We start from the raw sequence: 281,767 nt of genomic DNA, 5'->3' as shown, positions 1-281,767 counted from the left end.
TCCACTGGCCTTAGTCAGATTTTCCCAGTAAATGTGTGCCATTTTAATGATAAGACCACAAAAGCTTTGACCCAAGTTTACCGACTTAGCAAGTTGCCTTTGACCCAGGGGAACCTCACCCCGCCGCTTCGTGTGTTCCCTAAAACCGGAAACAGGTGAACAGGAGGAACTTAACATTTCAGGGGATATTATGTGGTAAACTCCCTGCTCATGTCATCATTTAATCCTCACAATAGGCCGGGCACGGTTGCTCAAGTCTGAAATCCCAGCACTTTGGGAGGTTGAGGCAGGCAGATCACTTGAGGTCACCAGTTCGAGACCAGCCTGGCCAACACGGTGAAACTCTGTCTCTACTAAAAATACAAAAAAATTAGCCGGGCGTGGTGGTGCGCGCCTATAATCCCAGCTACTGGAGAGCTGAGGCAGGAAAATCGCTTGAGCTCAGGAAACGGAGGGTACAGTGAACCAAGATCGCGCCACTGCACTCCAGCCTGGACGACAGAGCCAGACTCCATCTCAAAAAAAAAAAAAAAAAAAAAAAAAAAAGGCGCAGAGAGGGTGGGCGTGCCAGGGCCCCCGGTAGCCCAGTCCTGCCGCACTCCACCAGTCGAGCACAGCCCGAAGGCCAGGGAACAAACACAGAAGGAGGCCGAGTGGGCCCGGAGCAGGGTCCTGCCGCGACGGGCCTGGGCTCAACGTTAGAGCGCAGCGCGACCCTACTCTGGCTGCAACGAGACGGGTGAGTGAGGTGGTCGCCAGGGACCTCCCAGAATCCGAGCTCCCGACGCGAGCGGGCCAGGGGCCTCTGGAAAACTGCGCGCGCCCCGCCCTGCCCAATCCTGCCCCGAGCCGCCCTCTCCTCCCCCGCTGCGTAGCCCTCGGCTGCCCCCTGCCGCCGCGGGGCGGACCCTGCAAGTCCCGCTGTCCCCGCCTTCGCACCGCCCACCCCCGCCTCCGGATTGGCGGCTCCAGAAATCTCCAGGCCACCCGCTTTCCGCTACCGGATTGGCTGCGCCCGGGCGCTGAGGCCCGGCCCATTTCCCCGGGTCCTTTGATCACGCGCCTGACGGCTTTTCCGGGGCCGGGGAGCCAACCGAGGGCGTTCCTGTCGGGGCTGCAGCGGCGGGAGGTAAGGCATGGCCAGGCCGGCTGGGCTGCAGAGCGCCGGCACGGGTCCACGCCTCGGGGTGCCGGGCTTCCAGGATGTTCGGGCGCGGGGCGGCTCATCCGCGTCCCCCAACACCCCCCACCTCCGGCCTGAGCCTCCCAGCGCCGTGGGAACCACCTCCTGTCCGCTGTTGCTGGCCCGCATCCTAGCAGCGGCCTGACGCCCTCCCCACCCTGGCATGCCCCCTTGGCCTGGGACGATGAGCATACGACTGGGTAAGGGCAAGCTCGATGCCCCGTGCCCTACGGACACGGGGGTAGGTCGTTCATACCTTGCCCTCTGATAGAGACTCAAGCGAACCTGGGTCGCGGACCTTGGGCCATCAGCGTGCAAACCGCCCCAGGACGATTTCTTTGCTTCTGTCGATGGGGACTGACCCTCTCCACCTCTGCCTGTCAGCCCAGGCCAGGAGGGGAGGGACCTGGGCGGAGCCCTGGGTGGAGACAAGAGGAAGGTGACATCATCTTGAAGATACAATCCAGCTTTACCCACTCGTGTCCACCCTGGCACACGAAACCGATGGGGCAGAGGGTGTTCGGGCTGTATGTCTAAGGTGACACCAGGGACAAGGGCATAGAACTCAGGGATGGAGCCCATCACTTGAAGTGGGATTGGACCAGGATGGAAGCGGGCTCCTTCAGATGCTCCCACCTCACCCCTGGCTGCAGTGCAGGTCCCTCCTTTAGACCTCATTTATCCATTTTGCTCCACTGGACAGGTACTGGCAGCCCAATGCCCCAAAAGGGCTGGGGCAGGCACTGGAAACCTGCACTTCTTTCCCCAGAAGTTGAGACTTGTCAATGTCTCGAGCTGGGCCCCGCCCTGATATAGGGATAGGAGTTGGGCAGGACTCAGCCCTGGATCCAGGCCTTCCCTTGATCCCCTTTCCTGACAGGATTCGCCAAGACTCACTGGAGGGTTACACCCAGTACATCTATCTGGAGGATCCCTCCTCCCAGGATTTGACCTGGGACCAGTTTTCATAGATCTCCAGCTCTGGGGGAGGGATCCAGAGTCTGGATGTCACCTGGGTGCAACTGATAACCTCCCTTCCTCCTCCCCAGGGAGCCCAGTGGAGGCGCCCTCCCGAAGTGCCACTGCCCATGCTGACCAACCACCCAGCCCTCCGGCTGCTGATGTCATGAGTAACACCACTGTGCCCAATGCCCCCCAGGCCAACAGCGACTCCATGGTGGGCTATGTGTTGGGGCCCTTCTTCCTCATCACCCTGGTCGGGGTGGTGGTGGCTGTGGTAAGGAGCCCTCATATACACACACAGACACCCACAGCTTTGCTAAGGCAGGGGCTGGGTGGGCCTGGTCCAGTCTGCACAGAGTCCCCACTGTCCTGTTGAGGGAGTGAAGGGTGTGGAGGTGGGCCTCTCTCTGCTTGTGGGCCTTCCTGGGCTCAGCAGCCCCCACAGTGCTGTGTCTCTGTTGCAGGTGATGTATGTACAGAAGAAAAAGCGGTGAGTGTCCCTGTCTCCCCACCCGCCCTATCCCCACACCCACTCTGAAATTCCTGCTCATAGGCTCTGAGATTTCTGTAAGAGTCCCTCAGCCATCCTGATACAAGCCTGAATTTTGTTTTCCTTGCCCCGGCCTGAGGTCACTCACTGGGGAAAGCCCCTTTGTAGCATCAGGGTTGTATTCTTGGAGCTATAGTGTGTCCCAAAAGGCACCCACTGGAAGTGCCCCTGCCTGGGAGAGGGAGGTGAGATGGGGCAGCCAGGTGTTTGATGAGGGTTGGGGGGCCTCCTAGGCTGAGTCCCCTCCCCTGCTCCCCAGGGTGGACCGGCTGCGCCATCACCTGCTCCCCATGTACAGCTATGACCCAGCCGAGGAACTGCATGAGGCTGAGCAGGAGCTTCTCTCTGACATGGGAGACCCCAAGGTGAGCACTTGGGCGCCAGGGGTAGAATGAGGCAAGGTGGGGGTTAGCCCTGTTCCCAGCCATACTCGTGCACACTGAAACCAGAGCCTGGTCCTGCTTACTTGGGCTGTAACTGAGTGCTACAGACTCCCAGGGAACACAGCCCAGCCTTGTGGTGTGGTCTCCTCCCCGACAGGTGGTACATGGCTGGCAGAGTGGCTACCAGCACAAGCGGATGCCGCTGCTGGATGTCAAGACGTGACCTGACCCCCTTGCCCCACCCTTCAGAGCCTGCGGTCCTGGACTGCCTGAGGCCCTGCCGTCACCTGGCTCCCCCTGCTGGGTGCTGGGTCTCCATTTCTCCCTCCATCCACCCTCAGCAGCACCTGCTTCCCACGCCCTCACCATCACCTCACTACCCCCAGGCCTTCTGCCCTTTGTGGGTGTCAAGCTCACTGCCCACCCACAGGCACTCATGGGAGGTTTTCCTTCTGGGATGGGGGCGACTGGGAGACACCTTTGCTTTCTCTAGCCCTCCTGGGCTTGGCTTGGGCATAAATCCCCAGGAGGGCTTTGGAGTTGTTTCCATGGTGATGGGGCCAGATGTATAGTATTCAGTATATATTTTGTAAATAAAACGTTTTGTGGCTAGGGGTTTTGTTGATTTCATCAAGAGGCTTAAAATGACCTTCCTGAGGTGATTCCAGTGCTATTTCCCCTCCCTTCCCACAGCCCTTGGGCCAGAACACAAGTGTCACCTACCCTACCTGCCCCAGGCTTTAGGGGCACACACCACAGGAGACTCCAGTCCAGAAAAGGATATTTTTTTTTTTATTCAAGTAACTGCAAATAGGAAACCAGAGGGGGAGCCCCAGGCTGGGACAAACACGGCTACCCCTCCCCAACAGAACAGGGGGAGGTGGCGGCCCCTACACCCTTTATGGTCGATTCGGGCCCCCTTGCTCACTCTGCTGCAGCATCCTAGGGGCAGGGCCCCACCTTCCCTGGGACTGGGGTAGTCGGTCACCCAGCCTGCCATGCCCCAGCCCCTCTTCCCCACAAAGAGTATCTTGGGGGAGGGGATCGTGGGCAGAACAGGAGGCAATGAGGATGAACATTTGGCGCTGGTAGCAGCAGCAATGACGGATGTCGAAGAATGGAACATTGAACAAAAAACAACACAACTGTCCAGAGGTAGTTTGTGAACAGAGGAAAAATGGAACCAGAACCTTGGGGGGCAGGGAGGAGCAGGAGGGGGGTTGGGAGAGGGCAGGGTGAGCTCCTTGTTATTGGTGCCCCATCTGAGGACGGGGAAATGGCTGAGTGGCGGAAGCAAAGTAGGGTTAGGGAAGCAGCCCCAGCCCACCTCAGGTGACGGCCACAGGGCTCACCTGTGGGCCTCACCTGGACAACAAGCGACTGCATCTCCATCACCACAACATGTACTCAGATCCCAGGCGGAGGGCAAGGGGGCTGCGGCCACAGTGAAGAGGGAGTAAGGACACACCCCTCCTGCCTTCCTGGAGCCAAAGGGGGCAGTAAGGACACACCCCTCCTGCCTTCCTGGAGCCAAAGGGGGCCGTCCAACCTAGTGCAGGGACTAGGGAAGGTGGGGAAGGATGAAAAGTGTGAGCCCCATGTGGTGACAAAGACAGTTTGGCTGGGAGAATCCTGGGGCCAGCACCTCCTCCACGGGCCACACCTGCTGCTGCCAGGGCAGTGGAGTAGGGCGGGCCAGGATGAGATGGGGCTTGGGCCCCTTTTAAGGCCAGGGGAACCCTCCCAGGTCCCACTACAGGAAGCCAGAGGGAACAGTGAAGGAGCAGAGAGAGCGCCCCCAAACCAAAAGCCCAGAGAGCAATGTCCCCACCACCAAGGGAGTGGGGACGCAGCAGGTGCAGGGTGCGGCTAAGTGGGATGTTAGCCTTGTCCAGGAGGGCATGTGTGTATGCGTGGATGGGTGGGGGGAGCTGGGAACTGAGGCCAGGGGAAAACTGCTCCCCACTCAGCCCATGGGAGCCCTGCAGCGGCTGGTGTGCTGTGTAGTGTGGTGGTGAGGGCACAGGTGGAAGATGGGGGTGGCGGCCAGAGGCAGTGGTGATGGTGGGCCTGGGGAAGGGGTGGGGGCGGTGGGAGCGGAGCAAAGCTGTCCAGTCCCAGAAGGAAGCTGCTCCTCCAGTGAGGAGCAGGCGGCACGCATGGGTCACTGCTCCTCCTCCGAGGATTCCTGCGAGATGCCCTCCTCTTCCTCCTTCTCCTGCGAAGTGGGCAGTTGTTGGTGTGAGCTCTGGCCTGGCCCCCTCTTCCACCCCCAGAGGCTGGCCCCCACCCGCTCCCTGCACTCCCTGGCTCTTCTGAAGAGGGATGAGTCAGGGCTGAGTGTGTGGGTGACTCAGCAACCTCCACGGCCCGGCTTCATTCATAAAAAGAATTTAAAAGGAGGAAAAAACCCCACACACATGCTGCTGTCACCCAGAGCCAGAAGCCAAGCCCCCTTGGCCCCCAAGCCCATGGAGCACAGGAGGGCAGAGCTCAGGGCAGCACTGAGCTTCAGGACGTGACTGGCTCCCTAGGGGAGAAGAGGTGGGGAAGAGGTGGCTGGGGGAGGAATGGGAAGGGGTGGCTAGAAGGTACATGAGCCCTCTGGTGGGTGCAGGGGAACCAGGGGCAGATGCTGCGCTGTGGTGCCCTGGCCCTCGGGAGTGGCCGAGGGCTGACCCCAGGCCGGGGTGGGGAGGAAGGGGAAGTGTGTGCCGCCGGGGCTCACTCACTGGGCGGGAATGTCGGGACACCACACGGGGCTACAGCCCCCGTGCCAGGCACAAACTCCAAAACAACTTGTTTCCTGTTACTCACTCTTGGGGCCTGGCCAGCAGCACCCCCTACCCCCCTCCACCCCAGCAGTGGCTCAGCTCGAGGAATGACAGCTTCAGGGATTTGAGGGGGCAGGCTGGGGGTAAGAGAGGGCCAGGAGCTGGAAGGCTGGGTGACCCTAACTGCAGTGGCCCCCTAGAGGCAGCCTCCTGACTCAGCCCACCGAGCCTTTGCACCAGCTGTTTGAGGGCCCAGAAGTGGATGGTGCCCTTCAGTGCGGTGTGGTGGGTCACATGAGAACTCCAGCACCGACCCCTCCCAGGGCCCAGCTCCTTCACTGTTTCTATTCTCCAGAGGATTTTAGGAAGGACAAACCTTGCCCCTGTGGCTTCCTTTCCTCATCTCTAACTGAGGGGGACCCAGGCTAGATGACTTCCCAGATTTCCCCCAGAAGTTCTGAGGATTCTAGAAGCAGGAGAGGGACCCCCCCACACACAACTAGGGCAGGGCAGGGGGATGTGGTCTGGTTTGTACCTGGGACCCCTCACTTCTCATGGGCACAGCCCAGGCCAGGCACCTTCCCCGCTCTGGACTTCTGTAAAATCTGATGTCTCAGCAGGTCAGGGACAGCCTTTCCATAGGGGGTGCATAGCATTAGGTACTGTGTACTTAACACCCTCACTCAAAGAGCCCACGAGGCAAGCAGCAGTCTGCTTCTTCACCTACCAGTTTTTTGGGTCTGCCCCTTGGTTTCCTTCCTGGAGTTGTGGTGGTTTTCTAGAGGGTTAGAGAAAATATCTCCTAAGTCCAAAATGCTCAATAGTGCTCACCCAATGCCCAGTGGTGAGGGAGGGGCAGACCTACCTGCCTGTTCAGGGCGGCCCAACACTCTCACCCAACAGGCCCACCCAAGTCCAGCTGGCGATGACTGGCCAGCCACATTTGCCCCCTCAACATACACACACGCCCCCTACTCCCATCTCCACCCATGACTCAGAGGATATGAGTCGTGTCTTAGAAAAAATAAAATAAAAAACAAAACAACTTTTCTGAAAGGCTGATGCCACTGTGAATCTGGCCTTTGCTGCCTGTCCCCACCCCCACTTCAGGCTCCAGGGGACCCCAAGAGGAGAAGGTAACATTCTCAGCCCAGGGGCTGGCAGGGACCCTCCACTCTCCCCACTCCACCTTTCTCTAGATCAGGAAAGCCGTGGGACTTCTGACCTCATCTCCACATTGTCCTGGGCAGGACCAACCCCACAGAAGTGAGACCTTAGTCACTGCCCCACTCTCCCCAATTAGCAAAGACTCATTGCCGCCCCTGTACGAGGGAAGGGGGTGCACAAGTGGGATGACTGAGCCCCTTCCCAGACCTTCCCACAGCCGTGGCCATGGAGCCAACAGGGGGGTCCTCTGCTGGTCATCCACCCAGGGCTGGTCCCATCTCAAGTCTCACCCGGGTCTTGGCAGCACCCTTGTTTTTGCTTCCCTTTGGTCGGCCCCGAGGTCTCTTAGGTGTTGGCACTTCGCTGGGCTCCTTCTGTAAAGACAGAGGATAGTCAGGGACAGTCACCACCTGCTTCCATCCCCTTAGAAGACACAGCCCTCTGCCTCCTCAACAAGGTTAAGTCAGCAAGAACCAAGAACCACCTCTGACCTAGGAATCCCTTCAGGATCCAAAGCTCCCGTTTGAGCATCTTTGCAAAGTGCCTCCCACCCCTCCCCTTGCCTCCCTGCGGATTTCTAAGACACAAAATGACAAGAGCCCAGAAGACCCCTAGGAAAAGCATTCTGGGGACAGAAAGATACTGTTAGGTGGCTCTGCCCAAGTGTCAGTTCTGACACTGATCTTGGGCAGGATACATAATGCTGGAGCCTCAGTTTCCTCATCTATAAATGGTGAAGACTTCCCTCGCAGGGTTGTCATGGAGATTAAATGGGTAATGTATGGTTATCTAGCACTGTGCCGTGATCACTGCCCACCCTCTCAGATGACCTATGCTGGACACACACTCCCTGCCTGCACTTACAAACCTGGAGCCCATCCAGGCTGCCCCCAGAGAAGGGGAATTACAGCCGGACCCCAGAGATCCCTGCCATCATTCCCACTGAAATTTTAATAAGCCCTAAATAGAATAAAAAGCTGCTGCATAATGCATAGAAGGTGCGTGGTGAAGGCGCGCCAGCTACTGTTTCCTAGGGGGCTGCCCATGGCCTGTCTATAACCAGGGTCCAGTAATCCAGCACCCCTCTTGACACCTCCCACTGACCATGGCTAACAGCTGGGGTAGGAGGGGAGACTGAGGGAGCTAGGCTAAGAGGACAAATGATCCCACCCCAGGCTCTAAAGGTGGCTGCCGAATTCCAACACAGCAGACTCATCACAGCTCGTGTCTCCCAAGGCCCAGGTCAGCACAGACCACTCTCCACCTTATGGACAGGGAAAACCTGCAGGTGAACAACCTACATCATGTTTAAAGGGCAGAGGTCAACCTCAACTCCTCTTACCTCCTCCCCAGGGAAGGGAAGTAACTGGGCTTCATCAACAGCCACCCCTCACTTGGGTGACAGCTACCTCTGTAAGAGGCCAATATGGGACCCCCCCCACAAGCCCAAGTGGCCATGCTCCCTAGGGTGCCCCACAGTGCCAGGCTGGCAGCCTCATCCTTCTATGAGGACCTTGTGGGGAGAGCAGCACCAAGGTTCTGAGGGTCACTGACACAAACTCCCCAACATTTTGACTTCTTGGGCTTCAATTTCCATCCACAGTGCCAGGGGCAATGCCCATTCCAGAACTACTCATAACATGGCCTGTGCATGAACAGGTGCAGGCCCACGCAGGTACCTGTTTCTCACCTGGGATGAGGAAGTACAAGAATCAACCATAAGTACTCAGAAACTTTACAGCAAATTGACAAAAATCATTTTACGAGCACTGAATCTAATGATTAAAAACCCTGAGCTTCTATGTGTGTTTTTATTTTTGTTCATTCATCTTTTTTATTTATTTATTTATTTTGAGACGGAGTCTCATTCTGTCGCCCAGGGTGGAGTGCAGTGGCACAATCTCGGCTCACTGCACGCTCCGCCTCCCGGGTTCACGCCATTCCCCTGCCTCAGCCTCCAGAGTAGCTGGGACTATAGGCGCCCGCCACCACGCCTGGCTAATTTTTTGTATTTTTAGTAGAGACAGGGTTTCACTGTGTCAGCCAGGATGGTCTCGATCTACCTAGTGATCCGCCCGCCTCTGCCTCCCAAAGTGCTGGAATTACAGGCCTGAGCCACCGCATTCACCGCATCTTTACTACATTTTAAAATCACTGGTCCACAGTGGACTGGAAATTAAGAAAAAGATGAGTGTTTTAAGTAAGCACTGGGTATATGACCTCTGGGGTGCTTTAGGTTTGACCTGCCATTGGCTTCAGAATTCATCTTGAATTCCTCGGCCCCCCGTTCTCTCCTGGTGGTCTCCAGAGATCTGAGCAGAGTTGCAAGTGGGGCAGGAGTACACACAGGTGGGAGGACACACCCACATGCTTACTGCACAGAATCATTCTGCACTCTCCATGCATGTTCTCGCCTGCTGAATGAAACTCCAGGTACCTCCCTAGCCCCAAAGGGTAAACCGAGTGAAGCAAAGGTTTGGACACCCACCTGACTCCCTACCAGCGCTGTCCCGGGACTCACCGGAGGCTGCTTGCGCGGCCTGCCCCGGCCCCGCTTCTCAGTGCCGTCCTTTTCCTGCTTGGAGGCCAAGGGCTGGCTGGACTTCGAGCTCGATTCGCTCATCTTCCCTTCTCTAAGGAGCAGGTGGAAGAGTGATGGCTGGGATGCTGGGAAACGGAAAAGTGCTTTTAGACAAACATCTCACTTCAGCCATTTTCTACCTCCTCATCACCCATACCTTCAAGGCACACTGCAGAAAACTGTGCTCCCAGGGGCCCCGAGGCCTCCTACTCTGCCCAGGATGGAGGGGTATGCCCACCCCCAGATGCTGCCAAGGGCGGGGAAGGGCCGTTGGCCCTAATCAGCTCCTTATCTATCTCCTGTTAAGAAGGGCTCTTTGTTGTCCTGCCTTAACACCGCCCCAATGGAGCAGGGTGGGGGGGGTCCCAGGAGGTACAGCCAGTCCAGACCTAGCTACATGGGTGAGGCCACCCTGGGACAAAGGTGTGGGGAGGTGGGGTCTGACGTATTGCCAGCATCCCCTCCTTCTGTAGCCAACTGCTGCCCTTTGTCTTTAAGAGAAAATCCAGTCTACGCAGTTCAGTGGGGACTAGGAAAAAAATGGAAAGAATGAGACCTTGCGATCTGGCAGCTACGGACATTGATCCCCTGCCCACCTCACTGACAATATTGCCTATCTGGCAAGGTCCAAGACTTAGGACCAAAAAGAGCCAATTGCATAGCTAGGGGGTGCTCACCCACCAGCTCTCTTCTCTGTTCTCACCCAGGGTAAATCCCTGGAGGATTCAAAGATTGGTATAATTGAGGGAGGGAGGAGATGGTTGAAGCTACAGTGGGTGAGGTGGGGGAGGAAAGGGAGCCCAAAGCCAAAGGCCATCCTCCTCTTTCCCCTTACCCCTTCTCTGCCCAACTGGAGTCAGATGGGACTTTGTCAGATGGGCAGAGAATTCTCCAACTGAAATGCACCGTCTAACAGACCCTAGCTGGCCCCCTGGCAGGGCTCATCCTAAAAGCTTCTTGGTCATTTTCTAGCATCTTCCTTCTTCTTAAGGGTCTGTTGGGGTTTAATTAACCCCATCAAATCAATTTTTAGTTTTCCTAAAACTTCCCATTGGAAGGATGGCCTGCAACCAGTATTTTGAACACCCTGTACTACAGGCTTAGAAACGACAGTTCTCCACATCTTCATCCTAGTCCTTATCATCCGCAGGCTACGGATGGATGAGACGCCGGAGGCCTAGGCTACACATTTTTCCAGTAACCAATCCCTGCCTGCCTACAGTAAGGGGTGGGCCCAAGCGGCTCCACTTCTGAAACCCTCTCAATCTGTAAGATCAAGGTAATTATAAGGTACCTGCCTGAACTACTCCTGACTGCTTCAAGGATCAAACTAGGTAATAGTTTAGAAAAACTTAAAATAATGGAAAGAAATCTTCACTCTAACCAAAGAACTAGACCATTTGAAAATGATTTATGGGCCAGCTGAGGTGACTCATGCCTGTAATCCCAGCACTTTGGGATGCCAAGGCAGGAGGACTGCTTGAGGTCAGGAGTTCGAGACCAGCCTGGACAATACAGTGGGACCCCCGTGTCTAATTTAAAAGAAAAAAAAAAGTTTTTACCCCAATGAGAGGAAAAAAACATTTTTGCAAACTTGTGATTTCTGGTGGGCCCAGGACCTCCATTCTCAAGCATCAAGAGACCCTCCAGACAGCAGGACTTTGCTAATTATTCTATCTTATAATGTTTCAGACTTGGAGACCCTTTTAAACAAGGTGGTTGGTGATTTATCCTGCTCCATCATTAGTGGCTTGGCCTACTATGCAATTACAGGCAATGATTAGAATCTTATATTACACCACAGGTCCCCCTTCAAACTAAACATCAAAATTAATCAACTAAACGAGTGCTGACCTCATATAAGGTCTGCCTGAGGCCCCCTCATCGAGGGGGTTCCAGTTGGGCGAAGCCAGTCCGGAATCCCAGAGAGCCTGGCCCAGCCTGCCTAGAGATCTTGGCGGGTCTCCCTGGAAGCTCTCATACCATCTGGTGCCTCCCCCACCTCTTGCTGCTGGGGACCCTTTAATCCCCCTCAGCCAAACCCCCACGAGCTAAACGAAGGCCCGAGGCCCTTTCCAGTGAGGTCAAGAAACGCTCGTCTCTTCCACCTGTTTCGGAACATCAGAGGCCTGTCTTGTAGGAACTACATTTAGGGCCTAACCCCAATCCCTCACTTTGTAATAAGCCCGCTTGGGCCTCAAGCCTGTCTCCTCCACACGCTGTGCACGCAAAGTGTGCTCCTGGAATACTTAAGGACTCTGCAGCAAAGGCCCTAGGAGAAATTATCTTGGGGGTTCCCTTATTTTCTTCCCCGTCCCCCGTAAAATGGTAGCCCAGAGAAGTCTGATAAGTTGCCGAAGGTCACACAGCAAGTTGGCGAGCAGGAAAAAGTAGGTTCCCGGAGACCCTTTCAACCCGACACTTTGCCTACCCGCCTAGCGGCTAGGGCTAAGCCCCCGAGGCATCAGGCTCCAGACCCGGCCCCAGGGTGACTCTGCAAGTGTCTGCGCCCGGCCGTTGCAGGCCGGCCGGCGGGACCAGGGGCCAGGGCGCGCGGGGGGAGGGGCGCAGGCCGCTCCTGCAGGCGCGGGAAAGCAGCGCACCCCGACCGCATGCACCGCCACGCGGGTGCACCCGGCCCCACTTCCTGCCAGAGGGGGCACCCAAGCCCGCCTTGGGGCAGGAAACCTGGCGCGCGCGGGAGCGGGGGAGAGGAAGAAAGCCCCCTCCCTCCGTCCCCTCCCCGCAAAATAAAGACCCAGAAGAAAATAAAATAGAAACGGGGAGTCAAAGGAACTAGTTCCAACAGAGCCCAGCAAAGCAGCGAAACCAGTTTGTGGGGGCGGAGGGCAGGCCCGGCCCCTGGGGCTGAAGAGGCGCAGGCCAGGCCAGAGGTGGGGTCGGGGTGAAGCCCCAAACCCAGGCCCGCGCTCCGGCCTCATCTGCGGAGGGGGCACGAGAGAAAGGCCGAGAGAGCGTAGGGCCGAATTTCGGGGTTCCTCCCCATCCCCCTCACTTCCAGAACTTCCCTGGGCTGCGGGGGGCGCCCGACCCCCCACTCTCCCGCCGCGCCGCAGCCCATGTCTCTCCTCGCCCCTCACCCGGGCCCGGGCTCGGGCTCCGGCGGGAGCGGCCGCCGCGCGAGGTGCGCCGGGCTCCTCCGGGCTCCGCCGGGTGCACAACTCGCGCTCGCCGCAGCTGCGCGCCCCCTCCCCCACCGCGCGCCTTTCCCGGGTCCCCGCCCCCCGCAGGGCGCCCGCGGCGCGGGGGAAGGGGTGCGGGCGCCCTCCCCGCGCCGCCGGGCCCCGCCGCCCGCCCCCGCGCCGCGCGGCCCTCCCCCGCCGCCGGCTCGCACCGCCCCGGCCTGGGAATAAAGCCGGCGGCGCGCGCTGCAGCCCCGGGCAGCTCGCAGGAGGGGCGGCGTGCGGGCGGGGGCGCCGGCGCCCCCCTCCGCCGCCGCCGCCGCGGGCCCCGGGGACGACTCACCGCGAGCTCGGCCGCCGGCCTGCGGTGCGCGCTCCGGGTTGCCGGGAGCGGCGGTGCTGGGCGCTGAGGACCGGCCTGGCTCCGCCGCGGCCGCTGCTGGTAGCAAATGCGGATCTGAAACCGGGAGAGACAGCAGAGGCGCTCAGAGACCGCCGCCGCCGCGTGCTCGCCGCCCAGGCCCCCGCGGGGTATTTATGTGTCACAGCCAGGCGGGGGGACAAAAATATTCCCCCTCCCCCGAAGGATGGCGAGGGGCAGGAAGCTGGGCACGGCCCGTGCGCGGCCTCAATAAATAAATAATTTAACTAAATTATAGATATAAAAAAAAGAAGCCACCGGAGCGGCCGCGAACTCACGCCTTCTTGGAGCCGCGCCAGCGCCAGAAATAGCCCCGGCTCGGAGTCCCAATTAGAGGAGCGCAGCACCGGCTCAGGGGAGCTTAAAAAGAGCGACCCAGGGGCAGGGGGGACGGGCCCGCCCGCGCCAGCCGTGTCACTCAGGGGGCGGGGCCATGCAAATGAGCCCGGGGATTTAAAAGGGCGGCCGCCCGCCAGCCGCCGCTGCCGCGCGGGTGGGTGCTGACGGCGGGGAGGGGCGTGTGGGAGGCCTGGGCTGCGAACTCGAGTCGACCGCCCACTCCTCGCAGTCCCGGACGGAGGAGGTGTGGGAAGGCACGCACAGAGGAGTCACGAAGGAGCTTCTCGCGGGGGGTGGTGACGGGTGGCGGTATCCTTCCTCCCTGGTACAGTGGTCCCAGGGAGAGTCACCTCTAGGGGCTTCCTGGGCGTGTGGGCCAGGCCCCCCCAGGGTGTGTGGGGGTGGACGGGGGTCCACGCGGGCCGAGGGGTTGAAGAGAAATACGCTCGTTAGAGAGTTCCGCGGCCTACACGCCGCCCCCTCACTGAAATACAGGGCTGGTAGATTTCCCCTGGGCGGACAGGTGTCAGCATGTGCCTTTCAGTGTCAACCCGCGTGTGGCTGATTGGTGAGATACAAGTCTTGTGAAATTCAAACGTGAAACTTGTGAAATCCAAAGTGTTTTATTAATGGCCACCAGCAAGCCATGATCAAGGTGGAGCCTTCCAGCGAAACCAACGATTGGCTCGTTGGCAGGTACACCCAAGGGAGGCTTCATGCCTTGAGGTGACTTAGATGGTGTTCTGGAGATACGCAGGCCCACTTGGGGACCTGGGCCCTTACGCTGAGACTGTAAATAAAAATAAAAGGTGGGCCAGAGGTCGCCTGGAAGCGCTTTGAGGGCAGGGGCCGAGCACGCAGGCCATCTCCGCCACGCGTGGCCCGCCTGGCGCCCGGCTTAACAAAGACTTGTTGCACCGAGCGAGAAGGAAGCCAAAGGGGAAGATGGCGGGGAGGGCGATGGGGGAGGAAAGGGCGCAGGCGGAGAGGCGCGCCCTGCAGGCCGGCCCGGGGCCTTCTCGGGCGCACCTCCCGCGCCCGGTCCCCGAGGCGGCCTTCCACACCTCCTGTGATGCAGGGAGTTGAAATGCGCTCCAATGACACACGGCTGTGACTCATGTTTTTCTCTGCTCCCCTTCTTCCCGGTCAGCCGAGGCCCTGGCCCAGCCCCCTCCTCAGGGGGCGAGCCGGCGGTGGAGGGGACGCAGGAAAGCCCTGGGCCGGGCGCGGAGGCGGGGTGGGGAGCGGCGGGCTGGGCCTCGCAGTTGCAGGAATGTGGCAGGAATGTTTCCGGTGGGGGTGGGGAGCGGGCGGGGGGTGGGCCCAGCCCCCACCCGTGCGGCGGGAAGCGCTCGGGGCCCGGGCAGCACGTGCTCGGCCGGGTGGGGGCGGGGGCGCCTGGGCGGGAAGGCGCCACGGGCTGGGAGCGCGGGTTCAAAGGGGAGGGCGCGGGCCTGGGGCCGGCCCGGCCTAGGGGTGGGCCCGGAGGCCGCCCTCTGCGCGCCGGCTCCCCGCCCTGCGTCCAGGTGAAACGCAGTTCCTGAGAAGTCCCGGGGCCGCCCCTGGAGGGGAGAGGAAGTCACCAAAGGGCGGCCCGAGGGGAGGGGAGGAGAGGGCGGCGGGGCCCGCGAAGGAGGCTGGGGGAGGGGCGACCTGCCCCTTTGTCTGGCGGGCGGGTGGGTGGGGGTGGGGCCGGTGGATCGCGCCGCTCCCTCCATCTTTGTGCCTTGGGCCCCGAGCCCACGCTTAGTAGGCCGTGAGTGGTGGTGGCTGGAGGGCGTTCGGTTTCGAGCGCGGGAACCTCTGCGGCGTGGCGTGGAGGTGCGATCCCTCAGCCTCCAGCAACCCCTCCCAGGCCACAGGCTCCACGCCAGCACCCTGGGACCCAGGTCTGGGCTCGGGCTGCCCCCCAGAGCCGCGCGCCTCTCCACTTCGCGCTCTCCAAGGCCGCGGTGGCTGCTAGGCCGGGCCCCGGGTTGGCGGCCTGGCGGCTGGGGAGGTGCGGAGAGGGTCCTGTCGGTCCCCTCTCTCGGGTACATCTCTCCCGTCCGTGTGGGACGCGCGGCCGCCCCTGGGACGGGGAGGGGAGAGGGACTTCCGCCTCGAGTGGGCTGTGGGAAAACTTGGCCAACTGTTTGGCCCACTTCTAGCAAGGCGACTCGATCTTGTTTTTCCTAGTCTTATTTTCCCCTCGGCCTGATTTTCTCAGCGACTTGTTTTTTACCTTGTATTGTGTGTATTTTTGTAAGCCACCTCAAACCCTCTCTGGAAGGAGGCAGGTATAAATAAATTCGTAGGCAAATAAATATAGTAGCTTATTCCCTTCCAGGATTACCCACACCCTTGAATCCAAATAACTCTACTCACTGACCCTCACCTCCACGCTTTCTGGATTGTAAATGCCCTGAATTCACTGCCTTTCCTTTCTTTCCGCTTTGAATAAGTATTAAGCAGAGGAGCGAGTGGTAGGGATAAAAAGATGAGTAGGATCTAGTCCTTGTCCCAGCGAATTTCACGTCTAGAGAAATCGGAATCAAGCCTGCACTAGAGAAAACAATAGCAGTACAGGAGATGCCATGTTAGAAAACATTTCATTCAGTAGTTATTGAGAACCTACTGTGTAGCAGGAACTGGGCCAAATTCTTGGGGTACAATCAGTGAACAAAGTCCCCCGCACTCTTGAAACTCGGACCAAGGGGTCAGGTGCTTAAAGACTTATAAGGAACTGCAGGAGGAGAGGATGGGAGCCCAGGGTGGTCAGGGAAGTCCTGGAGGAGGCGGGTTTGAGCAGGCCTTCATGAGACTTGGATAGTTGGGTGGCTGAGGAGTTGGGGACAGGGCAGGCAGGAAGAGGGAGCTATTCCAGGCCAAGGACATGGTCAAGGCCTGGGGGATTCAGGGGTGGTCCATACCAGAACCTGTCTTCCCCACAGGAAGCATTTTCGGTTATTGGAGTCAGCCTATATACAGTTTCCTCAAGGACGACCTATGAGCTTCAGTGAACCCAACAGGAATGTCCAGGGAATGGGGAGTTCGAGTCAACTTTACATATATTGGGACGCTGACTCTTAAGCTCATTTTCTAGTTGAGTAGGTGAAAAAACTAGTGTGGATGTTTCCATTTAGTTCTATTATTTGGCTTGATGCATTTTCACAAAGTGAACACCTTTGTGTCACCAGCATGCAGACCAATAAATACAACATCTCCAGTACCGCTATGTAACCACCATCCCAACCTTAAGCAGCGTTTCACTTCACCTGTTTGTGCACACATAGAGATATGGAGTCTTATATTTTGTATTCTCCTGGATTAGTTTCCTTGTTCACCCTTATGTCTGTGAGGTTCATCCATGCTACTGTGTGTGGCTGCAGAATGTTCATTCTCAGGGCTGCTTAGTGATGTGATATGAATATACCACAATTTTATATCCGTTCTGTTGAAGGACATTTGGATAGTTTCTGGCGGGGGTCTATTGTGAATAGTGCTGCCATGAATGTTCTAGAATATATCTTGGTGAGTAGATGTGCAAATTTCTGTTGGGTATGTGCCTAGGAGAGGAATTACTGGATCACAGGATGTGTATGCTCAGCTTCAGCAGACAAGCAGGGCACTTCAGAGTGAAAGCGGCACTATTAATACTTATGACCAGACAACAGGCATAAACCTGACCTGGCACCTATCAACCAGGACTGCCCCAGGCCGGTAGGAGGTGGGGCTACCCTGGTACACAATGTTTGACCACTCTCCTCGAGAGTCACCCAGCTACTAGTGCATCTGGTCATCTGGCAGGATCAGGCCTCCAGGCTCTGCTGACCACAAGTTCTGCTGCCAGCAAGGCTGGCAGGCCTAGAAGGGGAGGAGGGCCTCTGCTGCTTCCAACTTTCGAGGGAAAAACTCTCAAGTGAAAAGGAGGGCCCAGGAATCAGGGCCCTCTCCGCCTTCCTGCTGTGAGCTAATGACCCACCTTGCATGGCCCCAAGATGCCATGGACTTTTTAGCTTCTTCAGGGCTGAATCCCCAAGGAAGCCCAGCTCCTCTCCAACCCCTGAAGAAATCTAAGGAGAGGGTGGAGTTTATGAGCATATACTGAATGCATATGTTTTCTCAGATCTCTCCACGTCCCTACTGGTGAGTGATGCTATTGCCCCATTTCACAGGTATTAAAACCAAGTCTTGACCAGGCGCGGTGGCTCACACCTGTAATCCCAGCACTTTGGGAGACCGAGGTGGGCAGATCACCTGAGGTCAGGAGTTTGAGATCAGCCTGGCCAACATAGGGAAACCCCATTTATACTAAAAATACAAAAATAAGCTGGGCGTGGTGACACATGCATGTAATCCCAGCTACTCAGGAGGCTGAGGCAGGAAGATCACTTGAACCTGGGAGGCAGAGTTTGCTGTGAGCCAAGATGGCGCCACTGCACTCCAGCCTGGGCAGCAGAGTGAGACTCCCTCTCAAAAAAATAACCAAACAAGTCTTGGGGCAGTTAAATAGCTAAGGATTTTGCCTCTTTCCCCTCTACTGCTGCTATTCCCAGGCTGGGTGGGCTTGCTGCTTCCTCCCAGCCTGGCCAGATGGATCACTCCAGGTACCACCACCATGGATGTGGCCTTAAAACGGGTAGCTACATTCCTGTCCTCAAGGGGCTTGCATTGAGTGGGGTGCATGAGGGAATAGACAAGCACACAAGCAGTTCCACCAATGTGATACATGCTGTAATGCAGGCCTGAGGAAGCACAGGGCAGGGGCCCAGGGCATGGGTGGAGCATCCCAGGAGGCCTAGGAAGCAGGCAAGTGGGAGCAGGAGGGTATTTGGCATGGGGATGGGCTTGGAGCTGTGAGAGATGTGGTGGGCAGGCATTTGGTATGCACCATGCCCTACGTTCCTTTGAAGCAAGTTTTGGATATGAATTGGGTTCCATCAAAGAAAGAAATTTGGGGCCAGGCACAGTGGGTCATGCCTGTAATCCCAGCAGTTTGGGAGTCTGAGGTGGGAGGATCATTTGAAGTCAGGAGTTTGAGACGAGCCTCAACAACATGGTGAAACCCCATCTCTACTAAAAATACAAAAAACTTAGCCAGGCATGGTCTCGCATGCCTGTGATCTCAGCTACTTGAGAGGCTGAGGCAGGAGAATTGCTTGAACCCTGGAGGCAGAGGTTACAGTGAGTTGAGATAGCGCCACCGCACTCCCGCCTGGGCAACAGAGTGAGACTCCATCTCAAAAACATAAATAAATAAAATAATAAAGTGGCCTAGCGTGGTAGCTCACGCCTGTAATCCCAGCACTTTGGAAGGCCGAGGTCGGTGGATCACCTGAGGTCGGGAGTTCGAGACCAGCCTGACCAACATGGAGAAACCTCATCTGTACTAAAAATACAAAATTGGCCGGGCGTGGTGGTGCATGCCTGTAATCCCAGCTACTCAGGAGGCTGAGGCAGTATAATCGCTTGAACCCGGGAGGCGAAGGTTGTGGTGAGCCGTGCCATTGCTATCCAGCCTGGGCAACAAGAGTTAAACTTCATCTCAAAAAAAATAAAAATAATAAAGTGAAATTTGGTGGGAGGATGCGCAGAGGGAAATACTGCTCTGTGGGCTGTGGAGATACGGGTTTTCTACAAGACATCCAGCATCTAGTCACCAGCTTCGTGGTGTTCAAGAGGCAGGTGCAGTGGCACAAGGCCTCCTGACCCTAGATCAGATCTCAACTATGCCGGTGGGGCCTCCTGACTCTCTACCCTCCTCATCAGGGCAGAGGCCAGGCCGGTAGTTCAGTCATGTTGTTCCACAGGGCCCAGCATGGAGCCGGCTCCTCCAGTTCTTGCAATGGTTTTGTAAGCACCTAATTCCTGGCATTCAATCTCTCTACATGAGACCTAAGGCATGTTTCTCCTTTGCTCAGATTCCTCCAGGGGTTCTCATCTCATACAGTAAAAAGAGAGGCCTTCAAGGCCCTGCAGTCTGCCCTCTGACCCCATCTCCTACCCGTTGGTCTCTCTGCTTCAGCCACATGGGCCACTTGATGTTCCCCGGGCCTGCCAGGCATGAGCCCACCACAGGGCCTTTGCACTTGCTGTGTCCGCTGCCTGCTTTTCCCCTGATGTCCTCAGGGCTTGCTTTCTCACTGCCTTCAGGTCTCTGTTCAGTATTACTCATCTACACTATTTACAACTGTACATCTCTGGCCAGGCGTGGTGGCTCATACCTGTAATCCCAGCACTTTGAGAGGTCGAGGTGGGCAGATCACTTGAGACCAGGAGTTTGAGACCAGCCTTGCCAACATGATGAAACCCTGTCTCTACTAAAAATACAAAAAAATTAGCCAGGCGTTGTGGCACATGCCTGTAATCCCAGCTATTTAGGAGGCTGAGGCATGAGAATCATTTGAACCCAAGAGGGGGAGGGCACTGCACTCTAGCCTGGGGGACAGATAGAGACTCTGTCTCAAACAAACAAACAACCTGTACATCTCCCGTTACAGTCCCCCATCTATTTGACCGTGCTTTATTTTTTTCTTGTAACACCTGTCAATTTCTAACATAAATAAACTCATCTATTTAACTGCTATCAAGTGTAAATATGTGTGGTATTTTCTGTGCAGCTCCCTCCACTGGAAAGCCAGCTCCATTAGGTCACGGAATTTTATCTTTTATGTTCCCTGGGGTATCCCTAGGGCCTAGTGTAGTGTTCAAACTCAAAAAAAAAATGTGTTGGCCGGGCGAGGTGGCTCACGCCTGTAATCCCAGCACTTTGGGAGGCCGAGATGGGCGGATCACGAGGTCAGGAGATCGAGACCATCCTGGCTAACACGGTGAAACCCCGTCTCTACTAAAAATGCAAAAAATTCGCCGGGTGAGGTGGCGGGCGCCTGCAGTCCCAGCTACTCGGGAGGCTGAGGCAGGAGAATGGCGTGAACCCGGGGGGCGGAGCTTGCAGTGAGCTGAGATCCGGCCACTGCACTCCAGCCTGGGTGACAGAGCGAGACTCCGTCTCAAAAAAAAAAAAAAAAATGCGTTGAATGAAGAATGATTAGCCAGAGTGGTTATCTGCAAAGGCCAAGACACAGGGCTTCTGTCCCCAAACCTCAAGGCAAAGAAGAGGTCAGGGAACCCAGCAATCATCATGGGAATGGCAGGGTGGCCAAGCCTGAGACAGGTGCAAGGGCTTTTGCACCTTCTAGAGGTAAGTTTTTTTTTTTTGTTTTTTGTTTTTTGTTTTTTTTGAGGTGGAGTTTCTCTCTCGTTGCCCAGGCCGGAGTGCAATGGCGTGATCTTGGCTCACCCCAACCTCTGCCTCCCAGGTTCAAGTGATTCTCCTGCCTCAGCCTCCCAGGTAGTTGTGATTACAGGCATGTGCCACGACGCCCGGCTAATTTTGTATTTTTAGTAGAGACAAGGTTTCTCCATGTTGGTCAAGCTGGTTTCAAACTCCTGACCTCAGGTGATCTGCCCGCCTCCACCTCCCAAAGTGCTGGGATTACAGGTGTGGTGGCTCATACCTGTAATCCCAGCACTTTGAGAGGTCGAGGTGGGCAGATCACTTGAGACCAGGAGTTTGAGACCAGCCTTGCCAACATGATGAAACCCTGTCTCTACTAAAAATACAAATTTTTTCACTTGATCTCAGGTTTAGTCACAGGAGCTGGCAACCATCTGACAACAACCACTTTGTCCCTTTCTTGGGGCAGACTGGCTGGTTTGCTTATTGGTGACCAGGCGTGGTGGCAGCTCACCAGACTGTGAGTTGGCCTGGATGAGTGCAAGATTTTAGCTTTCTGTGGAACAAAATAGTTACCCTTTGGTCTGAGTAACGTGCAGCCCACAGTCCGATGTTACAAGGTCCGCAGGTAAAATGCCCCCAAACACAACTCCCCTTTCCACCCAGGACCAGCTGAAAACACATGCACTACTAAGCCGTGTAGCCTGTGAAAGCCGCATTCGTGTGAGCCGGTAGAAGAAGGCCTGTTAGGATGGCTACTGCACACACATGTGACCCCATTACCCAGGTGCTGGCGTGTTTTCTGGAATCCAGCTTGAGGCCTGGGCTGGGTTTGCCTCCCAGGCCACACACCAGGATTGGAAGTCCATGTCAGCTCACTAGCCAGCGTTAAGTTGTGGGGGGTCAAGTCCTGTAACTTTAGCTACTGCTGCTACCCATGTCACACCCGCTGGGGAACAGGCACTGACTGAAGTTTCAGGGGATTCTCATATGGTCTTTAACTTATTTCTCTTTTTTCTATTTCTTGCCTGCTTTTTTTTTCTTTTTTCTTTTTTTTTTGAAATGGAGTCTTGCTCTGTCACCCAGGCTGGAGTGCAGTGGCACAATCTCGGCTCACTGCAACCTCCACCTCCCAGGTTCAAGTAATTCTCCTGCCTCAGCCTCCCGAGTAGCTGGGATTACAGGCTCACGGCACCACACCTGGCTAATTTTTGTATTTTTAGTAGAGACAGGGTTTCACCATGTTAGTCAGGCTGGTCTCGAACTCCTGACCTTGTGATCTGCCCACCTCGGCCTCCCAAAGTGCTGGGATTACAGGTGTGAGTCACCATGCCCGGCCTCTTTTTTTTTTTTTTTTTTTTAAGACAGAGTCTCACTCTGTCACCCAGGCTCCAGGCTGGAGTGCAGTGGCATGATCTTGGCTCAGGGCAACCTCTGCCACCTGGGTTCAAGCAATTCTTTTTTTTTTTTTTTTTTTTGAGACAGAGTCTTGCTCTGTCACCCAGGCTGGAGGGCAGCGGTGCAATCTCGGCTCACTGCAACTTCCACCTCCCGGGTTTGAACGATTCTCCTGCCTCAGCCTCCTGAGCAGCTGGGACTACAGTCACATGCCACCACACCCGGCTAATTTTGTATTTTTAGTAGAGACGGGTTTCACCATATTGGCCAGGCTGGTCTCTAACTCCTGACCTCGTGATCCACCCACCTCGGCCTCCTAAAGTGCTGGGATTACAGGCATGAGCCATGGCACCTGACTGGGATTCAAGCAATTCTCATGTCTCAGCCTCCTGAGTAGCTGGGCTTACAAGTTTGCGCCACCACGCCTGGCTAATTTTTCTGTATTTTTAGCAGAGATAGAGTTTCACCATGTTGGCCAGGCTGGTCTTGAACTCCTGACCTCAAGTGATCCACCCACCTCAGCCTCCCAAAGTGCTAGGATTACAGGTGTGAGTCACCACACCCTGGTCTCTTTTCCGCTTTCTAAGCCAGGTGGGAATGTGTCATGGGCTGTGGAAGGGGAACAGTGACCCCAAGGCTGGCTGCCCTGAGCCTTCAAGCCTGATGTTCTCCATCATTAGCTGTGGGCAGGCTCCCTCCCACTGCAGTCTGGGTTTGCATGAGTTTTGGGTCATTTCCTTCTGCCTCTACAGGCTGCACCATTTACCGAAGGTGTGTCACAGCTAGGGGACACTGCCCTAATTAGGGAGACATGTGAGACCAGAACTCCAGGCCACCCTGCGTCCTTACCCCGAATCTTTTTCAAGGCTGAATGTGGTAATGGGGTCTCAGTCCTAGAAGGGGCAGGAGGGTATGCTTGCTGCCTGCCTGAAACCAGAAGCACAGGGGCGCCTGGGGCGGGATGTACAGCCCCACAAGCTGTGGGCCAAAGTCAGGCGACGGAACTGAGAGCAGGGTGGAGGTCGAGGCGGGGGGGTCTGGGCTGGGGAGGAGGTGGGCTGGGGGAAAGGGGCCAACACCACGCTGGAGATTCGTGGGAAGCCTCCAAGGCTTTGTTTTGTTCTTCTCCACACTCACAAGCTTCGCACCAGGGCCTAAGGGGACCTTGGCGCTCAGCAAAAGTTTGGTGAATGGATGGTTGAATGAGAGTGAAAGGGGCTGGGGGAGGGGTAGAGGAAGTGGGTAGCTGGGGGAGGGGAGGAAAGCAGAGTGGGGGAGGGGAGGTAGCCACTGGCGGGAGAGCGGAGGAGGGAGGCAGGCCAAGCTGGGCAAGCCTGCTGGTCTGGAATCTGGCTAGGAGATGGTGGCGGGGAGCAGCCCAGCCAGCTCCCGCTTCCACGCCAATCTCCTCTGCTGCTCCCTGCTCACCCAGTCCTCAGGTCTTTCCCCCACGCATAAATCCTGGGGGTCAATATGCCCTCTAAGACATAGTTAGTCCTTGCTGTAAATTGGGTTGGAGACTCTTTATTTTCTTATTTTCTAGGAACCCAGCCACTAGGGGGTCTCTAGAATACCTGAGTGGCCTAGGAGGTGAGCGGCGTGAATCTGGTGGCCAGCCCAGGCTGGGACACCTCCCAACTCCTGCCTTCTCTCTGAGGTCTGCTGGATGGTGGGAAATACAGCTACTGGGAACTGGGCATGCTTTACAGTCTGGGATGGAATCTATAGGGGAGACTGGTAAGCTAGCGAGCAGAGAAACCCCAGGGCCTGCCCTGCTGGCAGCTGCCAGGGACTCCCCAAAAAAGCAGTGGAGCTCGCCATGGTCAGTGTCAGGTTGGAGCTGCTGACAGTCAGGTTTCTGTGTCATCATACAGGGGCCTGCTGACTTCCCTGGCTTTTGGTGAGGGGCAAGGGCGGGTCTGCATCCCAAGGCCGGTCCTGTTGCCTCTTGTCTGGGCACTTCTGGGCCTGCTCTCATCTCCCACCTCCAGCCTTGCTGCAGTCTCAATCCTGGACCCACAGGTCCCCCAGGAAGGGCTGGTTGTTGATCCCAGTACTTCTCTTGTGTTTGTGGGCCTGTTGCTACCAGCCCAGGTGGAGGTGGAGTGTGTAACAGTGATCAACAGCTCCTTTCGAAGCAGCTTCTTGACTTGGGGCCCTCTCCTCCATCCCTGCTCCCGGTGATCTGTCCGAATTTCAGATACATCCTTTCACATCATTTTTGCCCTTGGCTGGAAGGGGCTTTGAGGGTAGGATGGCTGTTGTGGGCAGAAAAGAGGGCCCGTCTTTGTTTTTTTGAGAGGGATTTTCGCTCGTTGCCCAGGCTGGAGTGCAATGGCGCGATCTTGGCTCACTGCAACCTCCAGAAAAGAGGGCCAGTCTTTCTCCCTGTTCCCAAAGAAGTGTGGTGGGGTTGGCACCTGGAACCTGGTGGCCCCACCCACCTCGGCATTGGCCTGAGTCCATCTTAAGAGGGTGGCTTGGTCTTCTGGAAGTCTACAATGCTTTTCTTTTTTCTTTTTTTTTTTTTTTTTGAGGCGGAGTCTCGCTCTGTCGCCCAGACTGGAGTGCAGTGGCCAGATCTCAGCTCACTGCAAGCTCCGCCTCCCGGGTTTACGCCATTCTCCTGCCTCAGCCTCCTGAGTAGCTGGGACTACAGGCGCCCGCCACCTCGCTCGGCTAGTTTTTGTATTTTTAGTAGAGATGGGGTTTCACCGTGTTAGCCAGGATGGTCTCGATCTCCTGACCTCGTGATCTGCCCGTCTCGGCCTCCCAAAGTGCTGGGATTACAGGCTTGAGCCACCGCGCCCGGCCTACAATGCTTTTCTTTGAAGAGCTTAAAGCACCTACTACGTAGTGAAACAGAAGCCTGAGAAGGTTAAGTATCTTGCTGTAGCAAGGAGTAGAAATGGATAAAAGACGGAGGGTCTGGGGGTGGGGTGGGGCCTAGGCCACTTTTGGTGGCCATAAGAGTTGGAGGTGGGCCAGACGTGGTGGCTCACGCCTGTAATCCCAGCACTTTGGGAGCCTGAGGCGGGTGGATCACGAGGTCAGGAGATCGAGACCATCCTGGCTAACACGGTGAAACCCCGTCTCTACTAAAAATATAAAAAATTAGCCGGGCGTGGTGGTGTGCGCCTGTAGTCCCAGCTACTTGGAGGCTGAGGCAGGAGAATGGCCTGAACCCGGGAGGCGGAGCTTGCAGTGAGCTGAGATCTCACCACTGCACTCCAGAGCCTGGGCGACAAAGCGAGACTCCGTCTCAAAAAAAAAGAAGAAAAAAAAACCCCATCTCTATTAAAAATACAAAAATTAGCCGGGTGTGGTGGCGGGCGCCTGTAGTCCCAGCTACACAGGAGGCTGAGGCAGGAGAATGGCGTGAACCTTGGAGGCAGAGCTTGCAGTGAGTGGAGATCACGCCACTGCACTCCAGCCTGGACGACAGAGGGAGACTCCGTCTCAAAAAAAAGAGTTGGGGGTGGAGAGGATGTGACTCTGAGATTGGGGGCCTGTGCCCTGCCTGCTGCTGCAGACAGATAGGTGAGATAAGGCTAACATTTAATGAGTACCTTATAGCCTCAGATGCATAACTCCAATCCACACTGGAGGAAAATGCCCTTATTCAGCAAGGTCAGGTGACTTGCGAAGGCCAGTGGCCGAGCCTGGATTCAGATTGCAGGTATCTGCAGGTCTTACCTGTGGCCCAACTCTTGTCCTCACCACCGCATCAGGGCTGCCCAGGGCAGACCACCCCCACTGAGCGCTTCCTATCCCAGCCCCTTTGCCCGCCTCTACTTTCCTCATATTCTGCAGCCCACGTCTAACATCAAGACTGTGCTGCCCATTGCTATAGCCATTAGGCACATGTCGTCACTGAGTGCTGCGAATGTGGTCAGGCTGAGCTGAAATGTGCTGGAAGCATAAGTACTCACTGGATTTACAAGGCTTAGTACAAAAAGAAAAAAGAAAAAAGAAAAAAATAGTTTTTTGTATATTTATTACATGTTGAAATGGTAACATTTGGATATACTGAATTAAATATAATATATTATTAAAGTTAATTTTGGCCAAGCCCAGTGGCTCACGGCTGTAATCTCAGGGCTTTGGAAGGCTGAGGCAGGAGCTTCAGGAGTTGGAGGCTGCATTGAGGTATGATCGCACCACTGCACTCCAGCCTGGACCACAAAGTGGAGACCCAGTTCCTTAACGAACCCTTTAAGGAGACTCAGTTCCTTAAAAAAAAAAAAAAAAAAAAAAATTAAAATTGGCCGGGCACTGTGGCTCACGCCTGTAATCCCAGCACTTTGGGAGGCCGAGGCAGGCGGATCACCTGAGGTCGGGAGTTCGAGACCAGCCTGACCAATATGGAAAAATCCCGTCTCTACTAAAAATACAAAATTAGCTGGGTGTGGTGGTGAATGCCTGTAATCCCAGCTACTTGGGAGGCTGAGGCAGGAGAATTGCTTGAACTCGGGAGGCAGAGGTTGTGGTGAGTCGACATCATTGCATTCCAGCCTGGGCAACAAGAGCGAAACTCGGTCTCAAAAAAAAAAAAAAATTAAAGTTAATTTCATGTGTTTCTTTTTACCATCTTAATATGGTTACTACAAAATTAAACATTACATTCGTGGCTTCCCTTCTATTTCTATCCGGCAGCACTAGCCTAGATCATTTGCTTATTTTTTGTTTATCATCTCCCTCACCTAACCAGAATGCCAGCTCCTGGAAGGCAGGGGTTAATATATTTTGTTTACTGTCCTGCTTTGTTTACCGTCTTGTCCCAGGTTTTTATAACTTGGCATATAGTCGGTGTTTAATAAATATTTCTGTAATTGAATCGCATCGATTGATTCTAGCGCAACCTTAGAGGATGAGGAGGAGAGGCTGGGGGCGGGAGGGAGTTCATCTCTGGTTCCCCGGGGGCGCTGCAGGACCTCAAATTGCCCTCCTCCTTCTGCCGTACCCCACGAGGCTCCACGAGGTGACGTGGAAGACCCTCAAGGGTCCTTCTTGACACCTCGTGGGAGAAATGGGTCTGGGGTCTAGCCGTAGGTTAGCAACGCTAGCTTTTGGAAGCTGGAAAGGGACTGCCTGTGGAGGCGCCGGGTCCAGGCTGCTGGACCCTCGATACCCCGCTCGCCCATTCCCACAGGGACGCGCAGGCCCAGCCCGGGAGTGCGGGCAACGGCCGCGTACCGGGAGCCGGCCGGGGGTGTGCGTGCTTCTGTCTGCGGGGAGGGCGTGGGTGGGGGGTGTGTGCAGCTAGGGCTCACACACGGTCACTGTGTCAAAACAGCGTTTCGAACACTTTCTCTTTCCCTGCGATTCGACTGCGGCTCCGAAAGCCCCTTCCGCAGGGACTTCCCTCCGCGCCTGACTCACGCTGCCTCATGCGTGTGACTCAGGCCGGCGCTGCGCCAGCCCCGGCCCCGCCCCCGCCTGCCACCCGGCCAGCTGCCCAGCGCAGGGGAGGGCGGCCCGGCAGGGGCGGGGCCACGGCGGGCAGAGGGGGCGGAGCTCGGGAGTGGCAAAGAAACTGAGCCTTAGGAGGATGCACCCTTATGAGCCCTGCTATAGGGAAAGACAGGGAAATGAAGACAGCGACTGAGGGAGACAAGAAAACTGATAAAAAAGGGAGAGACAAAGTGGGGAAGCACACAGAGGAAAGAGGCCATAGCCTTCCTGAGAGGAGGCCAGGGGAGGCCCAGCTAAGGCAGACAGAAGGTGGGAGGGTGGGAGAGCTGAGCAGTGAGGGGAGGGAGGAGAAATAGGGAGACCGGGAGCATGGGGTGCTGGCCTGCTCCGCGCTCTGCTCGCGCCTTGGGGCTGGGACTGTATTAGGAGGCTGGGCGGAAGACCTCAGAGCCTGGCTCTCCTCTAGCGCCACCTTCCCAGCTCTGTGGCAGCCGGCAGGTTACTTCATGTCTCTGGGCCTCAGTCTTCTTATCTGCGAAATGGCATGGAGCAGAATAACCCTGCTTCCCTATGCTTGTTATTCTTCCTTCGCCCCGCCCCTTCCCCTCCCATACCGACTTCTTGGCCCGGGCTCCCTTACCAGCTGGCTTTCTCTTGAGCAGCACCCATGCACCTGACCTGAGGGGAGGCGAGAGAGAAGTCAGGGTACTCCTGGCCCTGTTTTGGTCCTTGTCTTACTGTGGCTATGCTCCTCCATGGTGGCAGCTCGGGAACACTGCATTTTCCCATTACCGTTTCAGCCCAGAAATTGCAGTGGTTTGTCATCATTGCTGGTCCCAATACCCAGGCTGATCCCCTTCACCCTACTCCCACCCCTGTCGTCCTTCCATTAAAGCCTCTTGTCCCCTTTGGTTGGATTCCATTTCCTGCCTGGGCCCTGTTTGCTATACAGCAGGGTGAGCACTAAGTGAGGTAGCACAGGACTTAGCATCCAGTGAGTGCTCAATAAATCACAGCTCTTAACATCATCATCCTGCTCCTTCAAGAATAGGGGTGTGGGTAAAAATGATAATTATAAGGGGAATGATGCATAGCTTTAAAAAGCTCTTTTTTTTTTTTGAGGCAAGGGTTTGCTCTGTTGCCCAGGTTCAGTGGCATGACGGAACCTCACTGGAACCTCAAACTCCTAGGCTCAAGGCATCCTCCCACCTCAGCCTCCCAGGTAGCTGGGGCTACAGGTGCACACCACCAGGCCTGGCTAGTTTTTTAATTTTTTTTTTTTTTTTTTGAGACGGAGTTTCACTCTTGCTGCCCAGGCTGGAGTGCAATGGCTTGATCTCGGGTCAGTGTAACCTCCGCCTCCCAGGTTCAAGTGATTCTCCTGCCTCAGCCTCCCGAGTAGTTGGGATTAGAGGCATGCACCACCACGCCCGGCTAATTTTATATTTTTTAGTAGAGACTGGGTTTCTCCATGTTGGTCAGGCTGGTCTCGAACTCCCGACCTCAAGTGATCAGCCCACCTGTTTTTAAATTTTTTGTAGCGACAGGGGGGGTCTTACTCTGTTGCCCAGGCTGGACTCGAACTCCTGACCTCAAGCCATCCTTCATTGTTTGTAATGCTATCTGTAATGGGTTGACTTGTGTCTCCTGCCAAACTCCTGGCCTCAAGCGATCCTCTCACCTTAGCCTCCCAAAGTATTGGGATTACTTCTGCGAGCCACTGTTTGTGGCCCCCATAAATCTTTAAATCATCACAGTGAGTGTGTGAAACAGGTACGGGTTATTAGTCATTTAGACGCGCAACCTCTGCCTCCCAGGTTCAAGTGATTCTCTTGCCTCAGCCTCCTGAGTAGCTAGAATTACAGGCATGTGCCACCACATCTGGCTAATTTTTGTATTTTTTAAGTAGAGATGAGGTTTCGCCATGTTGACCAGGCTGGTCTTGAATTCCTTACCTCAAGTAATCCAATCGCGTGGGCCTCCCAAAGTGTTGGGGTCACAGGTGTGAGCCACCACACCCGGCCCCAATTGGCAGAGTTTTTAAATGACCATTCTCAGTGCTGGCTGTGTTTCAGCCCACTGAGTCCTCTCACATGTTGCTGATGAGAATGGGAAACATGCTTGACCTTTCTGGCAAGCAGCTCAATCGTGTGTAGGACTTGAGAAGGGTTCAGCTCTTTGGCCTGCTAATCCCATTTCTAGGAATCTCTTCTCTGACATAATTTAAAAAGGGGTCAGAGGTTTATGCCCCAGCATCTGAAATTTATTCCATTATTATAGTAATAATAATAACAGCAATAAAAGAAAACAACATAAATGCCCAAGAGGAGGCAATTGGTAAAACATATTAAGAGTGAACGGCAGGGCGCGGTGGCTCACGCCTGTAATCCCAACACTTTGGGAGGCCAAGGCGGGCAGATCACAAGGTTAGGAATTGGACACCAGCCTGGCCAACACAGTGAAACCGTGTCTCTACTAAAAATACAAAAATTGGCCGGGCGCGGTGGCTCAAGCCTGTAATCCCAGCACTTTGGGAGGCCGAGACGGGCGGATCACAAGGTCAGGAGATCGAGACCATCCTGGCTAACACGGTGAAACCCCGTCTCTACTAAAAATACAAAAAAAAAAAACTAGCCGGGCGAGGTGGCGGGCGCCTGTAGTCCCAGCTACTCGGGAGGCTGAGGCAGGAGAATGGCGTGAACCCGGGAGGCGGAGCTTGCAGTGAGCTGAGATCCGGCCACTGCACTTCAGCCTGGGTGACAGAGCGAGACTCCGTCTCAAAAAAAAAAAAAAAAAAAAAAAATACAAAAATTAGCTGGGCATAGTGGTGTGCACCTGTAGTCCCAGTTAGCAGGAGGCTGAGGCAGGAGAATCACTTGAACCTGGGAGGTGGAGTTGCAGAGAGCTGAAATGGAGCCACTGCACTCCAGCCTGGACCACAGAGCCAGACTCTGTCTCAAAAAAAAAAAAAAGAGGTTGGGTGTGGTGGCTCACGCATGTAATCCCAGCATTTTGGGAGGCCAAGGCGGGTGGGATCACAAGGTCAGAAGTTCGAGACCAGCCTGGCCAATATGGTGAAACCCTGTCTCTACTAAAAATACAAAAATTAGCCGGGTGTGGTGGCAGGCGCCTGTAGTCCCAGCTCCTCGGGAAACTGAGGCAGGAGAATCACTTGAACCCAGGAGGCAGAGGTTGAAGTGAGACAAGACAGTACCACTACACTCTACCCTTGGCGACAGAGGGAGACTCTGTCTCAGAAAAAGAAAAGAAAAGAAAAAGAGTGAAGGATGATGGAATTTTTTTTTTTTTTTTTGAGACAGAATCTCGCTGTGTTGCCCAGACTTGCTTTCAGTGGTTCGATCTCAATTCACTGCAACCTCCACCTCCCAGGTTCAAGCCATTCTCCTGCCTCAGCTTCCCAAGTAACTGGGATTACAGGTGTGCGCCACTGCACCCGGCTAGTTTTTATATTTTTAGTAGAGATGGGGTTTCATTATGTTGGCCATGCTGGTCTCCAACTCCTGACCTCAAGTGATCTACCTGCCTCAGCCTCCCAAAGTGCTGGGATTACAGGCGTGAGCTACTGTGCCTGGCCAGATGATGGAATGTTTTATAGCAATGAATATAATTTTTTCAGAGTAAATGCCATTAGGAATGCTGGACACCTATTATGGAACTCCTAGAACTAATAACTGAGTTTCTTGTGGCCACAGAATACAAGATCAATATATGAAATTCAATTGTGTTCCCATATGTTAGCAATGAGTAATTGGAAGCTGAAATTAAGAACACAATACTATTTATCTCTAAAAAGAAAGAAACAAAAAAGGAAATATTTGGGTATAACTAAACCTACACAACATACACAGGATGTTCTAACATAACATACACAGGATGTCTATGCTGAAAACTACAAAAAATGCTGATGAAAGAAATCAAAGATCTACACAAATGGAGAAACATACTGTGTTCGTGGACTGGAAGACTCAATGTAGTAAAGATGTTATTTCTCCCCAAACTAATTGAATTTAGTTTCTTAGGGCTGTCATAACAAAGTGCCACAAACTAGGTGGTTGAAAACAACAGAAATTTTTTGTCTCACAGTTCTGGAAGCCAAAAGTCTGAAATTAAGATGTGGGCAGGGCCGTGCTTTCTCTTAAGCCCCCAGGGGAGGATTATTTTCAGCGTCTTCCCAGCTTCTGGTGGCTTGCCTGCAGTCACTGGTGTTCCTTGGCTTGCGACAGAAGCACTCTAACTTCCGCCTCAATTGTCACCTGGCATTCTCTCTGTGTCTCTGTGTCTCTTTTCCTCCTATACGAATATCAAACATATTGGATTAAGGGTTGACCTCATCTTAACTACATCTACAATGTGCCTATTTCTAACTGAGGTCATATTTCAAGGTGTTGAGGGTTAGGGCTTCAACATATCTTTTTTTCTGTTTTTCTTTTTTTGAGACAAGATCTCCATCTGTCACCCAGACTGGAGTACAGTGGCACAAACACAGTTCAGTTCACTGCAGCCTTGACCTGCCAGGCTCAATCGCCTGCCTTAGCCTCCTGAGTAGCTAGGACCACGGGTGTGGGCCACCACACCTGGTAAATCTTTTTTTAAATTAATTAATTTATTTATTTATTTTTGAGACGGAGTCTCACTCTGTCCCCCAGGCTGGAGTGCAGTGGCTCAATCTAGCCTCACAGCAAGCTCTGCCTCCCGGGTTCACGCCATTCTCCTGCCTCAGCCTCCCAAGTAGTTGGGACTACAGGCTCCTGCCACCACGCCCAGCTAATTTTTTTTGTATTTTTAGTAGAGACAGGATTTTGCTGTGTTAGCCAGGATGGTCTCGATCTCCTGACCTCATTATCCTCCTGCCTTGACCTCCCAAAGTGCTGGGATTACAGGCATGAGCCACCGTGCCCGGCCAATTTATTTACTTATTTATTTAATTTTATTTTTTGAGACAGAGCCTCGCTCTGTCGCCCGGGCTAGAGTGCAGTGGCGCGATCTGGGCTCACTGCAACCTCCGCCTCCCAGGTTCAAGTGATTCTCCTTCCTCAGCCTCCCAAGTAGCTGGGACTACAGTCGTGCGCCACTATGCCCAGCTAATTTTTGTATTTTTAGTAGAGACGGGGTTTCACCATGTTGGTTGGCCAGGATGGTCTCGATCTCTTGACCTCGTGATCCACCTGCCTTGGCCTCCCAAAGTGCTAGGGTTACAGGCGTGAGCCGTGCCTGGCCAATTTTTATTTATTTATTTATTTATTTATTTATTGAGACAGAGTCTCTTTCTGTCGCCCGGGCTGGAGTGCAGTGGCAAGATCTCGGCTCACTGGAAGCTCCACCTTCCAGGTTCAAGTGATTCTCCTGCCTCAGCCTCCTGAGCAGCTGGGATTACAGACATGTGCCACCACGCCCGGCTAATTTTTTGTATTTTTAGTAGAGACGGGGTTTCATCATGTTGGCCAGGATGGATTCAAACTCCTGACCTCAGGTGATCCACCCGCCTCGGCCTCCCAAAGTGCTGGGATTACAGGCATGAGCCACCACGCCCGGCCCAACATATCTTTTTGGGAGACACAATTCAAACCATAACGCTGATCTGTAGATTTAACACAATTCCAATAAAAATGCCAGCAGGAGTTTGTATACATATGACAAATTAATTGTAAAATTTATATGGAAAGGCAAAGAATAGCTACAACAATTTTGAAAAAGAAGACTAAAATTAGAGGAATTATGCTACCTGATTTTAGGATTTGCTGTATAGCAACAGTATGGTATTGTCAGAGGAATGGACACATAGATCAATGAAACGGAATAGAGGTTCCAGAAATAGACTCACGTAAGTATGGCCAATTGATCTTTTTTTTTTTTTTTGAGACGGAGTCTTGCTCTGTCACCTAGGCTGGAGTGCAGTGGCACAATCTCGGCTCACTGCAACCTCTGCCTCCTGGGTTCACGCCATTCTCCTACCTCAGCCTCCCAAGTCGCTGGGACTACAGGTGCCCGCCACCACACCCGGCTAATTTTTTGTATTTTTAGTAGACATGGGGTTTCACCGTATTAGTCGGGCTGATGTCGATCTCCTGACCTCGTGATCCACCTGCCTCGGCCTCCCAAAGTGCTGGGATTACAGGCGTGAGCCACCGCGCCTGGCCGGTCAATTGATATTTGACAAAGGTGCAAAAGCAATTCAATGGAGAAAGGATAGTCTTTGCAACAAATGGTGCTCGAACAAGTGGACATCCATATGCAAAATATGCATGACTCATGTCTGTAATCCCAGTACTTGGGGAGGCCAAGGCTGGAGAACTGCTAGAACCAAGTGTTTGAGACCAGCCTGGGCAAAACTGTGAGACCCTGTCAAGAAAAAGGGAGGAAGGGAGGAAGGGAGGAAGGGAAGAAGGGAGGGAGGAAGGAAGGAAGGAAGGAAGGAAGGAAGGAAGGAAGGAAGAAGGAAGGAAGGAAGGAAATAGTAATTAGATCTAATATACAACATCTGGAGGAATACATAGGAGAAAATCTTCACGATCTGGGGTTAAAGAGTCCTTAAACATGACACTAGGCCGGGCGCTGTGGCTCATGCCTCTAATCCTAGCACTTTGGGAGGCCAAGGCAGGTGGATCACCTGAGGTCAGGAGTTTGAGACCAGCCTGGCCAACATGGTGAAACCCTGTCTCTACTAAAAATACAAAAATTAGCCAGGCGTGGTGGCAGGTGCCTGGAATCCTAGCTGCTTGGGAGGCTGAGGCAGGAGAATCACTTGAACCCGGGAGGCAGAGGTTGCAGTGAGCTGAGATAACGCCACTGCACTCCAGCCTGGGCGACAGAGCAAGACTCTGTCTCAAGAAAAAAAAAAAAAAAGTCCGGGATTACAGTCACGCCTGTAATCTCAGTACTTGGGGAGGCCGAGGTGGGCAGATCACCTGAGGTCAGGAGTTCAAGACCAGCCTGGCCAACATGGTAAAACCCTGTCTCTAGTAAAAATACAAAAGTTAGCCGGGCATGATGGTGGGCGCCTGTAATCCCAGCTACTCAGGAGGCTGAAGCAGAATTGCTTGAACCCCCCGGGAGGTGGAGGTTGAGCCAAGATCGTGCCACTGCGCTCCAGCCGGGTGACAGAGTGAGCCTCCATCTCAAAAAAAAAAAAAAAAAAAAAAAAGACACTAAAAGCTGGATCCAGAAAAGAAAAAAAATTGATCAATTGGAGTTCATCAATATTAAAGCCTTTTGCTCTGCAAAAGACACCATTAAGAGAATGAAAAGACAAGTTACAGGCTGAGAGACAATATTTACAAGTCACATATTTGACAAAAGACTTGTATCCAGAATATATTTTAAAAACTCTGGCATGGTGGCTCACGCCTGTAATCCTAGCACTTTAGGAGTCCAAGATGCGTGGATCACTACTGGAGGCCAGGGGTTCAAGACCAGCCTGGCCAACATAACGAAAGCCCCGTCTCTACTGAAACAAAACAAAGATTAGCCGGCACGCACCTGTAATCCCAGCTACCCTAGAGGCTGAGGTTGCAGTGAACCAAGGTCATGACACTGCTCTCCAGCCTGGATGACAAAGCCTCTGTCTCAAAAAACAAAAACAAACAAAATAAACAAAAACAAAACCTCTTCTTACTACTCAGGACACTGAAATGGGGGATCCCTTGAACCCAGGAGGGCGAGGCTGAAGTCACTCCAGTCTGAGCAACAGAGTGAGATCTTCTCTAAAAAAGAAAAGAAAGGCCGAGCGCAGTGGCTCAAGCCTGTAATCCCAGCACTTTGGGAGGCCGAGACGGGCGGATCACGAGGTCAGGAGATCGAGACCATCCTGGCTAACCCGGTGAAACCCCGTCTCTACTAAAAAAAAAATACAAAAAACTAGCCGGGCGAGGTGGCGGGCGCCTGTAGTCCCAGCTACTCGGAAGGCTGAGGCAGGAGAATGGCGTGAACCCGGGAGGCGGAGCTTGCAGTGAGCCGAGATCTGGCCACTGCACTCCAGCCCAGGCGACAGAGCGAGACTCTGTCTCAAAAAAAAAAAAAAAAAAAGAAAAAAAAAACTCTAAAAACTCAACAGCAAGAAAACAACCAAATAATTTTGTTTGGGAGGGGGTTAACCTCCACAACCCCTCCTTCAACCAACCAATTTTAAAATGAGCAGACACCTCACCAAAAAGAATATGCAAGTGTGCAGAATATAAAGCATGTGAGAGACATTGGCCAGGTGTGGTGGTTCACGCCTGTAACCCCAGAACTTTGGGAGGCTGAGGCAAGCTGATCACTTGAACTCAGGAGTTAGACCAGGCTGGGCAACATGGCTATACTCAATCTCTACAAAAAATACAAAAAGTAGCTGGATGTGGTGGCGCCTGTAATCCCAGCCACCCAGGAGGCTGAGGCAGGAGCATTGCTTGAGCCTGGGAGATGGAGGTTGCAGTGAGCTCTAAAATTCATAGAGTTATACACCAAAAGAGGTCATCGCACTTCAGCTTGGGCAACAGAGTGAGACACTGTTTCCAAAAAAAAAAAGAAAAAGAAAGAAAGATGCTCAACATCATTAGCCACTGGATGAGCGCAAATTGAAATCACAATGACCAACCTTTCACACTTCTGTTATTTACCTTAGAGAAATAATTTATGTTCACACAAAAACCTGTATAATCATTTTTTTTTTTTTTTTTTTTTGAGTCAGGGTCTTGCTCAGTCACCCAGGCTAGATTGCAGTGATGTGATGATGGCTCACTGCAGTCCCGAACTCCTGAGCTCAAGCAAGCAATCCTCCCACCTCAGCCTCCTGAGTAGCTGGGACTACAGGTCCACACAAACACACTCAGCTAATTTTTAAATTTTTTGTAGATATGGAGGAAGGGAGTGTCTTGCTGTGTTGCCCAGGCTGGTCTCAAACTTCCGGCCTCAAGTGATCCTCCCACCTCGGCCTCCCCAAGTGCTGGGATTACAGGCGTGAGTCATCATGCCTGGCCTTATATGAGAATGTTGAAGCAGCTTTATTCATAATCACTAAAAACTGTAAGCAATCGCAATTGGGTGAATGGACAAATAAACTGTCCATCCATTCATGGAATACTGCTCAGTCATCACAAGAAATGAACTATTTTGATACACATAACATTATGGATGGAAGAAGTCAGATTGAGAAGTTTACATGCTGCATGATTCCATTTTCATAACATTCTAGAAAAGACAAAACAATGGTGATGAGAGCAGATTAGTGCTTCTCAGGGTTTAGGGATGGAGGAAGGTGTGGCCACAGGGAAGAACAACTAGGGAGTTTTTTGGGAGTGATGGAACTGTTCAGAATCTTAATTGTCAAGGTGGTTACATGCATCTGTACAAGTAAAATTCATAGAACTATACACCAAAAGAGGACAGCACAACTGTATGATAATTCAAAGGAAACTGGGCCTGGTGAGGTGGCTCACAGCACTTTGGGAGGCCAAGGTGGGTGGATCACGAGGTCAAGAGATCGAGACCATCCTGGCCAACACGGTGAAACCCTGTCTCTACTAAAAATACAAAAATTAGCTGGGTGTGGTGGTGCACACCTATAGTCCCAGCTACTCGGGAGGCTGAGGCAGGAGAATCGCTTGAGCCTGGGAGGAGGAGATTGCAGTGAGCAAGATGGCGCCACCGCACTCCAACCCGGTGACAGAGCGAGACTCTGTCTCAACAACAACAACAACAACAAAACCCAAAACAGTAAAAAACCATATCCAGTTGGATAACTGAGTAATAAAGCAAGTGCAAGTTTAGAACAGTGTTAACGGGAGCATCCAGGTGGTGGGGATGAGTGTTCAACCAACATTTTTTTTAGCTTTGCTGTTTGAAAATTTTCATAATAAAATGTTGAAAAAAATCTATATCCACAGTGGCACTGAGTTTGTTTTAAAAATCTCTCTTTCGGCCTGGCATGGTGGCTTACCCCTGCAATCCCAGCACTTTGGGAGGCAGAAGTGGGCAGATTACAAGGTCAGGAGTTCGAGACCAGCCTGGCCAGTGTGATGAAACCTCGTCTCTAATAAAAATACAAAAAAATTAGCCGAGTGTGGTGACAGGCGCCTGTAGTCCCAGCTACTAGGGAGGCTGAGGCAGGAGAATTGCTTGAACCCAGGAGGAGGAGGTTGTGGTGAGCTGAGATCACGCCACTGCACTTTAGCCTGGGTGACAGAGATCAAGATTTCATCTCAAAAAAAAAAAAAAGTGGCTCAAGCCTGTAATCCCAGCACTTTGGGAGGCCGAGACGGGCGGATCACGAGGTCAGGAGATCGAGACCATCCTGGCTAACCCGGTGAAACCCCGTCTCTACAAAAAATTACAAAAAACTAGCCGGGCGAGGTGGTGGGCGCCTGTAGTCCCAGCTACTCGGGAGGCTGAGGCGGGAGAATGGCGTAAACCCGGGAGGCGGAGCTTGCAGTGAGCTGAGATCCGGCCACTGCACTCCAGCCTGGGCGACAGAGCGAGACTCCGTCTCAAAAAAAAAAAAAAAAAAAAAAAGTCTGTCTTTCTTCTCTCTCTGCTTATCTACACCTATATGTGTAGGGAAAACAGTGAAGGCATTATGCCAACATATTATCAGTGGTGATCTTGCTGAAGAGTGAAAATGCTGGTGATTACAAATATGTTTTTGTATATTCATGCGTTTTATTTTGTTTTCCTTTTTTTTTTTGAGACAGAGTTTCGCTCTTGTCACCCAGGCTGGAGTACAATGTGGTGATCTCGGCTCACCACAACCTCTGCCTCCTGGGTTCAAGTGATTCTCCTGCCTCAGCCTTCGGAGTAGCTGGGAGTATAGGCGCCTGCCACCATGCCCAGCTAATTTTTTACTTTTTTTTAGTAGAGAGAGAGTTTCACCAAGTTGGCCAGGCTGGTCTCAAACTCCTGACCTCAGGTGATCCATCCACCTGCCTCAGCCTCCCAAAGTGTTGGGATTACAGGCGTGAGCCACTGCTCCCGGCCTGTATTCATGTGTTTTCTATAACCAGCATATATTATTTAGGGAGATTATAGGCTATATTTTTGAAATGCTTTTTTAAAAAATTTATATGTGCAATGCATGCTTGTTGTAAAGTTCAAACCATACAGAAATCTGTAATCCCCCAAGGGCAAATCCCTTGTGCTCACTGCCGACACTGTTAATAATCTGTGTATATTCTAAGGGCTAAATATACATGTTTTTCCTCTTTCTTTCTTTCTTTTTTTTTTTTTTTTTGAAACAGGATCTTGCATTGTTGCCAGGCTGGAGTACTGTGGTGCCATCACTGCTCACTGCAGCTTTGACCTCCGAGGCTCAGATAATCCTCCCACTTCAGCCTCCCAAGTAGCTAGGACCGTAGGTGTGAGCCACCAAGCCTGGCTAAGTTTTGTATTTTTTGTTTTGTTTTGTTTTTTTGAGACGGAATCTTGCTCTGTCACCCAGGCTGGAGTGCAGTGGCGTGATCTCAGCTCACTGCAACCTCCACTTTCTGGGTTCAAGCAATCCTCCTGCCTCAGCCTCCTGAGTAGCTGGGATTACAGGCACGTGACACCACACCCGGCTAATTTTTGTGTTTTTAGTAGAGACGGGGTTTCATCATGTTGGCCAGGCTTGTCTCGAACTCCTGACCTTGTAATCTGCCTGCCTTGGCCTCCCAAAGTGCTAGGATTACAGGCGTGAACCACCGTGCCTGGCCAATTTTTGTATTTTTGGTAGAAACGGGGTTTTGCCATGTTGGCCAGGCTTGTCTCGAACTCCTGACCTCAAGTGATCCACCTGCCTCGGCCTCTCAGAGTATTGGGATCACAGGCATGAGCCACCATGCAGCAATGTTTGTATTTTTTGTAGAGATGGGGTTTCATCATATTGCCCAGGCTGGCCTTAAACTCCTGGCCTCAAACTCCTAGCCTCAAGTGATCTGCCTGTCTCAGCTTCCCAAAGTGCTGGGATTACAGGCAGGAGCGACAATACCTGGCCCTAAAGGCTAAATCTTACATTCAGGTTTGTTGCTTTCATATTTTGTCATCTTTTCAAAATTAAGCAGCTCTTACATACAGTTTTTATTTGTCAGTTAAAACAAGTAAAATTAAGTCGAGTGTGGTGGCGCACGCCTATAGTTCCAGCTATTCAGGAGCCTGCAGTGGGAGGATCACTTGAGCCCACGAATTCCAGGCCAGCCTGGGCCACACCAAAAGACCTGAGACCTCCTCTCTAAAAATAAATAAATAATAAAAAAGTAAAAAGCAAGCAAACAAACAAAACCAAAAACTAGGCAGCTCCAACATATTTTAGTTTTATTTCCCATTGTTAACATCACCTAGCAAGAAGTTTTATCTTTAAAGAAAGGAAATGGCTTCTTCTTTTTTGTTTTTTTTGAGAAGAAGTCTCGCTCTGTCACCCAGGCTGGAGTGCAGTGGCGTGATCTGGGCTCACTGCAAGTTCTGCCTCCCGGGTTCCTGCCATTCTCCTGCCTCAGCCTGCCAAGTAGCTGGGGACTATAGGCGCCCGCCACCACGCCCAGCTAATTTTCTGTATTTTTAGTAGAGACGGGGTTTCACCAAATTAGCTAGGATGGTCTACGATCTCCTGACCTCGGCCTCCCAAAGTGCTGTGATTACAGGCGTGAGCCACCACACCGGCCAGAAAATGGCTTCTATTCTACAGGTTCAAGGCACAGATCCTGAAGTGAAGAGAAAGTAAAGTGCAATAACTTCTCCTGGTTCTGAGAACTGGACCAGGAAAATCTGCCTCCTTGAAACATGGAGTCACCGTTTTTTGTATTTTATTTTATTTTTATTTCATTTTATATATCTATTTTCTGAGACAGAGTCTTGCTCTGTCACCCAGGCTGGAGTGCAGTGGCATGGTCTAGGCTCACTGCAACTTCAGTCTTCCAGGTTCAAGGGATTCTCCTGCCTCAGCTTCCCAAATAGCTGGGATTATAGGCATCTGCCACCACGCCCGGCTAATTTTTTTGTATTTTTAGTAGAGACGGAGTTTCATCATGTTGGCCAGGCTGGTCTCAAACTCCTGACCTCAGGTGATCCACTTGCCTCAGCCTCGGCCTCCCAAAGTGCTGGGATTACAGGCGTGAGTCATCGCACCTGGCCCTTTTTTGTTATTTTAAAATATATAACTATAAATACTCACTTTCAATTTCTTTTGTAACATGGGTCAAAACCTCTTTTGTTGTATGTTTGTGTGTTTCATCTCCCTGATTATAAAATAATACCAGCTGAGGAAACTAAGGCCAAAGTAGGGAGGGACTGCAGGGGGCAGGGTGTACTTCTGGCCCAGCCACCCACTCTGTGACTTCTCTCTGGGCCTCAGCCTCCTAAACTGCAATATTTTATAATGAAGAATAAGCAAATGAAAGTAATAATAAAACCCTGTTGCTGGGCAGCAGTGTGGAGAGCGCTGCAGACTGTCCCTCATGCCCGATCTCCTTTTCTTCCTGAGTACTAAAGCTTTGTATTTTTAGCTGAGCACATGACACATTTTGACCCTCAAAATAGACTGCTTTTCCTTGCCTCCTTTGCTAGATATGGTTAGTGGAAAACAAGCAAAATGTTTTTAAAGGGAAGGCATGTTTTATGTTTCTCCAGTTCCTCTTTTCTAATGGCTAGAGTGTGGACATGATGGCTGGCATACATGCAGCTATTTTAGATCATGAGGTAGCCTTGGGGATGAAAGCTGCCCACTGCAGAGCAACCAGATGGAAGGTACCCACCTGGCTTCCTGGCACACTGCAGCACATCATACCAGCTCTGGACTGCCTGCCTTGGGCCTTCTCAAACAGGAGAGAGAAATACCCCTCTGTCTAGCAGAATCTACAGATTTTTGGGGATTTTGTTCTTTGCAGTTGTATACAAGGCAAGAAAATTGATGAGGAGGCTGTTTCGGTAATTGAGGGAAGAGACCAGGGGCCTGAACAGTGGCAGAGAATGGATTGAAGAGACATTTGTCTGGGATATGCCAAGCTCCCAGGGCCTGAGGGCCTTCATGAGGGCTGCTGATTGAGTTGATCTGAAGTTCAGTAGAAAGGTCTGAACTAGAGAAAATAGATACGTTCAGAGAGGTAAAGATGTCCCTGGTAATATGGCTGGGAGGGCTGAACTCTGAATGGAGTGCATATTAGTTATCTATTAAAGAGTATCACATTACTACAAAACCTTAATGAGTGGGGGGTCAGAAATCTGGGATCCACTTAGCTAGGTGGTTCTGGCTTGGGGGGTTTCTCCTGAGATTGCAGTTAAGATCTTGGCCAGGAGTGCAGTCATCTGAAGGCTTGACTGGGGCTAGAGGAGCCAGTTACATGATGGCTCACTCACATGGCTGTAGGCAGGTGCCCTAGTTCCTCACCACATGTGCCTCTCCCTAGGGCTGTGTGGGCCTCCTCATGACGTGGTGGCTGGTCTCCCTAGAGTGAGTTATCCAGAGTGCGAGCAAGGCAGTTACTTGATGCCTTTTATGACCTCCTTGGAAGCCACACATTGTCAGTTCTGCTGTATCTTGTTGGTAATGCAGGTCACCTTATACAATGTGGAAGGGACCACACAAAGGTGTCAGTGCCAGGAGGTGGGGACCCTTGGGCCTAATCTTGAGGCTGGCTCCTACATACGGAAGATCAGTAAGGGCTGGAGGAGACAGGAGCTGACTTGTTATGGGGACCTGCCCTGAGCTGAAAATTTCATGGGAGCAAAGATTGATGCCACTTCCTGGGCATGTGTCATATGGTGGTTAGACATGCAGGCAGGGCTTTTGAAGGCTATGTGGCCTCTGAGAAGTTTCAGCAAGGGCAGTTTTGATGATTAAGAGAAATAATGTGTATAAGGCACAAGGCCCACAGGAAGTACTCACTAAATTTCAGCTCCTGAGGCCAGGTGCAGTGTGGCTTACACCTATAATCTCAATACTTTGGGAGACTGAGGCAGGCAGATCGCTTGAGTCTAGAAGTTTGAGAGCAGCCTGGGCAACATGGTGAAACCTCGTATCTACAGAAAATACAAAAATTAGCTGGGTGTGTGCCTGTAGTCCCAGCTACTCAGGAGGCTAACGTGGGAAGATGGAGCCCAGGAGGTTGAGGCTGTAGTAAGCGGAGATCGTGCCACTGCCACTGCACTTCAGCTCCGGTGACAGAGTGAGACCCTGTTTCAAACAACCGCAAAGTCAGCTCCTGGTGAGGACAGCGTCGGAAAGACTGAGGATCAAGTCCCTACTTTATCGCTTGATAGTTGCAGTGCCTTAGCCATCAAATGGGGGTGCCAATATCCGTCTTCCAGGGCGTTGTGAGGATTGAGAGAGGAAATACATGTAAAATGCCGACACAGTGTCTGGCACATCAGAATTACTCAAATAAAGCTTTCTGACGGTTAATTTCTCTGCTCAGAATTCTCTGCGGCTTCCCCTAGCCTGCATCACCATGGGCATTCGAAGCCTTCCCTGACCTACCTTTGCCAGCTGAATTTTATCTCCACGCCTGTGCGACCCCGTTCCCGCCACCCCACAGGCCATCCCCCTGCCCAGCCTCTTCCTTCTGTTTATCTCTTCCCCAGGCCTTTCCCCCCGGGGTCTCCCAGATAGGGCCTCACCTGCTTTTTATCCCAGAGCACTCTATGTCTCTCAGGCGTGTCCCTGCCTTGTTCCCTGTGCCTGGAGACATGCTGGGCACAGCCTGGGGTGGCGGAAATCCACATAGGGACTGTGTCAATGACTCAGCTGAGATGAGGGCCACCAGGGGCTAACTGGGCTGACTGGGGAGCAGCAGGGTAACCCACTGAGACGGGGAGCAGCGAGAGAAGGAGGAAGGGGAGAGCTGCCCAGGAAGGCTGCCCGGAGGTGATGAGTGGTGTCCCTCCCGCCCGCCCCTCCAGGATGTCCAGCCAGCAAAGGGTGGAAATTGAGTCTTTTTCATCTGCACATTTTAGGTGCTCAATAGTTAAATTAAAATTTGAATTTAGTTGGGAGAAGTGTAATGTAAGCATTTGAGGAGTAATAAAATCCCTGCCTTTCCCCCAAATAAACCCCACACCAGCTTGCTCAAGGTGCCTGAAATCCTCCTATTAGAATCATGTCCAGCTTAAAAGCTGGCATCTTCAGAAAGCTCCCGTTCCAACCTGCACCCAGCATGCTCCGTGGGAGGGGAATAAAGGGCCCATGAGTCCTGATTAACTGATCTGACAAACCATCTGTCACCCACAGCCCTAAGCCACACTGTGAAACTGCTAGGGTGGCACCAGCTTTTTATCTTCCTCAGGGTCCTCCCCTCAGGCCCCCAAGCCACCCCCTCATGGTCCGGATTCTCCCCAGAGTGACTCCATCCCCATGGTCACCTCCCCTCCTGAGCCTCCCGCTCTGAGGGCCAAGGGCTGTCCTCAGGGTCCTCCTGGGGCTTCCTGGTGGTTAACAGCCTGAGGCAGGATAAGCTCCTGTTCAGAGTGTTGAGAGGAAATTGCCCCTGCCTCCACTCCTCTCCCCACACACTACTTGGGCAGGAATGTAGGGCCGTGTCCTGAGCCTTCACCCATGGAATGCAGGTGCAGCTGTGCTGGGGTGGAGTAAGGTGGGGTCATACAGCCACAGGGCTCAGAGTTGCAAGGGACCCCAAGAAGTCAGTTGGTCCAGTCCCCTGCTGTTAGGCAGGCAAGGGACTGCTGATTGTCCACGGTTTTGAATGAGGTATTTAATTGGTGGTATTATCCACCTCCCTGGATAATAGCAGCATCTCTCTCATGGGGAAGTGCTTCTCACCTGGGACTTTTGCATTGGATGGTCTCACAACACGCCCAGGAGGGAGGGAAGAGTGCTGTACTGGTGAGCAGGATTCAGGTTGCCTATCCCTGGACACCTTGACTCAAATGGCTCCAACTATGAGGACATTTATACTCTCTGGTAACAAGGTGGCCAGAGTCAGGTGTTTCCTGTGCTGGTTAATTGAGTGACTCAACTGCGTCATCAAGGACTGAGGTTGTTTTTAGCTTTCATTTCTGCCATTGCCAAAGGGTAGGCCATGTATTTTCTCATGGTCACAAGATGGCTGCCTGTCACCAGGCACTATGTCTAGACACGACAACATGCAGTGAAAAGACAGCAACCGCCGGGCGTGGTGGCTCAAGCCTGTAATCCCAGCCCTTTGGGAGGCCGAGTCGGGTGGATCACGAGGTCAGGAGATCGAGACTATCCTGGCTAACCTGGTGAAATCCCGTCTCTACTAAAAAACACAAAAAACTAGCCGGGCGAGGTGGCGGGCGCCTATAGTCCCAGCTACTCGGGAGGCTGAGGCAGGAGAATGGTGTGAACCCAGGAGGTGGAGCTTGCAGTGAGCCGAGATCCGGCCACTGCACTCCAGCCCGGGCGACAGAGCGAGACTCCGCCTCAAAAAAAAAAAAAAGAAAAGAAAAGACAGCAACCTTCCCAGGAGCTGCCAACAATATGTCCTCCTGTTTCAGTGGCCATAATTACACCATTGCTCTCACAATCTGATATTAGTGCAATGTAGGAAGACAATTACTTCTCCATGATTCTCTCATGTTTCCGCATATCAGGTGAGCAGAGATTGTCTTTTTCTGTCTTTTTTGTGTTTTCTTTGGATACGTAATAGCTGTACATATTCTGACTGTCTTTTTTCTATCTTTTCAAGGAGGTTTATATAGTCAACAGCTTTGGAAGATAATGTTTTCCTCCGACCAAAGGGCAGGTTTGCTTAGGTCCCATTACAAAATATTCAGGTTCCCGGCCGGGCGCGGTGGTTCATGCCTGTAATCCCAGCACTTTGGGAGGCTAAGGTGGGTGGATCATTTGAGGTCAAGAGATGGAGACCATCCTGGCCAACATGGTGAAACCCCATCTCTACTGAAAATACAAAAATTAGCTGGGCATCGTGGCACACGCCTGTATCCCAGCTACTCAGGATGCTGAGGCAGGAGAATCATTTGAACCCAGGAGGCGGAGATTGCAATGAGCTGAAATGTGCCACTGCACATCTTGCTTGTGATACAGCTTGCTGGGTGATACAGCAAGACTCTGTCTCAAAAAAAAAAAAGACTCAGGTTCTTTTTTCTTTTTTTTTTTTCTTTTTTTTTTTTTTTTTGAGACGGAGTCTCGCTCTGTCTCCCGGGCTGGAGTGCAGTGGCTGGATCTCAGCTCACTGCAAGCTCCGCCTCCCGGGTTCACGCCATTCTCCTGCCTCAGCCTCCCGAGTAGCTGGGACTACAGGCGCCCGCCATTTCGCCCGGCTAGATTTTTTTTGTATTTTTTTTTAGTAGAGACGGGGTTTCACCGTGTTAGCCAGGATGGTCTCGATCTCCTGACCTCGTGATCCACCCGTCTCGGCCTCCCAAAGTGCTGGGATTACAGGCTTGAGCCACCGCGCCCGGCCAAGACTCAGGTTCTTTAAGCTCAGGGTTCCTCCCTTGTAATAGCCCACTTCAGTCACATGACCACACCTCACCACAAGGGATGCTGGGAAATGTAATCTTTAGCTAGACAGTCATGTGCTTAGCTACAATTTCCATTTCTTGTATGTATGTGTGGGTATATGTATGTATTTTTGCAACAGAGTCTTGCCCTGTTGCCTAGGCTGGAGTGCAATGGTGCCATCACATTTCACTGCAGCCTCAACCTCCTGGGCTCAAGCGAACCTCCCACCTCAGCCTCTTAAGTAGCTGGGACCACACAGGTACACACCACCATGCCTGGCTTTTTAAATTTATTTACTTATTTTATTTTATTTTATTTTTGAGTTGGAAATTCACTGTTGTTGCACTGGAGTGCAATGGCACGATCTCAGCTCACCACAACCTCCGCCTCCCGGGTTCAAGCAATTATCCTGCCTCAGCCTCCCGAGTAGCTGGAATTATGGGTATGCACCATCACACCCGACTAATTATATATATATATATATATATTTTTTTTTTTTTTGAGACGGAGTCTGTTGCCTGTTGCCCAGGCTGGAGTGCAGTGGTGCAATCTCGGCTCACTGCAAGCTCCGCCTCCCAGGTTCATGCCATTCTCCTACCTCAGCCTCCCGAGTAGCTGGGACTACAGGTGCCTGCCACCATGCCTGGCTAATTTTTTGTATTTTTTAGTAGAGACGGGGTTTCACCATGGTCTCGATCTCCTGACCTCGTGATCCACCCACCTCGGCCTCCTAAAGTGCTGGGATTACAGGCGTGAGCCACCGCGCCCAGCCTAATTTTATATTTTTGGTAGAGATGGGGTTTCTCCATGTTGGTCAGGATGGTCTCAAACTCCTGACCTCAGGTGATCTGCCTGCGTCAGCCTCCCAAAGTGCTGGGATTACAGATGTGAGCTACTGCACACAGCTACTTAAATTTATTTTTTAAATTAATTATTTTTTGTTGTTCTAGAGATGAGGTCTCACTATCTTGCCCAAGCTGGTCTCAAACTCCTAGGCTCAAGCGGTCCTCTCTCCTCAGCCTCTCAAAGTGTTGGGATTACAGACATGAGTCACTGCACCTGGCCTAAAATTTTCATTTCTACCTAAGAATGGAGAATGTATACTGGGGCAATTGGTGGTCTGTGCCACAGTTACCCCATTAAATCTGGAATTCTACTAGGGAGTCAGGAGGAATGGTGTGGGAGGCAACAGCAGTATCTGCCATGGTAGGGTTGGTGCTGTGTTCCCATTTTATAGGTAGGGACTGGGTTCTGAGTGGGTGGTGTTGCTGCCGGGTCCAGAAGCCAGGCCGCTGACTCCTGACTTTAGTTTTCTTCCATTCTTCTCCTGCTTCTGTATCAATACAGATCAGGTTAGGCTGTGGGCAGGGGGAGCCTCTCCCCGGCCTTGGCATGCAGGGCCACATCCTCTTCTCAAGACACTCAGTCCCCTTGGCTTCCTGAGTCCTCCCTCTCCTGCTGTTCTTCAGGTCTTTGACCTCTCTTCCTCAGGCTCCTCCACTTGCTTTTCTTTCCAGACTGTCACTTCCAGAGTTCCCCAGGTGCTCACTTGCACCTGTGTTCGCTGGTCCAAATCAGGTATCGTCTCTTGCCATGTCCCCACACTCCTGGCAGTGGCTGCTGCCATCACACTGGCTGCAGCAGGGAGGTACGGCTGGGGCTACACACTCCATGGAGCCAGTGGGAGCCCCGCCCTTTCTGAGTTGGGGCAGGAGCACCCTGGGGTGCTGCTGCAACCACCCAAATCGTGGCCACCCAAACCAAATGGATGCAGACCGGGCCTCCGGCTCCATGGAGCTGACAGAAGCCCTGCCCTCCTTGGCAGGGCTACAGCCACCCAAACTGTGGCTGTGAGTCTGAGACTCCCTGTGCTTTTAGCGGGGCCAGGAGCAGGCAGGAGCTGCCCTCCTGGGTGCAGCTGCAACCACCTGACCGTTGGCTGCAGACCTGGACCTCTCGCTATATGGAGCAGGCAGGAGATGGGACAGGCAGGAACTGAGTCCCTTCTGAGCTGGTGGGGTAGGAGCTCCCAGGTGCTCCTGTGGCCACCTTCCCTGGTGCAGGACCCAGGCATCTCTGCAGCCTGCACCCTCGGGGCCCCAGGAAGAACCCACCCCGCTTCTGTCCCTGCAGGCTCGGGGTGTCTGCTCCTGCTGCCTAGCTTCTCTCCGCTCCCGGGGCCTGCTTGGATCTTGGAGCAGGGGTTGGGGCAGAGCCCCAGGGGCCATGAATGGCAGTGGGAGGCTGATTGATTCCTGCGTGGAAGTGGGTGGGTCTCCAGTAAGGCCCCACCTTCAGGCCAAGGAGAGCCTGAAGTCTGGGGGCCAGGCTGCCAGTCCCGAGGACTGGAGTGGGAACTTGTGGTGCCTCTCTGGGCTGCCCATAGCCACCCATGGACCAATCAGCATGCACTTCCTCTCCTCTGAGGTCCATAAAAGCCCTGGGCTCAGCCAGAACAGGGCAGAGGATGGCCAGAGGACGAAGAGGGCAGAATGATGGCAGGATGACCAGTGGCAGAGAGGAGCTGCTCTCTCTGCTGATAACTGTAGACGACAGAGTGACCAGTTGTAGAGAAGAGCTACCTCTCTGTTGAGAGCTGCAGAGACAACCCGCCAGCAGAGAAGAGCCGCCCTCTCCAGGGCCTCCTCTCTGCTAAGAACTGAAAACTCAAGGGATGACCTGTCTACAGAGAGGAGTACCCACTGCTGGTCTCTGAGCTGTTGTAATACTCAATAAAGCTCATCTTCATCTTCATGCTTCGCTTGTCTGCGTACCTCATTCTTCCTGGGGGCACCTGGACCCAGGACAAGAACTCAGGCAAAGGCGCCAGGGTCACAGGGGTTTCCGGCCTGAAACTGACACCCCAAAGACCCTGTAACACTCCTATCTGCCTAGACCTCTCTGTGTGCTCTGGGCTTGTGTATCCAGCTGCCCATCTGACACCCCATTTGAGTGTCAAACAGGCACCCTGATGTTATGTTTAAAAGTGAACTCATAGCTGGGCATGGTGACTCACACCTGTAATCCTAGCATTATGGGAAGCTGTGGCAGCAGGATCCTAGAGCCCAGCTAGGAGTTTGAGACCAGCCTGGGTAAAATAGTGAGACCCCTGTGTCCACAAAAAAATAAAAACTTTGCCAGGCATGGTAGCATGCGTCTGTAGTCCCAGTTACTCAGGAGCTGGGGCAGGAGGATCCTTCGAGCCAAGGAAGTCAAGACTGCAGTGAGCCGTGATCTCATCAGTGCACTCCAGTTCACCGCAGACTGAGACCCTGTGTAAAAAACAAAACCAAACAAAACAAACACTCATGACATCACCCACAAACTTGCTTTTCCACTCTTGGCAATCTCAGTAACTGCTTCCACCCTCCAGCTAGCAATGTTGGCAGTGTTGATGCCTTCCTTTGCCTCTCCCTCCACATCCATCCCCCTGCATACTGGATTATTGCCATAGCCTCCTACTCTACCTCCCTGAAGTTACCCTGACTTGCTTGCCCATCCATTCCTTACTATCTTTTTTTTTCTTTGAGAAGGAGTCTCTCTCTGTTGCCCAGGCTGGAATGCAGTGGTGGGATCTCAGCTCACTGCAACCTGCACCTCCCTGTTCAAGCGATTCTCCTGCCTCAGCCTCCCAAGTAGCTGGGACTACAGGCTCACACCACTTGGCTAGGCTATTTTTTGTGTTTTTAGTAGAGACAAGATTTCACCATGTTGGCCAGGCTGGTCTTGAACTCCTGACTTTGTGATCCACCCACCTCGGCCTCCCAAAGTGCTGGGATTACAGGCATGAGCCACCGTGCCTGGCTCTTTACTATCTTAAAATGCAAGTATGATCACACCAATCTTAAAAATCTTCAAAAAAATCTTCAATGGCTTGCCATTGCTTTTAGGATAAAGACCAACATTCTTTAAGTGATGTGGCAGAACAGTTGCCCCTCCCTTGTCCATTATTTTCAATTTGTAGCTGGGCACAAAGTCATTTAAATAAAGATTCCACTTCCCAGCCTCCCTTGTGACTGGGTGGGACCATGTGACTAAATCCTGGCCAATTGAATGCAACAGAAATGTAATGTTCTTAGCTAGGGAGGGGGCAGGGCTTCTTTTGACCTTTCCTTTTGCCTGCTAATAAGAATTAAGACAAGATGGCTGATACTGTAGCCCCCACCTTGGACCAGCAGGAGGAAACAATCGCTGAGGCTGGTGCAGCGCTACCTTAGAAGAACACACCCTAGCCTTAAATCACGTACCTACCTTCGGACTTTGGTTATGGAAAACAGTTAAGCGCTGAGCTTGTTTGAGTCACTATTTTGCGTTTTCTCACAGCCCAAACAAATCCTACCTGAATCACATGGCCCTGCTGGGCCCTCCCCCTTGCTTACTCTGCTCTAGCCACAGTGGTAGTGTTGAGTTTCTTCTGCACACCCACCTTCTTGATTCAGGGCCTTTGCATATACTCTTTCCTCTGCCTGCAGCACCCTCCTCATCACACTTTCCTGGTCATCTCCAACCCACCCTTTCAGGTGGGATGTTCCTTACTCCAGGAAGCGTTCCTTGACTGCAAGGTCATACCTACAGTATTTTATACCTAGAGCATAATTTTCTTAAGGTTTTTTTGGACAGCATAGAGCAGGTTTTTTTTTTTTTTTTTTTAACACCTCTCCTTTATTCAACATTACCTTCAATAATAATCATGACCTGAATAATAACGACCAATAAAAATGCAGTAAAAAAAGTTCTTTCTTTCCTTTTTTTTTTTTTGAGACAGGGTCTCACTCTGTCACCCAGGCTGGAGTCAGCAGTGGCACAATCCTAGCTCACTGCAGCTTCAACCACCCGGGGCTCAACTGATCCTCCCACTTGAGCCTCCTGAATAGCCAGAGCTACAGACATACTTATTTTTATTTTTACTGGAGACTGGGTTGCATTATGTTGCCTGGGCTGGTCCTGAACTCCTGAGCTCTAGCCACCCTCCTGCCTCAGGTTCCTGGAGTGTTGGGATTACAGGTGTCAGCCACTATGCCTGGTCAAAAATTTTCTTTTATTGAATTTCATACATATACAATTATCCTAGTAAAAAATAAAACAAATATGATAGAACCAAAAAAGAAAGAAAGAAAGAAAGAAAGAAAGAAAGAAAGAAAGAAAGAAAGAAAGAGGCCGGGCGCGGTGGCTCACACCTGTAAACCCAACACTTTGGGAGGCTGAGGTGGGTGGATCACAAGGTCAAGAAATAGAGACCATCCTGGCCAACATGGTGAAACCTTGTTTCTACTAAAAATACAAAAATTAGCTGGGCGTGGTGGCATGTGCCTGTAGTCCCAGCTACTCGGGAGGCTGAGGCAGGAGAATCGCTTGAACCCGGGAGGTGGAGATTGCAGTGAGCCAAGATCGCACCACTGCACTCCAGCCTGGTGACAAAGCGAGACTTTGTTCCAAAAAAAAAAAAAAAAGAAAAAAGAAAAAAGTATTAGGTTAATATTTTTAAATTATATTAATGCATTTTTTGACAAAAGAGAAAAATGAATATCTAGATCTATTGCAGCAATGAACAACATTGCATTTTGCTTTCCAGCCTTCTGCAAATTTGTCAAAGACTTTGTCAAAACTGATCTTTGCATATTCGTGTTCTAGTGTAGGCAAATTTGTCATAGAAGATTTGTTTATCTTCTATCATAGTTGACAGAAAAACACTTCTTACTAATATTTATTTGGGGCCGGGCGCGGTGGCTCATGCCTGTAATCCCAGCACTTTGGGAGTCTGAGGTTGGAGGATGAGGTTAGGAGATGAGCCTGGCCAGCATAGTGAAACCCTGTCTCTACTAAAAATACAAAAAATTAGCTGGGCATAGTGGCATGTGCCTGTAGTCCCAGCTACTCGGGAGGCTGAGGCAGGAGAATTGCTTGAACCCAGCAGGCAGAGGTTGCAGTGAGCTGAGGTCACGCCACTGTACTCCAGTCTGGGTGCCAGAGTGAGAATCCATCTCAAAAAAAAAAAAAAATTACTTGGAAATGTTTCTTTTCACATGAGGCAATAGATACACAAATAGTTAAGGAAAGCCTTAAACATAAGGGTAAGTTTGGCAGAAATTCAGAAAAAAAATTCATTTTACACTAAATTCCAGAAATTATAGTACTGTCAATATCTGTGTTTCTTTGAGATTGATTGTAAAAGCTTTCGAGTATCTTCCCAGTGGAAGAACTTTAAACAAATAAAAACTCCCAGGTGATTGCATAAAATTATGCTACCAATGTTTATTTCAAAGCCAGTGTTTAAATGCAGAACAATATAGTACAACAGGGATTCTAGATGCAACTTTTCTCTGCAGTGAGTGTACATAATTCTGAATCCGTATGGACGGGGCAGCTGGGTCCTCCTGTGCTGGGGATTGGCTAAAATAATAGGGAATTCTCTCAATTAACTTCCAGGTAAAATCAATGTTTATTAAATAATAAGTAATAAAAATATATTAACTTGAAACTTACATATAGGTTATTAAAAGTCAACAGTAAGAGAAGCAATTGTTGAGGTTTTAAACCACCAAAATAATTTGCGGGTGAGAACGTTGTTTAGAGTCGCTTGTGTGTAGTGATCCTGAAGAGCAGAGTGGCTTTTAGCTTGTTCTTATTGTTTGAAAATGTGTTACCGACACCCCCTCTTACTGCTGTCATCAGTGCAGACGCGCAGCCACCTACCCCTGGTGCGCTCTCTGAGGTTCTGACTCCCGACGTTTCCCGTCAAGGCACTTGCCTCAATTATGAGTTCAGACTGTGTGTCATAACTTCTTCTTCTTCTTCTTTTTTTTTTTTTTTTTTCATTTTTTCCCCTCTGTTCTTTATTTTTAGGGAGGATGTCATGAATTCTTTGAGATCTGTTCCCCACTTGGCTGTCTGCTCGACTCCAAGTGGGTGGTCCCCGTTGTGTATGGCTATGCCCAGCTCCCAGCAGAGTACCTGGCACTCAAAAGGGCCTCAATACCTATTTGTTGAATGAATGTAGGTGAAGAACCTGGCACAGAGTATGCGCTCCATAAAGGCAGTGACAGTGACCGTCAGCTGCAGCACATTCAAAGTCAACACCCCTTCTTGGTTCCCCTCAGGCAAACCCATGTCTCCCTCTCCTGGATCGCTTTATCTCTGGAAAATAACCTTATCTTGGCCAACAGTCCTTCCTGGAGGGCAGCAGTCACATCTCATTCATCTCTGGGGTTCCCTGAACCCCAGCAGAGGGCCTGGCACAAAATAGGAGTTAATCACTACTCCTGGAATAATCATAGTCTATTGAGCGTCCACACACACCAGGTATTTTATGTCACGCGTTTGGTTTCACTTCTCCAGGGGGAGCATAAGGAAAGTTGAATGACATGTCCAAGATCACACAACCAGTAGTGACAGAACCCGTTTGAGTCTAGATCTCCAGGCCTCTGGGGCTCCAAAGCCCCTGTTCTGTCTATGATTTCTCTTCCCGGGACAGGGAGCGTCAGGGAGGTGGGGGGGGGGAGAGTGTGAGGAGGGTGTGTGGGGGTTGATGGGGAGGACTCCAGTAGTGGGGTGGGCCTGTCCTGCGGACCGGGCTTGCTCAGGCAGGCGGAGCCTGGGCTTCCGGTCAGGCACGTGCCAGGTACCTGGGGTGATTCCTGGTCAGCACCTCTGCCTTTCCACAGGGTTGAGGAGCCCAGGTGTGGACCGGGAGCTCCAATGCCAGCCCCACCACTGGTGAGCTGTGCAGCCTGGGCAGGGCAGAAAAGCCTTCCCGGTTTTGGTTTCTCCACACATAGAACGGCAAGCCACAGGAGCACCCCAATCAAGATGGCCAGTACTGTACCGCCTAAGGCATCGGCCCCAGGCGGAGCTCTCCCAGTGCCAGTGTCTTTAGGTCTATGTTCCGTTCTGCCCACTCCCTTTCAGAATGCAGGAGGAGCAAGGTGCACTCCGACCGGCCAGGCACGGAGGGCGTGAGGCGCACCTGATGGGGCGTAGCGGTCTCCAGGCTCCTTCCACGAGGACGCCCCTGCGGCCGCACCGGGATGCCAGGCAGCCGGCTCTCCTGTAAACGGGGGTCCCGTGCGGGCAGGAGTTGGGAGGGATTCGACCTGCAGCAGTCAGCATCGTGGAGGCAGGGGGGCCGTGGGTGCCGACTTGGGGAGCGTAAGAGTAGTGCGGCCGGTGGCCCGCGTGGGCCTGACCCTGGGAGTCTCGCGTGGCTGCCTGGCGCCACCTCGCGGTCGTGGCCCGCGTCGCCGCGCCTGCTCTAAAAGCAGAGCTGCTGGAGGGCGCCGGTGGACTGGGGTTGGGACAATTTGGGCTCTTGGGCTGCGATACTGCGACAAACTCCCAACCCCGTTTCCTGTCTTCTGAGGGAGGGAAAACCAAGGCTTTGAGGGTTCTCTGAGGCCTGCGGCGAGCTGGGAAGGCTGGGAAGGAAACACAGAGTGAGGCAGATTGGGGCCAAGGACCCTCCTGGAGCTCAGGAGGCCGCCGAGCGTCCACACCATGGCTCAGGTTCCACGGTTCAGTCCCGCAGCCTTTCAGTTGTAAATCCCTTACGCCGGTGGGTCACACTCTCTTCTGCACTCTTTTCTTCTTCAGACAACATATAAACCTAAACACTTTAATCAGGAAGACTTTGCACATAAATGAATGAAAAAGCGCTCAATATAAAAACTGGGTAGAAGCACCGGTCTGTCTGCAAATGAGACGGTCACTGCTAGTGCTGTTGGATGAAGGCTCTGCTGGACAGAGCCTCTGGTCCCAGTCAGCCTTCAGCTACCCTGAGAGGGGACAAAAGCCTCTTCTGGGCCGGGCGCGGTGGCTCAAGCCTGTAATCCCAGCACTTTGGGAGGCCGAGACGGGCGGATCACGAGGTCAGGAGATCGAGACCATCCTGGCTGACACGGTGAAACCCCGTCTCTACTAAAAATACAAAAAACTAGCCGGGCGAGGTGGCGGGCGCCTGTAGTCCCAGCTACTCCGGAGGCTGAGGCAGGAGAATGGCGTAAAACCCGGCAGGCGGAGCTTGCAGTGAGCTGAGATCCGGCCACTGCACTCCAGCCCGGGCGAAGAGCAAGACTCCGTCTCAAAAAAAAAAAAAAAAGCCTCTTCTGGAGAAGTCAGTGGGTGAGGTCGATAATGAGTCTTAAACACTGGGGGCTCCCTACAGGTCGAGGGCGAGGTCTATGTCTGGGGTCCCAGGGAGCATCTGTGTAGGAGCATGGCCCTCTGGATTTCTGCTTCTCAGTGTCCTCTGGCTGGAGGGCAGGTGACCTCTAGGGATCTGGGGCGGTGCCAGCCAGCCCTATTGCCAGGTAGGGGCACTGAGTCCTGGGGACACAGGGCAGGGGGTGCAGGAGGTCAGACACCCTGAGATTCCAGGTAGGCATGGAAAACAGTGCCCTCTCGCTGTCACTACCCTGCCCTGTCGGCACCAGGCAGGCATCACTAGGGTATCCCAGCACTCTAGCTGTTTGTTTTGCTTTTAATTACTAATTTTAAAATATTTGATGCATAAAGAAAAATACATATACACCCTCCAACAAGATTATTTTGTTTTTAATATTTTGGCTATTTGCCTCAGATCCTTTTTTTTTTTTTTTTTGAGACAATCTCACTGTGTCGCCCAGCTTTGAGTACAGTAGTGCAATCACAGTTCACTGTAACCTTGACCTCCCAGGCTTAAGTGCAATCCTCCCACCTCACCCTCCTGAGTAGCTGAGACTACAGGTACATGCCACCACACCCTGCTAACTTTTGTATTTTTTGTAGAGACAAGGTCTCCTGTTACCCAGGCTGGTCTCAAACTCCTGGGCTCAAGCAATCTGGCTGCCTCAGCCTCCTAAAGTGTTGGGATTACAGGAGTGAGCCACAACGCCCGGGCATCTTTTTTCTTTTTTTTTTTTTTTTTGAGACTGCGTCTCACTCTGTTGCCCAGGCTGGAGTGCAGTGGCGTGATTATGGTTCACTGCAGCCTCGACCTCACCCCAGCTCAGGTGATCCTCCCACCTCAGCTTCCAGAGTAGCTGGGACCACGGGGGTGCTACCATGCCTAACTAATTTTTTTTTTCTTTGAGATTGAGTTTTGTTCTTGTTGCCCAGGCATGATTTCGGCTCACTGCAACTTCCGCCTCCCGGGTTTAAGCGATTCTCCTGCCTCAGCCTCCTGAGTAGCTGGGATTACAGGTATGCACCACCATGCCCGGATAATCTTCTATTTTTAGAAGAGACAGGGTTTCTCCACGTTGGTCAGGCTGGTCTCGAACTCCTGACCTCAGGTGATCCGCCCGCCTCAGCCTCCCAAAGTGCTGGGATTACAGGCGTGAGCCATGGAGGCAGGCCTAATTTTTGTATTTTTTGTAGAGACAGGATTTCTCCATGTTGCTCAGACTGGTCTTGAACTCCTGGGTTCTAGCAATCTTCCGGTCTAGGCCTCCCAAAGTATTGGGATTACAGGTGTGAGCCACCACAGCCGACCTCTTTTTTTTTAAATACAAAAAGTCACAGAAATAACTAAAGACCACCCTTGTGGCCTCTCCCCTCTCCCTTCCCTGAAGTTTGTTTTTTTTTTTGAGAAGGAGTCTTGCTCTGTCGCCTAGGCTGGAGTGCAGTTAACACGATCTCGGCTCACTGCAACCCCTGCCTCCCAGGTTCAAGTGATTCCCTTGCCACAGCCTCCTGAGTAGCTGGGATTGCAGGCGTGGACCACCACAACCAGCTAATTTTTATATTTTTAGTAGAGACGGGGTTTCACCATGTTGGCTAGGCTGGTCTCGATCTCCTGACCTCATGATCCACCCCTGCTTGGCCTCCCAAAGTGTTGGGATTACAGGCGTGAGCCACTGCACCCAGTCTGTATTTTTTATTCTCAAACATGTTTTATAACTTTTACCCAATACGTATATATCTTTATTTTATTTATTATTATTATTATTTTTTGAGATTCAGTCTTGCTCTGTCACCCAGGCTGGACTGCAGTGGTGCGATCTCGGCTCACTGCAACCTCCGCCTCCTGGGTTCAAGCAATTCTTCTGCCACAGCCTCCCAAGTAGCTGGGATTACAAGTGCACGCCACCATGCCCAGCTAAGTTTTGTATTTTTAGTAGAGACGGGATTTCACTATGTTGGCCAGGCTGATCTCAAACTCCTGACCTTGTGATCTGCCCTCCTAGGCCTCCCAAAGTGCTGGGATTACAGGCGTGAGCCACTATCCTGGCCCAGGTATATATCTTTAAACAATATATGGTATTGCTTTATATTCTAAAATTTTACATGAACAGTATCATAATGTTGAATGTCATTTTGCAAATTGCTTTATCTCAATATTATGCTTTTGAGATCGATCAGTGCTTATCTTTGTAAATTTAATCCATTCATTGTAATCTGTGTGTCTTTTATTTTAACTACTCTCCTGCTGAGAATAGGTTGCTTGTAAAATTTCATGATTATGATCAATGCCTCAGAGAACCTTCCTGCGCACATCTCTTTGGAAGAGAAACAAAAGTTTCTCTACAGTATCAACTGGAAACGGAAGTTCTGGGTCATAATGCTCATGCATCTTCACCTTGACGAAGATTTGTCAAATTGCTCTTCAAAGTGGTTGTACCAATTTACACTCCCATGGACAAACTATACAACTCCCATTTCTTCAATTACTGTTGTTGGGTGTATTAATTTTTGCCAGTCTGTTGGGTGTGAAATGGTATTTCAATCTTGTTTTAATTTGCATTTCCCTAATTACTAGTGAGACTAAACAGCTTTTCATGTATATTGGGCATGAGTGACCTGCTCTTCTTTGAAAATAGTGTTCATATCCTTTGTCTATTTTTATTTTAAGTTATTTATCTTTGTCTTTATCTTTTTATTTATTTATTTATTTATTTATTTATTTATTTTTGAGATGGAGTTTTGCTCTTGTTGCCCAGGCTGGAGTGCAACGGCACAATCTTGGCTCACCGCAACCTCCACCTCCCGGGTTCAAGCAATTCTCCTGCCTCAGCCTCCCAAGTACCCGGGATTACAGGTACGTGCCACCACGCCTGGCTAATTTTGTATTTTTAGTAGAGACGGGTTTCTCCATGTTGGTCAGGCTGGTTTTGAACTCCCTACCTCAGGTGATCACCCACCTTGGCCTCTCAAAGTGCTGGGATTACAGGTGTGAGGCACCGTGCTTGGCCAATTTTTGTATTTTTAATAGTGATAGGATTTCGCCTTGTTGGCCAGGCTGGTCGTGAACTCCTGGCCTCAGGTGATCTGCCCGTGTTGGCCTCCCAAAGTGATAGGATTACAGGTGTGAGCCACTGCACCCCTCTCCAACTTTATTTGTTTACTTTATTTTTTATTTTTTAGAGATAAGATCTTGTTCTGTCACCCAGGCTGGAGTGCACCGGCACAATCATGGCTCACTGCAGCTGTAAACTCCTGGGCTCAAGGGATCCTCTTGCCCAGCCTCCCAAGTAGCTGGGACTACAGGTGTGAGCCATTGCACCTGGCCTACGTCTAAGTATTTTTAAATTACTTTTAATTATTCGATAAGAATATTTTTTAACAAAAAACTTTTTATTTACTTATTATTTCTTTTTTTTTTCCCACAATGACCTCGGAGCTTTTTATTGGTCTTCTGCTCCCCAAGGGGTACCCTGCTTCTGCTGGCTCAATGCCTCAGAACTTTGGTGGTGCTGGTCTCATGCACCACTTTGCCGTGCACTATCCTGGCGGCGGGGGTAGGGTGGTCTGTTGGATGGTGGTCATTTGCATGGAGTTGCTGCTGTCCAGGGCCTCCCAAGATTGAAGTCTTTGCCATCTTCCAGCAGGCGGTGGTAGGTGGCGATCTCAGCCTCCAGCTTGACCTGGATGTTCAGCAGGGCCTTGTACTCCTGGGCCTGGTGCTGCTCCTCTGTCTGGGTCTGTGCCAGCTCCAACTCCAGGTGCAGGAGGACCCCGCTGGGCTACTCCATCTGCAGGGCGTAGCGGGCCTTTGCCTCCCTCAGGCTGTTCTCAAAGCTGGTCTTCAGATTTCTCATTGAGTCCAGGTTGGTCTCCAAGGACTGGACTATACATCTCAGCTCCGTGAGCGTCATGTCAGCAGCTCTGATCTTGGCGGACTGCGTGGTGACCACTGTGGTGCTCTCCTCAGTCTGGTGGGAGCAGTACTGGTTCAGCTTCTCTCGGTTCTTCTGAGCTAGCTTGTCATATTAGGCCTGGATGTCTGCCATGATCTTGGCGAGGTCCTGTGATTTGGGGGCATCTACCTCCACGGTTAACTCAGAGCTGGCAATTAAGGCTTGTCGGCCTTTAACTTCCTCCTCATGGTTCTTCTTTATGAAGAGCAGTTCCTCCTCGAGAACCTTGATCTCTGTCTCCAGCTGCAGCCGAGTGACATTGGTGTCATCATTGACCTAGCAGAGCCTACAGATGTCGCTCTCCAGACTGGCACATGGCCAGCTCTGTCTCATCAGTGGCAAGATGGGGATTGTCAATCTGCAGAATGATGTGGGCACTGTTCACAGAATTTGCAAAGATCTGAGCCCTCAGGTCCTCCATGGTCTTGAAGTAATGCCCCCAGTCTCTGACCTGGAGTCCCTTCTTCTCCAGGTGCTCCTGGATTTTGCTCTCCAGCCTCCGATTCTCAGTGTCCAGGCTCCTCACTCTGTCCAGGTAGGAGGCCAGGCAGTCGTTCAGGCCTTGAGTGGTCTCCTTCTGGTTCTAGATGTCCCCTATTTCAGTCAGACCCCTGGCCATCCATGTGGCCCGGCCCCCAGACCCCAAGGCACCCTGGAAGCTGGTGGAGTGGGACACAGAGATCTGAGAGCCTGGGCCCTCAGCATCTGCATAGACGCTGGCTGTGCTGCTGACCAGCTGGGCACTGTAGCTGGGCGGCTGCATTGAGTTCGGGGGCTGGAAGTTGGTGGAGACGGTGGTGGAGAGAGTGGTGAAGCTCTTGCTGTCCAGGGAGGAAAGTGAGAGGACAGGACTTAGGTTTTGCCGAGGGCCTGTTTAATTTCTTTTTTTTTTTTTTTTTTTTTTTTGAGACGGAGTCTGGCTCTGCCGCCCAGGCTGGAGTGCAGTGGCCGGATCTCAGCTCACTGCAAGCTCCGCCTCCCGGGTTCACGCCATTCTCCTGCCTCAGCCTCCCGAGTAGCTGGGACTACAGGCGCCCGCCACCTCGCCCGGCTAATTTTTTGTATTTTTAGTAGAGACGGGGTTTCACCGTGTTAACCAGGATGGTCTCGATCTCCTGACCTCGTGATCCGCCCGTCTCGGCCTCCCAAGTGCTGGGATTACAGGCTTGAGCCACCGCGCCCGGCCAAGCCTGTTTAATTTCTTTAGAGATGGAGCCTTGCTATGTTGCCCAGGCTGATCTTGAACTCCTGTGCTCAAGCCTCCCAAAGTGCTGGGATTATAGGTGCACACTACCATGCTTAAAAAGCTTTTTGTTATGGAAAAATGTAGTATATAAAATATAAGAGATTATATAATGAACCACAGTGGGTACCTGTTAGCCAGGTTCAGCAGCATTATTAACATGGCCAGTCTTTTTAAAATCTATATTCCCATATACTCCTCCAATTCCCAGACTGGATTTATTTTGAAAGATTGTGTTTTAAATTCTCAAATGTATGGAAAGTTTTTTTTTTTTTTTTTTGAGATGGACTCTTGCTCTGTCGCCCAGGCTGGAGTACAGTGGTGTGATCTTGGCTCACTGCAAGCTCCGCCTCCCAGGTTCACGCCATTCTCCTGCCTCAACCTCCCAAGTAGCTGGGACTACAGGAGCTAGCAAAAAATTTAAAAAATTAGCCAGGCATGACAGTGAACGCCTGTAGTCCTAGCTACTTGGGAGGCTGAAACAGGATGATTACTTGAGCCCAGGAGATCGAGGCTGCAGTGAGCCGTGATCATGGCCCTGCACTCCAGCCTGGGCAACAGAGCAAGGCCTTGTAACAACAACAGTAACAACAACAACATCAGCTGCAAACTCCATTCTTGTCTGATATTAATAAAGATATGCTAAGGGCCAGGCGAGGTGGCTCACACCTATAAGCCCAGCACTTTGGGAGGCCGAGGCGGGTGAAGCACTTGAGGTCAGGAGTTTGAGACCACCCTGGCCAACATGGTGAAACCCTGTCTCTACTAAAAATACAAAATTTAGCTGGGTGTGGTGGTTCGTGCCTGTAGTCCCCGCTATTTGGGAGGCTGAGGCAGCAGAATTGCTTGAACCTGGGAGATGGAGGTTGCAGTGAGCCAAGATCCTGCCACTGCACTCCAGCCTGGGCGAAAGAGGGGGACTCCATCTCAAAAAAGAAAAAAAAGGTATGCTAAAGTTTTGGGGGGGAATTTTAGTATTTACCTGCTATATCTTTTTTTATCCTTTGACTTTCAGACTTGCTGTGTCTTATGACTTAGATGTGTCTTTTATAAACAGTATATAGCAGGCTTTTAAAAAAAAATGCGTGTGTAGCTTAACAGAATGTATAATTAAACAATATATTATCCCCTTTCCTAAATACTGCAAGAAAGACCTCAGAACACTTCAGCGCTGGCCATCCTCTTTTGCCTGGCTTGTTCTGTATTTTAGGTCTGTTCTCTTTCTTGCACCCTCAGATTCTACCTTACTATTGTTACTTTATGGCAATGGAGCTCGTTTGAATTTCCTCACGCTTACCACTGGATTGCTTACCGTTTCTTCACACAGCTCAGGCTTCCCTTCTGGGATGGCTTTGCCTCCTCCTGTAGTACATCCTTCACCTGTAGATCTGATAGTGGCAAGCACTCCTGGTTTCATTTTGTTTGGAACTTTTAAAATTTTTAATTAGTTAATTAATTAATTTATTTTGAGACAGAGTCTCACTCTGTCGCCCAGGCGGGAGTACAGTGGGGCAATCTCGGCTCACTGCAACCTCTGCCTCCCGGGTTCAAGCAATTCTCCTGCCTCAGCCTCCTGAGTAGCTGGGATTACAGGAGCGTAACACCACGCCTGGCTAATTTTTTGTATTTTTAGTAGAGACGGGGTTTCACCACGTTAGCCAGGATGGTCTCAATCTCCTGGCCTTGTGATTCACCCGTCTCGGCCTCCCAAACTGTTGAGATTACAGGTGTGAGCCACCACGCCCAGAACTTTTAAATAATTATAAAATATGACACACATACGGCCAAATCATTAAGTCTTCTTCTATCCTCTATGGCTATAGCTCTTAAAATCTTTTTCAAACTCATTTTCTTGCCTCATTGTGCTGTTTTCTTTTATTTATTTATTTATTTATTTATTGAGACACAGTCTTGCTCTATCACCCAGGCTGGAGTGCAGTGGAAGATCTCAGCTCACTGCAAGCTCCACCTCCTGGGCTCACGCCATTCTCCTGCCTCAGCGTGCTGAGTAGCTGGGATTACAGGCACCTGCCACCATGCCCGGCTAATTTTTTGTATTTTTAGTAGAGACGGGGTTTCACCATGTTGGCCAGGCTGGTCTTGAACTCCTCACCTCAAGTAATCCGCCCACCTCGGCCTCCCACAGTGCTGGGATTACAGACGTGAGCCACTGCGCCTGGCCTAATTTTTTTTTTTTTTTTAATTTTTAATAGAGACGGGGTTTCACTATGTTGGCCAGGCTTGTCTCGAACTCCTGACTTCAGGTAATCCACTCGCCTTGGCCTCCCAAAGTGCTGGGATTACAGGCGTGAGCCACTGTACCCAGCCATCATTATCTCTTTAAATATTTCACCTCCTTCTTTTTCTCTATTCTCTCTTTTTCACATGATGATCAAATATGTATTAAATCATTAAATCTTCTTTTATCCTCTACGGCTACGGCTCTTAAAATCTTTTTCAAACTCCTTTTCTTGCCTCATTGTGCTGTTTTCTTTTATTTATTTATTTATTTTTGAGACGGAGTCTTGCTCTGTTGCCCAGGCTGGAGTGCAGTGGTGCGATCTCAGCTCACTGCAAGCTCCACCTCCCATATTCACGCCATTCTCCTGCCTCAGCCTCTGGAGTTGCTGGGACTACAGGTGCCCGCCACATCGCCCGGCTAATTTTTTGTATTTTTCAGTAGAGACGGGGTTTCACAATGTTAGCCAGGATGGTCTCCATCTCCTGATATCGTGATCCGCCCGCCTTGGTCTCACAAAGTGCTGGGATTACAGGCGTGAGCCACTGCGCCTGGCCCATTGTGCTGTTTTCTAGGCAAATTCTTTGAAAGTATTTTCGGCTCACTAATTGTCTTTTCAGCTGTAACTAATGATGCTTTCAATAAGATTTTACATTTCAACCTTTATATTTTTTATTCCTCAAAGTTCCATGTAAAAATCTATCTATTCATTCCTAATGGTCTTTTGTTGAGTATATATTTTTTAAATGCATCTTTTATTTCTTTAAGTATGTCATAAATATCTACTTGACATTTTGTATCTGAAAATCCCCAAATCTTCAGTCCTTAGGGATCTGTAGTTCATTGTTTCTGCCAGCTCACAGACACACTACCTCACCTCCTTGTGTGCTGGTGATCTTTGTGAGTTCATTGTTTGTTTAAAATTTGTGGAAGTCTCAGTTGGGGTTTGGGGAAGAGTTTTGCAGACAGCATTTGCATTTCTACTTCTGTTGGTATCAGGAAGTGATCTGAGATTACCTCATATCCCCTTGAAAGAACAAGTCCCAGACTCCCTTTCGCATTTTGAGCTGGCTGAAGGCTCAGTTTCCCTGTAACATGGCAATTTACCTAACTGCCTGCCGCTTCAGCCCTGGCCAGGCCCCATTTCCTTGTCTAGGAGGTAGTATTTTTGGAAACATACCCTATCTCTTGTCAGATCAGCTACCTCTAAAAAATTATGCTGTTCAGGGTTTAACTCTTCTCAGCCATGATGCCACAATGGCTGAGAACCTTTAATACTTTCCTTTTCTACTTCTCTGACTGGCCATGGGTCACATGACCCCAGATGGCCAACTGGAGTCCTTCCCTGGGATTTTCTGAATTAGAGTGGTAAGAGAAACTTCTTCCTCTTTGGGGCAGCATCTTAAGGATGTGAGCTCAGTGAGGCTGGCATTCATGCTTCCCACACATGGGGAGAAAGCCTGCCCAGAATGGAACCGCATGCTGAGAGATGAGAGAAGGTGGGAGAGAGGGGGAGGCTGCAGCATTTCCTGTATGAGCTGTGGTTTGGTCACGTGAGCCAGAATATTCGCCCCTTGCTGCTTGGATTTTCTGTCTTTTGCAGTCTTGGTTTTTACATGGTGAGATGATGGACCATTATTATTTTGTTTTCTGCTTTTTTTTGTATTTTTTTGTATTTTTTTTTGAGACGGAGTCTTGCTCTGTCACCCAGGCTGGAGTGCTGTGGTCGGATCTCAGCTCACTGCAAGCTCCGCCTCCCGGGTTTACGCCATTCTCCTGCATTAGCCTCCCAAGTAGTTAGGACTACAGGCGCCCGCCACCACGCCTGGTTAGTTTTTTGTATTTTTTTAGTAGAGACGGGGTTTCACCATGTTAGCCAGGATGGTCTCGATCTCCTGACCTCGTGATCCGCCCGTCTTGGCCTCCCAAAGTGCTGGGATTACAGGCGTGAGCCACCGCGCGAGGGTCTCACTCTGTCACCCAGGCTGGAGTGCAGCAGTGCAATCATGGCTTACTACAGCCTTGACCTCCCAGACTCAAATGATCCTCACGTCTCAGCCTCCTGAGTAGCTAGGACTACAGGTGTGTGCCACCACATCCAGCTAATTTTTAAATGTTTGTAGAGACAAGGTCTCACCATGTTGCCGAGGCTGGTCTTGAACTTCTGGCCTCAAGCAATCTTCCTGCCTTGGCCTCCGAAAGTGTTGGGATTACAGGCTTGAGTCAGTGTGCCCGACCATCTGTATATTTTTTAAAATAAGAAGTATTATTAATTAAAAAAGTGTCATCTAAAAATCCTGCCTTAATTTATTTGGTGAAGAAAATATCCTAACCCCAGTTGATTTCTGTAAAGTGAGGTCACATGTTGGGTTTGGCTAACGCAGCGGCCTGTGAAGGGGGTGAGGACTGAGTTGTATGTCCCTCCTGTTGATGGTGAGGGAGCAGCATGCCATCGCATGAAAGACAGTCTGGGCTTGGTTGTACCAAGTGTCTGTGGTGTCCCTGATGATGGAACAGTGGCTTTGGAGCTCCCTGCCCTGTGCCAACCTCTGCCTCTGCCTCCCCCTCACAGGGCTGTATTGTTTGAGGGACTGCTCAGTCACCCTGGTGTCCCTGGCACCCAGCACCGAGCTGCCAATAAATGTTTTTGATTGACTTATGCTAGACCTTATTATTTTCTTTTTTTCTTCGAGACGGAGTCTCGCTCTGTTGCCCAAGCTGGAGTGCAGTGGCGTGATCTCAGCTCACTGCAATCTCTGCTTCCCGGGTTCAAGTGATTCTCCTGCCTCAGCCTCCTGAGTAGCTGGAATTACAGGCTCCCACCACCATGCCCAGCTAATTTTTGTATTTTTAGTAGAGATGGAGTTTCATTATGTTGGCTGGGTTGATCTCAGACTCCTGGGCTCGGGTGATCTGTCCACCCTGGCCTCCCAAACTGCTGAGATTATGGGTGTGAGCCACTGCACCTGGCCTGGACCTCAGATTTTTATTTTATTTTTGAGACAGAGTCTCGCTCTGTCACCCAAGCTGCAGTGCAGTGGCACAGTCAAGGCTCATTGCAGCCTTGAGCTCCTGGGCCCAAACAATCCTCCCACCTCAGCCTCTCAAGTAGCTGGGCTAATTTTTAAAAAATTATTATTATTTATTTATTTATTATTTATTTTTTGAGACAGAGTCTTGCTCTGTTGCCCAGGCTGGAGTGCAGTGGTACAATCTTGGCTCACTACAACCTCCATCACCTGGGTTCAAGTGATTCTCCTGCCTCAGCCTCCAGAGTAGCTGGGATTACAGGTGCCTGCCACCTGGATAATTTTTGTATTTTTAGTAGAGATGGGGTTTCACCCATCTGTTGGCCAGATGTTGGCCAGGTTGGTCTTGAACTGCTGACTTCAGGTGATCTGCCTGCCTTGGCCTCCCAAAGTGCTGGGATTACAGGCATGACCCACCGTGCCCAGCCGCTGGGCTAATTTATTATTATTATTATTGTTTTTGAGACAGAGTCTTGCTCTGTCACCCAGGCTGGAGTGCAGTGGCACTATCTCGGCTCACTATAACCTCCACCTCCCAAGCAATTCTTATGCCTCAGCCTCCCAAGTAGCTGGGACTACAGATATGTGTCACCATACCTGGCTAATTTTTGTATTTTTAGTAGAGACAGGGTTTCACCATATTGGCCAGGCTGGTCTTGAACTCCTGACCTCAGGTGATGTGCCTGCTTTGGCCTCCCAAAATGCTGGGATTGCAGGCGTGAGCCACTGTGCCTGGCCTTAATTTTTTAATTTTATTTTTCATAGAGACAGATTCTTGCTATGATGCCTAGGTGAGTCTTGAACTCCTGGGCTCAAGCAGTCCTCCTGCCTTGGCCTCCTAAAGTGCTAGGATTACAGGTGTGAGCCAGTGCACCTGGCCCAGACTCAGATTTTGAGGTCTCCACACAGCTTAGTGCAATCAGAATGAGTCAAAAAAAGATACAGGATGCTTTGAGATAATTGTCTTCTCTGAGTCTCAGTTTCCTCTTCTGTAAAGTGGTGTAACAATAGGTAACCTAGGCCGGGCGCGGTGGCTCAAGCCTGTAATCCCAGCACTTTGGGAGGCCGAGGCGGGCGGATCACAAGGTCAGGAGATCGAGACCATCCTGGCTAACACGGTGAAACCCCGTCTCTACTAAAAAATACAAAAAACTAGCCAGGTGAGGTGGCGGGCACCTGTAGTCCCAGCTACTCGGGAGGCTGAGGCAGGAGAATGGCGTGAACCCGGGAGGCGGAGCTTGCAGTGAGCTGAGATCTGGCCAGTGCACTCCAGCTTGGGTGACAGAGTGAGACTCCATCTCAAAAAAAACAAAAAAAACAAAACAAAAAAAACAATAGGTAACCTTCTGCAGCATTGTTTAAGGATTGGACACAATGTACAGAGTGCACGCATTGGTTAAAATAATCCAACTATGATGTTGGAGGAGAAGGAAAGATGAAGTGGTAGGTGTTGACAGTCCCAAATTGTGTGAAAGAATATTGAATGAGGCTTTTCTTGTTGTCACTTAGAATCACAGTTGGGACAAAGAAGCATTAAGACTCATAGTCTAGAGAACGTGGACATTACGTATGGCAGACTCCTCCAGGGCCTGTTAAAAGGTGGATGAACCAGTTCTGCTTCTCCTGAACATTCTGCCAGTTACCAGCAAGGATGGCGTGTTCCTAAACTGAGTAACTGGTGAAGTTGCCTAATTTCTCTGTGCCTCAGGCACCTCACCTGTAAAATGGGGATAATAATAGTATCCACCTTTTTTTTCTGAGGCAGAGTCTTGCTCTGTCGCCCAATCTCTGCCTCCCAGGTTCAAGTGATTCTCCTGCCTCAGCCTTCTGAGTAGCTGGGATTACAGGCGCCTGCCATGGTGCCCGGCTAATTTTTGTATTTTTAGTAGAGATGGGATTTCACCGTGTTGGCCAGGCTGGTCTTGAACTCCTGACCTCAGGTGATCTGCCTGCCTCAGACTCCCAAAGTGCTGGGATTACAGGTGTGAGCGACCATGCTCCACCTAGTACCCACCTTTTAGGGTTGCTGGGAGGATTAAGTGAGTCTGATGGTGGTAGTGGTCCATCTGGAGTGGCTGCTGAAAAGACTCTGCTTGCAGTGCCGGGAGGCATGGCTGGGGTTGCTAGCTCCATGGAGCCAGTAGGAACCAGAAACAGGCAGGAGCTGCACCCCTTTCTGAGTTGTTGGGATGGGAACAGCTGCAACCGCCCAGCCACAACTGTGGACCCCAGCATCCCCGTGCTCTCAGGGGCCTGGGAAGCCCCTTTACCCCTGCAGGCTCCGAAGTGCCTGCTCCCACTGCCTGGCCTCTCCCCACTTCCACTGCCTGCTCTGATGTCAGAGCAAAGTTGTGGCCAAGCCCAGGTGCTGTCACACCCAGAGCCTGGGTGCTGTCATGACCCAGCCAGGTGTGTGTGCACTTGGTGCGGTGCTGACACACCAGCCCCCTGCGCCTTGGCCCCCTCCAGACTCTGAGTGCTGGCAAGCATGGGAGGGAGTCCAAAGTGGGGCTGAGGGTGCCTCGGTTTAGGTCTGCAGGTGCCCCTGAACACGAACAGCCTGGGCACCGTGAAAGGTGGCAGGACGCAGACAGGTTTCTGGGCAGAATGGGGTGAATCCCTGGTGAAACCCCCACCTTCAAGCCAGGGACAGCCTGAAGTCTGGGGGCCAGGCTGCCAGTTCTGCTGCCCAGAGGAAGAACTTACAGTGCTTTTTCCAGGCCACCCCTGGCCACCCGTGGACCAATCAGCACAAAATTCCTCCCCTCTGAAGCTCATTAAAAACCCCAGACTCGGTCAGACTCGGGCAGACAATGGATGACCTGCTTGCAGATAGGAGCTACCCACTCTGGGTCTCCTGAGAGCTGTACTGTCGCTCAATACAGCAGCTCTTCACCTTGCTCACACAAACAGGGCTGAAACACGCGCCCTGCTGGCCATGTTTGCGAGCAACAAGGAGAGAAAGAAAGAAGAGCTTCAGCCTTTTGGTGAATCCAGGCTTGGGAGCGCCCCAAGCCAGGGCTGTGACATGCTTTTTGGGGCTCTGCAGTTCCTGGCATCTCCAGGCTTCCGGGCGCCACCATGTTCCCTGGTGCACACAGTGGAAGCTGCCTGTGGTACGTCTGGACCAGCTGCAGCAGGGAGCCAGTGCCTGTGTCGGCGCCTGGAGCGGCCTGCCTCACCGCAGCTGGTGTGCCTGGCTGTACGCAGTGGCCGGACCCTGTGCTTGCTCGCTCACGCACCCCTTGCCACTCCGCACCTGGCTCGCCCTTTGGCAGGCATGGGATCCAGGCTGGCAGCGAAAGCTGAATGCAGCCTGCCAGGCCGAGTGGCCCTGAGCAAAACTCGTGAAAAGGCGCCACCAGCCACAGAGGTTTCCAGCTGGTGAAGTGATACCCTGAGGATCCCGTAACAAATCAATGCAAGGAGAACAGTGACCAGGACCTCAGAAGCGATGTGTCTTTTATTAGCATTGCTTTTGTTTTTGTTTTGAGATGGAGTCTCGCTCTGTTGCCCAGGCTGGAGTGGTACAATCTCGGCTCACTGCAACCTCCGCCTCCCAGGTTCAAGTGATTCTCCTACCTTAGCCTCCCAAGTAGCTGGGAGTACAGGCATGAGCCACTATGCCTGGCTAATTTTTGTATTTCTAGTAGAGACTGGGTTTCACCAGGTTGCCTAAGCTGGTCTTAAACTCCTGAGCTCCAGTCATCCACCTGCCTCAGCCTCTCAAAGTACTGGGATTACAGGCGTGAGCCACAGTGCCTGACTCTGATATTAGTATTATTACCCCCAATTCCTTACCTACCCCCAGCTCCCATCTGGGTCTATATAAGCCAGAATTTAGGAAATCTAGATAAATCCTAGGAGAGAGGGTGGTGGCTTTCCTCTCCCACTCCTCTCGTCAGCTATGGGGGAGATACCAGGGGCTTCCTCTCCCTGCAGTGGGGAGGTTGGGGGAGTGCCTGTAGAACGGGGAGCCCACATCACATTCTCTGGCTGGATGTTTGCCTCCTCAGTGGTCAGTCTGATCTTCCCCTAGGCCCACTTGAGCAGGGACAGGTGGGATGAGGACAGCAGGGGCCTCTCACATGGCGCCTGCTTGGTGAGGCCGGGATGAGTGAGTCTGCTGTGGCCAAGTGGGCTCTGGGAGCCTTAGAGCCATTTTGCTTGTCTCCCCAGGGAGGGCTGGCTGCTGGGCAAGAGGCCCTCAGCAGCAGGAGTGGGAGTTGGACCCCAGGTGGGAGCTGAGAGGTGGTGGAAGGGCTGGGACCAGCACAGGGGTCCCCTGTCAGGGCACTGAATTGGCAGGGACCCAGCTGGGACCCTGCCAGCCCACCATCGCTCTACGAGAGGCTGGCTGTGTGGCTGCCACGCAGCAGGGAGCCACTGACACCCACAGGGAGGCGGTGCCGTGAAGCACAGGGTCCCTCGCTTCACCCCTCCCTCCTTCCCAGACGGGGGAAGGCCCAGGCCCCTCCCATTCACAGGCCCCTGGGCATGGCCGTGGGCCAGGGAGGGAGGAGGGGAGCGCTTGACCAGACATCAGGTGGAGTTCAAGTTGGCACCAGATGGGGCAGGGCTTTTTTATATCTGAAAGTCACCAGAAAGCAATGGGATGTGCTGGAGACGGTGCTAAGGGATGGGAAGATGTTAAAGGCTGGATTTAACATCCCCTTTAAAGGGGACACAAAATGGTTTGTGTTAAAGCGCTGCTGAGCTGAGAAGGTCCTTGGAACCAGTCACCAGCGCAGCATCCCCAAGGCAGGGTGGTGGCTTCTGCTTACCCTGGTGCTGTGCCAGGGGTGTCCAGCTCAACACAAGGAACTGAGGGTGAGTGACTCCTGAAGTGAGGCTAAACCCCCTGCCCTTGTCAGGAATGATGTGGACAGCCTTGGGGTTGACACCCCTGTCCGACCCACAGTTTAGGGCAATGCAGGCCGAGTAAGAGGGTAAGTCCCCAAAACTGCATCAGCCAGGCATGGGGCCTGACAGCAACCCTCCCTCCCACCCCTCCTCTGTAGGGGTCAGGCTCAGACCAGGGTCAGATGACAGCCAAAGGTCCTTGGGGACCCAGAGGAGTAACACCTGTGACTTCAGAGCAGAGGAAGAGGACCCTGCCAGGGCAGAGAACAAGATGGTGGCTCCACCTGGTGTCCTGAGCCCAGGCCTGGCTGAGGGCACAGGGTCAGAGGGCAGCAGTGTGGGCTGCTTCAGGCCACAGGGCCCCAGAGAGGGCGAGGTGGGTGGACCAAGGACAAACCCATGCCAGAGACCAGCTGAGGAAACTAAGCAGGGAACCAGGATCCCAAAGGGTTCCCGCCACAGTGAGGCACCTGTTTTTGGCTGGGACCTGTGGGGGACACTACCTGGCCTGCCTGCTGTTTGCTGCTTCAGACAGCTCTCTTTTGTTAGTGTTTTTCTTTTTCTTTTTTTTTTTTTGAGACAGAGTCTCACTCTGTTACCTGGGCTGGAGTGCAGTGGCCGGATCTCAGCTCACTGCAAGCTCCGCCTCCTGGGTTTACGCCATTCTCCTGCCTCAGCCTCCCGAGTAGCTGGGACTACAGGTGCCTGCCACTACGCCCAGCTAGTTTTTTGTAGTTTTTTAATAGAGATAGGGTTTCACCGTGTTAGCCAGGATGGTCTCGATCTCCTGACCTCGTGATCCACCCGTCTCGGCCTCCCAAAGTGCTGGGATTACAGGCTTGAGCCACCGCGCCCGGCCTGTGTTTTTCTTATCATTGCTTTTGTAAGGCCTTTTGATTTAAACCTTGTTTACTGAGTGAATGAAAGTAGACCCTTTTCCAGGAGCTGTGTACATTTGATGGAAAAAGTTTCCAAAGACAACTTTTTTTTTTTTTTTGAGACGGAGTCTTGCTGCTCTGTCGCCCAGGCTGGAGTGCAGTGACGTGATCTCGGCTCACTACAACCTTCGCCTCCCTGGTTCAAGCAATTCTCCTGTCTCAGCCTCCTGAGTAGATGAGATTACAGGTGTCTGCCACCACACCTGGCTAATTTTTGTATTTTTAGTAGAGATGGGGTTTCACCATATTGGTCAGTCTGGTCTTGAACTCCTGACCTTAGGTGATCCATCCACCTTGGCCTCCCAAAGTGCTGGGATTATAGGTGTGAACCACTGTGCCCAGCCCCAAAGACAACCTTTCTAAGCCCGAATTTCCTCACACATGAATGGGGAGTAGCAATATTTACCTGAAAAGGCTGACGTGAGTGTTAAGTGAAATATTGTAAAGGGTCTGGCACAGTGCCTGGGACACAATAGGTGCTCAGTAAATGGCAGATTGTATTCTGCCTCCTCCTTCTATACCCACATACCTTCGCACATTTCCTGGTACTTGTATTAAGAAGGAAAAGGTTACAAGGAAGAGGTGAAGCAAGATGGCAGAATAGAAGGCCCCACTGATCATCTCCCTGACAGAAACACCAGATTCCACAACTGTCTACATAGAAAGCACCTGCATAAGAAACAAAAATGAGGCGAGCATTCACAGTACCTGGTTTTAACTTCACGTCACTGAGAGAGGCACTAAAGAGGGTAAGAAAGGCAGTCTTGAATTGGCAACACTACCCCTTCCCATCCTCCTGCAGCAGCTGCATGGTGCGGAGAAGTCTGTGATTGGGAAAGGGAGAGCGCAGTGATTCTGAGACTTCAGATTGAGCTCAGTGCTGCCCTGCCACAATGGAAAGCAAAAGCAGGCTGAGCTCAGCTGATGCCCACCCATAAAGGGAGCATTCAGATCAGCTCTAACCAGAGGGGAGTCACCCCTTCCAGTGGTCAGAAAGTGAGTTCTGGCAAGCCTTGCCACCACAGGCTAAAGTGCTCCCGGGTCTGAAGTAAACTTGAAATGCTGTTTAGGCCGCAAGGACTGCAACTCCTAGGTGAGTCCTAGTGTTGAGCTGGGCTTGGAGCCAGTGGACTTGTGGGGCACACAACCTATTGAGGGTGGTTGAGGAAGTGCTTGCACCAGCCTTCCCCCGGCCCCATGCTGCACAGCTCATGGCTCCAAAAGAGATCCATTCCTTCTGCTTGAGGAGAAGAGAGGAGAGGAGAGGAGAGGGAAGAGTAAAGAGGGCTTTGTCTTGCATCTTGGATACCAGCCTAGCAGCAGTAGGATAGGGCAGCAGGCAGAGTCATGAGTCTAAGGCTCCCATTCCAGGCTGTAGATCCCGGTTGACATTTCCAGACACACTCTGGGCTAGAAGGGAAACTGGTGTCTTGAAGGGAAGGACCTAGGCCTGGTGGGATCTATCACTTGCTGACTATAAGAGCCCTTGGGCCCTGAATAACCAGCAGCAATACCCAGGTAGTACACTGTGGACCTTGGGTGAGACACTGAGATGTGACTTCAGTGTGACTCAACACAATCCCGATTGTGGTGGCTGTGGTGAGAGACTCCTTTTTGAAAAAAGCAGAGGGAAAAGTAAGGGAGTTTTTTTCTTGCACCTTAGGCACCAGCCTATCCGCAGTGGGGTAGAACACCAAGCAGGCCCTTGGGGTCCTCGATTCCAGACCTTGGCTCTTGGATGGCATTTCTGGGCCTGCTCTGAGCCAGAGGGGAGGCTGCTGCCCCGGGAGGAGAGACCTCGGCCTGACAGCATCCAACACTAGCTGACTGAAGAGCTCTTGGGCCTTAACCCTTTTCTCATTTAAGAAAAAACAAAAACGTGCAGTTCACTGCCAGCACTCATTTAATTTTACATAAACACACTCTTTGAGGCTAAAGCAAATCTGACTGATTTTCAACATGAAAATAAAATACAAAAACTGTTCTTGGAGTTATTTCTAAACAGAACTAACATCATCAGAATCGTCTGAATCATTAGAATCATCTATTTCAGGAAAATCGGATTCATTAAATGAATATTTGGCCAAAAACTGTTCGAGAATGATGTTAACATCAAGCGTAGGAATGCTGTTTTCTAGGATTTGACATTTTCAGTGATCAAGATTTATGACATTTTGTAGACGGAAGTATCACGACTAAAACCAGAATGTTCTGAATAGAATAATGTCTTTTGTTTTCAAAGTCAATATACTAGAACAATGTGAAAATAATAATAAAAGGGAGATAATTTGTGACAAAGTTATCTCAGTGTAAACGCTGCAGCTGCAAGTGCTCCAGCAGGTATTCTTGGGGCAAATGGGAAATTAAGTGAACTTCAGCAGTAGCCTGCCAGTGCTCCCCATGGACCTGTGGTGGTGGCCATGGGGTGAGGCTCATCTGCCTGTGGAAAGGGGAGGGAAGAGCGGGAAGGACTGTGGCTTGTGGTTTGAGGGCTGCCTCAGCCACAGAGAAAACCAGGTAGACTTCTAAGGTTTTTGACTCCTGTCCCTAGCTCCCAGATGGCATCCCTGGACCCCCTTGGGGCCCAGGAGAACTCACCACCCTGAAGGGAAGGACACAGCCTGGCTGGCTTCACCACCTGCTAATCATAGAGCCATAGGGACTTGAGTGATCATAGGCGGTAGCCAGGCAGTGGTTACAGCAGGCCTTGGGCAAGACCCAGAGCTGTGCTGGCTTTAAATCTGACCCAGTCCAGTATCAGCCACGGGAGTGCTTGTATCACCCGTCCCTCAGGACCAGGAGCAGGACCAGGCAGCTCAGGAGAGAGAGAGAGAGAGAGAGAGAGAGAGAGAGAGAGACTATTTATTTGGGAGAAAGTAAGGGAAGAGAATAAGGGTCTTTGCCTGCTAATCCAGAGACTTCTTCTGTTCTTATCCAAAACCACCAAAGCAGTACCTCTGTGAGTCTGCAAGAACTACAGCATAGCTGGGCTTGGGCTGTTCCCTATTGCTCACACAGCTTGGATCACAACACCCAAATCCTTTTGAATACTTGGAAAGCCTTTCTAAGAAGGACAGGTACAAACAAGCCCAGACTGCAAAGACTACAATAAATACCTAGGTCTTCAATGTCCAGACACCAACAAACATCAACGAGCATCAAAACATGACCTTGCCAACTGAACTAAACAAGGCACCAGACACCACTGCTGGAGAAAGATATGTGACCTTTCAGACAGTAAGTTCAAAATAGCTGTTTTGAGGAAACCCAAAGAAATTCATGAGAACACAGAGAAGGCATTCGGAATTCTATCAGATACATTTAACAAAGGGATCAAAATAATTTTAAAAAATCAAGCAGAAATTCTGAAGTTAAAAAATGCAACTCACATACTGAAGAATGCATGAGTCTCTCTCCCTCTCTTTTTTTTTTTTTTTACTTTTTTGAGATGGAGTTTTGCTCTTGTTGCCCAGGCTGGAGTGCAATGGCATGATCTTGGCTCACCACAACCTCTGCCTCCCGGGTTCAAGTGATTCTTCTGCCTCAGCCTCCCAGGTAGCTGGGATTACAGACATGCGCCAACACGCCCAGATAATTTTGTATTGTTAGTAGACACTGGGTTTCTCCATGTTGCCTAGGCTAGTCTCGAACTCCCAACCTCAGGTGATCCACCCGCCTCAGCCTCCCAAAGTCCTGGGATTATAGGCTGAGCCACCGTGCCCGGCCAAGAGTCTCTCTTTTTTTTTTTTTTTGAGACGGAGTCTCGCTCTGTCGCCCGGACTGGAGTGCAGTGGCCGGATCTCAGCTCACTTCAAGCTCCGCCTCCCGGGTTTATGCCATTCTCCTGCCTCAGCCTCCCCAGTAGCTGGGACTACAGGCGCCCGCCACCTTGCCTGGCTAGTTTTTTGTATTTTTTTAGTAGAGATGGGGTTTTACCGTGTTAGCCAGGATGGTCTCGATCTCCTGACCTCGTGATCCGTCCGTCTCGGCCTCCCAAAGTGCTGGGATTACAGGCTTGAGCCACCGTGCCTGGCCTCCAAGAGTCTCTTAATAGCAGAATTGATCAAGCATGGCTGGGCACGATGGCTCATGCCTGTAATCCCAGCACTTTGGCAGGCCGAGATGGGTGGATCATCTGAGGTCAGGAATTCAAGATCAGCCTGGCCAACATGGTGAAAACCTCTACTAAAACACAAAACTCAGCCAGGTGTGGTGGCACGTGCCTGTAATCCCAGCTACCTGGGAGGCTGAGGCAGGAGACTCTCTTGAACCCAAGAGGCGGAGGTTGCAGTGAGCCAAGATCGTGCCACTGTACTCCAGCCCAGGCAACAGAGCAAGACTCTGCCTCAAAAACAAAACAAAACAAAACAAAAAATTGATAAAGCGGAAGAAAGAATTAGTGAGCTTGAAGACAGGCTATTTGAAAATACACAGTCAGAGGAGACAAAAGGAAAAAGAATAAAAAATAATAAAGCACACCTACAGGATCTAGAAAATAGACTCAAAAGGACAAATCTAAGAGTGATTGGCCTTAAAGAAGAGGTGGAGAAAGACACAGGGGTAGAAAATTGATTCAAAAGGATAATAACAGAGAACTTCCCAAATCTAAAGAAGGATATCAATACCCAAGTACAAGAAGGTTTAGAACAGCAAGCAGATTTAACCCAAAGAAGACTACCTCAAAACATTTAATAATCAAACTCCAAAAGGTCAAGGATAAAGAAACGATGCTAAAAGCAGCCAGGGAAAAGAAACCAACAAAATACAATGGAGCTCCAGCACACCTGGCAGCAGACTTTTCAGTGGGAAATTTACAGGCTGGGAGAGAGTGGCATGACATATTTAAAGTGCTGAAGGAAAGAAACTGTTACGGTAGAATAGTATATCTGGTGAAAATACCCTTCAAATATGAGGGAGAAATACTTTCCCAGACAAACAAAAGCTAAGGGATTTCATCAAAGTCCAAAAGAAATGCAAAAAAGAGTTCTTCAGTCTGAAAGAAAATAACGTTAATGAGCAATAAGATGTCATCTGAAGGTACAAAACTCACAGGCAATAGTAAGTATGCTGAAAAACACAGAATATTATAACACTGTAACTGTGATGTGTAAACACTCTTTAAGTGAAAGAATAAAAGATGAACCAATCAAAAATAATAACTACAACAACGTTTCAAGACATAAGCAGTAAACATTCCTTCCTTCCTTTCCTCCCTCCCTCCCTCCCTTCCTTCTCTCTCTCTCTCTTTTTTTTTTTTTTTTTTGAGACGGAGTCTTGCTCTGTCGCCCGGCTGGAGTGCAGTGGCCGGATCTCAGCTCACTGCAAGCTCCGCCTCCCGGGTTTACACCATTCTCCTGCCTCGGCCTCCCGAGTAGCTGGGACTACAGGCGCCCGCCACCTCGCCGGGCTAGCTTTTTGTATTTTTTAGTAGAGAGGGGGTTTCACCATGTTAGCCAGGATGGTCTCAAACTCCTGACTTCGTGATCCGCCCGTCTCGGCCTCCCAAAGTGCTGGGATTACAGGCTTGAGCCACCGCGCCCGGCCTCTCTCTCTCTTTCTTTCTTGACAGAGTTTCTCTCTGTTGCCCAGGCTGGAGTGCAGTGGCGCAATCTCAGCTCACTGCAACCTCCTCCTCCTGGTTTCAAGTAATCCTCCTGCCTCAGCCCCCTGAGTAGCTGGGATTACAGGCACACGCCAGGGCACCCAGTTAGTTTTTGTATTTTTAGTAGAGATGGGGTTTCCTCATGTTGGCCCCATGCTGCTCTCTAACTCCTGGCCTCATGTGATCCACCCGCCTCAGCCTCCCAAAGTGCTGGGATTACAGGTATCAGCCACCATGCCTGACCTATCCTTCACTCTTAATATGTTTTATCAATTGTCTCTTGCTGGACATTTATATTTTTTCTTTTATTATTGTTGTTATTATTATTATTACTATAATGATGGAATGAATTTCAGATGCTGGGACATAAACCTCTGACCCCTTTTTAAATTATGTCAGAGGAGAGATTCCTAGAAATGGGATTAGCAGGCTGAAGAGCTGAACCCTTCTCATGTCCTACACATGATTGAGCTGCTTGCCAGAAAGGTCAAGCATGTTTCCCATTCTCATCAGCAACATGTGAGAGGACTCAGTGGGCTGAAACACAGCCAGCACTGAGAATGGTCATTTAAAAACTCTGGGGCCAGGCGTGGTGGCTCACATCTGTAATCCCAGCACTTTGGGAGGCCGAGGCGAGTGGATCACAAGGTCAGTAGATCAAGACCATGCTAGCTAATGTGGTGAAACCCTGTCTCTACTAAAAATAAAAAAATCAGCTGAGTGTGGTGGCATGTGCCTGTAGTCCCAGCTACTCAGAAGGGCGAGACAGGAGAATTGCTTGAACCCAGGAAGCAGAGGTTTCAGTGAGCTGAGATTGCACCACTGCACTCCAGCTTGGGCGACAGAGCGAGACTCGGTTTCAAAAAAAAAAGCCAACTCTGACAACTGGGGCCAGGCGTGGTGGCTCCATGAGGCTTTGTTGTTTCTATTAAAAAGTGGGGCAACAAAGTTAAAGTGTAGAGATTTTATTAGTTTTCTTTTTGCTTGTTAGTTTATGCAAGCAGAATTAAGTTGTTATCAGCTTAAAATAATGGGTTATAAGAGAGTATTTGCAAGCCTCTTGGTAACCTCAAATCAAGAAACACAACAGATAGACAAAAAATAAAAAAAGCAAGAAATTAAATCATATCACCAGAGAAAATCACCTTCACTAAAAAAAAAAAAAAAAAGGAAGAAAGGAAAGAGGATAACAAGATCACAAAACAACCAAAAAACAAATAACAAAATGGCAGAAGTAAGTCCTTACTTATCAAGAATAACATTGTATGTAAATGGACTAAACTCTCCAATAAAAAGACATAGAATGGTTGAATGGATAAAAAAAACAAGACCCAATAATCTGTTGCCTGCAAGAAACACACCTCACCTATGAAAACACACATAGGCAGAAAATAAAGGGATGAGAAAAGATATTCCATGCCAATGGAAACCAAAAAAGAGCAGGAGCAACTACACTGATATCAGACAAAGTAGATTTCAAGACAAAAACTGTAAGAAGAGACAAAGAAAGTTATTACATAATGATAAACAGGTCAATTCAGCAAGAGACTATAACAATTGTACATATATGTGCACCCAACACTGAAGCACCAAGATATATAAGGTAAATACTATTAGAGCCAAAGAGAGATAGACAATAATAGCTGGAGACATCAACATCCCAATTTCAGCATTGGACAGATCTTCCATAAATCAACCAAGAAATATAGGACTTAATCTGCATTATAGACCAAGTGAACATAATAGATATTCACAAAACATTTTATTCAAATGGCTGCATAATACACATTGTTCTCCTCAGCACATGGATCATTCTCAAGAGTAGATCAAAGCCAGATGTGGTGGCTCACACCTGTAATTGCAGCATTTTGGGAGGCTGAGGTAGGTGGGTCACTTGAGGCCAGGAGTTTGAAACCAGCCTGGCCATCATGGTGAAACCCCATCTCTATTAAAAATACAAAATTTTGGGTGGGCATGGTGACTCACGTCTGTAATCCCAACACTTTGGGAGGCTGAGACAGGCAGATTGCCTGAGGTTGGGAGTTCGAGACCAGCCTGGTCAACATGGCAAAATCCTATCTCAACTAAAAATACAAAAATTAGCCAGGTGTGGTGGCATGCACCTGTAGTCCCAGCTACTCGGGAGGCTAAGGCAGGAGGATCACTTGAACCTAGGACGTATAGGCTGCAGGGGGCTAAGATTATACTACTGCAGTCCAGCCTGGGGAACAGAGAGAGACTCTGTCTCAAAAAAATTTTTTTTTAATCTGGGCATGGTGATGTGCACTTGTAGTCCCAGCTACTCAGGAGACTGAGCCATGAGAATTGGTTGAACCTGAGAGGCAGAGGTTGCAGTAAGCCTAGATCACGCCACTGCACTCCATCCTGGGCGACAGAATGAGACTCTGTCTGAAAAAAAGAAAAAAAGTCCAGGAGCAGTGGCTCATGCCTGTAATCCCAGCACTTTGGGAGGCTGAGACGGCGGATCACTTGAGGTCAGGAGTTCGAGAGCAGTCTGGCCAACATGGTGAAACCCCTTCTCTACTAAAAATACAAAAATTAGCCAGGCATGGTGGCGCACGCCTGTAGTCCCAGTTACTCAGGAGGCTGAGATGGGAGAATTGCTTCAACCTGGGAGGTGGAGGTGGCAGTGAGGCAAGATTGTGCCATTGCATTCCAGCCTGGGTGACAGAGTGAGACTCTGTCTCAAAAAAAGGAAAAAAAAAAAAAAAGAGTAGATCAAATGTTAGGTGGCAAAATACAACTTAAAACGTTAAAAAAAATTTGAAATAATATCAAGCATCTTCTTTGACCACAATGGAATAAAACTAGAAATTAGTAACAAGAGGAATTTTGGCAACTATACAAATAAATGGAAATTAAACAATACGCTCCTGAATGACCAGTGGGTCAATGAAGAAATTAAGAAGAAAGTTGAAAAAGTTCTTGAAACAGATGATAATTGAAAACAACATACCAAAACCTATGGGATACAGCAAAAGCAGTACTAAGAGGGAAATTTATAGTTATAAATGCCTACATTAAAAAATAAGAAAAACTTCAAATAAACAACCTAATGATGCATCTTAAAGAACTGGAAGATCAGGAGCAAACCAAAACCAAAATTAGTAGAAGAAAATAAATAATAAAGAGCAGAGATAAGTGAAATTGAAATGAAGGAAATAATACAAAATATCAGTGAAACAAAAAGTTGTTTTATTGAAAAGACAAATAAAATTGACAAACCTTTAGCCAGACTAACTAGAAAAAAGAGAGAAGGCCCAAATAAATAAAATCAGAGATGAAAAAGGAGATATTATGACCAATATCGCAGAAATTCCAAGGATCATTGTGGCTACTATGGGCAACTATATGCCAATAAATTGGAAAATCTAGAAGAAATGGATAAATTCCTAGACACATACAACCTACCAAGATTGAACCATGATGGAATCCAAAACCTGAATAAACCAATAACAAGTAATGATATCAAAGCTGTATTTGTCTGTGCTCACATAACTATAAAAAAATACCTGAGACTGGGTAATCTCTAAAGAAAAGAGGTTAATTGGCTGACGGTTCTGCAAGCTGTACAGGAAGCATAATGCTGGCATCTGCTTGGCTTCTGGGGAGGCCTTTGGAAGCTTGCAGTCATGGCAGAAGGTTAAGTAGGAGCTTGCACATCACATGGCCAGAAAAGGAGCAAGAGAGAGGATGAGGAGGGAGGTGGTACACACTTTTAAACAATCAGATCTCATGAGAACTCATTCACATTTTTTTTTTTTTTTAAGTTTTGCTCTTATTGCCCAGGCTGGAGTGCAATGGTGCAATCTCGGCTCACCGCAGCCTCCACCTCCCAGGTTCAAGTGATTCTCCTGCCTCAACCTCCCGAGTAGCTGGGATTAGAGGCATGCGCCACCATGCCCGGTTAATTTTGTATTTTTAGTAGAGATGGGGTTTCTCTATGTTGGTCAGGCTGGTCTTGAACTCCCGACTTCAGGTGATCCACCCGCCTGGGCCTCCCAAAGTTCTGGGATTACAGCCGTGAGCCACTGCATCCAGCCTAGACTCATTCACCCTCATAAGAACAGGACCAAGGGGATGATGCCAAACTATTCATGAGAAACACCTCCATGATCCAGTCACCTCCCACCAGGCCCCAGGTCCAACACTGGGGATTACAATTCCACATGAAATTTGGTGGAAATGGAGATCCAAACCATATCAGAAGCCATAATAAAAAGTCTCCAGCAAAGAAAAGCCGGAGACCTGATGGCTTCACTGTTGAATTCTACCAAAGACTTAAAGAAGAACAAATGCAAATCCTACTCAAACTAGGCCAAAAAATAGAGGAGGAGAGAATATTTCCAATTCTTTCCATAAGGCCAGTATTACCCTGATACCAAAACCAGACAAAGGCGTGTAAAAAAAACTACAGGCTAATATTGCTGATGAATATCGATGCAAAAATCCTCAACAAAATACTAGCAAACTGAATTCAGCAACACATTAAAAAGATCATTCATCATCACCAAGTGAGATTTATCCCAAGAATGATTCAACATATGCAAATCAATCAATGTGATACATCATATCAACAGAATGAAGGACAAAAACCAACTGATGCTGAAAAAGCATTTGATAAAATGCAACATCCTTTTGTCATAAAACTGGGTAGAAGGAACATACTTCAACATAACAAAAACCATATGTGACAGATCCACGGCTAGTATCATACTGAATGAGGATAAACTGAAAATCTTTCCTCTGAGATCTGGAACATGACAAGGATGCCCACTTTTACCACTGTTGTTCAACCTAGCACTGGAAGGCATAGCTAGAACAATCAGACAAGAGAAAGAAATAAAGGGCATCCAACTTGAGAAGAAAGAAGTCGAATTATCCTTGTTTGCAGATGATATGATCTTACATTTAGAAAAACCTAAAGACTCCACCAAAAATTATTAGAACTGATAAACAAATTCAGTAGAGTTGCAAGATACAAAATCAACACATAATGATCAGTAGCATTTATACATGCCAACAGTGAACAATCTGAAAAAGAAATCAAGGAAGTAATATCATTTGTGATAGCTGTAAATAAAATAGAATAGGAATTAACTGAATCAAAGAAGTGAAAGATCTCTACAATCAAAATTATAAAACACAGATGCAAGACATTGAAGACACACAAAAAATGGAAAGATATTCCATGTTCATGGATTGGAAGAATCAATATTGTTAAAATGTCCATTCTACCCAAAGCAGTCTACAGATTTAATGCAATCTCTAACAAAATACCAATGACATTCTTCACAGAAATAGAAAAAAAATCCTAAGATTTATAGGTAATCACAAAAGACCCAGAATAGCCAAAGCTAGCCTAAGTAGAATGAACAAAACTGGAGAGATCACATTACCTGACTTCAAATTATACTACAGAGCTATAGGAAACAAAATGGCATGGTACTGGCATAAAAACAGAGACATAGACCAGTGGAACAGAATAGAGAAGCCAGAAATAAATTCTTACCTTTAGAGTGAACTCGTTTTTGCCAAAGGTGCCAAGAACATACACTGGGGAAAGGACAGTCTCTTCAACAAATAATGTTGGGAAAACCAGACATCCATATGCAGAAGAATGAAGCTAGTCCCCTATCTCTCACCATATACAAACATTAAATCAAAATGGATTAAAGACGTAAATCTAAGACTTCAAACTATGAAACTACTAAAAGAAAACACTAGGGAAACCCCTCAAGACGTTGGAGTGGGCAACAGTTTATTGACTAATACCCCACAAGCACAGGCAACCAAAACAAAAATGGTCTAATGGGATCATACCATGTTAAAAAGCTTTGGTACAGCAGAGGAAACCATCAACAAAGTGAATAAACAACTCACAAAATGGTAGAAAATATATCAAAACTACCCATCTGACAGGGGATTAATAACCAGAATATATAAGGAGTTCAAATAACTCTATAGGAAATAATCTAATACAAATATAATAAAAAGTGGGCAAAAGGTCTGAATAGACATTTCTCAAAAGAAGACACACAAATATCAAACAGGCATATGAAAAGGTGCTCAACATCGTTGATCATCAGATAAATGTAAATCAAAACTACAATGAGATATCATCTCACCCCAGTTAAAATGGCTTTTATCCCAAGACAGGCAATAATGAATGCTGGCGGGATTGTGGAGAAAAGAAAACCCCCATACACTGTTGGTGAGAATGTAAATTAGTACAGCCACTATGGAGAACTGTTTGGAGGTTCCTCAAAAAAACTAAAAATAGAAGTACCATATGATCCAGCAATCCCACTGCTAGGTATACACCCCAATAAAGGAAATCAATGTGTCAAAGAGATATCTGCACTCCCATGTTTATTGCAGCACTATTCACAATAGCTAAGATTTGGAAGCAACCTAAGTGTCCATCAGCAGATGAATGGATAAAGAAAATGTAGTACTGGGCCGGGCGCGGTGGCTCAAGCCTGTAATCCCAGCACTTTGGGAGGCCGAGACGGGCGGATCACGAGGTCAGGAGATCGAGACCATCCTGGCTAACCTGGTGAAACCCCGTCTCTACTAAAAAATACAAAAACTAGCCAGGCGAGGTGGCGGGCGCCTGTAGTCCCAGCTACTCAGGAGGCTGAGCCAAGAGAATGGCGTAAACCCGGGAGGCGGAGCTTGCAGTGAGCTGAGATCCGGCCGCTGCACTCTAGCCTGGGCAACAGAGCGAGACTCCGTCTCAAAAAAAAAAAAAAAAAAAAAGAACAACAACAGAAAAAGAAAATACAGTACTTATACACAATGGAGCACTATTCAGTGATTAAAAAAAAAATAAGATGCTGTCATTTACAACAACATGGACAGAACTGGAGATCATTATGTTAAGTGAAATAAGCCAGACACAGAAAGACAAACTTTGCATGTTCTCATTTATTTGTGGGAACTAAAAATAAAAACAATTGAACTCATGGAGATAGATTGTAGAAGGATGGTTACCAGAGGACTGGGAAGGGTAGTTGGGGGGTGGTGGGGAAGTGGAGATGGTTAATGGATACAAAAAATAGTTAGAAAGAATGAATAGACCTAGTATTTGCCAGCACAACAGGGTGACTAGAGTAAAAAATATTTATTTATTTATTTATTATTATTTTTTTGAGACGGAGTCTTGCTCAAGTCGCCCAGGCTGGAGTGCGGTGGCGCCATCTGGGCTCGCTGCAAGCTCCGCCTCCCGGGTTCACGCCATTCTCCTGCCTCAGCCTCCCGAGTAACTCGGACTACAGGCGCCAGCCACTACGCCCGGCTAATTTTTTTGTATTTTTGGTAGAGATGGGGTTTCACCATGTTAGCCAGGATGGTCTCTATTTTTTATTTTTTTGAGACAGAGTCTCGATCTGTTGCCCAGGCCGGAGTGCAGTAGCGTGATCTCGACTCACTGCAACCTCCACCTCCTGGGTTCAAGCGATTCTTGTGCCTTAGCCTCCTGAGCAGCTGGCACTACAGGCATGCACCACCACGTCCAGCTCATCTTGTATTTTTAGTAGAGACGGGGTTTTACCATGTTGGCCGGGCTGGTCTCAAACTCCTGACTTCAAGTGATCAGCCTGCCTTGGCCTCCCAAAGTGCTAGGATTACAGGCATGAGCCACTGTGCCAGGGCTATAGTAAAAAATACTTTAATTGTATATTTAAAAAACTAAAAAATATAATTGGATTGTGTATAATACAAAGGATAAATGCTTCAGGTGATGGATACATTTGCCCTGATGTGATTATTACACATTGCATGCATGCATCAGAATGTTTTATGTAACCGGTAAAATATATACACCTACTATGTATCCACAAAAATTAAAAATTAATTTAAAAAAAGAACGGTGGCTCAAGTCTGTAATCCCAACACTTTGGGAGGCCGAGACGGGCGGATCACGAGGTCAGGAGATCGAGATCATCCTGGCTAACACGGTGAAACCCAGTCTCTACTAAAAAATACAAAAAACTAGCCAGGCGAGGTGGCAGGCGCCTGTAGTCCCAGCTACTCGGGAGGCTGAGGCAGGAGCATGGCGTAAACTCGGGAGGTGGAGCTTGCAGTGAGCTGAGATCCGGCCACTCACTGCACTCCAACCTGGGCGACAGAGCGAGACTCTGTCTCAAAAGAAAAAAAAAAAAAGAAGAAAAAAAAGAAAAAAATAGTCCTGGCGTGGTGGCTCACGCCTGTAATCCCAGTGGTTTGGGAGGCCGAGGCGGGCTGATTACAAGGTCAGGAGTTCGAGATCAGCCTGGTCAACATGGTGAAATCCTGTGTCTTCTAAAAATACCATCAGCCGGGCATGGTGGCAGGTGCCTGTAATCCCAGTTACTTGGGAGGCAGAGGCAGGAGAATCGCTTGAACCCGGGAAGTGGAGGTTGCGGTTAGCCGAGATCATGCCACCGCACTCCAGCCTGGGCAAATGAGCAAGACTCCGTCTCAAAAAAAAAAAAAAAAAAAAAGAAAAAAAATAAAAGAAGGAAAAGGTCAAAAAGAGAAACGAGGTTGAAAGGACCAAAAGGGGTGTTGGAGTGCCCTCTGCTGGCCAGTGTTGACTCAGGGCTGAGTCAGAACCTGTCAAAGAACCAGGCCGGCTGAGAACGGAGCTGCCTTGTCCTCCTTCCTGAGATCCCTGTCTTCTAGAGAGGAGGGAGCAGCTTCTGTCTCTGCGGGGAGGGGTATCAGTAGCTGCCCAGGCACATCTGCTACAGCAGGGACACAGGCTCCCCAGATCTGATACTCTTGCACTGTGAGGGTCTCCTGGCTGGCAACACTTGCTGCAGATGTGGTTGGAGGGAGGAGGCACAAGAGGCCCAGGGAGACTTGGTGCGGGCCTGGAATGCCGTACCAAGTCATCTGCTCTCAAGCTTGTGATCACCCCCATTGTCCCCACATCAAGTAGCTGTAACCATGCTGTTCTTCATGGTTACAAAGTGGATCACCTTCAGCCTCTCACTGGTTCCTCACACAGTCCATGAGAGATTTTCATTCCTCTCAACAGCTGCTTCTCAGAGAGGTTCAGGGACTTGGCCAAGGCCAAGCTTTGTGGTTATCTCAGACCCGAGGCTCCAAGTCCTGCGTTCTTCATGTTCTTCATGTTGCCTCTCAGAGAATCATAGAAATTTGATCTCTTGGCCAGGCATGGTGGCTCATGCCTGTAATCCCATCACTTTGGGAGGCCGAGGCTGGTGGATCACCTGAGGTCAGGAGTTCGAGACCAGCCTGGCCAACATGGTGAAACCCTGTCTGTACTGCAAATATACAAATTAGCCGGGTGTGGTAGCGTGCGCCTGTAATCCCAGCTACTAGGGAGGCTGAAATAGCAGAATCGCTTGAACCTGGGAGGAGGAGGTTGCAGTGAGCTGAGATTGCACCACTGCATTCCAGGCTGGGCAACAGAGCAAGACTCTGTCTTAAAAAAAAAAAAAGAAAAGAAATTTGATCTCCTTGTTGTCTGATGCTTGAGTCACCTGCAGTATCTGTGACACGTGGCCATGCAGTGATGCTGGTCCTCCAGTGCACACCTTGGGGGGTAGAGACCTCCCTTTCCCTGGGGCAGCCGTTCCCGTGGCGGCTGACTGCTTCAGCCTCCTGACTTGGATTCGCCATGTGGAAGACACTTCTTCCTGTCTGTGGTTTCTCTCTCTGGACAAGTTTTCCTCCTTGGGCCATGAAATGAGAATATTCACCCTGCTGCCTGGAGATATTTGAAGATATTATTGGAGATCCCTGAGCCTTTCCCAGGCAGACCCCAATTCTGCTTCACCTGTGTTCCCAACATCAACCAACGTTGGCATCATTGGCTCAGCTCTACACCTCCTAGATGGGTCCCTTCTGAGCCCACCCCCATGACCCGAGCCAGGCTGACTCTCCCCTATCGTCTCTGCAGTCTTTTCCTTCTCCACCCCCTGCCACCTGCCTGAGCTCTGTGTGACCCTTAGGATTACCCCAACAGCCTCCTAACGGGCCTCCCTGCCTCCAGCTTTGCCCCTCGGGGCCATTCTTCACTCTACATCAAGAGGATTTTCCTAGGCCTGGTACAGTGGCTCACGCCTGTAATCCCAGCACTTTGGGAGGCTGAGGAGGGAGGATCACAAAGTCAGGAGATGGAGACCATCCTGGCTAACATGGTGAAACCCCGGCTCTACCAAAAATACAAAAAATTAGCCGGGCGTGGTGGCGGGCGCCTATAGTCCCAGCTACTCGGGAGGCTGAGGCAGGAGAATGGTGTGAACCCAGGAGGCAGAGCCAAGATCGCACCACTGCACTCCAGCCTGGACAGCAGTGCCAGACTCCGTCTCAAAAAAAAAAAAAAAAAAAAGGATTTTCCTAAAAACTTTCATCACCAGCGACCATTGCCTTGCAGTAAGTCCCAACTCCTTCCCCCCTCAGAGGGGACCCTGTGCCCACACACACCCTGGACCTCGGCCTTGTTGAGTGATTCCCCCTAGCTGCTTAGTTTGGGTTTCTGACCTTTTCACTTTGTACTTGTGTGAGGACTGGAGCTGGGAGGAACAGAGGCCCCTTTCAATATGTAGACTCAAGTTGCATGAAGGGGAGCCATGGTCAGAGATGGGGAGGGACACCGCCGGGTCTCAGGAGGCAAGCTCATGTTCCCTCTTCCTTCTCCATATGTGGGCAGATTTTCCTTCCCTCTCAGGCTGCAGGGCAGTAAGTGTCCCAGTTCATGAATGACAGGTGCAGCACACAATTAGAGCCAATCTGTCTCTCTCTCTCATCCAGGTTCCTGGGAGAAAACATCAGGTTGGTATGAGCCCACTGCTGTGCAGGGCAGGGGCAGGTGAGAAAACCTGGAGTGCCCATCACTCCAAGGCCCGACCCTGGTGTCTGCCCAGCAGCCTCCCTACCCTCACCCAGGTCTGAGCCTGTTGCTTCTCCTCTGGGCTCTAAGGTTATCCTGGGTTCACTCTGCATAGTGGACAATGTCTGTTCAGAATCCCCCTTCTCCTAGAATCCCCTACTTCCCCCATAACACGTAAAGCAGCCACTTTCTTTTCTTTTCTTCTTTTTGTTTTTTGTTTTTTTTGAGACGGAGTCTTGCTCTGTTGCCCAGGCTGGAGTGCAGTGGCCGGATCTCAGCTCACTGCAAGCTCCGCCTCCGGGGTTTATGCCATTCTCCTGCCTCAGCCTCCCAAGTAGCTGGGACTACAGGCGCCTGCCACCTCGCCCGGCTAGTTTTTTGTATTTTTTAGTAGAAACGGGGTTTCACCGTGTTAGCCAGGATGGTCTTGATCTCCTGACCTTGTGATCCGCCCGTCTTGGCCTCCCAAAGTGCTGGGATTACAGGCGTGAGCCACCGCACCCAGCCTTCTTTTCTTCCTTTTAAGACGGACTCTCACTCTGTTGCCCAGGCTGGAGTGCAGTGGGGGCAATCTCAGCCCACCGCAACTTCCGCCTTCTGGGCTCAAGCAATTCTTCCGCCTCAGCCTCCCGAGTAGCTGAGATTACAGGCGCACATCACCATGCTCAGCTTTTTTTTTTTTTTTTTGAGACAGAGTCTCGCTCTGTGGCCCAGGCTGGAGTGCAGTGGCTTTATCTTGGCTCACTGCAACCTCCGCTCCCGGGTTCAAGCCATTCTCCTGTCTGAGAACCCAAGTAGCTGGGATTACAGGTGCCCACCACCACGCCTGGCTAATTTTTGTAGTTTTAGTGAGATGGGGATTCACCATGTTGGCCAGGCTGGTCTTGAACTCCTGACCTCAGGTGATCCACCCGCCTTGGCCTCCCAAAGTGCTGGGATTACAGGTGTGAGCTACCGCGCCTGGCCCCAACTATTTTTGTCTGATGCCAGGTAGTGTGGTGTGTGTGTAAATCCCAACTACTCAAGAGGCTGAGGCAGAAGGATTCCTTGAGACTGGGAATTCAAGTCCAGCTTGGGCAACACAGTAAGATCCCCACTTCTAAATCTATATATGTGTGTGTATGTGTGTGTGTGTGTGTGTGGTGTGTATATATATGTGTGTATGTGTATGTATATATATGTATATAAATATGTAAATTTGATGATTTCCTCATAATTAGATTCAGGTTAAAACATTTTCAGCAAGAATGTTGCCTAGGTGGTATCGTGTACTTTCTGTAGCACATCTGGGGACAGACAATGTCAGTGGTGATGCTGAGCTGGATCACCTGCTTAAGGTGGAGCCTACCAGATTATCCATGGTAAAGGTGCCTTTCTCCTTTTCCAGGTTTTTACTAAGATAGAATTCAGAGTCCACGATTCCAGGTCAACTTCTCTAAGTACTTCATGGGCCCTTTCAATACGTAGACTCAAGTTGTTTTTTCTAGAAAGTTTCCCCTTTTTGTCAGGGGAGGGGTTATGCTTTTGTTTGATATTTTTTCTGTTGTTTTTCTGTTTTCTGTTAGTTTTTCTTCAGGCACTCCAATTATGTGTATGTTGGATTATCTTTGCATATCTTCTTTAGCCATGTCTTTCTCTTTCTCTCTGACATTTAAAAAATATCTTTTTTTTTTTTTTCCTTTGAGATATGTCTCCCTCTGTCGTCCAGGCTAGAGTGCAGTGGCTCAATCTTAGCTCACCACAGCCTCAACCTCCTGGGCTAAAGTGATCCTCCCCCCTTAGCCTCCTGAGGAGCTGGGACTACAGACATGCACCACTATGCCTGGCTAATTTTTAATTTTTTTGTAGAGATGAGGTTTCACTTTGTTGCCTAGGCTGGTCTCGAACTCCTGGATGCAAGCAACTCTTCTGTCTCAGCCTCCCAAAGTGCTGAGATTACAGGTATGCACCACTGTGCCTGGCCTAAAAAACTCTTTTTATTGATTTTGTTTCTGTTCTCTTGGTTCTTTTCATTTCTTTCATGAATCTCTTATTTTCCATTAAATTTAATTTCCCATTACAGTATCTTTCAATTTATTCATTTGAATTTTTTATTTTATTTTATTTCATATTTTTATTTTTTTGAGATGGAGTCACCCAGGCTGGAGGGCAGTGGTGCGATCTCGGCTCACTGCAAACTCCACCTCCTGGGCTCAAGTGATTCTCCTGCCTCAGCTTCACAAGTAGCTGGGATTACAGGCGTGCACCACCACATCTGGCTAATTTTTATATTTTTAGTAGAGACAGATACCTGTCTCTACTGTTTCACCATGTTGGCTAGGCTGGTCTTGAACTCCTGATATCAGGTGATCTGCCCACCTTGGCCTCCCAAAGTGCTGGAATTACAGGTGTGAGCCACTGCGCCTGGCCATATTTTTAATTTTTATTTTTATGGGTGAGTACCTTGCAATTTAATCTTCATTTCTGAAATGATTTTAACTTTAATTTCTTTTTTTTGAGACAGCGTCTCACTACATTGCCCTGGCTGGAGTTCAGTGGCGCAGTCTCAGCTCACTGCTACCTCTGTCTCCCAGGCTCAAGAGATCCTTCCATCTCAGTCTCCCATGTAACTGGGACTACAGGCGTGTGCCACCACATCTAGCTAAATTTGTATTTCTTACTGTGTTGCCCAGATCTGTCACTTTTTCTTGAATTTGTTTCCTAATTTTTGTTAACTTTCATTTCCTGCTTTTCTCCTTTTTTGGTCTATTTCTGTTTGGTGTTTTAAAATTTCTTATTTAAAGGGTTTTTATACTGCAAAGGCTTATGTAAGAATACTTGGTTTGGGTTGGAGTATTGTGTTACAGTTTTCTACTTGGTATTTTTCTGGAGGAGAATTTTGATCAGCTAAAACGTTTTGATTCTCACTTTCTATTTTTTTCTTATAGTAGATTCGTATGAATGTTTGCTTTTTTCAGTTCATGTTAAAGTATCTGCTATTTCCCTTGACCAGCAATACAGGCACTTGCAGACAGAAGCAGGGGGTTTGGGTGACTTACTAGGTTTCTTAGTTCAAGGGCACCCTCTTCTAAAGAAGTTTTCCCCCCTAGGCTCTGTTGCCCAGGCTGGTGTGCAGTGGCACCATCTCAGCTCATTGCAGCCTCAACCCCCTGGGCTCAAGCGACCCTCCTGCCTCAGGTCTCCTCCATCTTCCCCCAGCAGCTGGGACTACAGATGCATATCCCCACACCCAGCTAATTTTTGTATTTTTTGGAGTGATGAGGTTTTACCATGTTGTCTAGGCTGGTCTCGAACTCCTGAACTCAAGTGATCCACCTGCCTCAGCTCCACAAAGTGCTGGGATTACAGGTGTGAGCCCAGCCTCTAAAGAAGTTTTTCAAAAAATCAATGATACTTTTGTTGTGGGGAGGGGATGATATGTCTTTTGATTTTGTGATTGTTACTGCTTTTGTAAAACCTTTAACTTCCACAGCTTACTCCCTTATCTGCGTTCACCACCAAGCTTTCAAGGGACGCCTTCCCATTTTGGGTCGCCCCCTCTCCCCTCCACTTCCTCAGCCCTTTCTAGACCGCCACTCTGGTCCTGCACATTCTCAGTTCCCCCAGAAGTTGGTGTTCTGATCCACCAGGCATCAGCCCTTTCTCAGCATTGCCCCAGTTAGGGCAGGCCTTGCTCTCTCTGGGGTCATGGTTTGTGTCTACACTCAGGCCTTGGCTGCCCTCTCCTCTTTTGTATGGAGTCTCCACCTGACTGTGTACTCTGTGGGCTCCAGACCTTGTTCTGTCATTTTCAGATGTTTATTTCTCTACTTGGTTGTGGATGGAGTTTGCAGTGCTCCCTCCACAGATGATGCTGAGGACAGGGTGTAGGAATGACTTTCTTTGATCTCCCTGTTGTTCTGCATGGCTTTGGGGAGATATGCAGAGAGGCTGGGTTACAGTGGCTGCCATTATCCTAAGGGAGCCTGGAAGGTAGCTCACGTCCTCTCAGTGAACAGGCAGTGACCATCAACAAGTTACACATGTGTTGTCAAGTCCGTTCCTGTTATTTTCTTTTACAGTTTTTACATTTATTGCCTAAATTGGCCAGAGGCATCCTGTTGTGTGCAGCTGGAGAAACCTAGCTGTAGCAACATGTTTCCTGCCACCTGGATGAGGCTGGATTGCAGGGTGAGGTGCACGTGAGCTAGACGGAGACGTGGAGATGCTTGGAGCTCCTGTTTCAAGCCATCTCGAATGCAGGGGCATTTCTGGGAACTGGACAGCTTTGGAATTCCTTTATTTATTTATTTACAGACATGGTCTCACTCTGTCACCCAGGGTGGAGGGCAGCGATGCAATCTCAGCTCACTGCAGCCTATGTCCTGTGTTCCAGTGATCCTCCCACCTCAGCCTCCTGAGTAGCTGTGACCACAAGCACATGCCACCATACCTGACTAATTTTTTTTTTTTTTTTTTTTTTTTTGAGACAGAGTCTCGCTCTGTCGCCCGAGCTGGAGTGCAGTGGCCGGATCTCAGCTCACTGCAAGCTCCGCCTCCCGGGTTTACGCCATTCTCTTGCCTCAGCCTCCCGAGTAGCTGGGACTACAGGCGCCCGCCACCTCGCCCGGCTAGTTTTTTTTGTATTTTTTTAGTAGAGATGGGGTTTCACCATGTTAGTCAGGATGGTCTCGATCTCCTGACCTCATGATCCGCCCGTCTTGGCCTCCCAAAGTGCTGGGATTACAGGCTTGAGCCACCGCGCCCGGCCTTTTTTTATTGTTTATTTTTTTTGTAGAGACAGGGTCTTCTTATGTTTCCCAGGGTGGTCTCAAACTTCTGGGCTCAAGCGATCCTCCTGCCTTGGCCTCCTAAAGTGTTGGGATTACAGGGATGAGCCATTGCACCCCACTCCATATATTTATTGAAACAAAACACACTTTCAGCATGAACACACCCATGTCATCAGCACCCAGGTGAAGGACAGAACATAAGAAGCCCCCAGGGGTCCCTTCATGTCCCTTTTGGTCTCTGCCCACTTCAAAGGTAACCAATATTCTGACTTCCGTCACTATAGGCCAGTGTTTATACTGTGTAGAAATGGAATCACATAGAGTTTGTGTATGTATGCTTGAGTCTTGCTTCTTTTGCTCAACATTACCTCTGAATTCCACGCATGTGGTTGTGTAGATGCAGGATATGTTTTGGAGTTGGAAGTGATGGGACTTGGAGATTCATCCAGTGCCCTGGGACAAACCACTTCACATTTCCCACTCGATCCCTTTACCTGTCAAATGGGGCAGATGGTGACAATACACAGCCGTTAGCGCTGCAGTTTTCACATACCGCTCTGTTAACGGGCCTGGAATAGGGCAGAGATCCCAGGGCCCTCTCCCTCCCTTTGCCTGAGAGGGTGGGGCCTGGGAGCACTTGAGCTTGAGTTGGCTCCAGTGTGTGAAACTCACACACACCTCTCCCTACCAAGACACTCCTTGACATTTGCACTTTTAAATTTTAAAATACCTCTTTTGTTTTCCTTCCTTCCTTCCTTCCTTCCTTCCTTCCTTCCTTCCTTCCTTCCTTCCTTCTCCCTCCCTCCCTCCCTTCCTTCCTTCCTTCTTTCCTTCTTTCCTCCTTTCAGATGGAGTCTCACTCTGTCGCCCAGGCTGGAGTGCAATGGCGCTATCTCAGCTCACTGCAACCTCTGTCTCCTGGATTTTAAGTGATTCTCCTGCCTCAGCCTCCTGAGAAGCTGGGACTACTCACCTGGTTAATTTTTGTATTTTTAGTAGAGATGGGGATTTCGCTAAGTTGGCTAGGCTGGTCTCAAACTCTTGACCTCAGAGATCTACCCACCTCGGCCTCCCAAAATGTTGGAATTACAGGCATGAGCCACTGCACACGGCCTAAAATAGCTCTTTTCATGGAGTACCTGCCTGCCCTGGCTCTCCACTCTGTCCCTCTGTCCTCAGCGCTTGGGCCCCTGGGAGGACGTGGCTGTATAATTAGTAAAAATATTAAAATATTACACAAGTAATGATGCATATTAGTGACAATCTCTCTCAGCATATGGGGCTTTAGTTCGCCTGGACAGACATGGCACAGGGTTGGGGGTAGGGGGTTGAAGCCCAACTCCTGGCTAAGCTCTCTGAGCTTCTGAAGTTAGAGACCTTCCTATGTACCTCTGGGGCTGTGGTGAGGATGAAAGGGGCTACCCCATGCCAGAGCCTGCCGACGCTGTGCCTGTAATACCTGGCAGCGCCTGTAATGCCTGGCATGGAGGTCTCAGGCGTAGCTGCACCTGGCATCATCTGGGAGAGCTGGAGCCTAGGTCCTCCCGCACATAGTCTGGTTTAGGCCGGTGCAGCAGCTCCTGCCCGTAATCCCAGCGCTTTGTTGGAGGATCGCTTGAGCCCAGGAATTCAAAACCAGCCTGGGCAACATGGCGAGACCCTATCTGTCCCCAAACAAACAAACAAAAAACAGATCTTAATTGGTTTGGAATGCGGCCTGGACACAGGGAAATTTTAAAGCTCTCCAGGTAACTCCAGTGTGCATCGAGGTTGCGAACCTCCGGCCTGGCACACATAGGGAGCTCAGGGGATGCTGAGAATGGGAGGATGCCGGCTTGGGAACCTGGAGTTGCAGCTTCCTGCGGCTGGCGCGCCCCTCCTTGCTCCCCTCCACGCCTCTGCATCGCACCCCACCCCTGTACCCCACCTTCCTCTCACTAAGGAAACCTCACCTGCCGCCTCCCTCCCAGGTCCTTTGGATTTTGCCGGTGTGTGTGGGTGCGCACAAGAGGCCCCTCCCTGCCAGGAGAGCAGGTGAGCTTGGCCGCGCACGAATCCGAGGGGGCGGCCGCCCAGCTGGGACACAGCCCTGAAATAGACCCCCGCCGCCCCCGCTGCCTCCTTCCGGAATCTGCTCAGGTGAAAAACAAGCCTCTTAATCCGGGCGTGTCCCCCGGCGTGGGACGGGGAGGCGCCCAGCATTGCGGGAGGCGTAGACTGGGCCTGGGTCCCTCTCGGACCCGCCCCAGGCCCGGCCCCTGGGTGCAGTGAGGGCGTTCGGCCACTGGGCGGCGGTGCTGGCCCGCGATGGGGAGCCCGGCTCGTGGGGCGCTGGGCCCGCGCTCGGGTGCGCTGCAATCGACGCTCCTCACGTTCTTCACAGCGATCTCGCCGCGTTTCTGGGGTGGCTGAACTGGCTCTCCATTCTAAGGAGGCCGGTGCAGGGTGCCTGCTCGGGGCAGTGGCACCCCCCCTTCTGCAGGCACAGAGAGCCGGGCCGGGGTGCCAACTCCTCCCACGTGTGTCCTCCCTGCCCTCCTGCTGCTGGTTTTTATCCCACATTTCCCACGAGCTTCCTGAGGTCTAAGAGAGTGTGTGTGTGACAGAGTCTCACTCTGTTGTCGGGCTGGAATGCAGTGGAGTGATCTCGGCTTACTGCAACCTCTGTCTCCTAGGTTCAAGTGATTCTCATGCCTCAGCCTCCCCAGTAGCTGGGATTACAGGCATGTGCCACCACGGCTGGCTAATTTTTATATTTTTAGTAGAAACGGGGTTTCACCACGTTGGCCAGGCTGGTCTTGAACTCCTGACCTCAGGTGATCCTCCCACCTCAGCCTCCCAAAATGCTGGGATTACAGGTGTAGCCACCGCACCCAGTCCTGGCTTCTACTTTTGTGCCCCCAGGGTTCCTGCAATTCTGTTCTCCCTGCTTATACCTGCTCACAGGAGAGCATCTACCATCAGCCATGACCTCTGCAGTGTTTGGGAAAAGCCTTTGCCCCTGGGAAGGTGATTCGGTTTTTTTTTTTTTTTTTTTTTTGAGACGGAGTCTCGCTCTGTCGCCCAGGCTGGAGTGCAGTGGCCGGATCTCAGCTCACTGCAAGCTCTGCCTCCCGGGTTTACGCCATTCTCCTGCCTCAGCCTCCCGAGTAGCTGGGACTACAGGCGCCCGTCACCTCACCTGGCTAGTTTTTTTGTATTTTTTTAGTAGAGACGGGGTTTCACTGTGTTAACCAGGATGGTCTCGATCTCCTGACCTCGTGATCTGCCCGTCTCGGCCTCCCAAAGTGCTGGAATTACAGGCTTGAGCCACCGCGCCTCGCCTGGTGATTCGGTTTTGTCAGCAGGTGGGGAGCACTTGGTGGGGACAAGCCAAGGCAGTCTTGGGGTCCCCAGCAGTCCTGAGACAGAGCTGAGGATAGAGATGCCCGGAGTGTGGGGAATGGAGGCTTGAAGCTGGGCTGGCCAGAATCTGGGGTAGGGACTGATGGCAGAGACTGAGCCAGGCATGAAATCTCTGTGCAACCCTGGCCTCTCTGGGCCCCGCATGTGTGTCTGTACCCTGAAGGGGTGATGCAGATCCCAGATACAGGGAGGGCTGAGGAGAGGCCCGGGGTGGGGATATAGGATTGAGCTGGGTGTGTGTGTTGGGGAGCCCTAGGTTTTCTGCCCAGGTCCCTTCTTGTCCAGGGTAGAGTCCGTATGTCTCAGTGGGTGAGGAGGTCTCCAGGGTCGCACCGCAGGGGCTAACATCTGGACCGTCCCTCCTCTGTGCCTCTCAGCTTCCCCATTTGTGGAGTGGAATCATCGCACTGGCCGGTCCATCACAGGGCTGTTGTGGAGACTCTGAGGAGCACCTGGCATGCAGCAAAGGCTCCAGTGTGCCACCTACTCCACCCCCAGCCTGGGGCTCTGCAGGCCCCAGCCCTCCTGAGATGCCCCACCTTCCCACCCCAGCCACCTTCCCACCTTGCTCCTGCCTGTCCCCCTTGTCTTCCATTGTGGGGGCCTCATACCCCACTCCAGCTGGTTAGAATTCTATTAATATTTCAGTTTGATGAATTAAAGATTCTTTTCTACCCTCATTCTGATGTCCCAGGAGGGAATTAAAAGCGCATCGGATCCAATCAAATGCCATTAAAATGCAGCCCACGAGGGTAGGAGCTGGCGTGTGGGCTTTTCTTCCCCAGCACTGCTTTGTCCTCTTTGGGGGGTCTGGGTGATGGGTCGGTCGTTGGGAGGTGGGTATAGGAAGAGAGAGAAAAAAACTGAAGAGGAGGAGGAGGACAAGGGGTGTTTGCATAAATACTGTTGCCTCCTTCAAGGGGAACAGAATCCCCTCCATCCCTGTAGCTCATGTTTCCCCAGGAATCAGGAGGAGGGAGTTGGGGGCAGTGCAGCTGTGACCTCAGCTCCAGGGCCAGACCACAATACCCCTTCTCCTCTGCCTTGATGGGACTTTTTCCAGGGCAGTGCAGCCTGCCTGGTGTCCATGCTGGAGATACCTCAGCAGCCAGCCTTGGAGGCAGCCTGAGCAGGATGCAGGCTCCTCCAGGCTCCGCCGGTGGGAGGTCCCGGGGCCTGTGTCCAGCTCCCTGTCTTGTCAGCTGTCTGGGTCCTGCTTGAGGAGGAGCAAACATTGTCCATGGAGTTTCCTAAGTAGAACCAAGGCTGGAGTGTGGTGGGGGGGACACTGACAGAGGGGCCCATCTGGGATTCCCAACTGCCAATCAATTAACAAGCTGTGTGGTCTTGGCCCCATGTCAAGGGCCTGGAGCTTGCTTGGAAGACAGGAGCATCAGATACAAACTAAGGTCCCAATTGTGGGGTCCCTGGCCCTTGAAAAGCATTTCTCACTCCATTCTTTCATCCCTCAACTGCCCCCTGAGTGGCCTGCCACATTGGGACTCACATTTGGCAGTGGATGATGCTAAGGCTCAAAGTAGCAGAGTGGCACGGAACGCTCACTTGTGAAGACCTTTAGTGCTGTGCACAGTGTCCACACTGGTCTGTCCGTGGAGTGTATGCAACAAGATCCTGGAAGAGTGCGGTGGAGAGCTCGGGAAAAGGACTGGAGGGTCTGAGGAAGATGGGCGGGTTGGGCGGTTGGGGGTGGGCGGGCAGCACTCCAGATTGAGGGGCAGTGAAGCAAGGACATTCTCCTCCCGGGGCACTGCCTCCTGCAGGTCTCCTCCCAGGGCCAGCTGGACTGCGCCCCTCCCGCGCCTGTCACCTGGCTGCTCCCCTGGCGCCCGCCCGGAGTCCTGCCATTCAGCTGAAGGAGCAGGCGGCCGTGAGGTCTTGGGCGGGAGGGGCTTTTAAATGTTAATTGTATTTTGACATCCCGGCTTGTGACATCCATCCTAATGACATTTGGCTTGCGGCTGACAGCCCCCGGACATGTGGAGAGAGAGATGATAAGTTGTTTTAAATTGCAGCCAGGCAAAGAAGCTGGAAAATCATGAGTCTTAAGAAAAAAGAGATGGGAAGAGGATCGAGAGAGAGAAGGAGGAGAAAGAGTCTAGGTGGGTCATTCATTCATTCATTTAACAATTTGTTGGACAATAAATTCTTACTGTAAACTCGGCACAGTTTCTGTCTGCCCAGTGGAAGGCCAGGTGCTCAGTCTGGCAGCGCACTCCACTCCCCCTTATCTAGGTCCTTGGCTTTTCTGAATCCTACTTGTCTTTTAGGGTCTAATTCAAGGGGAGGACTCCTTTGGCCTCCCAGCCTCAACCATCCCTACCTTCCTGGCCACTCTTATGCTTGAGGCAGCACCAGGTGCTTAGCCCATGGCAGGGCGTGGGAGGGGCACAGTCAGGACCTGTGCCTAGGTCCTCTGCCACAGACCACCAGGACCTGTGCTTTAGAGGTGACCCATTGAGCACCCGGGCTGCCACTTGCCACCCCGCTCTGGGAATAAGACCCAGTCCTAAATCCCATCATCCCTCCCTTATTTTTAAATAAAGTGCTTCCTCCTTTCTGCCCAGTGGCAGAAAGAATTTCACTCTGGCTTCTCTCAACTTCTGCCCTGTGGCCGCTGGAAAGGAAGAGGCAGTTTGCCTGCTTCTTCTGCTGTTCCTTTCTCATATCCCCTCCCTCTTCAGCCCTGCAGGTGGGGAAACTGAGGGTGGGGAAGGGAAGTGGAAGCATAATCTCTCAGGTGAAGGAGCCCTATAGGTGGGGAAACTGAGGCTGGGGAAGGAAGGAGGAAGCATCATCTCTCAGGTCAGGGAACTCTGGAGCAGACAATTGGCAAGGCTCAAGCTGACCTTGGACCACTCGTCTCCTTCACCCACTCCACTCACAGCCCTTCTCCTGCCTGCCCCCCAGCCACTTGGTGGGCATCCCCTCCTTCCCAGCTGCCTTGACCTCCATGCAAGTGGGAAGAGACAGAGACCCCAGCCTAGCCTCTAACTCTGTCCTGCACCCACACTCTTGCGGGGTGCTCCTGCAGCATGTGTGAAGGCCTCTCTAGCATGCTGGTGCCGTATGTACTCTATCATAAATCCTCACCTACCTGCTCCCACTTAGTCCTGGGTGAATGCATTTAGCAGAGCTGTGTTCAGATCCAGCTCTCTCTGCTCTCAGCCTGCTTGGCCCCAGCCAGTCTCTCTCCTCCTTCAGCCTGCCAGGGCAGGTGGAGGTACAGGTACAAATGTGCTGTGTACCCTGGAAAGCCCTTAGTCCACATGGGATGATTACAGGTGCAAGGCCCTTATCAGAGACCCTTGGGGCCAGGTCTTTTTGGAATTTAGAAATATATTATGGTGCAAATGCCATATAGTATGCAATACCGCCAGGAGGCCTGGGACAGTATCCTGAGAGCAAATTCAGGCTGGTCTTCCTGCAGTGCAACAGACAGTATTCCACCACCAAGGCTCGAGGCAGCAGCAGGGAATTGCTTTGATGTCAAGTTTTGTTGCCAGTTGAGTTGCCAAAAACTTATGAACAAACTTGTGGCTTTCAGAGCATTTCAGATTTTGGAATTGTGGAAAGGGGACTTTAGCCTTAGTCAAGTTATTACTCCAAGCCAAAAGCTGGAGAAAGTCCCAGAGAGGTGGGAGGATTCCTGGAGGCTGGATTCATACTGGCCTGAGGGAAGAGCAGATTCCCAGGGCTCTGTCCCCTAGCCATCAAAGGTGTCACTCATATCTGTCCCAGCCTGTCCCGAGCAGGCTGCGGGAATTTCTTTTTTCTTTTCTTTCTTTTTTTTTTTGGGATGGAGTTTCGCTCTTGTTGTCCAGGCTAGAGTGCAATGGTAATATCTTGACTCACCATAACCTCCGCCTCCCGGATTCAAGCGATTCTCCTGCCTCAGCCTCGCGAGTAGCTGGGATTACAGGCACGTGCCACCAAGTCCGGCTCATTTTGTATTTTTAGTAGAGATGGGGTTTCTCCATGTTGGTCAGGCTGGTCGCGAACTCCCAACCTCAGGTAATCCTCCCGCCTTGGCCTCCCAAAGTGCTGGGATTTGCAGGCGTGAGCTACCGCACCTGGCCAGGCTGCGGGAATTTCTAAGTGCCCTTGAGGTGAAGGAGCGGGACTGAGGTGACGTCTGGAGGCAGAACAGGGACGACTTACCCAGGATTCTTAACCCGGGGCCCCAGCCCCTTGACCTCAGCCCATGGCTCCTCCTCAGTGCCTGCAGGGTGACTTATGACTCCCTGGAGAGCCTGGGGCCATTGCATTCTCTGTGCAGTCAGCTCTTCATCCTGCAAATGTCCTGCCAGGGGACAGTTATTGTTTAAACAAACCTCCCCATCACAGACATTTTCATCTAATGGCCTGGTTTAGGGGAAACCAAAATTGAAAGCCATCAGACACGGAGGCTGAGGTGATGGCTGGGCCAGCTCAACACAGAAGCATTTATCAGGTGTCCTGGGTCTTCTTGGTTCCCTCAGGGAACCTGCACCTCCAGGCTCGCTTTAATTTATTTCAACAAATCCTAAAGGTCAGGATTTTCAACGACAATTGCCCTCCTCTATTAGGAGTCTTTCAAAAGGTTGGGGCGAGTTGTTTTCCCTCACCAGGGAGGACAGAAAAAGAGCAGGAAGAAAGAATCTGATGCAGCAGGAATGAGTTAGGTCAGACCTCAGGAAGAACTTCCAGGTCACACAGGTATGAAACACAGGCTCAGGACTCTGTATTATTATTTTCTCTAGGACTCCTTGCCTCTCTCTCCTCCCTTCAGCCTTCCCCCTCCCCTGCAGAGACGATGTTGCCATTTCCCGGGATGAGGACTGGTGCAGGAACGGGTGGGTCAGCATCACCCCCTGCTTACTCCACCAGTAGCAGGCTAGCCTCCTTTAAAGGTTCAAGAGTGAGACCCAGTTCTGAATCCCACCATCCTTAGGGAGACCTTGACCCATCCCCTGGTCTCACTGATGGGAAAACCAACGCTCAGAGAGGCTGGGGGGCTCCCCCACATCACATGGTTCTTAGCGCAGAAGTCTGGGCTTCCTGCTTTCCTGCCTTGTGTCCTCTTCCCCTCACCCCAACTCTTCACAGTCAGAGCACGACTCATAGGGGAGGCAGGCTTGCTGGAGACATGTTTAGGAATCAGGTCTTGGAGCAGCTGGCTCAGGCCAGGTCCCTTGAAGCGTGACTCCTTGAGGTCACTTCTGATTGCTTTTCTCCCACAGCTGTGGTCTCCTAGCTCCCCCAGGGCAGGGGATGCCACTGGAAGTTCTTTGGGGTGTGTGTGTTTGTCTCTGTGTGTGTGTTAGTCTATGTGTCTGTGTGTGTGTCTCTGTGTGTGTGTGAGTCTGTGTTTGGGTCTCTGAGTCTGTCTCCATGGCAAGTCAAGTCAGCCACGACCCAGCAGAGAGAACAAGAGTGAGAAGAGGTGCCCCAGCTGGACAAGCAGGGGCCCACAGGTGAGGGCCACTGATGAAGCGCTTGGCCACTGTGATGGTCTGGAGGCCTGGGGTGGTCAGGATGTTGCCCGGAAGAGCTAGGCCTCAGGCTGGGAACCTGCAAACTGGACGAGTCCACAGACTCAGCCATCTGCCAGCCAACAGTGTTTCTTTTTTTAACCCCTGAAAAATATAGCCTGCCTAGCCTTCTGCGACACAGCTGGTGGCGGGCGGGGGGTGGGGTAATTATGGCCAGAGTGAAAGCAACACTGAGGGGCAGGGGGTGGGGAGAGTGGCTGGGTTTGTTTTATCTCTCAATAAACCATGGCTCACGTTATCGTCACTGTAATTAGTCCATTCATTCATTCATTCATTCAACAAAAGTATATTGAGGATTCTGTTAAAAATTTCAGTGGCTCCCACTTACGGGCGTCTAAGTACAGGACTAGGTGCTGCGCCTACATTATTTCATTCTGTTTTCATGAACACCTTGTAAGCAGGGCCCCAGGCACTAGTCCATATGGTACCTCTGAGAGGATCAGAAAAAGGAACCCCATCTTTTGGGCAGACACGGCCACAAGACAGGATGTGTCACTTGTCAAGACCAAGGCAGGCTGAATTTGAGCTGCCCTGAGCCCTCTCAACTGGGTGGCCTCTTGGCAGTGAACGATGCACGCCCCATACCTGCAGTTCTGCTTTGAGATTAGTGTCGTAATCCTTGTTCTACAGATAGGAAACTGAGGGCCTTGGGTAATGTGACCCACACACACACGTGACACAGTCAGATTTGAACCCAAGCAGGCTATTCCCAAGGACATGGCCTCTCCAGGAATAACTTGAGTTCCCTGCAAGCCCAGAGCAGTGCACACATGGCTGGGCAGAGCTGCTGGGCAGCAGGAACTTTCACAGCCTTTGCTTATATCTCTACAAAATGTGTGGTGCTGGGGTCCAAATGACCATGGGGTGCACCCCTCAAGGGCAGAATTGCGTTCAGTCATGTGTGTACACCTAGAGCTGGGAATGGAGCAGGACCTCAGCCAGTGTTGTTTTCATTTAAAAAAAAAAAAAAAGCATGAATGAATGAACAATCTGGGTGCTTCCCTCAGAGACTTCAGACTGATTAGGTAAATGAGACATGTATTTGGGCCATTACATGTGACAGCAAAGAGAACGCAAGCTTTGCCAACATTTATTCACCCACCAAACAATCCTTGAGCTTACACTACCGTTCAGGCATGGTGCCAGGCTCCATGGCCAGACGATGCTGAACGAGATGTGGTTTTGGCCTAGCATAGTCTGGAGCTCTGGAGGAGGTGGAGCCCGAGCAGGTCTTCAGGAAGGGGCAGGAGCATTGAAAAGGGGCAAGGAGGGAGAAAGGGCAGTCCCGTTGCAGGCGGTGGGGGTCTGTCCCTGTTATTCCCAGACCCTCCCAGACATTCCCCTCACCTAATTTCCCCTGTAGAAATTAGGGTTGGGCTGTGAGGGTGGCAGAGTCCTGCCAGGCCTGAGCATCGTCAAGCACAAGGTAGCACTTGGCAGATCAGCTGGGGGTCAAAGTACTGATGGGGAGGGAAGCCTCTGGCCAGCCTCTCCGGTTCTGCCGCCTTCTTCCCCCAGCTCCCTGGCACAGTGTTGTGCGCCCTCCCCAGGACAAGGACAGTCACACATCACGGCTTTAATTGAAGCCACTTCTGCAGTCTGGGGCGAGATGCTCTTGCAATCCTAAGAGGGCTGCAGTGGCTCCCTCACTTCCCCGGCTGCCTGCCTCTAACCAACTGAAAGTTTTCAAGCCCCCTCTGGGAGGGAGGCGAGCTGGCTCTATGGTTGGTTAAGGAATTCTTTCCGAGTCTCACTGCAGCCTGCCGACCAGGAGGCCACCTGTTACACTTTTGCCAACCAGTGCTGGAGGGAGACCAGCGGGTGCGGTGTTTCCCTAGCCTGGTGGGGTTCTTAGGTGTTAAGGGGGCTCTGTGGAAAGTGTCCCCCGGACAGGCTGTGAGATCTGGGGCAAGTGGAATCACCTCACTGGGCCTTAGTTTCTCCCCTTATTATACACTTGCACCAGGATCAGTGGGGTGTGCAAATGAACATGCCACATGGGGGCATACAACACGTGCGCGCGGATGTGTGAGGTTCCAGTGACGCACCAGGGTGGGAGTAGCGCGCCCCTCTGCGTCCCTGTGCTTTGCTGTACTTTTCTGGGTGTGTGTTGGGGAGGCTATGTTCCTGACCCTCCCCCTTTGGGGTGAGAAGGGGTCCCTGCCATGTCCTCGGGGTAGGCGAGCTGGCAGGCGCACTGGGAGGAGGAAGGGGGGGCTTCCGGAAGAGGGCGCCGGTGGGGTGTGGTGGAAGGGGAGCTGCCAGCAGGGCGTGTGTGGAGGGGTGGCGGAGCGCCGCGAGAGCCCTGGCCTTCCGGAGGTGGAGGTGTGGGGTAGGAGGTGGGCTCCAGGTGCTCTCTCTTTAAAAGGCCGGCGGAAGCGCCGTGAGCCTGGCCGGTACTTTCAGCGCAAACTTGCGGGGCTGGCCTCGCGCCTCCTCTGGTGCAGCAGCGGCTGTGGGTGCCGGGGCCAGCGGCTGCGGCTCCCTCGCCCCCTTGCGCTTCCCGGCGCTCCCGCCCTCTCCCGCAGCCTCCCCTCTCAGCGCCTTCCTCGCTCTCTCGTCTCTCGCTCTCTCTCTCGCTCGCTCTCCAGCGCGCTCTCTAGCTCGCTCTCATTTTTTTTCCTGCTGCTGTTGCCGCTGCCGCGGCGCCGCTAGGCGCCCGCACCTCGGCCGGCTGCGCTCGCTGGTCGCTCCCGCTCCGCTCCCTTCCCAGCCCGGAGCTCTCGGCCAGACTCACTCCCCTTGCCGCCTCTCCCTCTCCTTCCGGCTCGGACGCCGGGCTCCGCCGCAGCAGGAGCAGGGGTTGCCGCCGATCCCCTCTCGCTTGCTTGCTTGCCGGAGCAGCAGCCGAACGCCGCGCGCTTGGCGGCGGCTCCGGCCGGGCGGCCGCCAGCTCATCCCTGCTGCGTCCGGGACTCCGGGTGGCTCCGCGGCGCGCTCGGTCCGCAGCGTCAGCGCCGCCCGCCGCGGCCCGGGCTCTGGGCACCGCGAGAACCGTGCCTCCGGCTGTCGCCTGCCTGCGCCCCCGGGGCTCCGACCCCTCGCCGCGGCTTAAACCTTGCTGGCGCGCGGTGAGTTGTGGCCCGAGGGGGACGGACAGAGGGGACCGTGCCCTCCGGCCTCCTGGGGCGAGGGCTGCGGCGGGGACATTGGGGCTCGGGGAGGTGGCCTCCGGCGAGCTCCCGCGCTTGGAGTGCCCCGAAGAGAGCCGGCGCCCCTGGAGCCCTAGGGGCCGGAGGGCTCGGGACCCGAACTAGAGGGTCTCCCCTTGGGGCTAAAGCAGGCTCTCCGGATGCCCCTGAGGGAGGGAATGGGGCAGAGGCTTTTCTTGCGGGCCCGGTGGAAAGTACTGCCTCTGCATACAGGGGCTTCCACAGGATAGAGGATCGTGCCAGCTTTCAGGTGGGGGCGGCGGCATTAGCGTATCCCAGTCTGCGGAGAGGCAGGACAGGCGGGGGCGCGGGGCATTATTTGCCCCTCTTCCCGGCAGTCTCCCGGTGAGAGGGCACCCAGCCTCGCGCGCCTGGGCTCCTTTCTCAGGCACCGCGTCCGGCTCCCGCGCCCGCCCCAGCGCCGCCTTCGCCACCGGCCGGAGCCCGGCAACCGCTTGCCCGTGGCCTCGGCGGGTTGTGGCGGTCTCCAGGGTCTGGGGTCTCCTCGCAGCCTCAGGACTTCAGAGTCAGGCTCTTTCCGGACACTCGTCCCTCCCCGGGACCCTGATGAACCCGCGCGTCTACGCGGCCGCCGGGCGAGCGGACCGGCCGTGGTCTCTGTGTGTGCATGTGTGTACGCGCGTGTATGCTGGGGGTCCCCGCTCCGGGGTCGGTCTTTCCCAGCTCTCGCAGGTGGGAGCCGTCTCCTCCCCGCGCGGGGGTGGGGCCGGGAGGTGGAGGCTCCGACTGTGAGAGGCGCCCCCGCACCAGGGCGGTCTGAGGCTGTTGTGCTGAGATGGGGCAGCAGCATTGGCGGCGGCAGGGAGTCCTGAGGCCCGAACGTACGAGCGCCCCCTGCCCCTAGGCCCCGAGTGACATCCCGCCCTCAGACTTTCAGTCCCTTTTGGAGGAGGCGCCTTGCTTCTTTCTCCCCTCCCGGCCCCTGGCGCGGGAGAACACGGCCTTTCCGGACACCAACTGAGCTAGGCTTGCCTAGCTGGGTGCCCGAAGCCACGTGTCTGTCAGAGCGGTGGCTGCCCCTGTGTCAGTCTGGCAGAAAGCCCGAGGTGACAAGCAGGGAGGGGCGTGTGTGTTTCCATCATAGTCCCTCACCTTGTCCGTTATGGGGTGAGTGGGGGCCTCGGGCAGGCGGGGAGGCCAGTGCTCCCAGGGTCTCCATAGGGAGCACCCCGTCCCACACCCTACCATTCTGCAGCACTCAGCCTCCTGCCCCGGGGCCAGCCAATGGTGGACGTGAAGAATGCCCTCATTCCCATCTCCCCACACTCCCGGGATGTGTCCTGGGCTCGCTCCACTTTCCCCTGGATCCCAATGGGATGCTGGGCCTCAGACTGTGGGTCTGCATGCTCAGCTCCTCGGAGTCCAGAGGGGCCTCAGGGCCTTCTGACCTAAGGTAGGGGGAAGCTTCCACGAAGAGGGGAGGACTAGAGAGGCGTCTAGGCACTCCGGGGTGTGATCACCCACAGCGCAGGGGCCTCATCACCTGTTCTTGGCAGGCCCTGGGGACTGTTGAACCAGTCGTTGAAATGGGCCTGGCTGCGGTTGGAGCCTTGTCCCCTCTCCCACTTCCTGGAAGGCCTCACCAGCCCTTAGTCAGATCCTGTCTTTGGGGTGGGGTGGGCGGGGGACTTTGAGGATGGTGCCTCCAAGCTTCTGCTCAGCCCTGGGCTGGACGTGATGTCTGCTTGTGAATTGGGTGGCCACTGTCTTCATGTTCCTCCAATTCTGTCCTTTTACACATAAGCTTTTGCCTACCTGCCAATACTTTCACAGCTGTCAGGGACAAAAATACCCCAAAAGTTATCCCTTCGCACACCACACCTTAGCCACTTCAGGGACTACCCTTTCCAGGGGCATCTGCATTTAAGAGAGACGGGAGAGGAAGATGGCATTGCTTAACCCAAAGGAGTGCTCTACTCTACTCATGGATTCTCAGGCATTTTCAGGAGCCAGATATATTGCCGGGGCGGGGGGTGGATGGGGGTGGGGAGGGGGGCGGCATGTAGCTCCTCACTAAGCACGGGTCCTGAGCAGGCGGAGGGGAGGTGGGAGCATGTCAGGAGTTGAGCTGCTTTCTGGGCCTCAGTGGCCTTGCGTAGGCCGCTCCTCCTACTCCCCTCCTCCCTCCTCCCCCCGACCTGCGTCTGGGCGGCTTCATTCCGTTGGAGGCGTGACGTCTCTGGGAGGGAGCGCCTTGCACAGCGGCAGGCAGCCCGAGGTAGATGAGAGAGTGAGTGAGCAAATGAGTGAGCCTGGGACTGAGCAGTGTGCTAGCCAGAAGGGTCAGAGGGCCAGGCTCAGGCCCAGAAGGGCTCTGCAGCCCCCACACACTTCCTAAGGGGTCCACAGTCCAGCGCCAGGATGTGTGGCCACACCCATACCCGCCCTGCCGCAGGGGGACAGCTGGCAGCAAAAGATGGGAGCAGAACCCACAGACTCCTGAACTGAATAATTACAGCCAATAGATGTGTCCTCTCTCCTAGACAAGTGTGGAGCCGGCAGCCTCTAATTACCACCCACCTCAAGATATCTGCCCACCCCACTGTCCTCCTCTGCTCGGTCTAGAACCCAGCTTTTCAGTGGGCAGGCCACACTGGCAGCCTGGGCAGCTGGGCCTGCTGGCTGCTGGCTCGAAGGTTATCTCACTTCTGCAGAGTGGTGGCCGCCTTTGCCTCCTGAAGAAGGCATGCGGGGAGCCAGCATTGGAGCTCTGGCCCCACTCACTGGGGCTGCAGAAGGGCTGCTAGCTGTCTTGGTGGCCTAATGGGGCTTGCACTGCTGGGCAATGGGCCTGGAGCAGTGGACACCAGCTCTCTGTCGCTCCCACTCAGCCTGATGGCTCCTGGAAAGAACGGAGAGGGCTCATTTCCTTAAGTGTCACCTCTGTCCTAATTAGCAGGGGATTATAAAAAATTAAGTTAGAGGGTTTTGCTGCCTTTGGTCCTTGTAGAGTACAGGCTGCTTTTTCTGGGTCCTGCGAGCCGTCTATGTCTGTCCTCTGTCTGTGTACTGTCTCTGGCCTCCCTCTCCCTACTGCCTCCCAGATGAACCTGAGGCTGGTAGCTCCTCCTTCACAACCAATTCCTTCTTCCTGCCTGCCCTGGGGGCTTCTGCCTCGGTTTCCCACTTCTCCCCTCCACCTGGCTTGCCTTGCCTGAGCCTGCTCCTGGAAGGGAGGCATGTCAATGGAACTTGCTTAGAAGAGATGTAGCCTGCTAGCTAGCAGCCAGCCCACCCCGTGGCCCTGCCCACCCCACCCCACCTCCTCACCTGCAGGCCTGAGAGACTGTTCCAGTCTGTCCATGTTTCTCTTGGCTCCCCGGAAAAACGAGCACCACAAGGATAGTAAAAATCACCCCTTAAATTAAAGCTGATGACTCCTGTCGAAATGTTTTATTATTAACCTCACCATTTAGCAATCTCGTGGCAGCAGTGAGGCATAAATATATGTGTACACACGTATATTAAATAAATTGGGGAACGCAGTGTATAATGACATTATCTGGACCCCATTCAATTAAGGTAGATATTATCTGTGGTAATTGGGAAATGCCAGCCCATGCCATTTGGGGCCGAGCCACGCTGACAGGCAGGCCGTGGTGTCTAGTTAAGGCTCTCAGTTCTCCCGGGAAGGCACTGGCCGCCCATTGGCTGTGATGACGGTGAGTCCCAGGAGAGCTTGGGCAGCTGCTCTCCCCAGGCTGGGCCACCAGCATGGGAATCAGGAGGTTTGGGTGCCACCCAGTCCTTCACACTCGGCCCTCCCAGCCACCCCTCTGTTCCTTAGGGTGACACAGGCTAGCCCCTGGATCGGTTTCCTGGTTGGGGGCATGACTTCTAGTAAAAACTCTGTCATTGCCACAGGGTTATTTTTAGGTTTAAATGTAGAAATAAATATTGGAGACTCGACCTGATTCCTAAGCTTGTGCAGGGTGATTGCTTCTCAGGTGCCACTCACTGCCCCTTTTCAGTGCCTGACCTTGGTGCAGCTAAGGGATGGAAGTCTCCCCGCCAACCACAGTTATGTTCTTGCTGTGCAGTTTGGATGTTGATTGGGCTAAGCCAGTGACCCTAGCTTTCCAGGGCAGTACTGGGTTGTTGAGGGGACAGGAAGAGGGAGGAGAGAGGAAGAAGCAGTATTAGTGGCAAAGCTTACAATAGTAACAGCTGCAAACAAAGCCACTTGCCCACTTGGGTCTTGTGCTGGAAAACTGGAGACGGTAGCATGTAGGGATGGGGAGGAGGGGCCTGGGGGTCTGTATGGTTGGGGCCTACTGGGGGGAGGAGATCCAGGCAAGCATGAGCCTGGTGGCTGGTCCCCTGGCTCTGGGAGAGGAGGAAGGTCAGGGTGGGGCATTTTCTAGGCTGAGCAGGGTGACCCAAGGGCTGATGAGATGTGCTTGCCTTGTTGGTGGGACTTGCTGCTGTGAGCTGCTGTGGCCTTTCCAGGTGGCTGTCCTTCTAGGTCTCAGGTTTCTCTGGTGATGAGTCCCTGCCTGTGCTGTGCTCAGACCCTTCCGTGGCCCCTCATTTCCCTGTCCACACTGTGGTCCATAAGGCACCTGTTGATCTTGTGTTCTGGACCGTCTCTGACATCACATCAACCCTCTCCCCACTGCTCCCTGGTCACGTTGGCCTCCTTGCTTATCCTCAAACATCAGGTGCCCGGCCTGTGCCCACCTCAGGGCCTTTGCACTTGCTGTTCTTTCTCTTTGGAATCCTCTTCTCCCAGATGTTCACGTGGCTCATGCCTTTACTGCTTTTACTCTAGGATCAAATGCCATCTCCTCAGAGAAACCTTCCCTGATTATTCTTTTCTAAAAAAAAATCTTCTGGGTCATTCCCTGTCCCCTTACCTGCCTTATTTTTTGTCATATCCCCTGATCTCCTGAAGTTCCAGCTGTCTATGTGTTCATGTATTTGTTGTCTGTCCTGTGCCCACCCACTTTGGGACATGGGCTCCATGGGGCAGGCGTTTGTGTCTGTTTCACTCCCAATGTTTCCCCGGTGCCCACCCAGAGCAGGGCCTGGCGCACAGTGGGTGCTCAGAGCACCTTTGAATGTCACACTGTGGGACTGAATGGCTGTGGCAGAGGGGACTGTCTTCTGTGCTTGAGCACACAACAGAGTTGTGAGAATTCAGTGCTAGGTCCGAGTGCCACTCTGGACTGGGCACACTGCTGCAGATCCCCTGTCCTGGGCTCTGCTCTGGGCAGGGACCTGGCTTTGCCTGGTCACTTACTGAGCCTTTCCTGTGTTCTGAATCTTGGGCTGGGCATGGGGGACATAGAGATGAGGGCAGTGCTGTCCATGCAGGCCTTTAATGTGCTCCCAGCCTCATCATTGTTAACACGAGAGAGGTTCTGTGTTGTGTCATTAACTGCGGAGGAAGGAGATAACAAGAATTGTAATAATCAGGTCAGGCTTCCTGGAGGAGGAAGGATATCAGCTGCTTCTTGAAGGGAGAGCTTCACAGAGAGGAGGCTAGAGGGAATCGTAGGGAGAATGCAGGGGCAATGGATTTAAAGTTTTCTGCGCCAAGTTTACACTAGCATTAGGCAAAAGAATGACTCCCTCCTGCCCTCCCTCCCTGCTCTCCTCTGGGGCATCCCCCATGCCCATCACAGAGACAGTCGCCCCTGAATCAGGGCCCTGTTGTTTTGGCAGAACAGGGAGGGGACAGCTTGTGGAGTGGGGTCTGGGGTTTCTGGCATCAGGAGGCTTCCTGGTTCAGGCTGGTGAGCTGGAGCAGCTCAGCGGGGAGGGAAAGGGAAGAGGATTGGGGCTAGACCCCCACTATGCCCTTCTTCTTGCTCTTAGCTCTTAGCACGTGGCTGTGGCCATTCTGGCTGACTGCCTGGGAGCAGGGCTTCTCTTTAGGCAGAATAAAGCCCCAGCTGGCCTTGGGTGGGTTGAAGGTTCCAAGATGCCTTCTCATAGCTCAATCAATCCTTAGTTTCCCTGCCTGAAACTATGCCTCACATTCCACCATTAGAATCATTCCTGTGGGTTAAAGAATTGCTTATGGAAGGGGCCTTAAACACAGAAATAGATTACTTGAACGAGAGGCCCAGGAATCATTTGGCTCACATCACATCATTCATTCACTTCCACGAAGCCTGCTGGGGATGCCAGGCTCTGTGCAGGGCTGGGCTGCAGAGGTCAGCACGAACAGAGTTGTGCTGCTAGGATTTGAAGGGCTAACTGGTTATCCCCCTACCCCATACAGTATGGCTGGCAGGGGTGGCACAGTTCTGACAGTTCTGACGACCGATTCCTGTCCTGTCCTACAAACCACACCTCTGCCCAGCCAGTGGGGACCCAGAGGGATGGCAGAGGGGTCACAGAGGTGAGGGGAGGGGAGAGACCTCCAGTTCTCCCTCATTTCCCCTTTGGGACAGTGGCGCTGCCATCCCCCTTCTGGGAGATGCGGTATGTGGGCGATGAGGCATCTAAACAGCTCAGGAATTGAAACCAGACTCCACACAGCCATTCACAATTCTCAGCACTCCTGAGCACCTGGGCTGGGTGGGCCCTGCAGAGGCAAAGGTGAATGGAGATGAAGGAAGTGCGGGTGGGAACACAGAGAAGGTTGGGAGCTGAGAGGAAGGTGGGAGGGAGCTCTTGGCCTGGCTCTTTTTGCTGAACCCCAAGGGGCTCAAGCCTGAGTCCCCAAGCCCCTTTCCTATGGGAGCTGACCCTCAGAGGGCCAAGAGCAGGAGCCAGGGGCTCTGGCAATGACCCTGACTCTGGGGAGCAAAGGACAAGGTTGTTCCCTCTATTTGCCCTTTATTCTGGTGTTTGGATTTTATTCTATTTTCTTAGTTTTGGAAGAATAAAAGGAAACTCAGCAAAAAATAATTGGAGGTTTGGTAAATCACAGCAGTTCTCTTCGGATCTGGTTGTTGTTTTGTGGTTTGTGGTTCTTTCTGGCTTGGACCCTGGATGCAGGGGGAAGGATTGAAGTTGGAAAAGCATGAAGGTCCTGCTTGTTAATATTATACTAAGAAGTGGGCTGGGGCAAAGTGGCTGACATCTGTATTCCCAGTACTTTGGGAGGCTGAGGCTGGAGGATCGCTTGAGCTCAGGAGTTCAAGACCAGCCTGGGCAAGCAACATAGTGAGATGTCATCTCTACAAAAAAAAAAAAAAAAAAAAAGAAAAGAAAAAATTACCAGGGCATGGTGGTGCATTCCTGTAGTCCCAGCTACTCAGGAGGCTGAGGTGGGAGGATCGCTTGAGCCTGAGAGGTCGAGGCTGCAGTGAGCCATGTTTGTACCACTGCACTCCAGCCTAGGCAACAGAGTGAGACCCTGTCTCAAAAAAAAAAAAAAAAATGGGAGCGGGGACTTAGAAGTGGCCACAAGGCAGGTTCCTGGAGTCCCTGCACAAAAGCCCTAGATATCAGAGAGGTCCCAGCTGGGATGTGTGGGGACTCCCCCATCCCCCTTACTCTGACTGTTGGTGGAGGAAAGGGATAGCCTGCAGCTCTCCCCAGCCAGCTCCCCTCACATCCCCATTCACTGGAAAGAATGTTCTGGAAAACAGTGTTGGCCTGAGAGCTATTGCTGTGTGGAGGTGATCCAGTCGCTCTCATCCCTGCCCCTCAGGGCTCTCATTCCTCCATGCCTGGCTCTGTCATCTCCTGGAGCCAAGGAACCTAGTGGAGCCAGAGAAGAGGAGAGAGACTGGGAGAGGGTGGTGGGGAAGGGAGAGGGAAAGGAACGGGGAAAGAGGCCTGTCTGGGAGTAGGGCCCACACTGGCTTGGACTCAGTCATCCCGGCAATTTTACCTGGGGAAGGATGCCCCTAATTGACCCAGGCTTGAGCTCTCCTGGCTATTTTGGAATTGGCGGGGGAGTGTCTGAAAACTGGGCAAAGGACTTTAAAGAAGGACCCCTTCTATGTGCCCCCAGCTCCCGCCTCTGCAGAAGGAAGCAGGCCCTGCCCGGGAAGGGATCATCCGCCTGGCCCCCACCCCAACCCACCCCACCACACCCAGCCTCTGCTCTCAGTGGCTTCTTTCACTCATGGGGTATTTTTACTTTTCCCTTGTTCCTGTTACATGATCAAAGGAGGGAGGGGAAGCTAAAAGAGGCAGTGGCTTGCCCAGTTCTCTGGAGAAGCTCAGAAAAGGCAGGCCTGGTGGGACTGAGGGGTGGACAGGGACCTGTGGGCACGGGCTGGGACCCAGTCCTGTGGGAGGGAGGTCTCGCAGGGGATCTGACCAGCTTGGGACTCCAGGCTCTTGATTCTAATCTGCGGGTGTTTGCCTTTCTCCTCTTGGAGGCCTCCTTCCCCCATGGCGTCTGCCCTTCCCCGTGTGTGTATGTATATGTGTGTGTGTGTGTGTGTATGCGTGTGTGCGCGTGTGCGCACGTACTGCTCAGCCCAGACGTGCTCTGGCCTCAAGGAGAAGCCTGTGTGAGCCCTCACGAAGCATCTGGAAGCCTGAGCATGGCCTGACTGTCAAAAGCTGCTGTGTACTGGTCTCCCAGCCTGAATCTGCCCTGCTGTAGCCCCAGCACACAGCCTGTCATGATGCCAAAAATCCCTCCGTTTGAAATTCATGGAAACCGATCGTAAACTCACAGGACGTTAGAGCTGGCAAGGCCTGAGAGATCCTCTGGGCCAGCACAGAGGAGCAGCCAGGGGCACAGGCAGCCTGCACAAGCTCTGTGCCCCTGGCTAGATGTCGCTTAAGCACTTGGTGCCTTGCCTTCCTCATCTGTGAGATAGGGATAAAAATACCATGTAGCTCATAGGGATGTGGGGATTACATGAGAAAATGTAGGTAAAGCACTTAGAACAGTGCTTGGCACATGGCAGTGGTTATCATTTGCTGTGATTTCTCCACAGGACACCGTTGGCATTTGGACAGGATGGTGTTTAACTGTGCAGGCTCTCCCACCCACAGCTGGCCAGTTAGCATCTGTGCCCTCTGCCTGCACACAGGCTAGTAGCTGACTCCCCTCCATCATTGCAGCAACTAAAAATATGTCAGCAGGGACAGTATGGCCCCCAGATTGGATTCTACTCCAACGCACCCATTTTACAGATTTTCCTGAGAGCTAGCAGGGATGCGCCTTATCACTAGCTACTGCAGCAGGACCGTAAGATTCATCTATGGCTCTTCTGGTTTCTCTTCTGAATTACCTGGTACTGGCATTAGCAACTCATACCCCACCTCCTTTCACTCTCCATAGCCATCTAGGACAGAGATCTGGTAAACTCATTCACAGGAAGGCATGAGTGATGATGAAAGCTCCATACAGGTGCAGCTCCCCACTTTGTATTTTAATGGCTCTTAAGCCTTCCCCAAAGCACTGGCCTTGGCCCCCAGTCCTAGGTCCCCAGCTCCTGGCTCCAGGGGAGAGGGTGGTATTGTGAAACTTTCTGTCAGCTTTGCTGGGGCTTCCCCATGTGGCTGGTGTGGCTTCCAGTCCTGGATGCATCTTGGTTCACTGTGTGACTCTGGGAGAGTTATGTGATACCTCTGGGCTACCGGTTCACCTGCAGCATAGGGCCAGGGAGAATTAGTAGCCACATTCTTGGTTTCCGAGGAGGTAATGCGAAGGGAGCATTTTGAGGAAGGGGTGAAATGTGAAATGAGGGTCTAGAAGGCTGGAGAAGCTTAAGAGCTGAGGCTGGACTCTGGGGGCACTGCAGCTTCCTTCCCTCCCCTTGGCCCAGAACTGGAGCAGTCAGGCCTCTGTAGGGGGAATGACAGGTGGGGGAGGGATGACCCTGAGACCACTGTTTGGTCTTGATGGAGAGACCACATCTCTGGGGAAGCCTCTCAATCCCAACACAAGCTCCTCTTCCAACTGCTTGGGGAAACTGAGGCACAGAATGGACAAGTGACTTGCTGGTTTTCATTTGCCAAACCCCTGGGGAAGGGGGCCTTGGGTTTGGCCCCCAGCCAAGCCCTGACTCAGCTTCCATCTCTTCTCCCTGTGGCCTCTGAAGTGGTGGTGAGGGAGGTTGCTGGCTTTGAGTGGGGAGGCTGGGGTAAGGGAAGGAACCCCCAGGGGAAATTAGCCCAAATTAGCAGTGAGAATGAGGAAGGGCTGGTGTTCTCTTCTCTACCCTTGCAGATAAATATTTAATCACAACAACAATAATAATGATGATGATCTTAATAATGTGCAGTAGCTCAGGCCGTAACCCGAGCCCCGCTCTCAGAGGGAGGAAGTGGGGTGGGGAGAAAGAGCAGTGGAGAAATGGAGAGATGAAGAAAGTCAGGAGAGGGAGGGAGGGAGGGAGGGAGGACGGATGTGCAAGCTGAGTGGAGGCCTGCTCCTCATGCAGGGGCTGCTGCCTTTCCCCTGCTCTGCCTGGGGTAGCTGTGTAGCTGGGGTGGAAGCAGGAGAGTACAGGGTTCACCTTGCGCTCCCTGATTCAGGATGAAAATCCAGAACCCCCACAGCCTCAGCTCCTCCCTGGTCTTCCCTTGGCCCAACCTACACCACTACATTCCAGGATGATTTCTTGAGGGGGCCTTATTTGTGTTCCTGGGTCCCTGAGTCCCTGAAGAGCCAAAGTGTCTTGGGTTCCAGAGCTGAGAGCAGGGAAGCTGGGCTGTAGTAGGCATTGTCTAAGCTTTATCTGAGCTTGTAATTAAACTGCATACTCCCTGTGTGATTCAGGCAAAATGCTCTCCTGCTGTGGGCCTCAGTTTCCTCATCTTTGTAATGGGATTGGGCCCATAGGACCTGTTCTTGCTCTCCTTCATGTGGGTGTGTTGAGGAAGGCCGCTCTTCCTCCCAAGCTAGTTCGAGGCTGTTCCTGGGGCGTGTGCTCTCTGATGCCCGGGCTACTGATGGCAGTGGGTACAGGCCTTAGGAAGCTTCAAACATGACCTAATTTCTGCCCTACACTCTCCCATTTAAGCCAGAGTTGAGCAACGGCGGAGAGGAAACCAAGTTCAGGAGATTTATGGAGTCTTTGGCGATAACCTCTAGCATTTCCTTCTCTCAGGCTCGTGATGAGAGATGAGACTAGCTAATGTCTTCTTTGGGCTTCTGTTTGATACTCTGTCTCTCTTTTCCCCTTCTAAGGTTGGTAGGAGGAGAGGATTGGAGCTGTTTTCTCCTTGATGCCAAGATACGCCAAGCTAGGAGCACTCTGCCCTTTCCACAGTCATCCACCGAGAACAGGCCTGCAGGACGGGACAAGGATCAGAGCCTTCCTGCAACCCCGGCCACTGTCTGCTGTCTGTGGGCCTGGACTGTGTGGGCAACTGCGCTTGGCCCGAGTGACAAGGAGGTGGGAGAGGGTAGTAGCATGGGCTATGCGGTTGGCTGCCCTCAGTCCTCCTGCTGCTGAAGCTGCCCTGCCCATGCCCACCCAGGCCGTGGGGCCAGGGGCCTGCCAGGGCTAGGAGTGGGCCTGCCATTCATGGGTCTCTAGGGATTTCCGAGATGCCTGGGAAGAGAGGCTTGGGCTGGTGGTGGGCCCGGCTGCCCCTTTGCCTGCTCCTCAGCCTTTACGGTCCCTGGATGCCTTCCTCCCTGGGGAAGCCCAAAGGCCACCCTCACATGAATTCCATCCGCATAGATGGGGACATCACACTGGGAGGCCTGTTCCCGGTGCATGGCCGGGGCTCAGAGGGCAAGGCCTGTGGAGAACTTAAGAAGGAAAAGGGCATCCACCGACTGGAGGCCATGCTCTTCGCCCTGGATCGCATTAACAACGACCCGGACCTGCTGCCCAACATCACGCTGGGTGCCCGCATTCTGGACACCTGCTCCAGGGACACCCATGCCCTCGAGCAGTCACTGACCTTTGTGCAGGCGCTCATCGAGAAGGATGGCACGGAGGTCCGCTGTGGCAGTGGCGGCCCACCCATCATCACCAAGCCTGAACGCGTGGTGGGTGTCATCGGTGCTTCAGGGAGCTCGGTCTCCATCATGGTGGCCAACATCCTTCGCCTCTTCAAGGTCAGTGCCTTGGTTGGTCCCCTGAGGTGCTCTTCCCCCAGCGGTCTCTGCCTGCCACGCCCCAGGGTGCCAGGCCTGGCCGACCAGCCCCTTTTTCCTCCTCTTTTCCTCACTCCAAGGGACAGTTTTTCCCTCAGAGCAGTGTCCGAGAATTTGGGGCAGCTCTTCCTGGTTTCAGTATGTTATCTTGTGGTCTTAGCATAGGCACAGCAGAGTGAAAGGCATCGGGACCCAGCCTTGTGGCGCTGACCGAGGTGCTGAAACAGCACCTGCCGCTGGAGGCTTGGTGAGCAACTCCACTCCTCTCCAGGGAATTCTGCACCAGGAGGGAAAAGGATGTTCTGGAGAATGACAGAAGGGAGGAGGAGATAGGTAGACAAACAGATAAAAAGATAGGCAGGTGGATAGACAGAAAGGCAGACAGACAGATAAGAAGAATGGAAATATGAATGCTGGAGATTGCCAGGGAGAAAAAGCAAGACTTTTGTTTTGACATTGTTTTCATATAATTGCAGTTCCCAAGAAAGATATGTTTTTCTTCTGGGTAGTTGAGGAAGCTCCCTGTGGCCCTCCTGTCCCACCCGAGATTATGGTTGGAGAATGTGTCCTCATTTTTTGGATGGGGTGTGGAGCTGCTGAGCCTGCAGAGAATGCAGATGAGGATGGGAAAACTGAGGCCTGAAAGAGTAGGCGGTCTCTGTTTCTGGTGCCCTGGGCCCTGAACCAAGCTTCCCTCTGTGATTTCCTTCCTTCTGCCCTTCTTCCCTGCACACCTTTCTCCCTTTCCTTCTGGAATCCCTCCCAGCCCCTCCTTGCCGCCTCCTTTCCTCTCTTCCTGGGGCAAGAGCTGCTGATTTGCAATTCAATTGGAGCCAAGTGCTTCGCTAAGCTGCTAAAACAACTGAAAGCTACCGGGTAGAGAGAAAAACATTACAAGCATTTTACCAATAATTATGTGCCCGTTTCTCTCTTGGAGCCTGCCTTGTTTGCTCTGTGTGTGTGCGTGTGTGTGTTTGTGCATGTTTGTGTGTTTGGGGAGTGGAGGAGAGAATGGGGAGAGGGAAGAGGAAGGGACACAGTGGAAGCTGTGTGGTCCCTCCCTCACCCTGGTGTCAGATTGTTGGCCTCTGGAGTTGACCTTTGTCTCCCTAAAGTCTCCAGGGCTAGGAAGTAGACTGAGAGAGGCTGTTTTGCACCAGGCATGGTGGGGAGAGCTGAAGCTGGACCACAGTCACCGGGACTCTTTCTGGAAGCCATTGGCCCACTTCCCATGATGCATCAGGATTTGGGGGCATGTCTGGGGGCCCAGGTAGAAGTGGAGATGAAGGGAGAGGATGGTCCCAGTGTTGGGGTGGGGGTGAGGAAGCTTGTGGGTGGCAAAGGGAGGAGGCCAGAGTTGTGCTGTCACATGTCTGGGTGGGGCAGGACTTTTGCTGTTGGCTGCTCTGGGGCTGAAGAACACGTGTGCCCCTACCTGTGTATGCAGCCATGTCTCTGGTATGCTCTGTGGGCCTCAAATATAAGGCTTTTCCTGGAGTATTGGTTTTACTTGATGAGTTGGATGAAAACACAATTTTAATTTTAAAACAAATGGATGCATTATGAAGACTGCAAAATTTGTACATGGCTTTTTTTTTTTTTATGATCAGTGGTTGAACATGGATGTGCGTAGTTTGAAGATGAAGCAGGAAACTTGAAAGCATTTCTGCCCTCGCGATAGGCAGCTGGAACAATCCCTGGGGGCTGTGTTGCTCTGATAATCTTTCAGAGTTCTTTGGCAGGATGGTTCGGGAATGGTAGCCTGGTTCAGTCCTCCCACCGCACCCAGTTTTGCAGTGGGGACTGGACACAAGAGGAGAGGAGGAGCTGGCTAGGCTGTCCCAGGCCAGGGCCTAGTGATGGCTCAGGCCACATGAGTCATCACTTCAGCCCGCCTGGCCCTGGCCTGGGAGCTGAGGCAGTATGGGCCATCCAGCAGAGGGGACAAGCCCTTGGACTCCTCCTTGTCAGCCTGGCAGGGTGGGGCACAGATCCCCAGCCTCGAGGAAGGCCACCCCATAAGTGAGGCTGCTGTATTCTCTTTATCTGAGCTTGTAATTAAACTCCTTTAGTGACTCTGGGTCTTTCAGAAAGATGGTAAAACAGCCTGGTCCAGCCCTTGAACCTGTGACATTGGTGAGGATCCCTTCCCCTGTTTTTCAGAGCGGAGTGAGTGCCTACTTTACAGGGAGGCAGAGAGGCCAAAGGAGCTGAGAGTGCCCTGTCACTTGGTACATGGTGAAGGCTCAAGGAATGGTCACTCAGAGTTGGGTCTTAAGGTGTGTTCTTGGGAACACAGATACTTTGAGATGAGATGCTCAGTGCCCCAGACAGGGGAGTGGGCTCTAGCTGCTATGCTAACCTCTCCCAGGGTGGGGAAGGGCCAGGGTGGGGTGAAGGGCCTGGGGTGAAGAGCCTTACCATCCTGGGGTTCATGATGTCCCCTGTCTGGACACAGAGGAGCATGGTGCAGTCTCAGTTTGGTCTGTGCCTCCTCAGGACACAGGATGAAGTGGTTGGGGCAGGGGTCAGGAGCCCCCCCAGGCTGCACAGAGAGCAAGGCAGGACCGGGAGGTAGAGACCTGGGGAGTGGAGAAGAAAGCAGGACAGGCGGGCAGAGCTGGACAAGGAAAGGGAGGGGCGGTGGGGAGGAAGCCAGCCGGCTGTGGCCTGCATTCCCTCAGTCCCTTTTAACGGCCTTAATGTTCCAGGCTGGCGACAAGAGGCCTCCTCAATAATTAAACTGATAGAAACAAGAGGCTGGGTGAGAAACTTAAAAGCCATTTACAGAAGCAAAAAGATTGAACTTTGGGGAGGGAGGTTGGGAGCAGGAGCCTCAGGAAGGAGAGGGTGAGAGAGGGATGCCTTGGGGGAGGGGACCTGCGCCCACTACCAGGTGTCCATGTCAAAGGGCACCACTGCAGCCCCTGTCCTGCTCCCCTGATGATGGGTTAATGTGGCCTGCTGGGAACTTGGCACCAGAGGCTGTGATGACAGCTTTCCTTCCTGCAAGAGGTGGACTTCCGGTGCTTGGCTCAGAGGGGAGCCCTGGGTGTGGGGGTGATTTCCTGCATGGAGAATGCGAATGGGGTGCAGTCAGGGTCAGGATGTGAGCAAAACTCACAAGCCTCAGAGCTGGAAGGGGCCAACCTCTTGCTCTACAGGCATGGAGGCTGAACCCTGATAAAATGACAGGGCAGGGCTCAAAGCCAGGTCACCTCTCCCAGGCCTGACTCCTGGGAGACTGCCTGCTCAAATTAGCTGAGTCAGAAGTGGGAGTTGAACGGGTCTCTGTTGGGGACCAGAAGGCCTGACTCTGGGAATTCATAGGTCTGACAGCTTCTATCCCTAACTTCCCTGCTCCTACCCCTTCCTTCATTCGCAATTTGTCCCATTCTTTCAGGACAGGGCTGCTGATGGGTGTGAAGAATACTTTTGGGTGGGCCCCCAAGCCCAGTGGTTGTAGCCTGTACAATGCACTGTTGGGGGCCCAGCCCACGTTCAGGCCTGGGTTTGAATCCCTGATCCACTAGTTACCTCACATCCACTTACCATGTCAGTTATTTACACCATATGTGAATGAGCCCATAAGACCTCGTGGCTGGCGTGGTGGCTCACATGTGGAATCCTAGTACATTGGGAGGCTAAGGAGGGTGGATCACCTGAGGTCAGGAGTTTGAGACTAGCCTGGACAACATGGTGAAACCCCGTCTCTACTCAAAATACAAAAATTAGCCAGGTGTGGTGGCATGCGCCTGTAATCCCAGTCACTCGGGAGACTGAGGCAGGAGAATCACTTGAGCGCGGGAGGTGGAGGTTGCAGTGAGCCGAGATCGTGCCACTGCACTCCATCCTGGGTCACAGAGTGAGACTCTGTCACAAAAAAAAAAAAAAAAATCCTTTTCCTGAGAAGTCATTGTTGGGGGTAGGAGGAGCAGACTGGAGACACCCCCGGAGGGAAGCAGTTTCCAAGTTCTGTACCTGTAAGAGCTCAGAGGGATCCAGAAATAATTTCTTTGAGTCTTTTATTCATTTTGCAGTGGAAAAGCTAAGGCTTGGAGAAGGGGGCGCTGCACAGCATGGGGGGAAGCATTTGGACTCTGGAGCCAGGCAGCCTGAGGCCTGACTACCCTGGCAAACTGCTTAACCCTTCTCTGCCTCAGTTTCCTCATTTGTAAAATAGGGATGATAATGGTGCCAGCCTCATAGGACAGCATGGGGATGAAGAATTAAGGTCCAGCTAGGTGTGGTGGCTCATGCCTGTAATTCCAGCACTTTGGGAGGCTAAGGTGGGCAGATCACCTGGTCAGGAGTTCGAGACCAGCCTGGCCAACATGGTGAAATCCTGTCTCTACTAAAAATACAATAATTAGCTGGGCGTGATGGCAGTTACCTGTAGTCCCAGCTACTTGGGAGGCTGAGACAGATGAATCTCTTGAACACGGGAGGCAGAGGTTGTAGTCAGTGAGATTGCACCATTGTATTCCAGCCTGGGTGACAAGAGTGAAACTCAGTTTCAAAAAAAAAAAGAGTTAAGGTCCAAGAAGGCCTAGCATGGTGCCTGGCACACAGTCAGCCCACAGGAAATGTCACAGCACAGCTTGTAGCTGGGCCTGAAGTCAGCATGAGGGACTCCGCTGATGCGGAAGAGGATGGAGTGGGCAGGCAGCGCCAGACGGTGACCTTTAAGGCTGATCCCGGAGAGTTTCCCACCATCTGCTGGGCCTCTGTGTCTTCCTGCCACGAGCGCGGCACTCAGTGTTGAGACTGAGCAGACAACTTCGGGTCATGAGAATTTCTTGCTATCACGAAATGGGGCGTGGGGAGGGGGAGCAGAGGTGGCCTCTGCGTGCCACCCCCAGCCTGGCGGTGTGAGTTCCCTAGTCCCATGTTGGGCTGTACGTGCCCTCTAGGCTTTTGGCTGCTTCTGGGTGTGGCCCTGGGGGAACACTGGCTTAGATCCCACAAGATGTTCTGTCGAGGACGTGGCTTTGTGTCTTTATGTGTTTTCACTACACAACCAGGAGGAACTCTAGAGAGAGCCCACCCACCCTACTGCAGCCTGCCCATCTTGACCAGGCCAAGGAACCTGGAGGCAGTTTTGACTACCGTGTTTCTGTTCATCAGCTCACCCTGCAGGCTGCACTTTCAGAACTTGTCCTGGACACGACAACTCCTCGTGGCCTCCACCCCCATAGTCTCTTACCCAGCCCATTACAGAAGCCCGATCTTTCCTCTCCCTGCCTCTGAATGGCCTCTCCACAGCCAAACCTTCACTCAGCAGCCAGAGAGATCTTTCTAAAACCCAGATGGAATCCACTCAACCCTCTGCTTAAACCTTTTATTGGCTTCCTGTTGCTCTTCGATTAAAATGTGAACTCCTTTCCTGTCTGAGAGGCCCTGTGCTACCTGATGCCCCTGATGTCCCTTTGTCTCTCCGGGCACTGCCCACACCAGTCATACTGTTTTCTTTATGCTCCTTGAAGACACCATGTTATTTTCCAACCGCAGGGCCTTTACACCTGCTTGCCTCGCTGTCTGGAGTCTTCTCCTCCCACTCTTTGAAGCCGGATCTTTCTCATTCAGCCTTGAGCTTAAATGGCTTATCTTCAGAGAAGCTCCCCGGCCCTTGGCTATTCTGTCTCTTTCCCTGTTCTTTTCCTTGATGGCGCTCATCACAGTCGTGGTCATGAACACATTTGTTTTCCTTTTTGCTATTGGTGTCCCCTCTAGCCCAGAGGTTAGCAAACGATAGACCAGGAGCCAAATCTGGCCCGGTTTTGTACACTTCATGAGCTAAAAAAGACCTTTATGTTTTAAAGGGTTGAAAAACAAAATAAAAAGAAAAATAATGTCATGATACAGGAAAATTATGTGAAACTCAAATTTCTGTGTCCATAAATAAAGCTTTAATGGGAACACAGTCATGCCGATTCACTTATGTCTTGTCTGCGGCTGCTGTCAAGCTACAAGCACAGAAATGAGTAGAGGAGACAGAGACGGAGCTGGCCCCTGCTAGGCTCTACGCCCCACCTATGGAACTCCCAGCTGATGTGGGCCCATGGTGGCCCTCAGGAAACCCTCACCAAATGGACTCATGGAGGGATGAGGAACGGGAAGGAGGCCTCTGCAGCCCTCATGTCTGCAGCAACAGCTGGGCTGAAGTCTTGGGAGCTAAAGTCTTGGGAGCTCCCTGCGAGTTCCTGGCTGTGGGGATGGGTGTGGCTGGACCCACCTTACCAGTGGGTCAAGCCAGTGCCCTCTAGTGCCCACTACTGGTGGCATCCAGGGTCAGCTGGATGTGTTTCTTTCCCCCCAAAACACCTTCTCCAGGTCCCCACTGACTCAGGGAATTTTTCACCTAAAGCTTTGCTGCTTGTTAAAGGGGATCACCACGTACCATTTTAGGTGGTCATTAGAGATTTGTCCCAACAGAACTGTAAATGTTGGGGGTGGGGGGCAAAGAGGGACCCTCTCTAAGAGGTGACTGAGGTGAAATAATTAGAACATTTACATAGCACTTACCCTGTGCCAGGCTGGTCCTAACCCTCACAGCAACCCCAGGGGCAGGTACACAGTTGTTATCCCTGTTTTGCAGAACTGAGAACTAAGGCACAGAGAAGCTAAGCAACTTGCTGAAGGTCACACAGCTAGTAAGTGGTAGAGCCCGGATTTGAGCCCAGGCCATCTGGCCCTGAATCTACCTTTTTTCACCACTCTGCTCTCCTCCTTCTTGACCACCAGCTAGGGGTGGGTTTGAGACCTGGCCTTATGCTTACTTACTGCATGGCCCCTACAAGCCTCAGTTTACTCGCCTGTGAAATGGATGTGATGATACCCAGTTGGTAGAAGCGATAATGTGCCCAAAGCCCTCAGGAGGTGCTCAGGGGAGGCTGGGGATACAGAATAGAATTTGATAGACGCTGGAGTGCTCATGAGGTGCTGGGGAAGGAGAGAAAGGGTTGTCTGAAGTAGGTCTTGCTGAGGGTGACTGTCCGGGGCAGTTCTCCTGAGGGGAGGTCAGAGAAGCCCCCTGCTGAGATAGTCTCTTTTTCCCCCAAACCCCCACTGTGGTGAGAGCCTGGGAGGGGGAACCTCCAGACCAGAGCCAGACCCAAGCCTGAATAGAGAGGCGAAGGGACGTGGAAGGAGGGGAACCCTGGCATTGGGCAGCCCCAGCAGCCCTAAGGGGAGGCTCAGAGCCCCCCTGGCTACTGGCAGTCAGTCATCTGTGTGCCCTTGAGCAGGCCCTTCCCTGTGGAGTGGGGCCAGTGGTGTAGAAGTTGCTTTGCTTAGCGGCTCTCAAGCCTAGTGGCTTGTCACAATCACAGGGGAGTTCAGGGAGCATTAGATTCCTGGATCCCCAGTGGGCCGATGAGACTGTGAGCCCAGGGTCTTTTTTTGGACACTTAGTAACCTCAGTTGGCCACTGACCCAGATGCCTCAAGTCCTTGGTTTTCTTCTCCAGGGAGTGCCCCACCCACCCTGCAGTCCTCTCAAGCCTGCTTCCTCCAAGGGGCACCCTGAGGTCTGGGAGGGTTTGGAGTGGAAGCAGATAGGATGGCAGCTTTAGCATGCGGTGACTGGATGGGCAAACAGGCTCATTCCTGCAGAGTTAAAAGGCAAGCGCGGAGGCGTTTGGGGGCCTCTGGGAAGACCTCCTAGAGAGGCTGTGGAGGCAGGCCCCGTAGGCTCCTGGAGCCCAGCTAGGAGCTGATGGGGCCTCTGGATGTGATGTGTGGCATTGTGGAAGGGCTGAGGTGGGGGCTGAGTCTCGGGGGGTCCTCAAGTTCATGACTGCTGGCTTCTGGCTTCCTCTCTCCCATCTGGAACTCAATTTGTCCATCTGTAAAGAGTCATGCATGTATTTGTTCATTTACTGAACCTACTGGCCATCTCCTCCATGCCCGGCTCTTCTAGAGCAGCGGTCCATCTCAGCTGCACATTGGAATCACTTGGGGGAGTTTAGAAAAGCCTCATACTCTGGCCCATCTCAGGAATTCAGATTTAACTGAGATTGGGCCTGGGCTGCCCGAGTGATGACAGGTGCATTCCAAGTGCATTCGAAGTGAACTTGATCACGCAGGAAGCACACGGGTGAGCCCTGCCCTTATGGGCTTCCACACTGGGGGGAGAAGGCAGGCAGTGAGAAGACAAAGCATGTAGTATGCATCGTCAGGGGAGCAGTGCCCTGCAGAATCACAAAGCAAGGAGTGGCTGGAGAGCCGCACCGGAGGGGATGTCAGTCTAGACAGGGTTGGTGGGGAGGCCTTGTTGCAGAGCGTACTTTTGTACAGAACCTGAATGGAGTGGAGGGGCCGTCCTGTGGCTGTGAGGAAGAGTGTTCTAGGCAGAGCAGTAACATGTGCAGAGACCCTGGGGGCAGGACTCTGCTTGGCTGTTGATGTGAGCGGGGAGCTTGAGATGCAGGTCCGAAGACAGTCCGGGGATCAGGGAGAAGGCCTCCAAACCCCTCCTCATCCTTCTTGCTGTAGAGGGTGTCGTGGGAGGACAAGTCACCAGGTCTCTTGGGACCCCTGTTTCCTTACCTATAAACTGGGCAGATGGTCCCTGAGCAGTCCCTGTGAAGCCGCAGAGGTGAGAGCCCCCTGGGAGAGGCTCATTCTTCCCCTGGGCTCCCACCCTGATGGCTTTTGCCCACTTGGGCCTTCCTGGGCCTCATCAGACCCTAACCCATTACTCCCCCAGCCTCCAGCCTGAGGATGGACAGAGTTGGGCGCTGGAGACCAGAGAGAGGAAGGGCCAGCCAGATGGGGATCCCCGAGGGGCAGTAATGTGGTGGCTGTCGCATGGACCCTGGGGCCAGCTGGCCTGGCTTCATACCCTTGCTCTGCCATTTGTTGCCTGGGAGAGCCTCTCTGTGCCCCCATTTCCTTGTGTGTAAAATGGGGATGCCTGCAGCACCCACTTAACAGGCGCTGTGAGGATGAAATGCGTGCACAGCAAGGCCCAGGGCAATGCCTGGTGCATAGACCATGGAGTGTGGAACACAGCACCGGCTCTGGAGGCAGCATGTGGTAGGTGGTGCAGATCCCGGCCCCAAAAGTCTGACCCTCCTGAATCTCATTCATCTCAGCTGGGAAATGGACAGAATCACGTGCACCTTTCTGGGTGCAGGTGAAAATCACAGTGGGAGCTGGTAGTGTGGCGGGCTTACACAGGGCCCGGTCATGTTTGTCCTCATCTCCTGCCAAAGGAGCATCCAAGGGGGCTTTGAGGGGTGCGGCCTGAGTCATGAAGGGTGGGGAGCATGGTGATGGGAAGGGGCATATCACCGCACTGAGCCACCGATGACTCTGGTAGGTGTGCCAGAGCCTCCTTGCATGGGGACTTATTGACCTGGGGTTCTCTGGCCCTTCATACTGTTGGGTGGCCCTGCTGCGGGCACTGGGGTGATCTCTGGCTCTCTATGCAAGGCAGGGCTGAAGGTCTTCCCTTGCCAGTGAAGCCACCTGTGGCCCAAGTCCTGCTTTCGGGGCCTGCCTCTGCTGCCGACTCGCTGTGTGACCTTAGGTAATGTGGCTGCCCTCTCTGTAAATGAGAGCACAGGATTAGGCAGGCTCTGAGGTGACCGCGCTCCTCCTCACCTGGTCATGCTTTGTGCTTTCCAAGGCCTGCCTCCTGCCTTGCTCAGGCCATGTCCTCCTGAAATGCCCTTCTTGCTGCCTTGTGGGCAGTTAGACTGACTCGAATTCAGCAGGACTTAACTGACCTTCCCAGGGCATGTGGGGGCTCTTGCAGGAATCGTGTCTCTCCCCACAGTTCCTGAGCACCTTGAGGGCAGGATTGGGCTGAACCGCTCTTGGTCATCCCCTCAATTTCCAGTGCCTGGCCCAGAGACAGACAGACAGACAAACTGGGGAAGCCGCCAGCCCGGGGCCTGGGTGTGGAACTGAGGGACAGGATGGTGCCCACAGCAAGGGTGGACCCCCATTAGTCTGCAGGGTTAGCCCCGCACCACCCCCGCCGCAAGGAACTGTGTACCTTCATTTTTCTCCCAACCTACTAAGCTAGCATTTTTATGACCCAGACATGTTGGAAATGAAAGGAAGGCAAATTCCGCTTTATATCCCAATTGACCTTTATGCCTGCCACTCGCTGGAGGCCTGGGCTGGGGGCAGTGAGGAGAGGCAGGGCCGGCCTCGATGCTTGGTTCCATGTGGAGAGTGGTGGCCCGCAGCGCTGTTGCGGGTAGGGGAACCGGAACACAGTTTTGCCCCCTCTTTCCCTGTCTGTCTGTCCTTAGCTCCCTGCCTCCTTCTGTCTGACTGTGGCTTTCTGTTCCCCTCTCACGTGTTCCACCCCATCTCTTTCTTCCCCCTGGGGCCTGTTGGACTCCCTTGTTGTCCCACACCACCCAAGCACAGAGACAGTATTGGGACTCCCTCTCTGTTTGGGTGGTGTGGGACAGCCTCTGCCTTGGTGGCCTGTGGTTAAGGGCTGGAGGCAGAACGGCTGCCAAGCCCACCTGTTCCTTGTGGGACACATCCCAGCATCTCGCCTACTTGGCTGCCCACCTGCTTGCCCACCTGCCTCATACCTTGATTATGGCCTCGGGCATCTCAGTACTGAGCACTTCCTGGTGGGCACCCACCCCACCCAGACCCCTCCCTCCGACTCAGAGTGCCCCTCAATCCCACAAGTCTTGGCATTGCTCAGGGCCCTGCTCTCCTTGCCTGTGGGGTGAGGAGGGCTGGCTCTGCAGACTTCCCAGGGATGTGGGGAGACCTGGCCGGGTGCAGAGCTTCAGAAGGGAAACCACAACCTGAGTTCAAGCCTCGGCACTGCCACGTGGCTCTATGGCCTTGGCAGACCACTCACCCTCGTGGAACCCACTGTCCAGATCTGTAAAATGGGTAGAGTGGCTGCATTAGCTGCAACAGCACAAAGTGACTAGCTCAATGCCTAGCACATTGTAGGCACTGAGGAAACAGGAGCTGTTGTAAAGTGGGCCTGTGTGTGAGCAGGAGGCTGGATTCTCCTTCCTGTCCCTCCTCTCATTCCTTTATTCCTGGACCTCAGTTGTCTCCAGGCCTCAGTTTCTCCCTGGGGTCTGCTGAGAGGTGGTGCCCCAGGAGGAGGGATGCTCTGCTCAGCCCTGCCCCTGGCCCAGCACGGGTGCCCTGAGCGGGGATCCGCCTCGAAGGCACTGCCTGGTCCTGGTCTCCAGCCAGCTACAGGGCGGAAGAGGGATTGAAAAGTCATCAGAGTTGAAATCTCCTGGAGAGGGAGCTCTGGCTGGGCAGAGCGGGGCCCTAATGGGAGCGGACAGAGGTAGCACTTGCCTCATTCTCTGTCCCTGGGGCTGTGGCTGAGGGGAGGATGGGCAGCATCAACCTCTGTCAGGGCCCTGCAGAGGGTGGTGTTTATGTTCAGTGCAGTCTCCTCCCTCTGACCCAGCTCAGGCTCTGGAAGCTGTCAGGGAGTCCAGTGAGGTCCCCACAGCAGAGCAGCTGGAAGAGAACAACCCTTAATCCCAGGGAATGAATCCCAGTTGGGAGACCCTAACCAGGGAAGGAGTCTGAGGCTTAGGACTGGGGGGCGATGTGTGAGGGTGAGTGGTTTCCAGGGTCGGGTCTGTTCTGAGAGGAGACTTCAGCAGGAAGTGGAGTGTGCGCTGCTCTCACCATGCCGCCTTTCACTTTATTGAAAATGAGTGGCATGTTCAATGGGGGTGTGTCATGAAAGGCTTTCTCTCTTTTACCAAGGTGTACATATATCTTAATCAATGATTTAAAACATATGGAAAATAGGGCCGGGCGCGGTGGCTCAAGCCTGTAATCCCAGCACTTTGGGAGGCCGAGACGGGCGGATCATGAGGTCAGGAGATCGAGACCATCCTGGCTAACACGGTGAAACCCCGTCTCTACTAAAAAAATACAAAAATCTAGCCAGGCGAAGTGGCGGGCGCCTGTAATCCCAGCTACTCGGGAGGCTGAGGCAGGAGAATGTCGTAAACCCGGGAGGCGGAGCTTGCAGTGAGCTGAGATCCGGCCACTGCACTCCAGCCCAGGCGACAGAGTGAGACTCCGTCTCAAAAAAAAAAAAAAAAAAGGAAAATTATAGAGGATAATATAATGAATTACCCTGTACCCAAGACCTGGCTACATATTGATATCTGCCAGTAACAGTTTCAAAATTGTTTAAGAAAGAAAACTTTTGCATACTGGGTGCGGTGGCTCATGCCTGTAATCCCAGCACTTTGGGAGGCCAAGGTGGGTGGATCACGAGGTTAGGAGATGGAGACCATCCTGGCTAACACAGTGAAATCCTGTCTCTACTGAAAATACAAAAAAATTTGGCCAGGTGTGGTGGCACGTGCCTGTAGTCCCAGCTACTCAGGAGGCTGAGGCAGGAGAATCGCTTGGACCCGGGAGGTGGAGGTTGCAGTGAGCTGAGATTGCACCAATGCAGTCCAGCCTGGGCGACAGAGCGAGACTCCATCTATAAATAAATAAATAAGAAAAAAACTTTGCAAATATGATCAAAGGCCTCTGCATACACCTCCTTGCCCTCTCCCTTCTCTTCCTCCTTGGAGGCAACCACTGCCCCATCCTGGAGATGTCTTTAAATCTCTTAATTCCTGTGCACTTAAAAAATACAGGCCGGGCACAGTGGTTCATACCTGTAATCCCAGCACTTTGGGAGGCCGAGGTAGATGGATGACTTGAGGTCAAGAGTTGGAGACCAGCCTGGCCAACATGGTGAAACCCTGTCTCTATGAAAAATACGAAAATTAGCCAGGTATGGTGCTGCACGCCTATAATCCCAGCTACTTGGGAGACTGAGGCAGGAGAATCACTGGAGCCCAGGAGGTGGAGGTTGCAGTGAGCTGAGATCACACCATTTGCACTACAGCCTGAGTGACAGAGCAAGAATCTGTCTCAAAACAAAACAAAACAAAACAAAAATATATATACATATCCCACACATAATATTTAGTTTTATTTTGCATGTTTTCTCTTTTTAAGAGACAAGGTCTCCTCCCTCTGTCACCCGGACTGGAGTTCAGTGGTGTGATCATGGCTCGCTGCAGCCTCGACCTCCTGGGTTCAAGTGACCCTCCTCCTGCTTGCCTCTGGAGTAGCTAGAACTATGGGCACGAACTACCACATCCGGCTAAGTTTTAAACTTTTTTGAAGGGACAGGGTCTCGAACTCTCGGCTTCTAGTGATCCTCCCTACTCAGCCTCCCAAAGTGTTGGGATTACAGGCATGAGCCAGTGTACCTGGCTTATCTTTTGTGTTTCATGCATGATAAAAACAGGATCATGTTACATGTGTTTCACTTGCTTTTTTGGCTCAGTGCCATGTGGCTCTGTGGTTGCTGTGCTCATTTTCTTTGCTGTGTAATGTTCCACGGTATGACCATGCCCCTGTACAGTTACTTGTTCATCCTCTGGTCGTGGGCACCCAAGTGATTCCACAGTGATCTTTCTGTTTCTACAACATCCTTGCCGATGTGTCCTTACACTCTGGGGGAGCTCCTGGCGGCGCATGCCCAGATGTGGCATTGCAGGCCCGTGGGGAATAAGCCTGCCAGTCTTTCTCAGTGCTGCCCCGTTGCTCTCTACATTCTGCGCAGGGAATGGTTTCCAGTCCTATCTCCCTGTTGGAATCCCCCAGGGCCTGTTAAACACAGGTTTTCACAAGGTGCCAGGGTCTATTAATGTAAAATGGGGGGTGGGGGAGTCAGGGAAGGCTTCCTGTAAGAGGAGAATGAATGCTGAGACTCAGTGGTTAGGACACAGTGAGCTAGGTTGAGGGCTGCTGGCTGGCAGAGAGGTCATTCCAGGAGGCGGGAACAGCCAGACAAAGGCCTGGAGGCCTGGAGAGAGGGCGTGATGTGCTCGTGTGTGGAGATTGGCTGTTCTGCTCCTGGGAGGCTGCTGGGGCTGAGGGGGTGATGTGGCAGGAGCTGGGGACATGACAAAGGTATCTTCCTGCCCGAAGTGGTAGCTCCTGAAAGCCAGGTCTCTGGTTGCAGCTGGAAGGAGGTTTATGAGAAGCCTGAAGTGCGAGGAGATGTTAAGTGCCTTATAAGTACTTTGATTATTTTAAATTCCTTAAGTGGTTTTCTAAGATGGTCCTAAGTATCCCAGGGACACAGACACAAAATCAATTAGGAAAGTACAACAAACCCAACAGGGGGAAAGAAGGGGAAGCCAGGAGCCCTCTTACCTGCCTTCCCTCCCTCCCTCACCCCCACAGGACCTGGCCAGGACTCCCTCCCTCACCTCCCAGCCCTGGGCCAGGGAGCCCTAGGCCCTGTGCTGAGGTCTCATGGAGGGAAAGAGTGTGCGTGCTGGGGAGGGGTGCCTGAGTGTCTCCTTAAAAGATAGGTTTCTCTCCTGAATGAACCTTTATTTGGTGGTCTTGGAGGAGACTGGGTTCCCCAGGCCTGGCTTCCTCAGCCCCACAGATGCAAAATCTTTGGGCATTCTTTTAAGTTACGGTATTACTGTTTGAATGTATCATACATTCCCATGGTTCAGTCTTCAAGGTACCAAGAGACACGCCCCCACCCCAGCCTGGCCCTGGAGGCAGCCATTATTCCCTGTGCACCCTTCCAAAGAACCTCAGGCCTACACACGGGCTGGGCTGCGTGTTGCACGCTTGCAGAGGCTGGGTTCTTTGGAGATCCTCACCACCGACCTAGGGTAGGAAGGGGATTAAATGCATATATATGGCCCTGCATTCTGCTGCCTCTATGCCCCCGAAGCTGCAGTGCCTGCTGGGTGACCTTGCAGCATTCCCAGGGACACGCTTCGTCAGTGTGTAAGGACCTTTTTCTTTGTGTGGCTGCGTAGTGCCCCTGCTTCTGGTCTCCACATAATGGACATTAGGTGGTTTCCAGTCTAGGCTCCGACAGAGCTGCTGTGGAAGTCTTTGCATGGGCGACTTTGCACGTCTCTGCAGGACAGACTCCTCCCCACAGAGGGCTGGATCAAAGGGCAGGTGTGTTTGCAATTTCCCTCGACGTGGCCACCTTGCCCTCCTGCCAGAGAGGGGCAGGACTGGTCCAGTGGTGCCCTGTGGCTGGGCCTCCATCTCTGCAGGACATGCCCAGAAGGAGGCCCTGTGGCCGATCCTGACCTGGCCTCATGTAGCAGGTCAGGGACTTCGTCACCTCTTTCTCTCTCCCTCCCTCCCTCCCTCCCTCCCTCCTTCCCTCCCTTCCTTCCTTCCCTCCCTCCCTCCCTCCCTCTTCCTTTCTAAAGAACTTTTCTTACCTTTTTCTTTTTGACAGAGTCTCGCTCTGTTACCTAGGCTGGAGTGCAGTGGTGCGATCTCAGCTTACTGCAACCTTCTTCGCCTCCTGGTTTCAAGCAAGAAGGTTTCCTGCCTCAGCCTCCTGAGTAGCTGGGATTACAGGCGCCTGCCACCATGCCTGGCTAATTTTTGTATTTTCAGTAGAGACCAGGTTTCGCCATGTTGCCCAGGCTGGTGTTGAACTCCTGACCTCAGGTGATCCACCAGCCTTGGCCTCCTAAAGTACTGGGATTACAGGCATGAGCCACCGTGCCTGGCCTCATCACCTGTTTCTTTTGTGGATCTCCACAGAATCTAGAGGGATGAATCACACATTTTTATTTGTTTTAACAGAGAGGTGTCAATATAGGAAAACAAATCTCAGTTCCTAAAAGAAGGGAGGCAGAGAACCTGTTGGAAGTTAGCAGCAAGTACCTGATTCAACCATGACCATTTTAATCTTCATGAGAGATTAAGTTAGTGGGTTTGGTTCCAGTTTGTACAGTTGTATTCATTAGGTAAATGTTTACTGAAGATCGCGACAGGCCCTCAATTTTGCTGTTGAACAAGGAGGTGGGTTTGCTTTTGTTTGCTTTCCAGTTCAATTAAAAAATGCATATTTTATGTGCACCTTGGGAATTAGCATGTGAGGATGGCCCACGGTTTTCAGGACTTTCAGATGCCTGCTGTAGGTGGCTTCTGGGCATTTCGTAGAAACTGCAATGGGACAGAGGGCCTGGTGGAGAATGGTAATAGGGAACTCAGGGATAAATCCAAATAGTTCACAATTTACAGCTTTCACAGTCACTTCTTGATCATTCCACACAAGAATCCTACAACGCGGTCAGGATGGCTTTTTTATAGATGAGGAAACTGAGGCCCAGAGAAGTTAATGTGTGGGGGGCCACCTCAGCCAGTTAGAATCAGAGCCGGGCTTCAAATCAGGGTCCCAGGCCCCCAGCACAGTGCCCTGCCCCTGCACACACCTGAAAGTCATGAGTGTGTCCTCCTAGTCCAGCAGCTCTTAGTGCAGGAGCCTATGGGTGCTTTGCAGGCTGGAATCGGGTCAGCCCTTGCTCTATCCCATTAAGCACGGAACAGGCAGCCATGGGTCCCTGTGTGAGTGTGGCTTGATGTCCCTTAGGCCCTTTCTGTTGTGCTGGTTATAAAAGCCAGCATGTTTGTTGCAGGTTTGGAAGAAAACAGAAAACCATGAAGAAGCAAATTGAAATTGCTCACTCATTCTGCTATCCAGGGTGACAGCTTTGATACGTGTGTGTATTTCCTTCTAGCCTTTCTTCTGTGTAATTTACCAAATTGAGATCACAACATCTATATTGTTCTATAGCCAGCTTTTGTCCACTAGACTACAGTGGTGAGCATTTTCCAATATCCTTGATTAGTCTTTGAAGCCTGGCATTCATTCAATGGCTAGGTCATCACCCATGGGGGGCCCTCGCATCTTTCATGTACCACGTCTCGCTGGTGGCTGGATGTGAGGTCTTGGGGCTGCTTCCTTGGCTGCATATGTGCATTTCCAGTGGCCTCTCTCTCCCTGAGGAGATGCGATGGTGCAGCCTTGGGTGCTGGGTGGTGAGGAGCAGGAGGTGGGAAGCCCTACCTAATTGGAGTGGTTATCCTGGGAAAGACAGGTGCTCAGGTGAGCTCCCCGTGGGGGCGGGTGAGGAGGTGGATGTGGCAGGTGGACTGTAGGAGGTAGCCAGGTGTCCCAGGTGATACTTGGGGTGCTGGATGAACTGCAGGCATGGGAGCCAGGGACCGTGGCTTCACTTCATGCGTGCTCAGGATGAAAGCCCCCTAAACCCCAGAAATTCAACTCAGGGATTTAAATCCAGTGTGGCAGCTGAGGGAGTCGGTGGGCAGGGAGCCAGGCTGGCAGGGAGGGATGACCTCACAAGTATCCTTCACTATGGACAGGTGGGGTTCATGGCAGGGGGGCCTGGTAGAAGGAGGCAGATACCCCTGAGGCTCCCAGGTTAGCACGGCCTTGGAAGCCCTTTTGGACTGGCCCAGCCTGTCTCGCCCACCTCATCTTCATTCCCTCCCTCCGGCCCTGCCATTTTCAGTTCCATTTCCCCCTAGGCCAGTCTCTAAATCCCCCCAGCTTCCCATGTGCTGGGCCTCTGCTTCTGAGGGTCCACCTGCCCTGAAGAATGCTCTGTCTGCCTTTTCATTCCTTTACATTTTTCTTTAAAATGGAGGTACAACTTATACACTGTAAGATACACAAATTTCAGGTGCATGACTCGTTGAACTTTTATAAACGCATGTGCCCGTATCAGACAGAGAACATTCTCAGTGCCCCAGAAAGCTCCCTTGAGCCCCTCCTAGTAATATCCTCTCCTCCCCAAGGATAATCAATAGCCTGATTTCTAACTGTGTACTGGTGTCGCCTGGTTTTGAGCCTCATGTAAAGAGAATCGTGCAGTGAGGTTTTTATGTCCGCTTCTTTTGCTCACATTGTCTGCGAGAACCCCCTGGAGTTGGGTCTGTTGGTGGTTTGCTCGCTGCTATTGCCCTGTACTCTTTCATTGTATCATTGTTTGGGTAATTCATAATTTATTTACCCTTTCTGCTGCCACTGGACATTTGGGCTGAATCCCGTGTTTGGCTATTATGAATAGAGCCGCTCTGAACATTTGTGTCCTTTAGTGGATGTAAACGCTCGTTTCTCATATACATATTTTAAGTGGAATTGTTGGCTCGTAGGTTGCATGAATGATTAGCTTAAGGAGGTACTGCCAATCATTTTCCCAAAGAGACTGTACCTTCTTGCCACCTTTCTTTGCTTTGGTAATCCCACATTTGTTTTGAGGCCCATCTCCAATGCCCCCTCTTCTGCTATCCTGAAGAGAATAACCCTGGTTACTGGGGTGTCAGCTTTACGAGGCAAGGTCGTGTCTCTCTTCTTCCCTGCTGTGGTCTCCCGTGCCTGGAACATAGTAGATGCTTAATAAAATGAATGATTGGATTTATGTGTCTGGCATGTGCTAGGTGTTTTCACAGGTTATCTTGTGCGAGTCACCCGCTAGGAAGTCAGTATCACTGGCCCCATTTTACAGGAGAGGAGACTGAGGCTTGCTCAGAAAGCAGTGGAGGCCTGCGGCGCTGCCTGTCCCTGAAGCCGGTGCTCATTCTGCAGTTCTAGGCGGCATGTGTTTAGAATTTCTTGCTCTTTTTCAGCTCGCCCACTTTGATTTCACTCGGCCTCATATTCTAGTCCGGGGGTTGTTGAATTAAATCTCGTGGGTGACCCAGTTAGTTTGTGACCCAGCCAGCTCCTGAAGGATCCGTCAGCTCTTTCTTCATTCTGAGCCTGTGCCCCAGAATCAGGGATTTCCAGGTTGGACAAGGGTGGTGAGACCGCAGAAAACCCACTTGTATATAGTTAAAGCCCTCTTCTGGTGCAGCCAACATTGGTACCTCATTTTTACCTTTTCAAAGTCCCTTTCCACTGATTGACCGTCCGTGGAGGTCACAGTCTGGCCACTTCATTTGCATTCTCTGAGTGATAACAAATGGAGCCCAGGGAGGTGTGATGTGTCCGCAGTTCCTCCTGGAGCCTGAAGAACTAGGGTGAGAACCTGGAATTCCTCCTCCAGCCTCGCGCTGTACAGTTATTTAGGGAGGGCTGGGAGCAGGCAAAGGATTGGAGTTAGGCCCAAAACCCAGCAAGGCTTGTCCCGGGGCCCCTTTGGGAAGCTAGAAAGGCTCTTTCAGAGCATCGATTTACTAAATGGTCTTTTAGAGGCCTGAAAGGTTTGCCGAGTGTCTCGTGGCAGACCCCTGGAGGCTGCTGTCCAAGGTCCTGAACCAGGGCCTCGTGGCTGGGAGCGGGGGAAGGGGCAGCAATTCCCAGAGGATGAGCTCCTGCCAGTTTTGGTGGGAGCTGGGCATGTGGCCGGGCAGACGGTGCGGGTGCCGTGATATTTTAATTGAAGCCTGGAGACAAGGTTGCTCTCTCTACTGCGCTAACAATGTAGGGAATAAATAATTCAGCAGTGGCTGTGTTGTGCCTGCTGTCCTCACCCACGGGGGTGGCCACACACATGCACACACACACACACACACACACACACACGCACACATGCAAGCTGTGGAGTGGGCCAGGAGCTGCTGTTCTGGCTGGTGGCTGGCCCAGAGGCAGCACATTGCCATTTAGGCAGGGCCCTGACCGCCTCTCAACCCTGATGAATGGTGAATCTCTTTGCACCCAGGCAACCCCTGAGGAGAGGTTAGCAGAATCTGGGGACAACTGCTCCTGGGTGCAGTGAATAGTGGCACTTAAAGGTCCGTTTGTCCTCAAACCAGCCTGAGATGCTGGCGACCTGGAGGAAAGGCCCCTCTTAATGGACACGCTCCCTGGGCTGTGTTTTGAATGGATTCCATTTGATTCAGCAAACATGTATGGAGCTCCAAGTTTGTGCAAGATACTAGAGCAGGTGGTGGGGATGGGCAGGATTGCCAAGTGAATAAATCTGGGTCCTTCCTGGATGGGGAGGTGTGACGGGCATGTGATTTGCCACAGCTCGAATTGGGGTGTGGGAGGGCTGTGAGGGGTACAAGCGAGGGTCTAGGGGCTGGGAGGAGGATGAGGGCAGTTCTGACGAGGTGTGCATGGGACAGCTCTTGTCAGAGGTGGAGCTGGGCAGTGTCCTCAGGGCAGAGGGTGGGCACAGGTGGGACCTTGGGCTTGTCTGTGACAGAGATGTGGCATGTGGGAGGGTTGGGCAGGGGGTAAGTGGAGAGGGGCTGGGGGACATCGGGGGGCTTAGGTCAAGAAGGTGGACTTGATCCTGCAGGATGGTGCCTGCCTGGATTTGGGAGTTAGAAGTATTCCTTTGGGTGTGGACTGGAGGGTTGGTTACAGGGCAAGCCTGAAGCTGAGAGAGTGATGAGGAGACGGATGGAACAGTTCAGCCTGGAGATGATGGTGGCCCGGATAATGGCCTTATGCATGGAGACATCCATTGGTTCATATATCCACCAAATAGTTGGTGAGCATCTTTTAGGAGCAGATGTTGGGTTGGGCTGAGAATGCAGCAGAGTAAGCCAAACACATACCGTCCTTGCCTACACAGAGCTGACCTTCTGGACAGGGGAGAAAGACAGGAGACATGGTGTAATCATTTACATGAGTGGGGACAGGTGCTGTGGAGGGGACCTGCCCAGGGCCAGGGGCTAGAGAGTGGTGAAGGGGGGGAAGGGTTCTTGTACACAAGGCAGTCAGGGAAGACCTGGGTAGGGGACTTTGGAACACAGACCCAGGTGAGTGAGGAAGGCAGCCCGGTGGCTGAGTGCTGTTTTGGGTGGCAGGCACAGCCAATGCAAAGGCCCTGAAGCAGGAATGTTTTTGGCCCATCTGAGGAGCAAGGGAGTTGCTCAGAGGGGAGGGGAAGCTGTGGCAGGGCTGGGTCAGCAGGGCCTGTGGGCTCTGAGACAGAGGAGGACTTTTACTCCAGGTGCAGTAGATAGTCTTGGAGGGTTTTAAGCAGAATGACACAATTAGACTTACGTTTTAAAAAGTGCTCCCTGGCTGCCATGTGAGGACCAGATTTGTCTGTTAGAGCCTTCAGCTGCACCCTGCTCCCTCGCTTCTCCTTCCTCCCTTCTCCCGTCACTCCTCCCTGAGGGTCATCAGCCTCAGTCCTGCTCCACAGAAAGCCCCCGAGGAGGCTTTCAGAGGGCTGGGCAGTTCTGCAGAGCCCCATCCTCCCTCCAAGTCCCACCCCAGTCCTCAAACCTCAGCCCAAGCTGGGACCTCCAGTTACTGCTAGAAAAACCCTGCCCAAGAACCTGCGTCTGTTTTCCTTATAAAGTGGGCATTTCGACAAATATCTCCCTACCTGGGTCGACGTTAGGTTTAAATGGGGGAACATGGCCAGGCGCGGTGGCTCAGGCCTGTAATCCCGAGGTGGGAGAATCACTTGAGCCCAGGAGTTCGAGACCAGTCTGGGCAACGTAGTGAGACCCCATCTCTGCAAAAAAATTTAAAAATTAGCCAGGTGTGGTGGTGAGCACCTGCGGTCCCAGCTTATCAGGAGGCTGAGGTGGAAGGATCGCTTCAACTCAGGCATTTGAGGCTGTAGTGAGCTGTCATTGCACTGTTGCACTCCAGCCTGGGCAACATCTCTAAAATAGAAATACATGAAAAGAAAGGAAGGAAGGGAGGGAGGGAAGGGAAGGAAAGGGGGAAGGAAGGGAAGGAAGAAAGGGAAGGGAGGGAGGAAGGAAGGAAAACAGAAAATGTATGTAAAAGCTGTAAATGGAAGGCCATTATTATTGCAATTTTCAAAGCCAGAGGGAATGACCAAAGGGAATGGTTAAGGACAGACCCTGAGAGCAGTTGTTTAGCAACCTGTGACTCCAAAAGACGGTCCTGGTGAAAACATAAATGGATTCAAAGCTTCAGGGAAGAGAAGTTTGGGGAAGCAGATGCCTAGCGAACTGACAGAGGAAGTTAGGGGTATGGGAGCATCCCTGGCCGAGAGGTGCAGTGAGGGCATCTGTGTCACTCCCATTCTTGGTATTTCATGCCCTGGGCCCCAGGCAAAGGAGGGAGCCAGGCAGGGGATGGGGCGGGGGGCTGAGTCCTGTTTTCACTACAGGTGTTTCCTGAGCCTCTCCTGCCACCTCCAACCCCTTCCCACCAAGAAGCTGGGGCCAGGATAGTTTCCAGCTGGAACCTGCCATGGGCACTAAAGTGTCCTCATTTTGGGGGAAGCTCACACTCCCCACCTTCCACACTCAGGCCCTTCTGTCCCCCACAGAGAAACTGATGAGTCCCCCCAGCTGCATCCGATAAGACCCAACAACAGGGACCTCCCTCTCTCCCACCTCAGGAGGGTGGTTGAGTTAACTGCCTTTCATATTTTTGGCAGAGAGCTGTCAGTGAGACCCAAACAGGGAATGCACTAATTGAGGGGCTCCTTCTGGGAAACCCTCTGATTGGCATCCAGGAATCATGGGTCTGCCATGGCCGCCAGCCCGGCATGGCTTATAGAGCTGTAAGCAGGGAGATGCTGCCTCCCTGGGGCGGGGGAGAGGAGGAAAAGAAAGGGCCTGTTTAATTTAATTCCGTGTTTTATCACTCGTTGGATAAATAACCTTCATTAAGATGGAAGGTGGGGGGATGGACAGGGAGAAGTTTGATTAATTTCAAGCTGGTTTCTCATTTGTTAATTTTCTCCCAGTTCAGCAGGATTATTAAAACAAATTACAGGCACTGCTCTCTCCTCCCTGGGCTGAAGCAGGGCTCTCAGGAGTGGTCATGTCCCCCCTTCCACTACGTTTATTTGGGTGCAACTTGGGGTGAGTGAGGAGGCCTCCCCATTTCAGAATCTCCGGGCGAGGCTCCTTTTCTTATTGAGAAACCTCAATAAGATCTGGACAATCAGGAAGTGGAACAGGTGGGGGTGTGCCTGGTCTGGGCACCCTCCCCCAGGGAGTGCCAATTCCTGGGCAGGCTGGTGACTGAGGAGAGAGGCAGTGCTGCCAAATCCAGCCCATGGTGCCCTGGGGGGCAGCCTCTGGGCATCCCCAAGCTGGTGCCAGTGCCCAGCGACCTTAATCCTCCTCCATCCCCACTGCCACCTGGCCGCTGCCCATGTTGACCCCCACCCAGCACATCAGCTTTCACCCACCTGGAGCTCTGCCCCTGCCCGGCTGATTCTCTCATGGACAGGACCCAGCCCTACAGAAAGCTGTCCCCTGCTGGGGTGTTGATGGGGGACAGCACTTTCCTGCCTACCGTGGGCAGTTAAGAGTTCCAGCTGCTTGATGGGCAGCGGGGCAGGATGGCAGGATCTGGGGTGGGTTATGAACACTCTCGTGCTCCCCAAAATGCATAGCATTTCCTTAATGCTGCCTTCACCAGTGCTGACTCTATGTGTGTGTTTGTGTGTGTGTTTGCACGGTTGGTTGTACTTACCACCAAGAGCCCTGTGAGTATGAGTCCAAGAGTGGCTCCTCATACACATGTGGGCACACCTGCCTGAGCCGCTGCTCCTGAATGTGTGTGGGGTGGGGGTGTGTAGGGATGCTCAGTGCACCTGTGTGCCTGAGTGACCTTGCCTGTCTCAGAGCCCTGGCTCCTGGAAGGGCTGGATCCTGGTGTGTGTGTGTGTGTGTGTGTGTGTGTGTGGTGTGTGTGTGTGGTCGGTGTATGTCTCCTCCTCCCTGGCCCCTGCTGCTGTCAGCTGATACGCAGATGCATGAGACAGATTGTCTAGAGCTGCCCCCAGCCTTGGGGAGACTGAGGGTGCCCATGGGGAGCCCTGTCTCTGCTTGGCTCCTTGTAGTCTGTGGGGCACAGGGTTCCCCTGGAGAGAGGCTGTCCCTTGTGGGCTCTGACTGTCACTCCCAACCTGCCCTGGGGGGATCTTCTGCTGTCTCCTCACCTCCAGGCCTGAGCTAGAGGAAGGCTGGGCAGAGGAGAGCTGCCAGGCAAGACAGATGGCCTGCAGCCTGGGCCAGGGAGGGGCACCACTTTGATCTCTGATGCCTTGGGGGACTCTCGGGCTGCAGGTGCTACCAGCCCAGCACCCAGGCATGGCGGGGAGGCTGAGGCAGACACATGCTCCAGGAGAGACGTGTCATGTAAGGTGGGGCTGAGAAGGGGTATGGTAAGGGGGCAGGGAGCGGGGTTGCTGTGGCTGAGATGTTCAGCAACAACCTCTCTGATAATGTGACGTTTGATTAGAGATGTGAATGGTGTGAAGGAGGACATTCTGTGGAAAAGCCCGATTGGCAGAGGGCACTGCACACGCAAACGCTGTGAGGCTGGCCATGCTTAGGGTGCTTGGGGACTGTCGCAGGAGGCCAGTGTGGCCAGGTCGGTGGGGGAGTGGGGCTGGTAAGAGCAGAGGTAAGTGAGGCAGCGGAGCCGACGCAGGGCCAAGGCTTTCCTTCAATGTGGGAGGGCTTGGGACAACAAGTGCGTTTTTTTTTTTGGTGGTTGTTTTTGAGACAGGGTCTTGCTCTTTCACCCAGGCTGGAGTGCAGTGGCACAGTCATGGCTCACTGTGGCCTCAATCTCCTGAGCTCAAGCGATCCTCCTACCTCAGCTTCCCGAGTAGCTGGAGCTATAGTTGTTCTCTACCATGCCTGGCTAATTTTAAATTTTTTGTGGAGACAGTCTTGCTGTATTGCCCAGGTTGGTCTTGAACTCCTGGGCTCAAGCAATCTGCCTGCTTCAGCCTCCCAAGGGACACCATGGTTTAAGTGACGGTTGTGCCTGAACATGTGACCCACTGTGTCCCACATGTGTCCGTGTGCACATGTGTGGACCTAGACCACCAAGGGAAGGGGAGCAGGCTGCTGGGGAGGTGTACATGGAACAGAGAGTCAAAGAGCCTTGGCGGTCCTTCCAGCTGAGGGCACAGGCAGGGTCTCCATGGCTCCAGAGAACTCGGAACCACATGAAAGTGACAGGGAGGCAGACTTCAGCTCGGTATCCTGAAAGCCTGGCAGCCGCAGATGCTGGAATTGACTACTGTGTAGAGTGGTGAGCTGCCTGTCGCAGGAGACAGGCGAGCAGAAGCCAGAGGCCCCAGTCAAGGATACCATAGGGGGTAATCCTGCCCTCCACAGTTAAGAGTCTATGGTTAAAGGCCCCCTTCCAGGAGACATGGGTGGGTTTGAACAGAAATCTGCTTTTGAGACTGGGCAGCAGGCATTGTGGAGGTCTTGGAGGACTGGGCAGGGCTTTAGGCCCCTCTTTGAATGTACTCTGCAGATGCCCACTGTCTGCTGGTACCCGGGAGGCCTGGCTGTGCCTGCTGACTGGGGTGGCAGGCCTCTCTGCAGGCTGTGCTCCAGAGGCAGCCCCTGCAGGGACCCAATGAGGCCTGGGTTGGTGGTGGCAGAGCTTTGCCAACCTTCTGCCTTTTATGAAGATTCTGGGGCAGGGGCCTGAGTGGGTGGGACAGGGTGGGAAGGGCTAAGATCAACGAGGGGTTGGCATTAGTGGGCCTGGGCTTCAACCAGCTGCTGGCAGCTGAGGACAGCAACTTCTCTCTAGTGCCCAGGTCCTCACCCTGAGTGGCGGGTAATAATTCCTACTGGGAAGGGCTGCTATAGGGGTGGCATGAAGGGAGATGACGGTGGAAAGCACTATCACAGGTGGGTCCCTGGAGCAGACCTGAGTGAGGGTTGCAGGTACTCTACCTGAGAGGGGACCTCGAGGTGCACCGGTACAAGAGGGGAGGTGAGAGGGAGGGATGGGGGCGCTGGTGCCAGTGCCTTCGTGAGCAGAAGACCTCGGTGGGCAGCCAGGAGATGGCGGAAGCAGATCCTCAATACAGGGCAGGGGCTGCCCTGTTCTCTGCCACGCCCCAGCACCTGGCACACTGTGGGCACTGAACTGGACATTGGAAGGTCTCTGCAGGCGTGGAGGGAAGTAGAAGGGCTGTGGGAGGGGCCCACCCCAAATCAGGGGCCCACCCCAAATCAGGGGCCCACCCCAAATCAGGTCTGCCATCCTTCCAGAGAAGCTGGGAGGTTGGATTTCTGGGCTGAGGATCATAGGAGGCAGCCACAACAGAGCCAGAGGGTCTCAGGTGATTCCATCCAATCCTTATTTCTCTGTGGAGGCAGCATAGTGTGATGGCAGGCAGAGCCCGTCTGTGAGGGTTCAAGCCCCGGCTCAGCCACTTACCAGCTGAGTATCTCTGGGCAAGTCCCCTCAGCAGTGCACTGGGCTAGGCACTAGCAGCTCTGTCTGCAACAGGTTTCTGGTGAGGCCTAAATAAATTAATGCATAAGCAGTGTTAAGAGCAAAGCTTGACACATCATAAGTGCTTGAGAGCTGTTAACTCTTATTATAGTGGCTGTTAGGATTATTCGATGAGAAACCTGGGGCACAGGAAGGAGGACCGGCTGCTTTGAGGTCATGCGGTGAGTTAGAATTCAGGTCTTCCCATCGTGGCAAGCTCACGGAGCTGCGGAGTGTGGCAATGGCAGAAGTGGGGCAGGGTGGCCTTCTTCTCCTGCTCTGGGCTGGGTCCCTGCCCCTCCTCACCCTGCCTGTGCCGCAGAGGTAGCTAGAGAACCCACAGCACCCCTGTTTTCTTGAAAGAATGGGCTTGGCCCAGAGGGGAACCATGCAGCTGGCCTTGGAGAACTTGTTAGCCTTGTCTCCTGGCTCCAGGCCCTTGTGTTTTTGGTGTGCTCAGTGTCTAGGCAAGGGCTTGTCAACTGTTTGTCACAAGGAGACACCCAGGAGCCAGAGGGTTTGAGGGAGGGTCATATTTCTCTCCATCTCCATAGACACCCCGGTCCAGGCTGCTGTCTCCTCTCACCCGGACCACTGCAATGGCCTCCCGCTGGTATCCAGGGCCCATCCTGCCCATCATGCTCTGTCTCCCATCCTCTGTTTTGGCCTCTCAGTTTCTTGAACCTGCCATGGGCCCTTGGCCACAGGGCCTTTGTACCTGCTGCGCCTTCTGTCCGGGATGTGCTTCCCTCCGCTCTTCACCTGGGTTTTGCCTACCTATCTTCCAGATGTCAGCCAAATGCCGCCTCCTCAGGGGAGCCCTCCATTGCTACACTGACCAGATCCAGGACCTTGTTCCAGGCTCTCATCCCCACCGCCTCTCGGACATCATGATTTTGTGTGTGTTGGTGTGTGGGTCTGGTGGGAGGCCAACTCTCCTGCTGGACTCAGTTTTACGAGCTCACAGCTTTGTCTGCTTTTGCTTACTGTGGCCTCCTGGTGCTTGCCGTGGTGCCAGGAGCATAGAGGTGCTCAGGAGGTATATTCTGAATGTGTCCATCGTGGGGTGGAGCCATATTGCCTCCCCCCTTGCCAGGTGCTAGAGGGAGTGGAAGGTTACCATGAGTACCTGTATGTGGGCCCCTTCCTGCGGGCACCACCAGAGATCAGGTCAGAGCCAGGGGCTGCCAGTGTCCAAGGACAGCCGTGGAAGGCAGCCAGGAATCGGGCAAAGATCCTTTGGGATCCTTCTCACCCCTGGCTTCGGAGATACCCCCCGCAGGCTGAGTGCTCAGCAGCCAGCTCTGCCCCAGGGCCATTGAGGCCATGCTGGGCGGAGGGAGGGGCCAGCCTCCAGGCGCCTGTGTTCTTGGCTGAATTGCTGGCTGCTTGGCCCATCCATTCCTCAGCTGCCTTATCCACACCAGACCAGGAGTTTCCAAATTCTCTTTGGAAGCAGAAAATTTCCCCCAGCAGAATCTTGAAGAAACCTGATGATGAGAAGCAGGTGAAAGCCGACCGTTGCTCAGGCTCACCTGTTTGTAGTTGTCATTAATATTTATTTGCAGAACCTGCAAGATGGCGATGTGGGTGCCAGGCACTGTCCTAAGTCCCGGGGCTCTAGCAGTGAGCAAGGCGGATCTATCCCCTGCCCTCAGGGGGCTGATGTGCCAGTGAGAGGCAGACATTCCTCACTAGATGCGTGAATGAAAGGTGTGGTGTTGCAGGAAGTAGTGTGTGGAAACAGACAGTGCAAAGGCCCTGAGGTGGGCTCCTGCCTGTTCAGGAACAACATGGATGTTGGAATGGCTGGAGCAGGGTGAGTGACGGGGAGGGTGGCAGGAAGGGAGGCCAGGGGGCTAATGGTGCAGGTCATGTAGAGGCTTTGGGAGCCATTGAAAGACTGCGGTTTTTACTCTATGAGAAGGGAGCCTTTTTTCTTTCTTTCTTTCTTTCTTTCTTTCTTTCTTTCTTTCTTTCTTTCTTTCTTCTTTCTTTCTTCTTTCTTTCTTTCTTTCTTTCTTTCTTTCTTTCTTCTTTTTTTTTTTTTTTGAGACTGAGCCTTGCTGTCTCCCAGGTTGGAGTGGAGTGGCGCGATCTCAGCTCACTGCAACCTCCGCCTCCCGGGTTCAAGCGATTCTCCTGCTCCAGCCTCCCGAGTAGCTGGGATTACAGGCACCGGCCACCACACCTGGCTAATTTTTGTATTTTTGGTAGAGACGGAGTTTCACCATGTTGGCAAGGTTGGTCTCAAACTCCTAACCTCAGGTGGTCCACCTGCCTTGGCCTCCCAAAGTGCTGGGATTATAGGCATGAGCCACCATGCCTGGCCATGATGGGATCCTCTTTTTTTTTTTTTTTTTTATTTGAGATGGAGTCTCGCTCTGTTGCCCAGGCTGGAGTGCAGTGGCCGGATCTCAGCTCACTGCAAGCTCTGCCTCCCGGGTTCATGCCATTCTCCTGCCTCAGCCTCCCAAGTAGCTGGGACTACAGGTGCCCGCCACCTCGCCTGGCTAGTTTTTTGTATTTTTTAGTGGAGACGGGGTTTCACTGGGTTAGCCAGGATGGTCTCGATCTCCTGATCTCGTGATCCGCCTGTCTCGGCCTCCCAAAGTGCTGGGATTACAGGCGTGAGCCACCACGCCCGGCTGGGATCCTCTTAAAGATAGGAGCCCTGTGGTGTCACTTGGGTTTTAATTGGGTTCCTCTAGCTGCCAGGTGGGAGTGCACTGTGGATGTGTGTGGGAATGGCAAGCGTGGGAGGCAGGAGACCAGCAGGAGGCTAAGGGCCCTGTTGTGATAGCCCAGCCAGAGATGCTGGAGCTGTGGACCTGGGCGGTCCTGATGGAGGAGGTGAGTCGTGGTTGGATTTTGGATCTCTTTTCAAGTACAGCCAACAATATTTGCTGATAAATCATGTTTGGGATGTGTGAGAAAAAGACTCAAGGACTTTGTCAACACTCTGGCCTGCACAGCTGGAAGGCAGAGTAGCAGTTACCTGGCGGGGAAGGACTTTGAACCTGCTGAGTTTGGGACACCCATTGGATAGCCCAGGGGAGCAGCAGCTGGATGGGAGCCTGGAGCTCAGGGGTGCATGCTCTGTCTCCTCGCCTGCCGTGGTGAGATCTGGTGAACCCCTGAGAGGGCAATCCCAGGCCCCAGCGAGTGAGTGGAGAGGCAGACAGAGGGAAGGGAGCGCTGAGCCCTGGGGGCCACCAGGGTCAGATCAGGGACAAGAGGCAGGACGAGCAAAGGAAGCTGAGAGGAAGGAGGGGACCAGGAGTGTCAGGAGTGGGACCACCAAGCAAGGAAGGGACTACCCGGGTCAAATACTGCAGTGGGGCCAAGTGCAACGAGGACTGGCATTGGGGAGAGGGGACTGAGCATCCCCAGCCGCAGCTCAGCACCCCCAGCCTGGCCGGTCACCTAGCCTTGCCTGCATCTTCCTTCCCAGCTGGTTTTTGGCCCCCCTCCCAGGGGTCAGGCTCCCTTTCCCCAGTGGAAGCCCCCAGAGCCCCAGGAGGGCCTTCTCTATGCCAGCCTGGGGCTGCCAGCCTGGCCCTGGCCTGGCTGTGATATAAATTATGGGGAAAGATGGTGATGTGACTTTTATCGGCTCATGTGTTCAATAATGGTAATACATCCCATTATATCATATTATATTAATATAGCGCAATATATTACACACAGCACTGCACATTAACTTGACTCGAGAGCGCACTGGGCAGACACCATGGTTAATTTTCTCAGCCTAGCCACGCCCCGTTGCCGGCACTCAGTGCTCCTGGTGATGTGGTCATCAGGACATGGGGTGCAGTTACGGACACCCCAGGCGCCACACTGAGGTTTTCCCAGACCCACCCCTGCCTGTGTGAGGATTGTCGGCTTTTGGAGAAGGGGCTTTCGGATGTTGTTTCTCCCACCTTGTGGAGGCCCCTCTGTCCTTACCCGTGAGTGCAGCAGTGGTCATCTAATTAAGCCCCCATTGAACAGATGCAGAAACCGAGGCTCATAGATGTGAAGTGGCGCCCAAGGGATGTGGTGGGGAAAGACCTGCAACAGGGACTCTCAGCTCCCCATCCGGGCTGCTTCCTGGGTGCGGGGATGGTGTAGGCAAAGGGCAAGAGGCTGGGAATGGACACGCAGTGTGTGCCAGGTGGGGAGGGAGCAGAGGGTGAGAGGGCTCAGGGGCTTGGGCCAGACAGACCTGGGTTCAAATCTCATTTTGCCACTTGCTGTGTCATCCTGTTTCCATGTATTCTTGGGCCTCCATTTCCTCATCTGAAAAATGAAGGTAATAAGTAGTGTTCGCTTCATGGGATTATTGTGTGAGGGAGAAGTGAATAATCCACATGAAGTGCTTGGCACAGAGTAGGTGCTCGTTAGCCGACAGTCCTGTTATGATGACATGAACACTCCAGTAGCCTCGTGCTGCTGCGGCCTCCCGCCCACTGGCAAGGATGCCTGGCCCTGGCCCAGCCTGCTGCGTGTCCCCAGCCCTGGGGAAGCCCGCCCTGCCCCACCCTCAGCCTGGCCCCTTTGGGTCCCGCAGCCTCCCTGGGCTGCTCCCAGCTCTCCCTGCCCCTTGGACATTTGGGTGTGACCTAGGGTCAGCATTGCCTGTGTCCTGGCCCACAGACAGCACCGTGGCACAGAGGAAGCCCGGCTTGCCATTGGGTGGGCCTGTGTGTGAGCCCGGGCACATTCCTTAGCTTCGGAGGGGCAGCTTCTCATCTGAGGATCGGGCTCCAGCTTCCTACCTTGGGGCCGTGGTGTGGGTTACCAAGCAAGGCTGTGCATGAGCCTCTGCCGCACCTCCTGTGTGTGAGAGAGGTGCATGGCTGGCTCCGAACGTCTGGGCCAGTTCCTCCCCTCTCCCCAGGCTTCTGTAACACCCATTCTCCCTCGGGACCCTCGCAGTGCCTGACACATGCCAGTCTCTCACCATGGTGCCTGCGGACAGATGAGGAGACTGAGGCTCACAAAGGAGGTGACTTGCCCAAGGTCACCCAGCGAGGCAGCTTCTTACCTCTGAAAGTTGGACTTTGAGCCCTCCTTGGAAAAGGGGGCATGGCTGTGCCCCTTGGGGCTCCTCGATGGGCCTCTGCCCTGCCCACCTGGGCTCCTCCTGGCCTCCCCCGACGGATCACTGTTGACAAGGTTACCGAGTCAGCATGTAAAACCTGCAAACGTGAGTGTAATTTATTGATCTACATTTCGCCTATAAAATAGGACAAGTGCTGATTTGAGGATCGAGTTTGCTCTCCCTCGTCCGCCGCCTCCGCCCGCTCTCTCGCTCTCTCGGGCGCTCTTATCTGCGGCCCTGCCTCTGAGCCTGCATCGAGCCGCCTCCTTTGTCAGCCCCGCCCAGGCTCTCCACTCCATGCCCTCTATTCTTCTCCAGCTTCCATGCCTTATCGGGCCCCTCTTTTATCCTGGGCTCCTAAGAAAACATATAATGTTTAAAAGGGTGAGACAAGGGACTGAATAAAGCACTTTCTGGGGAAATATTTGTTCAAAGGCCTGTTGCCTGCGTCTGTCTGGTTCTCTCCTGGAAAACATAATTCTGAACAGGCCTGGAAATTAATCCAAGTGTCCGCTTGTTCTCCTGATAAGAGGCTGGGCAGAACCCGGGGATGGGGAGACAGCGGTGTCATGGGGCAGCTTCCCAGCATTTGCTTCTGGGGGTGTCAGTGGGGGACACAGTATGACAGCTCCCAGGAGGTGAGGGATGCCAGAGGGAGGGTCCTGCCTGAACCCAAGAGGGAGGAAGGAGACCTCAGAGCACCTTCTGTGTGCTGGGCACTGCCGTGGGTGGCCCACTTACTGCAGAGTGACGCCACTGGCTTGCCCAGGTGCAGCGTCAGACCATGTGAGAATTGGAGCTGCTGACCAGCTCTGTGACCTTGGCAAGGCCCTGAGGCTTTGGGCCTCGGCTTCCTCACCGGCTGAAGGCACTTCAGCACTGAGGTGCTTGTCTCATGGGCTGGCTGTGCAGAGGGAATGAGGTGTCCCCTTTTTTCAATGAACGCCTGTCCTGTGCCAGGTGTCTGAAGACACAGTGGGGGAATAACATGAAGCCCCAGGCTGACGTTTTGGAGGGAGATGGATACTAAATGAATTAAGTAAGGAAATATAGTGTGTTAGTAGGTGATCATTGTGCAGAAAATCAAAGCAGAGGAGGTGAAGGTGGGGTGCAGGGGAGGGAGGTGGGATTGGTCAGGGAAGGCCTGCCTGAGAAGAAGACATTTGAGCAAAGTCTTGAAGTGAGGGATGAGAGGGAGCGAGCCACATGCATATCTGGGGGAAGAGCATTCAGGCAGCGGAACAGCCAGTGCAAAGGCCCTGAGGCTAAGTGTGCTTGGAGAGCTCGAGGCACAGTAAGGAGGCTGGCGTGACTGAAGCTGAGTCAGTGAGGCCAAGCTGGGAGTGGTTGGAGATGAGATCAGAGGTGTTGAGCATGAAAATGCTTTGTTAAAATGCCAAATGTTGCGGGTAATTCTGACAGACTGCTCTGAGCTGAGCCGTAAAGGGCATTTTATTAGCACCTGGCAGGGGCTCCCAAAGGAAGGCTGGTGTGTGAATTTTGCAGGAAGCGGGGAGGCCTGTTATTGCTCCTGTACCCTGCACACCTTAAATGCCCCAGTCCTTCCCGCTGGCTGCAAGATGGTGCAAACTCTTCCCAAGCTATTTCCCCATGATGGTGCCAAGAGAAAAAAGAGGACCCTTGGGACTTCAGGGCCATGCTGTGGGGGTGGAGGACAGGTAAGGATCCTAGTGAGGGACCCTGACCTGGCCACTAGGCACAGGTGGCAGTGGTGGTCCACAAGTCCTGGCCATACCCCTGGCCTCCGCGAGAGAAGTCAGGGGCCACGAGATCACTCTCTGGTAGCCTCATGTGGGGTTGGTGATCCTAATTAAAAGTTCAGATGCAAAAGGCTTGATGATGGAATTTCTAATTAAATCAATTTCATCTCTTCTGGGAGACAGGTTTGCATATAATAAGCATGAAATTGATAATTATGTATAGAAACTAGCTATTGCTCAAAGCAGAGCCATTTTACACAACTTTCCAGGGCTCCTGCCCGATGTTTTGTGTTGGAGACGAGTGGGCCACTTCAGCCCTTAATTTGACAGCCAGGAGTGGAGGTGGGGGCTCAGCAAGGAGAGGAAGCAGGGCTAGTCTCCCGGCTGCTGCCCTGAGGATCCTGCCCCACAAGATGGGGGCGGCCTTCTCACTAGAGGCTGCAGCGTCACCCTCAGATTCACGGTGTATGTGTGTAGATGTTGCATGTGTGTGTGTAAATGCATATGCATGTGTAGGCTCACCGTGTACAGAGGAGACAGGTTTTACCTGACAGTTAGCAGCATGGAGTCTGCAGCTAGTCTGAGTTCAAATCCTGGCTCAGCCACTCACTAGCTGTGTGAGCTTGGGCAAGTGACTTAACATCTCTGTACCTCAGTTTCAGAAAAATGGGGAGAATAAGAAGGCCCACCTCATAGTGCTATTATTAGATTGAAGGTGTTAGGGTGCATGAAGCTACTTAGGACGGTTCTTGGCACATAGTAAGCACCCGATAAGTGTTAGCTCTCATGATGATGAGGATTGCATGTATGTGTGTGAATTTAATTCAATACAATTCTGCCCAAACCAGCCTGTGATGAGTGTGAACTTGACACATCCAGGGCCTTGAGGTGGAGATAAATAAGAGTCATTCCCAGCTCTCCCAGAGCTGGAGCCTAATGTTTACCACTCCTTGGGTCTGTCAGCATAAGCGAGGTGATGCTGCCGTAACAACCCTCAAAGCTCTGTGGCTTAAAATAGCATCAGCTTAACTCTTGCTGTGTTCTCTGGGGGTTGGCTAGGCACTCTGCTCTGGGACCCAGGCTGGGCTGGAACATTGCTCAGGGGCCCATTGCTTATAGTAGCAGAGGAAATGTGTACCCTGTAGGTCTCAGGACTGCAGTTCAGTGCTGTGGGACAGAAGCGATGGGCATGCTCTGCTCTCAGCTCATTGTCCACAACTTTTCAGGTGGCCCCAAGAAGGCAGAGATCTTGAAATGCTTGGCTGATGGCTCTTGCCCAGCACCCAGCATGAGTTCTGTGTGTATTCATTCACTATCGATTGTCTCTCCCACTCGGATGTCAGTTCCAGGAAGGCAGGGATCATGCAGAGTACTCAGTGGGTGCTCAGTAAACCTGGTCAAGTGAGTGAATTAATGAATGAGCAGACAGAGCTTTGGAGGAGCATGGGTGGATTCTGGGAGAGCGTATGGGGGGAGGCTGGTGGCCACAGGAGCAGCTGAGGCAAAGGGACCGCATGGGCCTCATGGCCAGTTCTACTGTCTTTGATGATAGTGCCTGCAGCCTAGGACACTCTGACGTGCACTCTCCATCACAGAGGGGAAACTGCCGGTCACGGTGTGATAGGAAGGGGGCTGTATCGTGGGGGGCATAGGTTACAGGGGCAGAGAAGGGCCAGAGCAACCCTGGAACTGGGCAGAGGGGCGGTCCATCTCCAGGCCGGGGTGAGGAGCAGAGCAAGGGAGGCCAAGGGCCCTGGGTTGGCAACTGCAGCTTCCTCAGCTACCAGGGAGAAGGCCGAGTCCGGGCTGGTCCAGGGTGGGCCCTCGCAGACTGATCAGTTGCACTGGGGCATAGGCCGGCCGGCCAGGGCCAGACAGGGGCACAGGGTCAGGTCCCAGAGTGACTGGATGCTCAGGGCAGGAGTTGGCAGCTGGTCTGCGTCCACAGAGCAGAGGAATCGATCTGATTAATGAGGGCGTCAAGTCCTGAGGTGAGTGCCTAGGCAGGCCTGATTCGAATTCCTGGAGGGTCTGTGGGGAAGGGGCTGGTGTTCCCCAGATGGCTCTGGCGGGTGTCAGGGAAGGCGGCATTGAAGGGGAAGAGCCCCAGTGTGTGTCCCTGGAGGAGTTGCTGGGGTAAGGACAGACAGTCTCCCGATCTGGGGCCTATCCTGCTGCTTCCAAAGACCACCCAGTTGTGCCCACTCAGTCCTCTGCCCAGGTGCCCCCCGCCATTTCCTAGCCTAGGCCTTGTTCTTTGGTCACTGGGGTCAGGACAGCTCCATGGAGGGCATGGGTGTGTGAGGCCTCCGTGGGGCTGTCCCAAGCTGTCTGGGTTACTCTAACCTTCTGCTCCTGAACCCAGTGGTGTGCATCAGCGATGGGCCTGGTCAGGGCTGAAGGCTGGGGACAGCTGGCGTCCTCTCCGTGTGCTGGCCTCACCCTACTCCCTCTGCTGCCTCCCTGCACCCCCTGCTGGTCCCCACTCTCTCTGTCACCACATATAATTGATCCCCAATGCTGTGAGTCTCCCGCTAAGTGCCTGCCACCCACCTCCCCTCCACCCCAAAGCCCCTATCCCAGATCAGGCAGCGTCAGCTACTGTCTGCAGTGCACTCCCCGCCTCCTCCTGGACTGCCAGGCCTGCCTCTCCAGACTCTTCCCCTGCAGGCTGAGGGCCATTCTGACCACCTGTACCCCTGCCCAGGCTCCCTCCACAGCTCCCCTGGCTCCCAGGAAAGTCCCGCCCTCCTTAGCAGGGCCTGGGAAGCCCCTGTGGCTGGGCCCCTGCGCACAGCCAGCCTGGCCCCCAGGCCCTGCCATTGTTCCCCTCACCCTGTGGCTCTTCCCTTGCCCATGGGAGATTGGGGGGAATCTTTGTTCTCCCAGCCACAAGTCTGACTCCCCCAGCTAGGCTGATTCTCTGAGTGTTATTTCAATTTGTGTCCCCAGCACCTGGCCAGAGGGATGCTCAGGTGCTCTGTGAAGGGGAGCCCTACTGAGTGTGCAGGTGAGACCCGCTCCCAGCCCGCAGATGGAGGGAGGAAGGAAAGGGCAGCTGGCAACCCCTCCTCTTGCACCTCTGGCCGTCTCGCCCCAATCTCTGCAGCTAAGGCCCTGTGGGGGAGGCTGCACCACTCAGGCCCCTGAGGAGTCAGGGTGGGGGATGTTGCAGGCAAGGCCTTTGGAAGCCGGCACTCTCCTCCTCTTTCTCTGAACCACACGTTCCTGTCCACCACAGCTTTCATGTACCTAAAAGCATCACTAGCTTTTATCTGTGAAGCAAACAGCTGATGCTGAGAGCCTGGCGGTGGAGGGCCTAAAGCAGCCAGGATCAGAAGGGCAAGGAGCATGCAGCCAAGCCTGGGGCTTGTGCCGGCCCGCGCAGGCTCCCCTGCTCCCTGGGCGATAGGGGCTGCGCCGGCCAGGTGGGGATCTTAAGGTCTGCCTGGGTCCTGGCTGGGCCTAGGCTGGTGGCCAGAGGTGGCTGCAAGATCCCAGATTCAATCTGTGGTGGCGTGGCCTGGCCTGTGGGTGGGACAGAAAAAGCAGAGTCAGCAGGTAGGGTGGGGCAGAGCTGGAGGCCTGCAGGGTGTGCCCAAGAGGGTGGAAACAGGGGCCCGAGCAGCTCAGTCAGCACCTTGTTTCTGACATCTCCTGATGGGGATACTCAGAGGACACTATCATCTCTCCAGGCCTCAGCTTCCTCATCTACAAAATGGGCACAATGATCCTAGCCCTGCCTTTCTCTCTAATAAGAATATCTGGCATTTGCCCAGGGCCCCCATGCGCCGGCCTGTTCTAAGCACTTTTTGTGTATTTGCTGATGCAGTCCTTTCTGTTGTGATTGTGATGACTTTATGGGGAGGAAACTGAGGCCCAGAGAGTTCACTGGATTGCCTAAGGTTGCACAGTTGGATAGTGAAGCTGGGTCACAGCCCCGGGCAGGGTGGCTCTGATGGGTGCTGGACACTTACATGCTGTGCCAAGCATTACGGCAGAGGAAGAAAGGCAAGGTGCTTTTAACAGAAAAGGTCACAGGAAGAGGAGTGTGGGTTTTGTCAGGTAGCCCCTGGGGTGTCTGTGGTGATGGCCCTGGACATCTGGTCACTTGACTTGGGGCATACGAGGCCTTGTGGGGGTTGTGGTGGGGATTTCAATCCTAACTGAGTCGAACAGTCTTGAACAAAGCTCCAGCCTTCAGAGACCCTGAGTACTGTGCTCCGGGTGGGCACTGAGACGCTGGACACATTCCCTGCCCTCCAGCATCCTTGTTCCACCTTTGGATGGCGTGGGATGTGGACCAGTTGCCCTCAGTGGATTTTCAGATGCTGCGGTTCTGGGAACCAGTTACCCAGAGCTGGAGCTGTGGCGTTCTGGGTCACTGCCTGTGTGCTAGCCGGTATCAGCATGCCTGGGCTGGTTGTGTGAGGCTGCTGGCTGGGCCTGGGGCAGCCCGAGGGCAGATCCAGGCACTAAACACATGTGTGTGCCTGGACACACACATGCACACATGCTCACACACACAGGCATGCACACATGTTCACACACAGGCATACACACATGCTCACACACACACAGGCATGCACACATGCTCACACACACAGGCATGCACCATGATCACACACACACACACACAGGCATGCACCCTGATCTCACACACACACACAGGCATGCACCATGATCACACACACACAGGCATACACACATGCTCACACACACACAGGCATGCACACACACAGGCACGCACACATGCTCACACACACAGGCATGCACCATGATCACACACACACACACAGGCATGCATCATGATCTCACACACACCACACAGGCATGCACCATGATCACACACACACAGGCATACACACATGCTAACACACACAGGCATGCACCATGATCATATACACACAAGCATACACACATGCTCACACACATCAGGCATGCACACACGCTAACACACACAGGCATGCACCATGATCACATACACATACACACACACAGGCATGCACCATGATCTCACACACACCACACACACACACAGGCATGCACACATGGCCTTTGCACTGGCTGCTCCCTTGGCCTGAAACACCTTGGCCTCAAATACCCCTCCCTGCTGGGGTCCTGACAAAGACATCGCCCTGTAAGAGAGGTCTCTCCTGGCCACTCTGCAACACTCAACTTTCTTTTTTTTCCTTTCTTTTTTTTCCTCACTCCTTATCCCCATCTAACAGACTCAGAAGCTTATGATGCACCTCTGCATGACCTGCCTTCGTCTAGATTGGAGCCCACTGAAGGCAGTTGTCCATAGTCCATCCCCAGCCCTCAGAACTATGCCTGGAGGCCGTGGGTGCTCCATGCCTCTTTGTAGGAGGAATACATGAATGAATGTGCAGGGCACCCATGTGCTCAGGACACATGCTATAGCCTATGCGCCCACGTGCATGTGTGTATGCGCGCACACACACTCAGATGTACTTGAAATCCATCTTCATTGTTGCTTCAGTTCGGAAGCAGCTTTTGTCTTTCCTCATGTGGCATGGACCTCCTTGTCACTCTAGAAGCCAGAGACAGGGGAAGAGGGAGAGAGGTTTCTTCATGCATCCTCCCACCCCTCAGTCACTCACCCCTTACCTCAGCCGAGGCTCTCCTGGGTGGCGGCTGCAGGCACACTGTGTGTCACTCCAGGGGGCCGTACAACCTACCCCTCATCAGGGGGCCCAGACAGTGGAGCACTTTTTGCACAGACACTTTCTGCCGTCTCTGCTGGTGTCTCCCAGGATGCAGTGGGTATTGACTAGTGTTTGGGGGTGGGAAGAATCTGGTTCACCTCTGCCTCTCTCCATGTGGCCTTGCCTGCACAGGCTGGGGTGCTTAGAAGGCCTGTTGAATTGATGAGTAGGCAGAGAACAGTAACACAAGGAGGACGTGCCTGGTGCCCTTGGAGCGGCCGCATTCAGTGCTGTGGAAGGCTAGGCCCCCTCTGAAGGATGAGGGCTCAGGGAAGGCTGCCTGGAGGAGGTGACATTTGAGTTGGGCCTTGATGAGCAGGGGGATTTGGATGTGGGAGATGAGGTCATGGGCTCTGGGGACAGAGGAAGATAGACAAAGAGGAAGGAGAAAGGGACAGACAGAGGGACCTAGAGCAGGATGCCTGTACTTGGTCAGGGGCTGCTGGAATCTGAGTTCTGACTCTTGCCCCATGAGGGTGTGACACAAGCTGCTGCGTCCCCAGCACCTGGAACAGTGCCCAGTGTACAGTAGGTGCTCAATGTGTTGGGTGAGGGAAGCAAAGGAGGCAGAGGGATGGAGCAGCTGGCACCGGGGCTGGCACCGCTGTCTCCCTCCCCTCCTGCTGCTGCTGTTGGGAGAGGAGAGGAGCGTTCTCTGAGGAGAATGTAAATTGCACGTCCCCCTCCTGCTTGGGCTGGGCTGCGGAGACAGTGGGAGTTGAAGAGACGTCAGAGCCCCACATGGGCCAGGTTGTCACAGTCACCTGCTTAGACGCAGACATGGCTCCCTGCCCGCCTGTGGCGGCCCCTGACACCTCCTGCCCCCCATCCCTCCACTCCAGTTTGGGGTAAGAGAGCCTTGGAGAGCCCGATAGCATTCCCAGGATGTCCGTGTGACAATGACAATGACAACAATGAGACTATGGAGAGAGCATGTGATGGGAGGAGGCCGGAAGAGAGGGAGAGTCCTAGGAGGTACAGTCAGAGAGAGGCAAGAGAAGGCGATTGCTGCCAGAGGAAGTTTAGCGGAGGAATGGCAGCTCCTCTAAGAGCTGACCCTCAGTGCTCACCGCCTGCCAGGTGCTGTTCTGAGTGCTTTGCCTGAATTCCCTCATGTGACCCTCACAGCCTTAGGAGACAGCTATTGTAATTATTCCCATTGTGCAGCTGAAGAAACTGAGGCCAGGGGAGGTGAAGTAACTTGCCCAAGTTTTTTTCAGCTGGTGAGAGGCAGAGCTGGAATTTGAGTTTAAGCAGTGTAGCTCCCCAAATTCTGCTTGAAACTGTCTCCCTAGGAAGTGTGGGAGGGGCTGGAGCTGAGGAGGGAGGCGGGTGGGAGAGCAGACAGGAGAGGCTGGCAGGTGGACACATCACAGGAGGCTGGCTTATCCCCGGCATCCTGTTCAGGAGCCTGATTCCCTCAGCCGCGTCTCAGGGTTGGGTTCTTGTTCCAGTGTCTCAGGAATTACTGGGGGAAGGTCAGGGGCCCCTCCTGGGCTCTTGAAATCAGGGGCCTGGGGCTCTTCTGCAGGCTGACATGCGTATCCTACAGGAGCACATGCTTGGCCTCCCACCCTCTGGGGAATGGAGTGTGTGCCGTGGGCTGGGGCCAGTGTGCCAGGGCCCCACTCTGGATGTGGACCAGGGTCTGAAGGCTTCTAACGAGATTGGCCCCACAGGGTATGCCCGGACATCCATCTGTCCATCCACTGCTCACCACCTGTGCTGAGCACCACCTGGGCCTAGACAGGAGCTTGGAAGGAGGAATAGGAATGAGTGAGAAGGAGCCACTTTATCTGGGGGGTCCTCTGTTTCCATCTGCTGCATGCTGTGAGGCCTGGGTTGAGCAAGTCCAGAAACCTGAGTGGGCCTCCTTCCCTCTCCCGGGAGCCAAGGCCTGGTGGGAGGAAACACCAGAGGTAGGGACAAGCTTCTGATCAGGAGGGGCGTGGAGGCAGGCAGGTGATGATCGCTCCTGGCCGAGGCCCAGCAGAGGCGAGGGAGAGACGTAAACAAAACACTTGTCTCTCAGGGACCTCCCCCCAACAAAGCACTAACCTCCCCTGCACAGTGTGAAGAGTGCAAAGGCTGAGAAACTGCTTTAAAACACAAGATTTCTTAAAAACAAACCAGCCATGACTCGAATACCATTTTCAGACCTCAAAAATAACAACCTTAAAGTGAATTAAAAAATATCCAGTCAGAGCTCACATTTTAGAGGGTGCTGTTTTTATGCTAAGTGTTCTCCAAGGCGGAGAGGACTGGGCTAGTTTTCAGTCATTGCTGACAGAGCAGGCGAGGGGACACATAGATTCAGGTATATTCGAGCGTGGTTTGCTTTCCAAATGGGTGGAAGATGTGCATGGTTCCACACTGGAAACCTACAAAGGGTAGAAGGTGAAAGGTCCCTGCCCGATCCTGTCTCGGCCACTTGCTTTCCTCCCCTGAGGCAATGCACGTGTTTTGTTTCAGAGCAGCCAGTATGCACTTCCCCTTTCACACAGTAAACAGCTTCCACCTGCATGTTGCCTCCTTATTGCTGTTATTTTTACCCCACAATATCTTGGAGACCCACCCAGAGCGGTGCCTGGAAATCAGCCTCGTTCCTTTTCACAGCTGTGTAATATTCCTTATCTGGCTGGAACTTCTTTAAACAATCCCCTCTTGATGGACATACAGGTTGTTTCCAGAGTTTTACTGTTACCAACAGTGCCAGTGGATAATGTAGTACATGCCATTTTATAAAGACCACAAGAGCTACAGTGAGGGGTTTGGGAGTTAACCCTTGTTCTGCTTAGAACCCTAAGGTTCTCTCCTGTCTGCTCTCCCCACAGCCTCCCTCCACAGCTCCTCCCACACTTCTTAGGGAGACAGTTTCAAGCAGAATTTGGGGAGCTACACTGCTTAAACTCAAATCCCAGCTCTGCCTCTCACCAGCTGAAAAAAAACTTGGGCAAGTTACTTCACCTCCCCTGGCCTCAGTTTCTTCAGCTGCACAATGGGAATAATTACAATAGCTGTCTCCTAAGGCTGTGAGGGTCACATGAGGGAATTCAGGCAAAGCACTCAGAACTTAGGGTTTCTAACCCTTGCTTAGAACCCTTGCTTAGAAAATCCAAAAAACCAGTTAACTGTTTCCCCTACCCACATCCTCACCCGTGAAGATCTCAGAGGTTTGGGCTTTTCCCACAGCGGAGGTGGACAGTGAGCCATCTGGGCCATGCTTTTGGCAGTGGGCATTCTCAGGGGAGGGTGGACCCTCCCTGCCCCCAGTCAACTTCCTTATTGTCTGTCATTTGTCCGTTTATTAAGAGGCTGTGGGGCCTACCACGCGTTGACTCTCCCCATCCTGCTCTGCTCCGGCCACACCGGCCCCTTGCTTCGCCACCCACACACCAAGCTCATTCCGCAGGGACCTGCTGCTTCCTGGGCTCCGATACCTTCCTATCCTTGCTCATGCTGGCTCTGCTCGGCCGTCGCCTCCCCAGAGAGGCCTTTCCTGGCCTTGCCACCTGCCACCCTGATGTCCCACCCCCTTATGCCACTCTGTGGGGCCTCATGGCTGTGGAGAATGGTCCCGGTACTTGTTAGCTGGCTTGCTTCTCTCCTCCCACCAGAAGGAAGCTCTGTGTTTTATTCACTGCTGTTCTCAGCACTCGGGACATCAGAGGTGCTCAGTAAAGTCTTCGTTGAAGTGAACAGAGTTGAATGTTGGGATATTGAGGTGGGGCTTCTAGGCTGGCAGAAGCTCTGCCCTGTCCTGAGGAGGGGAGCTGACTGGTCTGGGAGGTGGTCCCGGGGATAGGGACACACTAGGCTTTAGCCAAGTGGGCAACCACTTGCCAGGAGCACCCCCAACCCTCCTGTCCCAGGAACATTTTCCCACCCACGGTTGCCACTGGGCCTGAAGTCCTGGCCACAGGTTTCTTGGCCAGGATTGAATCTGAGTGATTCCTTAGGGGCATAAAAATCTTCGTTTTGATGCCAGCCGGAATCAATATGGATTCCCCACCCCCGTCCCCCTGGACAACTGAGCGGGCAGAGGGCACACAGGAAGAAGGAGTGTCCCTGTGGGCCAAGCGGGGAGTGGAGACCACAGGCCCTGACCCGCCGGGAGAGCAGAGCAGTGAGTGGGGCCCTGGAGGGGAGGGGTGGAGAGGAGGGATCATACCCCTCCCTGTCCTGGGGATGGTTGGCTGTATCTACAGGAGGCAGGGGGTCTGAGTCTCATCCCTGCCTGGGGAGGGTCCAGGTGGGGCCTGTGGAGGCAGGAAGATGCTCTGTGACTAGAAAGCCCTAGGGCTGGGGCAGGGTCCTGGGTCAGCTCTGCCTTGGAGAGGTTGTGGGACCCGGCAGGGTGGTGACTCTCTGGGCTCAGTGTCCCCAGCTGCAGAGAGAAGGGACTTCTTGAAGCCCACCCTGCTAGCTTCCTGGGCTTCCATCCTTGGGGGTGGAGTGGGTGACGGGGGAGCTGGAATCGAGGCTCCATCTCCTCTGAGCAGGGCACGAGGAAGGAGGCTGAGCTGGCAGAGAGCTGTGGGGACAGGGTCTGCTGGGTCCTGACCAGAGGGGCTGCCTGGGGACATGGGATGGGCCACATGACCCCTCAGGGCCCCTCCTAACACCCAAATCCCCAGGCTGAATCATCTCATGTATATGGGGATTTTCCCTGGGCTGGGATCTTTGAGCTCTTTGTGTAAATTGAGGCACACAGAGGCTCCCAGGATGTATGTGTGTGTGGTGTATGTACGTGTGTATGTGTGTGCGTATGTGTACCTGTGTGTGGTTGGAGTGTCTTTGGGGAGCCCAGGGAGGCCGGTTGGGAGACTTTCCAGAGGAGGAGGCAGTGCCCATGGGGAGGGGTGGGCTGTGGTGGTCCCAAGGCTGTGGGGACCAGAGGGAGGTTGGTGTGTAGGGGAGTGGGGCTGGCTCGGCGGGATGGGGGCAGCCGCCACCCTCAGCAGCCCCTTTCGCCCCTCAGATACCCCAGATCAGCTACGCCTCCACCGCGCCAGACCTGAGCGACAACAGCCGCTACGACTTCTTCTCCCGCGTGGTACCCTCGGACACGTACCAGGCCCAGGCCATGGTGGACATCGTCCGTGCCCTCAAGTGGAACTACGTGTCCACGGTGGCCTCCGAGGGCAGCTATGGTGAGAGCGGTGTGGAGGCCTTCATCCAGAAGTCCCGTGAGGACGGTGAGTCAAGCGCCTGGCTGCAGGGTCATGCCGGGCTTGGGGGCATGGGACTGACCCACCGAGAGCACCCAGCCGGGGCCTGATGCGGGCTCTGACTGCCTGGCTGTTGCCAGGTGGGCCTTGTCGTCCTCTTTGAGCCCTGCGGTTTGGCCCATGGCCTCACTGGGCTCTGGGTGACTCCTGTGCATGGCAGATAGGAGGCCTTTGCAGACGTGGGTGTGCAGATGAGGGCACTGTTGGCCTCCCTGGTGCGGGAGCCTGCGGGGCGGCCGCTATCCTCGCAGCAGAGGAAGGGACGGGGTGGGGACGAGGGCCTTGTTTAGAGGGCTGTCAGGGACTCGGGAGATGGGTGGACAGCCAGGCAGGCTCTCAGAGGAATGAGGAATTTGGAGCCCCTAAAATTGACCTGTCTGTGCTGGGGCTGAGGGGTGAAGGGCCGCGGGTGACCTGTGCTGGTTTGGGCATCAGTGAAGAAGGTGTCCCTGTGGGTGGAGTCTGAGGAAATGGCAAGTATTTATTCTCCTCGAGGTCTTCCCCTCATACCCTGATGCCACCTTCCCCCATGAAGCTTGCTGCATTGCCTTAAATTGCTGTCCTCAGATGCTCTGTGATAAAGCTTTCAGGTGTCCCCAGAGATAAGCGGCTGAGCAATAACAAAGGTTAACCCCTTGGCAGGTGACTCCCACCTAGCAGGGCCCGGGAGCGGGCCCCTGGCTGGGTCTCTGCTTCTGCTGGTGCCCTGGGAGAGCTGGTTGCGTGGGCTGCAGCTGTGGGCATCTAGGGGCAGCAGGCAGCCGTGGGCTGGGGGGCCTTCACCTGGGCTGGGGTAAGCCAAGATGGGACGGCTCGTAGGAGGCTGTGGGGCTGAAGGATGGTGCCTGTGAATTCCTCGGGGCCCTGTTGTGGTGTGTGGGGGAAGCGGGGAGGCCCTTCTCCCTCCTGGCAGACCCACTTCCTGCAGAGAGGGCCTGTCTGCCCTGCCCCTGGTCTCTCCCAAGGCCCTACCTCTACACAGCTTGCCAGCGCCTGAGACGTTGGGTGATGGTGTCTGTATATTTATACCCTCATGGCCTCAGGACTCTAATTGCTTTTCCTAAGGACTACAGAGTGTCCAGAGGCTGCCGTTGATAACACCCCGCGGGCATAATGCTGCTATAAATCTCAGATAAGCCCCTTTAATTGTACTGCTGAAGCTGCTTGGGTGCCTCCGCCTGGTGGAGGGGGCCTCGGGGCGGTGGGAAGTGGGGCAGTGCTGACTGATATGGCTGAGGCTCCAGGCCACTCTGCACTCCGGCAGCCTGGCAGAGCAAAAGGAAGCAGAGGTGAATAGTACTTCACTCCCACCTCCAGGCGGGCTGCCAACAGCACCTAGGGACCCTGGCAGACAGTGTCAGAGCCTCAGAACCCCAGAGCCCAGCCCCTCCCTCGGGCCACCCACATGTCCTTTCCTCCTTTGCTCAGACCCAAGGCCTGGCACCTCCCTCTGGATGGCACCTCCTACCCTGCTCTGCTGGTTCCTTTCCTCCTTTGCGGCTTGAACTCTTCCCCAAACCAGCCCCCTGCCTTTTCTGTTCAAGGCATGACCTTTGCAGGATATAGGGACAAAGGTATAGGATGGGGGAAGGGATCGAGGGCCCTGAGTTTCTGTGTTCAGTTGTGTTCAGTCCCTGCCCCGAGGGACCTCAAAGCCACCCCCAGTGCTCATGCAGGCCTCCCTCTGTGCCCAGCACCTGCTGTCCTGGGCAGTCCTTCCTGCCCTTCGAGGTAGATGCTGCCTCATCCCCATTTTGCAGGAGAGGAAGTGCAGGCACAGAGAGGCTGAATAATAACTAGCACCAGGCCACACCGCAAGTAAGAGGTGGAGAAGGGATTTGAACCCAGGGCTGGCTCTGGGACTAGAGGTCTCACCTGTTTCTGTACTCTTGTCTTCTCTGTCTTCTGTCATTTGCATGCTCACTGAGACCCGCTGGGCCAGCCCCTGTGCAAGTGCTAGGGTATGACAGGGACACACAGGCATGCCTATGTACACACAGCCTGGAGGGACAGGAGCGGCAGGGGATAGGGGTGCGGTCTGGGCATTGTGTTTTGGCTGAAGGTAAGCCTATTGTTTAATTTTTTTTAAATCAACATCTAATCAAGTATTGGGTGGTTAGAAAAAATAAAGTCTACTCAAGATTTTTTAAAAGGTGGTTAGAAAAAATAAAGTCTACTCAAGATTTTTTAAAAGGATCACGAAAAGATTTTTTCATGATCTAGAAAACTAAAATTTGCTGTTATGCGAAGGCCTTCAGCATGGGGCACTCCTGTCCTGGCAGAGGTGCCCCTCACAGTGCCTGCCATGCCCCATGTACCATCTGCAGCTCCCTGAGGGCCTGGCTTCCTGCTTGACTGGGCCTCCCACGTCCCCAAACTTCCAAGGCCACCCCATGCCAGTGTGCAACAGCCTACGGGGGCCTGGCCAGGGCAGCTTAGGCAGCTAGATCTCCTCGCGCAACCCAATAAATGAAATTTGATTTGGAGGAACATCTTTTAGAAGGTGAAAAGAAAGGGAGAGAGAGAGCTGCACTCCAGCTCTCCAAATTGAAATCAGAATTGAGCGGCCGGTAGAAAGAGGCCGCTGTACCTTGTAGCCTAATCCCTGCGAAAGATTAAGATGTCTTTGGCTGTATATTGTATTGATTTGTCCTCTGAAGTATAAATCATCTGTGAGTTGCTCAGAGGAGCGCCGGGTAGGGGAGTGGCGGGGAAAGCGTGCTGGCCAGGCTGGGATGCATGTTGGAATTGTGGTGAGCGAGTCCTAGGTGCCAACTGTGTGCTGGGCTCCGGGTCCTTCAGAGGAGCATGACTATGCCCATTTTATAGATGGGGAAATGGAGGCCAGAGGGGGCGGGTCACTTTCCCAAGCCCACAGAGCCAGAACATGGAGGAGCTGGGATGGGAACCTGGCTCTGTCCTTCAGGTAGGGAGCCCATAAGTGGCACCTGGAGTGGCTCAATACTGACTGGGCCACTGGCACCAGGCCTAAAGGAAGCCCTGGCACTGGCATTCCCCACCTCCACCCTTGTCCACACATGCTCTGGGCAATCGTGTGGCCCTTGACTGAGCCCTGCCCGGGCCAGACACCCCCTGTGAGTGTTACAGATCCTGGTAATGACCACGCGGCTGAGTGCAACACCGGTGGGCTAGGGGTTTTGTCCCCATTTTGCAGATGGGAGAACTTAGCCTCAGAGCAGTGATGTGGCTTGCCTAGGGTCACACAGCCAAGTGTCGGAGCAGGACTTGGAGCTAGGGCTGTCAGACCAGGCACTCTACCTATACGCCCTGTCTTCTCCAGCTTGCATTGCAGAAGTGGCGGCAGGTGCATAAGAGGTCAGGCTTCTTCAGGCAGACCTGTGCCCTGGCTCAGACGCTGACTGGCTGTGCGGTCTTGGGACAGTCATTTCGTCTTTCTGGGCTCAGTTTCTTATCTGTGAAATGGGAATAAAGCAGGGTATAAGAGTAAAATATGCGGCTGGGCACGGTGCCTCACACCTGTAATCCCAGCACTTTGGGAGGCCGAGGCAGGCAAATCACGAGGTCAGGAGTTTGAGACCAGCTTGGCCAACATGGTGAAATGCCGTCTCTACTAAAAATACAAAAATTAGCTGGGCGTGGTGGCACGAGCCTGTAATCCCAGCTACTTGGGAGGCTGAGGCAGGAGAATCGCTTGAACCTGGGAGGTGGAGGTTGCAGTGAGCCAAGATCATGCCACTGCACTCCAGCCTGGGTGACAGAGCAAGAATCCGTCTTAAAAAAAAGGAGTGAAATGTGCTCCTGGCACATGCCGGCAGGAGCTCAGGAATGCGCACTGCAGGGTTTGTCAGGGACTGGCTGCCTGGATCCCAGCCCTACCTGGGGCCTGGCTAGCCCTGGGAGGCCTGGGAAGTGCTGGGCCCCATACTGTGCCCCTAACTGGGGATACAGGGATACAGGTGTGTCCAGGGACGGGGCTAGAGACAAAACTACAGGAGCCCAGCCTAGCTTGGTTCTTAGGGGACAGCTGCTCTGGTGGGGAGAGGGCAGCAAGGTGAACTCCAAAGGCAGCTAGGCCAGGACGTGTGTGTGCGTGTGTGTGCGTGTGTGTGTCTGTGTAGGGGTGCATGTCTGGGAAGTTCTGGTCATGTGACTGGCAGGCCTGCCTTGGTGGGGGTATCTGTAGACAGGGTCTGTGTGTGTAGGGGGGGTTGTCTGTGTGTGTGTATGCGGGCACATGTGGACCTTCTGGCTGCAGCCAGGACTTCCTCCTCCCTGTCAAGGCTGAGGCTGCACCAGCGAAAGGCAAGGAGACTGCCCTTCCCTCCCGGGCTCCTCCGCGCCGTCGCCAGGGCTGGATTAGACATGCAGAGCAGGCCCCGCCTGGGCTCTGGAGATAACGCCAGTGAGTCACCGAGGAGGGAGAAAGGCAGGCAGTGGCAAACATGTGGCACAGACGTGGGCACAAATGTGGTAGGCTTTTTTTTATTTTTTATTTTTGAGACGGAGTCTCGCCCTGTCACCCAGGCTGGAGTGCTGTGGCGTGATCTCAGCTCACTGCAACCTTCACCTCCCGGATTCCAACGATTCTCCTGCCTCAGCCTCCCAAGTAGCTGGGACTACAGGCACATGCCACCATGCCTGGCTAATTTTTGTATTTTTAGTAGAGATGGGGTTTCACAATGTTGGCCCGGTTGGTCTTGAACCCCTGATCTCAGGTGATCCACCCGCCTTGGCCTCCTAAAGTGCGGGATTACAGGCATGAGCCACTGTGCCCTTTTTTTTTTTTTTTTTTGGAGATGGGGTCTCACCCTCTTGCCCAGACTGGAGTGCAGTGGTACAGTCACAGCTCACTGGAGCCTCAACTCCCAGGACAAGCAATCCTCCTGTCTCAGCCTCCCAAGTAGTTGGAACCACAAGCATATACCACCATGCTTGGCTAATTTTTTGTAGGGATGGGGTCTCACCATGTTGCCCAGGCTGGCCTCAAACTTCTGGGCTCAAGTGATCCACCCACCTCCGTCTCCCAAAGTGCTGGGATTATAGGCATGAACCACTGCACCTGGCCCAGGCCTGTTTTAAGTGCTTTGCACATATTACCTCATTTAGCTCTCAAGATAGCTCCATTATACCAATGGCTAAACAGAGGCTCAGAGAGGTTAAGTAACTCCCATGAGGCCACACAGCTAGGAAGTGGCAGGGGCAGGATTTGAATCCTGCAGATACTCTCCCTAGCCACTGAACTTACCCTCTGTGGTGCATGGGGCAGGAAGTCCTATCCACGGGGTCACCCAGGAGTTTGTCTCTAGTCCTCTCAGGTAAGTGCGTCTAGCATGTCTGGGTACATCTGTGCTTCAAGGGTGGAAACAAGATGGCCTCTCTGGGTGTGGCAGGAAGGAATGTGGGGGGCTTGGCCTGCTCCTTGGAGGATGTCTCGTTCCTTGAACAGCAGGAAATTCTGAGGCCCTACCTCTTGGCTGTGTTGCTGTGCCCTCCATTGGTATTCCAGAGATGTGGGTGAGTCAAGCTGTTGCTGGATCTGACCTCCAGCTCTGACTCCCAGGGCTGAGCATCAGACTTGCATGTAGATAGCCTCTGTTAGCACAGTGGCATGGCACGGCTGACAGCCCACTGAGGAGACAGTGCTTGGGCAGCAGGAGGCCCGGGCTGGGCAGCTCCTCGTCCAGTGGGCTGTGAGACTCTCTGCATGTGGCGTCCCTGGCTGTAAATGGAGCACCCCATCTATGGAGGCTCCACGGGGATGAGGTGAAGATCTGTGCAGCCAGAGCCAAGGGAGCTGGCACCACTTGCATTAAGGGTGCCTGTTCCGCTGCCTCTCCTCACTCTCTGGCCTTGCCTCCTTTTGCGCCTCTCCCTCGCTCTTGCCACACCAGCTATCTTGCAGCTCCTCAAATGTTCCAGGCACCAGCCTGCCTCAGGGCCTTTGCATGGGCTGGTTCTCCTGCGGGAAAGCTTCTCCTGCATATGTCCACGTGGCCCGCATTCTTGGTGTCTTCAGGTGTCTTCTCGGATGTCTCCCTTCAGAGAGGCCTCTGAACAGCCTATCTGAAACAGCCCCTGCCTCAGTCCTACTCTCCAGTCCCTGTACCCTGCTGTTTTTCTTTATAGCACCAGAGTAATACCTTTTTATTTGTTTGTGTATGATCCACCAAAGCAGAGATTTTAATCTGTTTTGTTCTCTGCTGCATCTCCAGCATCTAGCACAGCCCTGGCACATAGTAGTTGCTCAATAAATGTTTGTTGAATGAATGGTTAATTGCAAAATCCAGCCCCCAACTACTCACTTCTTTAGCTCTCTTCCCACCCCTAGACCTGAGAGGTTGCTCTCCCAGCCTACAAAGGGGCAAACTGAGGCTGACAGAGTATAGGCATTGGGGGTCAGGCCAGGCTAACCTGGGACCTCCACCTCCTGCCCCACTGAGCTCCCTGGCTGTTCCCCTTCCTCTCTCTACTGACTCACTGAGGACAGAAATCCATTCCTGGAGACATAAGGGAGAGAGCAGGAACTCGGGGCCTGTCAGCAGCTGCGTCAGGTGAACTGTGGGGTGCGCCTCGTGCCATTCCTCAATGCTGGCCTTGGGTGCTTCATCCTGCAGTGCTGCTGCCCTGGGGGGCAGGAAGGGGAAGTGGCTCAGTCCTCCACCAGCTTGAGTCTCCAGCTGGCCGGAGCTTCCTAGATTTATTTCGCCGTGTGCTGTGCCCCGTGCCCTCCCTTGCACGTAGAGGACCGCAGCATAGCATATAACTCTGTAGAGTGGAGTGTGAGTGAACAGACGACCAGCCCTGTTCCCTGGGCATGTTCCAGCCCTGGTGTGAGACAGAGACAGGCTGCAGGCCCTGCTCTCAGGCCCTTTTGTGTGGGCATGAGAGGAGCCATGCACAGCCAACCCTAGCACCCGCCCTGCACACAGTAGGTGCTCAGCAGAGCCTGCCTGAATAAGTAAAAAAAGGGATGTGGTGATGTGTCCATTGAAGTGAAGACACAAACCCCAGAGCTGCGGGGGCTCCAGCCCAGCCAGACTGGACAGGCAAGCAGGGCTTGGAGGAGGTGTATTTGGACAAGAGGAGGAAGGAAAGGGCAGGCCAGGTGGGAGAACAGTGGGAACAAAAGCCTGGAAGTGTGAATGAACAGGCAGATGGAAGCGATGAGAGGCCTGGGTTGGAGCTCCTGTGGCCGTGGGGTGGGGAGGGGATAGGGAGCCATTTGAGGTGGGGCCGAGGAGAGTTTCTTTTAGGCCAACGCCGCATGTTGAAATGTTTCGTGCTGGCTTGGCTGACCATCTCCACTTGTCGGGTCCAACTCACTCAGGGCCCTGAGGGGTCCCCTTGCCATCGAGGCTCAGAGCCAAGGCCTTTCTCCCTGAAGGCGCCCCTCACCTGCCCTGTCCCAAACAGAGCTGAGCTCCTTGGTGGAGCAGGCGGGGGTGGAGTTTTTCCCTCCCAGGCTCCCTGGGAAGCCCCTTCAGGTGGGCCACAGTGCCTGCTGACCCTTCCCTCTGCCCCTGCCCCACTGACAGCTCCAGAGGCCAGGGAGGGACAGGACTCTGCCTAGCTCTGTGCCCCCGCCCTCCCTCGCACATAGTAGGGCCTCAGCACATGCTACAGAATGAAGAGTGAGTGAACAGATGACCAGCCCTGTTCCCTGGGCCTCCTCTTACCTGTGACAGGAGTGGGTACAGTAGCCCGCCTCTGAGGTCCAGCTGGCATGGACAGGCTGTGTTCTTGCCCTCCATGTCCTTGGCTCTAGGCATCGTTCATGAGACCAAAGACCTGTTCCCCACAATTTGGGCCCATCCTGAAGACACCCTCAGACACCCACTGAAAACTACTTGTTTAGAATGTGTCTGTCAGAGGAGTGCTGGAAAGGAAGCTTCCCGCAAGGCCTAAAGGAGTGGATGTCAGCGCTGACCCCTCAGGGCTTGGCATTTTGGTTCAGGAATGATCAGGGCCAATTGCATGGTGGCAGTGCCTGGAGCATGCAACCTTCCCACCTCATCGGATGAACCATGGTCAAAATGAGCAGGGAGCAGGGGTTTGAGTGGGGGTAGAAGCAGCGAGGGGTGCTGCTCCTGGCTTTAGCTTGTATCTGAGTATCAGATGACTTTTAGCAGCTTCAAAGGGAGAGGCCTCTGGACTGTTCCACCAGCTGCCTCCTGGGACCCAGAGACCCTAGAGCCCAAGGCTGAGCACTCTGCCCTCTGACGTTGTGTTTTCCCAGGACGAGGGGGAGTGGGCCCCACCTGCAGCCAGAACCTCCCATTCTAACCTATCAACTAGGCCGTTCTAGACCCGAGACCCATCTTGCCTTCCGTTGCCCTTGTACGCCACCTATCACTTTGCTGCGGGTGGAAATTAAGTGGACCTGGCATGGGCGCCCCCTGCCAAGCCATGAGACCCACCACTTGCCAGCTGGATCTCCTTGCCGGGGCTTGGAGATTGGCAAGGTGTTGTTGTTAATGTGACTGCTCGTGATTGCCAGGTCAGTCTCCGTTCCGTTGTGAAGATGAACCACGCGTTTGTTTGGTGCGCCTCAGGGACTGCGCCTGTCTGCTTGGATTCCTCTGCCACTCTGACCTGTGCAGGGCCTGACGCTTCTGCATTTTGTAAGTACCCAGGTTGGTGTCGCCTGGCCTGCTGCTTTTCTTTCAGTGCAGCCACTTTTCCTGGCTCCTCTGCCTGATGGGCTTGTCCAGACGGGGACATGCTCCCGTCTGCATTCGCCTCTAAGCTTGATGGGAATGACAGGAGGAAGACGTCAGATGCTGAGCCCTTTTTCTCTGAATTTGCATCTCTTCCCTCCTGACGGGAAGCAACGTTTTCTTTCACAGCCTCCTTTGTGGAATGTGTTTGAAGATTCCTTTGGGGTTTGAAAAAATTCCCTTTGCTGGTGGCAGCCCCTTTGTGGCTTTGGCCTTCTGAATCCGGTCCTTTTCCCCAGTGATGCAGGAGAATAGAGTGGCCAAGAGCCCAGACACTGGGGCAGACGGTGTGGCTTCAAATCTGGCTTTGCCATCATGAGTTGTGCTACCCTAAACAGTCCCCGAGGGGCCCTGTGCCTCAGTTTCCACCTTTGTCAAACAAGGATAGTAATAGTCCTTCCCTTACAGCTTGTTGTGAGGTTAAATGCATGCATAGCTATAAAGCGCTTGCCGGGTGGACCGGGCACTGCACTGCACACTGGTGCTCCCGAAGGCATTAGTTGTTTTCCTTCTTAACCAGAGAACAGGAGCAGGGCCGGGGTCCCTGGGCTGGGAGGCGGGCTGAGTTCTGGTCCCGGCTCTTGTCTCTGGGTGGCTGTGTGACTTTAGGCTGGTAACCTTCCCTCTCTGAGCCTCAGCTTTATCGACAGCATGCAGCCAACATATCAGGGGACCTCTGAGCCCCCCACGGCACAGGCCTTCACATCCCTCACCGACTTCTCGTGGCTTTCCTGTCTCACTTTGCCACATGGAGGGTCAAGCACCACAGTTGGTCTCTGGCTTCCCGTGTGTCTTGTTTTTGGACCCAGGCGGGAGCCCACAGAGTAGCTACTTCCAAAGAGGCCTGCTGTTCCCTAACTCCTCTGGCCTGTGATTTTTTTTGATATTTTTGACAAATCTCTCAACTGGAACCCCATTTTCTTCAAGCTCATTTTCTTCTGTTGTTTCTTTCTCCTCACTGAGCCTCTTCACTCAGAGCACACTGGGGTCTGTCCCCCAGGCTCCCACTGGACAGGGACCCTTCCAATTTCTTCCCTTGGCTAAAGGGCAAGTGGTGAAGGCTGCGGCCCTGCTCACCCCTGCTTGGGTTTGGGCCTTGACCTTCAGGAAAGCATCTTCACCTGTTTGCTGACCCTGGACTTCTGCCTGCTTTCCTGGCTGGGGTGGGGTTCCTGGAACTCCAAGTGCCCACTCTGAGCTCCTTGGAGATGTGGCTGAGATAAACCCCATCTGCCTTTTCCTCTGCATCTCTGGAGGGACCTGTGAACCCACCATTTCCTTCCCTGTCTCACGTTCGCCACCCAGCACTTCCCACCTCAGGCCTACATGGGCCCACCAAGTGCCCTGGGGCAGGGTGGGAATGTCCAGCAGCCTGAGTCCCAGTCTCAGCCCCACCCTCCACCACTATGTGACCCTACATGATTCACTTCTCCCTGAGCCTCCGGTTTTTCATTTGTAAGACCAAAAACGGACTGTGTGCCTTCCTCAGTGGGCTCATGTATGTGGGCATGAATAGTATATGCGGACATTTCTGCCTAGATATTCCATGTTGCCCAACCTGATCCCTCTTCCTTCTTCCCAGAGCCTTTGAGCCTGAACAGACTGAGCCTCCCATGCCAGCGTCACAGCCAGCCTGGCCTGGCCTGTGGACAGACCCCTGAGACTCCTTGTGTGTAATACACACATTTTGAGGCCATGTTCATAAACTATCATGACAGACGCTGCTCCCCGGCCCCAGCCTCAGCCCCTGCACAGAAACCCTGAGCATTGTCCCCACTTTAGAGGAGGTGACTGCAGCCCAGGGTGCCCAGGGGCTTGCCTGGGCCCTCCCAGCTTGTCAGGGCAGAGCTGGGCTTTGTAGCCAGTTCTGCATGACTCCGAAACTGGCCCTTGCTCTGGAGCTCGAAGGTGGGAAGATGGAGTCCTCCTTTTAAGTGGGGAATTTGGTTCCCTTCATCTGGCCTTCCCAGGGAAGCACTGGTGGGCTTGTCAGATGGGCAGGCCTCAGAAGGCCCTGCCCCACGGAGGCCAGCAGCTCTAGGGCTAGGGAGGAAAGAGGTAGGGATGGGGGCAGGGTAATCTCCAAGGGTCCCTGGTTTCCCCACCTGGTGTGAAGCTTGGAAGACCTTGGCATGGTGTGTGTGTGTGTGTGTGTGTGTGTGTATGTGAGAGAGAGAGAGAGAGAGAGAGACAGACAGACAGAGAGAGAGAGAAGAGAGAAGTGGGCCAGGAGCCCTCAAGTCACATGTGACTCCCGCGTGACCATGTATGAGCTGTGAGGGTCCCTTTCTGAAAGTGGTCTGGGAGGGCTGGATCCCCTGGCAGCCACTCCTCTGTTGCTGGCTCCCCTCATGCCTCTGGGACTTTCAGGGACTCAGAAGGTGGGACCCCGGCCTCCCAATCCCACAGACCTGCCCCAGGGGTATGGCTGGTGAGGAGGGGCGTGGTCATTTTTTCCTTCTGCCCTCCAGCCTTTGCATCCCTTTCCTCCACAGTAATTCATTCATCTGCAGAATGAATATTTATTGAGCACTGACTGTATGCCAGGCATTGGACGAGGACATTGGGGTACGGCCATGGACTAAGCAGATGAAGCTCCTGGCCTTGTGGGGCTCACACTTGGGGAGAGGGCAGGAGGAACTTGCAGTGAATAAGCAAACACATCACTGTATAATTATAATTTGAGATACCAGCTGTGAAAGATGCTGCTCTGAAGAGGAACAAAGCAGTGTAAGTGGACAGAGAGGGGCAAGTAGGGGAGACTCTTCCCTGCAAGGTTGACGGACTTTCGGTCCTCACCCTGGCTTTCTGCAGGGGTGACTTTTGGCAGATCCCCAGCTGCAGCAAGGACATTAGCCAGGTGGAGATCTGTGGGAAGAGGGCCCCAGGAAGGGGAACTGGCATGTGCAAAGACCCTGAGGTGGTGCCTGCCCGGCATTTGGAGAATAACCAGGAGGCAGGGGCAGAATGAGTGAGGCAGGGAGACACACGGGCAGAGGAGGGCAAATTGCATGGGGCTCTGGGGGGCCTGTGAGGACTTTGGCTTTTGTACTGGGTGAGCTGGGGGCCGTTGGAGGGTCAGGAGCAGAGGAGGGTCGTGATCCCTCTGGCTGTTGTGCAGGGAATAGAGTGGGACCCTGGGCCAGTGTAGAGGCCACTGTAGTCCAGGCAAGAGGTGACAGTGGCCTGGACCAGGGGTGGGGGTGGTGAGAAGGGACAGATTTGGGGTATATTTGAGGTCTGGGCCCACCGGTCTTGCTTCTGGGTTGCCTGTGGCCAGAGGGCTGGAGGGTGAGGGGTTGCCAGGCCAGGCACAGCACTCCTGGCTTCAGTACCATGGATAGTGAGTCTGCCCCAAGGTCAGCTGCTTGGGAAGTCCTGGTTGGCTCCAGCCCAACCAAGGGCCCCTTTTTGGGCCAGTCTTATGGATGCTGAGTGGGTCTTCATCTGTGAAGTTCAGTCCCTTCCCCTTGGTTTTGTTACCAGTTTCTTTTTTAGCTATACATGTTTATTTCTGGGCACTGCTGCGAATTCTTTTTGGGACAAGGCAGGTCTGAATGTGACAATGAAGCTGGGATGAGAGGTTTGGAGCAGTTGTCTCCAAAAATCTCTTGTGTTTCTGGCTAAACTGTTGTTGCAGGGAGGGGAAGGCCAGGCAGGATTGGGGGAGGGGAGGCTGCCTTGAGGAGCAGTGATGGGAGAGACCTCCACGGGAGGTGGGCCTGTCCCAGGGTGGTAGGAGGCTGTCCTGCCTGTGCCTCCCTTCTGAGAATCAGGAGGGGCAGCCTTCCCGAAAGAGCAGCAGGTGACGTGAGTCAGGTGGGCTGGCCCTGGCAGAGAGTGCTTTCCCTGGCCTGCCGGACTTGCCTTGTGTCCATGGACGAGCCACTGTTCCTAATGGGCTCTTGGTTTCTCCACCTGTAATATGGGTACAGCTGTATTCCAACTTCGCTGGTTATTGTAAGAATTACAGAGATAGGAATTAGCCAACAGAAAGGCCTAGTGAGAGCTGGAGGGAGTGAGGGGCTACCTCTGAGGCCTCAGACCCAGGGGAGTGCCTGGGCCTCTTCCTGGTGGGGGTTCTCCCAGCTTCCTGCTGTGACTGTCCTCTCCTCTCTCCCTCACTTACATGCTGCATTATATCTGTGCCCCATTTTGCGGTAGACAGAACGATCATATGGATATTCTATGCAAATCTGCTTTTTAATGAGCCAGAAGGAAAGCTAACGACTCTTGCAGACGTCTTGGGGCCCCAGGGAGGCCTTGGGATATGGGGAGGAGAGGAAGCAGGACGAAGTGACAAGTAAGAGGAGAAGAGGGAGGGAGGGCGGAGAGTGAACAGAGGGCCATGCAGTAGGGGCTGCGCAGGGGTGCGGGAGAGGGGACAGTGGAGGCCGTCTCCCCGAGCCTCCGTGCCCACTGCTTTTACACGTAGGAAACAGGCTGAGAGAGCAGAGGCCGCTTGTCAGGGCACCCCAGAAGGCAGGAAGCAGAGAGGAGGGCCAGATAGAAAGGTGGAGGCGGGAAAGAAGATGGGGTGGAGGAAGGGAAGGTGGAGGCTGCAGCACTGGGTTCTGGCTGGTGGGCTCGGTTTCCTTATCTGTAAAATGGTCATAATACCTAGGACCTGGTTGTACTGGAAGGAGCTCAGGATTCAACATGTAGAAAGGTTACTTGACTGGGAGTGCTGCGTGAACATGAGGGGCTGTGCAATGATGGGAGAGAGTGTGTATTGTGGGGAGACAGAGAAGACGCAGAAGGTGGGCAGGAGAGAGTGGGGGAAGACAGGAAGCACAGAGGAACAGCAGCTGGAGATGGGGCCAGGAGCCTTCCAGACAGTAGGTCAAGTGTTAATTAATTAACCACCTAACTATCATGTTCATTCCTTTGTTCATTCTCTCGTCCCTATTGTTGGCTTCACAGATGGATGGCAGCTCCACGAGGGCAGGCTTATCTGTCCTATTCCTGGTGGTACCCACAGAATGTAGGGCAGCTCCTGGCACTGGGGGTTGCTGAGTCAGTGACAGTGACTGCTCTGTGCCTGGCAGTGTGTGGCTCCAGGGCCCAGCAGTGGCCACTGCTGGAGTCAGAGGCTGGTGGGCGCAGAGGCATCTAGTCCAGTAACTTTCATTCACTGTGCTAAGTGCAGTGATTGAGACACTGAGATTGTTATAAGCGCCCAGGGGAGGAGGAGCTTGGGGATACCCATAAAGGCTTCCTGGAGGAGGGGGCCTGAGCTGAATCCTTAAGAACAGATGGAGCTGACTTGAAGAAAAGAGTCTGGGAAGGTGAATTAGACATCAAAGGCAGAGCAAAGAGTCTGTCTAAAGGCTCCGATGTATGTTGGAAACTGCAGATGCTGTTAGAGGTGGGGATGGGAGAGGAGGCTGGGGGTGGATGAAGTCAGTCCTGCAGAGCCCTTCAGGACAGGGCTGAGGATTGGACTTGGTCCTGAGGGAGGTGAGAGCCACTGAAGGTGTGAGGGATGGGAGTGACCGGGTGGGACTGGAGTTTTGGTGGAAAGTTGTAAGGGCCAGGCTGGGCAGCCTGAGGTTTGTGTGGCAGGTGTGGGGCTGTGGTCTGGAAAGATGGTGTCAACAGAAGTGGGGGTGCGCTGTGAATTAGGGCCTGAGCGATCAGCTGGCTGCTACCAGGTATGGCTGGACCTGCCCCAGGGACACTGAGCTATCTGGAGCTCCTGAGCCAGCCTGAGAGGGGCCTGGGCAGAATGTGTGAGAGCAGCACGTGCTGGTCAGCCTCAGGCAAATCCTGGCCCTCTTGGTTTAGATCAGAAAGGAGCTTTCAAGTCTGGGCAGCTGCACCCTACCCCTGGGGACACGTGGGACATGTGGGGAAATATGTGGGGCACTTTGTATTATCATAATGACTTGAGTGTCTAGTCCCTTGTACTGTAACATGGGACAGTCCCACATGGTGAAAAGTTGTCCTACCCCAAATGTCTGTTGAGAAAAACTTGCAGATTCTACCCACCCCTCCCCCAGCTCCAGCTACAGCATACAGGAAGAGCCCCTGCCCTTGCCCTTGTTCCCCAAGGCTCTTCTGATCCTACTCAAGGCTGCTCCCAGGATCCAGGCCTGGAATCCCTTTTCCCTCCCTACCTGGTTCCTGTCTCTCACCCCCCCTGCCCCCCATCTGGCCAAGCAGGCCCTCAAGCTTTGAGGCTCCAAGGCTTTTCCCAACAGTGCTGAGAGCCTGGGGAAGTTTTTTGGGGTGAGGACTTCTTCAGCTCAGGGCTCACATCTGGGCCGCAGCCCCCAGCATCCGTCCATCAGCTTTGCCAACCTGAGTCCCCACAGCCCAGTGTCTCAAGAAGGCTTCTCCTGCTGCCCTGGGTGAGGCTGGTCCCTGCTGCCGTGCTCACTTCGGGAAGGCATCCTCTCACCAGCCCCTCCACCAAGGCCAGCTGACACATCCACCTTCTTGGTCCCCCCTCCCTGGTGTGGGCCAGCAGCCCCATTTTCCAGCTGAAGAAGCTTGGTGGAGTGAAGGGATCATCTGGTTATATCCAGTGCTGGGGCTTGACCCAGCCTCCCAGTTTTCTGTATTTCTTGCTATTCTGCCACCAAAAGGAGTGGCCTGCAGGAGCCAGAGCCCGGCTCTTTGCCACCCCTCCCTCCTGGCCTGGCCTGAAGAGGAGGGGCAAGGGCTAGCTCAGGAGAAGGGTCCAGGGGGACTTCATTACCCAGTGCCTAGTTGTGGCAGTGGGTGGGTGCGAGGGGGCACCGAGCCTGCCGCTGGCAGGGAGACATGCTTGGCCTGCCTGGGTAATTACATCTCAGCATTTCATTTTGCTTGTTAGTTTCCACTTCCAAGGGATGTGGGCTCCTAAATATTTCATCCCAGCCTGCACTGTCTGTTCTTCTCTGGCCAAACCACATGCCCAGCTGCTGGCCTCTAACCCTGGCCAGGCCCAACTGCTGGCCTGACTGTGCCTTGAGGTCATCTTCCCCATGCCTCTCTCTGCCCCAACACAGGGTCTCTGCCACCAGCCCAGTGCTGGCTCCCATTCCCAGGGTATCTGGGGTGAATAGACTGGGGAGACAACATTGTTGGAAACTAGGTTCATTTCAACTATCGTCGGTTGAGCATCCTATACTCTGCTGGAAACTGGGCGGTTAGAAATGGGAAAGATACGGTCTGCCCTTGAAGGGGCCCATGGGCTGATGGAGGAAACCAACAGTAATAGTATAATAATAATAAACACTTCCTGAGCACCAATGTGCCAGGAACTGTTCTAAGCACCTTATGTATATTAACTTGTTTATTCTTCACACTTTGTTATGTGGAGACAAGGCTCAGAGAGATTAAGGAACTTGTCCAAAGTCACACAGCTAAGAAGTGGCAGAGCTGGGATTTGAACCTGAAGCAGGCCAGTTCCAAAACTGACCACAGCACAAAGTGGAGGATGGCAAGTGGCAGTGGAGAGGAGCAGGCGGGCGCGATGAGCTCCCACTGTGGGAAAGGTCTGGGATATTTCATGTGGGAAGAGGCAGAGAAGTGGGGCCCTAGGCTGGAGGGAGCTGGGCAGATAGAAACGTGGGAAGGGCATTTCTGGCAGAGGGACCAGCACTGGGAAAGGCTCTAGGGGGGAACGTTCTGGCTGAGTTGGAGAAAGCGGTCCTGCTGTGGTAGAGGTGAAGTGAGGCGGAGGAGAGGACTGGAAGGTGAGATGTGACCTCCTCCACCAGAGTGTCACTGGAGTTGGGGAAGATGGGAAGAAACTTGGGGGTCGTCCTGTGAGTGGCTCCTCCAGTACCCTCAGCCACACTCCACGGTGTCCCGGCCTTGACTGTGGCCTGAGGCGGGGACAGAGCCGTGCAGTCAGGCTGAGGGCCCTGTTCGCCACAGCCCCACCGCACTGCCCATGGGTTGGAGCAGGACATGACCTCGGCAGGGGCCCTGACCCACACTAGCAGTCTCGAGTCTGGCTCCCGGTTGGCCTCCCACTGCTGTGCGAGCCTTGGGCAGACTCCCCTTCCTTCATGAACTGAATCCAAGAAATGGGTGGGATTTGCTCATCAGTGAATGCTGGACACAGCCACTGAGGGTGGGGGACAGTAGACCTGGGGTAGGGACCTCTGGAGGGCTTTTGGTGGGGGCCAGGAACTAGCCATCTCTTTGTGTCCTGCCCCTTCCAGGCCCCTCCTGCCACCATCTGCCTCCAAACACCATGGCTTCCCTTTTCTATTATTTTTCTGCCTTTCTTGCTTCAAAGGTGTTTTGCCTAAGTGGGTTTGTGTTAAGACATTAAGTCGATCACTCAGCAAATTTCCCTCTGCTCAGAGCCTAGCGCCATGAATAATGCAGCTCTGAGCCACACCGCCTGCGCTGCCCAGCGGCCTCCTGTCGTGGGGACGGCAGGGCTCAGCTCTGAGATGTTGAGCCCCACAGCTGCCCTGGCAGGTCCTCCAAGGCCTGCATCCTCCTCCACACCCCAAAATATCCCCTAGGGGCTGAGCCTGTCCACAGGTGATCCGCTCTAATCCTCACCATAACCCTGCTGTGTCTGGGGGACGGGGTTCATTACCATACCATTTCACAGAAGGGGAAATGGAGGGTTGGAGAGGGGGCGGCAAGGTGGCTTTCATCATGAAGCAGTGGGTGGTTGAGATGGGACATGGCCCTGTCTGTGCCCAGACTCTGTCTCCTCATGTCACACCAGTCCAGCTCTCGTATGTCTGTGTCCCCCTCTTCTGCCCCATTGGTGCCCCTGCACCTTGAGATCCAGCCCCGTTCTCCCAGCAGGGGCAGGGATGGGCGGGAATGGAGAGCCTGGTAGCAGAGGGTGGGGTTTCAGAGGCAAAAGGAGGGCTTTGCCTCAATGTGCCGGCCACAGAGCTGCTCCATGAATAGCTGTGCCATCCCCTCCGTCCAATTGCTGGACCACAGGCCCCTCCATGGTCACCTCAGCCAGTGAGGACCAGGCCAAGGTAGGAGCTGCTAATTGTGCTGAGGTGTGGCTGGGCCCCCAAACGGCGTGAGGGAGTGTGAGCTTCTGCCAGCCCCTGGTGCATGCTAGAGCCTCGCAGGGCCTTCCTGGGAAAGGATTCAGGCTAATTGGGGCATTCACTGGGGAGATTTAGCAAGGAGGCCTTTCTCAGTTAAGAAGAGATGGGCTGGAGGGGTGCTTTGTGCACGTGCGGTGACTGTGTGAGAGCCGCCAGGCGGTGTGAGGGTGGGGGTGCGGACGCTTCATGGTGGGCACTGCCTGCTTGTGCTTGGTGGAGCAGGGTTGGCCGTGGTCAGACAGGGTTGTTGTATGTGACTGTCCAGGGTGACCTGTGTCTGTGTGTGGTGTATCTGTGACTCTGTGTGGGGTTATGTGTATCTGTGTGTGGTGCGTATCTGACTGTGTATGGTGATGTGTGGATGTTTCTGCATGTGGTATGATGGTGTGTGTGTGTCTGTGTGTGGTGTGTATGTGACTGTGTGTGTATCTGTGTGGTGTGTGTATCTGTGTGGAGTGATGTGTGGTGTATCTGTGTGGTGATGCGTGGGGGTGTGAATCTGGTGAAGTGTGGGTGTGTGTGTGTGGTGTGTATCTGTGCGGTATGTATCTGTGTGATGACGTGTGTGTGATGTGTATCTGCTGATGTATGGGTGTGTGTGGTGTGTATCTGTGTGGTGACGTGTGTGGTGTGTGTGTATCTGATGTGTGTGTGTGTGTGTGGGGTGATGTGTGGGGGGGTGTGTGTGGTACGTATCTGTGTGGTGATATGTGGTGGTGTGTGTGTGTGGTATGTAGCTGTGTGGTGATGTGGGTGTATGCCTATCTGTGTAGCAATGTGTGTGTGTGGTGTGTAGCTGTGTGGTGATATGTGATGGTGTGTGTGTGTGGTATGTAGCTGTGTGGTGATGTGGGTGTATGCCTATCTGTGTAGCAATGTGTGTGTGTGGTATGTAGCTGTGTGGTGATGTGGGTGTATGCCTGTGTGGCAATGTGTGTGTGTGGTGTGTATCTGTGTGGTGATGTGTGTGTGTGGTGTGTATCTCTGTGGTGATGTGTGTGTGGTGTGTGTGTCTTTGTGGTGTGTATCTCTGTGATGTGTGTGTGGTGTGTATCTGTGGTGATGTGTGTGTGTGGTGTTTATCTGTGTGATGTGTGTGTGTGGTGTGTATCTGTGTGGTGATGTGTGTGTGGTGTTTATCTGTGTGATGTGTGTGTGTGGTGTGTATCTGTGGTGATGTGTGTGTGTGGTGTTTATCTGTGTGATGTGTGTGTGTGTGGTGTGTATCTGTGTGGTGATGTGTGTGTGGTGTGTATCTCTGTGATGTGTGTGTGGTGTGTATCTGTGTGGTGATGCGTGTGTGTGGTGTGTATCTCTGTGGTGATGTGTGTGTGTGGTGTGTATCTGTGTGGTGATGTGTGGGTATGTGGCTGTGTGGGGTGTGTATCTGTGTGGTGATTTGTGGGTTTGTATCTGTGTGGTGGTATGTGGTGATGGTGGGTGTGTGTAGTGTGTATTTGTGTGGTGATGTGTGGACGTGTGTGGTGTGTATCTGTGGTGATGTGTGTGTGTGTGTCTGTGATGTATATCTGTGTGGTGATATGTGTGTGTGTGGTGTGTATCTGTGTGGTGTGTGGTGTGTGTGTGGCAATGTATGGGTGTGTGGTGTGTATCTGTGTGATGTGTGTGTGGTGTTTATCTGTGTGATGTGTGTGTGTGGTGTGTATCTGTGTGGTGATGTGTGTGGTGTGTATCTGTGTGGTGATGTGTAGGTGTGTGTCTGTGTGTGGCTGGGGGTTGTCTGAAGTTATAATTGGGTGCAAATGTGTCAGGTTGGGGATTTACATGACCTGTGTGCCCAGGTTTGTGGGTGTGTATGTGGAGGATGTGATGGGATTGGGTGTGGTGTGTGTGTTTGTGCGAGGCTATGTGGTGACTGGGTGAGCCTGTGTGGCTGTGGGACTATGGGATCTGTGACTGTGTCAGTGTGTGCGTGTGGCCCTGTGCCCGTCTTTGTGGCTGTGAGGCTGTACGAGGTTCTTACTGGGTTCATAAGTGTGATGGGAGCTGTGTCCCTGGTGAGCGTGTGTGACCGTGAGACTTTGTGAGCTTGTGGTGGTGCATTGCCGTGTGTGTGTGTGTGTGTGTGTGTGTGTGGCTGGGGTGTGGTGGGGGTGCTGAGAGCCTTCAGGAGGGAAAGGATGTGTGTGCTGCCTTGGACAATCCCGGTGCCCTGGTCCCCGCGTCTATGGACCTCCCCAGCCCTGGGTCCTGAGTGATGAGGCCCCTGTCCTCCGAGCTCCTGCCCTCCTGCCTCAGCAGCTCCACCCTACTAGGCCTTGCCCCCTCCCCAGAGGCGTTGACTCTCGGGGGCAGACCTGCACAAACACCACTACACTGGGCCCTCACAATAGCCCTATCAGGTGGAGTTTAAACTATAAACTGTCACCTGTCTTCAGGCAGGGCTCTTGTGACCCGGTCCCTTTGCATAGCCAGCGTGCACTTTTCTCCACTTGCTCATCCTTTGCAGGCTGATTTCCCGAGCACTCACAGTATGGAATTGATGTCTTGGTGGAGAAAGTAAAATCCCAGCAGAAGGCAGGATGGAGGGAGACGTCCAGGTGCGTGTGGGTACTCACCCCACGCGTGTGGACGCTGAGCACGGAGTATCACTGTGGACCAGAGCAAAGTAGACGGCAGGCTCAAATGGGGTGTCCAGTGCCTGAGCATGTAAGGAGGTGGCAGCTCAGAGGGGAGGTCACCGAGGGGATGGGAGCGTGTGAGCAGGTGCAGGTGCCCAGCTCCAACTCTTACAGAGCCTCTGCCCTCACGCCCATGCTGGCAGCTCCTGCCAAGCTGTCCCTTCAAAAACCTGTCAGTCAGGAACTCAGTTCTCCATTCATCCAGCAAATGTGGATTACCGCTGTCCTGGGCAGGCCCTGCATGGGTCCTGGGCTCTGTAAGGCCCCAAGCAGAAAGACAGGCTCCAGGGAGATAAATGCAGCCCAGCCAGGGAAGAGCTGGGTAGGGAGCCAGAGGGTGGCTGAGCAGCTGAGGTGGGGGCGCTCCTGGCTGAGGGAGCAGCATGTGCAGAGGCCTGTTGGGGGCACAGACGTGGCCAGATGGGTGGATCCTGGTGGGGACTGGGGTGGTCCTGGATGTTGCAGTAAACCCAAGTTCACTGGCTACATCAGGGAGACCCTCCTGGGAGGAGATGCAGGTGCTTAGGGTCACACACACACACACACACACAGACACACACACGAGGCCACCAAGGGTTGTAAAGCTGGGGGTGTGTTGGGCGGCTGGAGACTGATGAGCTGGGGAGCGGGGTCACAAGCAGGAGCAGACGGGTGGGGGTGATGAGTGACGGGAACCAGGCCTGGCCCTCTGTGCAGTCCCAGACCCAGCCAGAGCCAGCCCAGCCCTCGTGTGTCTCGCACCCAGCTCACTCTGCAGCAGCCGCATGGGGAGGGCCTTTGCTGGGGCCTGGTGTCCTTCTTACCTTGAAACCCCCTCTGGCCATAGAACTGCTGCCTGGGCTCCATTATTTACATTCAGGCTTCGCTCCCAGCTGAAAACAAAAGTAGCAGTCACCAGTCACCAAGCCCTCTGAGCAGCTATTTCTGGTCCCCTTCCTGAGAGCTGGTTTGGGGAAGGGCCTGGCTTTGGGAGTCAGAAGGAAGGAGCTGTGTGTGTGTGTGTGTGTGTGTGTGTGTGTGTGTGTGTGTGTACGCCCATGAGGGTCCAGGGGTAGCTTCCAGCCTCTGTCCTCCCCTCTGTCCTCCCCTACGGGAGCCGGGGGGACCTGCTCTCCTGCCCCTGTCCCTGTGTGTAACTCCCTACCCCCTACCCCGCTGGAAATTGCTGCCTTCACATTTTGCCATAATGTAGATTTTTCCACTTGAATTCCTAGGGTTGTCTTCTCATTGTTTTCCTCTCTTTTTAAATAAAAAAAAAACATTTTTTTTAAGGAAAAGAGAAAGCGAGGATGTGCCGATGTCTCTGCTGGCCTCAGGGCCGGCTAGCTGGGCTCCGAGAGGCCAGGCCTGGAGACCAGAGGGAGCTGGCTCAGGGCTCTGGAGAAGGATTTTTCTCCTTCCTTGTCTGGAGCCGAGTATCCACCGTGACAACCTGGGGGAGCCCTGACTGTCCCCCCACAGCAGGGAGTCGGGGAGGCAGGGCACAAGCCGGCTCCTCTCACGGGAGGCCTTTTCTTTTCAGCCCACCCAGGCTGACTGCACCAGTGGGCACATCCCACAAGTGGTGGGCGGGGGTGGGTCCTGGAAGGCAGGGGATCTGGAGGTTGCTTGAGGGGTGGCCTTGCAGGATGACGGGAGGACTTTTTGAGACAGGTGGGGTGGGGAGAGCCATGCCAGGGAGGATGGGGGGAGGGCTGCAAGGAGAGCGTCCCGGGCACTGTGGGGGCTCAGAGGGTCCTGCCACGGTCAGACCTCCTGTAAATCTAAGCTTACCTCAGGCTCGGACAATCCCAGGTGGTGCAGGACAGAAATGTGAATTCATTTAGCAGCACATCCCACCTCCCTTGAAGGTAAGTGGGATTTACGAGTTCCAAAGTGTTCTCAATTCCTGGGGTCTCAGGCAAGGCAGCAGCTCCTAGAGAACAGTCAGACCTGAGTTCAGATCCAGCCTCTGCCTCTCCAGTTGCATGGCCCAGCCCAAGCCTCCCTGTTCTCCAGGGCGAATCCAGGTGGACTGAGGGGATGCAGCCCCGTCTCCATCCAGCACGTCATGCTGCTTCTGTCCTCCTCTGCACCGATTCCAGGATGTTTAGGGTTCCTTCCCACCCTGGGAACAAGCTGCATGGCATCAGGGCTCTGTCCTCTGCGGGGCTGCATCCCAGTGTCTCACACCATGCCCAGCACATAGGAGACACTCAGTACACGTCTGCGGGCTCCATGAAGGGAAAGTGGTGGCAGCAGGCAGGCAGGTGATGTGAGAGGGGCCTGTACCTCCCTAAAGATGTGCCTGCAGATGCTCAATAAATGTGGGCTGCTGAAGAGTGGTGCTTAGGGGTTGTGCAGTGGGGGTGTGGCTCCAGGGGGCCCTTCCTCTGCCACCTGCCTGCTCAGGCTGACCCGGAGCACTGTCCCCTTGTGCTTCTGCTCAGGGTGATGGCTCTTCCTTCTGGTTTTGCTTCCCCAGCTAGACTGAGAGCTCCTGAGGAAGGAGCCTTACTCAATATCGTTTCTTAGGGACCAACTGTGCCAGGAACTGAGCAGGGCACTGGAAGGAAGGAGGAAGGGAGGGAGCAAGGGATGAAGGGGGGAAGAAAGGGAGGGAGGAAAGGAGGGAGAGAGGAAGGAAGGGAGGAAGGGACAGAGGGAGGGAGGAAGGAAGGGAGGAGGGAGGGAGAGAAAGGGGAAGGAAGGGAGGGAGGAAGGGACGGAGGGAGGGAGGGAGCGAATGAAGAAGAAAGGGAGAGAGGAAGGAAGATGGGAGAGAGGAAGGAAGATGGGAAAGAAGGAAGGAAGAGAGGAAGAAAGGAAGAGAGGACACAGACCTGACCCTGACCTTGGGAAGTACAGCTGGAGGTGGACATTGACACAGATATGTCAGCTGGGCCTGGAGACCACCAGGAAAGGTCACCAAACCACAGATGGAAAGGACGGAGAGACTGAAAAATACGACAGGAAACTGATACCAAGTTTCACCCACAAAGTCTCTATTTCATGTTCACGTGGGGATGCCTGAAACCTGGGGTGGTGAGGGTTCCAGCTCACACCCCGGAGGGCTGGCCAGGTGAGAGCCTGCTCTCACGGGAAGATGGGATTTCAGGAACCACATGGCTGGGAGGAGAGAGGCAGGCAGCCCTAGGCAGGCAGGCGGGCGTGGAGGAAGGTGGAGGAAGGCAGGCAGCCTCCCTATGGAAGCCCTTGGGCCAGCCGCGGCCTTGCAGCCCATTTCACAGATGAACACAGGGAGACTCCGGTGTGTCCTGCTGTGTTCTCTGTCAGGCGACCCCACATGAGGACCGCAGCGCCCTTGCTGTCACCTATGTCTAAAAGTTTTGTCCAGCCGGGGTTCTGTGGCCCAGATTTGCTGAGTAGTCCCATGTTACCACATCTGCTTGATTCTGATTATTTTTTAAAGAAATAAAATGTGGATTGAATTGGAACCTTCTTCAGTCCTGTTCCTCTCTTCTCTCTCCAGGTAACCATGATTCTGAAAGGTGGCAGATTCCCTTCCTGTCCTTGTTTAGTCACTCAACAAATATTTTGGAGCACCTGCTGTGTGCCAGGCAGTGTTCTAGGCACTGGGCAGAGTGTGATGAAGACAATGGACAAAGTCTCTTGCCCTCATGCAGCCTTTTCTCGTATATGTATAGCAAATATATATGCGTCTTCATAAATATTATATGTGGTCTTTAGATTTTACATAAATGGGACAGATCCTGCTGCAACTTGCTTTTGTCTGTCAATTGTACGATTTCAGGATTTGCCATGCTGACACATGAGAACTCTTATTCATCTTAACTCCATAATAGCCCATTGGGCAAACACACCACAGTTTATTCATTCTTCTGTTATAAAACATTTAGGTTATTCCCATTTTTTTGCAGTTTCAGGCAGTGCTATGTCGCGCGACTTCGCGTGGGTCTCCTATGCCCACGTGCGGGGGTTTCCCTGGGGACGAGTGTGGATGGGGAAGCACTGGCTTGGAGGCAGCCGGCGCGTTCAGCTTTACTAGACGCTGCCATGTGGTTCTGCAGAGGGTTCTGATGGACACGCCTTGATCAGGTGTCCACTTGCCTTGTAGTAAAGGTGGGCCCGGAGGGATGGGGCCAAGCATGTCAGTTTTGATGTGTGGGACAGCCCAGGGAGAAGGGGAGGTGTGCAGCCTGGGCGGGCTGGGGAGGAGGCACAGAGCTGGGAGAGACAGCGGTTCCTGCTGAAAGCAGTCAGGGGCTGGCCTGGATCCCAAACTTCCCAGTGCAGTGGTGAGAGCCTCATCTGGAGGTGGCTCTGCCCCTGCTACTGTGCGCCCCTGGGCAAGGCCTCTCTGGCCTCCATCTCCTCACTCTCCATTCAGCTTGGGCCAGGAGGTCTCCAAGGTCCCTATGGACTTGATATGCTCAGATTTTCTTGGCAAGTGGCTGTGGCTTCCTGCCCCTGGCCGGCGAGCAGAGGCACCAGCTTGGCCGGGATGGCAGAGCTTGCAGCTGGCAAGTGGCAGTTGGGTGTTTGTCAGGAGCCTGGGCTGCTGGGGTCCTGGCAGGAGGCTGGGCAGGGGCTTGCCAAGGGGAACCCAGGAGAGCCAAGGAGGCCATGGGGACACCCAGCCTTCTTCATCTGTGTCCCCCTCCCCATATGGTCCTATGCCTGGAGCCTGAGGAGTAGAGGGCCCCAGTCTCTGCCCTGAGATACGGAGTGGGCTTGTTCCCTGAGGACTTTGTGGGCTTTAATTTGATTATATCTACTCTCAGTATGGACCCATGGATTCTTATTTTATTCAATGAGAGAGACTGGGGGAAGGGCACAGGGTGAGGAGGCATGCCCCTCCCTGGGGGAGAGGTTTGAAACAGGCATCTGCGGGAGTGTTAGCCATGTGGCCCAGGGGCTGGGCACAGGGATGGCTGGTGGGCTTGGTGTGACTTTGGGTCTGTAGCAGCGTGGCCTGGAATGCACAGGGTGGGCTGTGGTGATGATGGACGTTGATCTGTGCCAGTGCGTGCATTCTGTGACTGTGTGGACACGTGTGTGCACACATGTACACGAACCCACCTAAACAACAGAGGCTGCAGAAGAGGCTCTGGCTCGTGAAGCACTGCCCCTTTATTCTCAGCGGCTGCTGCGAAGTCATTGCTTTGCAAGAAAAGGGAACTGTCCAGGAGTAGGAGGGGCTGCAGGAAATGGGGGCCTCTCCACCTGAGGGAGGCTCTGGACACAGACCAGGACTGCAGTCCCACTGACTGGCTGTGTGACCTTGGTTAGGCTATTTCACAGTCTGAGCCTCAGTTTCCTCATCTGTGAGATGGGGATATTAGCACTGGCTAATGTGTGAGGATTTGAGACTGGGCCTCGCATGGTACCAGGCATACAGTGGATGCTCAGTGGCCTCTCAGGTCGCTCTGGCCCTCTCTGGCTGCAGCAGACACCAAGAGAGCAGTTGGGGCAGAGATGATGCCACTGCCAGGAGTTTGTGTCATCCCAGAAGAGGGCCCGACTTGTGAGCCAGCTCCTTGACCCACTGCCTGAGCAGACACGCTGACAGTAGAGCTGTGAACAAAGGGCCCCACGGGCACTTGGCATCTCATTATCTCATCCTGGGGGCAGCAACACCAGTGGGCACTCACCCCAGGATGCGCGCCGTGCCCCTTCCTGCCCATGGGCCCACAAGCCCCCTTGACTCCACAGTCCTGTCCCTTCATTACATGACTGGCTGAAAGGTGGCCGCTACAGCCAGATGGCCCAAGTTCAAACTCCAGCTCTGCCCCTGACTATCTTCATGATCCTGGAGAAGCGACTTAACCTCTCTGTGCCTCCATTTCCTCATTTATAAATTGGAGAGGTGGTGATTACACTGGCCTCAGATGAGTGAATCCATGTAAAATTTGCAGAATAGCATTTCCCATGCATTGGACACTCCATACATGTTCATTAGTATTATGGAGCTCTGCACACCCCCTCCGCCCGCACTCCCCTCTGGTCTGAATCTCTTGCAGTTGCAAGAATATCAAACCCTCCTCAGACTGCACTAGCATCTGAAGTACCTTATGGCTCACTCACACTCCTGCTGACTGAGCCATGGTCACCTAATCCTTCCTTCACCAGCAAAATGAAGCTTGCAAGCTATGCCCTGAGGTGCCAGGCAGGACCATCACACGGATCCTCTTAGACGAGCATCACTCAGAAATAGGACTTAACCTAACAGTTTCTCCCTGTTTGAGAGCAATTAACTCCCTTCCCCTGCCTTCCTCTCTGCTCCTGGAGCCAGGTGGCTCATCCTTCCCTTCCCTCTCCTCCCAGTCCAGCCTTTACCTCTGTCCATCTGTCTCCCCAGATGGGGGGAGAAATGTCGCAATTGGCCCACTTTCTAAGTGGAAAGAAACCATATGGAGGGTTTAGTTGGGAGCTGAGAGCCAGCCCGGCCAGCAATGCAGCCAGCAGCTGCCTCCCTTGGCTCCCTCTGTGACCCCAAACTGACAGGGACCCCAGTCCTGCCCAAGCACCCTTGCTCCTTCCCCCTCCCCATGAGCTCCTAGTAACCATGCTCTTCTCTAGCACTTGGGACTTCTTGGTGTCTTAGGAGAGCCCTAAGGAGCTGTGTGTGTGTATGTGCGTGTGGGTGCATGCATGTGTGTGTTGTGTCCTGTGGGCCCAGGCCAGCAGGGTGCCTGGTACAGAACAGCCACTCCTTCCAGAGCGTACCCTGTTCTCTCCAGAATGCCTACCGCCTGGCCACTTGGCATCCTCTGAGGACTCAGCCCAGTGTCACTGCCTTTGGGTAGCCTTCCCTGGCAGCCATCTCCCTACCCATGGGTAGGGGCCCGTCCGTGGGTGGAGCTGGGTGCTGGCACTGCCCTGTGGGGCTGGTGGTAGTCGTGTCCCCTGCACTCTGAGCCCCTGGCAGCTCCACCCAGAATTTTCTGATGTATTGGGGCAAGTCTGTGTGTAGAAGGCTCAGGTGACCCCAGCCTGGACCTCCAGGTCATTTGGAAGCCCAGGGGTGCCCAGCCAAGGTGTTTGGTTTGAGGCATTGTGTGGGACCCAGAGGAGGGCAGCCGCCGTTAGATACCGGGACCAGCTTCAAAATTAATCCCTCATGCTTTCCCACTGACTGCCACCATGGGCTTCCGGGGTCTTATTCTCTGGGGGTCTCCAGTTCCTGGACTCCAGTAGGGCAGGTAACTGTGTGGCTTTGGGTAAGCCACTTCTCTGAGCTTCAGTTTCCTCATCTGTCAAAGGTAGTGGCTGACACAAGCATGGCCCACAGATGCTCTGTACCACGAGGTCAGGTGAGATTTAAACACATGAATGACATCTGTCCCCTGCCAGCACTTGAAAGGCACATCTGGGGCTGGGCACTGGCTGGGACAAAGTGCTCCCACGGTCTCTGATGGCCGCCCAGTCTGGTCATGAATCCCAGCAACATCAAGTATTAACCCTCTTCTGATGGTTCCAGCCAGTGGCCATGCACGCTGCTCTTACCAAGGGCCTGGTGATGGGCATGGGACCCAGGGACAGGAGCCCTGAGAAGCACGTGGATATGGGTGTAGCAGGGACTGACGCCTCAGGGTGGGTTCTATTCCCAGCTTTAACCCTCCAAGAAACATTATGAGGGGGTTACAATAAAAATAATCAACATTTACTAAACACTAGGTACCGAATGTTGGCTTTATATGCATTACCTCACTTATTTTGTAACGATTCTATGAAATGGGTAATGCCATTATTTCCACTTTATAGGTGATGTATGTGCATCACAGAGAGGTCCAGTAAGTGACCACACAGCAGTAAGTGGCAGAGCTGAGATTTGAACCCAGGCAGTCTAGCTCCTAAGCATGATGCTGTGCTGCTTCTAGCTGCTGTATGGGGAAACTGAGGCTCAGAGTACTTAAGTGACATGTCCAGGGTCACCAGCTGGTAAGTGGAGCCAAGATTGGCACTGAAGCTGTTCTGACTGCACAGCCCATATCCAGAGACTGGGATCCCAGGGCTGGGAGTCAGGCTGGGGAGCCTAGGCAGCACCCAGCCCCCATCTCCTGGAATGTGTGTTGGGAGAGTGGTGGGGAGATTCGGGTTCCCCTGCCCACCCCAACTAACTGGTACCCCTCCTGCAGGGGGCGTGTGCATCGCCCAGTCGGTGAAGATACCACGGGAGCCCAAGGCAGGCGAGTTCGACAAGATCATCCGCCGCCTCCTGGAGACTTCGAACGCCAGGGCAGTCATCATCTTCGCCAATGAGGATGACATCAGGTGAGGGCAGGTGGCAGCACGGTGGGCACCGGGAGCCATGCAGGTGTGGGCAGAGCATGACAGAGGGTCCTGTCCTGCTGGAGACCTTCCCAGGCGAGCCTGACCCCACCCTGGGATCCAGAGAGGTGGGTGCGGGTGAGTGTGTATGTGGGCAGGGAGACCCACAGGCTGGCACACAGGCTACTGCTATGGGGCACCCCTTCCCTCCTCCCTCCATTTCCTGCATCCGTTCCACCTGCTAGGGATGGCTACCTGGGTGCTTTAACAGAGGGCTGAGGCTGTGAGCTTGGGGCCAGACCACTTAGGTTCTAATGCTGTTCTCCCATCTACTCGCTGTGTGACCTCAGGTTAATTTCTTAACCTCTCTGGGCCTCTGCTGCTAAAACACAAATGAGTTAAAGATACCTGCCTGATAGCGTTTGAGAATTCAATGCAGGAATGTGCATAAAAGGCTTAGAGTAAGGTCTGACATGAAATAGGTGCCCAGTAAATGTGGGCCACTTCTCAGCCCCTCCCTCCTTTCTGTGGTGAGCTCAGAGTACAGAGAAGAGCTCTGGGCTGTATTTGGTTCTAGTCTTGGCTTAGGCTCAGAGAGTCCGGGCTGAGGGGAGACACAGCCCTGTCCTCAGGTAGCCCCAGGATGAGCGGAGATACAGCCCTGCCTAGAATCTGGTAGGGCCCTCTAGTTCCTGCTGGTCACTTCTCCTTCAGAGAGGAGGGTGAGAGCAGATGTGGCCCCTGCCAGGTCTCCTCAGATAACTGGTCTGGGCTGGCAGAGTCTGCTGTGCCCTCAGACTCCCCCTCACTGGACCAGCCAAGGCTGCTCTGTGTGCCCAGTCCTTCCCAGGCGGCTTCCTCCTATTCCTCCCCAGTGCTCCCAAGCCGTTTTTCACTTTCTAACCTGGACTCCAGAGTTGCTGCACAACAGATACCCTCCCAGGCCATTTGTGGGTCCCTGGAGGAATGGAGGAGGGCTTCTGGAAGACCATCATGGCCTCAAAAGCCAAAAGGACCAGCTGCAATGGTGGTGTCTCAGGCAGTGAAAGACCAGGGAGGGGAGGCCCTCAAGCCCCATCCTGACAGCCTCAGAGCTGCACAGAGGTGGCACCCAGTCCCTTGAGGCGTGCAGGTCCCCTGAGTTCTGGCTCTGAACGTTTATGATGGCCACCGCTCAGCCAGCTCCTGGGGAAGCTTCTGAGCCACCAGGCCCTGCTCCCCAACTCCTGTCCCTTACTCCCATCCCAAAGCCTGGCAAGACTTGGCTCCCACACCCCACCCAGCTATGCGGCTCACTCCAGGCCTGCTGTTTTGAGGATAGCTTCGCTCAGATGGACCCACATTCTGGGAGGGGGACTGAAAGCGCTGGGCCTTTTGTCCCAGCGAAGAGGCCCCTAAGGGAGGGCTGGAGGGGAGCTAGACTGACTTCCCGAGCAGGCTGTGGGAAGTGGGGTAGGAGGCGGGGGGCATTTCTGGAAATCCACATGCATTTTCAGAAGCAAACAGAAGTAAAAATAAATCCAGGTGACTCTGCAGGGCTGGATGGTTGGGAGCTCTGGCCATCTCAGGCTGGCCGGATGCAGACGGGTATTAATAGGGTGTGGGTGTGGGTTCTGAGAGCAGCCTTACATGCCATTAGTGGTAACCTAGGCTGTGGGGGGGCTACACCAGTGAGTGGGGCTGGAAAGCCTCAGGAGTTGGGAGATGATGGAGGAGGATGGGGTGGGATGAGATGGACAAGGCCAGCTCAGGTGAAAGCTCTGGGGCCTGGAAACATTTGTTTCTTCCTGGAAGCCCAGGCCCTCCAGCCCCAGCTGGCTGCTCCTGCACAGGCCCAGCAGCCACCCCCAGGCCCTGGAGTCTGTGCCCTGGTCCTCACCGACGGAAGGGCCTGGACAGTTTGTAGTACTTGCTGTGTGACTGTGAGCAAGTTCCTTGCCTCCTCCCTACCTCAGTCTCTCTTCGTGGGAGCTGGGTTAGGGGAATTCTGCCCATTCTTCCTTGTTTTTCCCCTCCGAGATGTCTTTGAAGGGCCACTTAATTCATGCCTCCATGAAGTCCTAGCTGAGCGCTTGCTGTGGGCTCCTCAGCCCCGGGCTGGGCTCTCGGGTCCCTGGTTTGATTTATATTACCATCACAGGCAGACTGGGCTGTGTGTGAGCACTGGGCGGCTGGCTCCACACCCATCTCCCTCCATCACCCACTCCCACTCAGGGTGTGGGGAGCAGCTCTCTGAAGGACCTGGAATTTTGGCACAGAGGGCAGTAAATGAAGAGGGAGCTGCAGGCAGAAGGCAGCATGTGCAGCGGGGTGAGGGCGGCCATTGTGTGATGGTGGATGCGTGTGAGAATGGGCAAGGAGTATGGGGATGGATGAGCCAGGAAAGCATGCATCTCAGGGGACCGGGGCTGGGCAGAGGTGGTTCTGGGACCTGAGTCAGATGTGGGACGGGTGTGGATCTAGGGGGACAGGTGTAGTAGTTGCAGGGACAGATGTGGGCCTGGAGAATCACACTGGGCCTGCAGCAGGCGTGGGCCCAGGGGCAGGCAGGTTGGATGAGGCAGTAGCCAGGGGTCTATGGGCAGGTGGGGGGAGGGGTAGGGGGAATCCACGGGTTGGGGGTGAAAGCATGGGTGCTGGGACACTTGTGGACCCTGGGCTTCTGGGGGTCAGGGACGTGGGCCCAAAGCAAGTGTGACCAGGAGTGGGGGCAGTTGCGTGGACAGACACGGCTGGGCTGGGCTGGTGTGTGTTCCTACAGGCGTGTGCTGGAGGCAGCACGAAGGGCCAACCAGACAGGCCATTTCTTCTGGATGGGCTCTGACAGCTGGGGCTCCAAGATCGCACCTGTACTGCACCTGGAGGAAGTGGCTGAGGGCGCTGTCACGATCCTCCCCAAGAGGATGTCTGTACGAGGTAAGGCCGGGCAGGTGCAGGTGGTCGGCACCTGGACTGCTCCTCCTGCCGTCTCTCCTCAGCTTCCTTCCCCTCCTGCTCCTCCCCTTTCTATATCCTTCCTTTCCTCTTCTTTGGCCCACAGCCTCTTTTTTTTTTTTTTTTTTGAGACGGAGTCTCGCTCTGTTGCCCAGGCTGGAGTCCAGTGGCGCCATCTCAGCTCACTGCAAGCTCCGCCTCCCGGGTTCACACCATTCTCTTGCCTCAGCCTTCCAAGTAGCTGGGACTACAGGCGCCCACCACCACGCCCGGCTAATTTTTTTGCATTTTTAGTAGAGACGGGGTTTCACCATGTTAGCCAGGATGGTCTCGATCTTCTGACCTCGTGATCCACCCGCCTTGGCCTCCCAAAGTGCTGGGATTACAGGCGTGAGCCACCGCGCCCGGCAGCCCACAGCCTCTTATGTTCTGAGGTTCTGGACTGGGAGCTTTTTTAGGCCACATGCAACACAGCAGAATTTGAATCCAGATTCAAGACCTTCCCTCCTCTCTTCTCAGACAATTTTGGGGTGGAAGGTGTGTGGAGAGTCCACTGCTGGAAGAGGCTGGGAGCCGCCCTGCCAGGGCTACAGGACAGGCCTTTCCTGCAGAGACTGCCTGGGGTTGGCAGGCCCCGGGATGGCGCTGAGGTTGGGCCTGCCTCGCCCTGAATGCCCTCTTCTCAGGGCAGAACCCACAGTCACCTGGGCAGGAACGAACTTCTCTGGCCAGAACTTCACAGAGAGTGAGGTGTGATGTTCCCGTTAATGGCCTGATGGGCAGGGACCTGGCAGTCTTCACCATGAGGAGAAGGCTCCCTGGGCCCTCTCCTTCCCTGCCCTCCCTCCCTTCAATAGAATCAAGCATTCATGGAGCTGGGAGGGACCGCAGACATCTGCCTCTCCAAGGCACTTCCCAAGACATGGAGGCCTGATGAAGGGAGGGACTTGCTCAAAGTCACACAGCAGTGTCCTCTCTTCATCCTGAGGCAGAGGGAGCTCCCTGGCCCATGACTCCTTCTAGCCCTGGCCCATACCTGTCCATAGGCCCATGGCTACCCTTTCATCCAAACATGCCCCACTGGGCCTACGCCTGCCTACAGGCCCAGTGTGATTCCCCAGGCCCATGCCTGTCCCTGCAAAGACCACATCTGTCCCCCCACATCCACACCTGCCCCATGTCTGACTCAGGCTCCAGAACCACCTCTGCCCAGCCCCGGTCCTCTCAGACTCATGCCTTCCTGGCTGATCCATCCCCACATCCCTTACCCCATCACACATCCAACACCCCCCCACCCACCCACCACACACACATAGCGAGAATTTCCACACCACCCCCAGCCATAATAAACACAACATAACAGTAACTGCTATGGTGCTTACCAATGCCAGGACCCTTACGGACATCTCCTTTAGCCTCCCCAACAGCCCTGTGATGCATTCTTCCCCACATTTAGTAGGTGGATACACAGGGCTCAGAGAGCTTGAGACACACACAGTGCAGCGAGTGGCAGAGTTGGGACCGGAATCCAGGACTTGCCTGACAAGTACCTTTTCTCTCAGGAACATTAGAGAAGCTTTTAGAACAATGGTCCTCATCTGGGGATGATTTTGCCCCCCAAGGGGACATTTGACAACTTCTGGAGCCATTTTTGGTTGTCACAATTGGGGGATGCTGCTGCTGGCATCCAGTGGGTAGAGGTCCGGGTGCTGCTCAGCATCCTACGGTGCATAGGATGGCCCCCCACAGTAATCATCCCACCCAGAGTGTCCACAGTGCCGAGGCCGAGAAATCCTACTGCAGGCCAAACCTCCTGCTCGATGCCAGTGCGTCTCCTGCCACGTGGCCAGTCATTTTGCTTCCACTTGTGTGCTTTCATGGGCAGGAAGCTCCACGTGGGCCCCGCTGAGCTTTCAGGCCTCTGGCCCATACAGAGCAGCTCAGTCCACAGTGCTGGGAACAGTCAGTATGGCAGGAGGGGCGTCTGGGAGGAGGAGAGGTTGTTCACCGCCAGCCTGCCCACCCTAGGACATGGTTTCCCAGGCTGAGAGCAGAACTGTGAGCCATGCAGAGCACGTGGAGGAGGGAGGCAGCCTCTGTCAGTGACGGGGACGTCCTGGATGTGAAGGGAGAAGGTCCAGGTCCTGGTCTATGCTGTATGACCTGGGTGGTCCCCTCCCTTCTTGTCTGACCTGGTCTCCTCTTCAGGTGCTCCCAGGGTTGGGCAGCCCCACCAGCCTCTGTGCTGTAATCTCAGGACTCCCAGGCGGCCCCTTCTCAAAGCCCGCTGTTAGCATTGCAGCGGTTAAAGGCCGCAGAAACATCCTCATCGGTGTGCTTCTCTTCCATAAAGGCAGCAGTTGTAGATTACACACGCTCCCCCTGGGACCTAATACAGCTCTTTTCATTTTGAATGAAATGAAATGCTCCACATTTTGTTTTCTCCTGGATCAGAGGATGTGCTCCTCCCGGTCTCTCTCCCTCCGCCTGGACCATCTCTTATCCTGGGGGAGGCAGGAAGGGCTGGGGCTGGTGGGAAGGAGGCCAGTGAGGCCCTGACGTCCCGGTTCCCTGCCAGGCTTCGACCGCTACTTCTCCAGCCGCACGCTGGACAACAACCGGCGCAACATCTGGTTTGCCGAGTTCTGGGAGGACAATTTCCACTGCAAGCTGAGCCGCCACGCCCTCAAGAAGGGCAGCCACGTCAAGAAGTGCACCAGTGAGCACGCGGGCCGGGCAGGGCCGGGCGGGCTCTAGGAGGAGCCGGGGAGGGCTGAGCCTGGGCGCCTGAGGCCGAGAGCCTCCCTTTGTCTGTCGGCAGTGGCAGGACGTGGAGTTGGGCCTGCACCTGGAGTGGAGTTGGGAGGCCTGGGCGGGGCCTGGAGGGGCGGGGCCGCAGCCGATTTGGGGTGTGGCACTGAAATCCTTGGGAGTGGCAAGGCCTCTGGCCGCCTCGGGGTTGATGCGGACAGCCCTAGGGCCAGCTCACAGCACTGCACTGACCCCTCCAGTCTTGACGCACACCAGGCTGGGCAATTTCCAGAAACCACCTCTAACCTCCAGGGTTCCCTCAGTCACTCAGCAAGCACCAGTTTGGCTCCTAGGCCGTGCCTTGCCCTGTTCTAAGCATGGCAGATATATAGCAATGGAGAGAGTCCAACGGCGCTTGGAGTTTTTATTCTAATGGGGAGACAGACAATCAACAAGATGAGTGAATGATAGAATATGTAAGAACAGAAATGTGCAGAAGAAACAAAACAGACAATAAAAAGAATGGAAAGTGTGAGGGGAAGGGAAACTGCAACTGTGAAGTGGCCAGGGACGGCCTGCTTGCACAGGTGACATCTGAGCCCGCACATGAGAGGGATAAGCCGCGCAGGGGAGGGGCAGTGATCGGTCCATTTTACAGGTGGGAGAACGGAGGCTCAGAGGAGGTGAGTAGAAAGACTTAATTCCCATAGATAGAGGGCGGTAGAGCATGACTTGCTCCCCGGTCTGAGCCCTAGGCTCCCCGCCCCCTAGGTAGCCATCATGGCGTGTCCACTTCAGATACATCCAGACAGGGGTCTTTGCTCGTCCTGGGTCTGGGTCGCCCTGCAGCAGGACCCAGCCTCAATGACATTGGGGTGCTCTGGTGCCTCTCAGCCTGAGTGGTGCCTAATTGAGGATGATGAGTTATCTCCTGTATTCTCCCAGACTTGATTGTGCAGTTTGGGCAAAGGGCGGGGGACGCGCTGCGTGGAGTCAGCTCCTCCAGGGCCAGGGGAGAAGGGAGTGTGATGAGGGTGGGTGGGGAGCATGCTGCCCTCTGGTGGCCAGAGCCCACAGGGACGTGCAGCCACTGGACCACTGGGGACCCAGAGAAGCTCACAGCCAAACCCGCCTGATCTGCAGAATGAGTGCAGGTATGCGAGTGTGCCCAGTGTGGCAGCGTGTGTGTATACACCTGTGACACGTGACTTTGCATGTGTATGAGAGCTGGTGTTCCTGAGAGAGAAGGGGTGTGTGTGCCTGTGTCTTATGTGGGGCTTATGTATTCCTGGGTGAGCTAAACATAAACATTGCTATTTACTATGTATCTACTGTGTTCAGACACTTTACGGACATCATCTTTAAAACGTGAAAGACATTTCACTCTCACAGTAACTCTAGGAACTCTTAAGATTCCTGCACTCTAGACAAGGATATGGAGAGTCAGAGAGACCAAGTGACTTGCCCGAGGCTGCTCAGCAAATGCCTGAATCAGGCGGTAATCACAACAGAGATGTGAGAAGCGCAAAGATGCCTGGGTGTGGAGGCTGAGCCCTCCTGTGTGGGGTGACCATGCATCCTGTCTCCCGTGTTCTGGTGTAATTATTGAGAGCATCCCCTTTGGTTCTTGGAAGTGCCCATGTGGGATGGAAAATTGTATGGGCACCCTGATTTAGATCAGCAGACCTAGATCGGGGGTGAGGATGGGGATGGATGGGGTGGGAAGACTGGAAGTGGTGGCAAGATGGACAGCTGGGGCCTTCTGGACCCAGTGTCTAGGCTGTCGAGGGGTCTGGGCCGTCAAAGGGAAGGGCTTTCTGGAATCTTCTCTTTGTCTGGGAGGGGCAGGAGGGGAGAAGGCTTTGGTCAGTTCCTGTAGGCTCTGTCCATTCTAGTCCTTGGGGCAGGATTCATGAACCTCTCCAGCAGTCCTAAGGGAGGCGTTTGGTCTGATTGTTAGCACAGGTGGGGAAGGAGGACTGGAGCAGGGTTCAGAAGAGCACAGAGCTCGGCTGGGTGTGGTGGCTCACGCCTGTAATCCCAGCACTTTGGGGGGCCGAGGTGGGTGGATCATCTGAGGTCAGGAGTTCAAGACCAGCCTGGTCAACATGGCGAAACCCCATCTCTACTAAAAATACAAAAATTAGCCAGGTGTGGTGGTGGGCACCTGTAATCCCAGCTACTCAGGAGGCCGAGGTCCGAGAATCGCTTGAGCCTGGGAGGTGGAGGTTGCAGTGAGCCAAGATTGTGCCACTGCACTCCAACTTGGGCGACAGAGTGAGATTCTGTCTCAAAAAATAAAAATAAAAAAAAAAAAAAAAAGAGCACAGAGCTTTGCCGTGAGCCTGAGGCAAACTCTGCAACCTTTCTGGGCCTTCGCTTTCTCATCTGAGCAACGGGATTAATGAGCTGGCCCAGAGGGTGTCTCCAGAAGGAAGTGAAACGTTAATGGAGGCACTTCCTGATCTGTAAGTGGTGGCTGTAAAGCCTGGAGGTGCGTTAGAGTCACCTGAGAGCTTTTAACACCATACCAGGGTGCCACCCCAGACCAACTAGATCAGAACCTTAGTGGTGGGGCCTAGGCTGTGGATTTTTACAAAGCTCCCTAGGTGATTTTAATGTGTATTTAGTGCTGGAGCAGTGGTTTCCAAGCTTTGTTCACATTGAATCACCTGGGGATCTTTTAAAAACACAGTTACCCTAGACATTCTGGTTTAATTTGCACTGGATGCAACCTGAGCATTAGGAATTTTTGAAGTGCCCCAGGTGGTTCTACTATGCAGCAAAGTTTGGGAGCCTCTGGCTTGGAGGGAGGGATGGGTGATGGAGGGAGGACAGCGTGCACCCTAAACAGGTGAGGAGGCATGAGCAAAGGGGCAGAGGCTCTAGTGGACGTGGTACGTCTCATCTCACCTGACCCGAATCCTTCCTGCTGCCTTGGGAGCTCCAGCAGAGGCAGGTCAGAGTCCCTGTGTGGCCCCAGGCCGGGCGCGGTGAGCCTCTCAGTCTATCTCTGGGTGAGGTGAGGGGCGGGTGAGGGGGCTGCTGGGAATGTCTGTGGGACCTGAGACCCTGGGGGAGGGGGAGGCAGCTCTCGTTTCCCCATGGTCCTGCTCCTGAGCTGAGCCTGTCCCACGGTAGAAGGCCTTAGGCCAGGAGGGCTGGAGTGACACCCACAGAGAACTGGGAGCAGGGGCAGGGGAAGGACCACCCCTGGGTCTGAGTCTGACTCTGCCTCCTCCCTGCTGTGTGACCTTGGACAAGTTATCTAACTTCTCTGAGTCTCAGCTGCTGTTTCAGCCTACAGGGTAGGCAACAGCTGCCTCAGTGAGCTGTGAGGTTTGGAGATAAAGCGTGTGAGGAGGCTGGCTGAGAATGTGTATGACAGGTGCTGATAAAATGATTGTTATTGCTGATATAGAGAGGAAGTGGGAGAGTTGGGATTTAGACAGGCAATTGGGTAATCTAATAGTCCAAGTCTGTTGGTACCAATTCTGTCTGTCTGCTGTAGCATCCCGGAGGAAAGAATGTGCAATCCTGAAGGTGGGTGGTATAGATGGTCACAGATGCAACTCCCATTTTACAGAAGAGGAAACTGAGGCAACTTGTGACTATCACAGAGCCAGAGAGTTGCCAGAGCTGATTCGCAGCCTGAGTGTCAAGCCAGTGCCCACCCTGGCCTTCCCGTCCTTCCCTCCCACTCCTCCAGGGCCCCTCTCTCTTGCCGTCAGCCAGCCCAGGCATGCTCTGTGAGACCTATTCTCCACCTGCCCCCACTCTGTCTCCAGAGTTTACCTTCCCCTCACCTCTTCAGGATCAGCTCACTCTGCTCTCCTGGATGCTCACATTTCATAGTCGGCCTCTGTCTGTTTCAGTCCCCCAGGCCTGCCCTGCTCAAGGTCTCGCGGAGAGCAGGTGCCACTCCTGTGTCCTTTGCCTTGCCAAATCCATTCCTTCCCACCCCAGGTGATGGATGGGCCTGGTGACTGCCCAAGAGGGTGGGAAGGACCCTCTCGTCCTGGGATCTTACACTTGGAAAGATTTGATTCATCCTTCAAGGCTGTCTGAAGTGGAGTTCCTCCAAGATGAGGATTTGATAGCAAGTAGCTGATTTGGGAGGGGATTCCAGGAAAGAGGAGAGAAAGCAGAGATAAAGAGTGTGAGATCAAGCTGGTTGCCACTGTGAACAACTGGAGCTCACTCCTCCTGGGACAGAGGAACAGGCCTCTCAGTCATCCCACAGAGAGCGAGAGGGAGCCAGGGTATGTGTGTGCCGGGCCCCATCAGTCATTGGTGGAGGGATGCTCCTGAAGGCCATTAATTCCTTGGCACCTCCAGCCTGCCAAATGGCTGGGCAGAGAGGGCTCCTGCACCCAAGAAAGCCTCAGAAGGGTGGCACATGCTGGCAACTAGAGGCTGAACTGGTGTGTGCTGAAGGGGTCAGGGTTGGGGGTATGGTAGAGCACTCATTCTTTCTCAAACATACGGCTATTAGAGTCTTGCAGACCTGGGTGTGAATACTGGTGCTGCCAATTCCTAGCCATGTGGCCTTGGGCACGTTACCTCACCTCTGGGGGCCTCGATTTCCTCATCTCTGCAATGGGAATTATATTATCCCCTCCCATTCTCCCAAGAGCTCCATCCCCAGCAGAGTGCTACCTCCCTCACGGCTTCCAGGGAAGTGATGGGAGCTGATCTACAGGAAGCACTTGCAGATGGCCCGTGGATCCCCCCAACCCCATCGAGCTGGGGTCACTGAGAGGGGCATCTCTGCAGCTGTCAAGCCTACGGGAAGATAGCGCCCGCCTCCTCCTTTCCTCCCATGCCCTCCCTGGGAGCCCAAAGAACAGGGTTTGGGAATTAAAGTCGTAAACAAGGCAGATGTGGCATCCGTCTTTTTGACAGCACTGCCAGCCAGGTGACGGCTGAGCGGAGGAAGGCCCGGTTTATGAGGAGAGAGGAAAAATTTACTGCCTGCTGCACACACGGGCTGGGAGCTCAGAGAGGGAGGGCAGCTGCATAGTGGTTGGGGGTGTGTGGGGAGATGCCAGTCGCCCAGCCTGTGCTACCAGCAGTAATAACAATAATAGTGAAAACATAATCACAGCTAATATTTATTTATATAGCCTTTATTGATTGTCGAGCTCTGTTCCAGTATTTTGCATTTAATTTTTGGAGCAACCCACGTTACAGATGAGGCATCTGAGGCACAGAGAGGTTAAGGACTTGTTCAGGGTCACACAGAGTTGGAGTTGGAATCCTTCCATTTGGCTCCAGAGACGTTTTGCTTAGACCAGATGATATCCCAGCCCCAGGCCCCTCCTGGCTTCTCCAGCCCGCCTGTGAAAGGTCTTCCCACCTCTGCATCCCGAAGAGAACCTGAGGAAGCCTCCCTCCTTGGGCAAATAAGAAAGGCCAACATTTGGGAGCACCCTTTATGTGCCAGGCCGTGCCCTCATTAGAGGAACTCACAGTTGTTCAAACCATTGGCTCTTCACTCAGTGCTGCTTCCCACTCATCAACTGGGAAACCAACAGCGTTGACGAAGAGTCTGACTGTGTGCCCAGTCAGCCCTGTGTTGGGCTCAGTGAGGGGGACAGACTTGCCCTGGGGAGCCGCCCTGTGAGTGGCCTTGCAGATAAGGTATAGTGGATGGTGGCGTGGCCTGGCAGTCAGAGCCATGGGCTCCAGAAAAGGCCTAACTGTGAGGCTGGAGAAGGCGGAGCCTGGAGGCCTCTTGGAGGAAACTGGGAGTGCTGGGAGGACAGGAATGCTGCACTTTTATGTCAGAAGTTCTCACTGAGAAGGTGTGTGCTAGTCTGTTTGCATTGCTATAAAGGAATACCTGAGGCTGGGTAATTCATAAAGAAAAGAGGCTTATTTGGCTCACGTTTCTGCAGATTGTGCGAGAAGCGTGGCACCCGCATCTGCTTTTGGTGAGGGCTTCAGGAGGCTTCCCAACGTGGTGGGAGGGAGACAGGGGAAAGAGAGGAGGAGGAGCCAGGCTCTTTTTAACAATCAAATCTTATAACTAATAGAGTGAGAACTCACTCATTACCATGAGGAGGGCATCCAGCCACTCATGAGGAATCCACCCCCGTGACTCAAACACATCCCACCAGGCCCCACCTTCAACACTGGGCATCACATTTCAACATGAGATTTGGAGGGAACAAACATCCGAACTATTTCAGGGTGATCCTAGAGCGAACACCTGAAGGCCGTGAGAGAGAGAGCCATGTGAAGACCTAGGAAAGGGCATGCCAGGCATAGGACACAGCAAGTGCAAAGACCCTGGGGTGGGCTCCTGCCTGGCAAGCCTGGGGAGCAACGAGGAGGCCAGTGTGGCTGAAGCAGAGAGAGCAATAGGGGGGAGCAACGGGCAGGTGGTACAGATCATGTGGGCCTTGCGGACAATTTGTAAGGATTTAGTCTTTTATGAAGAATGGGACAAGCCATTGCAGGGTTTGAAAGAGGATTGACGTGACCTGATTTATGTCCTAATGAGATCACTGGGCTTCTACCTGCTCATTTCTCTCTGGGAGCGAGGGCAGAGTGGGAGACCAGTTAGGAGGCTGGTACTGTAATCCAGGTGGGAATGATGGGCCTGGGGCGGGTGGTGGTCGTGGAAGTGGTAAGAAGGGGTCGGATTCTTTGTAAACTTTGCAGTGTGGCCATGGTGTTTATGGAAGGATTTAAGGAGAGAGAGAAAGATGAAAGAAAGTCAAGGATGGCTTCAGCGTTCTTTGCTGGAACAAGGAGATGGATGAAATTGCCATGCACGAAGATGGAGTGGGCGGGAGGAGGAGCAGGCTGGGAAGGAAGGCAGGGCTTTGGTGGAGGCCATGTGGAGAGTGGGATGCCTCCTGGGACCCACGTGGCCTTGTGGAGTAGGCGCTGGAGTCAGGGAGAGGCTAGAGTGGCCATGTGACTGGGGAGCTGGCAGATTACAGATGAGGCTGGCTGGGAGCACCAAGGAGTGTGTGTGGCTAGAGAGGAGATACCAGTGAGCCCTGGATGCTGGAGTGTTCGGGCCGAGAGAAGGGGGCCAGCATGGAAGCTGAGAAGGGGCAGCCCAGGAGGCAGCAGGGCCCAGAGCGTAGTGTCCCGGCAGCGATAAAGAGAGCACTGGAGCAAGGAGTGACTGGCTCCATCACATGCTGTCCAGGGGCCAAGTGAGACTGGCTGGACCAGGCCATTAGACTTAGCTACCTGGGGGGCGACTGTGACCTCCACAAGAGCAGTCTCCTTAGAGAGGTGGGCGCAAAAGCCAGACTGGAGTTGGTCAGGAGACAGAGGAGAGAAACTGATGACAGTGAGCAGAGAGGTACCTCTTTTGAGGAGCTGCATTGTAAGCAGGAACAGAGAAAGGGGATGCTAGCTGGGGAGAGGCGGGTCAAGAGAGGGGATTTGTTTGTTTGCTTAAATGGGAGAAATGACCTCTTCTACCTTAAAGAGAAAGACATAGTGTGTTAGTTGTTCTCACACTGCTATAAAGAACTACCTTAGACTGGGTAATTTATGAAGACAAGAGGTTTAATTGACTCACAGTTCTGCAGGCTGTACAGGAAGCGTGACTGGGAGGCCTCAGGAAACTTACAATCATGGTAGAAGGCGAAGAGGAAGCAAGCACGGCTTACCATGGTGGAACAGGAGAGAGAGGGCGAGAGGGGAAGTGCCACACTTTTAAACCATCAGATCTCTTGAGAACTCACTATCATGAAAACAGCATGGGGGAAATCCGCCCTCATGATCCAATCACCTCCCGCCAAGTCCCTCCCCTGACATGTGGGGATTACAATTCAAGGTGAAATTTGGGGTCAGGACACAGAGCCAAACCAAGTCACCTAGTAAGGGGGAAAGCTAAATGCTGCTTGAAGGGAGGCTGGCTGACTCATGGGGGAGAGGGATGTCTGCGTTGGGAGTTGTTAGCAGGGGCTGGGCAGCTCATCCACACTTGCCTGAGACTCAGTCCCCAGAGTCCCCCCACCCCCAGCCCCAGCCCCTCCTGAGTGGAAGAGCTGAGCCCCAGCTTCTCAGCCAAGGTCTGCTGGCCTCAGAACCAGGGAGGAGCTGAGAGCTGATCCTTCTTGGGCACTGGGCTGTACAGGGGCCAGGTATGACTCTCCTTGCCTAGTCCCAGGTGCGAACTTTACTTCACAAATGAGGGATCTGGAGCTCAGAGATGCTAAGTGACTTGCCAGGCCCAGCAAGGGGCTGAGTGGGGGTTTCCAGCTGGCCCCACCAGACCCTGGGGCTCGTACCCTGTTTCTCAGAGCGAGGTCTGTGGACATCTGAGGACACATTCTTGAGTCCAGATTCTCAGGGACTCAGGAGTGCTGTGAGGATTCTTAAAGTCTGCATTATATGTTGATGGCCATCCCGAAGTGAGCTCTCCCAGTCTCAGAGACATGGCTTCTCTGCTGCTGTGGGCATTTGCAGTTGGGCTTCACTGTCATAGCCAAGCTTTCAGCTTCTCTCCTCAGTGTTTTCTTGCTGGGGTCATATTCTTGAGGGTCTGCAAGAACCGTTTCCTTCAAAAGGAGCCTGTGGCTGGCTCAAGGTTGAAGAGCCCCAGGTGATGCTACCATAGAGCTCTTGGAGCTTGTAAAAGAACACTTGAGAGGGAGTCAGGAGTCGCCTCCCTCTGGGTAAGCTGCTCCAGCTCCTCGGCCTCGGTTTCCTTATCACTGAGATGGGGATCCCTTTTGGCCCAACCACTAAGCCCTCAAAACACCTGGGTGCATCATTCCCCGGGACTGGCAGGAGTTGGTGTTGGCCCAAGGCTGAGTTGTGGGGGACAGAGCTAGGGATGGAGGAGACTCAGCCAAGTGGGTTACAAATTCCCAGACTGGAAAGCAGGCGACTTGATGAGGATGGAAATTCAAGAGGAGGGGACCGGCAAAACCGCAGTGTAGGGCTGAAGAGCCCAGAGCGTGTGCCTCTGGGCCAGGGAGATCCTGGCTGGTGACGTCTGGGAGTTTGGGGGCTTGTGGGGTGGTGAGCCTGGATTCGGGAACAGGACTTGAGGGACCCTCAGATGAACTGAATGTCTCAGGAAGCACAGAGGGGCAGCTTTCTCCACCCCATCCGTATATTGGGCTAGGCCGAGCTGACCTGGGTTTGTCTATGCGGTGGGCATCCCTTGCCCATCGAGTGTTGGTGGGGAAGGGGTGGGGAGAGTCAGCACTAGAGCCAGCACCAGCCAGGCTGCAGACAGGATGGAGGGGAGGCCTTCAGGGGTGGAGCGTCATCCAGCGGGGGCGTGTCAGGGAGGAAAGGAGAGCTGAGGCTGAGAGAGGACTTTTGTGTACAAGACATGGTGTTGCATCTCCCTCAGTCCTCCCAGCGGCCCCTCAAAGTAAGTCTTACTATCTGGAATTCACACTTGGGAGACGGAGGCGCTAGGCCACTCCTATACTTGGCCTAGAGTGTATAGCTGGGCCATGGCCCCGCCGAGAGTCAGGGCCGTATGTGTTTGTTTGGTCCATTACACCAGACAGCCCTCTCTGGAGGGGTTCTGGGACCCCCTTATTTTACTCCCTACTCCCTGGAAGTTTGCTTAAGGGACAAAAATGGGTGCAGGTATATATTTGTGGCTCATGCTCACCCAGAGCCTTGGTGTGCCTGACACCTCACCTTCCCATAGTTCTGGGAGACAGGCTGTGTAAGTGCAGGTTGATATCTGTGTAGGTGTGTGGTGTAGACACGGATCGATGCTGGACTGCACATGTGAATGAGTACATGTTCCGCAGCTATCACTGCCTCAGCCATACCCCTCAGCACTCACCATCCCAGTGTGCACTAGTGGGGCTCATGCCTCTGGGAGCAGCCCTCAGCCTAGGACCGGCGGAGCTGGAGCATTTATCCCCATGAATGGGATGACGCTGAGGTGTAGTTTACAGGGTCTCCTGGAGGTCCCCAGCAGGACGGAGCCCCACATGTTGGCATTAGTTGACTTTCCTCCCCCACCTCACCTCCCTGTCCGCTCCTCATGCTTCCTGGCATCACCCCCAATAAAACCCTTGCTCTCAAGTCCTCAGCATCTGCTTGTGAGACTTCTCAGCCTAAGCCAGTGGGTGAATCTGAATACCCATGTGTTTGTGTTAGTGTCGTGTTCAATGTGTAGCTGTAGCTATATTGGAAGCATTTCTATGTACACCTGTGTTAGAGCATGCATGTGTGTGTCGACATGTGTAAATGCATGAAGGTTCGTGAGTTTGCTACTCTATGCATGCGGATGTGAATATCTGTGTCTGTGTGGTGGATTTTGTCTACCCTGGCATGAGGGAGCTGCTTCAGCAATGTGTGTGCACGCACATGTGTACCAGTGCTAGAACTGGAGGATTGTGGCTCGGCGGGTGAGTTGTGGAGAGGTGAGGGGGGAGATGAGGAGGACTCTGATTATTTCAACCTTGAAAACTCATTTCAATTACAATTTACAACCTGCAGACAAAGGCTGCAGTCGCCGTAGTAACCACGCTTCCGGGTTTTGATGGAGAAAATCCTCCCTGGATGGTTCCCCAGCTGACTGTCACCCGTGGCGGAGCCAAACGCATCTCTGCCTCACTGTGCCCCGGGACACAATTAGGACATCTTCAAACTGTTGCTGCTGTCACTGCTGCCATGTGTCTGGAATTTGTCTCCTCCAACAGCTCTCAGAAATGCGTGTCTTGCTTCCTCCCAGAACTGCGGTGCCCCTGCCTGGTCCTGGGGTTCCTGCCTACCCATGAAAGGGGATTTTCCCACCCCTTTCCCTCCACGGCCACCTTCCTCCTCTAGACCTGCAGACAGGGAGTCCTTAATCCCTGGTTAGGCCTGGCCAGACAATGGGGGCAGGGCCTGGGTCCCAGGACAAGGGGAAGGAGGCAGGTCAGCGGCTAAACGGAGGAGGGGCAGTTCAGGGTACTGAAGACTGTTTTGGACAACCAAAGAGATCTGGGTTCAAGTCCCAGCTCCACCACTTCCCAGCTAGCTCCATCTACAGGTATGTGTCAGAACACCTACTTAGTGCCAGGATTCCTGTGAGGCTCTGGGATGTCACCCACCCACCTGCAACCCTTGCTACCTCCCCTGTGAGGGGGCCAGTGAAGCCTGTTTCCCAGAGCTGTGGGAAGGCAAGGTGCCAGGCACAGATGGCTCTGGGTGAGCATGAGCCACGGCTGCAGAGTCACCTGCTGAGGAGCTGGGTTGGGTGAGGCACAGGCACAACTGCAGCTGCTCATTTAGGCCAGAGCGTCCTGTCTTGTTTAGTGAGGGTTTGTGGTTCCTGCAGTATCCCCCACCCCTCCCCTACATGCTCCGACCCCTGCAGAGGAGTCACCTAGTTTCCTGTGGGGCACAAGGGAAGGGCCTGAGGCATCTGAGGCCAGAGTTGAGGAGTGTGTGGTGTGTGCATGTGTTTCTGTGTGTGTATCTATGTGTTGTGTGTGTGTGTTTCAGTGTGTATCTGTGTGTGTTTATTTCAGTGTATGTCTGCGTGTGTGTCTATCTGTGTGTGTCTGTGTATATATGTGTATGTATGTATATCTATGTGTGTGTGTGTGTGTGTGTATGTGTGTGGTGGGCATCCTCACAGCCTGGTCACTTCACTGCACCCCAGTCTTCCCATATGTTACTGGGGCTAGACTTGAGATAAAGTCCAGGAGGCCACAGCAAGTTGAGAAGTTGCTAGAAGTCCACACTGCTGCGACAGCGCTGGGATGGATGCTCTGTAGGGGCAGGCCTAGCACTCCGGAGCCCTTCCCCCAGAGCTGCCCTGGGTGGAGGCAGGTTTCCCTGGCGAGGGGGCTCCTGCGGGATATCCACACACGCATCCATACTGATAGCTTCGTGACCCTAGAGAGAGCCCTTGGCCCTGAGCCCGAGTGGCCCAGGCGTGGATGCTTCAGCAGGACCCTCTGAGGAGAGGCTGACGCTAGCCTCGTGGGGGAGGTGTGTTTCTCCCGAGATCCAGCTGGCCTCCAATGGCTGGGCGCGTCCTTGGCCTTGGGAGAGAGCTGCCTTCTCTCTGCAGTGGCCGCAGCCTCCCACTCCATCCCTGGTTAATAATTTAGTCTCTCATCCATATGAGATGAGGGTGTGATAGGAGCTGTGGGGGAGTCAAGTAGTGTTTTCTGCTGCTTCAGGCTGGAGAGAGCAGGGCCTAGGGGCCTGTGGGGAGCAAGTGTGGGTCCAGGGAGGGTCTTTCCAGGTGACTCCGTCCCAGCCTCCTCTGTGTCCTTTGGGGATGGGATCGTCCATTCTATTTCTCCCTAGGCCCTCGTGACCTTGTGATCAGAGGCCTCGGGCAAGGCAGGATGGCGAAGCTGTCTTTCGCATTCATCCTGTCTGTCTGTGCCTTGGCCTGGAAAAAGTGTTGCTGGTTAGCAAAGCTGGCAGACACGACCCAAGTCAAGTGCAGCCTGGGATGGAGCAGGGGTGGGGTCTGGAAGGTGGGAGTGCCCATCCTCTCACCCCTGGCTGTGTGACCTGGGCTTCTCCACCAGCCTGTTTTCTTGTCTTTTAAATGGCTGTGAGGGCAGATGACCCCCGTGGTCCTGGTGTCCCTAGCATTGTGGTTCCATGGTTTCTACTGTCCACTCAGCAATATGTGAGTACCTACCCTGAGCAAGGCTGAAAATGGGATGTGGTTCTGGCTGGCAGGGTTAATGATCGACCAGGCCAGCTGTCCCCCATCGCCACATCCTTGTGTGGGTGCGGCCACTGGTGTGGCTGGGATTAGACAATGTGAAGGGATTAGAGGGTGCAGCAGACCTCAGGGAAAGGCAGTGAGATCCCCTGTACCTTGGGTCTGCCTCCAGGGTGTCCAAGGCAGGGGGCTGGACACAGTAACCTCTGGAGTCCCTGGGGAATCACTGCCTCCTGTGGACCCAGCTTAACCCTGGCCTATGGGGGCAGGGCGCAGGCGCAGCCGCACACCCTGCTGCCCTCTGGGGAATTGCCTCTATGCAGTGTGGCATGTGCCCTCTAGCTGAGAGGCACGGGCTAGGAGTAGAGCGATAGGAGGAGTAATTTCCTCGCCTGGCCTCGAGGAAGAAGGCCATGCTGTATGCAGGGGCTGTGGTCTTGGGAGGGGAAGCCAGGCTTCCCTAGCTCTGCCCATCCTCCCCCTTCCTCCTCCCAGCCATCTTCCTGCCCCCATGTCCTCACTTCAGATCCCTGGTCCCCTCCCCACGTTCCTGCCCACCCGTATCCCTGTGTGGCAGAGTGTGGTGCTCAGGCTTGGAGTTGGAGTACCTGGGTTCGCATCAGCTCTTCATGGTCCTGGAATGTTGATGAGCTTTTCTGTGCTCAGGGCTTCAGTTTCTTTTTGAGATGGAGTCTCAGTCTGTCGTTTAGGCTGGAGTGCAATGGTGCAATCTCAGCTCACTGCAACCTCTGCCTCCCGGGTTCATGTGATCCTCGTGCCTCAGCCTCCTGAGTAGCAGGGATTACAGCTACCTCCCATCAGGCCTCTCCTGATGTTCCCAGCTAATTTTGGTATTTTGAGTAGAGATGGGGTTTCACTGTGTTGGCCGGGCTGATCTTGAACTTCTGACCTCAAGTGATCCACCCGCCTCAGTCTCCCAAAGTGCTGGGATTACAGGTGTGAGCCACCATGCCCAGCTAGTGTCTTCATCCTACAATGGAGTTGATTACACCATAGCATTGTTGTGAGAAATCAATGAGTGAATATACATCAAGAGTTCTATACAATGCCTGACACATAGCAGGTACTGGTGGAAGTTACTTACTTAATGTTACTGTTGTTATTCAATATGTTGTCTAATATCATGATTACCCAGGGTCCAGGCCAGGAACCACCTCCCCCTCCACAAAGTTGTCCCACCTACTCCAGCCCAGGGACCTCCATAGCCCTCTTGGAAGCACCTATTCTGCCCACTTAGCACATAGGGTACCATGGACGAGCCACCTGCTGGCTGCCAAGTGTTTTCAGTACCTTATCTCTTGGAAGCCTCATGGCAGCTCTGTGAGGTGGGATCGTGATCCCCTTTTTGCTGACGTGGACAACCAAGGAGGCCGCACAGGGCCCCAGAGCAGAGGTCAGTGGACACAGAGGGGAGGGGAGGAGGATGAGAGGTCAGACCCCAGGTCACGGTGCCTTGGGGAGCCATTGCAGTTAGCAGTGAGGAGTCTATGGGGATGGTTTCTCAGTTTGCAAAGTTCACTTATCCTTGCCACTGGGGGACAGGAGGGTTGTCCCTGAGGTAGAAGAGGGATGGATGGGGGTGATGGTGACTTCTGGTATCTAGGGTGACTGGAAACCATTGAGGGCAGTCTTTCAGCCTCTCTAGGCCTCAGTTTCCCTACCCATACCCTGGGGTGAGGGCAACATCCTCTGGCCGGAGCAACTGCCCATGGGTGATTGGCTTTAGGGACACTCCCCTCATTGATGGACACAGCTACTGTCCTGGGTGTTTCCCAGACTTCGAGAGGGGCAGCTACTCCCAAGATTATCCCAGGCCAGGATTGGGGGAAGGCATCAAGGGCCACAGTCACAGGGAGACCTCTGGGATGCTGCCTTCCAGGGTGACAGATGACAAGGGAGTCTGCCCTGGATATTCTGGGACCTTGGGTGGCACAGGCATCAGTGGCACAGTGTCCAGGCCAGTGGACTCTCCCATTATACCCATGGGCCTGTCTCCAGGCGCCTCCACAGGGCCATCTCCTGGGTGATAAGAGCACTGGGCTGGGAGTCAGGAGGCCTGGCCGTGCACAGATGGGCTGTGCCACCTCTCCAGGTGCCAGAGGGTGGTCTGGCTCCCATGACACCACTGTAAGGACAGTGGGCCTCACGAGTGTCCCTGTTCCTGGTGTTTCATTGCAGACCGTGAGCGAATTGGGCAGGATTCAGCTTATGAGCAGGAGGGGAAGGTGCAGTTTGTGATTGACGCCGTGTACGCCATGGGCCACGCGCTGCACGCCATGCACCGTGACCTGTGTCCCGGCCGCGTGGGGCTCTGCCCGCGCATGGACCCCGTAGATGGCACCCAGCTGCTTAAGTACATCCGAAACGTCAACTTCTCAGGTGGGGGCGTGGTGCGGACCATGCCTGACCCTGGGTATCCTGGGCCATGCCCGAGGGGAGGGGCCCTTAGGCTCTGTGGGGTGGGAATTGGAGGCCTCTCCTGATGTTTCCAAGAGGTGAAATCTCCCAGGATGTTCCATGAAGGGGTGGGTCAGAGAGGTCTCTGCCCCAGGCTCATCATCCGCCCTGCCTCTGGGTAAAGGCTCTGCAAAGATACCCACCCACCCTTACAGGCATCGCAGGGAACCCTGTGACCTTCAATGAGAATGGAGATGCACCTGGGCGCTATGACATCTACCAATACCAGCTGCGCAATGACTCTGCCGAGTACAAGGTCATCGGCTCCTGGACTGACCACCTGCACCTTAGAGTAAGTGGGAGGGCAGGGAGTAGGTGGAGAGTCACTCACGCAGTTCCAGCCCCTCGGAGGGCCCAAGGGGAGGCTGCCGCTGATTAGCCCTGAGCTCAGGACTGCGGCTGCCCGGCTGGGGCTTCCTTCCCAGGGCCCCCTCCCAGACCTCAGCGGTTCTGAGGCCCCCACCCTGAAATGGAAGACAGGGCAGTCGGAGTTCTGCTGCTATTCTGGTCCCTGCGCCCTCCCTTAGCCTGGGGCCTTCTTGCCTGCTACCCACTGAGGAGGGGATGGGGGAACTCTGGATCGAAGAATTCACACCAGAGTCAAATGGCTCAAAGACTTTTTGGGTGGGCGGGTGGGGGGTGACGGGGGGCATGGGGGAATAAGGTGAGGAGGAGGAGGGCTGCATTTGGACAGAAGAGGAAGTCTTAGGGCAAACGACCCAGGTCAAACAGTGGGATTTGTGGCACTGACTGGTGGGTAGTGAGCCAGTTGCTGGTTCCCCAGCCCCGTCAAAGCACGATAGAAGGCAGCCATTTTTCTAGGTCCTCTTAGCCACACTCTCCTAGCTCATGGACTGTCCCAAGGATGTGGTGACTTCCCCTTTCGGGCCCTCAGTATCCCAGCAGTGAAACAGAGCAGTGTTTTCGGAGAGAAAGGACCTTTGGTTTGTTCCCCAACAAAGTGCTTGTGGACTTGGTCTGTACCTTGCACGGGGAAGGGGTGAGCCATAACCGGGGTGGGCCCACTGTGACCCCGTGGATAGACTGGAGAGACTCAGAGACAGGTCCTCATCTGGCCTCCGCCCTCCTTGTCCTGGGATCCTGTGGGTGTTGCATTGAGGCCCCGCTGTCTCCTCTTGCCATGATCTCTTCCATCGAGGAACCCCTTGTGCTCTGCTCTTCAAAGCACTCTTGGCCTGCATCTCATTTAGCCCAACCATCTTCTAAGTCAGAGGAAATCTCTCAGGAAACCCAACCCTGGGGAGGCAGAAGGACTCTTCTAAGGCCACACCGTGTGGCAGGAACAGCCTGTTCCTAAGTGAGGCTCCTTGGATTGCTGAGTGGAGAGAGATGGGCACAATGGGGTATGAGGAGCTCTTGGCAAAGTGGGACAACACCAAATCGATGTGCCTGTCTTGTTTTGGTGCAGTGGGCACAGCACAGGGGCCAGGGACTGGAACTCACTAGCGGCAGCAGCTAGCATTTACCGAGTACCTGCTGTGTCCCAGCTGCTGCTCTAAACACATCCCCTTGCTGTGAGGATGACAGCTCTGTGAGGCAGGCAGTTATCCCTATTTTCCAGATGTCCTAACTGAAGGTGGCAGGCGGGGACTGGGCATGTGTGGGTGGCAGTGGGCCCTTCCCCTGAAAGTCCCCTCCCCAGGAATACAAGGCCCCTCCACCGGCCAGACCATCTTCATGGCCCATTCTGATGCAACTCACAATGCCCTCTTAGATCTCCTCACCTGTAAGGTCCGGACAGAGCTGAGGTGGTGGGAGGAGGGAGATGGGGTTGAACTTTAACCATCAACCTTCCCCACTTTCTCCGTGAGTGGCTCAGTTTGGGCTGTGCTGTGAGGGCCACAGAGCAGGCAAGGTAGCTGTAACCACCTACCTGGCCACTGTCCTCCTCCAGGGTCTGAGAGTGTGGCGGCCTCGCGTCACTGGTACCCTGGACCTTTTTGCCTGCACGGTTATTCTTTCATAGATTCCACAGAGACCTGCTGGGCCTCTACTATGTGTCAGCCTATGCTGAGGGCTGGAGACACAGCAGGAAATTAACACAATGCCCCTGCCCTCATGGAGCTGACATTCTAGTGAAATATTAAAAAGTGTATCCATTATGACTTCTAAATGGAGGTCACTCCAAGTAACAAAGGGCAAAGTAGCTTCATATCTGCTTTCATTGGATCAGATGAGAAAACAAAGGCTCAGAGAGGAGAAGCCATTTGCTCAAGGACACACAGCCAGATAGCAACAGAACTGTGATCCCAGGACTTGACCTCAGTCACTGCTCTTTCCGTTGGAACCACAGAGTTTTCCAGAACACTCATCATCGCCCTGTGTCCTCTGGGGAAGGGTCTTTCCCCTGCAGTTGTGCAGCTGCAGTGCACAGGGACCGTCCCACCTCGACATTCCTGCAGGACAGGTTGCGCTTGTCCTTGCTCTGTGCCCTTTGGCTTCTGAGGTAATCCACATCCTGTCATGCCCAGAACCACAGGACAACCTTCTCCTTTGAGATTTTCTTCCTACCTTGCGACGAGGCATCCCTGCCCACCCCACCTTATCCTTTTCCTTTATTCTTTTTTTTACTTTTTAAAATTTTATTTATTTATTTATTTTGAGACAGAATCTTGCTCTGTCGCCAGGCTGGAGTGCAGTGGCATGATCTCAGCTCACTGAAACCTCCACCTCCCAGGTTCAAGCAATTCTCCTGCCTCAGCCTCCCAAGTAGCTGGGATTACAGGTGCATGCCACCACACTCAGCTAATTTTTGTATTTTCAGAAGAGACCGGGTATCACTGTGTTGGCCAGGCTGGTCTCGATCTCTTGACCTCGTGATCCGCCCGCCTTGCCCTCCCAAAGTGCTGGGATTACAGGCCTGAGCTACCATGCCTGGCCCCTTTTCCTTTATTCTAAAGCCCTCCCCACACCTCTACCAGCTGGTTACACTTTATCAGGAGGTAGCACCCAGTGCAAATGCACCAGTCTAGTCAGGCTTGCTGTGCTCTGAGAGTGAGCTCTTCCTAAGAGATCCTTTATTTAGAACAGTTGCTTTGGATACAGCTCCCAGGTGTAGTCACGTCCCTTTGCCTGATGCCTGAGACTCTTTTGGGACTCTCACTTTCCAGAATATTGTAGCATATTCAGTAGCGTGTGACAACACTCATGTGGCTCTGTTGCTCACAGCCGTTGTGTCTTCAGGGACATGTAACTGTGCGTAGCACTAATTTAGAGCAAGATGTAAAGAAATGCTAACCCCTGAGCACACATTAAGTATCCTCTGATTAAACTTTTGTTCGTTGCTCCCTACTGAATCCAACTCCATGTGCTGTTTGGCAGAGGTGCCTTGGGCTGGGCCGTAGGGCAGCACGTCTTCCACTCCAGTGTGCACAGGAATCATCTGGGGGGTCTTGCTGCAACTCAGATTCTGAGTTAGTAGGTATGGGATGGGGCTGCAATTTGCCTTTCCAACAAGCTCCTGGGTGAGGCTGCTGCTGCCGCCCTGGGACCACTGTGAGTAGCAAGGCCTTAGGGGCTAAGAGTCAGGACTCCTGAGTTCTCTCTGCTCTGCCACTGTTGTTTCCTGTGACTCCAGGTTGTCACTACTGCTTTCTGGGCTCAGTTTCTTCATATGAATCTTGAGAGTTTCGGGTTCAATCAGGATTCCCTGTAGGTCAATTATGTCTGAGTTATGCCGGAGACCTTGTTTAACTCCAGCTGTTAGATTCAGTATGTCCCTGTGGGGTCCGGGCAGCTGAACTTTCAGCCAACTAGCTGGGTGATTTGAGTGTGGGGCTACAAGTTGCCACCACCCAGTAGGATGGTCCCGGGCGCAGGGTGGCATGTTCTGAGGCCTGCTCTACGGTACTGTCATTGCCAGATAGAGCGGATGCACTGGCCAGGGAGCAGGCAGCAGCTGCCCCGCTCCATCTGCAGCCTGCCCTGCCAGCCAGGTGAGCGGAAGAAGACAGTGAAGGGCATGCCTTGCTGCTGGCACTGCGAGCCTTGCACAGGGTACCAGTACCAGGTGGACCGCTACACCTGTAAGACGTGTCCCTACGACATGCGGCCCACGGAGAACCGCACGGGCTGCCGGCCCATCCCCATCATCAAGCTTGAGTGGGACTCACCCTGGGCAGTGCTGCCCCTCTTCCTGGCCGTGGTGGGCATTGCTGCCACGTTGTTTGTGGTGATCACCTTTGTACGCTACAATGACACGCCCATCGTCAAGGCCTCGGGCCGTGAACTGAGCTACGTGCTCCTGGCGGGTATCTTCCTGTGCTACGCCACCACCTTCCTCATGATCGCCGAGCCCGACCTCGGCACCTGCTCGCTGCGCCGAATCTTCCTGGGACTAGGGATGAGCATCAGCTACGCAGCCCTGCTCACCAAGACCAACCGCATCTACCGCATCTTCGAGCAGGGCAAGCGCTCAGTCAGTGCCCCACGCTTCATCAGCCCCGCCTCGCAGTTGGCCATCACCTTCAGTCTCATCTCGCTGCAGCTGCTGGGCATCTGTGTGTGGTTTGTGGTGGACCCCTCCCACTCGGTGGTGGACTTCCAGGACCAGCGGACGCTGGACCCCCGCTTCGCCAGGGGTGTGCTCAAGTGCGACATCTCAGACCTGTCGCTCATCTGCCTTCTGGGCTACAGCATGCTGCTCATGGTCACATGCACCGTGTATGCCATCAAGACACGCGGCGTGCCCGAGACCTTCAACGAGGCCAAGCCCATTGGCTTCACCATGTACACCACCTGCATCGTCTGGCTGGCTTTCATCCCCATCTTCTTTGGCACCTCGCAGTCGGCCGACAAGGTGAGTGGTGGCGGCCGGGGGTGGACAGTGGGTGGGTGAGGGCAGTGAGCAGGGGACAGCCTCCTGAGGCTGGCTGGCCTCTCCCCTGCTCCAGAAAGGCCTTCTTTCATGCCTCATTCTGACTTCTCTCCCAGTTGCAAGTTTTCTCTCTGGGTTCTGGGTTTTCTCTCCTCTTTCTCTGTTCTTGCCCATCTCCCTCTTCTCTCTTCCCCTTTCTGTCTCGTATCTCCTTTTTTCTCTTCTCCTTCTGTCTCCTTCAGCCCCACTTCACTCCCTCTTTCCATCCTCTCCCTGTTCTCCTTCTCCCCTCCTCCTCTGTCTCCCTATCTCTCCATCCCTGCTGCCCCTACCCCATCTCCTTCCCTTCTTTCCTCCCCCAATTCTCTCACCCCTTCCCCTCCTCTCTCTATCAGCCTGGGATGCCATACCCTCCTTCACTCTTCATTCTTTTTTTTTTTTTTTTTTTTTTTTTTGAGACGGAGTCTTACTCTGTCGCCCGGGCTGGAGTGCAGTGGCCGGATCTCAGCTCACTGCAAGCTCCACCTCCCGGGTTCACGCCATTCTCCTGCCTCAGCCTCCCGAGTAGCTGGGACTACAGGCGCCCGCCACCTTGCCCGGCTAGTTTTTTGTATTTTTTAGTAGAGACGGGGTTTCACAGTGTTAGCCAGGATGATCTCGATCTCCTGACCTCATGATCTGCCCGTCTCGGCCTCCCAAAGTGCTGGGATTATCTTCATTCTTTTCTAGACTCCTTTCTCTTACCTCTCTCGCTAGTCAACCCTGTCTTCCTTTTGGTTCCCTCGTCTCTTCTCCCTCCTCCATGTATCCCTCACAGGATCCCCATGGGACCCTTCCCCCCTCCCCAGCCCCAAGCTGCCCTGGGAGCCCAAAGACTAGGGGCTGGCAGAGGGCCTTTCCTTCCCTTGGCTGGAGTTGCAGAGTGGCTACCTCTGCCTCCTGTTGGCCTGTTCTGAGGACCTGGGCACACCCCAAGAGACCTGTATGCTTGGCGCACATCCCAGTCCTGGTGCTGGCTGAGTGACTCGGGGGTTTTATCTTGAAGGACTGGGAGTCACTGAAGGCAGGGGCATCAAGGTGAACTAAGGACCCCAGGTCTTGGTCTGAGCTCCATGTGTAAGTGTGGGATCTGGGCAAGTCAGTTGGCCTCCCTAGCCTCAGTTTCTTCATCAGTAAATTGGGGCCATGTCCCTTTCCCTGCAGTCCTTCCAGGTATTGTCACAATCACATGACACAGTGGGTGCACAAACAGTTAATACAGTGTAAGGAGTGTGGAGCTGAGGAAGCCAGAGGAGTGGGGAACGAGATCAGAGAGGTGACAGGCCAGATGGTGGCAATAACATTGTCTTTTACCATGAGTGAGAAGAGAGGCTGTTGCAGGCTTCTGAGCAGGTGAGGGTGCTATCTGATGTAGGTTGAAAAGGACCCCCTGGCTGCCAAAAGCAGCTGTGAGAAGGTCACTGTCATGCTCTGCAGGAGAGGGTGTCCCCAGCAGATGCAGTGGGGAGTTGGGGAGTCTGGGCCTGTCTGGAGACTGGCTGGCCAGGTTTCCAATGGATGGCACATGGGGTGGGAGACCAGGAGAGAGTCAAGGAGAACACCATGCTTTGAGGCCTGAGCAATCAGGAAGGAAGGAGTTTCCCTTGCTAAGGAAGAGAAGACAATGAGGGGAGCCTGTGAGGGGGCAGGAGAAGGGGTCCTGTGGACATGCTAAGTTTGGGATATTCATTAGACATCCAAATGCAGCTGCCAAGTCAGTGGTTGAATATAGGAGTCTGGAGTTCAGGGGCAAGTTCTGGGCTGGAGACGTATCTGAGGAGTCGTCAGCTTGAGCCTGGCATCTAAAGCTGTGAGCCCATGGCTGGGCATGGTGGCTTATGCCTGTAATCCCAGCACTTTGGGAGGCTGAGGTGGGTGGATCACTTGAGGTCAGGAGTTCGAGACCAGCCTGACCAACATGGTGAAACCCTGTCTCTAGTAAAAATACAAAAAAGTAGCCAGGCGGAGTGGCTTATGCTTGTAGTCCAGGCTATTCAGGAGGCTGAGGCAGGAGAAATGCTTGAACTTGGGAGACAGAGGTTGCAGTGAGCTGAGATTGCAACACTGCACTCCAGCCTGGGTGACAGAGTGAGACTCCATCTAAGGAAAGGAAAGGAGAGAAGAGGGGAGGAGAGCAGAGGGGAGGGGAGGGGAGGGGAGGGGAGGGGAGCTGAGCTGTGAGCACCAGTCTGAACTCCCAGGGATGCCTGGTTTTCAGTGAGGCAGCCGCCAAAGCTGCCATGGGATGGGGTGCTTGTCATGTGGAGACACTTCACCTAACGGCTGTTAGGCCCCATGGCAGCTGGTGAGGTCTCATCTCCTGCTTACAGATGAGGACACAGGGGCACAGAGAGGGGGAGTGACTTGCCTTGGTGGCACAGCTGGACTTGACCCCACTTTGTCTAACTTAGGAGCACCCCCCTCATCCTGACCACACCCTTCCCCCCTGCAGCTCTGGGATACCTCACGCCCTGGGACTTCCTTGGTAGGTGCCCACCTCTTTTCCAACAGCTCCTTAAGGGTCATCTTCCAATAGGGGTCCTGTGGGGGACCCTAAGAGGTAGACCTTGGGGCTGGCAGTGAGTGTCCTAAGATCTGAGATCTGACACTGGGCCTGCTTCAGCAGGGGGATCCCACCTTGCATGTCTGAGCCAAGCAGCCGCCATGCAGCCACAGCGCCCGACCCGTGCTGTGAGCCGGGTCTCTGGCCTCCACCAGGCCTGCTGTGGGAGGCCCTCCCTGCTGAGTGCAGGTGCAGGCAGAGGCCCTCATGCCTCTCAGTGCTCATGGGCCCCGTGGAGCCAGTGGGGAGGCCATCCCATACCCCAGGAAGCTGGCAGCTTGAGAAATTACCCTCAACAATACCAGGAGGCCCCTTCCCACACCTCCTCAGGGAGTAAAGGTACCTGGCTGGGAGGCCCACACGTGATAGTTAAGCCCCTCCCTCCACCTTGCCATAATTCCCCCTGGCTGCCTTCCAGCAGCCCATTCCCAGTGGGGTCCCTGTCATCCCAGGATATCAGGCCCTCTGGTCTCCAGAGGTTGCAGCCCAGCCCCCCAACTCAGCCTCCCTACCCTTTGCAATCTCTCCAGGTGACCTACCAGCCTCTGATTCCTGCCTTTTTAGGAGGCTTCCCCAGCCAGCTGTGATGATGAAGGGAGTCCCTGAGATGATCAGTTCATAGGCCCAGAGAGGGACAGGGACTTGTCCCAGGTCATATGACAGGCTGGCCTCACACCAGTGTGCTCTCTCCCTGGTGTCCCAGGACATTGGACATATACCTCTCCCACTCTGGGCCTCTGAATGGGAGGGGGCAGAGGAGGTGTACTCTGAAGTTCCTGCAGTTCAGGCTACCAAGCTTCTTAGAGACTCAGGCAACCTGGGTCATGTCTGGACCATGTCATGCCGAGTTGCAAGATGTCCCAGTGCAAGCTGCAGGTCTGGCTGCTAAGTGTGTGTGTTTGCATGTAGATCAAGCGGGGTGTGGCTGTTGTCAGGAGTTGTGGTGTGCCTGCAGAGGTGTGTGTGTGTATAGACGTGTGTGTGCCTTTTTGTGCATGTACATGCTCAGTGGTGCATGTGGTGTGTGTGTGCACGGGTGTGTGCCCATGTGCATGCAGATTGAGTGGGGATGGGTTGATGGGTGTGCTGAGGGGTATGTAGCTGCTGGTGTGTGTATGGATGTGTAGGTTGAGTATATGTGCCCAGGAGTGTGCACACAGTGTGCAGATGTGTGAGTGCAAATGTTAGTGAGTGTGTGCAGGTAGATGTGTGTAGATGTGTGTAAGTATATTTGTGTCTATGTATATGTGCCCATGTGTGAAGGTGTATGTGTGTGTGTGAGCCCAGCTGAGTCAGATGTAAGTGTGCAGCTGTGAGGTCAGGTGTGTGTGTCAATGCAGGTACGTACGTGTATATTGATGTGTGTGTGTGAGCAGGCATGCATGTATGCACACACGCACTTGCACACTCCCCGAGGGTTCAGGTGCTGGCACAGAGTGAAGCTGTCTGTGCCGCTCTGGTGAGCAGGCGGCTGGATTTCCCAGCCTTAGCCCAGATTTCCAGGGCTTAACACCGCAGCCATTTGGCATTACACTGAGCGGGCTTTCTCCACTACGTGGGGTTACTGCTCAGTTATGCTTGGGCGGGATGTGGCTGCAGAGGCAATCAGGGTGTGGGGAAGTTTATTTGTCTGGTTTGTACAGATTCGGAGGATCTCGGTTCCTATCAGGGTCAGCCTGCAGAAGCACAAGGCAGGCAGAGCTCCTTGGTGCCCCCACCGGGGCCCCTCAAACCCTGTACCCCCAGGCCTAGCACGAAAGCAGGAAATTCATCATCCACATCTACAGCTGCTCCTTCCTGTGCCCTTTCCTCACCCCAGGTGTCCTCTGCCCTCCCGCACCCAACTCAGCTCAGACAAGCTCCTTCAGTGTGGGGAGCACATGACTAGTGAAGATGAATGCAGGATTCCTCACGGAGGACGGAGTGCAGCGAGAGCCCATCCACACAGGGGAGCAGGGATGGTGGGAGTTCAGGCACCAGCGGGTTAAGAGGCGGGTGGGTGGGAGAGGAGGGGAGATCATAGCCCGAAGGCCGCCTCTCACTCTGCATCCCTTTAAGACCTTCTTGGTGCCTGGGTTCAGCCCCTCAGGAGTGCCTGCTGGGGTCTAGACCACTGTTTCTCTGATAAGGGTTAACCTGCTACCACCTCCTGGTGGCCATGTGTGCCTTCACAGAGTAGGGCTCCAGAAACAATGTCTGAGCCAGAGGCTCAAATGGTAGGGCTCAAATTCCACACCCTGGGGCAAGGATCGGAGCTGGTGGTGTACAGGGCCCCCGCTTCTGCTGTGTACAGGGCCTACCTCCCAGCTGGGGATGGCTAGAGGAGCCCCCAGGGCCCATGCTGGGAGGGAGGGTTTTGATCTGTTTATATCCCTTGAATTTTGTTTGCAGAAAGGCTCCTAGGCTGAAAAACAAAATAGAACAGAACACCAATGACTGTGCCCATGTGTTCAGAGTTGACTATATAATTTTCAGCGCCCAGCACAAAATGGAAACGCAGAGCGCACTGTTCAGAAATTATCCACCATTCAATATGGTGGCAGCAGGACCTTAAACCGAGAGCTAGGCACAGGCCCCTGGGTGAGTGCACAGGTAGCGCTGGCCCTGCCTGTGTTCATGGAGAGGCGTCTGGTGCCCAAAGGGGAGGAAACTTGTTAACATCCCACAGTGGGCTAGGGCAGAGTAGAATCTGGAACCCAGGACACTGACCCTCAACATAGAACTGTGTCCCCTGCAAGTGTTCCTCTGCCCAGAGAAGGGCCTCTATCCCTGGTCCCGCCAACTCCATGTGGGCCCAATTGCACTCCACCCATCAACAAGGAGCAGGCAAAGGGTCTAAGATGAGCGTCTCACCTGGAACACAACCCCTATTCCCAAGAACCCCCAGTGTGAGAGGAGAGCCAGCCCTGCCCTCAGGGAACTCTGATGTAATGAGGGAGAGGGAGACACACCTTGTCCCCAGGGAACTCCCAGTCCCATGGTGAAGACCCAGATGACAAGCCTCTTCTCCATTAGCCCGAGACTCTATGATATTCCCCAAGCGTCTGTTTTAATGCTCTGGAGCCTGTTCCTGCCCTCTCACTCTGGCCACCAGCCCCATCTCGGGCGGGAGAGGTGTCCAGCATGCCCCCGCTGGCTGGTCATGACCTTTCCCTCCAGGAGAGCTCCATGCCTAGGGGTGAGAGTTAAGTGGTGTCTGAGGATGGAGGCCTGTCTCTGTCTGGAGGGGCGCATGCTCACTGGGGGACAGGCTTTCATTTCCCCTGGGCCTGTGACATTTTCCTGAACCAGTGGCCGCTCTCGGCCTCCTTCCCCTCGGAGCTCTGCCTGACCTGGGCCACGCCAGCCTGGAGGCTGCACTTTGAGGAGTGTCAGCGCCTTGGCTTGGGCACATCATGGCTGTCCGGTCATGCCTCCGTGTCCCCCATGTCTCTCCTCAGTTTCACCTCAGTGCCTGCAGTCACTAAAAGCAAGTTCCACATGGCTTCACAGTCTGTGCTTGGGGTACCCTCATGGTTTAGGTAAGGTAGCTGCTTTCATCCCATTACACTGAGGGAAAAACTGAGGCCCACAGAAGGGCAGGATTCTCCTTTTAGGCCCTACAGCTTCTCCAGTCCCTGTCCCAAAGGTAGGAAACCCAGGACAGGGTGCTGGAAATGAAGATCATCCCATCCAGTGTCATGAGGCGTTTATGGAGGGGCGTGCAAGGGACAGGGAGGAATATAAGAAGAGGAAGACCTGGTCCCTACACCGGGGGTACTGCCAGATGAGGCCAGGGCCCCTCTGCCTTCAGGAAACAAGTCCAGACCTGTGTCCACGCTGCCGGTCTGGGTAGAAGAAATGAAGGGTATCATGGGGGCCCATAGAGCTGGGGGTCAGGAGAGGCTTCCTGGAGGAGGTGGCACATCAGCCACGTACCAGGGCAGGACCCAGGCCCAGAAAGCAGATTTGGGGAAGAGCATTTCCTGCTTCCTTTGTGCCCAGACCCAGGAGGCCTAGCCTGGGTCTCCTTTGGTCCCACCTTGGCTGAGGAGGTTCAGAGGGGTGGCTGAGGCCTGGAGGACCTGGAGGAAGGGAGAGGCAGGGAGGGGAATCCCAGACAGGGACAGTGGGAATTGCGGAGCCCTGCCTGGAAGGCCCTACTATTGTAAAATGGATTATCCGACACCCAGATTAATGGGCTTTCATTTTGCTAAACATCTGTCACCGTTAGTGCTGGTGAGCGAGCATGAAATGAGCTCTGACTGCTGCCACCACCATATTGCGATGGGTACCGGGGATCCTGTGCTCTGCACTGGGGACCATTGGAGGGCAGTCATTGAATGCGGGCCTGGTCTGAGGGGCTGTGATGTGGCCACTGGGTGTTGTTCCAAAGCACCAAGGGGTGCTCCTCTCACCCTCAGCCCTGAGAAGGGCCGGCTGTGGTCTCCTGAGAGCCTCTCCTCAGGCACGCCTCCTCCACATAGCAAATAACAGCAGTAACCTAAATTGGCACTTACCATGTGCCAGATGTTTTCCACACTTTAAAAACATTTATTAAGTCACTTAATTCTCACAACAGCCGTAGGAGGTAAGTACTATCATTATCATGCCCATATTATACGTGAGGAAACTGAGGCACAAGGATGTGATGTGTCCGATATCACACAGCTGGAAGTAATGAGCCAAGATTTGAATGCAGAAACCCTGGTCTGCAGTCCCAGCTCCAAGCCACGACTTCCTTCTGCCTGAAGGCAGCGGGATGCAGGGTGGGGTCCCCAGGTGCGTCTCTGGGTGGGAACTGGCGGAGGTCATGGCTCACACGGGGTGGAGCCTGCTCTGATGCCGCCCTGCCCTCCGCCAGCTGTACATCCAGACGACGACGCTGACCGTCTCGGTGAGTCTGAGCGCCTCGGTATCCCTGGGAATGCTCTACATGCCCAAGGTCTACATCATCCTCTTCCACCCGGAGCAGAACGTGCCCAAGCGCAAGCGCAGCCTCAAAGCTGTGGTCACGGCGGCCACCATGTCCAACAAGTTCACGCAGAAGGGCAACTTCCGGCCCAACGGCGAGGCCAAGTCTGAGCTCTGCGAGAACCTCGAGGCCCCAGGTGAGTGCCTGGTCCCGTTCCGCCCCCTTGGGCCCCAGGCCCCACTCCTTTTGCAGCAGGTCGGCTGAGCTCCTGCCCCACCCCGCCGCTCCCTACCCTGATGCCCCATCCTGGGGAGGCGGTGGGGGACGCTGGGGGAACCCTGAGGCTACAGGTGGGAGCCAGCCTCTCAGGGAGAGCCCTGAGGCACTACCTTAGAGCCCGTTCTGTCCTGCCCCTCCTGGTGGCCTGTAGAGAACCTGAAGGTTTCCCCAGCCTGTGCCCTAGCAGCACCCTTCCAGGGATCTGTGCCCCACCCCAAGACAGGCCACCAGGGGGCGCCTGGGCCCCGAGGGTGAGCGGGACCCCAGGATTTCCCTGTGCTGGGGCACGGGTCTCCACCTGTGCCCTTTCAGCCCCTCTGGGAGAAGGGGTCGTCCCAGGGGCCCTGCACACTGGCCCTTTGGTAACCTGGTGGGGTGGGAGTGGCCCTGGGCAGCTGTAACACCCAGCTTGGCTTTGTTCGGCCACCCCCTAGCAGGCACCTGAGCAATGGGGACCTGGGACATGAACTGGCCAGGACCGGTGAGTGAGGGCAGGGTGAGGCAGAGGGACCTACAGAGGCAGAGGGACCTACAGAACTGCCTAGTGCTGCTCAGGTAGCCGCCTGTCTGGGGGACTGTCTGAGGAGACCCAGCAGGAGAGGGTCATGCTTTGTGGTGGGGGAGGGCACCAGGCAGGGACCTCAGTGGCTGAGGGGCAGGCCTGCAGTCTGGAGCTGGCCAGAACAGGTCCCTTCAGGCTGGTTACAGAGCAGTGCCACCATCTTTGCCAACTTCCCTCTTCCTCAGAGATCTAGCCTGTGCTCCTCTGTTGTGGAGAGTATACCAGCTTCTGACACCCTCTCCTCTCTGATCAACGCCCCTTATGCCTGTGTGTTCCCTTTCCCTGCCCTGTGACCTCTGGTTCTTTCCAGTCCTCCTCCTCCCCCTAGAACACCAGCTTCTCCCCACCTACGACTCTGGGGTTCCCTTCAGGTGTCATGCTGGCCCCCATATAGAGCAGGGAAGGAACAGAGGGGCCCATACGACTCCTACCTTTGGTCTTCCATGTCTACCTGGATGTCCAGAAACCCCAGATGAAGCCCTGACCAGGCCTTTCTGCCTGACTGGGGACCCCGTCCCCGCTTCAGTTTTCCTCCTTCCCGTGGAGACCTCCCTTCTCAGGTCCCAGGTCCCGTTCCCTCCAAGCCCCCTCTCTGCTGCATGCAGGAGCAGGTCTGTCAGATGCACTTTTTCCCAGTGCTCCTGAGAGTTAGTGGATATTAGCCTCTCCCGGAGGTGACACCCGGACCTCAAAGGGTGACACCATGGGTGCTGTGACAAGGCAGAGGGTTCCATAAAGGGCGGGGCCCTCACAGAGAGCTCTAATGGCTCAGTACTGGTCCTCTGCCTCTGCTCCAGCCAGTCACCTGGGAACATGGGACAATTACCCACTCCTGCCAGAGAAGGAGGGGTGTGGAGGCCTGGGGAGGGAGACCCCGTATCCGCAGACCCCTGCTTCCTGCCCAGAGGAGCCTGGGGGCCTCCAGGCTGTGGAGCAGCCCACACGGGGCTCACTTCCAGCTGCTCTGGGGTTTAGGAGGGACCGAGGGGTCTGCAGTCACCAGACCCCCTGCAGGCCTTGGCATCCTCCCCCCTGAAAATCTTAGGGACTTTCATGGTAGGGAAGTTAGGGAGCCCCTCTCCCTACCTCCTATGTGAAGGCCAGTGGCCAGCACCCTGTGCCCCACTGTCTCTCAGCTCAGTGACAACAGAGGCCATGGAGGCATCGGGCAGGAGCCAGCTGATTAATTCTGGGGGCAGCCGGACGGTGGGGGTGTGAGCAGGAGGAGTGGAAAGGTGTCACTCCTGTGGAACAGGGACATTTTTCACTCTGTCACTGGCAGGCTACGTATCTTTAAACAAACAACAGAATAAATAATTCAGGGGCCTGATTGCAGGCAGATTGGGTGCGGAGACAAGGGGCGACAAATGGGGGCTGTCAACTGGCGCCTAGCACTGCCTGGCTAATTGTTATCTGCGCCTCCGGCAACTGAAAACCAGCAGCCAGGGCCTGTCGTCAGCACCGGGTGGGCTCAGGGCCTTGGCCCATACCCCTCGGCCTTCCCCTCATACGGAGAGCGTGCGGGGAGTGTTGCTGTCCCTATCGGGTCCCCACTGCTGGAGTAATTCCAGCCCTGTCCTTCTGCCCAGCATGCTGCAGGATTTAAAGTGTTTCTGTTCACCTCTTGTTTGACTCCACGTGGTGTTTATTATCACCCCATTCTTACAAATGAGAGAATCTCTGCTCTGAGGTCAGTTTGTTAGAAGGGCCACATGGCAGGTGTTGAGATTCCCCCATAGCATTGCAGGCAGGACTGGACCCCAAGTTTCCTGACTTCTGGCCAGAGCCTTTCCCTTGGAGCCTCACTGTTAGCTCGTGGGGGCCCTGGGCAGACTCATGGCTCCCATTTTCCAGCTTCTGGAACCTGTGAGCTGAGTTTTCTAGGGCAGACAGGTGGGGCATTAGAGGAGAGCAGAGGCCCTGCGGTCCTTCCTCTCCACACTTTCTCTAGTCTGCAGCTGCCCCTGCTGCCACTCAGCTGCCCTCAGGCTTGCATCCCCTGCAGTCAATGGAGATTTTGTTGTGGCTGCTGAGAGTTTTTTTCACCTCTGAGCCAGGAGCTGCTGGGTTTTACAGGCTTGGAAGCTGAGTTTTATCAGTTCCCCCAGGGGGTGACGGAGCTCTGGGACGTTGATTCTCACCAGCCTGGCCTGCTGTGATTCACATAGCCACTGCTGCTCTTTTTCTGACCATGGGGGATAGAATGGGGTGAAGATGTTGGGGGCAGTTGGAAGCCCCTCAGGAGAAGTAGTTTAGGCAAAAAGACCACTTGCTCAAGTTACAGGCAGGGAAACTGAGACCCAGCAAAGAAGGGGAAGAGCTGCCTGAGGCTCAGAGAGAGTGTGAGGCCGCCCTGCAACTAGAATCTCAGTTCCTGCCCTCAGGGTACTGATCTGTGCCGATCTCCCTCTCACACCTCCTGCCATCCCAGGCCACCTCCTGGATGCTGCCCCCCCCCCAAACGGACCTTGACCTGTCCTGTGGTCCCTCTGCCCTCTGCCCTCTTGGTCATCCAGAAGCCTGGAAGGTCGTGGGTCCTTTCAGAGGTGAAGGTGGGAATTCTTCATGAGCTGTAAGGTATCATGCTGTGTTCTTATTCTTTTTTTGGATGTTGTGGCACCATTTTCTTCCATTGGCAGCTATCCAGGTAGCACCTAAACCTTGAAACTTGCCCACCACCATCCGGCTAAGTGATTCTTCATCATCTGCTTGAATTTTTCTGTTGACAGGGAGCTCATAGGCCACTGACTCTACTCAACTCTGGCCAGGAGAAAGTTGTTCCTTTAATTGAGCTGGACTCTGACCTTCATGCCTCCCTACTGGTCCCATGGTGGACCCCTCTGCTCACCCCGTCCCCAACCAGTTTGCTTCTTCCACATGTGATAGACTGATAGTTGGACACGGAACTCCTGCCTGTGTTAGTGGGCTTCCAGTTACACTGCTGTGACAAAGAGGTCCCAGAACTGAGCAGCTCAAATCAGACAGATGTTTGTTTCTCTGCCGTAATAGGACATCATGGGTGGGTGGGAGTAGGGACCCAGGATCTTTCCATCTTGTTGCTCCATTGGCTCCCTGAAGATTGAGGCTAGATGACCTCAATGGTTGTTCTGCTCATGGAAGGGAAAAGAGAAGAAGCATGGGGGAAAGACCCATTTTAATTGAATGACATGGGAGCTGCACACAGTCCTTCCATGTGTATTTCATGAGGAAGAACGCAGTCAGGTAAGGCCTCACCTAGCTGCAAGGGAGGCTGGGAAACCTAGTCCTTCAGAGTCATGTGCCCAGTGAAATAGGGGAGAAAGGACTGGGGGGACAATTTGCAGACCACCACACTTGTCCTCCCGTTTCCTCTTCTCCAGATGACCGTGGCTGAGTCTGGCAGATGTGCCTCCTTTTTGAGCCAACAGATCCCGACCAATAGTCAGGGCAGCTTTAGGACAAAGGGCAGCTGGTTTCTCCCACCCACTGCTTCTCTCCACACTCGTGGATCAGCTCCTGCCCCAGGCAGCAATACTGCCCTGATTACCACCACTGAGCCAGCTCCCAGGCCACTGAGGGAGGGCCTAAACCCTGGCTGAACAGGACAAAACCAAGGATCTGGCCAGGCCCCTCACCCCTCTGGCCTTAGTTCCTCATCTGTCAAGTTGGGTGATGCTTCATTGGCTGCCTCACTAGGCTGCTGTGGGGTCTGTACTCTGGAGGGGTGGGGGACACTCACACTGCTCATGAGAGCTGCTGGCATCACTCAGCTATGGACAGGAATGGGAGATACCCCAATGTACCACCCCAGTCCCAGGGTGGAGTAAGGGCCAGAGGGACAGGGGCAGATAAGGGGGGCTCAAGACTGAGGGAGACAGGGGCACTGAGAAGTAGAAAGGATGGATGCTCAGAGGGCCCTGGGGATCCAGGGGACTTGTGTTTCCTTGGATGTGGGGCGGAGGGCTGAGTCAATCGCATGCCTCAGTTTCTAGCCATGCATGGCCCCACTCTGGTTTTCATTATTTATTTCCTCTGTCCCTGTTCCTCACTCTCTTCCCCTAGGCCACCGTTCTAATGTAATGTATATTCCTTACATGTGCGCATCCAAATTGCGTGTAGTTGAACTTCTGAAAGACTTCCCTTTGATAATATTTTAAGGTTATATGATGTCATAAAAAAAGGTTTCTTTTGAAGTCTGGTAGAATTAGGAGGTGGCAGGGGCCCCATGCTGGGGAGCCCCTCACACGGGAGTGGGGTTTGGGGAGGGAATGCTAGAGGAAGGAGTCATCTCTAGAGTAAAAAGGGAAGAGGAAAGGCATTCCAGGCAAGCAGCCCAGTCCGGCAAAGGCGTGGAGGTGCGAAACATGGGCCCAGTCCCTGGGTGAGGAGCTGGGAACAGCAGGAGAAGCAAGCGGATAGGCCAGGCGGGGCCGGTGCAGTTTGGGGCAATGTTGATAGCTCAGCTCAGGACTGGATGCCATGAGAGGTGGGGAACTATGGTAGGTTCTTGTGCAGGGTTATGCCCGTGGGGAAGGAGAGTTTGAGAAAAGCAGCCCCTGACTCCTGGGTACCCCGGTCTCTCTCCTTCCAGCGCTGGCCACCAAACAGACTTACGTCACTTACACCAACCATGCAATCTAGCGAGGCCATGGAGCTGAGCAGCAGGAGGAGCCGTGACCCTGTGGATGGTGCGTTGGGCCAGGGCCACACCCAAGGGCCCAGCTGATGTCTTGCCTGCCCGTGGGCACCCACGGACGTGGCTTGGTGCTGAGGACAGCAGAGCCCCCGGCCGTCACTGCTGGCAGCCTGGGCAAGCCGGGTGAGCGACAGGAGGACGAGGGGCCGGGGCAGTGCCAGGCTACCACAAGAACCTGCATCTTGGACCATTGCCCCTCCCGGCCCCAAACCACAGGGGCTCAGGCCGTGTGGACCCCAATGCTAGATCTTTCCCTCCCTTCGTCTCTGTCTGTGCTGTTGGCTACCCCTCTGTCTGTCTCCAGCCCGGTCTTTCTGTTCTCTTATCTCTTTGTTTCACCTTTTGCCTCTCTGGTGTCCCTGGCTGCTTGTGCTCTCGGCCTTTTCTGTGTCTCCTTTCTGGCTCTTGCCTCTGCCTCCTCCCCCTCATCCTCTTTGTCCTCAGCTCCTCCTGCTTTCTTGGGTCCCACCTGTGTCACTTTTCTGCCATTTTCTTTCCTGTTCTCCTCCGCTTCATTCTCGTCCAGCCGTTGCTCCTCTCTCCCCGCCACCCTTCCCCAACTCACCAAACCTTACATGTTGCAAAAGAGAAAAAAGGAAAAAAAAAAAAAATCAAAACACAAAAAAGCCAAAACAAAAACAAATGTCGAGTGTGTTGCCAAGTGCTGCGTCCTCCTGGTGGCCTCTGTGTGTGTCCCTGTGGCCCGCAGCCTGCCCGCCTGCCCCGCCCGTCTGCCGTGTGTCCTGTCCGCCTGCCCGCCTGCCCCTCCTGCTGACCACACGGAGTTCAGTGCCTGGGTGTTTGGTGATGGTTATTGACGACAATGTGTAGCGCATGATTGTTTTTATACCAAGAACATTTCTAATAAAAATAAACACATGGTTTTGCACCTGGGCTCCACATCCACTGAGGGTCCTGCCATGGGACCCCAGGCTCAGCCTGCAGCTGGAGGGCCTGGACCTAGAGGGAAGTGGGAAATGGGCTCTGGAGACCCAGGGCTTGGGGGCTGTGGAGACTGTTCCCTAGGCTGGGATCTAGTGTGCTGTGGAGGGGCCAGATTTCCAGGTAAAGGGCAGGGACATTGCAGGAAATTCCAGGAATCGGCACCTAGTAGTCCCCTAGTTAGGGGGGATGCTCTGTCCCCTGCCCTGCAGCCCTGGGAAGGTAACATTTCTGCCTTGCCTGTCCTCTGTCTCACACCCCTCACACCTGGGACTGCCCTTCCATCCCCGCCCCCATAACCTGCGCCTCTCTCCTTCCAGCCAGGAAGTCTTCTTCTTGAGAAGTTAGCTTCCGGGGCTGCCAGCACTCACAGCCATTCCCTCCTGCTTCTGTTGTCTCCAGGCTCGGGTGCTAAGATGATGTGTGTCTGTCGTGGAGATCAGTGTGTTGTATGTGTCCACGTGGGCCCACAAGTGCACGGCACAGGCATGGCCGTGTGGCTGTGTTGGCTGCGTGTCTGTGTGCACGCCCAGCGCATCCATGCGCATGCGTGTCTGTCTTGTTTGAGTGTCTGATCGTCTGTTTGGGTCCTGGTGGCTCGTGCAGATTCCTGCCTCAGGCCCATGGCGAGTGTTCACCGCAGCTGGCTTCCCTGGCAGGTTGGGAGGTGGGAAACAGGAGCACTTAGGGGCTGGGCTCTGGCTGGGGTAAATTATAGAGCCAGCGACACAATGAGGCCATAGGCAGCAGCTGGAGCCCCGGCTGCCTGTGCCTCCCCCTCCTGCCCCGCCCCTGCCCTGCCCCGCCCCCTGGTCCTGCACCCCCTCCCACCTCCAGGCTAGCTGACAGCGCTGTGGAGCACAGTGGAAGGGACTGGAGGAACCCTGGGCAGGGGCCAGGCAAGGACAGGGTATGAGGGTATGTGTAGGGGTGAGGCTGGGACACTGAATTATGCCAGGTATCATGTCTTCTCCATCAGCCCACTCTTACTTCTGGCCTGGGCATCTCAAACACCTGTGTGTAGGAAATCTCTTCTTCCTCGGGGATCTGTGTGCAGCACCTAGTAGATGCTCAGTAAGTGTCTGTGTGAGGGACGGAGACAGGAAAGGAGCGCCTCACTGATCATCTTGCAGAAGGTTCCTAAGACCTCTGCCCGGGAAAGATTCCACCCAGTGCTCCAGCCCGGTCAGGCAGAACCAGGTTGCCAGATCATGGGTATCTGCCGAAAGCTTCCAGGGCAGTGGGGGTGGGGGGGTGGGGGGGTGGGGAGGTGAGGGGTAGGGATGGGGAATGCAGAAGGGGGTACAGCCAGCTCTCCCCCAGGGTGACTCTGGCAGCACCCCCAGCCCGGGCACCCTGCCCGCTCTGTGGCTTACACCCCTCCTGAAGTGATTGCTGCTCTGACGCCCAAGGCTAGGTCCAGGGCAGGGCCTGCAGGGGTTTGATGCTCAGCCCAGGACTTGCCTAGGTCCCCCTACATCTGTGGGACCCCCATCTAGGTTCCAACGGGAGAATCACCTCTCCAGGGGGGCTGCTGCCCCTCGGCTCCCCTTGGCTCTCAGGAGGGGCCCTCAGGGCCTACCAGTCCCCTGCCAGTGGGGAGAAATAGCCCTGGCCTCAGGGAGCTTCCAGTGTGATGGAGGAGATACAGCAGACTGTGCCCCAAAGTAAAATGACTGTTAGAATGAGGTGGGTGGAGGAGGGAAGCCTTGGGTGAGTGTGACTTTGGGCATCTGAGCCTGGGGTGCAGAGGTGGGCTCTGTGGGCCTGAGGTGGACAGAAGGGAACCAGGCCCTAGCAAGACTTTTGCCAGCCAGACCTGCTGCAGCGGTTGGAAGGGTGGGTGCTGCTGGGGTCCTGGATCCATCACCTAGAAGGCTCAGGCCAGTGCAGTCAGGACGGGGGCCCATAGCTGGCCTGGGTGGGACCTGCCCTGGTGCCTGTGGTGGGAGGGACCCCTGGCCCTTCACGGGTGGCTTGGCTCCTCGCCTTTGTTCTCATCCTCAATTATCAATGACCAGAGAAAGCTGCTAAGTATCTTCACAATGTTAGATTTCAACAAGATGGGGGGTTCAGGGTCCCTGGCACCCTGGATAGGGAGCCAGCGGCCCCCAGAGACCTTTGCTGTGTGCAGGGGGTATGTGCTTACCCCTGCGGCCTCAGCCTCAATGTCTGAACGAAGGGATTGGACTAGCGGACATCCCACCCCACAGCACACTTTCTAACCAGCAGAGGAACTTCTAAACAATACAGACGCTGGGCTCCCTCCAGAACACTGGACCTGCACTTCTGTGGGGAGAGCTGGGCACAGGCATGTTTTAAAAGCTCCCAGCAGATGGGCCGTGCAGGCAAGTGGGCCAGGTGTGGCACCAGACTTTTGGGTTTGTGAAGTCAGGAGGGAGCAACAGTGCCCACTCGAGCTTGCCTGGGCTCAAGCCCAAGGCTGGGCTGCTGCCAGCCTGAGCAGACACCCAGGAACTTGGAGGCCAGCTGGATGCACAGGGCACTTTTGTGGAACTCCTAGGACCCTGGGGACACCAGCCTCAGGAGCAGAGTCTCAGGGCCCTTCGGGCTCTGAGGGGCTATTCGGAGCTCTGATGTCTTACGGTCTGCCCCTCCCATCCTTCTTTCTCAGGCCCTGGAGGCAGAGGCACAGAGCCAGGCAGGACAGAGGTCTCAGTGGGCCACATGCCAGCTGCCCCCACACTGCCTAAGCGTCCAGGCCCTCCAAGGGGTCCTAGGGAGCCCCTGAGAAGATGCTGACCCTGCAGAAGGCTGGGCAGCCCGCTTTCTGACACCCTCACTGGCTCCACAGCTCCCCTCTCTCATCCCAGGTTTCCATGTGCCCACTGAACAGGGAAGGGAGACTGAGGCACTCCCCTGGCACTGAGGGCTCCTTTTGTCCTCCTGCCTGCCCTGGATGGTCCTGGCTGCCCCTTAAGGCTTGACCCTGGCACTCTGAGCCTCACAGGGCTCAGACCACCCCCCCCCCACCCCAGCACTGAATGGCACTCAGCACCAGAATCTCACTGCGGTTGGCAAAGGCAGCAATTAGCATCTAATGAGGCTTCTTGCTTTATTTTTAGGTAACCTCCAAGGCCCTGCCTGTGTAATTCAGCCCGCCATTGCTCGGTGGAAAATTAAAGCATGTCACCATAATTTGCCTTTTTTTTCTATAAAGCCCCATAATTATGTTTTTATTGCGAGTGAGGGGGAGAAAGAGGGGAGGGAGAAAACAAAGAGAGGTGGAGTTGGGGCAGGAAATGGGGCTTGGCTCCTTCAGCCAGACCTCCTCCTACTCCATCTGCAGAACCAGGACCCCCGCCCCCATTCTGGGTGCAGCTACCCCCTGGGACCCACCTAACTTCCAGGGCACCTCTTCTCCCTTTTCTTATAAAACCAGCCCCAGTTTGCTCCAAAGTGCACAGGGCAGGGAGCAGCAGAGCAGAAGCCAAAGTGGCCAAAAGTGGATGATTCTTGAGCCAGGTGTGGGCACATGGGAAGTCTCTGTGTTGCTCGCCTTCCTGTATATTGGAAAATTTCCATAATAAAGAGTTAAACAAAGCTCCACCCCCAGGAAAGACTTTGCTGACTGCAGGGCAACTGGTATCTGCCCTCAGGGCACTTGTTCTTCTTTCTGACTATGAGGTGAAGGGCTGTCTTTTTGCACCAGGAGATGCATTTCTGTCATTATTTTGGTGCTGGTGAGTGGCAGTGGGTGATCCTTCCTGGAGCATCTGAAATCACTCTCCAAGCCTGCAGGCCAGCTGGAACAGGCCGGGCAGCTGCACACATGGTTTGAGGGAGCTCACTGCCCCCAAACATCTTCCCCACTCCAGCATCAGTGCCCAGAATTCTGCGGTTAAAGCCTCAGGCATGTTCTCCCAAAACACATCAACCAGCCAGCAACCATACTGGAGTTCAGCATCAAGAAACCAGTTGCCCTGAAGGTGTGGGACAGGGGACAGGTAAGTTTTGAAATATCTGGTTTTGAAATAGCTCCCCAGATTACCCGAGCTTGAGAGCAGGCCCTCCTCCACTTTCTGAATGCCGCTTCAGCCCCAGACTTCATCCTGTATTCAGAGGGCTTGCTTATAGTTTTCACCCACCGCCAGACTGTCAGCCCCCACCAGGGCAGGGCATTTCACTGCAGCTGAATCTCAGGGCCTAGGACAGTACCTGGCACATAATAGGCATACAAGAAATGTTTGCTGAATGAATAATCAGGGATATGGGGCTGGAATGGATACTTAGAGGAGCCTGTTTAGCTGTATCCCCACCCCCTAGCACTCAGCAATATGAGTCTCTGCCCAAAGTTAGTTTCTTCACTTAAGCTTCCCAAGGTCTGGGGAAAGCTCGGATGTAGCACGCTTGTCATTGGGTAGAAAGTGACCCCCATCTCCCTCCTAGGATGACAGGCACGCTGGAGTGGAAATCAGGTGACCTGGATTCTAGGTAAGGCTCTGCGACCAACTTGCTGTGTGCCCTTGGGCAAGTAGCTTACCCTCTTTGGGCCTCACTTTCTTCATCCTTAAAATAAGGGATTGAGCTCTGAGTGCTCAGAGCCTGAGTAAGCAGTCAGCGTTCCAGCAATGCAGAAAGGGGAGGCTACTGCCAAGAAGAGTCTTTTGGGGCCAGTTGCTATGGCAACTGTGCACACACTAGGGGGTTGGGGAGGGGCTCAAGTATGCAAATCAGGCCCTTCCTTTGGCTTCCCCAGCCCAGGTTGTCTGTGCCTGGAGAAAGGTTTGTTAACATTTGGAGCAGTGGAGGAGGATGGAGATCCGGTGGGGGTTGTTGGTGGAGGGGACCGGTGAGGGTGGGCCCGCCATCCCTGCACTCTGCCACTCCTTCACTGGCAGGTGAAGAAAGCATAGAATGAGGGGTAAGCTGGGTGGGGCCCCAAGGACCATCCACTGTTCCTCATCATACACATTAACAGAAGAGGAAACTGAGGCCCAGAGAGTCAGGAGGCTTGTCGAGACTTGAGAGGCCTCGTAAAGCCCCACCTCACATCCTGATCACCCACCCTCCCTCAATCAGGAAAGTTGGGGGAGTGCATGGTTTTCAGAGGGCCCCGTAAATGCTCTTCTTTCTGAGCTTGCAAGATGCTCTTGGGGAAGCAGGGAGAGGAGCCTGGAGGTAAGGATCTAACTTCATCCAACCCATGGAGGTGGTCAGATGTCCCGCTGAGCATAGGCAGGATCTGGGGCCATGCACAGATAAGGCCAACTGAGGAGTCAGGTTAGAGACCCTGGCTTTAGTCTCTTGCAGGTCTCTGTGACTTGAGTACCTGAGCCTCTTAGCTCTCCAAACTTCAGTTTCCCCATCTATGAAACAAAATAGTATCTGCTGAAAATGATTTCAAGACTACAAAATCATTGCACGACCACAGGAGATGGGGAGAGGATGTGAGCCCTACCCTTGACCTTTGGCTGCCTCACCTTCCGGAATAGCATGCTCTCTGCGGTCCTCCTCCCACCCGGATCCTCCCTCCTCTGTGGTTTTGGGCTTCTTTTCTTCCACCCACTCTTCAAATGCTAGGGCTCCCTCTGGGGCTCCAGGCTTGGAACTCTTCTTTCATTTCAAAAGTTTTATGGCCTCTCTCATTTAAATTCATGGCCTCAGAGCTTTCCAAATATCCCATGTCCTCCTCCTACATTTCCCAGCTTCCCTTGCAGTTGGAGTGAGGCCATGTGACTGTTCTGGTCAATGACCTGTGGGTATAAATAATGCCAGTCACTTCTGGACTAAGGCTGGGGTACCTCCTCCATGTCTCTCTTCTCTTACTGTGCTGACCTGGGAAGTCACGTGTTGAAATGGTGGCACCTAAGATGGAGGGTACCTGGGTCCCTGAATCACCGGATGGAGGAGAGCTTCTGCCAACCCATGGTGAACTTTCTATAAACAAGAAATAAACTTATTTTATGCTAACATGCTGAGATTTCAGGGCTTGTTACTAAGTTATAGCTTTTTCTTTTTCTTTTTCTTTTTTTTTGAGATGGAGTCTTGCTCTGTCGCCCAGGCTGGAATACGGTGGCACAATCTTGGCTCACTGCAACCTCCACCTCCCGGGTTCAAGCAATTCTCCTGCCTCAGCCTCCCAAGTAGCTGGGATTACAGGTGTCCACCACCATGCCTGGCTAATTTTTGTATTTTTAGTAGAGACGGGGTTTCACCACGTTGGCCAGGCTGGTCTCAAACTCCTGACGTCAAGTGATCCGCCTGCCTTGGCCTCCCAAAGTGCTGAGATCACAGGCACAAGCCACTGTGCCCAGCCAGTTATTTCTTTTTTTTTGAGACGGGGTCTCGCTCTGTCGCCCAGGCTGGAGTGCAGTGGCAAGATCTCGGCTCACTGCAAGCTCCACCTCCTGGGTTCACGCCATTCTCCTGCCTCAGCCTCTGGAGTAGCTGGGATTACAGGCGCCCGCCACCATGCCCGGCTCCTTTTCTTTTTTTTTTTTCTTTTTCTTTTCCTTTTTTTTTTTTTTTTGTATTTTTGGTAGAGACAGGGTTTCACCACGTTAGCCAGGATGGTCTCGATCTCCTGACCTCGTGATCTGCCCGCCTCGGCCTCCCAAAGTGCTGTGATTACAGGCATGAGCCACCACGCCCAGCCCAGTTATAGTTTTTCTATCCTAACTACTATACCATCAAACAAGTGCCAAATGTATATATATCTCCCAGCTTCCAAACCTCGTTTTGAGCACTCCACTGACTGCTCAGAACTGTCTATGGTGGAACCCATAGTCTTCTCTTAAGTCTCTTCTTCCTGTCTCCCATGATCCCTATCTTGGTGACAGCAGCCGTGCAAACCAGAAACCTATGCCTTATTCTAGGCCCCCTTTCCCACCTCTCAGTTGCTAATCCCCAACATTCCCTCTACCTGCTTCCATGCCCAGGACCACCTCCTGGATTCATGCCTTCATCACCTATCTCCCCTGGACAGCTGTCACTGTCTCCCAGCTCCTGCTGCAGCTTTCGGCCTTTATTCCTTGTATATGTATAGATGATAGATAGATAGATAGATAGATAGATAGATAGATAGATAGATAGATAGATAGATAGATAAGAGCTTTCTGTGTTGCCCAGGCTGGCCTCGAATGCCTGGCCTTGCCTCCTTATGTGCCAGGAGAACAGGCCTGGGCCACCAGGGCTCCCAGCACAGCCTTTATTTCAATACTTTAAAGGGGTTGCTCCCTGTCTTCTGAATGGCATTGTTCCCAAGGAGCATCCCAATATCTGCCATCATCCTTATCGCTGTTCTTTTGTATATAATACATTTCTTTCCTCTTGCTGCTTTTAAAGTTTTCTCTTTCTCACTGGTTTTAAACAATTTGGTTATGATGTGCCTTGGTGTAGTTTTCTTCATGGTTTTTTTTTTTTTTTTTTTGAGATGGAGTCTTATCTGTTGGCAGGCTGGAGTGCAATGGCACGATCTCGGCTCACTGCAACCTCCGCCTCCTGGGTTCAAGCGATTCTCCTGCCTCAGCCTCCCAAGTGGCCACCACGCCCGGCTAATTTTCGTATCTTTATAGTAGAGATGGGGTTTCACCATGTTGGCCAGGATGGTCTCAATCTCTTGACCTCGTGATTCGCCTGCCTTGGCCTCCCAAAGTGCTGGGATTACAGGCGTGAGCTGGCCCTCATGTTTCTCTTACTTGGATTTTGGTGAGTTTCTTGGACCTGTGGGTTCAAACTTTTCATTATTATTTGGAAAACATCTGGCCATTATTTCTTTGAGAATGTTTCCGTCTACCGCTTTTATCTGCTCACCTCCAGAGACTTCTATTATACATATATCAGGCCTCGAAATTGTCTGAATAATGCTCTATTCATTTTCTTCCTGGCCTTTTTTCCTTCTGTGTTTCATTTTGTATAGTTTCTACTGCTATGTCTCCCAGTTCACTAACCTTTTCTTCTGTGGTATCCAATATGCTGTTAATTGTATCCAGTGTATTTTTAGAAATATCAGCATTGTAGCTTTCATCACTAGAAGCTCAATGAGATCTTTTCTCTGTCTTCCACATTTCTAGTTAAAAGTTCATTTTTTCCTTTAGCTTCTTGAACAAGTGCAATGCAATTATAATAACTGTTTGAATATCCTTGCCTACTAATTCTATGGTGTCATTTCTAGATTGATTTTTTTTTCTTATTATGGGCCACGTTTTCCTCCTTGTTTGTATACCCAATATCTTTTTTTAATGTTTTATTTATTTATTTATTTATTTATTTATTTATTTATTTTTGAGATGGAGGCTTGCTCTGTCACCCAGACTGGAGTGCAGTGGTGCAGTCTCGGCTCACTGCAATCTCTGTCTCTAGGGTTCAAGTGATTATCCTGCTTTAGCCTCCCGAGTAGCTGAGACTACAGGCATGCACCACTACGTCCGGATAATTTTTGTATTTTTAGTAGAGATGGGGTTTCACCATGTTGGCCAGGCTGGTCTCGAACTCCTGACCTCAAGTGACCACCTGCCTTGGCTTCCCAAAGTGCTGGGTTACAGGCGTGAGCCACTGTGCCTGGCCCCAAGTAACTTTTTTATTGGATGCCAGACATTATGAATTTGACTTCATTGGGTGCTGATTATTTTTGTATATAAAGAAATATTCTTGAGCTTTGTCTGGAATGTGGTTACGTTACTTGGAAATGGTTCCATCCTTTCAGGTCTTGCTTTTAAACTCTGTCACACAGGACCAGAGCAGCACTGAGTCCAGGGCTAATTGTGCCCCACTTCTGAGGCAAATCTTTGTGAGTTCTCTAGCCTGTGCCCTGTGAATTATGAAGTTTTCCATTCTGCCTGGTGGATCATGTGTGAGCTACAGAGATTGTTCCCTCTAATCAGCCTCAGACAGTTTCCTTACTGGAACCTGATGCATGGAGCAGTATTCAGCTGAGAGCTCCAGGAGGACCTGGGGGCTCGCTCTCTGTGAAGTCTCCCCTCGCTGCACTCTGGCCTGTGATCTCTAGCCCCCTCAGCCTCTCTGAGTGCCAGCTCAGTCTGCTCTGCCTGAGTCCCCTCCCCCTGTGCACTAAGTGGGACAATGGTGGGCTCACCTTATCTGTTTCCCATCTCTTAGGGATCACTGTCATTCACTGCTTAATGTCCAATGTCCTGAGAACCATGGTTCCATGTGTGTGTGTGTTTTTGTTTGTTTGTTTTCAGTTGTTTCAGACAAGAAGATAAATCTGGTCCCTTGTTACAGACTGAATCTCTGTGTCCTCCCCAAATTCATATATTAAAACATCATCCCTCAAAGCGGTGGTATTAGGAGGCGGGGGCTTTGTGAAGTGATTAGGATTGGATGAGGTCACAAGGGCAGAGGCCTCAGGAATGGGATTCATGCCCTTGTAAGTGTCCTGAGAGAGCCTGCCTCTCGCTCTGCTCTCTGCCATTGAGGATAAAACAAAAAGTGGCTGTCAGCCCTCACAAGAGCCTGGCCACACTGGCACCCTGATCTCAGAATTATAGCCTCCAAAATTGCAAGAAGTAAATTTCTGTTGCTCATGTGCCACCCAGTCTGTGGTCATTGGTCACAGCAGCCCAGACTAAGACATCCCTGTCCCTTCACTTCAGTTGGCAGTGGACGTGTCCTCCCATCCTTCTGGGACACAGATCCCATTAGGCCATTCCCCTGCTTGGTTCCACCTGAGCTTTCTCACTGCCCCCAGTCTAATAACAAGAAGGACTAATGCAGTGCCAGGCACTGTTTTAAGTTTTACATGTGTTGAACTGTTTAATCTTTACAGCAAGTGTATGGGGGAAGTACTCTTTTTGTTCTCATTTTACAAATGGAGACAATGGAGCTTAAAGAGGTTATGTATCTTGCTCAAGTGCACACAGCAGGAGGAGCTGGAGGTGGAGCTGGGATTTGAACCCAGGCAGTCTGGCTCCAGTCGTCATCCTTAGGCTCCACTCCACACTGCCTCCCTAAGGCATTCTGGTTGGCTTCTGCCTCCACCATTCATTTCTCCATTCAGTTGCTTTTCAAGCACTACTGTGAGCCCGAATATACTGCAGTTCTTAGAGATATGGAGCAACTAGCTTGAAGAAACAATTATAAAATATGGGGAAGAGGAGAGTGGCTACACACACCAGCAGCTCAGAAAAGGGTCTCTGAGTCACCTTCCTGAAGGAGTTAACACCTGAGCTGATCCCTAAAGGTCTGTCTGGTGGAATGGAGACAGGGAAGGGTATTTCAGAAACGAGCAAACGACAGAGATAATCAACAGCGTATTTGGGAAGAGAGGCCCAGTAGAGGTACTGGGAAGACCAAGATGAGCACTCCAGGGGTGACAGATGAGGCTGAAGAGCCAGGCAAAGGCGAGGGGAGGGGGCCTGTGGGCTACACCCAGTGGCCTGGACTTTCTTCTAAGAAGGGAGTGACCTGGTTGAAGCTGTCAATTGGGACAGCCTCTCTGCAGGTGGTGGGATAGAAGGGTCTGGCCTGGAGGCTGGGAGACCTGTTAGGAGGCCATTGCTGTGGGCCTGGTGAGAGATGAGGGCCTGGGGATGAGGGACTCAGTTGGATGCAGAGGGTAACTGAGCAGATGGAGTGGGGCAATGCTGGCATGGATGACTGGATGGTGGAACTGCCAGAAGGGGACAGTGAAGACTTGTGCTCCTAGGTTATATCTTTAAAAGAAATGGGCATGTACTCCTTTCAACCCTTTCCTCTCCCCTCCTGCTAGAATGCAGATGTGATGGCAGGAATGGGAGTAACCACCTTGAACTCAGAGACTGAAGTCAAGTTTAAGGGATGGCAGAGTCACACTATAGCCTAGAAGTACCAAGCTCTGGACTGTTATGTGTCAAAGAACTCGACTTCTAACTGGTTTAAACCATTCTATTTTAGAGTGTCTGTAAGGGAAGCTTAGCATCTACTTGAACTAATGCACCTACATGCCACTGATTCTCCACCAGTGTTGAGCTTTGTGTAGGCTGATCCCTGTGCCAGGGATGCCATCCCTTCTGGTACCTCCACCTCTACCTACTTGGACAATGGGCACCATTAGGTCAAGATTGGTGGCTTGAGACTGTAGTCCTAGCTACTCAGGAGGTCAAGGCAGGAGGATTGCTTGAGGCCAAGAGTCTGAGAATAGCCTGGACAATACAGTGGGACCCTGTCTCTAAAATAATAATAATATTTTTTGAAAAAAGATTCTACTTTGGCATTCTCTCTCCCAAGAATGGTCCTTCTGCTGTACCTCCACTACACTACATTTTATTGTGCTTTCTTGGTGATTTCTGCATCCCAGACCATAAGCTTCTTGGGGGCCACATCTTATTTCTCTGTGGGGTCAGTGCCTCCTTCTTGTAGGGACTCAATATATGTGTTGGTTGAATGGTCTGAGCAGTGGGTGCAGACAGCGTGCTGCAGGGTTGCTGGAAGAATGAAATGAGTGCACCATAGTTGTCGTGTGGGCTGGGTTATGCTGTGTGACAGTCACAAATTCTCAGTGGCTTAAAACCAGAAGATTGTTTTTCCTCACTCACACTATCCATCCGGGGAGGGGATCTGCTCATTACAGTGACTCGGGGATTGCAGATGACACAGGCTCCTCCAATCCTCACATAAGGCTTCCCTGGCAGGGGAAGAGAATATGGAGAACCTCACACTGGCTCTTCGTGCTTCCACCTGAAAGTGACCCATGTCCTTTCTCTCATATTTCATTGTCAAAGCAAGTCCTGCAGCCACACCTCAAGGGGGGTGAGGATATGTAATCCTGTTGCCTGGAAGAGGAGAAGTGGAGCTATTGGTGAGCAGTGGTGACGGCTACCACAGCTGGGTATGGAAAAGTTTGGCACGGTGTCGAGAACATAGCACACCATCAACCAGTGTTTAGGTTCCCCAGTCACTCATCATTCAACAAATACTTCACTGTCACAATGGTGAAAACAGTTGATGTTCCTTGTCTCATGAAGTTTATGGTCAAGGGGGGAAGACGGGACAGACATTTCTCAAATCAACACACTCATATACAGATAATGACAGTTTGTAATAAGTGCTTTAAAAGACATGAACAGGGTCTCTTGGGAGAAAATAATGGGGTGTGTGTGTGTGATTATTTTAGAATGGGGAGTCAGAGAAGGCCACCTGAGGAGGCAGCGTTTAAGATGAGACCCAAAGAAAAAGGAAGAAGTCAGGGAGAGAGCAGGAGAAGAGCGGAAGAAGGTGTTTTAGGGAAAAAGGATAGCATGGGCAAGTCCCTGGGGTCAGAGGAGGGCTGGTCTGGCAAGTTTAAGAGATTGAAGGAGGTCTGTGAGGCAGCACAGAGGGACTGGGGTGGAGGGCAGAGTGAGGTGAGGGTGGAGAGGCTGGGACCTAGGCATCCACTGGAAGGCCACTGGGAGGCTCTAAGCAGGATGGGGCCTGACATGCACCCTTAGTGACCTGTGAAGTGTTTGTGTCTCCAGGCTCAGACCACAGAATCCTTGGCTTCTCCTGTGCTTGCTTCCTGGGGGATCTCATCAGATCCTGTGGTTCCAACTCTGAAGTGTGCCTCTCCAGCCCTGTCCTTGCACCTGAACTTGACCCGTGTGGCCCACTGCCTACCCCTAGCTCTGCCAGGCACCTCCAGGTGACCCTCCACCCCCTTTTCCTGCTCCTCCCTCCCCTCTTGCTCTCAGTAAAAGGCCCCACCCCCCTCATGGGCAGAAACCTTGGGGCCAACCTTGACTTCTCCTGCTTCCTCACCCTCCTCATCCATGTGTCTGCAGCTGCCTTTGCCTTGCCTTGACACCTCCAGAATCCAACGGCTTCCCTCCACACAGTCCCGTCACCGCCATCCTTAGCCTGGGTTCTAAGAGGCCTTCCCAGTGGATCCCTGCTTCAGCTCTTGGCCCTCAGTCAGACCCCCACACAGCAGCCAGAGGGATCCTGTGAAATGTCAATGGATCCTTCCACACCGCTGCTGAAAACCCTCTACGGCTTCCCATCACTCCTTAAGTAAACCTTAAACCCTGGCCCAGTCTATGAGACTCTGCGGGGCCCAGTCCCCAAGCATTTCTCCAGCCTCATCTCCTTCCCTTTTTGCCTTTCTCGCTCCAGCCACTTGGGCCTCCTCACTCTTCCCAGTCGGTTGCTGTTCCTTCAACAGGGAACGCTCTTCCCCCTAATTCTGGCAGGCTCTCTTGAGCTAAGTTGCCTTCACAGAGAGGCATTTCCTGACTGACCCACCTTAGACAGCACCCACTCCGCATCCCTGCAGCCACCTATGGCTTCATCTTCCCTCCTAGATTTCATCACTCCCTGGCAGTAGTTACTGTGTCACCCTCCCCCAGCAGAACATAAGCTCTGCGCAGATAGGAACTTTGCTCTGTTTTCTTTTCTTTCTTTCTTTTATGAAATGGGGTCTGGCTTTGTCGCCCAGGTTGGAGTGCAGAGGCGCCATCTCGGCTCACTGCAACCTCTGCCTCCTGGGTTCAAGCAATTCTCCTGCCTCAGCCTTCCGAGTAGCTGGGATTACAGGCATGCGCCACCACACCCAACTAATTTTTTGTATTTTTGGTAGACACGGGGTTTTACCATGTTGGCCAGGCTGGTCTCGAACTCCTGACCTCAGGTGATCCGCCCGCCTCAGCCTCCGAAAGTGCTGGGATTACAGGCGTGAGCCACCACACCCGGCCTGTTTTCTGCTGAACTTCCAAATCCTGAAACCGTGCCTGGCACATGGAAGATGTTCTATAAATATTTATTGTCGGCGCGGTGGCTCAAGCCTGTAATCCCAGCACTTTGGGAGGCCGAGACGGGCGGATCACGAGGTCAGGAGATCGAGACCGTCCTGGCTAACACTGTGAAACCCCGTCTCTACTAAAAAACACAAAAAACTAGCCGGGCGAGGTGGCGGACGCCTGTAGTCCCAGCTATTCGGGAGGCTGAGGCAGGAGAATGGCGTAAACCCGGGAGGCGGAGCTTGCAGTGAGCTGAGATCCTGCCACTGCACTCCAGCCTGGGCCACAGAGCGAGACTCCGTCTCAAAAAAAAAAAAAAAAAAAATTAATTAAATGAATGAATGAACGGAGCAAATGCCTTAAATTCTAGGCACCGTTAGAAAGACAGAGACCTTGCTTTGTTTTATGGAGAGAGAGGCCAACTGGGGTTACTGGAAGTTTGTGTTTCTGGAGGTAGAGCACGAACAACTTTGGAACAGATTCTGTTTGCTTTTTCTTCACTCCAGGTGGGCCCTTTAGTTACACACAAGCAAGCCAGGGCCCACCCCCATTTGTTCGCAGAGGAAGCTGAAAAGTCATCCACCACAAATTGGAATGCAGATGCTGCAGTTTGCCGCGTCGAGTGTGCTGTTTAGTCATGTAAATTGGGAGCGTCTCTATCCCGGCTGTGCCCTTGAAGCGTTAGGGAAATGCTTTTCCCTAAACGCACATTTAGACCGAACTGTGGCTGTCCCAACATGGTGTCACTTTGATGTTGAATAGCCAGACTCTGGAAATGTATTTTACAGTTATTATGACTGCCTTGCATCGTCCCGGAGCCAGTCCTCATTCATTCATTCATTCATTCATTCGATCATCCATTTATTCATTCAACAAGTCAGTACTGAGCACCTTGTGTGGTCCAGAGTGAACCAGGCTGACACAGACTCTGCGGGAAGCAGTGAGTATTCCTGCTGCAGGTGTCACTTGGGTCTAGAGCCACGAATGGAGAGGGGGGTGCAGGAGAGGACACCCTGAGGCTGTGAGCCAGGGAGGTGAAGAGACCTGGAGATCTGGAGAGGCAAGAGATTGTGGAATCAGGCCTTGGCTTCATGGAATCAGGCAGGGCCCACAAGGATGGTGGGATTTGAGGGTTTGTGAGCCTCAAGAGCAACTGCTGCTGGCAGGCAGGTCACACACTCTCAAGACCCTGCTGATTGTCTCCCAAACCTTCAGTAGCACATGCTCTGGGCTTCCAGCTGTACACTGGTGCAGGGAGAGGGAGTGAAATCAAAAAGGCGTTTACCAGGCAGAGAGAGGCGAGCTGGAGCAGTAAACATTAGAGAGGAGGATCCAGGCGGAAGGGATGCCTTGAAGAATTGCCACTCACAGAACACCCAGAAGTGCTCCATAAAATGAAACAACCATTCTTTTTCAATACATGGCTGGGTTTGTAAAATGAATAAATGAATGAATACAAGGAAAACCTTTAAGGTATCAAACATGAAGAGGGTGCTGGAAGCCTGAGTGTAAGGGACTCTGAAGCTGTTGGGAGGCCACAGGTGGTTTGCAGATCATGCTTCTCCAAGAGCCAGATCCAGGTTTCCCAACAGCAGCATGATGGGTACTTTGGGCCTGATTATTCTTTGTTGTGAGGGGCTGTCCCATGCATTGTAGGATGTCTAGCAGCACCCCTGACCTCACCCACCAGACGCCCATAGCACTTTCCTCCTCTGATGTGACAACCAGAAATGCTGCCAGACTTTGCCAAATGTCTCCTGGGGGACAAAATTGTCCAGGTGGACACAGGCCTAGAGGCTTGTTTGTAAAGGGCCCCACAAGGAAGAAGGGCTGTGGGCTCAGGGCGGTGGGGAGTTGTAATTGAGAGCTCCACAAAAAACTAAGACTTTCAAAAGTCTACATTTTTTGTGGAAGGATAGAGAAAAACATCCATTCAGTGGCAAAGAGAAATAAGAACATTTGCCTATTTTGGCATGTGCTCTTTGTAGGAGAAAAAAAAAAAAAAAGCCTTCTTTGAATTTTGTAATCACAAGCCTGACCACATAGGGGTATAGGTAAATGTTTGCGTTATGTGTGTTCCAGGAAATACCAGGTGGTGGAACTAACCCCAAGTGTGTTGGTAGCACCTAGCCACCTGGCTGGCAGAAGCAAAAGCAAATTCTCTTGGGAGGGACACACCTTCAACTTTTGCTGTACAGGATTCCCATGGATAGAGACCAGCTAAGCTCAAGTTTACAATACAGAATTACAAAGCATACAGGGAAAAAACTAATCACGAGCAAGTCAGTAAAAACCACAAATGGCAGAAGTAGACCTTCAAGACTTAAGATATTGGAATAATCAGATTAAGAGTGTGTGTGTGTGTGTGCGCGTGTGTGTGTATATATATACACACACACGCGCGCGCACACACACACACACTCTTTAGAGACAAGGTCTCCATCTGTCACCCAGGCTGGAGTGCAATGATAATGTGACCTTGGCTCACTGCAGCCTCTACCTTCTGGGTTCAAGTGATCCTCTTATCTCTGCTTCCTGAGCAGCTAGAATGACAGGCTCACATCACCATGCTTGGCTGTTTTTTGTTTTGTTTTGTTTTGTTTGTTTTTTGTAGAGACAAGGTCTCACTATGTCTTACTATATTGCCATGACTTCAAGTGATCCTCCCACCTCAGCCTCCCAAAGTGCTGGTATTATAGGCATGAGACAACTGCATCTGGCCCAGAATATGTCTTTTTAAAATATCATGTTTAAAATGTTTAAAGAAATAAAGATGCTATCAGGATAACCAAGCAAATTATGAAAATGAACAAATAGACTCAGAAATGAAAATGATAATGTTGAAATTTAAACCCCAATAGATGGGTTAGACAGCATGTTAGATACAGCTGAAGAAATAATCAGTGAACTGGAAAACAGATATGAAGAAATCATTAGCTATAATGCAGCACAGATAGAAAAATATGAACAACAAGAATAAAAATATGGAATACAGAAAGGGGAGTTTAACAAATGTCATCTGGGAATTCCAGAGGAGATCACTGAGAGAATGGGAGAGGAAATGTTTAACAATGTGTTGATTAGAAATTTTTCAGAAATGATAAAAAAGATAAATCCTGGGAAGGAAATTTAAAGATCTGAACAGAGTAAATAAGGAGAAACCCAGACCTACAAACATCATAGTGAGACTGCAGAAACCTAAAAAGATCTTAAAAGCAGGTGGATAGAAAAAGTCAGATTACAATGACCCCAGGATGGATCTGTAGGACATGAACACTGTTCTGGGGTGCCCAGAAATGACCCAGGGAAGGGGACCCTAGGAGAAATGCTGGATTACTGCTAGCATGAGCAGGTGGGGGCTCAGACCATCACTCTTAAAATTAAAAATGTATGTCATCTTAGTGATCCCTCAAGCTGGGCCTGGTGGTTTCACACCCACAGAGGGAACCTCTTACACGCCTTTGGCCCACGGGCTGTTGGGGGTTCCTTTTGATTAGAGAGGGTGAGGGCTGCCTTTGCAGCACTGCCTGGCTACAGTCTGGGGAGAGCAGTGGAGTTGGGGGACCTGGAATTGACCCTAAAGGCAGTGGGAGGTCTGGGGCTGACCCTAGACCTCTGATCTTGCTTGGGACTCTAGTCCCCCCTCAAGGACTCTGGAGGACACTAAGGGCTGTCTTCCCATTCACAGAGGCTTCATGGAGGAGGTGACGGGCTGTAAGAGGAAACTGGGAATGGTGGGATGGGGAAAGGTGGGGTGGGGCTGGGTTGTTTGCAACAAATTGGGGACGACAGGGGGAAGGCTGAGAAGGAGAGAGTGCTGAGGGGAAACCCAGGGACTGTCTTTATTTCTGGGTAAAGACAGCACCTCCCTCGGCCCCACACCTTGTGCATGCACACCCCTTTGTCCATTCTTGCTATGAATTTTTCACCAAACAAGCTTCATGAATCGTCTAATAACCAGATTAATTAAGGACGCTGAAAGTAAACAGCAAGAAGGTAATTTGCTCCTGATTACTGTGTAATTGTGGGAGGATGCACTCATTTGCATATGCAAAGAAGGCTCCAGACAGAGAGGATGATGACAACGGAAGAAAGTAATTGTGTACCTAAGCGCCAGACCCCAGCTCTTTCTCTCACCTCCCACCTCCTCCAGAGCCCTCCTTAGCCTCAATTAACAGGTGATGGAGAGGCCAGCCCAGTTCCCCAGCCCCAACCATCCCAACTCGGGGCCCAGCTCCCCAAGCCCTGTGGCCCAGGCCGGCTCCTCCAGCTCCTTCCCCTAAGGGAAACTGGGAATTCTGGCCTTGACCCTGCCTGAATGACCTTGGCAACAAGCCTTTTATCCTTAAGGCCCCCAGCCTCCGTTTCCTCAACTGTAAAATGGGCTCCTAATTACCCCTCCCCTGTCGTCACTAAGAGGGAGTCGTTTATAAGTTTCTAAGTTTATAAGTTTATAAACTTAGAGCGAACCAGGGAGTCGTTTATAAATTGTAAAGCTCTGGGCAAAAGCTCTCTGGGTCTTATTTTTTACCTGAGTCCAGGATTTGCTGAGTGTACCTCTTCAAAGGCCCCTTAGAATCCTGCCTCCTTAAGGAAGCCTTCCGGGATTGTGCCCCTCAGGGGAACTGGCTTCCCTCTGAGCCGCAGTTTGCTCAATTCTGTAGAAGAGCTGGCGCACAACTCCAGCTAAATCCACGAACCCTGGGGACCGGCGAGGCGTAAAGGCCCTGGAGAGAGGCCACCCTCTCTTCGCCTCACCAAGGCTAGGCTCAGACTTGGTGGGGGGTACCCTGCGCTGGGGCGTCCTCTTCCCCCCGAGGGTCTCACACGTCATATTGTTTTCTTATGGCGGCTGATGTCTCTCCTGAACTCAATTTGCGTTTTCAAAGCAGCTAATAGACTTATTAAAAAATCCATTTCACTCGGGACTAGACTAGAGCTAGATCAATTCGGAGAGGCCTCTCCCCGCGCCCTCGCGTCGCCTGGGGACTGCGGAAGCCAGTCCGCCCGCTCAGCTCCCAGACCCTGCAGAAAGGCCGGTCAGCTCTGGAACCCCTCTAGCTCTCATCATCCCGTGGTTGCGGCCCTCGTCCACACCCGCGAGGGTTAGGCAGCTTGCCTCTTCCCATCATGCAGCCTCTTCCAAGAGCTTGTGAACTTTTATTGAACTCTCTCTGGACAAGTGTGCAAACCAGTTGGGGGGCGAGGGGGAGGCGGCTTGATTTATGGATTGAACTGCCCCCCACCTTTGATTTCAAACCACCTCCCTCCTGCCCGGCCAGATGTGGTCATTGCATGGCCCTGGGGTTCGAAAGGTCCCCATCGTGCCCTGGGTTCAAATCCCGGGTCTGCCCCCCTCCTTGCCATGAGACCTTGAGCAAGTCACTTCTGCTCTCGGTCCTCATTTTGTCCTCTCTAAAAGCAATACCAATACCTCCCTGCAGGGTTAGGGTGAGGCTGAGGCTGCCGGGAGAGCCATGCTTGAGACAGCAGAGGAAGATTCTTAACTCTCCCTCTGTTGCTTGGGGGAAACAAGTTTTGCATGTTTATAGACACAATGTGAGACAAACAAGACGTGAGGCAGCCTCTCCCCCACACCTTCTTAACAGAGGAGTCCCTAGATTGTGATCTTGGTGAAGGTCAAAGATCCTGCCTAAATACCTGTGGAACATTCAGTGATAATAGGGGTTCCCCACATTCTCAAATGACAGAAATCAGAAACTAGGCCAGGCTGGCTACTTGAGCCTGAATCCTGTCTCCATCACTTACTAGCTGTGTCTTCATGAATGTCAGCCTTTTTTTTTTTTTGAGACAGAGTCTCTGTGGCTCAGGCTGGAGTGCAGTGGCGGGATCACAGCTTTCTGCAGTCTTGACCTCCTGGGCTCAAGCGATCCTCCCACCTCAGCCTCCCCAGTAGCTGGGACTACAGGTGTGTGCCACCATGCCCGGCTAATTTTTGTGTGTATTTTTTGTAGAGACGGGATTTCACCATGTTGTCCAGCTGCTCTTGAACCCTTGGGCTCAAGTAATCCTCCTGCCTTGGCCTCCCAAAGTGCTGGGATTACAGGCCTGAGCTACTGTGCCCAGCCGAATGACCCTTATGTGGTAGTTTTCAGGGAGGGGGAAGGCCCTGTCCCCAGCCTTCGTCTCTCCTTTTTCCTCTATCCTCTGAGAGCAGCCTCAGCCCAGGAGGTCCTGGCTTCTTGCAGCTTCTCCTTCCAATTACTCTTTGGCCAAAAGGACAAGGCAGGCAAAAGTCTCTAGGGGTTTCCTTCTGTGTTTCTCTAGGGGTTTCCTTCTGTGTTCTAGTCTTTGGGGAGCAGGACATGTGTGGGGGCAGGACTGCGATCTCCTGTTCCCGTCCACAGCTACTCTCTGCCTCCGACTTTCTGCCTCCTGACTGTCACACCCTCAGCCCCCTGTGCTCCCTCAGTTCTGCCCTCAAGCCATCTCACTGCCTCTGAAGTCTCTGGCTTTTGCTCTGGTCTTCAGAGAGCCCCTTAGTGGGCACGTAGGGCTGGGAGAAATGGGGATGGAAGGAGGGATGATGGACTTAGACTGGGTTTTGGAAGAAGCAGTTTCTGGAGCTGGAGAGACCTAGAGTGCGCAGGATGGGAACCTGGTGGCAGTCCAGCACCCCAGGTCAGCACCCCTGGTAAGCACCCCTGGTGGCGGCAGCCCCTTCATTGGTAGGCACCATTGATTTTGTGTGCTCAGCCTGGCACAGCAATTGTCCAGTGTCCCTCATTGAAGAAAAAGCTGCCTTTGAAGGTTCAGGAAGGTGCTCGGGACTCAGGGCCTCCCTAAGCCCACGAGGGCTCTCCAGGCTCTGCCTCAACAGGAGGGTCAGTCCCACTTTTGTCTCCACACACCCAGCTCTTTGAACCAAGAGCAGGGTGAGTCTCCTTCCCTCTTCGCCTCCTCTCACAGGCCCCTCCCCTTCCTTCCGTCTGAGGCTCACCATGGGACCACCAGTTTGGCGGGACAAAGATGTTGGGACAGGCAGAAATATTTCAACAAGGATTTACCCAGAACCCACAAGTCTTTGACCTTCACCAAGATCACAATCTAGGGACTCCTCTGTTAGGAAGGGTGTCAGGGGAGAGGTTGTCCCGTGTCTGTAAATATGCAAAACTTATTTTCCCCAAGGCAGAGGGAACTCAGCTTCTCTGAGTAACCCCCATCCGGGGGCTGCAGAGTTGCTGACCCTGGTGTGAAATGGACATTGAAACATCTAGAGAAGGTGGTAGAAAGGGAATTGGGGTAAGTGGATGTTAAAGAGATCATGACTTTCATGTAAGTAGAAAACTAATACATGTCAAAGACTTTAGCTTACTATGTAATGAGGGAACCAGTAAGATGTTACAACCAGTTCAAAGGAGAGTCCGAAGGGCAGATTCGTTATAGGTCACCGGAAATGAAGTTGCAAATAGATGAAAAACAGGCCATATCTACAAGTCAATAGTCAGCGGCACTTCTATCAGACAAACTTCAGGGGCATTTCTATGGACAAGAACCATTTACTTTACCCTCAGTTTTGTGCAACTTACCAAGGTATAAACGAGCTCAGAGGCAATGAAAAGCAGAAGCCCCTCAGAATCAGATATAGCCCAGAGCTGTGCACCGGATGGAACAATTGGTAGACTTCTCCAATTTCAGAACCGTTCGCCATTTCTTGTGAATGGAGGGTGAGTGGGGGACAGGGCTAAGGACTCATCACAGGCACATACCCTCATCTGCTCTCAGGTTTGCCTGGGCTTCCCTGAGCTTTGGAGAAGAGAGCCTGAGCCCTGGTAGCCTTAGCATCTATAACTGCTCTCCTTTCTTTTTAATTGTTATTTTAAAAAAATCAAATTGTAACGTATTGACCAGGCACAGTGGCTCACAGCTGTAATCCCAGCACTGTGGGAGGCTGAGCCAGGCAGATCGATTGAGCTCAGGAGTTTGAGACCAGCCTGAGCAACATGGCAAAACCCTATCTCTACAAAAAATACAAAAATTAGTGGCATGATGATGCACGCCTGCAGTCCCAGCTACTTGGGAGGCTGAAGTCAGGAAGTCAAGGCTGCAGTGAGCCATGATCGTGCCACTGCACTCCAGCCTGGGTGACAGAGCAAGACGCTGTCTCAAAAAAAAAAAGTTATACACGTATGATAGTAAAGTGCACAAATATCAAGTCTACTGCCTCATGAATTTTTACACATGTATACACCCATGTAACCATTATTCAAATCACAGTATAGAACATTTCCAGAATTTCAGAAAGTTTCCTCATGCCCCCTCCTAGTCAATAATGTTCCTCATGCCCCATCCTAGTCAACCCTGGTTGGGTGCGGTGGCTCACACCTGTAACCCTAGCACGTTGGGAGGCTGAGTTAGGAGGATTGTTTGAGCCCAGGAGTTTGAAACCAGCCTGGGGATCATGACATGCACCTGAGGCAGGAGAATAGGGTCTGGAAGCAGGAAACCTAAGGCCAATTCATGCTGACATCCTAGAATTAAATCAAAAGGAAAACTCCAACTTTCCACAACCAAGTGACAAAAAGACCGGAGGCCACTCCCCCTTGCAACCCCCCTTCCTTTTCTGCATGGTGGATGAAAAATTGAAAGTACCTCTGATTGGTCCCCTCCCACACCCAGTCAGAGTGGTCATGGGCTTAGTCTTCACATGCATAGGAGTATAACTTTGTAACTTTACTTCAATCAGACTGGTTGCGGGCCACTACTTTATTTAGGTAGGGTGTACACCAAGTAACCAATGGGAAACCTCTAGAGGGTTTTTAAACCCCAGAAATTTATGTAACCAGCACTCTTGAGCAGCCTGCTCGAGTCCAGTCCCACTCTGTGGAGTGTACTTTTGTTTCAGTAAATCTCTCTTTCCTTGCTTCATTCTTTCCTTGCTTTGTTTGTGCATGTTGTCCAATTATTTGTTCAAAATGCCAAGAACCTGGATGTAACACAGCTGTAGTCCCAGCTATTCGGGAGGCTGAGGCAGGAGGATCCCTTGAGCCTGGGAGGTGGAGGCTGCAGTGTGAGCTAGGATCATGCCATTGCACTTTAGCCTGGTCAACAGACTGAGATCATCTCAAAAAACAAAAACAATAACAAAACCCTAACCTCCTTAAGAGGTAACCACTATTCTGACTTACATCACCACAGATTATTTTTCCCTGTTTTTGAACTTAACACAAATTGAGCCATACAGTACCTACAGTATGTATGATTCTGTGTCTGGATTGCTTCAGTATAATATTTGTGAGATGCATCCATGTCGTTGCATATATGAGTAGTTTTTTTATTTTTATTGCTGAGTAGTACTCCATTGTATGATTATTTCATCTCCCTTTGATACAGATTTAGCTTATTTCCAGTTTTGGCCTGTTCTGAGTAAAGTTGCGGTGGACATTCTTTCATATGTGTTTTCATAAACATATGTTTCAAATTCTCTTGAGTAATGTCTAGGAATGGAATTGCTGGGCCATATATTTTATATATGTTTAGGTTTACTAGATAGAGGCAAGTAGCCCAAGTGGTTGCACCAATCTGTATTCCCCTAGCAGTGTATAAGAGTTCTACTTGCTCTACGTCATCACCAGTACTTGGCGTTGTCAGTCTTTCTCTTTTTAGTCATTCTAATGGCTGTATTGTGGTCTCTTATTTTGGCCTTAGTTTCCTTTTTCCATCATTTGTGATCAATGATGTTGAGCACTTTTTCATAGCTTATTGAAAGTTTGGATACCTTCCTTTATGGTGTGCCTCTTAAAGTCTTTTGGCCATTTTTGAGTGAGTTGTCTTTTCCTTTTTGATTTGTAGGAACTCTTTATCTATTCTGGATATGAGTTTTTGTCAGATCCACATGTAGGTAGACATCTTCTCCCACTCTGTGGCTTGTCTTTCTGCTCTCTTTTGGTATCCTTTGATGAACAGATGTTTTACATTTCAGTGAACCCCAATTTATCAATTGTTTCCTCTGTAGTTAGTATTTTCTGTGTTTCAAAAATATTTCCCTACCCCAAGGTCATGAAAATATTCTCTTACAATTTTTGTCTAGATGCCTTATTGTTTTACCATTCACATTTAGATCTATGATCTACTTAGAATTTTTATTTATGCTATGAGGTGGTCTCAAGCCTCATTTTTTTCTCTATGATCCAATTGATCCAGCTGACCCAGCATCATGGGTGGAAAAGTTGCAGTGGTGTCTTTGTTGCAAATCAATTGACCCACATATACGGGTCTATTTTTGGATTCTCTGTAACCTCTCTTATTGGTCCATTTGTCTACCCTTAACCCAATATCACAGTGTCTTAATTGCTGTAGCTTTATAGAAAGTTTTAAAATCAGGTAGTTTAAGTTGTTCGTCTTTGTTCTTCCTGATTGTCTGGGCTATTTTAGGTTCTTTTCATTTTTACATAAATCTTAGAATAAATAGACTTGTCAATTTCCACAGAAACCTGCTGGCATTGTGATTGGGATTGTGTTGAATCTACAGATCATTTTGGGGAGAACTGACATCCTACCAGTACTGAGTCTTCCAGTCCAGGAACACGGTACATGTCTTCATCTATGAAGTCCGTCCCTAATTTCTCCTGGCATCTTGGCTCACCTTCTACACCCTACTGCACTCCAGCACTGGGTGGACATCAACTTCCATTCCTTTGACTGCTGTAGGGAGTTCACTATCCAGCTGTAGCACTTCAGGGGGAAACTCAAGCACAAGGCACGAGAGACGGAGGAGGCAGGTAGAGAGATTTGAGGAGCTAAGAAGGCAAGGGGGCCACGAGGCCCCCAGCCACCATCCTACCCCCGCGCCCCTCCTGAGGAAAGCCTGCTTGGTGGGAGGAGACCTCTGAGCCAGCAGTTGCATGCAGCAGTCATCTAACCTCCCTGAGCACTTGTCATGGGTAAGCAGCTTCAGTTTTCTTAGTTGTGCAATGGGAGTGTGGTCTCAGCATGAAGAACACATGTGAGGAATGAAGAATGTACATTGCAGAGCACCTATTAGGCCCTCGACAAATAATAGTGGCATTTGTTTTGCCCTGAAGGGAAGACCAATCTCACCAATGTGGACACAGAACCAGAGAGGGCCAGACCCATGAGGTCCTCTGTGCCAGGCACACTTTTGTACCTTTTAAGGGCCAACTGAAAGTGCGCCTTAGTAACAAAGAGAAGAGAAGAGAAGAGAAAGGTGATGTCTGTACAGAAAGCTGGACTAGACAAGTGGTTGGTGCCCCAAACCAGAGGGGCTGTCCGGTCCCAGGCTGATCACGCTTCCTGTTTGCACAGACTTCCGGATGGGCTCTAAGTGCTAAAAGGAACTAATTAAACCCCTGGCAACTCCTGCTTTGTTTCCCAGTCACCGATTTTGTGCTGACAGAAGCAGTTTCTTGCCAGATTATTCTTCAAGGGGGTAAACCCTTTTCCTACTGAACATTTTAAATACAATTTCATGGGAGAGAGTGATTTTAAAATACACTTTACTAAGCACTTCCCTTTTTATTTGAAACCACTTTTATAGCACTTGTCATGGGTAAGCACCTTGCACATCTAATCTCCTTTAATCCTCGTACTAACCCGTTATTATCATCACCATCTTATCACCTACAGGGTAACTCTCTTGCTCATGATGGGCAGTTAGTGGGCGACAGAGCCAGAATTCAACCCAGGCAGCCTGGCTCCATGACCTTGTGGTTAACCTGGCCCTGGTGGCCTGCTTGAGAAAGGTCTTTCTCAGATGGCTGGCCTCCGAGGGACATCATTTTAGAAGTCCCTGGGGCTTCCCCTCCTGTAGCCCTCTGCAGCGCCTTTGGCTATGCTCCCAGCTTGCTGCAGAGACCTCATTAACCAGCAGCTCCCAGGGCCTGGGGGCGGAGTACCTAGCTTCAAAGTCCCCTCCTCCCTCCCACATCACATCAGGGAACTTGGCCTGCAAATAAGGCAGTGTTACGGATTCCTGGCAGGCAGTAACAGTGTGGCTACCAGTCAGCCAGGGGGCACGGCCAGGACTGGTGCAGGAGCTCTGGGGCTGCAGCTTGGGGGGCCTCAAAGGGAGGAGGCCCCAGGGCAGCCTGCCTCCCTTGTTTCCCTTGAGGCTGGTTCAACATGGTCCTTCTTTCTAGCTGCTGGAGATTGAGAGAGAGAGACTCCCAGGTCTTGGTTCCAGCCTCAGCATTCAGGATACAAGTAAATTCCCACCTCAGGGCCTTTGCACTTGCTGTCACTGCTGCCTAGACCACTTTCTCCAGAAACCAACATAGCTCACTCTTTTACTTCCTTCTAATTTCTGTACAAATGTCACCTCCTCAGAGAGACCTCCCCTGACTATCCCATCTAAAATAGCACACAGTCTCCAGGCCTCTAGCCCCTGACTGCATTTTCTTCATAAGTGATATGAAAACATTCTCTGTGTCTGTTGCTTTTTTGCTTGCTGTCTGGCTCTCCCCCAGGAGGCTATAAGCTGCCTGAGGACAGGGATTTTTGGCCTTGTTCATCGTTGTATTCTCAGTGCCTAGAACATGCCTGACATAGTATGTGCTTGATAAATACTTGTTGAATGACTGATTGGTGGGTGCTGCAAGGCTGGATGTGCCGCCTTGTGTCTCTACCCCTGAGCCTCCTCATCTATATAAAGACGAGACAGTGGCTGTCCTCCTATCTGACCAAGGATGTCAGGATAGGCTGCGTTGTGCTGTGGAAACAAACAACCCCAGAACCTCAGTGCCCAGCTGACTTCCCTGCCTCTTCTCTCTCTTCGTGATAAGAGAGGTAAGGCCAGTCACATCTACAGGTTGTGAGTCTCTGGATTTGCCCCCTCGCCTCGATCTTACACTTAGAAACAACTCTGGCTACTTGTCCCACTCATGGGCTTTAGATTCTGGCTTGTGACAGCTGTGTCCTCTTTTGGAAGAAAGCATGGGGACATAATGGTTTACCAGCAGGATGAAAACTGGTTTATTGGCTGAATAGTTATCAGTGAACTCAGCACTTAATTAGGAAAGATGGGCCATGCAGGAGCAGGGAGAATCCCTCCTTCCTCTGTGCACAAGCTCACGGTTGTGGGGCCCCACCAGTAACCACGCTGCAACAATGAGAGGGTAGGTGTGGGGATGGAGCCCATGGTGGGAGGGCCAGGTAGGGCTTCCTGGAGAAGGTGGTGCCTGGGCTGAACCTTGAAGGATGGAGCTGTCAGGCTGTGAGGAGTGGGGAAGCTGCAGCCTCCAGAGAGGAAGGTGCTGCAGGAGGAAGGCACAGAAGGGAAGAGGAGGCAGAGGGACTGAGCTTCGGACCGGTGCCCTTAGTGACCGGAGGATTGAGCGAAGCTTCTCTGCAAACTCGATGGAGGAAAAATCGATACCTGGTTGGGTCTCCAGGCATCACGCCTGAGTGCCGTGTTCAGAAGCTCTGTGAACAAAGCAGACCTCAGGAACCTTGCTGCGGGGAGGATGAAGCTGCCACAGCCCCCTTGGTGGGGGGGGGGGGGGCAGGGGGAGGGAGCTTTGGCCACACCTTTCAGAATTAAAAATGTTTGTTTCTCCTGGCTCCCGCATCCAACATGCCAGGGCGCTGGGGAGAGAGGCATCAAGGCCTGGGCCCCTGAGGCTGCCCCAGTCCTCTCCAGCCTCACTCTGACTCCCCTCCTAATAAGCCTGGCTTCCTCCGTGGCCCCCACCCTGCAGACACTGCAGCCACACCAGCACAGTCACCGTTTCCCAAAGGAGGCGGCTCTCTTCCGCTTCCCACCCACTCAGCCTGGAACGCGGTTCCTGTCTCCACCTGTGGAGACCCTGCCTATCTTTTAAGACCTCACCAAGCCATCCCCTCCCTGAGGACTCCCTCCCAGACCCAGTCCGAGTCCCTGGCTCCCTCCTCTGGAGTGGGTCACCAGGAGGCCCAACTAGAAAGGGTGGCAAGGAAGCCCACGCACCAAGACCTAGAAGAAACCGAGAGGACCCAGAGCCTAGGGCGCGTGGGAGGATTCCTCCCGCCCTTTATCCTGAAGCAGGTGGAAGGATAAGGGGTTAACAGAACAAAGTTAACAGCTTTACTGGGAAGGAACCAGCCAGGTTTCATAAGGCTTTCAGGTGGCAGGAAGGTGCTTAGAAGAGGGGGTTGCGGGGGAGGGGGGCCCAACCTCTATCAAGATACAGAAAATTATCATCGCTTCAGAGAGCTTCCCTTGGCCCCTTCCTGGAGAATCTCTGCCAAGAGACCATCCATGGTCCATTTTTTGTAAGATGGCCACCCAGGTAAAGACTACATTTCCCCATCTGCCACGCGGCTCAGGCTGTGGAGGATGAGGGATTAGATTCAATGGGGCTCAACGAGCAGGAGGGTGAGGATCTGGGGATGATGGACAGCTGGGAGGTCTACAGAGGGGCTTCCTCCTTTGATAGCTTGGGGCAGCTCAGGGGGCAGCATTTCAATTGAGAGGTTTCCTTTTTTTTTTTTTTTTTTTGAGATGGAGTTTCATTCTCGTTGCCCAGGCTAGAGTGCAATGGCTCTATCTTGGCTCACTCCAACCTCCATTTCCAGGGTTCAAGCGATTCTCCTGCCTTGGCCTCACAAGTAGCTGGGATTACAGTGTACACCACCATGCCCAGTTAGTTTTTTGTATTTTTAGTAGAGATGGGCTTTCACCATGTCGGCCAGGCTGTTCTCGAACTCCTGACCTCAGTTGATTCACCCGCCTTGGCCTCCCAAAGTTCTGGGATTACAGGCGTGAGGCACTGCGTCCAGCCTGATTGAGGGGTTTCTCTTAATCAAGGAACAAACAGAGCACGGAACAGTCTGGCGTTTGGGTAAGACAAAGACTGTTGTGTGTCCTTTGCCAACTAGACTATTGCCGATGGGACACACAAGAAGCTGGTAGGAGGATTTGGGTGGCTAGAGAATGGGATGGAGGAGGGGACACATTTTCCACAAACATTTTATTATGAAAATTTCTAAACATAATGGAAAAGTTGAAAGAGTTGAACAGAGAACACATCCATTTGTCCATCACCTCAATTCTACAATGAACAGTTCACGAGATTTACTTTATTCCACGTACCTCCATCCACCCATCCATCTTATTTTTTGAAGCATTTCAAAGTAAGGTGCAGACATCAGTGCACTTCACCCCTAAACATTCAGCATGTGCACTGTTAACTAGAGCTCAATATTTGTTTCCGGTTCCTTTTTTGTGTTTGGTGTTTGTTTAGAGATGTTTAGAGATACTTGCATGAAGCGGAATGTACCAGTCTTAAGTGGATCATTCCATGAGCTCTTCAAAATGCACCTGTGTAATCCAACCTCTTTGAGACAGAGTCTCTGTCTTGTCCCCCAGGCTGGAGTGCAGTGGTGCAATCTCAGCTCACTGCAGCCTCTGCTTCCCGGGTTCAAGCAATTCTCCTGCCTCAGCCTCCAGAGTAACTGGGATTACAGGTGCCTGCCCCCATGCGCGGCTATTTTTGTATTTTCAGTAGAGACAGGTTTTCACCATGTCGACCAGACTGGTCTTGAACTCCTGACCTCAAGTGATCTGCCTACCTTGGCCTCCCAAAGTGCTGGGATTACAGGCGTGAGCCACCGCATCCGGCCCAACCTCTATCAAGATACAGAACATTATCGTCGCTTCAGAGAGCTTCCCTTGGCCCCTTCCTGGACAGTCTCTGCCAAGAGACCATCCATGGTCCATTTTTTGGTAAGACGGTTGCCCAGGTAAAGGCTACATTTCCCCATCTGCTGTGCAGCTCAGTGTGCTTCTATGATTAAGTTCTGGTCTATGGAATATAAACAGATATACCAAGTGGCAGCTTCTGAAGACGTTCCTTAAAAGACTTGGTGTGCTCTCGGCCCTTCTTCATCTTCCCTTCTTCCCATTGCCGTGCCTGCGGTCTTGGGCCATGAAGAAGGGGACACACCCAGGTATGGCAGAGCAGGGAGCTGGAAGGCCCCTGACTCCTGAAACTCTTCGTGGGCCACTAATCTGTGATATTGGCACGTGGGGGAGGCGAGTGTGGGTGGGCAGTCTGTCACTTACTCTAGATTTTCATGTGAGACAGAAATGAACATCTACCCTGTTCCAACCTCTGTCAATAGTAGTCTGCATTCCAGTCAAACTAGTCTTAATTACAAACTTGTCTACCTTGTAAATGTTGTACTATATGCATGTATTACCTATTCAAAAAAGTGAATCATAATACAAAATTGCATGTAAAATAAATAAAGAGAGGGTCTGCTGTACAGACTGTGCCCGCTCTTCCCAACCAGTAGTGGAGGGTTGGAGTCACAGCTGGTTCTGTGAGTTAGGACGTAGGATTGATGTCACATGGCACAGACCCAAATTAGCAGTAGCTTACACAAGATAGAAATGTATTTCTCTGCACATAAAAGCCAAAGCAGCCAATATCACAGATTAGTGACCCAGCTCCCACCCTCCCGTATGTGGTCATCCCATATCTGTTCAATGACTATGGTTTCTGAACATAAAACCTGAAAATCTCCAAGGGACCCTCCAGGAGACATAGGCAGCTCTCTGGTCCACACTATAATAAACCCTCTGAGACCTGCCTGTAACCTGGGCAGAGGCTTCTCCTGCCCAAGACAGAACCTCCCACACATGGAGGGCTGCCAGCTTCGGGCATCACAGGACTGGACCAGCTCCCCAACCTGTGTTTGTGCCCTGGCTCCAAGTTGCCATCTCTGTCTCTAGACAAGCTCCTAGGCCTCCAGGGCCCCCACCCTGGGCCTGGGGATTTGGAGACAAGTTCTCTTATCTGGCATTGCAGCAGGCTATCCACCAGCCTCCTGCCTTCTCGCTGATGTCTGGCGTTGTTGACGCACCAAATCTTAATCTTCTTAGGCCATCCTCACTTGCAGATGTCAGATTCCACACCTACCGCCATCTCAGCCTTGTGCCTTAGATCCCGGTTGTCACATTTCCGTGCTCCCAACCAAGTTGCAGGAGTCTGAACCTTGGCTAATAGCTCTCAGTCTGGGGCCTAGGGGCCATCAGAGGGGCTGCTCGTCTGGCAAATCCATTCCCTAAAAACCATCCTTGGATTTGGGACTGTCATTAGACTGGCAACAATAATAACTTCAGTAGTAGTAGTAATAATAATAATAATAGAGCTACTGCTTTCTCAATACCTATCAGATGACAGATACTCTCATTATATTTGTCTGAGGCAGGGCTTATTTGTCCCCATTTTACAGATGAAGAAACTGAGGGGGCCAGGAACAGTGGCTCATGCCTGTAATCTCAGTACTTTGGGAGGCCAAGGCGGGAGGATCGCTCGAGCCCAGGAGTTTGAGACCAGCCTGGGCAACATAGTGACACCCTCTCTCTACAAAAACAGAAAATTATCCAGGCATGGTAGCACACACCTGTAGTCCCAGCTACTCAGGAAGCTGAGGTGAGAGGATCACTTGAGCTGAGGAGGTAGAGGCTGCAGTGAGCCTTGACTGGGCCACTGCACTCTAGCCTGGGAAACAGAGCAAAACCCTGTCTCAAAACTAAAACAAAAGAGCGAGCGAGAGAGAGAGAGAGAAAAACAACAACAAAACGGAGGTTCAGAGGTGTTAGCAGACACCTCCATGGCCACATAGCTCAGACGAGGGTGGAGTCCAGGCCTGGCTCCCTCCAGAGTGTCCCAGGCTCTGCAGCTGTGTCCTTCCCAAGGTCATGAAAAAGGCCTGGAGTTCAGTCTGGCTCAGATACTCACTGGCTGTGTCACTGGAGGTCAGGCCCTTAGCCTTGCCAGCCTCCCGTTTCCTCACCTGTAAAGTGAGAAGGATGATGTATGGGACACAGGGACATACTGAACCCTTTCTCAGCCATGGTGTGACTGCCTCTCTTCCCTTAGGGCAGGGTACCCTCAGGGCCTGGCCCTGTGCCTGGCACCCCGACCCCAGACCTTAGCAAAGCAGAGTTGGTCTGAGCTGCTAGTGCTTCTGTTAGTAGACACGCCTCGGAGGCACACATAGGTCAGAAAAGCGTCACAGGGGGCAGGGACTGGAAGATAAGAATAAGGAGAGTGTGGACACCGGTGGGCAGGCGGGGACAGAGATTGGGGGCTGAGCCAGAAGAAGTTTTAGAGCAGGGCAGAGGTGCTCAGGGCAGGCTGAGGGAGGTGACCTCCAGTGACACACTGTGAGAGAACATGCCAAGATCCAGGGCCAATGGCATGGAGTGTGGCTCCTGTGTGAGCCACCCTGTGGCCGAGGGTCCTCCGGTCCTGGCCAGCTCTAGGTCACATCTACACCCCCCACGTTGCACCCCTCAGGCCTGCTGACTCCTTCTGATCCTTGGGCCCTGCCCTTCTCAGGCCTCTGGAACCTCTCAGCATGGTTCTGGCCCTAGTGCTCTGGGTAGCTCGTGCAGACACCTGTCCCCCACCACCCTGATGGCACTCGGGGAGGGGCATGGGGTGGGCAGTGGGCAGCGGGGGAATGGAGGGAAATGAATTCCAGATGAACCATCAGCCCTCAGGTGCAGCCAGCATGGGGGTGGGGTGGCAATTAGGAGAGCAAACCCTGGGCTGTTTACCCGCAGGAGCAGCTCGGGCGGTTATTTACTTTTCTGAGATTCTGGGAGGGGAAAAAATGAGCATGGGGCCTCCAGGGGCCTCAGCAAACAGAAGAGAGGCGTTAGTGCGTTAACCGATTCTGTCAGCTGGCTCCGCCGCTTCCCTGAGGAGACTGGCCTTTCCGCACGTTTCAGGGAGCCTTGGGGACAGCACAGAGGGCCCAGCATGGGCAAGCCAGAGGGAGCACGCGGGTCAGAGAAGCTGTGCCACCACCCACCACCCACTGTCCAGGTGGCCCAGGGAGGGGAGGCCACACAGCCCAACCAGAATGGAACCCGTCCACAGGGCCTGGGTCCCAGGACCGGGAGAAGGAGCTTGGAGGGGAGGTATTACCGGGTGGGGTGGGGGTGGGGGTGGGGTAGCTGGGGCTGTTCAGCCACTATGTACCCAAGGCCAGAGGGGGCCCTGCTGTCAGGAGCACCGGGGCCGTTCTCCAGCTGATCCCGAGGCTCTGGTGTCCAGCACCCTGACAGACCAGAGCTCCAGACCTGGGCAAGCCCTTAACCTCTCGGGATCCATGTTTCTCTGACTGCAGCCTAAGGATAAGGACAGCTGCTGGCTGTCTCCAGGGGGCACTTGAGAGGCCATGGAGCGCAGTCATTTTCCCACCTCATTTCTGGAGGTTGGCATGATTCTTTTTTTAACAGAGTGGGAGGCAGCAGGGTGAGGCGCTGCTTTCTTTGGGCTTCAGTGCCCTCACCTGTGAAATGGGTATGATGACAAAAGCGCCTGCCTCCAGAGTGGTCGTGAGGCTGCACGTGCTCAGCAGCGTTGACTCATATTCTACGCACGTGTATTGGGCAACGCCTCTGCCCCAGGACACCCGACAAGTTTATATGGTCGCTGCCTTCAGGGGCTCAGTTCTCAAGGTGTAATCAGAGGACCTCTGGAGGTTCCTAAGACCCTCTCAGGGGGAGGCCTCGAGGTCAGAACTGTTTCTTAATAACACTAAGATGTTATTTGTCGTTTTCACTGTGTTCATCTTTGCCACTGATGCTGCAAAAGCTACCTGCTTCAAAGTGCTGTGGCTTAGCAAGGGTCGAGGTGGTGGCACCAGACCCTCCTAGCAGCCACGGCGTTCTTCACCACCACACACCTGCAGGCAAGAAAGAAAAGCCAGTTTCATTATGAATGTCCTTGATAAACCAATCAAAATAATTAACTTCATTAAATCTCTATGCATGAGTATACATCTTTTTAGTATTACATGTAGAGAAATGAGAAGTACATGTGAGGCATTTCTGAAGAACGTGGTTATCTAAAAGAACAGCATTCATGAGATTGTTTGAGCTGTGAGCTGAAATTGCCATTTTTACCCTGTTAAACACCATTTTTACTTGAGGAAAACAACCGTAGACCAACTATAGTTACTCAGTCTTGGTTATTTGGCATACACTTTCTCAAAAATGAATGAAGTGAGCATGTTGCTTCAAGGAAAACAACTGACAGTATTTGTTGCCAATGACAAAAATTTGAGTTTTCAAGCAAAAGTTAGAATTTTGGAAAATTTTTATTTGCTACTATGAGCTTGACAGCTTCCCAATATTTTAAAGAGTTTTATTTCCAAGTGATCAATGCATGCATGATGTTATAAAGTCATGCTTGGGTAAAGATCCATTCAGAGTATAAGATAGACTGATGGATTTTAATATAGCAGAATATGAAAAGTTTGTTGATGAGGCTTTAAATTCCAGACTGCAGGTAACCCTAAAAAAATCTACTACTTGATGAGGTTTGGTGTAGTATCAAAGAAGAATGTCCACAACAACTGAAAAGGCCATTAGAATTCTCCTCTGTTCTAACTCCATATCTGAGCAAAGCCAGATTTTCTTTATTTACTTCAACCCAAACAACATATTGCAGTAGATTTAATGTAGAAGCAGATAACAGAGTTTAGCTCTTTCATTAAGCCAGACACTTAAGAGATTTGCAAATCTGTAAAGCAATATTGCTCTTCTCTCTTTTGTTTTTGAAAACAGTTATCTTCCACAAACATATATTACTCATATTAACATGAAATGAGTTTATTGTTCTTATTTTAAATGAATTAATGATTATTTAAAAGTTTCTCAGTTTTAATATCAAATATGGCAACTATCAATAAACCCACATAAACCAATACTCTTTGTGGTCCTCAATCATTTTTAAGAGTGTAAAGGGCTCCTGACACCAAAAAGTTCAAGAACTACTGATCTAGTACATGTGGGAACAAGCAAACAGTTATTTGCAGCTGGGTGAGTGTCAATGTGGGTCTGTACAAGGCAGAAGGAAGGTGAAAGGGCAAGCCAGGGGGGCTCCCAGGAGGAGATGTCCTTAAAACACAGCTAAATGTGGCTGACAGGAGATTTTCAGGTTGCTGGAACTGAGATAGAGGCTGGCATGAAGAATCCTTGGAATAGCAGAAAGATCCTCAGAAACCCATGAGCAGCTGACACTGCAGGCACCTGAACAATGATTTGAGCTGTTGCTCCCAGGCCAAGATACCCAGGGATTAATGTACTCATGGACCCAATAAGACTAGGGGTCCCATGTCCACGTGTCCTAGTGTGGTCAGATCCAGATGCTAGTGGCAGGGACCCTCCCTCTGACCTCTAGCAAAGAGGCCTACAGGACACCCTGGCTGAAATCAGGGAAGGGGCCATCCACTGACACTATGTCCTCTCCCCTAGTCCTGCCCCCAGTCCCTCACGCCAGGGCCAGCGCAGGACCTGCCTTCCTCCTCCCAAGGTCCCCTTTCCCCAACACTTTGTCCATTTCTAATTTGCAGCTAGCCTGGGCTGGTGTGAATGGGCGGGGCCGGGGGAGGAGAAGAAATTATCGGTGGCAGGAGAGGAGCCAGGCCTTTTCCTCACTCTGAGTCACTGAGGCCTCCATCTTCAGCTGGAGCATGAGGGGGCAGACCCTGTGCTCTCCAAGTTGCTCACAGCCCCAGACTCCACCTCATGCAAGCCTGGCACAGTCGCACGGTTCCTTGCCTCTCATGGTGGAGCGAGCTGAGTTATCTGCCCAAGAGGGAGCAGCAACAGGAAGAAATCCGGTGAGGCCTCTGTCAAATATGTGCACTCTCACCTCTCTCCGACCTCCCCGGTCAGCTCTGGGAGCCAGGACTCCACAGTCACAGCCTCTACTTCCTCACCTCCCACCATCCTCACCTCCTCCACACGGCCTCCAGCTCCCATTGCTCATTCCAGTGGCTTTAGTGAGTCTCCAGTGACTGCTGACCTCTCGCCCCCAGGGCCTGCCCTTGCACAGGGCCCTGCACTTGGCAGTGTTCTGACTTACTTTGACTCCCTCAACTTAGCCATGCGGTGCTCCCCAGCCTCCACCCACCTTGCCAGACCCCCACCTCACCAATGCTTTTGTGAAAGCCCTGCCCTCTTGCTATTAAATGCTCCAGGACCACCCTTGACCACTGAATCTGCTAGGAAAGTGAGCAGCTGCAAGTCAGGAAGATATGACTGACAGTGGCATTTTATTTCTTGCATAACAAGTCTGGAGGTGGGGGTCCCGGGCTGGTTCAGCTGCCCAGGGATGTCACATGGTCGCCTCTGGCTGCAAGGGAGGCTGTGATGGTGAGTTGTGAGTTTGCTTCTTGGGCATATGGTGTGGATGTGGGGCGGTGGGGCAAGTAGCCAGGATCTTCTCTTGGAGAACTAATCCTCCCCGGCCCCCTCGACACGGATGCCTCCTAGCTTAATTTGAACTACCAGTCTCCCTCTGGGACTCCAATTCAGCACTTCCAACTGCCTGGTTCAGTTTCACCTTAAAACCACAGCCCAAACCCAACCAACTCAAACGAGCCTCTCTTCCTAGGTCCATAGCCCTGCAGTCCACTTGGTTGCCCGAGTTGGAAACAGCAGCGCCTGTTCTGTCTGCTCCACGCCCTGTATGCATGCTGCGCTTCTGCCTGGGCAACGTGGTCCCCAGGGCAGCGGGCCTGAGCCCACTTCCCCCAGTGCCCCTGGCCTGGCTCAGGCCCAGGACATCTCTCTGACACTGCCCTCCCCCCCACTCCAGTCCCTCTGCCCTGGGCCAGATCTGTCTAGGGCACACAACTATCTGACCGGACTACTTCCTGGAGTCTGGCTGCAGCAGGCTTTCTGGTCTCTTATCCTATTCTATATACAGATCCTCCACATCTCCGAACCGCCCAGGGACACAGGTAGGCCTCCACTGCCTCTGGACTGCACTTCACTCTCCTTTCGCCACCAGCCAGCTTCCCACTCACTGACGACCCACAGAATGTGCTGCCTCATGGCTTTGATCCTACAGGAATCTGATGCCCCATGGCCTCCCCGAGTCCTTCCTCTGCCCCTCCTCCGCAGATCCGCCAGTGAAGGTGCCCTGCACAGTACTGTGGACAGGTCAAGCTCCTGAGCAGATTCCAGGCCAAGCTACGGGGCAAGGCAGCCTCTTCACTAGTTATTGGCTGCCCTGGGTCAGGTGCCTGCCTTGGTCCCATTAGCTGAAGCCATGGGGATCACGTAGTCCTCACCAGGCTGATCTTCCAAAGGAGCTTGGGGCAGTGCCACAGAGAAGTAGGGGCAATGACAGCAATCCTGTACCCATTTCTCCAAGACCTCTGCTCTGCCACTTCAAATGCAGTCTCCTCCCAGAAGCCTCCCTCGACCACCTACCCTACTACTGAGCCAGGACCCCACAGCTTGACTGCTGTGGCGCTGTGGACATCTTGTAAGAGCGTGCACACCAGTGGGGCCATCTCTGAGTCGTTTACCTTCCTAGCTGGTTTCTGAGCCTCCTCACAGCCCTCCTATGCAGTGTACTCAATAAATGTTGGGGAAGTGACATGAACAGAATGTCTGACTTGGCAGGGACTTGACAGCATTTAGTTGCAAACCCAGGGCTCGTGTGTCAAAACCAGCTCTCAGACTGGTTTTGTTGGACCCCCATTGAAAACGGGCAGATTTCCCATCCAAATCTGGATTTGCAGTTTCTCTTGCACAAGCTGGCTTGGGTTCCCCCAAAGCAGAGCCCAAGGCGAGGACAGACTTGTGTGTTTGGGAGACGAGCCCCAGCAGCAGGAGCGAGGGAGGTGGTGGAGTGAGCAGGAAGGAGGAAGAATGGTGAAGGTGCAGGACGGAGCTGGCACTGCTGTGGGCACCAGGGTTCCATCTGCCGGTGGAACCGGAAGCCACGCCTCACAACTGACCATGGGAAGGAAGAGACTGGGGCACTTGTCCACCATCTCTGTCTTCCATTGGTTGAGGGCTGTCCAGGGCATTTACCTTCCTCAAACTTCCTGGATGCCCATCACAAGGGCTGGCTTGGAAAGAAGTCCTAAGGCAGGAAGTGAGAACAGTGCTGGGCTCTCGTGCCTGCTGGGAGAACCTGCAGAAGTAGAGGTGCACCACCCCCTTTTTTAATTTTTAATTTTTTTTTTGGTAGAGACAGGGTGTCAATATGTTGCCCAGGCTGGTCTCCAATCCTGGCTTCAAGCAGTCCTCCCACCTCAGCTTCCCAATGTGTTGGGATTACAGGCGTGAGCCGCCCTGCCTGGCAGCTCCCCTTTGGACAAGCACTTCCCCCACCCTGGCCCCATGCCTCATCTTTGTTTCCTTCCATTCTCTGCATGTTGCTGAGTTGGTGAATCTGGTAGGATCCCTCAGATCCTTTCATAGAGGGCCCTGGGGCCCCGAGAGGGAAGACCCAGAGACCTCATCCAAGGTCTTGCAATCTTGCACACCGGGTTGGGCTCAGAACCCCTGACTCCTGGCAGAGTGCCCCCTGCCACCCACTCTCCTTTCCTTTCCACCCCAGGCTTGCTGGGGGCTTGACTTCTCTGCCTCAGGAACGAGGCCCTCAGACAAGGGCTGTGGACTGTGAACTCTAGCCCAGGCCTTTCCCCTCTCTCCGTAGCTGGCTCGGGACAGAAGCCAGTAAATAACATGCTGCCTATCGATCGAGGTCACTCAGGCCAGGGCCGATCGATGGCCGCAGACAGCTGGGTAGGCGGGTAATGAAGTGCCAGCTCCTTGGCGGGGACGCTGGCAGCCCTGAGATTTAATCCCCTTGCCTCTTCCATGTGGCTCCAGCTTGGGTGACAGGAGGGAAGACAGATGAGGCTCCGAGGCTGGTGGTGGGGGGCGGTGGGGGAGTGGGATCCAGGAATAGGGATGGGCAGTGGGGGTGTGAAGTTGGTAAGGCTTGCTGAAAACGCAGGCCCTGTTTCTCCTGTGGGCCACCTCCCCAGGCAGGCTTCCCTTGGGATCTTCCCAGAAGGGCCTGTATCGCCCATCCCCCTCCACACACAAAGCACATTTCACCCTGTGTGCTTGTGCCTGCAGGCGTAAAGCTGTCTACCCTTCCAAAATGAGGGCTTTGGAGGGCAGGAAAGAACACAAGAGACGAAACACTGTTGAACACATAAGATGTGCTGAGTCAGTGTCTTGGGCTTTGTATCTGTCATCTTATTCGATGTTCACAGTCGTCTGGCTTGATAAATATTATTATGTTCATTCCAATAGATAAAGAAACAGGCTCAGAGAGGAAGAGACGGTTAACAGCTAGAGCTGTCCAACGATGGGCCAGACAGGGTAGCCTTATGGGGTGGAGAGATCCCTGTCACTCTGTGTATTCAAGCAGAGATCGAAGGCCTAGCTGTCAAAGGGCTATGGAGGAAATCCTGCAGAAGGTGGGCTTTGGACTATGTGACCATGGGGTCCTTCCCAACTTTGAGCTTGTGTGAGTCTTTGGGAAAGATGGACTAAGCTGGGTTTCAGGGGCAGGGCCCCGGGTCCCAAGTGGAAGGATGGCTAAGTGAGAGTGGTCACTATCCTGGTGGTTTCCAAACCACGGCTGCAGACCCCTGGGGCAGTCTGCAGGGACTTCAGCGTCCACAAATGGTTGACTTAAAGTTCATTTTCAGCCAGGTGCAGTGGGTCACGCCTGTAATCCCAGCACTTTGGGAGGCCAAGGTGGGCAGATCACTTGAGGTCAGGAGTTCGAGACCAGCCTGGCCAAGATGGTGAAACCCCGACTCTACTAAAAATACAAAAATTAGAAGGCCTGGTGGTGCACGCCTATAATCCCAACTACTTGGGAGACTGAGGCAGGATAATTTCTTGAACCCAGGAGGCGGAGGTTGCAGTGAGCTGAGATGGCGCCACTGCACTCCAGCCTGGGCGACAGAGCAAGACTCTGTCTCAGGAGAAAAAAAAAAAAAAAGCTCATTTTCAATACAGTTTTTATGATAAAATAGTACCTAAAAACAATACAGGCTGGCAATTATGTTATACAATGTTTAAATTGTAAACATAATTCACATAAAATCACTAGAAAGGCTGCTTTGGGTGGATCTGGGGCTAAAGATTCTCCTACATCTGCATTTAATTGAGAGCCTTGCAAAGATGGAAAATATTGAAAACCAAAAGCCCCTCTTTTAACTTGCAATTCCTTATCTCTATGAATAAGTGATAGCCTACAACATAACAACGCAGAAGGAACTCGGAGGCTGAGCCTGATGCGGGATGGAAACTGTCACCAGTAATCCCTTATTTCTGTCTCATAGTCAACAAAACAGCCTTGTTTGCATCTTATCTAATCTCATTATAATGCTCTCTTCTATTATAATAAGAATAGGGCATGCATGTGAACATATCCGGCGTCTGTACTCATAGGACTTTTATCTGTTTTACACATTGTGATTCCTCTTAGACTTCATTTGAGGAAACAGTTTTACGGTTGAACATCCTGGGACGCCACCATGGTGAAGTGGCCGATGCTGCCACCCCAGGCTCTTTCTAAGCAAGGTGAGGTGGGGGTGCGGGACCTGGGCCTGCGGCCCCTGCCTCTCCTTACTCTCAGGCTGCCGCCTCATGACAGCACCCATGGTGGACGCCTGTCCCTGGGCCCCAAGCCTGACCCCACTGCTGTGGGTGCAGGGGTGAATGGGGTAGCTGGAGCCCCTGGCTGACTCTTCCCCAGAAGGACAGTGTGAGGAAGAGGCAGTGGTGGTGATGGAGGATGCTCAGAGGCCTACCTGAAGGCCTATGCGGTGCCGTGCATGGGAGGCCACGTGTAAGCAGGAGTGAGGTGGGAGCAAGGAGCCACAGATAGAGCAAGCGTGGGAAGACATGCGTCCTCGGCCAGGGTCGAAGGGCCGGTGGACGGGAGCTGGTCTCCACCTGGGTGGGAAAGGCCTCCACTCTTGTTCCGTGGGTCTGACCAAGAGGCCCAGAAGCTGTGCTGCCCTGAGCACTGCACTGTCTCCCTGCTGGAACTCCCTTCGGGCCTGCCGGTCTGCCAGGGCTGTTTATGCCGTCTGATGATGCCTATGGCCTCATCTCTATCACATGCGGCTGCCTCTATCGACTCTCTGACCCTCACACCAAAATAACCCACCTGGCCTGACCAGTGAGACCCAAGGCCTCCTCTCCACACAGGCCCTGGGGATGGCCCTGATGAGCCAAAGCTTGGGGGTCAAAACACCAACCTGACCTCATATAATTCACTCCTCTCCCTACCCTTGAGCAACCCTGGTCTTAGGTCTGCTGCTCCAACCCCTCAAGCAGCCTCCTGCCCCAGGGCCTTTGAACCTACTCAGTCCTCCTGGAGCTTCTTTCCTGCAGAGCTTTGCACAGTGGGCTGCTTCTTAGCCTCAGGTCACACCTCAGGTGTCATCTCCCCAGACAGTCTCCCCTGACCACCTCATCCAATGTAACCACCCCTACTCTGTCACCATCCACACATTCCGTCACTTGGATTATCTTTTTTCCATGGCACCTCGCATTTTCTGCGATTAGCTTGTCTACATCTTTTCTAGAGTATTTTGTTTTTCTGCAGCAGAATGTCAGCTCCACAAGGAGCTGTCTTGTTCATTCCTGTGTCTGCTGTCCCTAGCACCATGACTGGCACACAGTAGGTACCCAGCCAATGTTCGTGGAGTCAAGGAGCTCAGATGTTCAAAGCTGTGTGCGCTTTGCAGGGATGATTTCCTGAGAAATGGGTGACTTTATTTTTAAGCACAGAAGTGTGGAGGCTTGAATGAGAGAATAGAGAAAGGTGCTCAGGGAGAGAGGGAAGGTGGCTGGCGGGCCGTGGTATTTGGGGGTGGCGGTGTTCTGGGCTGTGTGAAGATCTAATAGCTGATTTGAGGGAAAGCCGGATGCAAGTGGAAGCATCCATGTCTCAATGATGTGAGAAGAAACCCGGGGCAGAGGGCACAGAGAGGGGGAGAAGACAGCCCAGGCGTGGGAGCTGCCTGAGCAGGCCATCATCAGGCCCTACTCCCAAGGCAGGGGAGCCTGGAGCTTGCCACTCACTTAACTAAAAGAAATGGGAAAGAGAAATGCAGGCACATTTTTAAAGAAGATCTTTTAAGATCTCAAAATATGATCCAGCCACGTTATTATCCAGTGGACATTGCATTCCTCAGAACCCAAAAGGGAACGCTGTCTTTCCTTGCTGGTGCTCACCCTGCTGAGGAGGGCGCCGCCTGCTCTGCTGGGGCCTGGGAGGGTTTCCTTAGAGCTGTGGCTCTTGGTGAGGCCTTGAAAGATGAAGAGTTTTAGTTGGTGAGCGGGGAATGGCATCCCAAGGTGACAGATCGCTGCGGCATGGGCCCACAGGGGAGCCAAAGCTCTACCAGGTGTGGGGAGGTTTGGGGACTCAGGCCTGGGTTCCCGCCCACCCCAGGTGGTGGGGGAGGTGTATGATGTCAGGGCTGAGAGGAGCTGACAGAATTTTGTTTTCTCCGCCCCCCACCACCCCCCAACCCCGTCGCCTCCTCAAACACAACCATCCTTTCATCTGGGCTCACCCTGCCCGCCTCCCCACGTCTAATCTCATTTAGAGCGGCAATTAAATTTTAAAGGCCCATCAACATGGTCCCTCAAATACCAGGTTCTCTCCAGATAGAATTATTTAATAGACTGGATGGCAACTGTGCGGGCTCCGGCTGGGGCTGCAGACCCACCGAGGCAGAAAATTAATCAACACAGCAGCCTCCCCCCGCCCCCTTGCAGACAGGCCTGGCCTGCCTCCACTCCCTCTCCCCTGCCTACCTCGGCTGCCACGATGAGTTTCCTGAGCAGGGGGCATCAGGGTTTGCAGGAGGAGGGTAGGAAAGCCTCAGGAACCTGGCAGATGATCTCAGGGGCCTGCCTGGAAGCCCCATTGTGCCACTTATTAGCAAAGCCAGGTGGGACACATTACTTCACCTGTCCGGCCTCAGTCTGCTCATCCATGTAATGGGGTCACTAGCTCACAGAGGCAATGTATGTACAGCACTCGGCGTGATAACCAGTTCGTTGCAGGAACTCAGTGCACAAAAATTCCTTCTTTCTCCTTCACAAATAACCACAGCTTGTGTGCTGATGTGTGCTGGTGTCACGGACACCTGGCTGGGGCACAGGGAGAGGAAGGTGGGAGTGGGCCTGAGTGTTCGTGGGTCTGTGGGCTGCCTGCACCTTGGGCATGTGGCATCAGGAAAACGGGCCTCTGAGGTTCGGTGTCACGGGTAGAATCTCACTTCCTGTGTGTTCTTGGGCAAGACTCTTAGCCTCTCGGGCCTCACTTTCCTCGCCTATAAAACAGGGACAGAGTATCTACTGACTTTACGGGGTCATTGTGGGGCTTGGTGAGGTGACATGACTGAGTCCCTGGCACAGCAGTAGGTGCCATGACAGTTCTGCTTGTGTCACCCACTGGGTGCCAGGCAGCCCTCATGTGGGGCAACCCCAGGGGAGAGGAGCAGCCTAGGTGAGCTAGAGAGAGACCAGGTGAGGGTAAGGCACGCACCAAGGAAGTGAGGCTCAAGACCCTGGGGACAAGGGCTATGTCTAAGGGCAGTGGCTCACCTCAGGCTCCCTCCCGCCTGCCCTCCAGATCCAACTCCTTCTCCTTGGTGGGGGCTTGAGGATGCAGAGGCCGAGAGGGGCTATCTGTGAGAAGGGAATCCTGACCTGGGATCTCATACTCATCTAACAAATATAGACTGAGCACCTACCCTGTGTCAGGCACTGCTCCAGGTGCTACAGGTGCTGAGGACACAGCAGTTACCACAACAAAGATTCTGTCCTGGCCAGGTGTGGTGGCACTTTGGGAGGCTGAGGCGGGTGCATCACTTGAGTCCAGGAGTTCCAGACCAGCCTAGGCAACGTAGCAAGACCCTGTCTCTACAAAAAATACACACAAAAAATTAGCCAGGTGTAGTGCCATGCACTTGTAGTTCCAGCTACTCAGAAGGCTGAAGTGGGAGGATTGCTTGAGCCCAAGAGATCAAGGCTACGCCGAGCTTATGAAGCTGGTATTAGACAAATGCTAAGATGACAGTGAGTGCTGTGGACAGGGAAGTGGGGCTGTGAGCAGGGTGGTGGCAGGAAGGGGGTAAGCTTTTTAGATGGGGTGGTCGGGAGGGCCTCTGTGAGATGGTGACCTTTGAGTAGAGGCCTGAAGCAGGCAAGGAGCCTGTGGCTTTCTGGGGGAAGAGCATCCAGGTAGAGGGAACAGCCAGTGCAGAGGCCCTGAGGCAGGAGTGAGGTTAGCTGTTTGAAGAGCAGCAAAGAGGCTAAGTGGAAGTTCAGTGCTGGAGGGGAGCAGAAGAGGGGACCAGTGATGCAGGTGGGGCACAGGCCTCATGGACACTACTTCACTCGCCAGAAATGGACAGCAGGGCAGGGTTCTGAGCAGGACAGCAACAGTATTGGACATGCTTTTGCCAGGGTTTCTGAGACTCCTGAGGGGAAACTGAGTGCAGAGCACAGGCGAGGAAACCAGGGACCAGTAAGAAGGCTACGACTGTCCATGGGGAGGTGGTGACCGGGTCCTGGGCTAGGGTGGGGACAGTGGAGGTGTGAGAAAGCCTGGGATTCTGGATATGTTTTGAAGGTACAAGGGACAGGAAGCAGAGACCCAGGGTTGAGTCTGGGGTGGTCTCCCCAAGACCTGCCCACCAGGTTTCTGGCATTCGGCTTCTCCATCCAGCACATCCCCCTCCTTGGCTCTGTTGGACTCCTTCTCCTTGCTGGAACCTTCTGGAAACAGCCCCACGGTGGAGAGGGAATCTTCCCCGCCAGCGGCACTGGTCGGCTTCTGCCTTTGCAGTTCTGCTGCCCGCCTGGTGCTGAAGGCTGCACTGGAGCTGGGCGGAGGCTGGATCTCCAGAGCTGGAGGAGGGGGAGCTGCGTGATTTCTGCCAGAGTGGGAGATCCTTAGGGCTGAGGAGGGGTGATGACAGCAAGAACGAGGAAGCGCAGCCTTTCAGAGTGGCGCCCCCAATCCTGACCGCCCGCGGCCTGGGCTCAGAGACCAGAGACACCTCTCCTGGACTGGACTGCAGAAGCGGGGCTCCCAGGGTCATGTTCCCGTCCATCCCGGCCCCCTGCACCTAGCCGGCTGGTGTGGCCGGGCGCGCGGTCCGGGTTCAGCTTCGCGAACAATCGCCCAGCCGGCCCTGAAATTCAGCAAATCGCCTCGTATGCTCAAGCCTGCCATTTCCCGTGCGCTCCTGAGCCCCGACGAATTATCTGAAGAGAAATCAGCCCTGTTTTCCCTTCTCACGAAGGGATAAATGAAAAGGTTTTCAAATTGCTTCTAAAGAGAGGGCTTGGCCTCGCCCTCCCCACGCACACGCGGGTACTGTTCCAAGGCGTCCCGCCTGGGCCTGGCGTCTACCCAGTAGCCCACCTGAGAGAGGGAAGGGTGGGGTGTGGAAAGGGGGAATGGGGACATGGGGGGGTGCCTCCCGAATGGTGGTCCCAATCCGCCTTCCCCTCCCCAGGCCTTTGGGGTCATGTTGAAATACAGATTCCCAGGCGGCCAGGAATTCCCAGGCCGGTTCCCACTGGAAACTGATACCTGCGTTAGCCAACCCCAATTCCCTGTGTGTTCTCAGGTTTACTTTATAATCTAGGTTTTTATTTTATTTTATTTTATTTTACTTTGAGATGAAGTCTCACTCTGCCGCCCAGGCTGGAGTGCAGTGTTCCAATCTCAGCTCACTTCAACCTCTGCCCCCAGGCTCAAGGGATTCACCTGCCTCAGCCTCCCTGGTAGTTGGGATTACAGACATGCGCCACCACATCTGGCTAATTTTTGTATTTTTAGTAGAGATGGGGTTTCGCCATGTTGACCAGGTTGGTCTCGAACTCCTGACTTCAAGTGATCTGCCCACCTCAGCCACCCAAAGTGCTGGGATTACAGGCATAAACCACTGTGTCAAGCCGACTTTATAATCTAGGTTTCTAAAGACCATGGCGGCTGGGCGCGGTGGTTCACACCTGTAATCCCAGCATTTTGGGAGGCCGAGGCAGGCAGATCACCTGAGGTCGGAAGTTCAAGACCAGGCTGACCAACATGGAGAACTCCTGTCTCTACTAAAAATACAGAATTAGCTGGGCATAGTGGCACATGCCTGTAATCCCAGTTACTTGGAGGCTGAGGCAGGAGAATCGCTTGAACCTGGGAGGTGGAGGTTGCGATAAGCTGAGATTGTTCCATTGCACTCCAGCCTGGGCAACAGGAGCGAAACTCCGTGTGAAAAAAAAAAAAAAAAGACCCAAAGACCATGGCAAGTTCAGGGGCAGTAGGAGAAGGGGAGAGGAGGGCTGAATTAGATGGGCATGGCGGGCAGTTGCCCACTAGCTCCTGGGGCAAATAGGTCAGAGGGCACCTCTCCACACACTTCTTCCCAAAACTCACAAATGCTGACTGCAGAGGAGCAGAAGGGAAAGGCTACAGGGAAGGGGACCCAGCTTGGGCAAAGACCCAGAGGTGGGAGAAAGCAGATTCCTTCACAGAGCCAGGAGAAGGCTGATGTGTTTGGGATGCAGAGTGAAGGACTGCGGCGGGTGGTGAGGCCGGCAGGCAGGCTGGAGACCCTGCCTGTGAAGACTGCCTTTTGTCCAAGACCACTAGGAAGCTAGTAAAGGTTTTCAGCAGCAAAGTGATGTGGTCAAAATTTTTTTAAAAATTGTTTAAAAAAATTAACATAGTAAAGTTGACTTTTTGTAGGGGCTGGCAATTATGTCAGTTTTAATATACGTATAGATTCACGTAACCACTACCTCAGTCAGGATATGGAACAATTCCACTAACCCCAAAACTCACCCTTTGTAATCCACTCTCTCCAGCCCCTAACCCCTGGCAACCACTCACCTGTTTTCTGTTGCTATAGCTTTGCCTTTTCCAGAATGTCACATGAATGGAATCATATGGCATATATCCTGTTAAGACTGGCCTCTGTCACTCAACATAATGCCATTGCGATTTGTCCAAGTTGTTGCATGGATCAGTAGTCCCTTTTGATTGGGATTGTTGGGTCATAGGATACATGTATATTTAACTTTATGAGAAACTACCAAACTGTTTTCTAGAGTGGCTGTATCATTTTGCATTCCCACCAGCAACGTATGAGTGTTCCAGTTGCACTGAATCCCCACCCGCGTCAGGCATGTTTTTATGTTATTTGTTCTGTAGTTCTGTAGTGGTATCTCATTGTGGTTTTAATCTGCACTTCCCTAAAATGACACAGAGTCGCTTTTCATGTTTTGTTCTTTTCATGTTCTTTTCTCTCTATTCTGTTCCATTGATTTATATTTGCCATCCATAGATCCTGTCTGGTGAAGTATCTAGTCTTTTGACCATTAAAAAAATTGGGTTGTTTGTTTGATTATTGAGTTTTGAGAGTTCTTTATATATTGTTGATACAAGTCCTTTGTCAGATATATGATTTGCAAATATTTTCCTTCCAGTCTGTAGGATGTCTTTTCACTCTCTTCATAGTGCCTTTCACAAAAGTTTTTAGTTCTGATGAAATTTACTTTATTAATTTTGTATTATATAAATTGTGCTTTTTGTGTCATATCTTAAAACTCTTTGCCTAACTCCAGGTTGTGAAGTTTTTTTTTCTTTTCTTTGCTTTTGAGATGGAGTCTCGCTGTGTTGCCCAGGCTGGAGTGCAGAAGCTTGATCTCCGCCTCCCGGGTTCAAGCAATTCTCATGCCTCAGCCTCCCGAGTAGCTGGGATTATAGGCACATGCCATCACGCTCTGGTAATTTTTGTATTTTTGGTAGATATGGGGTTTCACCTTGTTGGCCAGGCTGGTCCCGAACTCCCAACCTCGAGTGATCCACCCATCTCAGCCTTTCAAAGTGCTGGGGTTACTGGCATGAGCCACTGCACCTGGCTGTGAAGATTTTGTCGTGTGTTTTCTTCTAAAAGTTTTATAGTTTTAGTTTAGTTTTGTTTTTGTTTTTGTTTTTGTTTTGAGACAAAGTCTTGCTTTGTTGCCCAGGTTGCAGTGCAGTGGCATAATCATAGCTTACTACAGCCTCGAACTCCTAGGCTCAAGCGATCCTCCCACTTCAGCCTCCCAAGTAGCTGGGACTACAGGCATGCACCACTGCACTGGCTATTTTTTTATTTTTATTTTTTGTAGAGACAGGGCTTGCTCTGTTAACCAGGCAGATCTCAAACTCCTGGCCTCAACTGATCCTCCCACCTCAGCCTCCTAAAGTGCTGGATTACAGGTGCCAGAAACCGTTCCTGGCTCAATTTTTTCTTTTTCAAAAATGTTTTGACTATTCTAGTTTCATTGTCTTTACATACACATTTTAGAATCAACCTGAGGTGGGAGAATAGAGTCTGGAGGCAGGGAACCTAAGGCCGATTTGGGCTGACTTCCTAGAACTGAATGAAAAGGAAAACCCCACCTCTCCATGCCCAAGTAACAAGAGGGTCAGAGGCTACTCCCTCTGCAACCTGCCCCCACAACCCTGCATCTCAGATGAAAAATGGAAAGTACCTCTGATTGGTCCCCTCCCAAAACCAATCAGAGATTGGCATAGGGTATAATTAACTTTGTAACTTCACTTCAGCCTCTAATTGGTTGCCTTTCACAACCAATCAGACTGGTCATGAGCCACTCTTCCATTTAAATAGGATGCAACCAAGTAACCAAAGGGAAACCTCTGGAGGATATTTAAACCTCAGAAAATTCTGTAACCAAGGGCTCTTGAGCTGCTTGGTCAAGCCTACTCCCGCTCCATGGAGTGTACTTTTGTTTAAATAAATCTATTTGTTTAAACAAAATCTAAATTTTGTTTAAATAAATCAAAAGAATGTTGCTTCATTCTTTTGTTGCTTTGTTTGTGCATTTTGTCCATTTCTTTGTTCAAAACGCCAAGAACCTGGAGGACTGATAGTCAAGATCTCCCACCAGTCACAAACTTACTTATATCTGCCAAAAAGTTCCACTGGGATTTTGATTGAGATTGAGTTAAACCTGTAGATGAGTTTTGAGAGGACATTGAACTTCACTGAGTCTCTCAGTTCATGAACAGATGGGTCTCTCTATTAGGTTTTGGATTTCTTATATCAGCATTTGTAGTTCTCCCCATACAAATCTTGTGTATGTTTTATTATATTACTACCTATGTATTTCATTTTGGGGACCAATTATAAAAGGTATTGTCTTTTAAAACACTTTGGTTTCCAGATGCTCATTGCCAGTATGTAGACGTAGGATTGCTTTTGCATCTTAACCTTATATTCTGTAACCTTGCTAAACTCCTATCCATTTCTAGGACCTATTTGGGTAGATTCCACGTTTTCTACATAGACAATCATGTTGTCTGTGAACAGGGATCATTTTATTTCTTCTTTTCCAATCTGTGTTGCCTCTTATTTCCTTTTCTTGCCTCATTGCACTGGCTAGGACTTCCTATACCTTGAGACTCTCATTCCTCGAGACTCTCATTGCACTGGCTAGGACTTTCTGTACCATGTGTAACAGGAGAGATGAGAGTGGATCTTCTTATCTTGTTCCTGATCTTAGAGAAATGCATTCAGTCCTTCACTATTAAGTACGATGTTCGTTGTAGGGAGTTTTCTTTTGGTAGGTGCCCTTTATCAAATTAAGGAAGTTCCTTTCTATTCTTAATTTACTGAGAACTTTTATTATAAATGGATGTTGAAGTTTGTCAAGTGTTTTTTTCTGCCTCAATCAATATGATCATGTGATTTTTCTTCCTTAGTCTGTTATATGGTGAACATATTACATACAATACATTGATTCAATTTCAATACATTGATTGAATTCAATACATTGATTGAATTTTAAAAGACAATACCACATCCACCCCAGCCCTGACCCAGGGTCCTCCATGCCAGCTTTTCAGCTCTGCCTTCTGCTGAAGGTGCTCATTCTTCACCACCTGAGTATCAGCCAGGATGCTTTTGGCTGCAAGTAACAGAAAAGCCACTCAAAATGGCTTAACCAACAGAAGTTTTTTTATTACTTCTATTTATTTAACACCAACAGTGGCAGACATCTGTGCAGGCATATATTTAAGGGTTTTGCAAATAACTCACTTTTATTCTCATAACAACCCTGTGAGGTAGGTACTATTGTTATGCATTTTACAGATAAAGAAGTTGAAGTAACTGGTTTAAGGTCACAGACTTGCTTAACAAGATATCAGGAGGTTGAATACATCCAGGGCAGGTCCAGCGGTTCAGCACGTTATCTTGGGCCCTATTTTTGCTCCTCCCTCCACTCTGCTATTCTCAGCATGTCAGCCATATTTTTTTCGTAATGGTCACAAAGTGGTTGCCACATCACACGCTCACACCATAATATCCAAAAGCAGGAAGGGAGGGCTCCTCTCCTAGCATATGGCTCTCTTTTTATCAGGGAGTAAAATATTTCCTAGAATCCTTCTAACTGACTTCTTTTTATGGTTTATTGGCTAAAATTGGGTCACATGCATACATTTAAGCCAGTCACTGGCAAAAGGGAGCAATGGGTTTGCCATGATCGGCTTTGACAATCATGTGTGGCCTCCCTTCCCTGAGCCTCCCCACCAGAAGAAGGGATCTTGTCTGCTGGGTGGGCAACCAGCAGTGTCTGTCATAGACCAGCTTCCCAAAGGGCCAAACTCTTCTGTTTCCCAATATTTTGAATCAGTCGGGGAACTCAAACAAATGTTTAACAGAGTCAAAAATGGCTTCTCCGCCTGCATGGGCAACTAATGGTATATTTGGGAGAAATTTAATTAGAGTGACTTGGCTGTAGCACAAGCCTGGCTGCAGAGCCAGGCCTCGAGTCCCCTCCCACCTGTTCAACTGCCACCATCCCTCAAGACTCAGCCCACAGTCTTCTCCCAGCCCCTCGCTTCCTGCCGCCTGTCCCACAGCATGTTGTATGTACCTTGAGTGGTCACCTCCTGAATTGTAGTAGGTGATTTATATGTGTCTCTCCTCTACCATCCTCCTCAGTGGGGTCCTCACACACAGGAATGTGTCTCATTGATTCTAGTGTCCATTGAACCTGGTGCAGGCACACAGAATAACAGCAATGGCTGAGAGGTGCCAGGTGCTGGGGATTTATACTTATTGATTCTTTGGATCTTCCTAAGGACCTGAGGGTGTGTGGCAGAGGCTGCTCTTGGTCATTGATGTCCTCTCCCACCCTCTCCCTAGGCACACCACTGGGCCACATCTCCTGGCCACCTTTGCAGCTAGGAGTACCTGTGTAACCCTCTTGTCACCAAAGGAAGCTGGGTGGGAGGGATGTGAGCCCTGCCAGCCAGGCCTTCAGAAAAGCTTCCGATCTGCCTCTAGCAGGGCCCTGGTCGTGGAGACCATGGGGACCATGGGGACAACAAGGGCAGGGCCCCTGGGGAAGGTGGAGCAACAAGACAGAAAGAGCCTGGGCCCTTCGGTCGCTGCTCCCGGGGGGCCCGCCTGCTGGCGTAGGCTGCCCTGTGCTGAAACAGGAGTGGGAGAGAAGCTGTGGTTGTGCATGAGCCAATGCCCTCCATGTGCCATGGGCCTGGTACGGCAGCTCAGCCCACCCTGGCTGGTGCAGGTGGAGGCTACAATCATCTCCCACAGGATTATCCCCATTCTAGAAGTAGGGGAACTAAGGCAAGGGGTAGTGGGGGTTGAGTAACTTGCCCTGGGTCGCACAGCCAGTAAGTGGCCATGCCAGGTGACCCAGGCAGCGTGGCTGCTGTGCTCTGTACCCTCAACAGGCTCTGATAAAGGCAGGAGCAAAGTTGGGGACAGTCAGGACCTGTGGGCTGCAAATGAGATGGGAGGAGACTCCGAGAAGAGCGAGGTCAGAACCCGATGCTGAAGTCAGACCTGAGGTCGGAAAACACCCACAGGAAGGGGCAGGAAGGAGAAATGAGGCCTGAGGAGGAGGCGCTGGCATAGTCCGCGAGGGCCGGGGAGGGGAGAGAGGTGTCTTGAGTCAACTGCTCCGAGAGGCTGGGCCCCAGGGAGCCTAGAGGGTCCCTGGGTGTGGCAACCTGAGGGGGTGTCTGTACAGGTACGAATGTCACTTACAGAACCTGTACTCATAGGACTCAAGGAACCTGGGTGGGCATCTGGCCCAGCCCCTACTAAGGAGGAAACTGGCTGGGAGGCGTTAAGAGGCCTGCCAAAAATTCCGGTGTGATTTTTTTCCTTTTAACTCCAGAAGATGCTTTGTATGGTAAACATTGGCTCCAGAATCACATCTGGAGCCTGGGAAACGCAGGGCACCCCCGCCAGCCCCCCAGCTCGTCCTGGCATCACTGTGCTATTATTTTAACTATTGCACTCACTGAGAAATACTGCCAGCGTGTAAAAGACTGTGTTAATTAATTAACCAGGCACTTCATTGAGAGTCAATGGTGTAATTGTTGTTCGTGGTGGATAAATACTAATTGAATATTAAGAACATATTTGTGCAGAAGGAGCTGCTTCGGGAGTGAGCTGTGCCCTTTGTCAGCCAGATGTTTGGACTCGTTATAGAGGCTGAGTCATTAGCGGGGGGTGCCCTGGCATGTGGGCTCTGCTGTTCTGTGTCTGAGAAGGAAGGCAGGCCGCCTGAGGAAGGACTAGCTCCTGGGCAGTGAAAGGCGAGGGTTTTCCACGGACAGACCTAGACTGGAGATAGGAGCTGTATTAAGCAGATGACAAGTAAGTGCTAAGCTTTGGCCTAGGCAGTTCCAGGTGTGATTTTTAAAACCTTCATACAGCTGGCTTAGTCCTGGCCAGGGAGGCAGTCAGGGTGGGGCGTGTTGACTCCATTTTACAGGTGGGGAAGTGGAGGCTCCCTGAGCGAGGCTGGTGACTTGCTCGGGATCACAGAGCCAGTCTCCCTGCTCCCACTGCAACAGGGGATTACACAGGTATACCTAGCTGCAAGGGAGGCCGAGAGACATGGCCCAGTGGTGTGCCTGGGGAGGGGGTGGGAGAGGACATCAATGGCCAAGAGCATTGATCTTCTTAGGAAGATCCAGTGAGTAAACAAATATAAACCCCCAGCACCTAGCACCAGGTAAAGCCCTCTCAGCCATTGCTGTTATTCTGTGTACCTGCACCAGGTTCCATGAACACCCAAGGCAGGCAGCTCAGACTTGGGGCCCCAGACCCCAGGTCAGCCAAGGGAGGTGACTCTCTCCCCCTGGTTCTCTGGAGTCCCTGTGTCCCAGGCCTGACTGGTGCCCAGGAATCAAAGCCCTCCTGGGGTTTCTAGCTCTCGTGATGGCTCCGCCCTGTCAAGGCAGTGTGAGGCAGTATAGTTAGTAATGCAGGCTCTGCAGCCAGAATTCTTAGATTAAGAGCTCAGCACAACCTCCTACGTGCTGAGAAATCTTGGGCAAATTACTTAAACTCTCTGTGCCTCAGTTTCTATACTAAAATGGAGACAATGATACGGCTCACAAGCAGGGCAGTGGCTGACTCACACTATGTGGAAAGAACATAGGCTGCCCTCTTGGCCAGGTTCCCTTGTGCAGTGAACAACCCAGCCTACCTGACTGTATATGGCAGCCCTGTCTGCAGGGTTGTTATGACAGTAAACAAAATATAATACAGTAAACACCCAATGCACG

The 281,767-nt window shown here is 52.9% G+C and overlaps 3 protein-coding genes and 1 long non-coding RNA gene across 19 annotated transcripts; 2 read left to right on the top strand and 2 right to left on the bottom strand.

The window, feature by feature from the left end:
• The first annotated feature begins 604 nt into the window (after nucleotides 1-604).
• SMIM29 (small integral membrane protein 29) lies at nucleotides 605-3,694 on the top strand. 5 transcript variants are annotated; one of them, XM_033216841.1, is made up of 5 exons: nucleotides 605-739; nucleotides 2,233-2,420; nucleotides 2,611-2,636; nucleotides 2,956-3,061; nucleotides 3,237-3,693. In XM_033216841.1, exons 2-5 carry the CDS (start codon nucleotides 2,310-2,312, stop codon nucleotides 3,300-3,302), a joined length of 309 nt encoding a protein of 102 aa, XP_033072732.1. In that variant the 5' UTR covers nucleotides 605-739; nucleotides 2,233-2,309; the 3' UTR covers nucleotides 3,303-3,693. The 5 variants fall into 5 exon arrangements, with proteins under 5 accessions (XP_033072732.1, XP_033072731.1, XP_033072733.1 ...); XM_033216840.1 differs by having other exon boundaries at nucleotides 643-1,129; XM_033216842.1 differs by lacking the exon at nucleotides 605-739 and adding an exon at nucleotides 981-1,129 and having other exon boundaries at nucleotides 2,233-2,360; nucleotides 3,237-3,694.
• A 1,391-nt stretch (nucleotides 3,695-5,085) lies between these two features.
• Nucleotides 5,086-13,960, bottom strand: HMGA1 (high mobility group AT-hook 1). 5 transcript variants are annotated; one of them, XM_033216843.1, is made up of 6 exons: nucleotides 13,444-13,960; nucleotides 13,088-13,201; nucleotides 9,509-9,687; nucleotides 7,311-7,394; nucleotides 6,581-6,631; nucleotides 5,086-5,297 (listed from the first exon to the last, which is right to left on the bottom strand). In XM_033216843.1, exons 3-6 carry the CDS (start codon nucleotides 9,641-9,643, stop codon nucleotides 5,244-5,246), a joined length of 324 nt encoding a protein of 107 aa, XP_033072734.1. In that variant the 5' UTR covers nucleotides 9,644-9,687; nucleotides 13,088-13,201; nucleotides 13,444-13,960; the 3' UTR covers nucleotides 5,086-5,243. The 5 variants fall into 5 exon arrangements, with proteins under 5 accessions (XP_033072734.1, XP_033072737.1, XP_033072738.1 ...); XM_033216846.1 differs by having other exon boundaries at nucleotides 9,542-9,687; nucleotides 13,444-13,606; XM_033216847.1 differs by lacking the exon at nucleotides 13,088-13,201 and having other exon boundaries at nucleotides 9,542-9,687; nucleotides 13,444-13,580.
• An 89,636-nt stretch (nucleotides 13,961-103,596) lies between these two features.
• GRM4 (glutamate metabotropic receptor 4) lies at nucleotides 103,597-228,622 on the top strand. Of its 8 annotated transcripts, XM_033216830.1 has the most exons (12): nucleotides 103,918-104,629; nucleotides 115,791-116,672; nucleotides 160,236-160,452; nucleotides 188,958-189,093; nucleotides 191,852-192,006; nucleotides 194,603-194,743; nucleotides 209,606-209,806; nucleotides 210,040-210,176; nucleotides 213,768-214,703; nucleotides 222,167-222,199; nucleotides 222,278-222,413; nucleotides 227,629-228,622. In XM_033216830.1, the coding sequence occupies exons 2-12, from the start codon at nucleotides 116,154-116,156 to the stop codon at nucleotides 227,676-227,678; spliced, it is 2,661 nt and encodes an 886-aa protein (XP_033072721.1). In that variant the 5' UTR covers nucleotides 103,918-104,629; nucleotides 115,791-116,153; the 3' UTR covers nucleotides 227,679-228,622. The 8 variants fall into 8 exon arrangements, with proteins under 8 accessions (XP_033072719.1, XP_033072721.1, XP_033072718.1 ...); XM_033216828.1 differs by lacking the exon at nucleotides 103,918-104,629 and adding an exon at nucleotides 103,597-103,734 and having other exon boundaries at nucleotides 222,167-222,413; XM_033216827.1 differs by having other exon boundaries at nucleotides 222,167-222,413.
• On the bottom strand, nucleotides 171,695-181,428 carry LOC117087069. Its single transcript, XR_004438665.1, has 2 exons — nucleotides 180,657-181,428; nucleotides 171,695-173,102 (listed from the first exon to the last, which is right to left on the bottom strand). It is a non-coding gene; the product is annotated as an uncharacterized LOC117087069 (long non-coding RNA).
• Nucleotides 228,623-281,767: the final 53,145 nt, after the last annotated feature.

This window comes from Trachypithecus francoisi, unplaced genomic scaffold (assembly GCF_009764315.1).
Source record: "Trachypithecus francoisi isolate TF-2019V2 unplaced genomic scaffold, Tfra_2.0 Lachesis_group10, whole genome shotgun sequence".
Taxonomy (NCBI): domain Eukaryota; kingdom Metazoa; phylum Chordata; class Mammalia; order Primates; family Cercopithecidae; genus Trachypithecus; species Trachypithecus francoisi.
The sequence above is the reverse complement of the archived record's forward strand: the minus strand, read 5'-3'. Positions and strand labels throughout refer to the sequence as shown.

Coding starts and splice junctions, on each gene's coding strand:
- SMIM29 (XM_033216838.1), top strand. CDS start 1,347: ATGCCCCCTTGGCCTGGGACGATGAGCATACGACTGG. Junction 2,421..2,610: donor TCGGGGTGGTGGTGGCTGTG/GTAAGGAGCCCT, acceptor TCTCTGTTGCAG/GTGATGTATGTACAGAAGAA. Junction 2,637..2,955: donor TATGTACAGAAGAAAAAGCG/GTGAGTGTCCCT, acceptor CCTGCTCCCCAG/GGTGGACCGGCTGCGCCATC.
- HMGA1 (XM_033216843.1), bottom strand. CDS start 9,643: ATGAGCGAATCGAGCTCGAAGTCCAGCCAGCCCTTGGCCTCCAAGCAG. Junction 6,632..7,310: donor AGGGTGCTGCCAAGACCCGG/GTGAGACTTGAG, acceptor CTAACCCTCTAG/AAAACCACCACAACTCCAGG. Junction 5,298..6,580: donor GGGGCAGACCCAAAAAACTG/GTAGGTGAAGAA, acceptor CCCACTTCGCAG/GAGAAGGAGGAAGAGGAGGG.
- GRM4 (XM_033216828.1), top strand. CDS start 116,154: ATGCCTGGGAAGAGAGGCTTGGGCTGGTGGTGGGCCCGGCTGCCCCTT. Junction 160,453..188,957: donor CCAGAAGTCCCGTGAGGACG/GTGAGTCAAGCG, acceptor CCCCTCCTGCAG/GGGGCGTGTGCATCGCCCAG. Junction 194,744..209,605: donor CCACGTCAAGAAGTGCACCA/GTGAGCACGCGG, acceptor GTTTCATTGCAG/ACCGTGAGCGAATTGGGCAG.